The sequence below is a fragment of the Dendrobates tinctorius genome, unplaced genomic scaffold (genome assembly GCF_039654945.1).
Source record: "Dendrobates tinctorius isolate UK_male_01 unplaced genomic scaffold, ASM3965494v1 ptg000065l, whole genome shotgun sequence".
In the NCBI taxonomy this organism is placed as follows: domain Eukaryota; kingdom Metazoa; phylum Chordata; class Amphibia; order Anura; family Dendrobatidae; genus Dendrobates; species Dendrobates tinctorius.
Genome location: NW_027361733.1, coordinates 24,304,164 through 24,575,018, shown reverse-complemented (window position 1 = coordinate 24,575,018; position 270,855 = coordinate 24,304,164). Strand labels below are relative to the sequence as shown.

Here is a 270,855-nt window from a genome sequence, read left to right as displayed (position 1 = left end):
ACTTGGAGCAGTGTAGCAGGAAGTGGGTCTCATCCTCCAGGGCCTCCTGGTCACAGTGTTGGCATACTCTTTCCTCCCTGGGCTTGTAGCTCTGCCTGTGTCGGCCGGATTCGATGGCCAGACTGTGGGCACTGAGTCTATACCGGCTCAGGATCTTGCGGTCTTTGGGGTCCGGGAGTTTCTCCAGGTATGGGGCCAGTCTGTAGTCTCTCTGTAGACTCCGGTACATGGTCAGTTTCTGTGAGCTGATGATGTCGTTCTTCCAGTCACTTACGTACCTCTCCTGGCCTTCGTCTACCATCTTCCTGATTCCGGCTTTTGTCAGGTTGTTGTGATTGGTTTTCTGGTCAGGTTGGGTTTGGGTGAGCTGTTCCGAGGGTCCTGGTTTTTCTGTTTCCCCTACATGTGTCAAGGCTTTATGGTGATGGGAGCTTGGATTGCTCCTACGTAGGTGAGCCCGGAATGACAGTGCACTCTTTAGAACCGTTAGGTGTAGAGGGAATCTGCCCAGCTCGGCCCGGCAAGCACTGTTGGAGGTGCTCCGATGGACTTGGAGAAGGTGCTTGCAGAATTCCAGGTGGAATATTTCTGTTGGGCTTGAATCCCACCTTGACCAGTCTGGGTAGGTGTGAGGACCCCAGACTTCGCTGCCATACAGGAGGATTGGGGCGATGATAGAATCGAAGATTTTTAACCAGACCCTCACTGGTGGCTTTAGATGGTAGAGTTTCCTTCGGATGGCATAGAAGGTTTTGCATGCCTTGTCTTTCAGGGTCTCTATGGCTTGTTTGAAGCTCCCTGATCGGTGAATCTCTAGGCCAAGATAGGTATATTTGTCCGTTCCTGTAAGGGCGCAGTTGTTGAGGATAAATGAAGGGTGCTGGTCTGATTTTCTCTTTCTCTTCTGGAACACCATGATGTTGGTTTTCTTTAGGTTGACCAGTAGAGCCCAGGTGGAGCTGAATTTCTCTAAGATTTTCAGGTTGTCTTGGAGGCCTTTCTCGGTTGGTGACAGAAGCAGCAAGTCATCTGCATACAGCAGGAATTTCACCTGCACGTCGTGGAGGGTGAGACCTGGTGCTGTGGAAGATTCCAGAGCGGTAGCCAGCTCATTGATGTAAATGTTGAAGAGCGTTGGGCTTAGGCTGCAGCCTTGTCTGACTCCCCGGCTCTGCTGGAAATAAGCCGTTCTTCTGCCGTTCACACTCACACTGCAGAGGTTCTCGGTGTAGGAGCTTTTGATAACATCGTAGGTCTTTCCTCCTATTCCGCTCTCCAGCAGTTTCAGGAATAAGCCTGGATGCCACACCGAATCAAAGGCCTTTTTAAAGTCCACGAAACAGGCGTATATCTTCCCGTTCTTTGTATTGTGGACGTGGCTCTGAATGAGGCTGTGCAGGGTGTAGATGTGGTCAGTAGTGCGGTGGTTTGGCATGAAGCCTGCTTGGCTCTTGCTGAGGACGTTGTGCTCGGTGAGGATGTATGTGTATATATATGTATATATATATGTATATATATATATATGTATGTGTATATATATGTATATATGTATGTGTATGTATATATGTATATATATATATATGTGTGTGTATATATATATGTGTATATATGTATATATATGTATATATGTATGTATATATGTGTATATATATGTGTATATATATGTGTATATATATGTATGTGTATATATATATATGTGTGTGTATATATATACACTCACTGGCCACTTTATTAGGTACACCATGCTAGTAAGGGGTTGGACCCCCTTTTGCCTTCAGAACTGCCTCAATTCTTCGTGGCAGAGATTCAACAAGGTGCTGGAAGCATTCCTCAGAGATTTTGGACCATATTGACATGATGGCATCACACAGTTGGCGCAGATTTGTCGGCTGCACATCCCTGATGCGAATCTCCCGTTCCACCACATCCCAAAGATGCTCTATTGGATTGAGATCTGGTGACTGAGGAGGCCATTTGAGTACAGTAAACTCATTGTCATGTTCAAGAAACCAATCTGAGATGATTCGAGCTTTATGACATGGCGCATTATCCTGCTGAAAGTAGCCATCAGATGTTGGGTACATTGTGGTCATAAAGGGATGGACATGGTCAGCAACAATACTCAGGTAGGCTGTGGCGTTGCAACGATGCTCAATTGGTACCAAGGGGCCCAAAGAGTGCCCAGAAAAAATTCCCCACACCATGACACCACCACCACCAGCCTGAACCGTTGATACAAGGCAGGATGGATCCATGCTTTCATGTTGTTTACGCCAAATTCTGACCCTACCATCCGAATGTCGCAGCAGAAATCGAGACTCATCAGACCAGGCAACGTTTTTCCAATCTTCTACTGTCCAATTTCGATGAGCTTGTGCAAATTTTAGCCTCAGTTTCCTGTTCTTAGCTGAGAGGAGTGGTACCCAGTGTGGTCTTCTGCTGCTGTAGCCCATCTGCCTCAAAGTTCGACGCACTGTGCGTTCAGAGATGCTCTTCTGCCTACCTTGGTTGTAACGGGTGGCAATTTGAGTCACTGTTGCCTTTCTATCAGCTCGAACCAGTCTGCCCATTCTCCTCTGACCTCTGGCATCAACATGGCATTTCCGGCCACAGAACTGCCGCTCACTGGATTTTTTTTCTTTTTCGGACCATTCTCTGTAAACCCTAGAGATGGTTGTGCGTGAAAATCCCAGTAGATCAGCAGTTTCTGAAATTCTCAGACCAGCCCTTCTGGCACCAACAATCATGCCACGTTCAAAGGCACTCAAATCACCTTTCTTCCCCATACTGATGCTCGGTTTGAACTGCAGGAGATTGTCTTGACCATGTCTACATGCCTAAATGCACTGAGTTGCCGCCATGTGATTGGCTGATTAGAAATTAAGTCTTAACACACAGTTGGACAGGTGTACCTAATAAAGTGGCCAGTGAGTGTATATATGTATGTATATGTGTATATATATATATATATATATATATATATGTGTATGTGTATATATATATATACACTCACTGGCCACTTTATTAGGTACACCTGTCCAACTGTGTGTTAAGACTTAATTTCTAATCAGCCAATCACATGGCGGCAACTCAGTGCATTTAGGCATGTAGACATGGTCAAGACAATCTCCTGCAGTTCAAACCGAGCATCAGTATGGGGAAGAAAGGTGATTTGAGTGCCTTTGAACGTGGCATGATTGTTGGTGCCAGAAGGGCTGGTCTGAGTATTTCAGAAACTGCTGATCTACTGGGATTTTCACGCACAACCATCTCTAGGGTTTACAGAGAATGGTCCGAAAAAGAAAAAAAATCCAGTGAGCGGCAGTTCTGTGGCCGGAAATGCCTTGTTGATGCCAGAGGTCAGAGGAGAATGGGCATACTGGTTCGAGCTGATAGAAAGGCAACAGTGACTCAAATTGCCACCCGTTACAACCAAGGTAGGCAGAAGAGCATCTCTGAACGCACAGTGCGTCGAACTTTGAGGCAGATGGGCTACAGCAGCAGAAGACCACACTGGGTACCACTCCTCTCAGCTAAGAACAGGCATCTGATGGCTACTTTCAGCAGGATAATGCGCCATGTCATAAAGCTCGAATCATCTCAGATTGGTTTCTTGAACATGACAATGAGTTCACTGTACTCAAATGGCCTCCTCAGTCACCAGATCTCAATCCAATAGAGCATCTTTGGGATGTGGTGGAACGGGAGATTCGCATCAGGGATGTGCAGCCGACAAATCTGCGCCAACTGTGTGATGCCATCATGTCAATATGGTCCAAAATCTCTGAGGAATGCTTCCAGCACCTTGTTGAATCTCTGCCACGAAGAATTGAGGCAGTTCTGAAGGCAAAAGGGGGTCCAACCCGTTACTAGCATGGTGTACCTAATAAAGTGGCCAGTGAGTGTATATATATGTATATGTGTATATATATATGTGTATGTATATATATATATGTATATACACGTATATATATATATATATGTATATATATATATATATGTGTGTATATGTAAATATATATATATATATGTGTGTATATGTAAATATATATATACAGTGGGGCAAAAAAGTATTTAGTCAGTCAGCAATAGTGCAAGTTCCACCACTTAAAAAGATGAGAGGCGTCTGTAATTTACATCATAGGTAGACCTCAACTATGGGTGACAAACTGAGAAAAAAAAATCCAGAAAATCACATTGTCTGTTTTTGTTTCATTTTATTTGCATATTATGGTGGAAAATAAGTATTTGGTCAGAAACAAAATTTCATCTCAATACTTTGTGATATATCCTTTGTTGGCAATGACAGAGGTCAAACGTTTTCTGTAAGTCTTCACAAGGTTGCCACACACTGTTGTTGGTATGTTGGCCCATTCCTCCATGCAGATCTCCTCTAGAGCAGTGATGTTTTTGGCTTTTCGCTTGGCAACACGGACTTTCAACTCCCTCCAAAGGTTTTCTATAGGGTTGAGATCTGGAGACTGGCTAGGCCACTCCAGGACCTTGAAATGCTTCTTACGAAGCCACTCCTTCGTTGCCCTGGCGGTGTGCTTTGGATCATTGTCATGTTGAAAGACCCAGCCACGTTTCATCTTCAATGCCCTTGCTGATGGAAGGAGATTTGCACTCAAAATCTCACGATACATGCCCCATTCATTCTTTCATGTACCCGGATCAGTCGTCCTGGCCCCTATGCAGAGAAACAGCCCCAAAGCATGATGTTTCCACCACCATGCTTTACAGTAGGTATGGTGTTTGATGGATGCAACTCCGTATTCTTTTTCCTCCAAACACGACAAGTTGTGTTTCTACCAAACAGTTCCAGTTTGGTTTCATCAGACCATAGGACATTCTCCCAAAACTCCTCTGGATCATCCAAATGCTCTCTAGCAAACTTCAGACGGGCCCGGACATGTACAGGCTTAAGCAGTGGGACACGTCTGGCACTGCAGGATCTGAGTCCATGGTGGCGTAGTGTGTTACTTATGGTAGGCATGGTTACATTGGTCCCAGCTCTCTGCAGTTCATTCACTAGGTCCCCCCGTGTGGTTCTGGGATTTTTGCTCACCGTTCTTGTGATCATTCTGACCCCACGGGGTGGGATTTTGCGTGGAGCACCAGATCGAGGGAGATTATCAGTGGTCTTGTATGTCTTCCATTTTCTAATTATTGCTCCCACAGTTGATTTCTTCATTCCAAGCTGGTTGGCTATTGCAGATTCAGTCTTCCCAGCCTGGTGCAGGGCTACAATTTTGTTTCTGGTGTCCTTTGACAGCTCTTTGGTCTTCACCATAGTGGAGTTTGGAGTCAGACTGTTTGAGGGTGTGCACAGGTGTCTTTTTATACTGATAACAAGTTTAAACAGGTGCCATTACTACAGGTAATGAGTGGAGGAAAGAGGAGACTCTTAAAGAAGAAGTTACAGGTCTGTGAGAGCCAGAAATCTTGATTGCTTGTTTCTGACCAAATACTTATTTTCCACCATAATATGCAAATAAAATGAAAAAAAAACAGACAATGTGATTTTCTGGATTTTTTTTTCTCAGTTTGTCTCCCATAGTTGAGGTCTACCTATGATGTAAATTACAGACGCCTCTCATCTTTTTAAGTGGTGGAACTTGCACTATTGCTGACTGACTAAATACTTTTTTGCCCCACTGTATATATATGGGTGTGTATATATATATATATATACACTCACTGGCCACTTTATTAGGTACACCATGCTAGTAACGGGTTGGACCCCCTTTTGCCTTCAGAACTGCCTCAATTCTTCGTGGCAGAGATTCAACAAGGTGCTGGAAGCATTCCTCAGAGATTTTGGACCATATTGACATGATGGCATCACACAGTTGGCGCAGATTTGTCGGCTGCACATCCCTGATGCGAATCTCCCGTTCCACCACATCCCAAAGATGCTCTATTGGATTGAGATCTGGTGACTGAGGAGGCCATTTGAGTACAGTGAACTCATTGTCATGTTCAAGAAACCAATCTGAGATGATTCGAGCTTTATGACATGGCGCATTATCCTGCTGAAAGTAGCCATCAGATGCCTGTTCTTAGCTGAGAGGAGTGGTACCCAGTGTGGTCTTCTGCTGCTGTAGCCCATCTGCCTCAAAGTTCGACGCACTGTGCGTTCAGAGATGCTCTTCTGCCTACCTTGGTTGTAACGGGTGGCAATTTGAGTCACTGTTGCCTTTCTATCAGCTCGAACCAGTATGCCCATTCTCCTCTGACCTCTGGCATCAACAAGGCATTTCCGGCCACAGAACTGCCGCTCACTGGATTTTTTTTCTTTTTCGGACCATTCTCTGTAAACCCTAGAGATGGTTGTGCGTGAAAATCCCAGTAGATCAGCAGTTTCTGAAATACTCAGACCAGCCCTTCTGGCACCAACAATCATGCCACGTTCAAAGGCACTCAAATCACCTTTCTTCCCCATACTGATGCTCGGTTTGAACTGCAGGAGATTGTCTTGACCATGTCTACATGCCTAAATGCACTGAGTTGCCGCCATGTGATTGGCTGATTAGAAATTAAGTCTTAACACACAGTTGGACAGGTGTACCTAATAAAGTGGCCAGTGAGTGTATATATATATATATATATATATATATATATATATATATATATAATAAAAAAAAGAAAAATCTGAAATATAGTATCCCTTTCAGAGTTGGATGGCTGACCATCCGGTATAAAGTAAAGAAAAACAAACCATAGTGTACGGCGCAGTGTGTGCAGGCGGCGAAAGACACAATAACCAAACATTATTTTGAAATAAAAATTTAACATTTATTTTACTTATTAGTTGGTGGAAACTGGGGGGTGTGGAGGGATGAGGAACGGCTTTGGGTGGAGTAAGGGGTTCTAGGAGAAGGAGGAACCAAAGAAGTGGGGGAAGGGAGCCGAGGCAAGGAAATTTGTGAAGTGGGAGGTGAGGGAGGGTCAGAGTCCTCTTTGTTTTTTTATGACGGTGGCCCGTCGTCTTGCTGCTGTCCTGTCTAGAGCGGCTAGAGCCTGAGGACTGGCTAGACCCCGGGGACCGCCTTGAGCCTCTGGACCGCCTTGAGCCTCTGGACCGCCTTGAGCCTCTGGACCGCCTGGAGGCTGTGGACCGGCTGGAGCTGGGGGACCGCCTGGCGCTTGTGGACCGCCTGCCAGGATCTTGTACCTGCTGTGGCATGCTGGTGGAGGTGGATGTCCTGGCAGGGGCCGTAAATATTGAATGCGGGTCTCCCAGCTGATGCTGCTCCGAGGTGGTGGTGCTGGTGGTGGTGGCGGTCCATGCAGGCGTGGTGGCTCTGGCGGTCCATACCGGGGTGGTCCTCACGCTGGTGGTGGTGGTGGTGGCGGCGCTCCAGGCAGGGGTGGTGACGACGGGCCATCCGGTGGTGGTGGCGGCAGCAGTGGTGGGCCAGGCAGGAGCGGCGGCTGGCATGGTGTTGGCGGGTAAGTGTCCAGCTGCGCTCGGACTTGGGGCGGTATATTGGTGTCCGGCGAGGCTTGGAAGTGTGGTGGCTGTGCAGTGATATGCAGCAGAAGTAGGTAATGCTGTAAAACGAGTCAGGGGTGGCACCGGTGGAAATGCCACCGCTGACTGCTGCATAATCCTACTCTGCTGCATAGCCTGCATAAAAGCATTGTTGCAGGCCTGCATGACAGTCAACTGGAGGTCAGGGGTAAGGTGTTCCGCCGTGTCCCGAGCTATTTGTGTATAAAAATGATGCGCTGTTCTGGCGAGGTCGACTTCCAGGCGCTCAAGGCGACCCTCGATAGACTTGTAGCGTTGATCCAAAAGGAGGAAACCACTCTCAAGTCTATCGGAGAGTGCCTTGAGGCTACTCTGAAAGACCGAGCTCAATTCAACGAACTCGGGCATGAGAGGCCTGTCCGAGGTCCTCTGCCACTGCTGGCGGGAAGTGCCCGCAAAACCAGTGGCAGAGACCTGGGACAGGGGAACACCTGAGCGACCAGCTTCCTGGTCTCCAGATGACTGTGGTGCAGACCTGCAAGGTGCTTCCTCACTGATGGATGGCTGGGAGGGGTCCGGGGCAGCTTGATGAAGGACCGCTTCGGGCCCAGGTTGCAGGGTGCTGCTCCAGGTGCTGTGAAAAGAAAAGAAAGAAATTACTACCATAAATTAACAATCGCCAACTCCTGTGGAATAGAAAAGCACAGAATAAAACACAATACAACTAGAAAATACTTACGTTCGGGAGGCAAGGACCGGTCTTAAAAATGCCAAGGCACGATGGTATCTGTACTTCGTGCCGGTCCTTACCGCAGCACCACTGCGAACCTGCTTCTCCTGACGGATATCACTGTTGAAGCGGTCCTTCATCGAGCGCCAACGGGTTCTGACTTTGTTCACTGTGGGGAAAAAAAGAAAAAAAGTAAGACTATGCACTGGAGGCTGTGATCATCCAACTGTGTGTGATGATAGAAACTCCATGGAGTTAATAGCATCACACACAGTTGGGTGATCCCGGCCAAGATCACTGCTGCATCACACTGCATTTAAATACTTACGAAAATCCTTGCGGACCCGGGGAGAGGCGTTGTCCCAGTCATCCATCAGCTATTCGGCCACCTCGTTCCAGAGCCGCCGGATCACCACGTTGTCCGAGTGCAGTTGGTGACGGGTGTCCCACAACGGGACTCGCTCCTGGACTAGACGGATGAGCTCGTCGTTGTCCAGGGCGAGGTCCTCCTCCCGCTGTGGAGCCTAGAAAAGAAAGACAAACATTAATCTTTGAAAGATTTTAAAATGAAAAATCTAGAAAACTAGCTGAAGAGCCCGGCGCTGCCTGGGCATAGTAGAACTGTGGTTAGTTATAGAAAATTATAATTATCCTCCATCCCATAGTCCCGTGCCCATATACCATCATACATATCCTCCATCCCATAGTCCCGTGCCCATATACCCATCATACATATCCTCCATCCCATAGTCCCGTGCCCATATACCATCATACATATCCTCCATCCCATAGTCCTGAGCCCATATACTCATCACACATCCTCCAATCCATAGTCCCGTGCCCATATACCATCATACATATCCTCCATCCCATAGTCCCGTGCCCATATACCATCATACATATCCGCCATCCCATAGTCCCGTGCCCATATACCCAAACATACAAACAAACATACACACACACATACATACACACATACACACTTTGAGCTTTAGATATTGATACACAAGCCATGAAAAAATATTTTGTTTTAAATGAAAATAAATGCAAAAAAAGCAAAAAAACACCGAAAAAAAAACCATGAAAATTAAAAAAAAATACTTTAAAAAATGATTACCAAAAAAAAAAGAAAATAAACCAGCCTAGAAATTAAGTTTAAAAAAAATCTGTTACCAAAAAAGCAGCAAAAAAAAACAAGGAAAATTACCAAAAAATACTAATAAAAATTTACCAAAAACATAAAAAAATAAACACCTGAATTTTCAATACATTTCCAAAAAAAAGAAAATAAACCAGCATAGAAATTAAGTAAAAAAAAAAAACAGTCCGTCTGTACTTACATCACGTCTTCCCGCCCGCACTTGGTCTTGCTGCTCCTGCCGTTCCTCCGGTGGTGGTGGCGTGGTGGAGGATGAGGTCTGAAAATTAAACAAAAAAAATTAACCACATGTGTATATTTTTACCAATTCATACGGAAGCATGGTACTCACTTCTTCTGCCTCTTGCCCTGTCCCGGGGACATATTCGTCACCAGATGAAGACATGCTGCAATAATAAAAAAAGAGACATAAGTACATAGAAATGTATTGAAATTTCAGCCAGACATTAGGTTTTTCATACTTACATTGGTGCAGCTTGTGCTTTTAGCTGTGTGTCCACTCGTTGAGCAATCTGTTAAGTATTGTGGAATCCCAGTGCCCACACCATTTTATCACCTTGTTTTATTTTTTTTTTTTTACTGTCTAGACCACATTCCAGACGTGTTTATCTTAGAAACGCATGCGCATAAAAACGCAAGCGTGCGCAAGACCATGCGCACGCATGCATTCCCATAGGCTCCAATGTGGTGTTTTTGCGCATTCCGTGCGCAAGCGTGCGCATGCGTTTTTTTGACGAGACAGGGCGGAACCAAAAATGCAACATGTTGCGTCTGACGCGCCTGGCGCGAAAGACAAAAAAACGCATGCGCACGAAAACGCAAGTATGCGCAAGACCATGCGCACATCATGTTAAATATAGGTGCGCAGTGCGCATGCGCACTTGTGCGCACGATGCGCTGCGCACAAAAGCGCAAATGTGAAACCAGCCATAGACGCTGGCTGCGCTGTACACACTGGGGGCGTTCTGCGGCCGCACACCGGATAGACGCTGGCTGCGCTGTACACACTGGGGTTGCTCTGCGGCCGCACACACACTACATGGTGCTACCTGTACACACTGGGGGCGCTCTGCGGCCGCACTCCGGACATAGACGCTGGCTGCCCTGTACACACTCGGGGCGCTCTGCGGCCGCACTCCGGACATAGACGCTGGCTGCGCTGTACACACTGGGGGCGCTCTGCGGCCGCACACACACTACATGGCGCTACCTGTACACACTGGGGGCGCTCTGCGGCCGCACTCCGGACATAGACGCTGACTGCCATGTACACACTGGGGGCGCTTTGCGGCCGCACACACACTACATGGCGCTATCTGTACACACTGGGGGCGCTCTGCGGCCGCACACCGGATAGACGCTGGCTGCGCTGTACACACTGGGGGCGTTCTGCGGCCGCACACCGGATAGACGCTGGCTGCGCTGTACACACTGGGGGCGCTCTGCGGCCGCACTCCGGACATAGACGCTGGCTGCCCTGTACACACTGGGGGCGCTCTGCGGCCGCACTCCGGACATAGACGCTGGCTGCGCTGTACACACTCGGGGCGCTCTGCGGCCGCACACACACTACATGGTGCTACCTGTACACACTGGGGGCGCTCTGCGGCCGCACTCCGGACATAGACGCTGGCTGCCCTGTACACACTGGGGGCACTCTGCGGCCGCACTCCGGACATAGACGCTGGCTGCGCTGTACACACTGGGGGCGCTCTGCGGCTGCACACACACTACATGGCGCTACCTGTACACACTGGGGGCGCTCTGCGGCCGCACTCCGGACATAGACGCTGGCTGCCCTGTACACACTGGGGGCGCTCTGCGGCTGCACACACACTACATGGCGCTACCTGTACACACTGGGGGCGCTCTGCGGCCGCACTCCGGACATAGACGCTGGCTGCCCTGTACACACTGGGAGCGCTCTGCGGCCGCACTCCGGACATAGACGCTGGCTGCCCTGTACACACTGGGGGCGCTCTGCGGCCGCACACACACTACATGGCGCTATCTGTACACACTGGGGGCGCTCTGCGGCCGCACACCGGATAGACGCTGGCTGCGCTGTACACACTGGGGGCGTTCTGCGGCCGCACACCGGATAGACGCTGGCTGCGCTGTACACACTGGGGGCGCTCTGCGGCCGCACTCCGGACATAGACGCTGGCTGCCCTGTACACACTGGGGGCGCTCTGCGGCCGCACTCCGGACATAGACGCTGGCTGCGCTGTACACACTGGGGGCGCTCTGCGGCCGCACACCGGATAGACGCTGGCTGCGCTGTACACACTGGGGGCGCTCTGCGGCCGCACACACACTACATGGTGCTACCTGTACACACTGGGGGCGCTCTGCGGCCGCACTCCTGACATAGACGCTGGCTGCCCTGTACACACTGGGGGCGCTCTGCGGCCGCACTCCGGACATAGACGCTGGCTGCGCTGTACACACTGGGGGCGCTCTGCGGCCGCACACACGCTACATGGCGCTACCTGTACACACTGGGGGCGCTCTGCAGCCGCACACCTGACACAGACGCTGGCTGCGCTGTACAGTCATGGCCAAAAGTTTTGAGAATGACACAAATATTATATTTTCACATGATCTGCTGCCCTCTGGTTTTTATGTGTGTTTGTCAGATGTTTTTATCACATACAGAAATATAATTGCAATCGTATTATGAGTAACAAAAGGTTATATTGACAGTTAGAATGAGTTAACCCCTTAACGACCATGGGTATTTTTGGTTTTACATTTTCATTTTTCCCTCCCCTTCTTTCCAGAGCCATAACTTTTTTATTTTTCCGTTTATATGGCCATGTGAGGGCTTATTTTTTGCGGGACGAGTTGTACTTTTAAATGACATCATTGGTTTTACCATATCGTGTACTCGAAAACGGGAAAAAAATTCCAAGTGCGGTGAAATTGCAAAAAAAGTGCAATCCCACACTTGTTTTTTGCTTGGCTTTTTTGTTAGGTTCACTAGATGCTAAATCTGACCTGCCATTATGATTCTCCAGGTCATTACGAGTTCATAGACACCAAACATGTCAATGTCCTCTTTTATCTAAGTGGTGAAAAAAAATTCCAAAGTTTGCTTAAAAAAAAAAAAAAAATTTGCGCAATTTTCCGAGACCCGTAGCGTCTCCATTTTTCATGATTTGGGTCATGATCTGGGGTCTGGTGAGGGCTTATTTTTTCCGTGCCGGACTGACGTTTTTAATGATACCACTTTTGTGCAGATACGTTCTTTTGATCGCCCGTTATTGCATTTTAATGCAATGTCTTGGTGACCAAAAAAACGTAATTCTGGCGTTTTGAATTTTTTTCTCGCTACGCCGTTTAGCGATCAGGTTAATGCTTTTTTTATTGATAGATCGGGCGATTCTGAACGCGGCGATACCTAATATGTGTATGTGGGATTTTTTTTTTACTGTTTTATTTTGATTGGGGCGAAAGGGGGGTGATTTGAACTTTTATGTTTTTTTAATTTTTTTTATTTTTAAACATTTTTTTTTTTTACTTTTGGCATGCTTCAATAGCCTCCATAGGAGGCTAGAAGCTTGCGCAACCCGATCGGCTCTGCTACATATGGACGATGAGCAGATCGCCCATATGTAGCAGATTTACTGCTGTGCTTTCAGCGCCGACCACCGGGTGGCGCTGAAAGCCATATGCCTGGAACAACCATAGAGGTCTCATAGAGACCTCTGGTTGTCCAGGCAATATGACGCCGACCCCCGATCACGTGACGGGGGTCGGCGATGACGTCATTTCCGGCCCGGCGGCCGGAAATGCTATTTAAATGCCCGCTGTCAGCTTTGACAGCGGCATTTAACTAGTTAATAGGCGGGGGCGGACGGCGATTCCGCTCGCGCCTATTGCGGGCACATGTCAGCTGTTCATAACAGCTGACATGTCCCGGCTTTGATGCGGGCTCAGCGCCGGAGCCCTCATCAAAGCAGGGGAAATGTCTGATGACGGACTGTGTCCGTCATTGGACATTAAGGGGTTAATACAGCAAGTCAATATTTGCAGTGTTGACCCTTCTTCTTCAGAACCTCAGCAATTCTCCCTGGCATGCTCTCAATCAACTTCTGAATTTGAAGGTTTTTGTTTGTTCACCCGTCTCTTGATGATTGACCACAAGTTCTCAATGGGATTAAGATCTGGGGAGTTTCCAGGCCATGGTCCCAAAATCTCTATGTTTTGCTCCCTGAGCCATTTAGTTATCACCTTTGCTTTATGGCAAGGTGCTCCATCATGTTGAAAAAGGCATTGTTGATCGCCAAACTGCCCTTGGACGGTTGGGAGAAGTTGCTCTTGGAGGACATTCTGGTACCATTCTTTATTCATGGCTGTGTTTTTAGGAAAGACTGAGAGAGAGCCCATTCCCTTGGCTGAGAAGCCACCCCACACATGAATGGTTTCAGGATGCTTGACAGTTGGCATGAGACAAGACTGGTGGTAGCGCTCACCTCGTCTTCTCCGAATAAGCCGTTTTCCAGATGTCCCAAACAATCGAAAAGGGGATTAATCAGAGAAAATGACTTTACCCCAGTCCTCAGCAGTCCACTTCCTGTACCTCTTGCAGAATATCAGTCTGTCCATGATGTTTTTTCTGGAGAGAAGTGGCTTCTTTGCTGCCCTCCTTGAGACCAGGCCTTGCTCCAAGAGTCTCCGCCTCACAGTGCGTGCAGATGCACTTACACCTGCCTGCTGCCATTCCTGAGCAAGCTCTGCACTGCTGGTAGCCCGATCCCGCAGCTGAAACACTTTTAAGAGACGGTCCTGGCGCTTGCTGGTCTTTCTTGGCCGCCCTGGAGCCTTTTTGGCAACAAGGGAACCTCTCTCCTTGAACTTCTTGATGATGCGATAGATTGTTGACTGAGGTGCAATCTTTCTAGTTGCGATACTCTTCCCTGTTAGGCCATTTTTGTGCAGTGCAATGATGACTGCACGTGTTTCTTTAGAGATAACCATGGTTAACAGAAGAGAAACAATGATGCCAAGCACCAGCCTCCTTTTAAAGTGTCCAGTGGTGTCATTCTTACTTAATCATGACAGATTGATCTCCAGCCCTGTCCTCATCAACACCCACACCTGTGTTAATGGAGCAATCACTGAAACGATGTTAGCTGGTCCTTTTAAGGCAGGGCTGCAATGATGTTGAAATGTGTTTTGGGGGATAAAGTTAATTTTCTAGGCAAATATTGACTTTGCAAGTAATTGCTGATGACTCTTTATAACATTCTGGAGTATATGCAAATTGCCATTAGAAAAAATGAAGCAGTAGACTTTGTAAAAATTAATATTTGTGTCATTCTCTAAACTTTTGGCCATGACTGTACACACTGGGGGCGCTCTGCGGCCGCACACACACTACATGGTGCTACCTGTAAACACTGGGGGAGCTCTGCGGCCGCACTCCGGACATAGACGCTGGCTGCGCTGTACACACTGGGGGCGCTCTGCGGCAGCACACACACTACAAGGTGCTACCTGTAAACACTGGGGGAGCTCTGCGGCCGCACACACACTACATGGCGCTACCTGTACACACTGGGGGCGCTCTGCGGCCGCAGACCGGACATAGACACTGGCTGCGCTGTACACACTGGGGGCGCTCTGCGGCCGCACACACACTACATGGCGCTACCTGTACACACTGGGGGCGCTCTGCGGCCGCACACACACTACATGGCGCTACCTGTACACACTGGGGGCGCTCTGCGGCCGCACACCGGACATCGACGCTGGCTGCCCTGTACACACTGGGGGTGCTCTGCGACCGCACACCGGACATAGATGCGCATGTTGGTGATTGTTGCAGACCTGTTCCCTCCATGCCGTGACAGAATTCTACTGGTTGTCATTGGAATCAGCAGTTTGGCCCCACTTTTCTACCCACCATGCACCTCTTTATAAGTCAGGTGGTGGGGAGGGATGCTTCGGGCACCGCCCAGGGCCCCCTATGGTGCAGATGTGATCAGAGCATTTAAAAGTTACTTGATAATTTATTAGATATTACAGGGGCGGCCTGGATCAGAAAACCTGTTATTACAGGGGCCTACGCCTGGTGGACCCTCATCAATAGAGAGCAGCTAGGACGACCCTGGAGCTGGAGGACCCAACCAGAGAGGAGCGAATCTACTGAATTTCGATTCTGACAGATCCTCTCAAATTCAGCCAGGAATCGCTGCCCTAAATGCCGTGAGGGGAGCGAAAGAGTTAAATGCAACCCGTTGTACGCACCCGTTCTTACAAAACCTCCGCTCCCACTCCCCCATTTTTCAACTACCCAACTTCTTTCATTCTGGCGTTAAGATCAATCTGAAATCTGTTCTTGGCCTCACATCGGGGGTCCGCACACGTCTCATGATGTGTCCCCCTTTACCCCACAAATTCCCACGTGGGGGCCAATCCCAGGCAGCAGAGTCATTTTAACCCCTTTCTAGCTCTCAAATGAATTCAGCAAAATGGCGGCCAACTGAAATCCTGCAAATCAAATTCCCCACATAAAATTTAGATTCCGGCATATCCATTCAGGGGATTTGTAAGAAATATGTCCACTCCTCTGTAGACCCAGCTCACCATACACTACATGGGCTCCCTATTGATTTCAATTGGAACATTGCAATGCTTCATTTCACCTGTGGGGGTGCTGTATGGAAATTAAAGCACCACTACAGCGGGTTTTTCTTTTTTTTTCAGTGCTGGCGTGGTGCTTTATATGCAAGTCCCCTGCCTCATACCTGAATTCATCATTTTTCATTTTCCAGCATCTCTTCCATCAGTCTCCATCAAAAAATAACCTGCCTGTAGCTCCAATGTTTCATGGAGCGGCGCGGGGGTCACTTTACAATTCAAGTGTGAGAGCCCCTCTGGCCTTGTCCTGGCTCTCATAGACCGACATTGAGTGCTTGTGACTTAACTTCTGAGTTCCGGCCAATCAGAGGTTACAGGCACAAGATGGCGCCGCGGGACAGGAGCTGTGCCAAAAAACAGGGAAGACGCCGGAGAGTGAGTATATGACCGGGGGCATCGGAGTGGTGCTTTAAACTCTTCACGCCAGGTTACCTGGAGATGATTGGGTGTCTAAGCAGTGGGACATTCTGTGAGCATCCTTTCTTCAGTTGAACCATTAAATGCCCAATGTTATAAGAATAAAGAAAATCCCTTTAACTATTAAAAGGGTTTCCTGGACCAAGATTTTCAAGACCTATCCTTAGGGTAGATTTTGAACCAACACAAGGACTCCCTGATTCCAGAAGTTTACAAGTATATAGCGTCCAATCGCTACAGCGCCATACACCGTTAAGTGGCAATTCGTGGGAACTGCAGCTCAGGGATGATTGACGTGCATGCCATCAGAGCTGCAGTACTGGGAGTGTCCACTACGCAGGGTGTGGCACTGTGGCGTCCATACAACAGGAAGTTGCAGTTGCCATTGTTCTAGGTATGAGCGGAGTGGGTGTCGGTTGTCGGACCCCCATTGATCTTAGAATAGATAATTAAAATCTTAGTCCTGGAAAAAAAAAAATTAAAATAGCATTTTATTAACCCAGCTATGCAACATTTTAGTGGTGTATATGTATAGTTACGCAATAAACTTTCATAGTAGGAATACTGTTCTGGATTCTGCAATCCTTCAGATAAAACATTATAAGCTTTGTGGCTTCTCGTAAATTCTTTTTGGTAAGTCGTGGTTACACAAAACCACAAAAGCTACAAGTCTCCAGCTGCCAATCCCCGAGGGTTAGTCACTTCTTTTTTTCCCATGTTCTCAGACTTATTTCCTGTTTATGCTCCACCTTCTTGACAATTTTTCTGCATTTATTATTTTTGTAATATTTATTCTATACGGAGATATATATATATATTTTTACTATATTCATATACAATGTATGAAGGGTTAAACTCATATGTAAAAACATTCGCCGGCTGTCTCCTACTGTATTAATAAGTCAGAGCAGATGCATTCTTGTTCTACCCACTGAGAAGTTGGAAACTGAAAGTAATGATCATCAGTTTCACGTTTCACTTTTGGTTCATTTGGTGAGAACTGAATCTGGAGAGAAGGTACAAAAGGAAGAAACCTGTGTTAAAAAGAGACACTCTGCAGGTGAGACCTCCTGGAACTCATGAAGACGGGCTCTAGGTAATATAATGAGTAATGGTCACACTGGGGGACATTGCTTCTACAGAGAAAGTAGCAGGTAATGTGCAGGAGAAAAGGAAAGGAAGTTCTAAGCAAAAATAAGGGCTGTTCTGGAGAAACGTAATGTGAGACTGCATGGTGACAATGGGGATCTGGAGAGAAATTAGGAAAATTGTGGATAAAAACATAAGGGTCCTAGAGTAAAAGTAAGATAAGGAATGAAGGTTCTATGGCGAGGGGAAGTTTGTGGATATAGAAATCGAGGTTCTAGGCTGCATAGACGGTTGATAAAGAAATGGAGGTTTAGAGACAAATGAAAAGTTGTGGAGAAGGAAAGGATTCTAGGTGTGAGGGACAAGCGAGAATCCATTTTTATTTTAAGTTCAGGACATCTCCTTCCACTCCTGAACTGTGCCCCCTCCCTTGATATCCTACAAGGCCATAAAAAGCTATGCCTTTTTTTCTTTTAATTAAAAGAGGACAAGCTCTTTGAAGCTTGGTCCCCACCAATTAGCACCAAGGCGTGAGCTTCTGCAGCTACAGGCAAATGGAGAGAAGTACATGGAAACACCGTCGTACAACAAGTCGCAGCAGACTCTGAGGTATTGAATCTGGAAAATGACCTGTAATAACAGAATGCAATAGCTCTGAGACTAGCCGAGCACATAATCTAATCCAAATCGGCATTCCTTTCCCCATGCGCCCTTATTATTTAGCCACTTGTAGCACTCTGGATTATTGAGTTATAAAGCATAGCTAACAGGAATTACATACGGTAGGCAAATTTGGTCTCTATGCGCAGATAATATCTAGCGGAATCCAGTGGCATCGCTGCCATTTCATTCAGAGCTTCGGGCGCAAAGTTATGAAGCTCCACAGTTCTGGACAGAAAATCATACTTTCAGATATGGGACGAGAGAGGCTGCACAAGCCCAGGGGTGGGCACAAAGTGTGGGAGGGGACAGCCTAGAAGATAAGAGACAACTCCTCATTTTGAGCTCAGTTTTCTGTTGGCCGGAGGATACCTTAGCTGACGCAGCCAGGAAATCTTGTAACTAAGATTTGGACCTGTGATCCATCAGCGCCTCCCTGTGGTTACATGACACATAACACGGTAATTGCAACCTATCTATTCCCTACTTTTGTATTCCACTCCTGACTGTATACTTGTATACTGTTCTATATATATATGCCTGTATATTTCTAGTGCGCCTTTTCGGCGGTTAAATATCAAATTAATCTTGGGCTGCTCTTTTATCTTGATTTACGAATCCCCACGTACGCATGCTCGGTTGGTTATATTATACGCTACCTGGGTTGGTTTCTGACCCGATATAATAATAATAATCTTTATTTTTATATAGCGCTAACATATTCCGCAGCGCTTTACAGTTTTTCACACATTGATATAAGCCTGCTGTCAGACAGGGCTTATGTCGAATGAGGAACTGGTGGCAGAATACCATATTATTTTAGTGAGGAACTCTGGCAGTGAGACGGCCGGGAGGTTTAAATACATATCCTCAGCCTGCACTGGTGATATTTATCCCCCCTCACTGGCGTACGTATAAGGGAAGTCTTTCCGGCAACTATTTGCCCTCAGTGCAGTTCCCTGACTGACCTGGAGCAAGTGGTGGCGCCAGAGAGCTGATCCCAAGGAAAAAAGTTTAAACTGAGTGGAACCAGAGCTGCCACAAATCCAAAAATGGATCGTGACAGGAATATTAGGGAACAAAGAAGGTTGGGGATAAAGGGAAGGTTATGAGTAAAGGAATGATGGTTCTATGGTAAAGAAAAGTTTGTGGATCTAGAAATGGAGGTTCTAAGCTACATGGAAGGTTGTTAAAGAAATGGAAGTTTGGGGGAAAATGGAAGGTTGTGGGGAAAGACATGGAGATTCCAGAGTAAAGGGAAGGTTGTGGATGAAGGAGTATTAGGGTAAATAGAAGGTTGGTGATGAAGAAATGTCTTCTAGGGCAAAGGGAATGTTGTGGATAAAGACATGGTGGTTCTAGAGTAAAGGGAAAGTTGTGGGTAAAGGAGTATTAGGGTATATAGAAGGTTGAGGATAAATAAATGTGTTCTAGGGCAAATAGAAGGCTGTGCATAAAGAAATTAAGGTTCTCTAGTAAACAGAAAGTTTAGATTATGGAAATACAGGCTGTAGGGTAAATGGGAAGGTTGTTTTTAAAGATGTTCACATTTTGTTGTTAATGGAAGTTTGCATATTTAACCCCTTAGTGACAGTGCCAGTTTGCAGCTTAACCCTCCGTCAGGCGCAATATAGATTCTCCTCAGTTCATGCGCAATGTGCCTGACAAGCACAGGTCAGAAAACCACCTATAGTAGCTACATATTTCAATTTCAGGACTATAGAAGTAGTCAGTGACCTTCATAGGAATGTATTAAAAGAGATTACACCAAATCAGATGCAAAAAAAAACATTTATTAACCATAAACTTATTAAAACTAAAAGTACCACTTTTCGGTAGTACCGCCAAATAGGCTCCAGTTATCTTTACTTAACTATTGCTTAAATATAAAATTATGGAAAAAAACTTAAAGGATATTGCACTTAGATGTTACTTAATTATTTTCTACTCATCTTCAGTGGTTTCAATTGCAGCAGAAGCAGCACAGGTACACTTAGAAAAGCAAGGCTGGCAGACGAAAGTTGCATGGGAAAGGCAGATTGATTCTTTACATATTTTGCAGTCATATTTAGAAAGCCTTCTGAAACCAGATACAAATGAGCAGGTAGTACAACTGCGTCTTTTAGAAGGTGGTAGAGTCGGTGTTTGTTCTGGAACGTCCTTGGGACGTCCTTTGTATTTTTATCTTTGCCCAAATAATAAGCTAGATCTGTGTCTGTTTCCTCTGTATCAGTGTCATCACCATCCTGCTCTGTTCCAGAATCAGTGTTACATTCTGCTACCTCATCTTCAGATGAAATGTCACTAGATTCCTCTAAATCCTCAGTTACTGCTGGTTCTTCCTCATCATCTTCTAACAAAAAAATGTTCATTTCTTCTAAATGAAGGGGTTTAGATGAATCATACTGTTTTCTGGCCATTGCAGCAGAAAATCTGAAGCAAGAGAGAAAGAGTATGTGTTAGGGCGCAATGTGCCTTAGAAGCCACCCTCCTTTTGTCTAAGAAAACAGTACTTATGTACACTAACTTAGCATTAATCCTTCATAAAACAAGCTAAATACACAATCGTGATGAATAAAAAAAGAAAATACTAACCTTTCAATTTGTGTTGAAATCAGGCGCAATGTGCCTGAGAAGCCAAAGTGTTGATATCTGCTCACTAGAAGGTCTGCTGAGTCACTGTGATATCAGGTTTCACAGAGCCTGTAGAGTCAGGAGATAACTAGGAGGGGTGGGGTTTTCTGATAAGTGGGCAAGGAGAGAGAAGTGAAACTAATTACTGTGTGCCTGTCAGATCTATTGCGCCTGACGGAGGGTTGACCGGGCCAATTTTTACAATTTTGACCACTGTCCCTTTATGAGGTTATAACTCTGGAACGCTTTAATGGATCCCACTGATTCTGAGATTGTTTTTTCGTGACATATTGTACTTCATGTTAGTTGTAAAATTTCTTCGATAAGTCTTGTGTTTATTTATGAAAAAAACGGAAATATGGCGAAAATTTTGAAAATTTTGTAATTTTAAAACTTTAAATTTTTATGCCCTTAAATCAGAGAGATGTGTCACAAAAATTTCTTAATAAATAACATTTCCCACATGTCTACTTTACATCAGCACAATTTTGGAAGCAAAATTTTTTTTTGTTAGGAAGTTATAAGGGTTAAAAGTTGACCAGCGATTTCTCATTTTTACAACAAAATTTACAAAACCATTTTTTTAGGGACCACCTCATATTTAAAGTCATTTTGAGGGGTGTACATGACAGAAAATACCCAAAAGAGGCACCATTCTAAAAACTAGACCCCTCAAGGTGCTCAAAACCACATTCAAAAAGTTTATTAACCCTTTAAGTGCGTCACAGGAACTAAAGCAACGTGGAAGGAAAAAATTAACATTTAACTTTTTTTTGCAAAAAATTTACTTCAGAACCAATTTTTTTTATTTTCACGAGTGTTAAAAGAGAAAATCAACCACAAAATTTGTTGTACTGTACAATTTCTCCTGAATACGCCGATACCCCATATGTGGGGGTAAACCACTTTTTCAGCACACGGCAGAGCTCGCAAGGGATGGAGCACCGTTTGACTTTTTCAACGCAGAATTGGCTGGAATTGAGATCGGATGCCATGTTGCGTTCGGAGAGCCCTTAATGTGCCTAAACAGTGGAAACCTCCAACAAGTGACCCCATTTTGGAAACTAGACCCATTAAGGAACTTATCTAGATGTGTGGTGAGCACTTTGAACCTTCAAGTGCTTCACAGAAGTTCATAACGTAGAGCCGTGAAAATAAAAAATCCATTTTTTTCCACAAAAATGATCTTTTCGCCCCCAAATTTTTATTTTTACAAGGGTAACAGGAGAAATCATACCCCCACAGTTGTTGTGCAATTTGTCCTGAGTACGCCGATACCCCATATGTGGGGGGAACCACTGTTTGGGCGCATGGGAGAGCTCGGAAGGGAAGGAGTGCCATTTTGGAATGCAGACTTTGATGGAATGGTCTGCGGGCGTCATGTTGTGTTTGCAGAGCCCCTGATGGGCCTAAACAGTGGAAACCCCCCACGAGTGACCCCATTTTGGAAATTAGACCCCCTAAAGAACTTATCTAGATGTGTGGTGATCACTTTGAACCCCCAAGCGCTTCACAGAAGTTTATAAACGCAGAGCCGTGAAAATAAAAAGTCTTTTATTTACACAAAAGTGATTTTTTAGACCCAATTTTTAGACCCCCAAAGTTGGTAAATAGTGGAAACCCCTCAATTCTTGCTCCAACCCTAACCCCAACACACCCCTAACCCTAATCCCAACCCTAACCTTAATCCCAACCTTAATCCTAATTCTAACCCTAATCCTAGTTCGCCCTAACCCTAATTCTAGCCCTAACCCGAGCCCTAGCCCAACCCTAACCCTAGCCCTAACCCTAACCCTAATGGAAAACTGAAAAAAAAAAATATTTTCTTTATTTCGTTATGTTGGCCTAACTAAGGGGGTGATAAACGGGGGGTTATGTACTATTTTGTTTATTTTGATCACGATGATAGTTTATCATCGTGATCAAAATGAATGAATGGAATCTGCCAGCTGGAACCGGCAGATTCCCGGCGGGGGCACTGCGCATGCGCCCGCCATTTTCCCCGGATCCAAGATGGCGGCGCCCACCGGAGGACGTCGGCGGGACACAGGACCACCGGGAGGGGACAGAGGACCACGGAGAGGTACCGGGGGGGTATCAGGGACCCTCTTTCTCTCTCCTCTGATGTGCGATCACATCAGAGGAAAGAGAAATTAAATGTAAAATCGCGGCTTTTTTTTTTGCGGTCTCCGTTATAGGGTTAATAATGGCGATCGCAAAAGCGGGGTCGGTAAAATCCAACCGATTCATGTTCTCTGGGGTCTCGGCTACCCCCGGCAGCCGAGACCCCGGAGAAAATCCGACACTGGGGGGCGCTATTCACTTTCTCCACAGCGCCGTGAATTAACGGTGCTGTGGTTTAAGTACCCTTAATTACCGCCATTAAAAGACGTATCGGCGGTCGTTAAGGGGTTAAGAAAAAAGGTTCAAAGTTCATGGATAAAGAAACAGGTTCAAGAGTCAAGGAAAGTTTAAGGGTAATGAAATGGCATCTCTATGACAAAAGTTATGGTTATGGATAAAGATACTGAGATTTTAGCCAACTGATGAAAGACCGTAATGCTCTGGGATTAAGTTAACTGTGTTTTGATTTTTTTTTTCTGACCCTAGCCCATGACATAACTTTCTGAAAGAACATTCCCAGAAAGTTTGGTTTTATTTTGCCCAGTGTAATTGGCCAGTTTGAAAGGATGTGATGGGAAGTCAGCGCTGGACCCGGGGGGAGGTGAGTGATATCTGGCATTATTATTTTACGTGATTGCAGTAGTTTGGGAATGTGCAAAAGATAGGTAGGTTGTGTCAGATCACCAATCCAGGTATTGTCAGTCTGAAGATCCAGGAAGCCTCACACGGATCAGGTCAGGGCAACTCCCCCAGTATTTGTGGAAAGTGGAAAATTCGTTTAAGCAATCTATCTTTAGCTAATGTGTATTGTCACCTTTAGGCTTAGAAGAGACAATAAAGAAAATAAAGTTCTGGCGACAAGTTAGAAATGTTCTAGATACTAGAAGAGGATGATTGATAAGAAATAAGTAGGTTTAGGGAAGATAAATGGGAGGATCCACAGGAAACCCAAGGAGATAGTCGAAAATATTGGGGAGATGGAAGGCAGGTTGTAAAGTGAAGAACAGCTTTGGAGAAACCGAAGGTATTCGAGAGAAAGAAGGAAACAAAAGGGGGACAAATGTTCTGGAACTAAATCCGAGAATCTAGAAAGTGAAGATCTATAGAGGAAAAACAGGTTATAATGAGATGAGGAGAGTAAGCAAAAAACTTGCTGGAAGCAAAGAAGGCATGCAGTGAGGGTTTAGAAAGAGGAAACAGTAGTCTGGAGAGCTTGGAGGGAGTTTCTTTTGCAAGGGTTGAGATGTTATATATAGAAATGTTGGATGAAATAAAAAAGGTAGTTTAGAACATGAAAAGTTTCTGTAGAGTTTTTATTTGGTTCTAGAGAAAAGTCCATCTGGTTCTAGATTATCAATATGTGAAATTAACAAAAGAGAGCTGAAAGAGAGCTTGGACTAATGTATTATTCAGTGTTCAGCATGAACCTCCACAATAAAAGGTGTAGGTAGGAAAGTATGTGGGGGCTTCACTCTTGGTGAGGCATGTATGGGCACCACATCTAAACAGAGAAAAAAAGAGGCCACACACATCCACGCCTAGCATGTTTGCTCGGCTGTTTCTGTCCATCCTATAAAAGTGAGTAGGGAGATGTGTGGCGACTCTTCTGTTCTTTCTGTTCCCGGAGGCGACAGTCGTAGCTTTGGAGACCCCTGTTTTGAGCATAATTGTTGGCTCTTGAGGTAGAACCATTATCTGTCAGATATTTATGACATATTAAAATGGATATAAAAAAAATAGTGAAACAGGGGCACTGCTTTCATCTAAAAACAGTGTGCCCATCCTGTCTACAGGTTGTGTGTGACATTGTAGGTCAGTCATTTCTATAGAGCTCACACAACCCATAGACTGGACTAAAGCTGTATTTGGATGAAAACAGCCATATTTTTTGTCCCTCCTTGGCCCCTTTTAATTCTTGCTGACTTGTTCTTAGGTTCGAACAGAGGAGAACTTGATGATTTAGATTATTTTGGCCAGGAGATGAGTGAAAAAGGAACCCCTCCTTTGAGGTTGAAGGAGTGGCTCATACTTCAGATAGACAGTGGCAAATATCCCGGTCTTCAATGGGAAAATGAGGAGAAGACAGCGTTCAAAATTCCATGGAAACACGCGGCCAAACATAACTACAAAGAAGAAGAAGATGCTGCCTTATTCAGGGTAAGACAGGAATCAAATCTGTAGAGTACAACCTTCAGGAGCTTGCTACTATTATGGGCTGGGATAATTCGAAGGTATGTATATTAAATACCTTTAATGATTATCTCTGGTGTCATATAATATAATGTGGTATCATTATTTCTTCAGGCCTGGGCAGTGCATAAGGGAAAATTTCGAGAAGGAGCCAAGGAAGACCCTTCGGTGTGGAAGACAAGACTGCGATGTGCCCTGAACAAAAGCCCAGATTTTAAGGAGGTCATGGATAGCGGCCAAGACTTTGGTGAACCCTACAAACTCTATACTATTCTGTCAGATCCTCCACAAAAAACCTGTAAGTCTTCTTTTTTTGGACATATATTTTACAGAGATGACTCTGCTTTGGATAAGAAACTCTTAAACAATTTCTAAAGTTTAGTCAACTTGAAATAACCAACTGTAATATCAGAATGACTACTTGTTATCTAAACTTTTTAGAACTGATTGTGTTTCAGATGAGGGATCCAAAGAAGCTTTCAAGAAACTTAGAGAAGAATCACCAAGAATACCCATGATCAAAGTAACTAAAGCTTACTACCCATCATGTATAATCAGTCTCCACCTTTCAAGGTGCTTCACCTTCATCACTGAGTGCCCTGCCTAGTAGAATATATAAGGTTTGGATGGAGATGGTAAGAGGTGAGGGCACAAGGATGTCTTGGGACCTTAAGGGCCAAATGTCGAAAACACTAAAAGAAGCAATATATAGCCCACCAGCCCTTGAACTCCCTGCTATTTTGGGGATATTCCTATATTTTGCTGTTTTTAGCTTTATATCTTGTTCTTCATTCTTTTTATTCTTTTTTTTATATGGCTCATATATAGATGGAGAATCAAACCATGCAAGGTCCAGATGGTTCCTCTAAAGTTCTGCAGCTGGAAACGTTTAACACCCCAATGGAAGGAGGTGAGACAACCCCCATTTAGATAGAAGCCATCAGGGTCTGGTATTAACAACTTCTGGAAATTGCCAAGGAAAGCCACATCTGACTATACATAGCCTCTTCATTGGCCAAATGAATGATCAGCCATGTAAAGCATTGACAGATTGGGATTTCCAAAGCAGCCCCCATTCTGATTCATAGAGCAGGGTTCGCATGTGGGAGACCCCTATCTTGAACATCTCTATGTCTTTAAAGGATATATGGACAGATTTTGGTAACAAGACAACTTTTTCTGTTCAATTTGAAAGATGACAATGGTTTTAACCCATTAGTAATGTAGTCTCTTGTATGTTACTTTCTTTTCTGTCCAGGGAGTTTGCCTTCACCAGTCATCTTAAGGACCCAAAACATTGATCATAAAGTAGCAGATGTTTCAGAAAAAAACATTATCAACCCATCATCGCCTTCTGCATCAGGTGAGACGTGCCATTGATGTCAATAGCTGGAGTATAGATCTTATGGGATTCATATGCGATTTCTGTATATACTGTAGATACGGGTTTAGCTATGGGGGCTGCGGAATTAGCACATTTCTTTAGCCCTGGTGCCTAAGAGCCTAAAGGACATATAGTCACATAAGAAGACACTGGCACATGGTAGGTGAGGACCTTGTTACATATTCTACATGGGGCCTAGGAGATTTCATTTAATTCTCTGTACATAGACCCCTTGTCAGGATCAGGATAGATGTAGGGAGTTTCCTACAACTGATCCTGTTTTATTGCCGCAGATTACTGGCTACATGTCCGCCTTTACTACCAGGGCAAACTGGTGATTGAAGTCACCACACAGACGGCCGAGGGGTGCCGCATTATTCCTCCGGCATCACCCGAACATGAACATAACTTGGGCTCGCCGCACCATCTAGAGGATATTCTGCTTCCACCGCCCCATATGCTGCCTGACATCCTATCTCCAGAGATGCAGAACGTCGTCAAGAAGCTATTGCTGCACCTGGACAAAGGGGTGCTCCTGTGGGTGGCACCTGATGGGGTCTACATAAAGCGTCAATGTCAAGTACGCGTCTACTGGAGTGGCCCCCTGGCTCCTAATACTGACCAGCCTAACAAGCTGGAGAGAGAGAAGACGTGCAAAGTGTTGGACATTGAAAACTTCATGCATGGTAAGGGGTTGTTCACACATAGTGTTTTTGCAGCTTTTTCGTGCAGAAAAAAAGGCAGCTTTTAGACTCTTTCATACGTCCTGATATTTCCTGCTACTGGTAAAAACAGTGCCGGAAATATCTGTGTATGTGTTTTTAATACGTCTGGCAACCGTGTAAGGCCCTTGTGCCGCATCAGTATAAAAAATTTACCGGCGCTTGGGAATCAGCAGTACCGTTTGTGATGTTTCCCGGTGTCGGGTGCTGAAGACAGCTCTCACTATTCTCCCCTGCTCACGCTGATCATGAGAATGTTGAGAGTTGTATTCAACTGATAACAGCAAGAGCAGGCGGCAGCTGATGAGAGTATTCATCAGCCGCCCCTTCGCTATAAATGAATGTAAAAAAAATGATGTGGGGTTCTTCTGTATTTTTGATAACCAGCCAGGCAAAACTGACAGCTGCAGTCTGCAATCTTCAGCTGTCATCAGGACCGGCGTTTGAGGCGTCTGCAGCCCCTTTATGAAGTGCCCAGAGGGTGTACAGCATTCCTTATATCTTGTGCATTTGTGTGTATATACAGTAGAGATATATATATATATATATATATATATATGTACATACAGCATATAGTATGTGTGTCTATGTATATTACACTTGTATACGGCATGTGTGCACTATATTGTGTAAATATATGTATAAAACTGAATGTTTCTATGTGTATATACCTTATATATGTGCTTGTACACATGGTATGTGTCTGTATACTGTATATACAGTATATAGTGTGTTTCTATATTTATAAAGTATATATGACGTGTGTACATGTATAGTGTGTATATGTGCTGCATATATAGTTCTTAATTTGTAGTGTCGCCATAATAGGGATAAGCAGTTTGTCTGATGCCCGTGTCTTACTGGTGTTAGGGCCTGTTCACAGTCTTTCTTTACTGTGCCCCTTAGGTTCTGCCTGAATCCCCTATAGAGCCATAGATTGCAAAGACAGGAATGGAGCTCAAATCAATTCCACATGTGATGGTTTTTTTTTTCTGAACGTGTCCATCTGTCCCAACAGCCACAGAAAAGTGGACACTTTTAGGCCGGAGTCACACTGGCGAGGAATACGGGAGAGTGAGAGGCGCAAAAAGCACGCATTAGACACGGACAAATAGTTTTCTATGGGGTCACTCGCACCAGGCGTATATTTCTCCTCAGTATCCTACGCTCCGTGCCACTCGCAGCATGGTGCGATTGTCAGCGTACTATGCCCGTAGTACGCCAATGCAAGTCTATGGGTGCGCAAAAAAATACGGATTACACACGGACCACACATGTGACTTGCGAGAAATACGCACCAGGTGTCTTTTAGAAACCCTGTCATAGGGCTCCATTATATGTCCATTTTGCAAGCCTGCGAGAAAATCTCGCCATACGGATTACATACGGATGCTGACATGCGCAAAATACGCGACCACACCTTGATTACGGATGACATACGGAGCACTATTTAGGGGTCTGTCATCCGTATTACGCATGTAAAATACTGACCGTATTTTGCGCAGGTTAGTGTGACTCCAGCCTAAGACTAAAAAACACAGACTCTGAGGGTAGGTGTGCACAGTCAGTAATCGCTGCGGGTTGGATGCTGTGTACTTGTGCAGCGCCCAGATGTTACAGCATAGTGGATGGGATCTCAAGAAATCCCATGCCCACTATACGTCTCACCCTCAAAGATGGACATGCAGCGTGTCTTTCCAGACCGCATCATGTCAATTTATCTTGCAGAGACACGAGTTACCGCAAGATACATTTCACCCTTACAATTTATTGGACGCGGTGATTCCGCACGGTTCAGTGATCACATGTGGAGTCACCTGCGTTCAATATCCAGCAGCGGACATGTGCTGCTTCCAAAGCGGCCAATTCCTGATCGTGTGCACATACCCTAAGAAAATAAATCAGACGGTCAATTTCAGGAAAGAAAAAAAAAACTAAATCATTTGAGCTCTGCTTTTGTCAGTGCCGTCTGTGCCCCCCGTCGGGAATTTATGTGAATCCTATTTTAGGGGAATTCAGGTAGAGCCCCTGGACGCACTGCAGAAGCACAGTGTAAACAGGGCTTAATATACTATTGTGTGAAATAGTGCAGTCAAATATACTATTCCGCGCTGTCCCAGTGCAGCAGCCAGACACGGACAGAGGCCAGGAGACACTTTTTTTTATAAATCTGTTGCTGTCGTCTTTCAGCATTTCTGCAGCGTTTTTTTCCCTATTCAAATGAACGGGACACAAAAATGCAAGTGAAAAGGCTGCAAAAATGCAGAATATTTCCTGCCAACACTGTAGATCAATCCACAGCAAAAATGGTGCGTGTGATCAGGCACTACAGGGATTTTCTGATTATGTAAAAATAATTAGCATGAAATGATAAATCCCCTGCGGCTCCAGCACTGATGCTCCGGGGGTCTCTGCTAGTCTCAGCACTGGGCTGCAGCTGTCTTGTGGCTCCGGGGGTCTCCGTCAGTCTTAGCACTGGGCTGCAGCTGTCTTGTGGCTCCGGGGGTCTCCGTCAGTCTTAGCACTGGGCTGCAGCTGTCTTGTGGCTCCGGTGGTCTCTGCCAGTCTTAGCACTGGGCTGCAGTGGTCTTGTGGCTCCGGGGGGTCTCTGCCAGTCTTAGCAGTGGGCTGCAGTGGTCTTGTGGCTCCGGGGGTCGCCGTCAGTATTAGCACAGGGCTGCAGTGGTCTTGTGGCTTCACTTTATATTATTGCTGCAAAGTGAATAATGACCATCAGGGACCCGAACCATCGGCCATGGAGCCAGAGGGGATTTAGCAGAGTAGTTTGGGGACATGTAAGACTTTTCTTATCGCTTTTTGTTCTGCTGTTTGTGAGGTAGGATGTAGAAAAAGACGGCATTTCTGCTAATGTTTTGTATTATGTGACTATATGACCCCCTTCACGCAACCGGGTATCATGTTTTTCAGGGATGCCACGTGTCCCCTATTTAACCTACGGTGCTGCACTCATGTCCGTGTTTTCCCAGCAGCACAGATGACAAGGGCCAATACAAGTGCATGGGTCCGTGTAAAAATGCCGTCCATGAGCCGCTCGTTTGCTGTATGTGTGCCGTCCATGTCTAACATGGAAAGTATGTGAGAGGCTTTGTAATTTCAGTTCAAGTGTCCATACCGGAAAAACATAGATGGCACATGGACTGCAAACTGATTGAAAACACTGGTGACACCGATAACGGTGTAACATGTACAGTGGGGAAAAAAAGTATTTAGTCAGTCAGCATTAGTGCAAGTTCCACCACTTAAAAAGATGAGAGGCGTCTGTAATTTACATCATAGGTAGACCTCAACTATGGGAGACAAACTGAGAAAAAAAAATCCAGAGAATCACATTGTCTGTTTTTTTTTCATTTTATTTGCATATTATGGTGGAAAATAAGTATTTGGTCAGAAACAAGCAATCAAGATTTCTGGCTCTCACAGACCTGTAACTTCTTCTTTAAGAGTCTCCTCTTTCCTCCACTCATTACCTGTAGTAATGGCACCTGTTTAAACTTGTTATCAGTATAAAAAGACACCTGTGCACACCCTCAAACAGTCTGACTCCAAACTCCACTATGGTGAAGACCAAAGAGCTGTCAAAGGACACCAGAAACAAAATTGCAGCCCTGCACCAGGCTGGGAAGACTGAATCTGCAATAGCCAACCAGCTTGGAGTGAAGAAATCAACTGTGGGAGCAATAATTAGAAAATGGAAGACATACAAGACCACTGATAATCTCCCTCGATCTGGTGCTCCATGCAAAATCCCACCCCGTGGGGTCAGAATGATCACAAGAACGGTGAGCAAAAATCCCAGAACCACGCGGGGGGACCTAGTGAATGAACTGCAGAGAGCTGGGACCAATGTAACAAGGCCTACCATAAGTAACACACTACGCCACCATGGACTCAGATCCTGCAGTGCCAGACGTGTCCCACTGCTTAAGCCTGTACATGTCCGGGCCCGTCTGAAGTTTGCAAGAGAGCATTTGGATGATCCAGAGGAGTTTTGGGAGAATGTCCTATGGTCTGATGAAACCAAACTGGAACTGTTTGGTAGAAACACAACTTGTCGTGTTTGGAGGAAAAAGAATACTGAGTTGCATCCATCAAACACCATACCTACTGTAAAGCATGGTGGTGGAAACATCATGCTTTGGGGCTGTTTCTCTGCAAAGGGGCCAGGACGACTGATCCGGGTAGATGAAAGAATGAATGGGGCCATGTATCGTGAGATTTTGAGTGCAAACCTCCTTCCATCAGCAAGGGCATTGAAGATGAAACGTGGCTGGGTCTTTCAACATGACAATGATCCAAAGCACACCGCCAGGGCAACGAAGGAGTGGCTTCGTAAGAAGCATTTCAAGGTCCTGGAGTGGCCTAGCCAGTCTCCAGATCTCAACCCTATAGAAAACCTTTGGAGGGAGTTGAAAGTCCGTGTTGCCAAGCGAAAAGCCAAAAACATCACTGCTCTAGAGGAGATCTGCATGGAGGAATGGGCCAACATACCAACAACAGTGTGTGGCAACCTTGTGAAGACTTACAGAAAACGTTTGACATCTGTCATTGCCAACAAAGGATATATCACAAAGTATTGAGATGAAATTTTGTTTCTGACCAAATACTTATTTTCCACCATAATATGCAAATAAAATGAAAAAAAAACAGACAATGTGATTTTCTGGATTTTTTTTTCTCAGTTTGTCTCCCATAGTTGAGGTCTACCTATGATGTAAATTACAGACGCCTCTCATCTTGTTAAGTGGTGGAACTTGCACTATTGCTGACTGACTAAATACTTTTTTTCCCCACTGTACGTGTTTTATATGGACATGTGAAGGGGGCCTAACAGTGTTATTGGTGGAATATTTCAGGATGGGGGGCCCCACTTTGAGTTTTGCCCAGGGCCCCATTTTGTCTAAAACCGGCCCTGGCTGTCAGCTTTAGCAAGGCTGGTTACCAAGAATAGATGAGTCCACATGCAGTATTTTTTAATTCTTTAAATAAATTTTAAAAAACGGCGTTCCCTTCCCCCCATTTTTGACAACTAGTCAAGATAAAGAATACAGCGGGGGGCTGGTATTCTCAGGCTGGTAAGGGGCCATGGATATTGCTCCCCCAGTCTAAAAATCGCAGCCCACTGCCGAGCAGCAAAGGCGCACGCATCTATTAGACTGGCACTTTGTCCGGTTCTTCCCTCTTGCCCTGTGGCGGTGGCAAGAGGGGTCCATATTTGAGGGGTTGATGTCACCTTTGTACTGTCTGTGACGAGCGTCAGCTTACGCTGAGTCGTTTTTCTTGAATGAGTGGACCCTCTGGGCCGTGGCACCCACCCAGCTAGGGCGAGCTGACCTAGTGAGAATCCACCCCCTATACAGGGATTGTCAGGGGCAAGACCAAGGGGGTGAGCCACCACGGCAGCTGGACCAGACGGCCGGCTCAGGGAAACAAGACAAGGCGAGACAAGACGTTAGTTCAAGGAAACTTCATTAAGGAAGACTTCTGGGTACAACAGGTGCAAAACGGGAACACACAAAGTACATAAAGCAAGATGTGTGCAAGGGCACGCTGAGGTCCAAGGCATGAGGAACACTTCAGGGTATAACAGGTGCAAAACGTGAACACACAGAGTACATAGAGCAAGGTGCGTGCAAGAGCATGCCGAGGTCCAAAGCATAGTACGTGCAGATGGTAGACAGAGGCACAAGGACATCAGACTCCGGACAGCAGGCAATGATCAACCAGGACATCAGGTTCTGTAGCTCTGAAGGTGATCGGCAGGTTCCGGACATCCGGTAAGCAAACCAGGGTTCCATGCAAGGAGACAAGACAAAGTTAGAAACAGGATGCGTGTCAACGAACACGCCCGGGTCAGGTTCACAGGACGGAGGCCTGCGCATGCCAAGGGGCATGCCAGGGACAGGTACAGGGACGGTGGCCTGTGCGTGCAAAGAGACACGCTACGGAGAGGTACAAGGACGGAGGCCTGCGTGTGTAGAGGACACGCCAGGTACAGGGACGGAGGCCTGCGCATGTAGAGGACACGCCAGGGACAGGTACAAGGACGGAGGCCTATGTGTGTAGAGGACACGCCAGGTACAGGGACGGAGGCCTGCGCATGTAGAGGACACGCCAGGGACAGGTACAAGGACGGAGGCCTGTGCATGTAGAGGACACGCCAGGGACAGGCAAGGGCCTGTGAGTGCAAGAGAGCACTAAAGCACAGTGCAGAGGCAGCGTGAAGTGCAAAGAAGCACAGAGAGCACAGCTGGGGCACTGGCTAGCTGGACGGGCTGCAGCACTGACAGACGGGCACGACTCCAGCGAACCCATCTGAGGCATAGCAGGCGACACAGCTGTCACTGACCAACGAGCACGGCTGTGGCACAGGCAGGCGGGCACGGCTAGGGCGGGCACGGCTGAGGCACGAACAGGAGGCTAGGAAGGCCAGGCGCATGCGAAGAGCACACGAAGTATCAGAGACAAGGCATAGAGTACGAGGCAGAGTCCTGCGCATGCAGAGGACATGCCAGGGAGGTACAAGGCGAGACCTGCGTGTGCCGAGAGGCACGCCAGGGACAGAGTACAAAACGGTGACCTGCACGTGTAGAGAGACATGTCAGGGACTGGGTACAGAGCGGAGGCCTGCACGTGTAGAGAGACACGTCAGGGACAGGGTACAGAGCGGAGGCCTGCACGTGTAGAGAGACACGTCAGGGACAGGGTACAGAGCGGAGGCCTGCACGTGTAGAAAGACACGTCAGGGACAGGGTACAGAACATAGCATAACAAGGAAGCATAGCGAGGACAAACAAAGCACGAAGGACAACACGAGACAAAGCACGAGACAAGAGACAGAATACGAGCACAGAGCGTGTGCAGAGACGCACGACAGAGCAAAGTGCAAGGGCACAGAATAGAGGGAGCAACCCAGCAGACCAAGCAGCCATGCAGGGAAGCAACACAATACTCAGGCCCTGAGCATAGGAAGGGGCGGTCTGATATAGGGCATAGCACCTCCAATTCCGGGTCAGGGCCAGGGAAGAACTTCCAGTTCAGGTCCTCCAGGATCACAGGGAGCAGTCACATGATCAGGATTCCAGACATGCAGGGATGATTGCAGAACCAGTGCTGAAACCTAGGCAGGTCACATGATCAGGATTCCAGACATGCAGAGATGATAGCAGAACCAGTGCTGAAACCAAGGCAGGTCACATGATCAGAGATCCAGACATGACGTGACGATCACAGAAGGCAGAGCAGAAACACAGGCATCCCGCAGCTCAACAGCCATGAGGTGAGTGTGCACACTGCTCTAGGGAACATGCAGGATAGCAGACATGAGATGCGCATGCACACCGCTCCAGGGTCATGAGGAAAAACAGACATGGTGGACATGACAGACATGGCGAGCATGACACTGTCTGGTGTCATCAAGCCCATGGGTAAGTAATGGAGAAGCGTCCATAAGACACCTATCCATTACTAATCCTATAGTTATATGGTAAATAAACACACAGCCTAAATAAAGTCTTTTTTATTTGAAATAAAAGCAAAACACTTTTCCTTTTTTATTTAAGCATAACAAACACAGTTATACTCACCAAACGCTCATTCCATAGAAGCCCTTTTCTCCTGTAATACAACCAAAATAAAAAACAACCATTTTCCTCACCTGTCCATCGTTTTGTCCCACTCCGTAATCTGTGTCTGGAGACAAACAGTTTTCAACCTGGACAGTGCCAAGATGCAACCTTCCAGTCAGAGAACATCTGAGGAATGAGCTGCTGCAAGTGCAGCATCAGTGAGCAGCGGTAATCTCATCGAGGTTACCGCCGGTCACTGAGGCTGCGTTCTCAGACAAGCCCCTTGACTACGGTGACCTCCGCATCTTGAGAAAAAGTCAGTGACTTCACCGCAGTTCTCAAAGTGAACTCTAATAAATTAGCCTTCTTTTGGGCGGCTCAGGGCTGCTATTTTTAGGCTGGGGAGAGGCCAATATGCATGGCCCCTTACCAGCCTGAGAAAACTAGCCTCCAGCTCTCTACATTATCTTGGCTGGTTGTCAAAAATGGGGGGGAATTCATGCATTTTTTGTTTTTATTATTTATTTAAATAAATAAAAAAAAACATATCAGTTTTGCCTGGCTGCTTATCAAACATACAGGTGAATCCACATCAATTTTTTTTATTTATAGTGCAGGCGCCGGCTGATGAATGCATGAATGCTCCTATCAGACGCCGTCTGCTCTCTCTGTTATTAGCGGCAGCAGGCGCAGGCTGATGAGAGTAGTAGTCCCATAAGCCGCCACCTGCTTTCGTTGTTAACAGTTGAATACAGCTCTCAACATTGTCCCCTGACAGCACTGATAGCAGCGCGAGCAGGGGACAGTGATGTGCTTTGTCTTCAGCACCCAGCGCCGGGAAACAGCGGCTTCCCAGGCGCCAGTATGTGTCACACTGATGACATACAGATTTCTTCCATGTGTTGTCAGTGTGCAGGTGTGCAGGACATTTTATGGCCTGTGCTGCTGTTAAAAATGGTCATGTCAGCGTGTTTTGCCCACAGACACACGGTCTGTGAAAACACACTGACATTTACACTTGAATGGGTCTACGTGTGTTAGTGTCTCTGGTACATGTAAAAACTGTCATCACACGGATCGGACACACTGACGCCTGAAAAAACCCTTATACAGTAGAGAAAAGAAAGGTTTCTAACATCTCATTGGCATGGTACTTTTTCCTTGTGCTTTTTTTTTTAGCATGGGGGTGTTTTTTAAAAACACAGCTTGCCAAGTCTTTCAACGATTTTTCTGCATTTTTTTTACCCATTCCATTGAATGCATCAAAAACACCCAACCTCTTTTTGATAATTGTCATTGGTTTTGCAATTCAGCTTCATTAGAGCACAATCACAGTATAATCAGTTCAGATTGTAGGGGTTTGACATCTGACACCCCACCGATCAGCTGGATGTAAATAGTCTAATAAAGGGCCAGGGACACCACAGCTCCAACACTGTGTAGTGGCCAGTCTGGGGTACTGCAGCTCAGCTCCTATTCACTCCAACACTCTACAGAACTGTGGCGTTACAGCTCCGTTCACTATTTTCATCTGGGAGTTGCAAACCGGCGGGGGTGTCAGTTGTCAGACTCCACCTATCTGATATTGATGACTTGTTCTAAACATTGGTTATCAATATTGAAGTTCTATATGCCTGCTTTAACCCCTTTCTTACATTAGACGTACTATCCTGTCCACGGTACCCAGGCCCCTATGACTGGGGACGGGATAGTACGTCTAAGCGATCAGCAGCGCTCCCGGTGGGGGTCGCCGCTGATCGCGGCCGGGTGTCAGCTGATTATCACAGCTGACACCCGGCACTATTTGTCAGGGGTGGTCACGGACCGCCCCCGACACGTTAACCTCTGGCACACTGCGATCAAACATGATTGCAGTGTACCAGGGGATCGGGGAAGCATCGGCAGGGAGGGGCTCCCTCCGTGCTTCCCTGAGACCCCCAGAGCAGCGTGATGTGCTGCGCTGCTCTGGTGGCCTCCTTCCCTGCAGGATCCAAGATGGCCGCGGGGGCCTGCAGGGAGGCGGCTTCCTCAGTGCCTGCAAAGTCTTGTCCAAACTGTCAGATCAGCGATCTGACACATTATAGTGATGTCCCCCCCGGGACAATAAAATAATGTTAAAAAAAAAAGTTTAAAAATAATTTATATAAAATCCCTAAATAAATTTAAAAAGAAATATTCTCTGATATCACCCCCTTAGTTAGGGAAAAATAATAAAATTAAAAAAATGTATTTATTTCCATTTTCCCACAGGGTTAGTGCTAGGGTTAGGGCTGAGATTAGGGTTAGGGGTGTGTTGTGGTAAGGGTTGGAGTTAGAATTGGGGGGTTTCCACTGTTTGGGCACATCAGGTGCTCTCCAAACGCAACATGGCATCTGATCTCAATTCCAGCCAATTCTGCGTTGAAAAAGTCAAATGGTGCTCCTTCCCTTCCAAGCTCTGCCATGCGCACAAACAGTGGCTTACCCCTCATATGGGGTATCAGCCTACTCAGGACAAATTGCACAACAATTTTTGGGGTCCAATTTCTCCTGTTACCCTTGGGAAAATAAAAAATTGGGGGTAAAAATATCATTTTTGTGGAAAAAAAATATGATTTTATTTTTATGGCTTTACGTTATAAACTTCTGTGAAGCACTTGGGGGTTCAAAATGCTCACCACACATCTAGATAAGTTCCGTGGGGGGTCTAGTTTCCAAAATGGGGTCACTTTTAGGGGGTTTCAACAGTTTGGGCACATCAAAGGCTCTCCAAACGCGACATGACACCCGCAGACCATTCCATCAAAGTCTGCATTCCAAAACGTCAATACTTCCCTTCCAAGCCCCGACGTGTGCCCGTACAGTAGTTTTCTCCCACATATGGGGTATCAGCGTACTCAGGAAAAATTGGACAACAATCTTTGGGGTCCAATTTCTCCTGTTACCCTTGGGAAAATAAAAAAATTGGGGACTAAAAGATCAGGTTTGTGGGAAAAAATATGATTCTTTATTTTCACGCCCGGGCATTATAAACTTCTTTGAAGCACTTGGGGGTTCAAAGTGCTCACCACACATCTAGATAAGTTCCATGGGGGGTCTAGTTTCCAAAATGGGATCACTTGTGGGGGGTTTCCACAGTTTAGGCACATCAGGGGCTCTCCAAAGGCAACATGACACCCGCAGACCATTCCATCAAAGTCTGCATTCCAAAACGTCACTACTTCCCTTCCGAGCCCCGATGTGTGCCCATACAGTAGTTTTCTCCCACATATGGGATATCAGCGTACCCAGGACAAATTGGACAACAACTTTTGGGGTCCTGTTACCCTTGGGAAAATAAAATTTGGGGGTGAAAAAGATCATTTTTGTGGAAAAAATATGATTTTTTAATTGTACGGCTGTACGTTATAAACTTCTGTGAAGCCCTTGGGGGTTTAAAGTTCTCACCACATATCTAGATAAGTTCCTTGGGGGGTCTAGTTTCCAAAATTGGGCCTCTTGTTGGGGGTTTCCACTGTTTAGGCACATCAGGGGCTCTCCAAACGTGACATGGCGTCCGATCTGAATTCCAGCCAGTTTTGCAGAGAAAAAGTCAAACGGCGCTCCGTCCCTTTCGAGCTCTGCCATGCGCCGAAACAGTGGTTCCCCCATAGATCAGGTATCAGCGTACTCAGGACAAATTGCACAATAACTTTTGGAGTCCAATTTCTCCTGTTACCCTTGGTAAAATAAAAAAAATTGGACATGAAGTAATTTTTTTTGTGAAAAAAAGTTAAATGTTCATTATTTTTTAAACATTCAAAAAATTCCTGTGAGGCACCTGAAGGGATAATAAACTTCTTGAATATGGTTTTGAGCAACTTGAGGGGTGCAGTTCTTAGAATAGTGTCACTTTTGGGTATTTTCTATCATATAGACCCCTCAGGCTGTGTGCCCAAGTAAGCGTTTTTTTCGTTTTTTTTAAGCGTTTTTACTGGCAAAAATGCTTAAAAGCATCCCATTCATTCTGCACTTTTTGTGCATATTGATGCGTTTTTTTCTGCGAAAAAAACGCATCGCGGTAAAAAACGGCATGCTCATTAATTTTGCGGAAAATGCAGCGTTTTTAGCTATTCTCTATGAGACTGGGGACGCGCAGAGAATGTGTGGAAAAAAAACGCACGTTTTTTGGGAAGGAGTTCGGTTTTCATGCAGAAATTTTCTGCATACGTGGGCACATAGCCTCAAAGTGACTTCAAATGTGATGTGGTCCCTAAAAATAAAATGGTGTTGTAAAAATGAGAAATCGTTGGTCAACTTTTAACCCTTATAACTTCCTAACAAAAAAAATGTTGGTTCCCAAATTGTGCTGATGTAAAGTAAACATGTGGGAAATGTTACTTATTAAGTTTTTTGTGTGCCGTAGCTCTGTTATTTAAGGACATAAAAATTCAAAGTTGGAAAATTGCGAAATTTTCAAAATTTTCGCCAGATTTCTGTTTTTTTTTCACAAATAAACGCAAATTAAATCAATGAAATTTTACCACTAACATGAAGTACAATATGTCACGAGAAAATAATGTCAGAATCACTGAGATCCATGGAAGCGTTCCAGAGTTATTACCTCATAAAGGGACAGTGGTCAGAATTGTAAAAATTGGCCCGGTCATGAATGTGCAAACCACCCTTGGGGGTAAAGGGGTTAATATTCTAAAACCCATCTACTATCTTATTAGTGGGTCATTCTCTTAGCTTGGTCTCTCCACCATGCTTTACACTGATGCTCTTTAATTCTGCTGCTTTGTATATATAAAACCCAACAGGAATTGGGTCAGGGGCAAAAGAGTATAAACCTAAAAAGCAAATCATTCAGCTGCTTTAGGTCTCATAAAGAGGGGTCCACATATGTGGATACCCCTTAACCAACCCTTCCCAATTGGAGCCGAATTCTAGGGCTGAAGAACAGAATACCATCCCCGTTCCTCCTTTCCCAGGACTAGCACAGTGTGAGTTCTGTTATTCACTTACAAGATTTCTCCTTTTAACCTGTCGTAGAGATTCAGATGTACGTCCTGCGCAAAGGTCCTGAGCCCCAGTATCAGATTCAGCTCTGCTTCGGAGAGGAATTTCCAGGGTCAACACTGAGCTCCAAAAAGTTAATAACCGCTCATGTGAGTATACAATATGGGGTATACATGGGGAACAGGTCATGTATGTGGCCTCGTCTAATTTATCCGTCACTTTCATATACCTAGGTGGAGCCGGTGTTTGCCCGAGAAATGCTTGTAATTGCAAAAAGAAAACTGAGGAAAGACCCCCCGGCTGACTAGTCTCTCTGCACGGAACGACTGATCCTGATCCGACTCGTTACGCTGAACCTTCACATTTCTTAGTTATATCTTATTGTAGGACAGCTGGGTGATAACCAGTAAATCTGCCATTAAGGTCCTTATGTAGGACAGCTGGGTGACAACCAGTATATCCGCTATTAAGGTCCTTATGTAAGACAGCTGGGTGATAACCAGTATATTCCGCCATTAAGGTCCTTATGTAGGACAGCTGGGTGACAACCAGTATATCTGCCATTAAGGTCCTTATGTAGGACAGCTGGGTGACAACCATTATATCCGCCATTAAGGTCCTTATGTAGGACAGCTGGGTGACAACCATTATATCCGCCATTAAGGTCCTTATGTAGGACAGCTGGGTGACAACCAGTATATTAACCATTAAGGTCCTTGTGTAGGACAGCTGGGTGATAACCAGTATATCTGCCATTAAGGTCCTTATGTAGAACAGCTGGGTGACAACCATTATATCCGCCATAAAGGTCCTTATGTAGGACAGCTGGGTAATAACCAGTAAATCTGCCATTAAGGTCCTTGTGTAGGACAGCTGGGTGACAACCAGTATATCCACCATTAAGGTCCTTGTGTAGGACGGCTGGGTAATAACCAGTATATCCGCAATTAAGGTCCTTATGTAAGACAGCTGGGTGATAACCAGTATATTCCGCCATTAAGGTCCTTATGTAGGACAGCTGGGTGACAACCAGTATATCTGCCATTAAGGTCCTTATGTAGAACAGCTGGGTGACAACCATTATATCCGCCATTAAGGTCCTTATGTAGGACAGCTGGGTAATAACCAGTATATCCGCCATTAAGGTCCTTATGTAAGACAGCTGGGTGATAACCAGTAAATCTGCCATTAAGGTCCTTATGTAGAACAGCTGGGTGACAACCATTATATCCGCCATTAAGGTCCTTATGTAGGACAGCTGGGTAATAACCAGTATATCCGCCATTAAGGTCCTTATGTAAGACAGCTGGGTGATAACCAGTATATTCCGCCATTAAGGTCCTTATGTAGGACAGCTGGGTGACAACCAGTATATCTGCCATTAAGGTCCTTATGTAGAACAGCTGGGTGACAACCAGTATATCCGCCATTAAGGTCCTTATGTAGGACAGCTGGGTGACAACCAGTATATTCCGCCATTAAGGTCCTTATGTAGGACAGCTGGGTGAAAAACCAGTATATCAACCATTAAGGTCCTTATGTATGACAGCTGGGTGATAATCAGTGTTTCCGCCATTAAGGTCCTAATGTAGAACAGCTGGGTGACAACCATTATATCCGCCATTAAGGTCCTAATGTAGGACAGCTGGGTGCTCTGTAGCATTAGTAAAATTGGTTCTGACCCTGCTTTCCCTGGGACAGATGTAACTTAGAAAATGGATGAATTGAAATTTTAAGGTTAAGTTCCCACTATGAGTTTTTGGTGACTTTTTGTTTTTGTGTATTTTAACTCCACAAAAGAACTTGACGTCTTACAGTCACAGCAAAGTGGATGGGATTTGTAGAAATCTCCTGCCCACTTTGGGGTTTTTTTTGTGCAGCGTAAACTGACCTGCGGTGCGAGTTTCATATCCACAACATGTCAATTTTGTCTTTCAGGTGTGTCGTTTTATTTGCAGATTTTCCCCATTGACTTGTATTAGATGCAGAAAATCCCCATGTAATACACACATGACTATGAATAAAATTTTGTCAAATATCAGGAAATATCCAAAAACAAAGCAGCTTTATTTAAAGCATGGCATACCAAAAAAAGAGGCAAAAAACGCAGCGTCAAAAGGGCATGTAAAAAAAGCTCAACTCACCAAATAATCATTGTGGGAATATAGCTTTACAACTTATTACTGTGACTCTCAGACTGTAGATTTTTTTTTTGGGCTATTTTTGGGTGGAAGGGGCATTTACAAAACAAGTAAGTTGCCCTGTTACTTATTGCATGCTTGGATATTTGACTTTGCTCAGGAAATGTGTGCATGACATGAATATCTGCAAAAAATGAATTTATTCACTGACAATAAGCAGAGAACTGTAATATTTTGATAAACAAAATATTTAAAATTTTGAATAACTTTTTATTATATCTAGATGCCCTTTTAAGTTCATGTATGTATCAGCCCCATGGCATGGATATTCCCTAGCACCTATGTTCCCAAGCCTGGGGTCACACATTACAGCCTTGAGCAGAGAACCACATGACAAAACCGTTTATTGCTTGATTATATTGTAGGGGTTCATTCTCTCAGGTAGGCGTTAGGGCTTAGGTAGCGTTCACATAGGCAATGCAGTTTTGGTCCACACGTGCAATTATTATTGCTTTCCATAGGTTGCACAACACCAAAACAAACTCGTATTCCTTAGCCTTGCCCAGGTGCTAACTAAACACAACAGACCCTGGCTGCTCATATATGGCTGAGCTAGCCCCAGCTCGATCAAACAAAACAGTTATTGTCCATAGCAACCACTGATAATTGAGGTTCTCTTCACACGGCCTGTGCAGACTCTTCTCAGAGACATTCTGGCCTGTCTCTCTCTTCAGCTCCAAGACACATCCAGTCTGGTCAGTTTTACTGAGCTGACTGACTAAGGAGAGCACCCAGCCTTTTTATATGCAGGCCCAGCCAGGTCATTTAATCAGAACCTGTAGAGCTAGGACTGAACCCTGGCCTACCTAGCTTTGCTACAGTATGATTTTATATACTTCTATCGTAGTGGCGCAAAACCACAGCAAGTTACGATAAAACTACAGCTCCACAGCAAGAAAATGTGAACTCAATTCCAAATGAGACATCGAATCCAACCATTTTGCTTCCCTACTTATTATATGCAAAAGAGAACGTTCACATTTGTTTAAATTACTTATGTATGTTTAATTTATTTTTTACTTTTTGATCAATTTCTTTCTTTTTTTTAATTTTCATTCCACTGTTTAAAAAAGAAAAGTAAACACAGGTATAATGAAACCAATTAATACAGTATAGCAAAGGGGTGGAAATAGCTGCCCACTAACAGTACAAGATTCTCACTGATATAAATCGAAACTAGCAAAATGTGAGAAATAAAACTTAGCTTTTAATAGTAATGCTTAAATTTAAATTAATGCCACCATAAAAAGGGGAAAGGAAGAACATTCAGAGGCTTAGAAACGCCAAGGCTCCGAAGGACTATTTTATGGTGGTATCAATATTAATTTTTGCATTACTTTTAAAAGCTGAGATTTATTTCTCACATTTTGCTAGTTTCAATAAAAAAAAAAACAAACACAGAAATTTTGCTATTTTCTTTTTCACTGGCCACTAGTTTAATACTGAACTCATACTCCCTTCTGTTCAGACACTTTTCAGCAGTTTCATTATCATTCTAATTAATATAGGTAACACAAGAGGAACCATTCACAAAATTCAATGTCAGAGCCCACCTCCTCCTCCTTCCTCCACGTAGGCCCTTGCCCAAATCAGAGCTTACCTGGCAAGCTTTTCAATAAGTCAATGCATCGGAGAAAGTTCATTGCAACTTACGGTATGTCTTTGTTGCTGCCTGCACAAAACAGGATGTGTGTGCCTACTAATAGACTTAGTGTCCATTTTGAGATATATTACATATATAAAATGTGTCTGTACAGAACAGGAAGTATGAGTCCAGTATTACGCTTAGTGGCCAATGAAAAAATGGCAAAATTTCTGTGTTTGTTTTTTCCTTTGTTATTTTTTTTTTTTATATGGTGGTATCGAAATAAAGAAAATTAAGTAAAAATTACTTTAAACATAATAATAATATTTTTTTATTTTCCATATCACTATCTCTCTATCTGTGGATAGATAGATTACATTAATTACATTACAGATTGAATAAAATACAATACTTTACATACATAGATGAAAACAATGCACACACAAGATATAGCAAAGTTGGTCAAGTTCAACCAAAATGTGTTTGGCATCTGAAATGTGCAACTTTGACCCTGAAAAAACGAATGAAGGGAAAAAATAGCAAGAAAAATATTAACAAAACAGGCTGAAAACAAAACTTGCATTGATTTCAACTCAATGTGTTTTTGGAAGTCGGTTCGAAGAAGGGGTGCACCAACGCTGGAATTACTGCAATATAAGGTCAATGTGTGAAGTGGACAGAGCAAGCTCTTTTTCCATCTCCCTGTTCTAAAAATCCATTTAATATATGGTCCCCAGATAGGGGACGTATCAGATGTTAAACTGATAATAACAGATTTTTTTTTGATTGAAGCAATATCCAAGGCTCTGAAAAATGTAACCGAAGTCACACCAAAACAACGCTCCATTCCCGGAGTAGAGGGTCCCTGTGAGGGATCTTCACAGGGGAAGGGGGTGTCGACTTCACTCACCTCGGGCACTGCACCGAGGGCAAATAGTCGCCGGAAAGGCTTCCCTTATAGGTACGAGTTATTGAGGCGCTCCCAGTGAGTGGGGATATATCACCAGTCCTCATTTACACAGTATGGTATTCTGCCACCAGTTCCTTGTTCGAAATAAGCCCTGTCCGACAACAGGCTTATAACAGGTCAGAAACCAACCCCAGGTAGTAGCATATAATATAACCAACCGAGCGTGCAGATGTGGGGATTCGTGTATCGAGATAAAAGAGCAGCCCAAGATTAATTTTATATTTAGTCACCAAAAAGATGCACTAGAAATATATAGGCATATATATACAGAACAATATACAAGTATAGTCAGGGGTGCAGTACAAAGGTAGGGTATAGATAGGTTGCAATTACCGTGTTATGTAGCATGTAATTAAAAGAGAGGCGCTGATGGGTGACAGGTCCAAATTTTAGTTACAGGCTTTTCCTGGCTGCTTCTGGTAATGAATACTTCTGCCAGTAGAAAAACGTCCAAAATAAGGGCTGCCTTATATCTCCTAGGCTGTTCCCTCCCACACTCTGCTCCCACCCTTTGGCTGGGCTGCCTTCCTCCCCCTATCTCTGAGAATATGATTTTCAGCCCAGAACGGTAGATGGCCCATAACTTTCCGCCCGAAGCTCTGAATGGGTCGGTGGCACCACCACTGGGTTTTGCTGGATTTTATCTGTGCATAGAGACAAAATATGCCTACCATATGTAATTCCTGGTAGCTATGCTTTATAACGCAATAATGCAGAGTGCTACAGGTGGCTGCCGGGCACGGGCGTGTGTGGAGAGGAATGCCGATTCTGATAATATGTTTGGCTAGGCTCAGAGATTTTGCATTCTGTTATTATAGGTCATTTTCCAGATTCAATACCTCAGAGAGCTTTACTGTGACTTGTTGTGCCACGGTGTCTACATGTGCTTCAATCAGACAGAAGAGTCCAGTTTGGCTGTAGCTTGCAGGATAGTTCACACCCTTGTGTTTAAAGCTTCAAGAGCTTCTTGGCATTTTAATTAAAAGAAAACAATGATCCTGTGGAATCCCAAGAGTGGGGAAACATTTCAGGAAGGGAGAGACATTTACTTCGTCCTTCACATCTCCCCATTTTAGAGGGCGCTAGGGGGCAACACATTCCTGTGTTCCCCCTAGCACACTCCCGCATTCTCTCCTTGCCGAGATAGCCCGTCAATGTAGCCATGGTTGCGGCCCCTTTTGTGTCGAATGGAGAAGTGGTACTGCTAGAGCACCAGGCTCCAATACAGCAACTTCCCATTCGTCACAGAGACCGTGTGTAACCAGCTGAGGGGGTTGTGGTCCGTCTCCACAATGAAGGGATGCCCGTACAAGTATGGCTGCAGACGCTGCAGGGACCACACAATTGCCAGGCACTCCTTTTCCATCGTGGAGTAGGCCACCTCTTGGCAATAGCTTCTTGCTCAGGTACAGGACAGGATGCTCCTGGCCTCTTTGTTGACCTGGCTGAGCACGGCACCAAGGCCAAAGTCACTATCGTCGGTCTGTACTACAAATGGCCGTGCAAAGTCAGCAGCTTGTAGTACTGGGGAGTTGGAGATAGCGGTGTTGAGCGCCTGAAAAGCGGTCTTGCAGGCGACTGACCAGTCTATAGCAAGCGGCAGCTTTTTCTTGATGACGTCCGTCAGGGGCTTGGTCAGGGTGCTATAGTATGGAACAAACCTCCTATAGTACCCAGTGGTACCGAGGAAGGACATCACCTGTTTCTTGGTCCTGGGGGTGCGCCAGGACGCGATGGCATCCAATTTCCTGGGTTCTGGCTTCAGAACCCCCCTGCCTGCCTGGTGACCCAGGTAGAGGACCTCGCTCATGCCCAGCTGACACTTTTCCAGCTTGATGGTCAAACCTCATCTGCTTGAGGGTGCCAATGAACAATTCACACAGACCATTACTCTGCAGATGGTACGGGCTGGCCACCAGATATTACACCTGTATTTGCTTACAAAGGGACTCAATCAGCTGCAACATGAACTGGGTCCCTCGGTCGGTGAGTATTTGTTGGGGAAATCTCCAGTAAAGACGTGCCCACCTTGTCGGCCCGAGTGGACGACAAGGCTACAGCTTCTGGGTACCGGGTGGCATAATCCACTACCATTAGTATGCAGCATTTCCTGGAGCGGCTGGGAACGGACAGCGGTCCGATGAGGTCCACAGCCACCCTCCGGAAAGGTTTGTCAATGATGGGCAAGAGCACCAGTTGGGCTTTGGTGCCCCGCCCCGTCTTCCCCACTCTCTGACAGGTGTCACATGAACGGCAGTAGGCAGCCACATCGGCCTCATTTTAGGCCATTAGAAATGCTGGGCTAGCCTAGCCTTGGTGTGATATGCTATGTGGATATCATTTTGTGTATATTTCTATTTCACTGATTTTCATAGTGTTTTTCTTGGTGCCTTGTATGTCTGCAGCCTGACTATATCTGTCTCTTGATGACCCCCTGTAGTTTTTTAATCCCCCAGGCACCTTTGTCAGGCATGGGAGGACTGAAAACCACCCCAAACTGTTGTGAGTTCATTTTTCCCTTCACCATTGAGGTCTGATGAACTCCCTCCTCTGGTGAAGGAAGGTAGTGAGACTGATTACCAAACACCTGGGCAGCTAGATGATAACTGGGTGGCTGGAATTGAGGACTGGATATAAGGCTGCCGACGCCCTTCTTCCTGGCTGGTGATTTTCCTGCTGGATTCTTGGAGACCAGTCTGATTCCTGCGTCTCAAAGCTAAGTTTTTCTGCTCTGCTTTGTACTCTTCAGTTTTGTTTTTGTTTTGCCTTGTTTTTTGGGAGTTCTGCCATCCCCAGCCGGGGGTGAGCTGAATTCCATTTTTGTCTCTGATCTGTTGATCTTTTGCTCTGTCTTCAGAGTGCTGATATAGTCTTTTGAAGCCTAGCGACTTCAGGGCCTGTTTTTCCTATCAGTCGGTTGGCTCATTTTGATAGGGTTTTTGCGGATGGCAGACAGCAGCTTTCCTATCCTGTCCTATGTAGTTAGCTTGGGCCCCATCATTTGCTCAACCTATCTTTCTATCTGTGTTAGTGTTTTCATCTTGCTTCACCGTCATTATATGTTGGGGCTGCCTATTGCTTTGGGGTCTGCTCTGGGGCAGTTTAGTTTTTCCCCTTTCTGTCTTTAGGCTATGTAGCTCTCCGGCTGTGATCGAGGGGTCTAGGGCACCGTAGGAACCCCCCACGGCTACTGCTAGTTGTTGTGGATAGGTTCAGGGGTCTGCAATCCGATAGCTGCCAACCTCTCTGGTTTTTCTGGACTTAGCTGGTATTTTGTTTTTTCCTCCTTCGGTGACTCATCATAACACCAAACCATCTGACTACTCTTGGACATAGGGAGGGGGCTGAAAAGGACAGGAGGGGGGGGAGTCAGCTCCTGTGTGGAGAGCATCATGTGAACACAGCACGTCAGAGAGAAAGGGAAGCGTATGGACTTTTTATCCTCATGGCTGCTAGATTTTTGGACTCTCATCTCCCTGGACATTTTATCCTGTTACTGAACTGCATATGTGTTCTGGACTATTGTATCCTCAGTGTGGTGGATTATTTATGGACCTTTTAGTTTTGCCTATAATAAAGGTCTTGGGATTGTTCACACTTCCCTCGCTCTGTTGATTGTGTGGATTCAGAGAAGGACCCTGTGACAACTGGTGGCAGCAGTGGGATCAACAGAGTGTAACCCAATGGAGAACCATCCACAGAATGAGAACAGAAATTGGACTGTATCCAGTTTACAGGAGAGAGCCAGAGACCTGGGCCTGGACTACCAGGGACTGACTAAAGAAGCCCTAATTGACCTACTGGTGGGCGCTAGCCCGGCCACCTCCTCCCAGATATCTGAAGAACGAGCACTGGAGACAGGGATCCCCATCCAAAAAAGCCAGAGGTTGGTGTGGTACGAAGAAGAGATGGCGGTTCTGGGCCCAGGCATCTCCCAGGAGTACAAGGAGGAGGCTGCCTGCCGGGCACAGCAGAGACAAGAAGCAATGGAGCTTGTAAGTGGGAGTAACAATGTGGAGTGTAACCCAAACGATCCGGGAACCCGGACAGAGTTTAATCCATTTGATGAGGCTTCCGGAGATGTGGAGGGGTTCTTGAAGGACTTTGAGAAGCAGTGTGCTGTGATGGAGGTGCCCCACTCTAGCTGGATGCGCTTGTTAGTGGGACTCCTGAACGGAAGCACGGCGGAGGCTTACTGAACCATTGACTCACAGCGGAATCGGGATTATAACACTGTAAAGCGGACTATCCTGGATTACCATGCTATCACCCCAGACTCATATAGGGCCAAGTTCCGAGACCTCCCATGCACCACAGGGGGATCAATTATATGCACATAAGATGTCCCAGGCATGTCGGAGATGGCTGGAAGCAGAAAACGCCTTTACTGTGGAAGATGTTATACAGGCGTTCCTTATAGAACAATTTCTTGCCAAGTGCCCCGCAGAGGTACGGGAATGAGTCCGGGAGCGCACTCCGTGTCCTGTGGATAGAGCTGCAGCCCTGGCAGATGAAGCCCTTACTATCCGGCCGCAATGGAGGCTTCTGGACAATGAACCACGGCCGGCTCCCGTGCCCCGTCCCCCTCCGATTATATCTGCCCTTCCACCTAGTCGCAAGAAGATGACAATCACTCCTCACAATCCTAGGCCCCAACAGTTCTGACCACGTCCTGGGGGTATCACAGAGAGATGTTATGGGTGTGGATAACCTGGACATTTGCAGTCTGGCTGTCCCTCAAGGATTCGGAGGGAGCCCCACGCAGCCCCACCTCATCCAGTGCATCTTGTACGCTTCATCCCGCCTGAGGAAGAGCTACCACCACCCTTACCAGAGTGGACCACCGACCACGGCACCATAGATACCCCTCCTGGAGTGTACGGACTCCGGCCTTGGTCCTTTAGCTACCCAGAGCAACGGCAACACCACCTGCAGGACATCTTAATTGATGGATACAAAGTGTCAGGATTTAGAGACACGGGCATTCCTGACTATCGCTGACCCCCGTGTGGGTCGACCCGAGGCAATTTACCAGGGTCCGGGAATTCCCATTGTCTTGGCGGGGGGTGACCGCAAATATATACAGCGAGCTTCTGTGCGTTTGGATTATGGTTGTGGATAAAAACTGTGTTGGATTGGAGTTATGGGAGGACTTCCTGCAGATATCCTCCTCGGGAACGACAATGGCGAGTTACAGTGACAATTTGTGGGAGCAGTCACCCGACTACAGGTCCTTCAAGCACTACGTCATCTGGACCTCATCGGGGAGCAACCACCTCGAACCGCATCAGAGTTGGTAAGCGATACGTTAACTGCTACTACATTGGGAGAGTCTTGGGACAGAGAGGAGTTTAGGAGAGAAATAGAGGGTGACACTACCTTAGCAGCCCTTAGGCGAAAGGAAGAAACTGGGCACATGGGAGATAATGGGGATGGCTTCACTCGAGAAAACGGACTGTGTTATCGTGTAACAAAGGCCAGGGACAGGGCAACCCTGACGCAACGACCAGGCAACTCATTGTCCCTCAGAAGTACAGGGCACAGCTACTCCAACTGGCCCATGACATCCCCTTGGCTGGGCATCAAGGTAGGAAAAGGACTGAAAAGAGACTCACCCAAAGTTTTTACTGGCCTGGCATCTCGCAGTCGGTAGCCCATTATTGCCACACCTGCGATGTGTGCCAGCGAATGCGGCATCCAGGAGCTCGACATAAGTTACCCCTGCAATCCCTGCCCATAATTGAAGAACCATCTCAACGTGTAGCTGTTGACATCATAGGTCCTCTGGCCCACTCCAGCCGGAGTGATTCCTAAGTGTCCGGCCATCAGAACCTCATGTGTGGTCCACAAAAACTCCGCCCGGAACGGATAGGGTACCACTAACTGTTAGTCCCTAGGCCACGCCTCTGCTGACTCTTGGTGAATCAACCAACGCTGCCTGAAACCCCTGACTAGACGTGACCAGAATGGACTAAACTGCCATGTCTTCTGTCAGTTCCCCGGGACTCGTCTCCAGACCTCCCTTTGGCTCAGCCGCTACTTGGTCAGAAGGGGGAAGGCCGTCGTACCTCCGTGAGGCTCTTTGGGCTCCAGCACTCCCACTCCTGGTGACAGCAGCCACAACTGCTCTAACCCTAGTGCGACCACACTTAGAATACTGAGTACAGTTCTGGTCTCCGGTGTATAAGAAAGACATAGCTGAACTGGAGCAGGTGTAGAGAGGAGTGACCAAGGTTATTAGGGAACTGGGGGGTCTGCAATACCAAGATAGGTTATTACACTTGGGGTTATTTAGTTTGGAAAATTGAAGGCTTAGGGGTGATCGTATTACAATGTATAAATATATGCGGGGACAGTACAAAGACCTTTCTAATGACCTTTTTACTCTTAGACCTGTTACGGGGACAAGGGGGCATCCTCTACGTCTGGAGGAAAGAAGGTTTAAGCATAATCACAGATGCGAATTCTTTACTGTAAGAGCAGTGAGACTATGGAACTCTCTGCCATATGATGTTGTAATGAGTGATTCCCTACTAAAATTTAAGAAGGGACTGGATGCCTTTCTTGAAAAGTATAATATTACAGGGTATATACACTAGTTTCCTTAATATTGCGTTGATCCAGGGAGCTAGTCTGATTGCCGTATGTGGAGTTGGGAAGGATTTTTTTTCCCCAGTATGAAGCTTACTGTTTGCCACATGGGTTTTTTTTTGCCTTCCTCTGGATCAACATGTTAGGGCAAGTTAGGATAGGATATGGGTTGAACTAGATGGAGTTAGTCTTCCTTCAACCTTAATAACTATGTTACTATGTAACCCTGGGTAGTGCCTGCCTCCCCGTGGCTTGCACACAAGTCGCCGAGTTAGTTGGACCAACGTGGTCTACTGGCATCCCAGGTGTGGGAACTGTTATGAGTTCATTTTCCCCTTCACCATTGAGGTCTGATGAACTCCCTCTTCTGGTGAAGGAAGGTAGTGAGGCTGATTACCAAGCACCTGAGCTGGGAGAGGATGACTGGGCGGCGGGGATCTCTGACTGGATATAAGGCAGCCAACGCCCTTCTGCCTCGCTGGTGATTTCTCTGGAATTCTAGGAGACCAGTCTGATTCCTGCTCCTCAAAAGCTAAGTTTTCTGCTTTGCCTTTTTGCATTTGTGTTTTGGTTTTAGTTTCCCTTGCTTTTCTGGATTCTGCCATTCCCTGCTGGGGTGAGCTGAATTCCTTTTTGTCGGTTTGCTCTGTCTTCAGAAAATACCCGAGTACTGACATAGTCTTTTTGAAGCCTAGCGTCTTCAGGGCCTTTTTCCTTGTCAGTCTGATGGCTCTTATTTTGATAGGGTTTTTCGCGGATTGCAGACAGCAGCCTTCCTATCCTGTCCTATCTAGTTAGCTTGGGCCCCATCATTTGCTCAGTCTATCTTTCTATCTGTGTTAGTGTTTTTTCTTCTTGCTTCACCGTCATTATATGTTGGGGGCTGCCTATTGCTTTGGGGTCTGCTCTGGGGCAGTTTAGATTTCCCTTTCTGTCTTTAGGCTAGGCAGTTCTCCGGCTGTGATTGAGGGGTCTAGGGCATCGTAGGAACCCCCCACGGCTACTGCTAGTTGTTGTTGATAGGTTCAGGGGTCGCAATCCAATAGCTGCCAACTTCTCTGGTTTTCTGGACTTAGCTAGAATTTCTGTTTTTGCCTCCTACGGTGACTCATTCATAACAGAATCACCAGCCTTACGCAGATCCTAGGGTACTCAATAGCAGGAAAGAATTAAAAAGAAAAAAAAAAAAGTGTGTATATTTTTTCCGCTATATCTCTGAGGCCGTAGGGGGAATTTTTTTTTCTCTCAATGGAGATAAAGCAATTGTCTGATAGTGTGGAGCAGCTCGCTGCAGAAGTGCGGGGAATTTCTGCCTACCTTGCTCATTCACATGCTGCTGAACCAAAGATCCCTACTCCTGATGTGTTTTTTGGGGATTGGTCTAAATTTTTGAATTTCAAAAATAGTTGTAAATTATTATTTGCCAATTTGCTTTTTGTGCCTTATTAGATTCGCCTCTTTTTGCTCTGTCTCAGAATATTTCAGAGTGCTGATATAGTGGGAGAAGTCTAGTGACTTCAGGGTTAATTTTGCTATCAGAAGTGTTGGACATTATTTTTGTACGGTTTTTTGCAGATTGCAGACAGTGTCTTTCCTTTCCTATCCTTTCTAGTTAGTTTGGGCCCCTTCATTTGCTCAGCCTATTTTCCTGCCTGTGTTTGTGCTTTCAAATCTTGTTTCACCGTCAATACATGTGTGGGGGCTGTCTTTCCTTTGGGGTCTGCTCTGGGGCAGTTAGTTTTCCCCTTTTCTTGCTTCTGGCTTATGTAGTTCTCCAGCTGTGACGAAGCGTCTAGGATCATCGTAGGTACGCTCCACGGCTGCTGCTAGTTGTGTGGTTAGGATCAGGGATCTGCAATCTGCATAGTTACCAACCTCTCTGGTTTTCTGTGACTTAGCTTGTTTTGTTTTTTTCTCCTCGGTGACCCATTCATAACAGTTCACACATCGGCTGTTGCAATGGCTGCAATTCCACCTTCCACCAAGGTGCTTTTTCATCTGTGGGAATAGGTGATAGTCCGAGGGAGCCAAATCAGAGTAATGGTGGGTGCTGAAGCAGTTGGAAACCACAGGAGTGAATTGCAGCAGTCGAACTTTGCCAACTTCTCCATTTCCATATTTCAGCCTTGCGACCCAACTTTAAAATGCTGTAACGGAAACAAAAAAAATCAAAATAAACCCACATTGCTCATGAGACCATTCAACTAACTAAATAACATTGCATTGCAAAACAAGACCATGCAAAAAAGATTTCATGGGTGGGCCTCGAAGTTTTCAGGCGCCCCTAGTAATACATTGTTTACATAATCGCTGTTTTTGTTTACTTTTATTTTTATTTACATGCTACTGAGGAACTCTGAGAGCTGAACGTGTGGGTCTTATTGGTGGGAACTTTGCTGCAGATCGTTTCCCCAACAATTTGTAATGTGTGAACACACCCCAAGCTTTAAAATAGAGAAATGAAAATTCAACCTGTATTTCTCAGTTTTATTTAAAAAAAAAACATAAATAAGTCTAACAAAAAAATGTAAATATATGTATACATACAAATCTATAACAAAGACTTTTACAAAGGAATACGCAGAACTAACCCACGATAAGCAACGATGAAAACAAAAAGCATGTGACCATCACCCTCTTACCTGTGCAGACCAACCTCCCCACATGTATTTTAAATCAACCCCTTCCCTACACAGCCCACCCCCCCCACACACACACACGCAGCCACATGTCACCAACTTCCTTGTGCAGCGGCTTGGCATACAGCCCCACACAACTGACATTACCCCCATTCACCACGCAGACCCCCCCAACATGCAGCCCCATGTGATTGACTTCATAACTTTCCAGCCTCCCAGCATGCAACCTCAAGAGTATGGCCGCTACAGTGGCTTTGCCTTCCTCCAGGGAGGGTAATGCCAGGCTTGGAAGCAGTGAAGCGTCTCTCTCGCAGTTAACCTATACATGCAACACAGTTCCACTCCAGGCCAGCAGGGGGGACTCTGAACCGGAATTGAGGGGAAGAGTGCTCTCTGAGGGCCAAGGGGAAGGAGTGGTCAGATAGTGTGAGGCGGTCCATGTGTGCAGACGTGTGGAGAGAAGCTGGAGGTTGAGCTGAGGAAGGAGAGCTCCCTCACAGCGAGAGTGCATGAACTGGAGCCTGGTCTCCACGGTTGTACGGATACTAACGGTCCTGCAACAGACACCAGAGGAGTAGGAGGCTGTAAATGCCCTACCCCCACCTAAGACTTTGAGGCACAACAGCACGGAATGAGCCAAGAGAGTAATAGCGGCTACAGCTGTCTGCCATACGAGGAGTCCTAATATAAGAGAATTTAGAGGAACTTCAGTGTAACTCAGTACTAGGAGTACTTCATTCAGATAAGCGCTAGGAAGGAGATTGCACAGCCCATCTGCTGAGAGAGAATCCTGAGCTGCTTCCAGGCTAGCCTGCTCCAGTACCATCTGTAATCAGGACCCTGGACTGCATTTATCAAGTAAAGGTACAGAAATTGCACCCCGCTGTGTCTTGTCTGCTTCCTACCCTTCCGGCACTGCTACATCCTTTCCTTGCCAACCACATCTACACTGCCCTGGGACTACAGCTTCACCTGTGGGGAGCTTTTACATCTTTGCTGCACCCTACTATCAGTCCCAGTGGATCTACATGCAGCTTCGGCTTAACATCTCACTTGCCGAACACCACAGGTGGCGTCACGAACCATTCATTCAATTAACTACATTCCACCATTCAAACTCCCCTATTACTTGGGCGCCCAGGGCCACGGACCGGGTCACTGCTACTGTGACACATCCCGCTGACACCGGCCCGGTACCCCACAGCCCTGGGAGGGCGACCCAGTAACATCTAGCACACTCTTATTCCACCAATCATGAAGCCCCAACGGTCTGAATTGAGAGCTCAGGGGTATAGGAGGACTGTCCAGTGACCCAGTCTTTCTTGCTGCATGGTACCAATTTTGGATCTGTGGATCCGATTGGCAGGTCATAACCGAACCTGGATTATAAGACTACTTGGACTTCAGCATCGAATTCAAGGATTTGGCTGAGATATCAAAGACTACATAAGGACGGAATCCAGCTTGGGAAATCCAGTCACGTGACTACAGACTTTGCGGTACTCAGTTAACTTCCTAAATCTGGCATTATTCCTTTCTCAGTGGGTGCCCGCCGAAAGCGGGGTGCTGCTGGCATGGAGTAAGTAGCCCTGGAAGTTCTGAGGCACGGATATTATAATCTCTGGTGAGCCGGCAGAAGGGTGAGAAACTGTTGCCTGTTACAGTTTGTGTTTTGCTGGTTATGTGATATATGCCGTTAATTGTTTGGGGATCCAATAAAGTCGTAATATTGTGATTCCCTCACCCTATGTTGTCTGAGTAGTGTTCTTCCCACTGTTAAGAAGGTCGGGCGTTCAGTTGGGATGAGCCTTGGTCCATGCTGTCTTTGTAAAGGCGGCCGGGCCAGCGGACGAGAGCACCCACTGGCCCCCGTGTCTACACAAGAACCACTATGTAAAGTTTAAAAAAAAAGTTAATAGTGACGTTACAATTACATATAAATAATCTGATGACATAAAACTTTATTAAGTGTAATTTCACATACAAACTTAGCATCTGTTCAACAACCCTTGAATTAAACATAAAGTAGTGGGTTAAGCCCTTATGGAAACTTCACGTAAGTTATAGCAAACAGTGGAGTACCTATAAAATGTTTCACATGATGTGGAGTTAGCATATTTTGTATAACTCTTCAACTATTCATAGAGTTGTGAAATTTTTTTGCAAAATTTATTCGATTGAGTACATTTGATTATGCGCGTGTAGCACAGAATTTCAAATTCATACAGAATCTGAGATTAATGAACCCCTTTCTGACATCAGACGTACTATCCCGTCCATGGGACCCAGGCCCCTATGCCCATGGACGGGATAGCACGTCTAGCGCGATCAGCGGCGCCCACGTGGTGAGAGCTGCTGATCGCAGCCGGGTGTCAGCTGATTATCACAGCTGACACCCGGCACAATGTGTCAGGGGCGGTCACGGACCGCCCCTGACACGTTAACCCCTTTCACACCGCGATCAAACACGATCACGGTGTACCGGGGGTTAAAGGGAAGCATCGGCAGGGAGGGGGCTCCCTCCGTGCTTCCCTGAGCCCCCCACAGCAGCGCAATGTGCAGCGCTACTGCTGGGGGCTCTTTCCCTGCAGGCCCCCGAATCCAAGATGGCGACGGGGGCCTTCGGGGGCCTGCAGGGAGCTGACTTCCTCAGTGCCTGCAAAGCGCAGGCATGAGGAAGTCTGCAGCAGTGCCTGTGACAGATCGCTGATCTGTCACAGTGATCTGTGATGTGACAGATCAGCGATCTGTCACAGGACAGTAATGTTCCACCTGGGACTATGTAATAAAGTTAAAAAAAAAAGTGTTAAAATAATTTTTTAAAAATCGCCAAATAAATTAGAAAAAAAAAAAATATTCCCCCAATAAATCCATTTTTTGAAAATAAAAAAAAACAATAAAAGTACACATGTTAGGTATCGCCGCGTCCGTAACGACCTGCCCTATAAAACTGTCCCATTAGTTAACCCCTTTAGTGAACCCCTTAAAAAATAAAAAACGAAGCAAAAAATAATGATTTATTATCATACCGCCAAACAAAAAGTGCAATAACGCGCGATCAAAAAGACGCATATAAATATCCATGGTATTGCAGAAAACATCATCTTGTCCCGCAAAAAACGAGCCACCATACAGTATCATCAGCGAAAAAATAAAAAAGTTATAGCTCACAGAATAAAGCGATGCAAAAATAATTAATTTTTATATAAAATAGTTTTCATTGCATAAAACCGACAAAACATAAAAAAACGACCTAAATGAGGTATCGCTGTAACCATACTGACCCGAAGAATAAAACCGCTTTATCAATTTTACAGCACGCGGAACGGTGTAAATGCACCCCCCCAAAAGAAATTCATGAAACGCTGGTTTTTGTTCATTCTGCGTCCCAAAAATCGGAATAAAAAGCGATCAAAAAATGTCACGTGCCCGAAAATGGTACCAATAAAAACGTCAACTCATCCCGCAAAGAATAACACCTCACATGACTCGGTGGGTCAAAATACGGAAAAATTATAGCTCTCAATATGTGGTGATGCAAAAACTATTTTTACAATAAAAAGCGTCTTTTAGCGTATGACAGCTGCCAAAAATAAAAACCGCCATAAATAGTAAATCAAACCCCCTGTTATCACCCCCTTAGTTAGGGAAAAATAATACAATTAAAAGAAAATGTATTTATTTCTATTTTCCCATTAGGGTTAGGGCTAGGGTTAAGGCTACGGTTAGGGCTGAGATTAGGGTTAGGAGTGTGTTGGGGTTCGGGTTGGAGTTAGAATTTGGGGTTTTCACTGTTTGGGCACATCAGGTGATCTCCAAATGCAACATGGCGTCTGATCTCAATTCCAGCCAATTCTGAGTTGAAAAAGTCAAATGATGCTCCTTCCCTTCCAAGCTCTGCCATGCGCCAAAAACAGTGTTTTACCCCAACATGTAGGGTATCAGCCTACTCAGGACAAATTGCAAAACAACTTTTGGGGTCCAATTTCTCCTGTTACCCTTAGGAAAATAAAAATTGGGGGCAAAAATATCATTTTGTGGAAAAAAATGATTTTTTTATTTTCACGCCCGGGCGTTATAAACTTCTGTGAAGCACTTGGGGGTTCAAAGTGCTCACCAAACATCTAGATAAGTTCCATGGGGGGGTCTAGTGTCCAAAATGGGGACACTTGTGGGGAGTTTCAATAGTTTAGGTACATCAGGGGCTCTCCAAACGCACATGACACCCGCAGACCATTCCATCAAAGTCTGCATTCCAAAACATCACTACTTCTCTTCCGAGCCCCGACGTGTGTCCATACAGTAGTTTTCTCCCACATATGGGGTGTCAGCGTACTCGGGATAAATTGGACAACAACTTTTGGGGTTCAATTTCTCCTGTTACCCTTGGAAAAATAAAAAAATTCGGGACTAATTGATCATGTTTGTGGAAAAAATACGATTGTTTTATTTTCATGCCCGGGCATTATAAACTTCTGTGAAGCCCTTGGGGGTTCAAAGTGATGACCACACATCTAGATAAGTTCCTTAGGGGGTCTAGTTTCCAAAATGGGGTCATTTGTGGGGGGTTTCCACTGTTTACGTACATTAGGGGCTCTCCAAAGCAACATGACACCCGCAGACCATTCCATCAAAGTCTGCATTCCAAAACGTCACTACTTCCCTTCCGAGCCCCGACATGTGCCCATACAGTAGTTTTCTCCCACATAAGAGGTATCAGCGTACTCAGGACAAATTGGAAAACAACTTTTGGGGTCCAATTTCTCCTGGTACCCTTGAGAAAATAAAAAAAAATTGGTGACTAAAAGATCATGTTTGTGGAAAAAATGCGAATTTTTTATTTTCACGCCCGGGCGTTATAAACTTCTGTGAAGCACTAGGGGGTTCAAAGTGCTCACCACACATCTAGATAAGTTCCTTGGGGGGTCTAGTTTCCAAAATGGTGTCATTTGTGGGGGGTTTCCACTGTTTTGATACATCAGGGGTTTTCCAATCGCAACATGGTGTCCGATCTCAATTCCAGCCAAAAACGTCAAATGGCGCTGCTTCCCTTCCGAGCTCTGCCATGCGCCCAAATAGTGGTTTACCCCCACATGTGGGGTATCAGCGTACTCAGCACAAATTGCACAATAACTTTTAGGGTCCTCTTACCCTTGGGAAAATAAAAATTGGGGGGGGAAATATCATTTTTGTGTAAAAAATGATTTTTTAATTGTACCGCTGTACGTTATAAACTTCTGTGAAGCTCTTGTGGGTTCAAAGTTCTCACCACATATCTAGATAAGTTCCTTAGGGGGTCTAGTTTCCAAAATGGTGTCATTTGTGGGGGGTTTCCACTGTTTTGGTACATCAGGGGTTTTCCAATCGCGACATGGTGTCTGATCTCAATTCCAGCCAAAAACGTCAAATGGCGCTGCTTCCCTTCCGAGCTCTGCCATGCGCCCAAATAGTGGTTTACCCCCACATTTGGGGTATCAGCGTACTCAGGACAAATTGCACAATAACTTTTAGGGTCCTGTTACCCTTGGGAAAATAAAAATTTGGGGGGAAAATATCATTTTTGTGGAAAAAATGATTTTTTAATTGTACCGCTGTACGTTATAAACTTCTGTGAAGCCCTTGTGGGTTCAAAGTTCTCACCACATATCTAGATAAGTTCCTTGGGGGGGGTCTAGTTTCCAAAATGGGGTCACTTGTAGGGGGTTTCCACTGTTTAGGTACATCAGGGGCTCTCCAAACGTGACATGGCGTCCAATCTGAATTCCAGCCAATTTTGCATTGAAAATGTCAAATGGTGCTCCTTCCCTTCTGAGCTCTGCCATGCACCAAAACATTGGTTCCCCCCAACATATCAGGTATCAGCGTACTCAGGACAAATTGCACAATAACTTTTGCAGTCCAATTTCTCCTGTTACCCTTGGTAAAATAAAAAAAATTGAACCTGAAGTATTTTTTTTGTGAAAAAAAGTTAGATGTTCATTTTTTTCTAAATATTAAAAAAAATTCCTGTCATGCACCTAAAGGGTTAATAAACTTCTTGAATGTGGTTTTGAGCACCTTAAGGGGTGCAGTTTTTAGAATGGTGTCACTTTTGGGTATTTTCTATCATATAGACCCTTCAAAGTGGCTTCAAATGTGATGTGGTCCGTAAAAATAAAACGGTGTTGCAAAAATGAGAAATCGCTGGTCAATTTTTAACCCTTATGACTTCCTAACAAAGAAAAATTTTGGTTCCAAAATTGTGCTGATGTAAAGTAAACATGTGGGAAATGTTACTTATCAAGTTTTTTGTGTGCCGTATCTCTGTGATTTAAGGGCATAAAAATTCAAAGTTGGAAAATTGCGAAATTTTCGCCAAATTTCCTTTTTTTCACAAATAAATGCAAGTTATTTGAAAGAAATTTTACCACTAACATGAAGTACAATATGTCACGAGAAAACAATGTCAGAATCACCGGGATCCATGGAAGCGTACCGGAGTTATGACCTCATAAAGGGACAGTGGTCAGAATTGTAAAAATTGGCCCTGTCATGAACGTGCAAACCACCCTTGGGGTGAAGGGGTTAATGTCTTACTGGGTGTAGTTCACAACATTCTGGCCATGAAGTAAATTGTGATGATAGTCCTATCAAGTTACTGGTGAAACTCTTCCAAGTTTCCGTTAACATATATAAATAAGCGATTTACGTGAATAACTTAATCACTCCAGTCTGTCCTGAATTCTGCTGCCCGACTAATCCACTTCTCTCCTCGCTACTCCCCTGTCTCCCCCCTCTGCAAATACCTCCATTGGCTCCCAATTCCCCAACGAATCCAGTTCAAACTACTAACACTGACCTACAAAGCCATCCACAACCTTTCCCCTCCCTATATCTCTGAACTAATCTCCCAATATCTTCCCTCACGTAATCGTCGATCCTCCCAAGACCTCCTTCTCTCCTCCACACTTATTCGTTCCTCACACAACCGCCTCCAAGATTTCTCCCAAATATCCCCCATCCTCTGGAATACCATGCCTCAACACGTCCGATTATTCACCACCCTCGGATCCTTCAAACGGAACCTGAAAACCCATCTTTTCAGGAAAGCTTACAGCCTGCAATGACCATTCATCACCACCAGAGCTACTGCACCCCTGACCTTTTGTCTTTTCTCCGCTATCCCATAGAATGTAAGTCCGCAAGGACAGGGTCGTCTCCCCTCTGTCATTGTAAATTTGTTGTGGAAATTTGTTTACTGTCAACAATATTTCCCATAAGGAATGGGGGCATTGCTCTAGAATCACTGCGTTGAGAAACGTGATGGTGTCTCCGCAGTGTTGGATGTTGATCTCCATGAGTTCATTCATCCTCATTTTTCACAGTCTTTTACTAGGCATTGCTCCTACTAGCCAGTTTCCTACTCCACACTGATGAGGGGCAATACCCCGAAACAGCTGTCTGTGGATGGATACCATGTTTTGGCATAGGTGGTTTCCTTCATTGGAGACTGCCCTTCCCGTGGTTGTTCCTTCCCGGGGAAAGACCTGGCTAGTCATTGCTTGCGTTGAGAAACATGTGATGGTGTCTCCGCGGCTTGTGTTTTGCATGTTTTTGCATATTTCCCATAAGGGATGGGGGCATTGCTCTAGAATCACTGCATTGAGAAACATGTGATGGTGTCTCCGCAGTGTTGGATGTTGATCTCCATGAGTTCATTCATCCTCATTTTTCACATATTTATCTCGCAGAGACGTTCAGTCTACGCAAGATAAATAACACAATTCTATGAATAGGATGCGGAGATTCCACACGGTTCAATGAACACATGCAGAGTCACTGCGCGTACAAAAGCCGGCAAAGCTTTGGACGGAGCTGTGTCCTCTCTGCAGTGTTTCCTGAACGTGGAAACATAGCCTTAGGGTATGTGCACACGGTGCGGATTTGTCTGCAGAATCTTCTGCTCGAAATATGCATCTCTTAGCAGAAAATGCAGGTAAAAATCCATGCGTTTTTGATGCAGATTTTCAAGCATTTTTTCATGCGGATTTGTATGCATTTTTGTAGGCTAAATAAAGATCTATTATTTACCAAATAAAAAAAATTGTGATGTCATTTCTTGTTCAACCTCTTCATTTACATACTTCATTGAAGAATAATGTTTACACACAGATAGATAGATAATAGATCTATCATCTATCTATCTATAGCTATGTAATACCAAGATAATACCAATCCCGATGTTTAGTAATATTTATAATAAAATGGTATATGGAGAGTTAAATAAAGACACACACACACACATAAAATCTGCATTAGGCCGGGGTCACACTTGCAACAAACTCGCACGAGTCTCGCACCTCAATACCAGGCACTGCCGCCAACACTTGGGACCGGAGCGTTCAGCTACGTAGAAATACATGCAGCCGCACACTCCGGTCCCCCCCTTGTATGCATGGCTGGGCTCATCCCCCCCTTGTTTGCATGACTGGGCTCATCACCCTCTTGTATGCATGGCTGGGCTCATCCCCCCCTTGTATGCATGGCTGGGCTCATCCCCCTCTTGTATGCATGGCTGGGCTCATCCCCCCCTTGTATGCATGGCTGAGATCATCCCCCCTTGTATGCATGGCTCTGGACTCATTCTCATCCCTCCCCCCTTGTATGCATGGCTCTTCACGCATTCTCATCCTCGCCCCATTTATGCATAGCTCTGGGTTCATTATCATCCTCCCCATGTATGCATGGTTCTGGGTTCATTCTCCCCTCTCTCCCCCCTTGCATGCATGGCTGGGCTGGGCTCATTCTCCCCTCTCCCCCACCTTGTATGCATGGCTCTGGGCTCATTCTACCCCCCCCCCTTGTATGCATGGCTCTGGGCTCATTCTCCCCCTCTCCTGTATGCATGGCTCTGGCCTCATTCTCTCCCTCTCTCCCCCCCTTGAATGCATGGCTCAGAGCTCATTCTCCCCCTCTCTCCCCCTTGTATGCATGGCTCAGAGCTCATTCTCCCCCTCTCTCCCCCTTGTATGCATGGCTCTGGGCTCATTCTCCCCTCCCCCCCTTGTATGCATGGCTCTGGGCTCATTCTCCCCTCCCCCCCTTGTATGCATGGCTCTGGGCTCATTCTCCCTCTCTCTCCCACCCTTGTATGCATGGCTCTGGGCTCATTCTCCCCCTCTCTCCCACCCTTGTATGCATGGCTCTGGGCTCATTCTCCCCCTCTCTCCCACCCTTGTATGCATGGCTCTGGGCTCATTCTCCCCCTCTCTCCCACCCTTGTATGCATGGCTCTGGGCTCATTCTCCCCTCTCTCCCCCCCTTGTATGCATGGCTCTGGGCTCATTCTCCCCCTCTCCCCCCTTGTATGCATGGCTCTGGGCTCATTCTCCCCTCTCTCCCCCCCTTGTATGCATGGCTCTGGGCTCATTCTCTCCCTCTCTCCCCCCTTGTATGCATGGCTCTGGGCTCATTCTCCACCTCTTTCCCCCTTGTATGCATGGCTCTGGGCTCATTCTCCCCTCTCCCCCCCCCTTGTATGCATGGCTCTGGGTTCATTCTCCCCCTTTCCCCCCTCCTGTATGCATGGCTCTGGCCTCATTCTCTCCCTCTCTCCCCCCCTTGAATGCATGGCTCAGGGCTCATTCTCCCCCTCTCTCCCCCCTTTGTATGCATGGCTCTGGGCCCACTCTCCCCCTTTCTCCCCCCTTGTATGCATGGCTCTGGGCTCATTCTCCCCCTCTCTCCCCCCTTGTATGCATGGCTCTGGGCTCATTCTCCCCCTCTCTCCCCCCTTGTATGCATGGCTCTGGGCTCACTCTCCCCCCCCTTGTATGCATGGCTCTGGGCTCACTCTCCCCTCTCTCCCCCCTTGTATGCATGGCTCTGGGCTCACTCTCCCCTCTCTCCCCCCCCTTGTATGGGCTCATTCTCCCCCTCTCTCCCCCCTTGTATGCATGGCTCTGGGCTCACTCTCCCCTCTCTCCCCCCTTGTATGCATGGCTCTGGGCTCACTCTCCCCCCCCCTTGTATGCATGGCTCTGGGCTCATTCTTCCCCTCTTTCCCCCCTTGTATGCATGGCTCTGGGCTCATTCTCCCCCACTTGCATGCATGGCTCTGGGCTCATTCTCCACCTCTGTCCCCCCTTGTATGCATGGCTTTGGGCTCATTCTCCCCCTCTCCCCCCTCCGGTATGCATCGCTCTGGCCTCATTCTCTCGCCCTCTTGAATCCATCGCTCAGGGCTCATTCTCCCCCTTTTCTCCCCCTTGTATTCATGGCTCTGGGCTCATTCTCCCCTCTCCCCCCCCTTGTATGCATGGCTCTGGGCTCATTCTCCCCCTCTTTCCCCCCTTGTATGCATGGCTCTGGGCTCATTCTCCCCCTCTCTCCCCCCCTTGTATGCATGGCTCTGGGCTCATTCTCCCCCTCTCTCCTCCCTTTGTATGCATGGCTCTGGGCTCATTCTCCCCCTCTCTCCCCCCCTTGTATGCATGGCTCTGGGCTCATTCTCCCCCTCTCTCCCCCCCTTGTATGCATGGCTCTGGGCTCATTCTCCCCCTCTGGTATGCATCGCTCTGGCCTCATTTTCTCGCCCCCTTGAATCCATCGCTCAGGGCTCATTCTCCCCCTTTTCTCCCCCTTGTATTCATGGCTCTGGGCTCATTCTCCCCTCTCTCCCCCTTGTATGCATGGCTCTGGGCCCACTCTCCCCCTCTCTCCCCCCCCCCTTGTATGCATGGCTCTGGGCCCATTCTCCCCACCTTGTATGCATGGCTCTGGGCTCATTCCCCACTTCTGTCCCCCCCTTGTATGCATGGCTCTGGGCTCACTCTCCCCCTCTCTCACCCCCACTACCCCCCCTTGTATGCATGGCTCTGAGCTCGCTCTCCCCCTCTCTCTCCCTTGTATGCATGTCTCTGGGCTCTTTCTCTCCTCTCTCCCCCTTGTATGCATGTCTCTGGGCTCATTCCCCCCCTCTCCCTCCCTTGTATTCCTGGCTCTGGGCTCATTCTCCCCCTCTCCCCTCTTGTATTCCTGGCTCTGGGCTCATTCTCCCCCTCTCCCCCCCCTTGTATGCATGTCTCTGGGCTCATTCTCCCCTCCCCCCCACTCTTGTATGCATGGCGCTGGGCTCATTCTCCCCTCCCCCCCCTCTTGTATGCATGGCGCTGGGCTCATTCTTCCCCTCTTCCCCCCTTGTATGCATGGCTCTGGGCTCATCCTCCCCCCCCTTGCGGGCTCACCTGAGTCCTCCGAGTCGCGCGGTCCCCGCATATGTATGTTGTTTACCTCCAGCCGGCGCCTGTATGCTCTTCCTGTGTGCGGTCGCATGGTACCGCTCATTAAGGTCATGAATATGGATGCCACACCTATGAGAGTGGCGTGGCATCCATATTCATTACTGAAATGAGCGGTTCCACATAACCGCGCACACAGGAAGAGGCATACCAGCGCCAGAGATCATCTGAGCTGCAGGCACCGCTGGAGGAGGTGAGTATGATGTCATCGAGGGAGGAGGGGGGAGGGGGGAGGGGGGGTGGACCAACCCGGACATTAAAAAAAAAAAAAAAAATAAAACATTGCTTAGGTGTCACCCCCCCCGCAGAGTCCCGCCCTAGGCACGTGCCCGCGAGTACCTAGTGGCAAATACGGCCCTGGACATAATGCACCACAGTATGCCCCCTGACTTTTTATGCTGCTAATATCCTCCAATAGGGTATAAAGGAACTGCAGGGAAAGGCCAATGTGGGCTGATATCTGCTGCAGGGTCAGGGCTCTTACCCCGGTCCTGTTGCCTGTGAGTGCGGCAGATCCGTTGTGTCCCTTTAAAAATGCCTGGGTATCTGCTTGGCACCTCGCTAGGATTGAGGATTCTTCCCATTTCTTACGAGAGTCAGCTGGGATTATAAAAATGGCCCCCAGGAGTTGTAGAGGCGGAAGTCTCGCAGTGAGCGAGAAGCGCCAGTTCGGGGGGCAGGGCTACAGGTGCGATATCATCCGGTGGGCGGAGCCTCGGGATTGCTCCGTGAATAGGCCCAAGCCGGGGTCTAAATTTCTGTGGCCGGCAGGAGAGATACCCGGAAAGGGGGACGCCACGGGAAGCTCTGAGAATCCTGCTGTAGGGGTCCACTGCCTACGTGGAATCTCTTACGCGTCTCGGCATGGAGACGCCGCGGGAGACTGCGTCAGCGTGGATGGTGTTGCATTTCAGGGCCGCAGAGATCCGGAGGATGAAGCGCTTTGCCTACAGGTGCTGCATGTGGATGTTGCAGGGGGCCCTCCATCCACCATCTCGTTGTCCGTGAGGAGGAACCATGTTCGCCTCCTTCCATCGCCGCTGTTTGTCAGTGGTGATGCAGTGGGGGCCGCACGGACGCCATAATCGCCTCAGGACATCCTAGACATTCACTCCCCCAAGATGGAACAGAGCTGTTGGTCTGGGTGTAATGAGCCTGGCTGCAGAAGGGGGTACATGGAGGCGACACTCCATGTTCCTGTGTGTTGTTGGTGCGGGGAGATCGGTGCCCTGAAGGGATCCGTCGCCCCTTGTAATCCATGAAAAAGGAATAAGAATAAAAAATAAAAGTAAAAATGAAAACAAAAAATTGTAGTCTGAAGACCAGACCCATGTGCCTCCTAGAGACACTAAGCATGAACTGGTTTGAGCTGGAGCCAGTGTGTGGGTGTATACTCCAGACGAGAAGCAAATCTTTTTGTGCTGTTCTTAGTGACAGCCTCCTAGTGGCAGCAGCATAACACCCAAGGTCCTGTGTCCCCCAATGAGGCGAAGGAGAAACTTGCTTTAATGAAGCACTCCCATCAAAGTTTTGATCCTCTTAATATCCAGCAATCGTATCATATAGCACTATGTACCGTATTTTTCGGACTATAAGACGCACCCCAATTTTCAGAAGGAAAATAGGGCAAAAAATAATAATGTGTCAAATGGGGGTCTGTCTTACAGTCCGAATTCAGCTTACCTGGGAAGGGATCCGGCACAGGTGGAGGAGTGGTCACAGGGGTCATTCAGTGGTCCAGGCTCGTGCGGTGGCAGCTCTGTGCTGGGGCAGGTTGGTTGTGCTGGAGCAGCTGGGCTGTACTGGGGCAGCTGGGCTGGGCTGTGCTGGGGCAGGTGGGCTGTGCTGGGGATGGGGCAGCTGGGCTGTGCTGGAGCTGGGGCAAATGGGCTGTGCTGGGGCAGCTGGGCTGTGGCAGCTGTGCTGGGGCTGGGGCAGCTGAGCTGTGCTGGGGCTGGTGGGCTGTGCTGGGGCAGCTGTGCTGTGCTGGGGCAGCTGTGCTGGGGCGGCTGTGCTGTGCGGGGGCAGCTGGGCTGTGCTGTGCGGGGGCAGCTGGGCTGTGCTGTGCGGGGGCAGCTGGGCTGGGGCAGTAGGGCTGTGCTGGGGCAGGTGGGCTCTGTGGGGTGAGGGTGGCGGCTCTCTGTGCTCCGGTGCAGGGGCGGCGGCTCCGCCGGAATTTGCTCCAAGCCTGGAGGCCCCCGCACATCTCTTGCTGGCCGCCGCCATGTTGCGGTGGCCTCCGGGAGCATGGACGCCGGAAAGATGGCCGCCGGTCCGGGGACGGCGCATGCGCAGGTTCAGATCTCCTCCCGAGATCTCGGGGGACGAGATCTCGTTGCCGAGGTTTGAATCTCATCCCCCGAGACGAGATCTGAACCTGGCCAGCGCAACATGGCGGCAGCCAGCAAGGGATGTGCGGGGGCCTCCGGGCTTGGAGGAAATGCCGGCGGAGCCGCCGCCCTTGCACCGGAGCACAGAGAGCCGCTACCCCTGCACTGGAGCACAGCCCGCTGCCACCACCGCACTACAGAGCCCCGCGGCACCCGCATCAGCCTCGGAGGTAGGAACATTGCGACCATAAGACGCACCCCCCACTTTCCCCAAAAATTTTTGGGGAAAAAAGTGCGTCTTATGGTCCGAAAAATACGGTACTTACAATTGCTCATTTTGCCTTTCTACTGTACCTAGTTAACTCTGCTCTGTGTAGAAACGGGAAGTACCGTATCATGTCCCGGCATCAATCCTTCCCCTCTTCAACTCCTGATCCAGCTGCTCCTTCCTCCAACTGCCAGGAACTCTTTCAGTGACTCATGACTTGTGCAGAGAAAATTGACCTCCTGTTTCTAGATAGAGCTTAGCAGAATTCAGCTAGTCAGTTCTTAGGCATATGATGTCATAGACCTGATTGGAAAAAAAAAAGAATTAGCTGGGTAGAAGGGCCAAATGAACAATTGTAAGTAAACAGTGCTAAATAATATGATGGCTTCAATATAGCAAGAGGATAAAAAATTTGATGGGAGGAGTGCTTCTTTAAGTGACAATCTTTAAGGTATGTGTGCACATTTTTGCTTGAAGATATTTCTGCACGATTTCTGCATCTCTTGGCAGCAAAAATGCACATTTTTGTACAGCAATTAATGCTTTTTGAGCTACATAAAGATATTAAAGTCAAAAAAGTTATCATGTACCGTAATTTCCTGGTTCAGCACTTTCTTTTTCATTCTGATGCAGTGGCATCAGGGTATTGGGATTAAGGCCACGTTCACACGTTCAGTGTTTGGTCAGTATTTTACCTCAGTATTTGTAAGCCAATATCAGGAGTGAAACAATCAGAAGAAAAGTATAATAGAAACAAGTCACCACTTCTGTATTTATCACCCACTCCTGGTTTTGGCTTACAAATACTGATGTAAAATACTGACTGTTACGTGCTACAGAACCACTCAGCACCCAGAATATGTTGTGCAGTTATATGTATGTATAATAGGTTCTATGTGAGATGCATGTCCCTAATGCATCAGCCCACAGGCTGCGCCCCTGGGCAGAGGGGACACGATATTCTCCTTTTGTCTGCCCTCCCCCCACCTTTGTAATTCCCACAGTAAACATCAGCAGGCTCCGGCCACCTGCGGTTTTTGTAATGCATGTCTGGCCTGCCGCTTTTCTATTGGCCTGCCCTCTGTATCTGTGTGATATACTCTATGTCCTGTGAGTAAAGTGTTGTCAGACTGGAAATACGTGGAGAAGCAGTGATCTTTTATATGCGCCCATGTAAAAACATGGGGTGATACTGAAAGAGGTACTCCAGCTTGGTAGACCCCGTTACACTGACCAAATACTGAACATGTGAATATGACCCCTGGCTTTGGCTCAGTAGCTGTCGCTGACACCAAGCCCTAAGTTTAGTAATGAAGAGGTGTCAGCCACCCTCATTACTAAACCGGTAAGTAAAGACACACATTGTGACCATCCTATGTAGGAACATTAGCAGAATGTACCTACATAGGCTGTAACCAAACAGCAGCTGGCAGAAATTAATGTGCACCGCCATACCTCTGACAAAAAAAATGGAAAAAAATTTGTGCTGGCTCCCTCATAATTTTCATAACCAACAGAGGGAAAGCCAACTGCTGAGGGCTGATATTAATATTCTGGGAAGGCACTAATAGCCATAAAGGTTCCCAGGCTATTAATATCAGCTCACACCTGTTTGCTTAGCCTTTACTTCCTAGTTTACAGAGGGGCCCTAGAAAAAATTGACGTAGGGTCCCCCTACAAAATCTAAGTAGCAAAGACTAGGCAGACAGCTACGTGCTGATATTAATAGCCAATATCTATGGCCCCCTTAGAGACTAAAAACATCAGTTGTCAGGTGCCACAGAAATTGTGCATCTAGAAGATGTGCCAATTCTGGCACTCAGCCTTGCTCTTCCCACTTGCTCTGGTGCCTTGCTCTGGTGCAGTGGCAAATGGGGTGATAGTTGGGGGGGGTTGATGTCACCTTTGTATTGTCAGGTGACATCAAGGCTAGAGATTAGTAATGGAGAGGCATCTATAAGACACCCCATTACTAACCCCATAGTGATATTATAAAAAAAACAGACACTCATAATAAAGTCCTTTATTTGAAAGAATGACAGACTGCTTTATTGAATCTAAATTAAACCATACTTGCATCATCACCCACTGAAGCCAAGGTCCCCTGTAAATGAACTAAAATAATAAACCACAATATTCCTCACCTCTCCACAGAGAAGATAATCCATAAATGTTCCACAACGATCCTGATGACTTTTAGAGCAGTCACTAATGTGACTGCTCTCAAGGACAGCTGGCTACATACTTACACAAGAGGTAATCACTCCTGCAGAGTATAGCGCTGAGCTGTGATGAGAAAGTTCATCCGAGTTCATCTGCTGATGAGCCCTGGTGATTTCATGGCACCACCGCTGCATGAGAAAGTTCTCACACAGCGGTGGTGCCGTGAGATCACCGGAGCTTATTAGCTGATGAACTTGTGTGACCTCTCTCACTGCAGCTCAAAGCTATACACTGCGGGAGAGATGACGTTCCTATCAGTGTGCAGCCGGTTACAGCAGGCACATCTCTACAAGTGAGATTGCCGTGGGACACTCTGGATTACGTCGGACAGGACAGTATATAGTTATTATTTTTATTGTTTACAGGGGATGTGGGGATTGGGTGTTAAGGTGAGTATAAAATTTTTATAGGAGATGAGGGCATCGGGGAGTGGGTGTTAGGTATGTGTTTTTATTTTTATTTGAATATGTATTTAAGAAGACTTCTCCCATCAGCGGCGCCTGCTATCACTGTTATCAGTGACAGCAGACAGTCTCTCATCAGCTGATACATGCGGTAAGCTTTTTACTGCGGGTCACAGCTGAGGGGACGTTACTGCCGATCAGAACCTCCAGTGTTTCTCACACTGTCACACACATGACAGCGTGGGAAACAGCAAATGAAGTCCATAAAAACTCAGCAAAGCCAAAACCTTTCTATACCTGTGTTTTTGCTGCAGGTTTGACTCAATGAAGGCAATGGGTGAAAAACGTTAAAAATCCGCATAATGAATTAACATGCTTCCTGGAAAAAAACGCACTTCAAATACTCATACTGATCATGTGCACAACATAGCCTGAGAGGACATCTTTATGTGACATGTTCGCAATCAGTTATAGTCAATGCTACTTGTAGTTTGGCCCAACCACATCATTGTCTCCTTCCACCTGTACTTTATATACATAAAAAGAACAAGGTGAATTGTAAGATTACTTGCATCATACAATGATTTAGGGCTCGATTCATGGTGCTTTTTCCATAATTCTCGAAGTTGCACAAACATATTACGACAGTTTTTACGCAAGTCCCGGAAGGCTTCCGCAAAATGCATGGAACTGGGATGGGACAATGAGTGGGAAGCCCAGCAAATTTATCAATATTTACACCACTTCAGTACTGTAAATTATCCCAGTGCAAAACTGGAGTAACATTTCTGGGGGGCGCACAACACTTTGTAAGATGTACCTTCATTAAAACTGGTGTGCAAAACGCAAGTCTTAATGTATCGCCCCAATGATGCTACAGAAGGGTAGTTTTCAGTCATTGTGCGATCACAGACTGTAACCAGAATTCCCAGGTTTGATTGTCGCATGTGGTACTGAGGTTTCTGATACTTCTGTCTGCACCCACAATAGCCACATTCGCCAGAATAAAAACATGGCTGCCTTCCTCCAGAAACAAGCAGTGTGTGATATTGCTGCTTGCCGTCATATAGGCGAGTGGCAATACCACATACGGTCGGTGGAAAGCAACAATTGCTGTCTTGTTGCTTTTTTTATTCTCTAAAAACCCTTTAAGAAACTAGCAGCAGCTTTCATGTCAGTGACTTAACTCTGGACGTCTAGTTCTGACCGGTAGTCTGGTGTATCACAAGCTGGATATATTTTGTTACATGCATTTTGTTGCCAATCTGAATAAATGAACTTTCACGTAATTCCTACTTATATCCCGAGTACAGCTGCAGCAGCCGTGTAACAGGTGAAGTGTGTATTGTACGACATACACCTGTTAGTACGTGACACTGCCTGCAGGAGGCGCTGTGCTGTAGGTAGACGAAAAGCAATCTGATCGTAGTGATCCTTAAAGTGGGTTTTCCTGGAATTACATTTTTTTTTTCACTCCATTAGACAGCGCTTGGTTAAAATAAGAAAAAGAACTGTTACTCATCCTCTCCTGGTCGAGTGCTGTAGTAGCGGCTCCGGTGATTGTTTGCAGAGGTGAGCACAGTGATTGGCTGCAGAAGCGATGTGCGCTGTAGTCATGACATCACCACTGCCGCTTGTAAAATGAAATAAAAGGCTGGGGCTTCAGCTGAGAGACAGAGCTGCTCCCAGGGAGAGGACTGGTTACAGTTTTAAGCGCGTGTAGGGAGATGAGGTGAGCAATACTATTCCTAGCCAACCCCTCTTAATACCATCATTTTGTCACCCCAGCCATCCCAGTCACTAACAATGTATCACACTGGTGAGGGATGTCACAATTTTTCAGTGGGCTCACAGATGACATAAAGCTACTGGCACTTTTAGGGGGAACAGCTGGAAAAAGTGAAGTTACAGAATATTTGCTAACTTTTCTATGCTAATTTGGAGCAATCTAAATCTGGCACTTACCTACCATGAGGTACGTCTGCCAGATTTATAGGGAAATTATAATAACACATATTATAGTACAGGCGTTATATACTGATACTGTACATCCTATAAGAACAGAAGTGATGCAATCCCCCAAACTCTTAGCTCTTCCATTGGACGGGCCAATCAGTACTTTCCATGTGATATTTTGTATGTATTATGTGCCTTTGAAATAACTTCCCTCTTTACTGCATCGGAAAAAAGTACACTCACATTTATCTAAAATTTATTGACTTTACAAAAAAAAAAAAAAAAGTATTGTCCTTTATATGGCAGACCCAAGTAGAGACCTTCCTAGATTGATGAGGGAGCTGGATACCTTTGGAAAGATATCGGGATTTAGGCTTAATAAAGCTAATTGCGAGGCTTTGTTCCTTACTCATAGACCTCAAGGAATTGGTCAGCTAGAACGGGGACATGCTTCCATACATGGCATACCAATAGCAAGCAAGGCGATAAAATATCTGGGGATCTTTTTGGGAAAGGACACAAGAGGTATCTATAGACTTAATTATGCCCCCATTATAAATAAAATAATACAAGAACTAAAAAGATGGAAAGACTTGCCACTGTCGCTCTTGGGAAGGAACTATTTGTTCAAGATGATCAGCTTTTCCCGTCTACTGTATCCCCTGCAAACATTGCCCCTCCTTTTAAGACACGTAGATATAAACAAGCTCAACAAGGCCTTTTCTGACTTTCTATGGAGGGGGAGAAAAAGAAGAATCAGCAATCGTACATTGATGCTACCAAGGGATGAGGGGGGGATAGCACTGCCCAACATCAGAGGTATAATTTGGCCTGCATCGCCAGACACATTCTTGACTGGCTAACACACACTAGTAAACATTTGGATTACACAATGGAGGCCGATTGGTGTAAGCTTTGGGACCTCACAGCGATCTTGCACTCCTCAAGCGTGACATTAGATCCGAAGGTGAGAGACTCAGTGATCTTTCGGGACTCTAGGGGGGCTTGGAAGGCCATAATATGCAAACTAGGCATGTCATGGAGGATATCTAAATATTTGACACCCTGGGGACACCCTGACTTTCGTCAGGGAAAAGATAACGCTCTGTTTAAAATCTGGAGGGAAAAAGGAGTCAGAACTATGGGGGACCTGATCCAGATTCGAAAAAACAGATGGATGGCGGCAGACGAGATTTTTACCGGGTGGGGAATTGACCCTTCCCATAGCTTGCAATATGCTCAGCTGTAACATCACTTGTTCTCCAAATTGCGAGACATACATAAAGAATGTTATTCTTCTGAACTCGACAATCTTCTTTCAAGGCACATATCTGACGTAAATATCTCAACCATTTACCGGACCATGGGGCGGACCTTATTACCATCGGAACCTCAAGAGTGGTTTAAGAGCTGGGAGACTAGACTGCAGGAATCGGGGGTAGGGGAATTGATTTTGTCTGGGTGGAATGAGTTGCGTAAGCATGTAAGTAATGAAAGATGGAGGGATACTCACTTCCGAATGATGCACAGAGTCATATTGGGCTTCAATCTACCGGTTACACTAACTCACAAGGAAAAGCGACAGGCTTGCCCAAAATGTGATACCTCCAGGATAGACATGTTCCACGGTATATGGTAATGTGATCTCGTACACACTCAATGGGAGGTAAAAAAAACTGGGTGGGCTGTTGTGAACACTTTTGACCTGATTTCTGAGTTTGGTCTCCCTCTGGTGGTTGCTATTGGTAATGGAGCTGGTCGGGTTGACAGAAGTCAATCACCTGAAGAGGATGGTCAGGTGTTACAGACTGGGAAGATTTAAGTCAGCAAGCTTCCCTTAGTTGTTGCTGGTGATTTGGTTTTCTTCTTGTGCATTTTGAAGGCCGCTTGCCCCCTGCTTGGTCCTGCATCGTTCAGATAAGTTATTTGTTTGCTGGAATCTTTTTTTATTTGATCCTTTCTCTGCTTTCTGCTTTGCTGTGTGGGTTCAGCATTGTTCCCTGCTGGGACCAGTGCTGGACCTCGTTCCATATGCCACAGCTTATGTCAGTCTGTTCAGTATTGCTAGTCCCCTCTTATATCAGTATCTTTTGTTTTGCTTCCAGTTCACACCAGAATTCTGATCTAGTGGGGGAGAGGTCGTATGGATTCAGTATTTTTGCATATCAGACGTGTTGGATTTTTCTTAGGGTTTTTTGTGTGATTACAGACAGTATCTTTCCTGTCCTGTTCTATCTAGACAGCTTGGGTCCCATCATTTGCTTACTCTATTTTCTGCCTGTGTTTATGCCTCATCTTGTCTCACCGGCAATATATGTTTGGGGGCTATCTATTCCTTTGAGGTTCTACTCTGGGGCAGTTTAGCTTTCACCTTTCTTGCTTTAGGCTTAGTTAACTCTTTGGCTGTGCCGAGGCTTCTAGGGCATCGTAGGTACATCCCACGGCTAATTCTAGTTGTGTTGTTAGTTTTAGGGGTCTGCAATCCGCTTAGTTACCAACCTTTCTGGTTGCCTAGCTTATTCCCCGGCTTTCCTCCTCAGTGACCTAATCATAACAGTGGGCGGTTTGATGAACATACACCCTCCACTAGACAAAATGCTACAGATTTTCCATAAGAGCACTGATTTAAGTTTCACCAAGTCAAACACTCAGCTATTGCATACAGTTGCAATCTTGTACAAAAGACTTATTTTAAGGCAATGGTTGGACGGGAACACACCGGGTCTCCGTCAGTTGATGGTGGAACTAAAGAGGGTAATGACTCTAGAGAAAATAGAAGGAGAGAGCGACAAAGATACTAAGGCGACAACATTTTTCTCAAAATGGAAAGATTTTATTTTACAACAACTCTCCAGGGATGATATTCATGACCTGGTTTCACCCTTCCAGCACACATCCTGGTACAACCTAGAGGGACCTGCAGGGCACGCTGGCAGGCTTGAGGTTAGGGGTAGATTCCCGTTCATGAACCAGGGGGCAGGAAAGTAGAGGGAGAACCACGTTGCAATGTGTTAGGTTCATTTATGATTCAGAAAGCAACACTTGAATAAATTAGAGGGAAGGGGTGGGAGTTACACTGTTGTGATATTTGGCAATTTCTATCAGTGGTTCTGTAATGTCCATATTAAGCGGGTATATGTGACACCACTTGAGATTTACCACTAATGTTTGACTTTTGTACTTTTATGTTTTTGAAAACTCAATAAAAAGGATTTATTTAAAAAAAAAAAAAAAAAAAGTGTTATAAAATCTTTCCGCTAGCCTTGTTCATCATGGGAATCACTGTCTTCCTGCTCAGCCTTGTGCTTCTCCATCTTTGCAATCAATTCTAAATCAAGCAAAGATATGGTTTATTAGTATAATACAAAAAGACAAGTCACTCAGAAACAAAGCAGGCGCCAACACAGAAAGGAAATAGCATAGTGCCTGTGTTGTCTCAGCCACTGAGTAACATGGCTCCAACCTATTCCATTGTTGTACACATACCTTTAGCTGGGTTGAACACTCCATATGTTTGTGTGTTGCAGACGTAGCAGCGCTTGGATTTCCGGTAATGCTGCAGGGCACAACCCTCACAAAAATAATGTTTACACCTGGAAAGGTAAAGAATCAGGATCAATAAATTGGCTGTGTACTAACGCCAGGGGAGATTGTGGTCCTGGACCGCTATAGGTCCCCCCAACCAATTAGTACTTATATACCCGTCTTTGGATAAGCATCACACTATAATATATATTTGTTCTCTTTCAGTAAATAAATGGTCCCTCTGCAAATTATTATAAAGTAACAAACCAAGCTGTACTCACTTCCCCTGGTCCATAAGTGAATCTCTCCTGGTGCTCCCAGTATCTGGCACTGTCTGCGGCGCTGACGTCACGTCAAAACAGCAGCAATCAGTGTGCTCTGCGGCTCAGAAGGGTGCTGTTACGTTTCTGTTGTTGAAATACCTGGGGCCAGGGGTTACTTCCATGTCCCTAATGCTTGGGGTGCCCTAGCTATCCCCGCTCCCTGGATTACTTCTGATGGTGAAGATGCTGGGGCCACATACCTTGATGAACTCCTGCATCAGTCCTATATACAGTATGTCCACCTCCCCTATCCAGGATGTGGGGAGGAATAGTGTATGTATATACCCAAACCAGACTAACAAGGGAGGATATACAGGGATAAAGGAAAACACCAAATATGCACTCACAGACAACAGAGAGAAACACTGGGGAGAAAAGGTAGGAGAGGATGAGGAATTTCACACAACCGAAACAGCAAGCAACAGTCACAGATCAACACTCCAAAATGTGTCTACCAACAACTGACTCCTCCGCTCCTCACCAGGCAGTACAAGACTTAACACTGGCAATCCAGATTGCCAGGGAGGAGTATATATAGAAGGGAGTGGCCAATACTGCACAGCTGAGATCATCCATAGGAGAAGGGAGTGGCCAATACTGCACAGCTGAGATCATCCAAGCTGAACAGTTTAACCACTGCACTGCTAACAGAAACATGCACCGTTTAATATGAAGGTGAAGTGCTTCTGATCAATGCAGGAGTATGTGAAATCAGATACGGCGGTCTACTGGCCCCTCTCGGTCACAGCAACCTGTGACAGGTGCGTTTCATCTTCCTTGTCTGAGTGTACTGATTGGCATTGACATCACTTCAACAGTCAGACACAATATCATTGGTGGAGACTCGGCAGTGGACCTGGGGATGAGTACAACTCTGCTTGTTCCTTTATAATAACCTACATCTGGGGATATTAATTTACTTAAAAGGAACAACCCCTTTAAAAGCAAACCCTTATGTCTATGGTGACCTTACAATAATGAAAGATATTAACCCCTCAACGTCCAATGATGGACAGAGTCCATCATTAGACACTGCCCTAGTTTAGTGCGGACACCGGCAATGAGTCCGCACCTTTTCCGGCACATGACAGCTCATCTGATCAGCTCTGACAGCAGCAGTTAACATGCACACGTAGGAAGTGTCATTACTTCCTCCCATTGGCGCCTGTGTTACATGACTGCTGGTCGCCGATGGTTTAGCATGACAACCGGGGTCAGCAAGAGACCCCTGTAGTTGTCATTGCGGGATCGCTTTTGAAGACTATTGAACCAAGTACAAAGTAAAGTTTTCAAAAATATTAAAAAAAATAAAATATATAAAAAGTTCAAATCACCCCTCTTTCGCCCCATTCAAAAAAAAATATGTAAAAAAAATCAAACCTACACATATTTGGCAACGCCACGTTCATAATCACCCGATCTTTCAATATATAAAAATAATTAATCCAGTCGGTAAACGGTGTAGCGAGAAAAACAAATTAAAATGCCAGAAATACTTTTTTTGGTCGCTGCAACATTGAAATAAAATGCAATAACGGGCGATCAAAAGATCCTATCTGCACCAAAATGGTATCAATAAAAATGACAGATCGGCGCACAAAAAATAAGCCATCACCCAGCCCCAGATCCAAAAAAATAGAGACACTACGGGTCTTGGAAAATGGCAACTTTTTTTTAATTTTTTTTTTAGAAACTTTGGAATTTTGTTTCACCACTTATAAAGAAAAAAAAAAACCTAGACATGTTTGGTGTCTATGAACTCGTAATGACCTGGAGAATCATAATGGCAGGTCAGTTTTAGCATTTAGTTAACCTATTAAAAAAAACAAACAAAAAACAACTGTGGGACTGCACTTTTTCTTTGCAATTTCACAGCACTTGAAATTTTTCCCCTTTTTCTAGTACACGTCATGGTAAAACCAATGGTGTCATTCAAAAGTACAACTCGGGGAGCAAAAAATGAAAATGCTAAACCAAGAATACCTCTGGTCGTTATAAGAGGTTAAAGCTATGTTCCCACAGAACACAAAAAATGCACATCAAAGGATGAAACTCTCACTTGCATCTGCAACATAAATTGACCGTTTCGGATCTCAAACCCGCAGTTCTTGTCACTTTACGCCGCAGCTATATTTTGAAGCATACACGACATTTCTTAAAATCTCATGCACTTTTGTGGGGCTGTAAAACGCATGTGATTTTCAGCAATCGAAAACTGCAAAAACAAGATTTTTGGGTTGCTTACCGTAAAATCTGTTTCTCGGAGTCTTCATTGGGGGACACAGAAACCATGGGTGTATGCTGCTGCCACTAGGAGGCTGACACTATGTATAGAAAAAGGTTAGCTCCTCCTCCGCCGTATACACCCCACCGACCGGCACTAATTTCTTCAGTTAGTGAGAAATCAGTAGAAGTAACAAAACAGAATGAAAACAAAACAGACAACTCAACTGTAATCAACAAACAACATAAGAACAGGAGTTGCGGAATATGGGAGGGTGCTGTGTCCCCCAATGAAGGCTCCGAGAAACAGATTTTACGGTAAGCAACCCAAAAATCCTGTTTTCTCTATCGCTTCATTGGGGGACACCGAAACGATGGGACATCCCAAAGCAGTCCCTGGGAGGGAAAAGCAAACTTCCATTAGGTCTGAGGACTCACCACCGCCACCTGCAGGATCCTTCTGCCCAGGCTGGCGTCTGCCGAAGCGTAGGTGTGGACCTTGTAAAATTTGGCAAACGTGTGGATCGAAGACCAGGTTGCGGCTTTGCAGAGCTGCTGTGCAGAAGCTCTGTGGTGCACCGCCCAGGAGGCACCCACTGCCCGGGTAGAGTGAGCTCTAATTCCAGGAGATGGGGGCAGTGCTCTAGAATCACTGCGTTGAGAAACACGTGATGGTGTCTCCGCAGTGTTGGATGTTGATCTCCATGAGTTCATTCATCCTCATTTTACACAGTCTTTTACTAGGCATTGCTCCTACCAGCCAGTTTCCTACTCCACACTGATGAGGGGCAATACCCCGAAACAGCTGTCTGTGGATGGATACCATGTTTTAGCATAGGTGGTTTCTTTCATTGGAGACTGTTCTTCCCGTGGTTGTTCCTTCCCGGGGAAAGACCTGGCTGGTCATTGCTTGCGTTGAGAAACATGTGATGGTGTCTCCGCGGCTTCTGTTTTGCATGTTTTGCATATTTCCCATAAGGGATGGGGGCAGTGCTCTAGAATCACTGCGTTGAGAAACACGTGATGGTGTCTCCGCAGTGTTGGATGTTGATCTCCATGAGTTCATTCATCCTCATTTTACACAGTCTTTTACTAGGCATTGCTCCTACCAGCCAGTTTCCTACTCCACATTGATGAGGGGCAATACCCCGAAACAGCTGTCTGTGGATGGATACCATGTTTTGGCATAGGTGGTTTCCTTCATTGGAGACTGTCCTTCCCGTGGTTGTTCCTTCCCGGGGAAAGACCTGGCTGGTCATTGCTTGCGTTGAGAAACATGTGATGGTGTCTCCGCGGCTTCTGTTTTGCATCTAATTCCAGGAGGGGGCACTTGATGCTTGACCCTGAAGGCCTCCAAAATTGCCGATCTGATCCAGCGAGCAATAGTAGCCTTAGAGGCCAGCTGACCTTTCCGCGCACCATCTGTAATGACGAAAAGAGAGTCTGTCTTCCGCAAAGGAGACGTCTTAGCCAGGTAAACCTTCATCGCCCTGACCAGGTCTAGCTTGTTCAAGGAGCGCTCCAGAGGGTGGATTGGACCCGGACAAAAGGACGGGAGAACAATGTCCTCATTTAGGTGGAAAGTGGACACCACTTTAGGAAGGTGGAGGCCGCAGGACCACCTTGTCCTGATGGAGCACCAAGAAAGGGGGGGGGCGACAAGACAGGGCTGCCAATTCCGACACACGCCGGATGGAGGTGATGGCCACCAGAAAGGCTACTTTCCAAGAGAGAAGGGACAGGGAGACTTCCCTGAGAGGTTCAAAGGGAGACTGTTGAAGAGCCTCCAGAACCAGATTGAGATCCCATGGATCCACGGGAGCGCGGTACGGAGGTGCGGTATGAGCCACTCCCTGAAGAAAGGTTTTGACCTGCGGACGGGAGGCCAATGTCTTCTGAAAAAGAATGGAAAGCGCTGAAACTTGACTCTTCAAAGAGCTGAGGGCAAGGACCGCATCTAGGCCTGCCTGGAGGAACGCCAGGATAGAAGGGAGAGAAAAGGACATAGGCGAAATGTCATTGTCCTCGAACCAAGTAAAGTAGGTCTTCCATGTACGATAATAAATTCTGGAAGACGATGGCTTTCTAGCCCGAATCATGGTGTGAATAACCCAATCTGAAAAACCTGACCGCTTCAGAACCGCGGTTTCAACAGCCATGCCGTTAAATTGAGCGGCAGAGAATTGGGGTGGCAGATTGGACCTTGAAACAGCAGATCTGCTCTGTCTGGAAGCTTCCAGGGGGCGTCCGCGAGAAGGTTAATGATGTCCGAGAACCAAGCTCTTCTGGGCCAATCCGGAGCGATGAGGATGACTGGTACCCCTTCCACCTTGACCTTCTTCAACAGCTTGGGGAGAAGAGGAAGGGGAGGGAACAGACAGGGGAGCTTGAACTGCGACCAGGGAATGGTCAGAGCATCGACGCCCACTGCGAGAGGATCTCGGGCCCTGGATACGAACTGTGGGACCTTCCTGTTCAGTCGAGACGCTAGCAGGTCCACGTCCGGAGTTCCCCAACAACGGCAAAGCTGATGAAAGACGTCCAGATGCAAGGACTACTCTCCCGCCGTGAGACCCAGTTGTCCACGCCGGGAATGTGCATTGCGGATATCGCTGGGACAGATACCTCTGCCCAGTGGAGAATTTTGGACACTTCCGCTAGAGCCGAGGAGCTCCGTGTCCCCCCTTGGTGGTTGACATATGCCACCGCTGTGGCATTGTCTGTCTGAATCCGGACCGGCAGACCCCTGAGAAGCCTTACCCAGTGAATGAGAGACAGATAAATCGCCCGTATCTCGAGGACGTTGATCGGTAGAGTTGTCTCTTGAGACGACTACCGACCCTGAACCGTCTGATTGCGAAACACAGCTCCCCTGCCGAGAAGGCTGGCGTCTGTTGTCACAATCTGCCAGTGAATCGGAAGGAATGACCGGCCCAGGGAAATGAGAGGTGACGTCAGCCACCAACTGAGGGACTGTTTGACCCGGGACGAGAGGCGAATTGGGTGATCCAGGGAGAGAAGGGACCTGTCCCACTGAGACAGAATGGCCTGTTGAAGCGGTCTCGTGTGAAACTGAGCAAAGGGGATCGCTTCGGTCGTCGCCACCATCTTTTCCAAGACCTTCATGGCTGACCGGAAAGATGGAAGCTTTGGGCTCTGTAGCGATCGAACATCTCGTCGCAGCGAGATCAACTTCTCTTCCGGGAGAAAGACCCTCGATTGACGGGTGTCGAACAATAAGCCTAGAAACACAAGGCGTTGAGTCGGAACGAGGCAGGACTTCTTTTTGTTTACGAGCCACCCGAAACTGGACAGGGCGTCGAGAACGATGGTAAGGCTTTGGAGAGTCTGGTGAAAAGACGGAGCCTTGATTAGAATGTCGTCGAGGTACGGGAAGAGTACGAGACCTCTGATCCTCAACAGGGCCATCAACGCCGCCATGATCTTTGTGAACACTCTGGACGCGGTGGCGAGACTGAATGGCAGAGCGACAACCTGGTAGTGGTCCTGATGAATAGCGAAGCGCAGGAATTTCTGATGCCTGCAGCCCTGGAAAGATGGGGACATGCAGATAGGCATCCTGAATGTCTATTGAGCACATGAATTCCTGCGCCTCCATGGAAGCGATTACTGAGCGAAGGGACTCCATTCTGAAATGTCGCAAGCGGACCCTCTTGTTCAGCAGTTTGATGTCCAGAATGGGCCGAACCGCGCCGCCTTTTTTCGGCACTACAAACAGGTTTGAGTAAAACCCTGTGAAACGCTCTGTTTCGGGAACGGCACAATCACGCCGGAACTGAGAAGGGAGTCGATGGATGCAAAGAAGCCCGGAACTAAAGTGGGATCTTTTGGAGGACGGGATTCGAAGAAGCGATCCAGGGGCCGAGAAACGAACTCTATCTTGTATCCTGAGGATACAACTTCCCTGACCCAAGCGTCTTCCACCGAGGCAAACCAGACGTCTCTGAAGAAGAGGTGTCGGCCACCCAGTTGGAAAGGTGCCTCAGGACTTTGTAGATAGTCATGCCGAGGTGGACCTTCCAGTCCTGGACCTGGAGGATCTGCCCTGGGAGGAGTGAGATCGCCAGGCTGGAGTGGGTCTAAAGGAGACCTTCTTCCTATCCTGGCGTGCTTGCGGCCTTTGTTGGTTGGAAAAAGGTTCCGCCGCCGCGACGCGGCGGAAAGACCTAAAGGGCCGAAACTGATGCCTTGGAGGAGGTCTACGAGGCTTGGACTGAGGGAGAAGAGTGCTTGTGCCCCCAGTGGCGTCCTTGATAATCTGGTCCAGCTGGGATCCGAAGAGACGCGCACCCTGGAAGGGCAGGTTGGTAAGAGACTTTTTTGAAGACAAATCCGCCTGCCAAGCCTTGAGCCAAATTGTACGCCAGATTGCAACCAAGTTGCTGGACGCTTGAGTTGCGCAAGAGGCGGCATCTAAGGAGGCGGAGACCAAATATTCCCCTGCATGGGAGATCTGGTTGGCTAGCTCGGCCAGTCGCTCTGGTTGTGCTCCATCAAGAATACCTTGGCGGAGATCTTCCGCCCAAGTAGCTATGGCCTTTGCTACCCAAGTGGAGGCAAAGGCTGGGCTGCTTCGAATGCTGACTTTGCTAAGGATTCTAGGATCCTGTCGTTAGAATCCTTCAAACCTGCCACACCTGAAATCGGAAGGACTGTGCTGTTAGATAGTCTGGACACAGGAGCGTCTACAGATGGAGAAGCCGACCAGTTGTCGGTGAGCTCTCGAAAGAATGGATACAGTACGCCGAGGCGCTTTCCTCTTTGAAAGCGCCTGGTCGGATTTTCCCTTTCCCTGGTGAGGAGCTTGGCAAACTCAGAATGAGGAGCGAAAACTCTGGAAGGTGTTTCTGCCCGTCTGAACGAAACCTCCTGATCTGAGGGTTTCGCAGGGGAGTCTGAGATCTCGAAAGTATGGTTAATTGCTGCAATGAGGTTCTGTACCGTAACCTTCATGTCCGCGGTATGGTCCGAATCCATCTCTAAAATCTCCTCGGATGGTGCGTCCGAGAACGCTTCGCCTGACTCGGGTGAGGAGGCGCGGGAAGGAGACTGCTGGGAAGGACTATGTGGTGAGATGGAGCGAGGGGAGGATTCCGGCCGGAGATCCTGCCTTGGTCTTTTGCGGCTCATGCTGGCTGGTTCAGATGGAACCTCTTGTGACCTGCTGGGTCCTGCAGAGGTGTTCAAGGGGCAACCTATCAAGAACGGCCACTAGGGACTGAGACACCCTAGTGAGATCCACCACTGATTGAGATAGGGAAGAAGCCCAGTCAGGAATGGGAGATTCGCTCTCACGTGGAGCAATAGGGGGCTCCTGGGTGGAGGGCTGAATGGGGTTGCTGCAGTCAATGCAGAGGGGAGTGGACTGACCTGAGGGAAGTTTGCGTTTGCAAAAAGAGCATGCAAAGAACTTGACTAAGGTACAATTGGAAACCGGAGGACGAGCACGATCAGGCTTAGATTTAGACATAGGGAAGTGACTGAAACAGTGCCGGAAGGTTGGGGGACAGAAGGCAGAGGAGGGTGTCAGTCTGCAGTTGCAGAGCTACTCACGGTCCGGTGTCCTGTGCATGCTTCCAGCGAGTGCTGCTGCACAGCTCGTCCGTATACAGTGGCCGCAGAAGAGGCAATGGAGTCCGGCTGACCGGCTGGGAAAAATGGCGGCCGCCTGAGGGGAGCCCGGAGGAAAAAGCGCGCGCTTCCTTGAGGCGACAGGGAGAAGGAGGGCGGGACTAACTGCAGCCAAGGATGTGACCGCCCGCTGCGGATAGGCAGGCTAGGGGGCTGAGCGCCGCCTCCGGAGCGCTGACGTGGAGGGAGAGGGCGGGCGTAGAACGGGCGGGAGAGAAGCCAGCCTAAGGGAAAAGGCAGGGGGCGTGACCGGGACGCCGGACAAGGCCCAAAATGAAGCCGGGGCCTGGATTAGATGCGGCGGCCGGCGGGGAGCGCGGAGGCGACGCTGCACAGCCGCGTGATCGCTCCGCTATGGATCTATGCCCGCCGCCTGGCTGCTGAGCTGAACCAGGATCTGTGCCCGCTGCCCGGCTGCTGGTGCTGGAATAAGATAAGTGCTGCCGGGGAGAGGGGAATGGGGGAGCCGTGATACCTGGGGAAATGCCAGTCAGGGCGCCCGCTCCACAAGGTACCCGAGCTTTCAGCGTGGCTGCCCAAATGATAAGGGCTAGGTGCAGCCGGGGAGTCATGGGAGGGAGGGCAGGGAGAGGAAGGGCTTGCACTCCAGGGTCCCATACTTACCCTCTACCTGATGCTCTTCTCATGATCCTGTCTTTTTCCATAGAAGGATGTCCGCGTCTCTTCCAGATCAACAGGCTCTGGTGGACGAGTGGGTGGGAGACAGGGGCGAGGACCAGCTGAATCGCCTGATACGCATCCGTTCTCGGGGCTCTTGGTCCTGCCGTTAAGAGCTATGAGGATACGGGGTGGCAGTACACGCCGTACTCATAGTCTCTTTTTGGGACTACAGATGTGACTATTCACTCTGTACACCTCCGGAACCTGAAAAGGAAACGACGCACACTGAGGTAGATATGGGTCTAATGAAAGACCCATGTCCACCTCCTACTGACACTAAGCTAAACTGAAGAAATTAGTTCCGGTCGGTGGGGTGTATACTGCGGAGGAGCTAACCTTTTTCTATGCATAGTGTCAGCCTCCTAGTGGCAGCAGCACACACCCATGGTTTCTGTGTCCCCCAATGAAGCGATAGAGAAAAATCCATTGTTATTGCATCGTGGGAACGAATGCTCAAGAATTCCGCTAATAATACTTTACTGGTTTCTTCCGATCTCTTCTAACAACCCTCTTGCTTCACTTACTTTGTAATGATTGGGTTCTTGAAGGTATCTCTGCAGATGAAACATTTAAAAGGCAAGTCTTCTTCATCGCTGCTCACCTCATAATTCTCCTCATCTGGAAGAACAATTTACAAAGTGATACAGTTGTGAAGCCATTATTATTACATAGTATTAGGATTTCTGCCCATACTTTACATTAGAAATAAATGCATGACACTTATGGCAGATGGAGCCAGGCAGGTTTTCCCTCACACAAGCTGATCATGTTTGTTTCCCCGTAAGTGGCACACGTTTTCTGGCTGCTTCTCATCCCCTTTATCCATAGAAATCTCATGGTTAAGTCTAAGGTAGTGACAAGTAAGTTACCATAGCCCAATCTAGCTATGTTAGGTCAATGGCTCAGAAAATTACAGAATATTGCATCCTCTATACAGCAGTACCGGAATAAGATCAGTTGGGGTGCTTCACATTGTGTTTAGTTACACGCTAGGTGTCCCCGTTGGGGCTTACGTCCAAACTTCTTGCAAATTGGGATTTGGGACTGTGTGCCAATGGCGCCATAGACTATAGTGGTACCGACAAAACGAACGTGCGCTCTGCCCTGCATTATTTTAGGGCGTATATGCTTAGTGGAGGCAGACACTGAAATGTAGACTATGCCAGAATCCAGTTTTGTGGGTCTGGGGTGGTAGGGGGTCTTTGTCTCTTTGGCAGGGAAGACTAAATCCCTCCTACATCATTGTTTTTACATAAAATGTTCTAAAACCTGCAAGTAGGATAATAATATTAATGTAGACAGACCATTAATGTGCAATGGGAGTTACTTCATACCGTTGGCGCCATAACGTCCCTCCTCCAGCTCTCGCTCTAGCTGCCAGCCATGTTTGTAGTCGGAGCGGTCGTGAAGAAATTTACAGCTATCTGAAATAAAATAAACAAAACATAAGATACCATAAAAGTAATAATAATCCGAGTCCTGACTAAATAACAAGCATAAAAGTAGACATCCATTACTAAGATGTAATACATCGATATAGCCTCTAGGTGGTGCTCAGTTATGAAAAAAGAAAGATAAGACACTGGACATGTTAGATTAAAACAGGATTTTTTGTTGCTTACTGTAAAATCTGTTTCTCTGAGCCTTCATTGGGGGACACAGAAACCATGGGTGTATGCTGCTGCCACTAGGAGGCTGACACTATGCAAATAAAAAAGTTAGCTCCTCCTCCGCAGTGTACACCCCACCGACAGGAAGTAGGATGCTCAGTTAGTGAGAAAGCAGTAGGAGAAGCAATCTGTAACGAGATAAAAACAGAAAACACAAATCCATACTGTAACAATATTATACAGTAAACGGTGCTGTTCAACTTGGGAGGGTGCTGTGTCCCCCAATGAAGGCTCAGAGAAACAGATTTTACGGTAAGCAACAAAAAATCCTGTTTTCTCTATCGCCTTATTGGGGGACACAGAAACCATGGGACGTCCCAAAGCAGTCCTCAAGGGGAGGGAACAGCAAATAACCCCATCAGGACGAGGGAGTCACCCTCGTCACCTGCAAGGTCACCTGCGAGGTCTTCTTTACCCCGACCGGAACTTGCCGAAGCTAGGCATGGGTTGTGAGAAACCTTATGGACCTGTGGAGGACCAATGACCGTACTGCAGAGGAGCCAGACGAAGGCCCAAAAAGTACCGCCAGGAGGACACGCACTGCCCGGGCAGTGTGCGTCGTACTGAAAAGAACGCAGTCCCTCCTGGGCCGGCAACCCTACTAATGTCGACCAGAATCCGCGAGCAGACGCTGACCTGAAGGCCAGAGGACCTCTATACCTCAAGCCCGAGCTTGATAAGTACCGTTGCTGTGGCCAGGTAGCCTGATGAGAGCACGCCACGAAGGGAAAATTCGAGGCGGATGAAAGAGAGAGAATTTAGAGAGATGTAGAGTGGACCCTTGACCTACAGGAAGTGTACCACAGCTGCTATAGAGTCTGAGGCGCCCTAGGAGTGGTGGAGAGCCTGAAAGGGAAGGCTACCAACTGAAAAGGAAAATGAACCCATACGTTGCAAAAGCAGATATCTCCAAAGCCCTGAAGAAATCAGGACCTGGATAAGAGCTTCATGGAAAAATCATGCGATTCGCAGGAGGCAAATGCTGAACGAAGAAAAATTTCCACCTGAGAAAAAGGATGGTCTCCATCCTAGATCCCGGAAAGGCACGCTGAGGAAAAAGCACTGAAGTACGACGAGGTTCAGCCTGAGGAAGGAAAGCGCTTGTCCTTCCGGTGACCTCCCCAATAATTAAGCGATTGGAGCTACCCGGAAGAAACGGGAAGCTGGTGAGGGACTTGTTTGGAGATAATTTCGCTCGTGAGATCGAAAGCCAAATGAACCCCTAGAAGGGAACGATGAGGCGAAAACCCATGTTTCCATGCAAGTGGAATTTTTTGGACAGTGAGGACGATCAAATCTTCTGACTGGTCCCCAGCAAGAATGCTCTGATGAGCAAGCTAGGCCACGTGTCTATAGAACTTTGCAACACGAGTGGAGACTAAGACAGGACACTATAAAGCGGCGGATGGTTTCAAGGTTGACCTTGCCAACTACTGTGTGAATTTGCCGTGGAATCTCTGAGGGATGCACTTCTGGGACAGGAAGGACCGTAGTAGTGGGAGACTTGGAACCGTAGGGTTCGTAGTCGCAGAAGTAGAGATATACTAAGGCGCCATCTTGCTTGGAAACGGCTGAAGGCCGTTCTGTGAGAAAATGACGAGGCCTGAGAACAGGCCACTGAGAACCTGCGAAAGAGCCAAACACTGAAAACGTACTGAATAGAACCAGGGGATAATCTGGATCTCATCGCCGCGATGTAGGCTCAGGATGGCTATAAAGAGACAACTGATTGCTCCACTAAGGAGGTAGAACGGAGACTACTGGATGACTGAGATGCAAAGGGAGATAAATCCAGCACCCCGGGATGAGTGTGGATATGGACAAAAATAGTGTAGTTGGACTTAGAAAAGTGATTAGTCGAGTAAGGAAAGTTCAAGCAAAACATGGAGTATGATAACTGTAAGAAAAGTTGGCTCTAGGTAGATCAAATAGACACCAGAAGACAACTAGGCTGACGAAAGGCAGGTCAATTTGTATGACGATGTAAACGACCGAAACCATCCTGGACCCTCTGGAGCAGGGAGGGGATTACGGTGTGTAGACCTGCTAGCCTAAGTCTAAGACAAAACGCGCCTGAGGATAACAGTGAAAAGATACAATACTAGCCGAAGGAAGAAACGCGTTATCACCAGACTCATTCTTGGATCCAGGACTGGAACAGCTTTTTACCCCGGTCGATGCTTGCGCAGAGTTAGATCCCACTCCTGTGAGGTGGGATACTTTTTCCCGGTCACGGTCAGAAGACCCATGTCTGAGCTGCTGAAGGCTTTACTCGGCGTCTGTAAGAAAGAATAGGTAAGTTTCGACAGATAAGGAGCGTATGGTAGTTTTGTTGCTCGAAGTCCCCTAAAGCAGGCTAGAACTTATAAACTACTATTTGCCAAACATTAAAGATAGGCGGACTACACCGGCAGTAAAGATAGCTTCTGGCAAAAACTCCTGTGGTGCAACTCACACTTAGGGTACAGAACATGCCGCAGTAAAACCGCGACCATCAGTACCTGACCCGAGAAAGTCTGACCCACCTGAAGGTGGAGTATCCAGATATGTTGCTACCAAGATCCGCACTGTGGGACAGAGATCCGTTCTGTTTGGACATGGTAGTGGTTACGTTCAACTGTTAAACCACAGATGTTATTGACAATGAACTATGTAGCCGAGAGGTGTCTTTGACTCACCTGAAAGCGACTTGTAACCGCGGCTGTAGCCTGCTATGAGCAATAAATGCCGGCACCTCACCTCAAGTGGCTTTTAGATGGGAGCTTAGGTAAAGGCTGCAAAAGACCGTGAGGAACGTGAGAGAGGACGCTTCTGACTCACCAGAAAACGGGACAGTATAGCCGGATCGGTATAGTTGATGGCCTCGGGTACGTTTGAGTTACCAGAGAGACGGCGTGTATTGACTAAACATGTCTGATAGAGGACTATTCAAGTGCTCAATAAGGGATAGAGTACTGCTGCAATAGAACACGAAGAACCTGAAGGCGAGAGTGTCTGACTCACCTGAATACGGTACAGAACACCAGTACCACTGAAGCAGTCAACCCCAGACGCGTCTCCACAGTAATACAACCGTTTGAACTACTGTACCTGGTAGGTGATGCCGCCGCGGGATCTCGGCTCCTGCTTACTCACGCCCGCCGCGTCTGAAGCCTGGATAGCGGATATAGCCTAGCTGCCGGGGCAGTCTAGGCCTAGATACCTGACGACATTAGGCAGAATAACGGCTTATGTGTTGCGGTCTAGGCCGGAATACCTGATGGCATTAGGCCGAATAACTGCTTCTGGCTGCGGTCTAGGTCTGAAAACCTGGCAGCATTAGGCAGAATAACGGCTTCTGTGATGCGGTCTAGGTCTGGGTACCTGACGGCATTAGGCAGAATAACGGCTTCTGTGATGCGGTCTAGGTCTGGGTACCTGACGGCATTAGGCAGAATAACGGCTTCTGTGATGCGGTCTAGGTCTGGGTACCTGACGGCATTAGGCAGAATAACGGCTTCTGTGATTCAGTCTAGGTCTGGGTACCTGACGGCATTAGGCAGAATAATGGCTTCTGTATTGCGGTATAGGACTGGGTACCTGAAGACATTAGGCAGAGTAACGGCTTCTGTGTTGCGGTCTAGGTCTGGATACCTGACGACATTAGGCAGAATAATGGCTTCACGCGTAGTAAGCCGTGCCACGAAGTCTGTAGTAAAGTAGATTCTGACCAGTCAATTCTTATGACTGTAGAACAGTAGGCCTGGGATCAGAAAGAGACTAAACACTACTCTCTGTTGTGCGCCACGGTTCCAACTTCTGGAACAGCGAGTTGTGGTCAGCTTCTCTATCCACTGAGCCACAGCAGACAATTGCCGGATAACACGGACTTCTATTCAGCTAGAAGTCCGGCCCAAATACTGGAGACGTGAAGAGAAAGAAGCAGCACCCTGTTCTGCTTATAGCAGTATGAATCCAGCGTCCGAAGGGGGCTGCAGAAAATTGAAGGGAGAGTGCCTGTGAGCCGTAGATATGGAGTTGCTATGACAGGACCCCAACGTCTTTATGTGAAGCAATGGCTGAGACTTGCTCTGCTGAAAATCAGGGCACCAATCCGTAATGGCCGAAAAACACAACAACCGTGTGACAAAATCAGATCTCCGACATACTGATGCACTAGAAACTGCGCGGCAGAAGATTACAATTATGCCAGTAATTTGAGTACTATTACGTCAGTGACTGTACAGCTCTAGAGTACAGTTACTTCAGAGACCGTACGGCTCCAGAAAAACCTTCAAGTTAGTGACTGTACGGCTCCAGAGACTGTACGACCGGGTCAACTGGGGGCTCCTGGACGGTGGGAGAGGACCACAGTGGAGGAATAGGAGGAGAACGAAGTGGCCTAGAGTTAGACATGAGAACAATCCCACTAAGCGCTGCCAGAAGGTTAGGGGACAGGAGAGCAGAGGAGGGGGGGGGGATCAGTCTGCAGTGCAGCTACTTACAGCAGATGTCCTGTATGAGACTTCATGGCTGTAGAGAGAGACAGGCAGGTCCCATAGCTGGATGCGGCTCCACTGTACCACAGCCGGAAAATGGCGTCTGCCAGAATACGCAGGGCAGAACGTGCGCGCTGTGAGGGCGGCCAGAGACCGGGAAGCCCACTCTCAGCTAAACGCGGGGCCCGGAGGAGCAATATGGCGGCGGCTCCCGTCCACAGTCTGAGGATAGCGGGCGGAGCCTGACGCCACACAGGAAGAGGCGAGAGGAGAAACGGGCGGGAAAAGGCCCGCCCGAAGCCGAGAGGAAGGGGGGGCGGAGTCAGCGCTTCCACTAGGCCCAAAATGAAGCCGGGACCTAGATTACAGCCGGCGGCCGCCGGAGCGGGAGACCGCGGAGGACATACAATAGTGCCAAACGGGTCCCCACAGTGGCGCCAGGGTGCTAAAAGTGGCGGAAACAAAGTGCCATGACGCCGCTTAGACAGGCTGTACGGGGCACAAAGAACAGGAAGCCTCTGTGTGCCTAAACCCCCTCTCTTCCCCAAAGGATCTGCAAGGCAGTGCTGAGGCCCCTGAAACCAGTCGGAAGGGTATGAACTGCGCCAGCCGCCCAAACTACTATCTCTTTGAATAAAGGGTTGTTTTTTTTTTTTTTTTTTTTTCTTCTTCTTTCTTTCTCCTTCTTATCCCGTTTTCTTCACCTCTTCAGTGACTGGGGAGAAAAGAGGGAAAGTACCTCCTCAATCACGAAAATCGGACATCCAGAATCCATGTTGCGGGACGTCCGTGTCTCCTCGACCGACAGGCTCTGGTGGGCGAGTGGGTGGGAGACGTAGGCAGGACCAGGTATTCTTTCTCTTGTGGGATCACCTAAACACGAGCCTGTGTTAGGGATTTTGGGGTCCTGCCGTCCAGACATATGAGGATACGGGGTGGCAGTACACGCCGTACTCATAGTCTCTGTGTGGGAGTACAGTAGTGACTGTTCACACTGTATCCCTCCGGGAACCTGAAAGAAAACGACGCACATTGAGGTAGATAAGGGTCTAGTAAAAGACCCGTGTCCACCTCCTACTGACACTAAGCTAAACTGAGCATCCTACTTCCTGTCGGTGGGGTGTACACTGCGGAGGAGGAGCTAACTTTTTTATTTGCATAGTGTCAGCCTCCTAGTGGCAGCAGCATACACCCATGGTTTCTGTGTCCCCCAATAAGGCGATAGAGAAAAATCATTGTGACTTGTGACTTACAGTGATAAAAAGAAAAGGATTATCAGAGAGTAAAAATGTGATCATAAAATCTAATGTTGCTAATCGGGAATTTCTTAATTCACTGCCTGCTCAATCTTCTATGATCACTGTATTTTTCAGACTATAGGATGTACCTTACTATAAAGGTTCATTCACACGACCATTCGGTACGCGTGCTATTTGTGGGCAAAAAAAGAAAAAAAACAAAACCTCAGGCCAATGTTATTCATTGGAGCAGTGCAGATGAGTGATTTTTTTTTCATTGACCAAATCTGAAAAAAAAAAATAAAATTGCAGCATACAGTAGTTTTGTCCATAAATCAGATGAGACTCACCCACTAGAGTCTATGGGTGTGCAAAAAAAGAAAATCGGACTCCATAATATAGCATCTGATTTTTACGGATACATTACAGTTCTGTAACAACGGAAACTGTAAATGATTAATAGATGACAAGTGAAAAAAAAAAAAAGAATCATCCAACTTTTCTGGATGAAACGGAATGATTTTTTTTACACACTCGTATGAACCTAGAGGCCCCCCAGGGTTAGATTACAGACAGATTAGCACAAAGGTAGCCACTAGAGTAAGCGAATGGCACTTCAAGTCCAACATAACCACAAATTAGATTACAGACAGGAAGAAAAAAAATATTTCCTGCAAATTAAAATTTTCCTAGCAGTATAAAGAACTGAAGGGGTCAATGTCACAGATTTTGAAGAACTAGGGTAAAATAGGAAAGTAATCAATGATTGGATATCGCTTACGGTTCGCACATTATGTACATACAGGACGTCGGCCTGCGCTCACCTCCAAAGCCACAAAATCCGGTTTCCTTGTAGTCCTTACAAATATCGGGTTGGTAGTCCCATCGCACTGTGGCTCTTAGATGCTCTGGGGCCCTGATAGGACCTTTCCTGCCACAAAACACAAGGTATGTAGAATGTTGCAATCAGCGCTTACAAGCACTTTTCAGTAAAGCCTTGTAAGCGCTGTACACGGTGGACCGGTGGACACTAAACTAAACAAAGCTAAAAAAAAAAAACTAAGAATTCTTAAGAATGGAGAATATTTTTAATAAGATTAAAATTGAAAAGTTTCTTTACAATTTTAACCATTACTGATTTTGAGAAAACCCCTTTAACCCTTTCACAACATGCGTTGTATACAAGTCAGAAGCGGGTGGATGGAGCGGGCTCATGTACCCCATACCCGGCAGGCGATGGACCGCGATTGTTAGCTTGTTAAATGCCACTGTCAATCTCTAATAGCGGCAATTAACTCGCACCGATGACGTGATCGAGGATGTGGGTTCTCATGTCAGCTGATGACCCCTGTGACTGCCAATATGGAACTCCTTGGAATCCCTGCCAGTGGCAAAACTTCAAAAGGACACTTTGATTTCTGCTACGTGCAGCGATGCTGAGGAATAGCTGCATACAGCACAAGCGATCGAACAATCGCGTATTCAAGCGCTAACAAATTAGAAAAATGGAAAAAAAAAAAAAAAAAAGGTTCAAATCACCCCCCCTTTCCTCCCAGTGAAAATAAAGAAACATGAAAATACACATATTTGGTATCGCCGCGTTCAGAAAAGTCCGATTAAAATATAAAACCATTAACCCAGTCGGTAAGCACCGTGACAGCAAAAAAATTCAAGAACGCCAAAATTACATTTTTTTGGTGGCTACAATTCCAGAAAAAAATGCTGTGACAAGCGATCAAAAAGTAACATCTATCTGAAAATGGTACTAATAAAAACATCATCTCGCCCCGCAAAAACAAAAAATAATCGTATGAAAAATAAAACTGTCACGGGTCTAGGAAAATGTGACACATCCCCCAGATTTTTTTGTTTGTTTGTTTTTTTTGCAGATTTTTTTACACCACTAAAATAATAGAAAAAACTGGACATGTTTGGTATCGCCGCAATCGTATTGTTGAGGAGAATCATATTGCATGGTCATCCTTACAACAAAATGTACACTGTAAAAAGAATTCTCAAAAAAAAGGGTTAGAATTGTGGTGTTTTTCCCACAATTTCGCTGCACTTGGATTTTTTTTCCCGGTTTCGAGTACACTATGTGCTCAAATGAATAGAGCATCATCGAAAAGTACAACTTGTCCTGCAAAAAAGCAAAAAAAACAAGCCCTCATATGCCTATGTGGACAGAAAAATAAAAAAAAGACTTATGGCTCTGGGAAGAAAAGAGTAACCCTATCTGCAGCCTGAATGAGAAATTGTAAATTAATGAATTTATGATTACAGACTCTTTCGATCACAATAACACTTTCAGTGAGTAGGAAGAGCTGTATGCTACCACTCCTAACAGGCCATCAATCAGATTGTAGGGATGTTGACTCTTGACATCCCCACCAGCTCTTGGCACCCCCACCAGCCAGCTGATTGAAAGGTGCCGTAATGCACGTCCGAGAGCTCTGGTCTCTTCACTGTACACATTGCTCCGTATACCGGCACTTTGCCTTTATAGTAGTATCTGTGCTTGATTTTACAGCACTGTCCCACTGACGTGAAGTAGACAATATAGTAACAATATAGAAGGCACAAACACAGCGGCCGGTCAAACAGCTGATCGTTATGGAAAGCCAACAGTTTGACCTCAATGGATCCAATTATTATGGCCTATTTTAAGCATAACCTAAAAACCCCTTTGAACAAAGTTAAAAATATCATGAACATCAATACCTGACCATGCCGGAAGATGCATTCCCCAAGGATGTGTCTTTAGGCTTAATGAATTTCTGGTAATTGTGCAGACCACGATAGATCTTATCATCTTGCTTACCCTTCAGTTCCTAAGTGAAGAACAAGAAATATAAAAATGTCATTGTTCCTCTGGTACGTGGTGATCAAACTGCCAAAATGTAGACTGGATATATAAATTTTAATAAGCAAATGTTTTCACATAATATAGGGTAACAATAAGGCTAACTGGAGACGTTCTGCACCTCCAGAATATATTCATATCCTGAAGTCTGGGAGGAAAGTAGAGATGCAGCAATGTCAAATCCAAGAAAGCCAGAATAGCTTGCTGGTTTAGTTTGTGATCCCCCACACCTACATTTTTTCTCTATCTATAGCAAATCTGTCATTTTAACAAAATCCAAAGGAAGGCTACGTTCACACAATGCGTTTTTGCTGAGTTGTTTTGCTGCATCTTTTAATGCCAATTAAAAGCTGCGTTTTGCAGTAACAGCATAAGCTATGAGATATCAGAGATGAGATTTTTTTTTGTTTGTTTCCTGACTGAATTGGAAAACTGCTTTTTGAAATCTGCAGCATGTCCCTTCTTTCAGTGTTTTTTTTTTCACCCATAGAAAGCAATGAGTAAGTTAATAAAAAAAAATTGTCATCAGTTTTTGCAGCGTTTTTAGTGAAAAAAATGATGTACAGCAGAATGTGGAATCCATTTTATTTTTGTGATTTTCCACATGAGAACGGCAGTTAGGATTAGTACAGTTTAACTAAACTAACTAGTGAGATGTGTAAACTAAGCCTGACCATTTCAATGCCCGACCAATGTGTAAAAGTAATTGGCTGACCAGGTGAGAAAATGAACAACGCCCGACCGACTAACTGCACTGCCAATGTCTTAGGGTGCTTTCACACAGTTTTTTTGGTAGTCTATTTGCCCTGTCGAAGCTTACGTCCAACCTCCCAGCAAAAACAGGATTTTTTGGGTTGCTTACCGTAAAATCTGTTTCTCAGAGCCTTCATTGGGGGACACAGAGACCATGGGGTGTATGCTTTGCTGCCACTAGGAGGCTGACACTATGCACAAAAAAAATGTTAGCTCCTCCTCCGCAGTATACACCCCACCAACCGGCACCAATTTCCTCAGTTAGTGAGAAAGCAGTAGGAGAAGTAACAAAACAGAATGAAAACAGAACAGACAACTCAACTGTAACCAACCGACAAACATAAGAACAGGAGTTGTAAAACATGGGAGGGTGCTGTGTCCCCCAATGAAGGCTCCGAGAAACAGATTTTACGGAAAGCAACCCAAAAAATCCTGTTTTCTCGTTCGCCTTATTGGGGGACACAGAGACCATGGGACGTCCCAAAGCAGTCCCTGGGGTGGGAAACAAACTTCCATCAGGCCAGCGGACTCACCACCGCGGCCTGCAGAATCCGTCTACCTAGGCTGGCGTCCGCCGAAGCGTAGGTGTGGACTCTGTAGAATTTCACAAACGTGTGAATCGATGACCATGTTGCAGCTTTGCAAAGCTGCAGCGCGGAAGCTCTGTGGCGCACTGCCCAGAAGGCACCCACTGCCCGAGTAGAGTGGGCCCTGATCCCCGGAGGGGCTCCGCAACGCTTAAGGCTGTGTTCACACACAGCGTTTTTTTAGTGGTTTTTACCGTGGTTTTCACTATAAAACCGCTATAAAACCGCTAAAAATAAGGTGCACAGTCATTTCTATGCATTTTTCACTTTTTGTGCACATTGATGCGTTTTTCACCGCGAAAAAACCGCATCGCGGTAAAAACCGCAGCATGCACATTAATTTTGCGTTTTTTTCCGCGGTTTAGGCTTCTCCCATGCTTTTAGAAACCGCTGCGGTAAAAAACGCATCAAAACCGCGCAAAAAACGCACAAAAACCGCCGCGGAAAAATAGGTGCGGTTTCAGGGAAGGGATTCAGGTTTTTGTGCAGAAATTTTCTGCAACGTGTGCACTTAGCGTAACTCGGTAGGCTTCCAAAATTGCCGATCTGATCCAGCGAGCAATAGTGGCCTTTGACGCCGAGTGACCTTTCCGCGCCCCATCAGGGATAATGAAAAGAGACTCTGTCTTTCGCAAGGAAGTCGTCCTAGACAGATAGACTCTTATCGCCCTAACAAGGTCCAGCTTGTTCAAGGACCGCTCTCGGGGATGAGTTGGATACGGACAAAAGGATGGTAGCACGATATCCTCGTTGAGGTGAAACGAGGACACCACCTTCGGCAGGAAAGAGGGCGGAGGCCGCAGAACTACCTTATCCTGGTGGAGCACCAGAAAAGGGAAGCGGCACGAAAGAGCTGCCAATTCCGACACGCGACGGACGGAGGTGATGGCCACCAGAAAGGCTACCTTCCAAGAAAGGAGAGAAAGGGAAATATCCCTGAGGGGTTCAAAGGGAGGACCTTGCAGAACCTCAAGAACCAGATTAAGATCCCATGGACCCACGGGCGCCCTGTACGGCGGAACCGTGAGCCACGCCCTGAAGAAAGGTCTTAACCTGAGGACGGGAAGCCAATGTTTTCTGAAATAGAATGGACAGCGCCGAAACTTGACCCTTCAGGGAACTGAGGGCAAGGCCCGCATCCAATCCTGCCTGAAGAAACGCTAGGACTGAAGGGAGCGAAAAGGACATGAGCGCGATGTCATTGGTCTCACACCAAGTGAAATAGGCCTTCCAAGTACGGTAGTAGATCTTGGATGATGATGGCTTTCTGGCTCGGATCATGGTCTGATGAAGTCCTGCGTCTCATCCAACCGACAGGCTCTGGTAGGCGAGTGGGAGGGAGACTGGCGACAAGGACCCCTGGAGTCGCTGGCACGTCTTGGTGTCGGCGTCCGTCTGGCTGGTCCTGCCGCGGAGAACTGCAAGGATACGGGGTGGCAGTACACGCCGTACTCGCAGACTCCATGTGGGAGTACAGATGTGACTTTTCACTCTGTATCCCTCCGTAGAACCTGTAAAGGAACGACGCACGACAAGGTAGATATGGGTCTAATGAAAGACCCGTGTCCACCTCCTACTGACACTAAGCTAAACTGAGGAAATTGGTGCCGGTCGGTGGGGTGTATACTGCGGAGGAGGAGCTAACATTTTTTTTGTGCATAGCGTCAGCCTCCTAGTGGCAGCAAAGCATACACCCCATGGTCTCTGTGTCCCCCAATAAGGCGAACGAGAAACGGGATTTTGACAAATGCGCCGAGGGGCCATAAACTGTAATGGTGCGGGCAGAGAGAACGTGCAAGCTGACATGCATCATTTTCGGGCGCATACACCTCCTAAAGGCGGACATTCAAGACGCAGTCTATGGCCCCATGGGCGCATATGTCAGAATCCCGTTTTCTGGGGACTTAGGAAGTGAACATTAACAGGACAACTGGAAGGGTACCAAAAAGCAATATGGAAACACCATTAGGTAAACTATGCCCGACCAATTCAACTCCCCCCTGCTGTTTTTACATTTGCAATTTTTTTCACACGTAAAAATCTTTTTCCACTAAATAATTGTATCAATTTACCCTTTTTTTTTACGGTTTAACATGTTTTGCACTGGTGGCCTATCACCGTGCATTGTTCATGCTTATATGGTGGAAGCAAAACCGAACTTTGGGATCCTGAAAAAAGCAGCAAAAAATACAGCAGGAAAAAAAGAAGCAAAACCTGCTTTTGTCTGCGGCTTTTTTACTGCCAACAGATCAGGTTTTGGCTGCAGAAAAAAAGGAGCAGAAAAGCAACTTGTGAACAAAGCCATCTAGTGTTTCTTCCTTTAACCCCAACAGCAAGGTAAAACAGCTGTTGATGGACATACCAGTCTAAAATGTCCAGATGCTCATGTTCTGTAACCTACCATCCACTATTTTTGAGTGGGAAGTTTTGCTTAAACATTCTGCCAGAACTATAGGTGCTGGAACTTCTTTTCCCCTCACTTCTCAGCAATGTTCATCCTATTGTCCAATGGCTTGTATGTACTGAGCTGAAAGCCTGCCTCTCTTACACATATATGCAGTTTGACAGACAGGAGAGCAGGAGCAGAGAGACAAATACCCTCCCCCACTATACGCGGTATAGATACGGTTGATTATTTAGGTATTTTTCTACCATCTTGGATCTTGTGATATATACCTACTGGATCCTCATCATATACTGTGTGAAATCCAAACCCTATTGGGTTTATATGGTTATCATTGGAGAAATATGGCTCTTGTTCTTTTCGGTATCTATGTTCCACCATATGTATTGATTTTATGGCTTTGTTTTTCGATTGTGCTTTGCCTTTATACATCTATTTATTATTTTAAAAAAATTGTTAATTTTTTTACACTTTTGACCGTGTTGCTTCTTCATGGTCGCTGTAGGGGGGGAGTGGTTTGCAGGGGAAGGGAGCAGACGTGCTTTTCTGCAGCTCCTGCTTCTCCCCTAATTTTAAGCTACTTAAGACTGCTAATCGTGGGACTTTTGGATTATAAAAGAAGTAGAACATGCCTGGAAGAAGATTTAAGAAGAAAAAAAGCTGCTCCTTTTGAGAAGAATCCACGGAGAAGACAGGGAGGCGCTGGGAGGGTTGCCCACACAGGCCTTCAGCGTGTCAGAGATAAAGAGGAGAAGCCTCCGTCACAAGCAACTGATTCTCGCCCCATGGGAGTGAGGATGGATCCTTCAGATGATCAGCCAACCTGTCAGACATCATCGGTGAGACCCCCTGGGTTAGTATGGCTTCAACCTCAGCTGCTGACGTCCTGCAGATAAGCCGGGGATCAGAGGTGGGAGCCGCAGTTTCAGGAGAGTGGCGGCGGTGTTGCTCCTGCTCTGATGCTGCATGGTTCGGATGGTCCGTCTTCCTCCAGGGTCATCGGGGGAGCTTCGGGTGTATCTGGAGCTCGGTTGGCTTGTCAGACATCGGGGCAGAGGTCCCCAGGACTCAGCGCGGCACAGTATTCAGCTGATGAAGAGAAGATGTGTCGGGAATCAGCGATGAGAGCCGCGGGTGCGCGGCTGCAGGATAACAGCATCGAAGCTCCTGGTGTTTTACTCCACAAATTAGCGGGACTGGCTTCCCTCAACCGGTATTACAATAGTAAATTAAGAGTTGATGCGGCCGAGTTTGTGCCTGCCGTGGCAGGCATGGATGTCGGCCGATTATCGGGGAAAGAGCCGGTGGAGGGGGAGAATTCTATACAGCGGTATGGCGGATCGGGAGGATTTTTTAATAGAAATGGAGAGATTTAAAGCCTAAAGCTCATCTGGGTCATGGGGAGTTGGAGAAGAAACTCCCTAATATTTATCACACCAACAAGGAGGACAATTCTATGAAAGAAGTCTCTTTCTTATCTAATAGATAAAGCGGTAAGTGAAAATCCGCTACCAAATAATAAGCGGGTCCAGCCTTCTACTGTATCTACTCATCAAAATAATGAAAGGGATATTTCACTTGCAGATACTACTATTTATCTTAATGGGAGATTGCAAGCAAACGAGTCCGCAACTTTATCTGGGGAAGCACAGGAGGGTCCAGCTTTAGTTTCTCCAAAAAAGGGGGAAGCTTTTAACCATATTTTAGATAATAGCTCTTTTCAATCAAGGGCTGGTACTCCTGGGCTTATTCCAAATAATTGCAACTTTCTCCATAAGAGCTTTTTGAAGGATGTCTTTGAAGAAAATGAACGAACGATCCAAAGTCACTTTGAAAAATTACGCCAAAATCCTTCTACTGTACGCATTTCTAAAGAGGTTATAGAACAAACCGAACAAGTCGTCACATTAAATCCATCCTTGGAAACAGGGGAAAAGTTAGGAAGCTCATATTTGGAGGAATCTATTGAGGGGTCGGTCTCTAATAATTTGGAAGGTGACACTCCTGAGTCTTTGGACTCTGATGAAGTATCTTCACTTTACTCTTTTTCTTCAGAGGGTTCTCTCAATTATGAGACCCTAACTGACGGGCCTAATATGGTTCAAGAGAAATCTGGTATGGGTTTTGGAGTACCTACTGTTAATACGTTGTCACTGGATAGCATCCCAGCATCAGATGATTATCCTACTGAAAGATTCTTGTTCAATGTATGCAAAGCCTTTTTGAAATCGTTGGACATTTGGGAGAAATCAATCATTGGTGAGGGTAATTCTAGAATATCGTTTGAAATCAAACATAAAAAAATAACCCCTCAATTAACAGACAAAGTCAAAGCATCGGAAAGCCTGATCAAGAAACTCTTTAAAGACATATTATCGACAATGACCGGTGATAACGACCTAAAATCTCACAGTTCCTTTCAAGACTCAAAATCTGTATTTAAAAATCAAGAAATCTCGTGTTCCAAAGGAGCTCCAGGTCTCTATGAACTCTCAAATTCTTTGAGAAAGATATTACCTCCTTCAGAGACTCTTTGTACGATTATGAAGATTTTAAAAGGAAAAACAATGTGAAGGTCAGGGGTGTCCCTGAAACAATTTCATCATCTCAACTTCAATGGTATGTCATCTATTTCCCCAAACTAAAGGGAAGAATCTAATCGAAAAAGTATTTAGGATCAGAAGACCTTCATCCTTGCCATCAAATCTAACTAGTGACGTAATAGTTTCATTTTACCCGAATTGGGTCACAAATGCGCTTTTTGGTGTTTCAAAAGAGCCAGCTTTTCTCACATCACCATACAAGAATTTAAATTTCTTCAGGGATTTATCCAGCAATACCATGCAAAAACATAGGTCATTCTATCAGATCACAAGAGAACTTCAGCATGCTGGTATTAATTATAATTGGTCACAGACTTCCACATTGCTCGTGAAATTTGCCTTCAAACTAATTGACATCCAAGCTCCAGTGGAGAGTATGGACTGTCTAAAAAAAGCTGGTATTGGTCCTCATAGATATCCTCCTAATGCCCCTACGCCATCTACACAAGATCTTCGTCTTGCTAATACCTGAAGATTGTGGACTGTGTGTGATCCCCACTCTCTACAGAATCGTGGATTGTCAAAAGTCGAGTATTATTAGTGATTGGATAAGCGATTTAAAAAGTGAACTTGATCCATGTTCCACTTGTATAGTTTGAGAAAAAAACGAACTTTTCCCTCATTTGGTCTTTGGATACCAGATGTACTCAGACCGATTGCGACAAGTCTACATATAATTTATATTTTGAGTATATTTTTGGATAAACATTTGTCAGAAGCATCTTTGTTTACAAGTAGATCCTAAGCGGAATTAATATTTTTAAGCGGTTATAACAGGTGTATTGATATATGTATGCTTGTCTTATTTCTTATAGGGGTTTATTTAATCCCTAAAAATATTGAAAAGACACAATACTGTTAGTTTTAGGTCTTGTCTTTTCCTTATGGGGTTTATTTAATCCCCTAATATATCGAAGAGACAAGACACTGTTAGTTTAGTTATAGATATTATGTATCTCAACCACTTCTTAAAAATGTAACATTACTGTTATATTTCCCTTCCCTACCCTTCCTTTTGTTCTGCCCTTTGTATGTCTTAATAAAGCAACTTAAACCTATTCCGAACCCTTTATCCTTCCCTCCCCCTCGTCTTATATTTTAAAATTTCAATAAAGTTATTTGAAAATGGTCGCTGTAGGTCTATAGTTATATTGTGAAGGGATCGATATTTATAATTATGAAGAATTATTTTTGGTCTCCAACATAGCTTACCCAGCCTTGGCCAACTTTCTTCTTACCTCCTGTACTTTTTGGCTCCTTTCAAATATTGCCTGTGCATCCTTGTCTTTCTCTGTGTCCAGCTCATACGTGGCTGTCGCTCCCATGTCATCTGGACCTACCGGTTTCTGAAAAGCCATGGATAAAGGTTTAATGAAAGTAATAGACTACTTTTCTCTAATTGAGGGCAACTCCTTTAAAAATGACACAATTTTAACATCCTGCAACCACCACTAGGGGGAGCTCCTTGAAAGATTTATACAGCTCAATGTTAAAGGGAAGTAACAAGGAAAGAATAGACTTTGGCTAGGTAAGGATCCTCTCACCGCTGACCGTGTAGATTTATAAGACACACTGATGGAGCTGGATGGCTTTTCTTCCTCATCGCTGCTGCTCACTTTATACCCTGCCTCCTTCACCCTTTGTTTTGTCTGAAAAAAAAAAAAAAAAAAAGAGAAGAAATGTAATTACCAACGCAGAACCGGGGAACTGCTAAATTAGCAACACTTGTGGGCTTTCCAGTCTTCATAGTAACAGGAGCAGGAGAACTGGGCTCCTCTTCTCACTGTGTCTTGGCCATGAAATAATGTTTGCTTGATGCGGCAGATCTGAAGTTGGACTATTAGGACATTCAACCTCATCAAGGTCTTCATCACAGAAGATATCAGAACATTTCGCTCACACTCATAATTAAAGGGGTTCTCCACTTTTAAAAAACTCATATTTATGACAAGGGTCTACCAATACCTTCTGCACCATGGGGTTGAGGGTTTCCCGCTTCTTCCTCTTCACCACAGACGCTTCTTCCTCATCTTGTTCCTCGCTGCTCTCTGTAGAGACATTGGTAAAATAATCAAAACAAAAACCATTTACCTCCTTGAGGAGGAAGATTTTGTTTTTTTTTTTCTCTCTAAGTTCTTGTTTTTGGGATACATATAGTGTATTCATGGCTGGGATCACAATTCTCTCCAATCCATGCAGTAATGTCCAGCTCAGACCAGCTATGAGATGGTGCACATGGATTTTAGATGCCCGTACCATATCCCCGTGCAGTATATTTATCATGCATGGCACTAACAGCATAATGCCAGCAAATAAAGGGGAACGGACCCATGAAGTGTGCAGCCTTAAAAGGTCTGTATCAAGCTTGATAATTCTCCCCTATGGATAGGACAGTAGATAACTTACGCCAATTGCGAGGACGGCTGAATGGAGCGGAGGTGGAGTGTAAACTCTCCTGATCCATTCTTTTCTATTGGAATAGCTGAGTATCGCGTGCTGTTTCTTCGTCAGTCCCATAGAGAATGAATGTAGCAGAGGTGATCATCCTACAGCTCTGCTCCATTCAGGCAGGACCGTTCTCACTGGGGTCCCAGTTGTCGGACCCTCCGTGATCAGTAAGTTATCCCCTTTCTTACTGACCGGTGATAACGTACACACCTGGTACAAACCCATCATTGCACAATGAGGCTATGTGCACACGTCTGGAATTCCCGCGGGAATTCCATGCCGCGGGAAATATGCAAGAAATTCGCATTTTAAATTCCCGCGGAAAAACTAGTGATTTGCAAGCGCAATTAGCTTGCAGAATGCTAGCGTTTTCCAAGCGATCTGTAGCATCGCTTGGAAAACTGATTAACAGGTTGGTCACACTTGTCAAACATAGTGTTTGACGAGTGTGACCAACTTTTTACTATGAGGCAGCCTATGCGGCATCAGGAGTAAAAAGATATAAAGTTTAAAATAATAAAAAAAACTTAAAAATCGTGTTTTTCTCACCTTCCGGCGTCCCGCGCAGCGTTCTCGATCCTCAGCGATGCTCCCGGCAAGTCCCGTTCCCAGGGATGCCTTGCGACAATGACCTTTGATGACGTCGCGATCTCGCGAGACCGCTATGGTATTGCAAGACCGCGACGTCATCAAAGGTCATTGTTGCAATGCATCACTGGGAACGGGACTTGCCGGGTGCATCGCTGAGGCCTGGTGACGCTGCAAGGGACATCGGAGGGTGAGAATATGACGATTTTTTATTTTAATTCTATTTTTAACAGGGATATGGTACCCAGAGCCCGGAGGACAGTCTCCTCTCCTCCAGACCCTGGCCACCATCCGCAAATTTTCTGCTTACTTCTCGCATGGTGGGCACGGCCACATGTGGAAAGTGAGCAGAACAATGCATTCCTATGTGTGCAGATTTTCCCTAGATTTCGCACAAAGAATGAACATGCTGCGTATTTTTCTGAGACGCGATTCAGCTGCGGAAAAATACGCATTAGCACAGCATGTGCGGAATGCCATAGGATTGCATGGGATGCTTTTTTTTGCATTTCCGCAGCAAAATCGCGCGTTTAAAAAAGCAGCAAAAATGCAAAAAAACCGCTACGTGTGCACACAGCCTGACACGTTCTACCACTTTTTTACATACTTAGGCCGTGATCCACTGCGGGAATCACACTGTACTCGGGTGATATCAGAGTGCAGGGAGACGTTTCGCACTCACCCATAAACCTTTATGGGTGCGAGCGATCCGATTCTGAGTGAGGAGCAATCACAGCAAGCCAAATGGGCATGAGAAAATAATCACAGATGGGAGCTGCCCCTTAGGGTTACACTGCGCCGAGTGCTATCTGATATTTTATCAGATTGTACTTGTCTGATTTCCTAGCGAGTGTGAGCCCTCATAATCCCCTCCGGTGCCTGCGCCGTTCCAGCAGGGTTGGCACTCGCTCTCTCGGGGATCGCCTAACAGAGCGTTTCTCAAGGTGACAGGCTATTTACTTGCAGATAGAAGGTTAATAGACAGCACGGTGGCTCAGTGGTTAGCACTGTTTCTATGCAGCGCTGGGGTCCTGGGATCAAATATCACCGAGGACAACATCTGCAAGGAGTTTGTATGTTCTCCCCGTGTTTGCGTGGGTTTCCTCCCACACTCCAAAGACATAATGATTGGGAATGTAGCTTGTGAGCCCCAATCAGTATATCACTTAGGATGGCAGTATATGAGTCACACACACCAACGATGCGTGTTGTGAGAAGAATGGAGCAAAGTGGGGACTGGAGGGGCTGTTTATCGCAAGATCTGCCATTCAGAGTTGTAGGAAAGCTGGGTGACTACAATGCAGCCTCACAAGGAAGAGCCTGGCTGCCCAACAAGTGAGGAACATCCGTGTAATATTACAGCAGGGCCCTTTAAGGCCTGTTACCCAGAATGCTTTGTGCATGTTTCCAGCCAATCGCTCTCACCCTTATCCTCGTCTCTCCGCTTCCGTCCGGTGAATTTTCTGGTCGTTTTCTTAAACACAAAGCTGCACACCGGAGTCTTAGAGCCCTCCGTCACCGAGGAGCCGGGGTCCGCCATGTTTACGTTTGTAGCAGCAACTGTCTGGCACGAGTCGTGCTAGTGATGACGTCGGCGCGGCGGACCATAGAGCAGGAGCTACTAGTCACTAGAGATGGCGACACCTGCAGGACGCTGGGAGTAGTGCAACAACTTGAAAGCAGCCAGCATGGACTAACACAGGTATCTATAATGGCGTGTAATCTGTGTAATCCTCTAATATCTTCCCCTATCTATCTATCTATCTATCTTTTAATTACGTCAGAGGCAGAAGTCTGTGCATTAATACTATAGATATATGGATTTTTAATTACCCGAAAGTTTATTAAGGTTTAGTGTTTCAGAGACATAGAAATTATTATATATATGTTTGCATTTTCTTATGTAAATATCGTCCCCCACTCGGTTGGCACAGTAACATCATGTCCCCCCCCCTTGTATGACCCAGGACGTGAACAGAGGACGCTGTGACCCCCACACATATATGACTACCTGTTATGCCATGATCGCAGGTTCTGTGGGACTGTCATGTGATTTCTGCGGCAGGTTCTCCTCTAAGTCCACAGTGGATTTGTCTAGGCTGAGTTCAGATAGCTGAAATTAATAGTATGTATATGGACTGTATGGTTAAACAATAATAATAACCTTTGTATATAGTGCTAACTTATTCCGCAGCGCTTTACAGTTTGCACACATTATCATCGCTGTCCTCGATGGGGCTCACAATCTAAATTCCCTATCAGTATTCTTCAGCCACCACCTGCGCTATAAATAACTCGATAACAAAAAAAATTATGCTGGGTTCCCCTGTTTTTTTGATAACCTGACAGGTAAAGCTGACAGCAGCGGGATGCAACCCAACCCTCAGCTGTCAGCTTTAGCAAGGCTGGTTATCAAAAATAGAGGGGTCATCACCCTGTGTTTTAATTAAATAAATAAAATTAAAAATTAAAAAAACAGCGTAACATTGCCCCTATTTCTGACAACCAGTCAAGCTAAAGCAGACTGCTGGGGGATGCTATTCTCAGGCTGGTAAGGGGCCATTGATATTGGCCCCCTTAGCCTAAAAATAGCAGCCCACAGCTGCCCAGAAATGGCACATCTATTACATGCACTAATTTTTGCCCTGTGGCAGTGGCAAGTGGGGTTCAGATTTGTGGGGTTGATGTCACCTTTGTATTGTCCGGTGACCTCAAGGCTACGGCTTAGTAATGGAGAGGCGTCTATAAGACACCTATCCATTAATAATCCTATAGTTATATGCTAAATAAAGACACAGCAAGAATAAAGTCCTTTATTTTAAATAAAAGCAAAACACACTTTTCCATTTTTATTTAAAAATAACAAACACAGTTATACACACCTATCACCCATTCCATTGAATCCCTCGTCTCCTATAATAAAACAAAAATAAAAACAATCATATCCTTCACCTGTCCGTCGTTCTGTCCCACGCCATAATCCATATCTGGAGATAAACAGTTTCCAACATGGACGATGCCAAGATGCAACTGTCCCGGCTGAAAACCACTGAGGAATGAGCAGTATCAGTGACGAGTGGTGACATCATCAAGGTTACCGCAGGTCACAGAGGCTGCGTTCCAAGCAAGGCCGCAAATTTACTGTCACTGCAGCACCATGAGAAAAAGTCAGTGAGTTCACCGTGAGACTAAAGGCCCCGTCTCACATAACAAGATCGTTAGCGAGATCGCTGTTGCGTCACCCATTTTGTGACGCAACAGCGATCTCGCCAGCGATCTCGCTACGTGTGACACAAAGCGGCGACCGCCCCCCCTGCTGGATATCGCTGATTGTGCTCGAATGTCCCAGGCCATTTTCTGATCGTTGGCGTCCCGCTGGCCAGCATGCATTGCTGTGTTTGCCGCTGACGAGCGACCTTGTTGGTGGCACAGAACTCAGGGACGCAGGCGTGAGTCGTCAGAATAGCTGCTGTGTGACAAGGTACCAACGACCGCCGAGGTCGTTATACGGATCGCTGTATCGTTGAGTAGATCTGTTTGTTTGACAGCTTACTGGCGACCATGTAGCGACGCACCAGCGATCCTTACCTGGTCGTATCGTTGTCGGGATCGCTGGTGCGTCGCTTAGTGAAAAGGTACCCTAAGGTAACAGAACCCCTAATGCACCTTGCCCTCCGATGGTTAGGTAGAAAACTCTGATGACCACTTCCACTAGAATTGTTACCTTTTTCACAAAAAAAGTCATCAAAAGTTAAAAAAGTGGTGTACTTTAGGGATGTGACTTAACAGGGAGTGTAATTTGAAAGTTAGATAAAGAATCAATCATTTTTTGCTGACCATTTACACAATGTAGGTGGAAAAATAGCGATATTCATCCCTGACGTCCTATATTTCAAATTTAGAACCCAAGGATAGTTATGGAAACTAGTAAACCGTAACTACTAATCGGGCCTGTTTGGTTTCAGGTAAGGCCTCTTTCACACTTCAGTTTTTTACAATCAGTCACAATCCGCCAGGTTTTGAAAAAAACGGATCCTCAATTTTCTTTTGAGGATCCGTTTTTTTTCCCCATTGACTTCCATTAATGGCGGATTGTGACGGTTTGCTGTCCGTTGCATCCGTTTTTTTTGAGGATCCGCCAAAAGTTGCTGTCCGTCACCATCCTCAAAGATTTCAAAACGGAGCTTGCAACGTTTTTTTCTCTGGCAGATCCTCCAGACACTCATTTAACCCAAAATTCTTTCTGGGTACCGGACAAAAAAAAAAAAAATTCTCTCCCTCTCTCTCCAAAACTAATGATGGTTCTGGAGATGTATTCCGGTTCTAGTGATATATTCATGTAGTGATGGTTGTTCTGGTGATAAATGCATTACTAGAACCATCATCAGTATATTAATGCAAAGCCAAAACAGTACATAATTAGAGCACCAAAGCCACCAATAGTCCATAACTATGGCATCAGAACCATCAGTAAATAAATACTTCATCAGAACCACCATCAGTACAAGTATAGGGCACCAGAACCTCTATCAGTACATGAATATTTCACCAGAGCCACCATAAGTACATTATTACATGACCAGAACCAAGCGTACTTGAATGCAAGAACCAAGCTTAGTACAACAATCCATTGTAATATCAAGTCAGTCAGAACCTACAACCCTACAAGTCCCAGTATGTCCTTAACATTGCCTTATCAGACTGCAGACCATACAGGAACCACAATACTGATGAAAATTGGTCAGTATCATAAATAAACATTAACATCCACGTACCTTATAGGTTGCATCTTCTCTGGAGTCTCCTCTTTTAACCCCTTTCTGCCATCTGACGTACTATCCTGTCCATGGGACCCGGGCCCCTATGCCCGTGTACGGGATAGTACGTCATAGCGATCAGCGCCGCTCACGGGGTGAGCGCCGCTGATCGTGGCCAGGTGTCAGCTGATTATCACAGCTGACACCCGACACTATGTGTCAGGGGCGGTCATGGACCGCCCCCGACACGTTAAGATCAAACACGATCACAGTGTACCGGGGGTTTAGGGAAGCATCGGCAGGGAGGGGGCTCCCTCCGTGCTTCCCTGAGCCCCCCAGAGCAGCGCGATGTGCTGCGCTGCTCCGGGGTCCTCCTTCCCTGCAGGTCCCTGGATGCAATATGGCGGCGGGGACCTTAAGGGGCCTGCAGGGAGCTGGCTTCCTCACTGCACGCAGAGCGCAGGCACGATGAAGCTTTGTGCAGTGCCTGTGACAGATCGCTGATCTGTCACAGCGATCTGTGATGTGTCAGATTAGCGATCTCACACATGACAGTTATGTCCCCCCTTGGACAGTATAATAAAGTTAAAAAAAGTGTAACAATAATTTATAAAAAATCGCTAAATAAATTAAAAAAAAAATTGCCTAATATATTCATTTTTTGGAAATAAAAATAAACAAAACAATAAAAGTACACATATTAGGTATCGCCGCGTCCGTAACGACCCGCCCTATAAAACTGTCCCATTAGTTAACCCCTTTAGCGAACCCCTTAAAAAATAAAAATAAAAAACAAAGCAAAAAATAATGCTTTATTATCATACCGCCGAACAAAAAGTGCAATAATGCGCGATCAAAAAGAAGGATATAAATAACCATGGTACCACTACCGCTGAAAACGTCATCTTGTCCCGCAAAAAAACGAGCCACCACACAGCGCCATCAGCGAAAAAATAAAAAAGTTATAGCTCGCAGAATAAAGCGATGCAAAAATAATTATTTTTTATATAAAATTGTTTTCATTGCATAAAAGCGCCAAAACATAAAAAAGCGACAAATGAGGTATCTCTGTAATCATACTGACCCGAAGAATAAAACCATCTTATCAATTATTACGACACGCAGAACGGTGTAAACGCACCCCCCAAAAGAAATTCTTGAAATGCTGGTTTTTGTTCATTCTGCGTCCTAAAAATCGGAATAAAAAGCGAACAAAAAATGTTACGTGCCCGAAAATGGTACCAATAAAAGCGTCAACTCGTCCCGCAAAAAATAAGACCTCACATGACTCGGTGGGTCAAAATATGTAAAAATTATAGCTCTCAAAATGTGGTGATGCAAAAACTATTTTTACAATAAAAAGCATCTTTTAGCGTGTGACAGCTGCCAAACATAAAAACCGCCATAAATAGTAAATCAAACCCCCCGTTATCACCCTCTTAGTTAGGGAAAAATAATAAAATTAAAAAAATGTATTTATTTCCATTTTCCAGTTAGGGCTAGGGTTAGGGCTGAGATTAGGGTTAGGGGTGTGTTGGGGTTAGGGTTGGAGTTAGAATTGGGGGGTTTCCACTGTTTGGGCACATCAGGGGCTCTCCAAACGCAACATGGCGTCTGATCTCAATTCCAGCCAATTCTGCGTTGAAAAAGTCAAATGGTGCTCCTTCCCGTCCAAGCTCTGCCATGCGCCCAAACAGTGTTTTACCCCCACATATAGGGTATCAGCATACTCAGGACAAATTGCAAAACAACTTTTGGGGTCCAATTTCTCCTGTTACCCTTAGGAAAATAAAAAATTGGGGCCAAAAATATCATTTTTGTGGAAAAAAAATTATTTTTTTTATTTTCATGTGGAGCACTTGGGGGTTCAAAGTGCTCACCACACATCTAGATAAGTTCCGTGGGGGGTCTAGTTTCCAAAATGGCGTCACTTGTGGGGAGTTTCCTCTGTTTAGGTACATCAGGGGCTCTCCAAACGCGACATGACATCCGCAGACCATTCCATCAAAGTCTGCATTCCAAAACGTCACTACTTCCCTTCCGAGCCCCGACGTGTGGCCATACAGAAGTTTTCTCCCACATATGGGGTATCAGCGTACTCAGGACAAATTGGACAACAACTTTTGGGGTCCATTTTCTCCTTTTACTCTTGGGAAAATAAAGAAATTGGGAACTAAAAGATCATGTTTGTGGAAGAAACTTGATTTTTTTATTTTCACGCCCGGGCGTTATAAACTTCTGTGAAGCCCTTGGGGGTTCAAAGTTCTCACCACACATCTAGATAAGTTCCTTGGGGGGTCTAGTTTCCAAAATGGTGTCATTTGTGGGGGTTTCCACTGTTTAGGCACATCAGGGGCTTTCCAAACGCGGCATGGCGTCCAATCCCAATTCCAGCCAAAAAAGTCAAATGGTGCTGCTTCCCTTCCGAGCTCTGCCATGCGCCCAAATAGTGGTTTACCCCCACATGTGGGGTATCAGCGTACTCAGGACAAATTGCACAATAACTTTTAGGGTCCTGTTACCCTTGGGAAAATAAAAATTGGGGGTGAAAAGATCATTTTTGTGGAAAAAAATATGATTTTTTAATTGTACGTTATAAACTTCTGTGAAGCCCTTGTGGGTTCAAAGTTCTCACCACATATCTAAATAAGTTCCTTGGGGGTCTAGTTTCCAAAATGGGGTCACTTTTGGGGGGTTTCCAAACGTGACATGGCGCCGATCTGAATTCCAGCCAATTTTGCATTGAAAAAGTGAAACGGCGCTCCTTCCCTTCTGAGCTCTGCTATGCGCCTAAACAGTGGTTCCCCCCCACATATCAGGTAACAGCGTACTCGGGACAAATTGCACAATAACTTTTGCTGTCCAATTTCACCTGTTACCCTTGGTAAAATAAAAAAAAATTGGACCTGAAGTAATTTTTTTGTGAAAAAAGTTAGTGTTCATTTTTTTTTTTAAACATTCAAAATAATTCCTGTGAAGCACCTGAAGGGTTAATAAACTTCTTGAATGTGGTTTTGAGCACCTTGAGGGGTGCAGTTTTTAGAATGGTGTCACTTTTGGGTATTTTCTATCATATAGACCCCTCAAAGTGACTTCAAATGTGATGTGGTCCGTTAAAATAAAGTGGTGTTGCAAAAATGAGAAATCGCTGGTCAACTTTTAACCCTTATAACTTCCTAACGAAAAAAAATTTTGGTTCCAAAATTGTGCTGATGTAAAGTAAACATGTGGGAAATGTTACTTATTAAGTTTTTGTAAGCCATATCTCTGTGATTTAAGGGCATAAAAATTCAAAGTTAGAAAATTGCGAAATTTTCGCCAAATTTCCGTCTTTTTTCACAAATAAACGCAAGTTATTTAAATTAAATGTTACCACTAACATGAAGTACAATATGTCACGAGAAAACAGTGTCAGAATCACCGGGATCCATGGAAGCGTTCCATAGTTATTGCCTCATAAAGGGACAGTGGTCAGAATTGTAAAAATTGGCCCGGTCAATTACGTGCAAGCCACCCTTGGGGGTAAAGGGGTTAATCTTCATCTTGTCTAGATGACGTGATGACTTTTCACAGCCACAGTTGGTTTCTGCAGACTTCCCTCTTCTCTGGTCTTTTGCAGCACATTCCGACACCGTGCCCTCAAAAATAAGAGTTATTAAAATGTCCTCTGCATAAAAATATCTGTCCATATTATGACCTAAATAAGCCTCCTATGCTATATGGCCTTCTAAATGTATACTATTATTGGCTATAACCGCCACACCATCTGCCCTTAAGAACCGCAGCCTATACCATGGATGTGTCCTCTCTAATTTTCCATTATACTTTCTATATCACCACACTGTCCCCCCGCCATGCTAATCCTCTCCATATTGTGCCTCCATTTCACAGTGTCCCCTCTCCATATCCATTTTATGCCCCCGTCTTCACACTTTACCCTCATACTGCCCACCACGCTGCCCTTTTCAAACTGTAACCACTCCTCACACAGTAATGATATCAATAACAAGCTGTCAATATATAGTATGGTCACCACCACAGCCCCCCATATTTATCATGATGTACACCACAGACCCCCAAAAATACAGTAGTATGATGTCCAAAACCCCATACAGTATTATGGACCACAAACCGCACCCCAAACAGTATGATATTCACTACAGCCCCATATTCAGCATGGTCACCACTGCCCCCATTATAATGACCTCCACAGACCCATGAACAGTATGGTCACCACAGCTCCTCATACTTTGCTGTCCCCCTGCACAGCCCTTCATTTCATAGCCCCCTCCACTGCTTCTCATTTCATGCCCCCCGTCACAGTACCTCACTTTATGACCCTTGCACGGTACCTCAATTTACCCCCCCCCACTGCCCACCCCCTCATTTTATCCCCCCTCTGCACAGCCCCTCATTTTATCCCCCCTCTGCACAGCCCCCCATTTTATCCCCCCTCTGCCTAGCCCCTCATTTTATCCCCTCCACTGCCTAGCCCCTCATTTTTTCCCCCCTCTGCACAGCCCCTCATTTTATCCCCCCTCTGCACAGCCCCTCATTTTATCCTACCTCTGCACAGCCCCTCATTTTATCCTACCTCTGCACAGCCCCTCATTTTATCCTACCTCTGCACAGCCCCTCATTTTATCCCCCCCTCTGCACAGCCCCTCATTTTATCCCCCCCACTGCCTAGACCCTCATTTTATCCCCCCACTGCCTAGCCCCTCATTTTATCCCCCCTCTGCACAGCCCCTCATTTTATCCCCCCTCTGCACAGCCCCTCATTTTATCCCCCCCACTGCACAGCCCCTCATTTTATCCCCCCTCTGCACAGCCCCTCATTTTATCCCCCCTCTGCACAGCCCCTCATTTTATCCCCCCTCTGCACAGCCCCTCATTTTATCCCCCCTCTGCACAGCCCCTCATTTTATCCCCCCCCCACTGCCTAGCCCCTCATTTTATCCCCCCTCTGCACAGCCCCTCATTTTATCCCCCCTCTGCACAGCCCCTCATTTTATCCCCCCTCTGCACAGCCTCTCATTTTATTTCCCCATCAGCACAGTCCCTGATTTTATTCCCCCCCAATTAGCACATGAACTCAATTTATTTCCCCCATCTGCATAGCCCCTCATTTTATTCTCCTTCTCCCTGAACCGTAATATGAGAATTTAAAAATTTACTCACCTAATCCCAGTTCCCTTCCCCGCCGTCGTTTCATCCATCGTCCCCTGCATGTGCAGGCTGGAATTGGGCTTGTGTCTTGCTGGACATCCCGGTAGAACAGGGGAGATTGCAGCTCCTGTGCCGGGTGGCTCACAAAGCAATTGTATTCACTTCTGAAAGACGCAAATACAATTGAATGCAGGGAGTGAGCGATGGGCGGGCCGTAGGTAGAGGTGTGAGCGGTGTCAGTGACTGACATCGCTCACCTTCGTCCCTGTGTCACGACCGTCACTGTGCTGAATGTCTGCGGCTGGAAGAAGGTGCTGGACAGCCGCAGGCATTTAGCATTTTTTATTTTTAAAGTGCACCCCCACTTGGGTAGGCAGGTGTATACCCTTTCTACTCCTTGTCCTGGCCATGTCACAAGTTGTGTGTGGTATCCAGCTCAGCACCATTAACTTCAATGGAACTGAGCTGCAATACCAAACACAACCTAAGGACAGGTGTGGCGCTATTTTTTCTTACCCTGTACGTTCCTTTTTCCATATTTTTGTGAACATATATTTAGAGAAAAAAAAACACGACATCACCATGCAGTCGGACTTCTTGGTCCGCTGCGATGTTTGCTGAAGACATGCTCCCTTGGTGTGCAGGCAGCAAGGTTGCAGAGCTGAGGCCAGCTGAATGCTGCCTGTGGCCATAACTGCTGCGGTCTCTCCCCCACCCCAGGCTAGCCTCCCCTGTGACCCCAGGACCCGGGGTACCACAACAAACCTACCAAAAGAGGGCCACCCACCACAAACCTTTTCCCTGTCATGGAGGGCATTAAACAGGGAAGCAGCACGGAGACCAAAAGTTAAAGGGAATCTGTCACCCTATTTTTCGCCTGCGCACTGCAGTACTCTGCTGTGCCCTCAACAGGGCAGAGCAGTGCGCCTGCGCCGAATTCGCGGCGGGCAGTAATGAAGAGGACGTCATCGCTGCAAGATGGGAGGCGCCAGACCGCAACTCCCTCCGGACCCGGACCGCCCCTGGGTGAGTGTAATATAACTCATTTTTCTTATCTTTTAGGGTACATCGGGGGCTTATCTACAGCATTACAGAATTCTGTAGATAAGCCTCTGATATCGGTGCAGGCAGCTGATAGGCGAAAACAGGGTGACAGATTTAAGCCTGAAGGAGCTGCAGAGTTCCAAGTAGAGACTGGAGTATCTGTCCATGCGACCACAATAATCTGTACACAGGTGGTCGTTTATGGAAGAGTGGGCAGAAACAGCCTTTACTTACACACAAAAATTTGTAAGGCTTGTTTTGAGTTTGCCAAAAGAGATGTGGAACACTCCCCAAATATATGGAGGAATGTGCTGTTATCAGATGAGATCAAAATTGAACTTTTTGGTCACTAAGGTAAACGCTATGTCTGGTACCAAACCAACATAGCGCATCACCTCAAGAACACCATCCCCACAGTGAAATGTGGTGGCAGCATGTGACAGGGAAAATGGTCTGAGTCAAAGGGAAAATGGATGGTGCGAAATGCAGGGGTATTCTTGAGCAAAACCTGTTTCAGTCTGTCAGTGATTTGAGACTGAGACAGAGGTTCACCTTTCAACAAGACAATGCCCCAAAGCATACTGCTAAAGCAACACTCGAGTGGTTTAAGGGGAAACGTGTAAATGTTTTGGAGTGGCTTAGTCAAAGAGCAGACATTAATACAATTGACAATTTGTGGTCAGACTTGAAGATTGCAGTTTAGCAGAGGAAACCATCTAACTTGAAGGAGCTGGAGCAGTTTTGCCTTGATGAATGGGCAAAAATCCCAGTGGCAAGATATGTAAAGTTCATAGAGACTTATCCAAAGCGACTTGCAGCTGTAATTGCCACAAAAGGAGGCTCTACAATGTACTGACTTTAGGAGGTTAATAGTTATGCACACTGAAGCGTACAGTTTTGTCCTATTTGACGCTTGCTTCACAATAAAACGAAAACTAAATGTTCACAGTTTTAGGCATATTCTTTACATGAACTGATGCAAACCCTAAAAAAATAAAGAAACAAAACGGCAAAATTCCAAGTACCGAAAACACGAAAAAATGCCAAGGAGGAGAATACTTTTGCAAGCCACTGTATGGATTCGGTATTAGGCCGCATTTAGCCCTCCACTTTTTATTGTGTATGAGGAAAGATGTTCCATTTTCCATCAGTGTACTGGATCCAATTCCCATACATTTTTTTTGTCCTAGTTTCCTTGTTATCATCTTTATGGCATCCTTTTTGCTCATATGTAAAGTAAATTTCTAAGCTTCCTCTACTCATTATATAGTAGGAAAAAAATGCACAGCGTTCAAATACCATATGGCTGTCGCATGCTATCAGTTCTTGTTTTTTGTCAACAGACTCATTTAATTCAATAGGCAATTTTGATTTGCAAATCGGATAAAAAAATGGACATGTCTCTGGCCCACAAAAAGTAATGGACGTGTGACTATGCTCGTAGACTATAATGAGTCTGTGTCCTAGGTGTGGAAATCACGGGTAGAACACGTATGTGAGAAATGAATGCGTGTATGAGGCCTTACACATAGAAATACCGGTAGTTACGAAATAGGAAACCGTACATAGTCTGCATCCTACGCCATCTGTGCTTGGCCTCCATGTTGTGGTCTTTGCTATACTCAGTAATTTTGATGCATTTTTGCCTGTTTGTGCGCCAAAATATTATAAATGCTCCAACTATGAGTCTTGTACATTGGTTCTGGAATTTATGCTACTTCTTGGGGTTAGTTACAGTAAATATGGGAAAGTGACACACAAATAGTTGTCATTTCCATGCCAGAAAAGCCCTTGATAAATTTGCCCCATTTAGGGCTCGCTCACACTATCGTATCAAAAAAACGGGCAAATTCTCATCCAGAAAAGTGGAAAATAACATTTTCTCACTTGTCATCCATGTGCTGTCCGTGTATAATCCGTTTTTTTACTCAGCAGCTATTAACCACTTAGAATCCTAATGCATCCGTAAAAATTGGATACCGCTCTGGTGATTCATATGGCACCCGTTTTTTTTTCTCATACCCATCAGATTTCAGAGTGAAATTGCAGCATGCTGTGATATTTTTTTTTTAATTTAATTCCAAATACAAAGGAAACAAGATCTGCACTGCCTCATTGAATAACATTGGTCTGTGTGCAGTCCTTTTCTCCCTCACACTGCACTCGTCTGATTTATACGCCAGTGTAAGCGAACCTTTAAGGCTCGCTCCAACTTGCAATGAAATCGGACGAGTGCAATCCGATTAAAAAAAAAAATCGGATTGAATTCAGCCTAATGTTAGCCCAGGGGCAGCTCATACCTGCAATTAGTCATGCCGATTCGGCATTCGAAAACAATCACAGCATGCTGAGATTGCATCCAAGAATTGGATCGCACACACCCATATAAGTCTATGGGCGCATGTGAAACATTGAACTGCACTTGGATATCACCCGAGTGCAGCTTGATTCCCGCAGACACCAGCAATGGAGGAGATGGAGAAATTAATTGCTCTTTCTCCTTCGCAGCTGCGATTCTTTCATGTGAGAGGATCGGAGCACTGACACTCGTCTCATGCTCGCATTAGAGCCAAGGGTCATTAGCATATCGCATTGGATGTTATACACTTGTGGGACCCTGGCCTTATGCTGATGACCCTCAGACCTGCCTCACTGGTCCAGACATCACCTCTCTGCTGTCCAGAATCTCAGAATGTCTGTCAGCCATATCCTCATTCTTCTCCTTCCTAAAGCTTAATGTGGACAAAACTGAACTCATCATCTTTCCTCCATCTCACCTAACTTCCCTATTCGATCTATCTATCACAATTACACTGTGTTCCAAGTTATTATGCAAATTGGATTTAAGTGTCCTAAAGATGTAATTTTTTGTTTTTCAAATAAACTCATAGATGGCATTGTGTATCAGGGCTCTTTGGATCACCGAAATCAATCTCAAACAGCTGGGAAAATTAGTTTACAAGATGAGCTAAATTAAAGGAAAACTACTTAAGAATGATGTTCCACATTATTAAGCAGGGCACAGGTTTCAAGGAATTTAGGAAAGAAAAAGGATCTCTCTGCTGCTGAAAAGCATCAAATAGTGCAATGCCTTGGTCAAGAGATGAAAACATTAGATATTTCCCAAAAACTTAAACGTGATCATCGTACTGTTAAGAGATTTGTGGCTGATTCTGGGCACAGACATGTTTGTGCTGATAAAGGCAGAATGAGGAAGGTTTCTGCCAGGCAAGTTCATTGGATTAAGAGAGTGGCTGCTAAAAGGCCATTACAAACCAGCAAACAGATATTTAAAGCTGCTGGTGCCTCTGGAGTCCCTCGAGCCACAAGGTGTAGGATCCTTCAAAGGCTTGCTGTGGTGCATAGATCTACTATTCGGCCACCCCTAAACAGTGCTCACAAGCAGAAACGGTTGCAGTGGGCCCAGACATACATGAAGACTAATTTTCAAACAGTCTTGTTTACTGATGAGTGTCGAGCAACCCTGGATGGTCCAGATGGATGGAGTAGTGGATGGTTGGTGGATGGCCACTATGTCCCAGCAAGGCTGCGACGTCAGGAAGGAGGTGGAGGAGTCATGTTTTGGGCCGGAATCATGGGGAAACAGCTGGTAGGGCTCTTTAAGGTTCCTGAAGGTGTGAAAATGACCTCTGCAAAGTATATAGAGTTTCTGACTGACAGCTGTCTTCCATGGTATAAAAAGCAGAAACGTGCCTTCAGGAACAAAATCATCTTCATGCATGACAATGCACCATCTCATGCTGCAAACAATACCTCCGAGTCATTGACTGCTATGGGCATAAAAGGAGATAAACTCATGGTGTCCACCATCTTCCCCTGACCTCAACCCTATAGAGAACCTTTGGAGTATCATCTAGCAAAAGACCTATGAGGGTGGGAGGCAGTTCACATCAAAACAGCCGCTCTGGGAGGCTATTCTGGCTTCATGCAAAGAAATACAAGCAGAAACTCTCCAAAAACTCACAAGTTCAATGGATGCAAGAATTTTGAAGGTGATATCAAGGAAGGGTTCCTATGTTACCATGTAACTTGGCCTGTTAAGCTATTTAACTCTAAAATATCCTTTTTGCTCAGTGAAAGTGACCGCCTAATGCTGCAAATTCCACAAATGAGCATTTTCAGTTCTTTAAAACATATCAAATGTTTAGAAATTCTACTGTGCCTAATAATTTGGAACAGTGCAATTTGAGTTTTTATTCATTTTGGAGATTATACTGTTATTATTGGGAGGTTTCTTCAATAAAATTTGATGTATACTCTAACCGGTGATGACCTTTATTAGACTGACTGTCATTTGTACTGACTATTTAGGAAAATCAGAGAAAAATATCATTTGCTTAATAATTTGGAACACAGTGTAATGATATCACGCTTTCTGGAATACCTCATAGTAATCCTAGACTCTGCCTTGTCCTTCAAACTGCACTTCCAAGCTCTTGCCACCTCCCGTCACCTCTTACTGAGAAATATTTCCAGTATCCATCCTTTCCTCAACCCAGAATCTACTAAAATGCTAGTCCATGCCCTCATCATCTCCCGCCTCTACTACTGCAATATTCCCTGTGTCCTCCTTCCTGCTAACACTCTCGTACCTCTCCAATCCGTCCATAACTCTGCTGTTGACTTCTCCACCTCTCTCCTCACTACTCCTCCTCTTCTCCCCTCTGCAAATCCCTTAATTGCCTCCCAAATCCCCAATGTATCCAATTCAAACTAAAATTTACCTCAAAAGCCAGTAATCTGTCTCCTCTGTATATCTCCATACTAACACCTGATATCTTCCCACCCGTAATCTTCGGACCTCCTGCTCTCCTCTACACTTGTATGTTGCTCACCCAATTGCCTTCAAGACTTCTGAGTATCTCCCATCCTTTGTAGTTTTGTGCCCCAACATGTCCGATTATCCACCACATTTGGAGCTTTTGGCGGCGCATGCGTCCTTTTGACGGTGCGCCGAGCCCACCAAATTGCAACAGGTTGCGTTTGGCGCGGGTCGGCGCACCGTCAAAAGGGCGCATGCACTGCCAAATGCATACCTGGGCTTAGCGGCGGCCGTGCGCAGGCCGACGCTGCTGCTGGAAACGCAAATGTGAAACCACCCTTAGTACTGCCCCCAAACTGTAAAAAAAATCCACTTTTAGGCAATGTTTGCATAAGCTCCACCACCAGTGCTGCCGTACCCAGCAAAATCTGGATTGTCTGCAACTAACTGCCGCCCCCCCCCCCATGCTTTACACTGCAACTGAGTATAATAAGCCTGGCAGGAAGTCAGTATATGGAGAGGCGATTTCCATCATACCAGGTATAAAATTATTATAGAATATGATTAGGTAATTGCCATATATATATATATTTAGTAGTATCTGCTTGAGTAAACCTGATGCCTCGTCCACCAGATGCCATGATTTATACAGGGGTGGCTGGGACTTGCAGTTCCACCTGGCCTGTAACGTGAGATGGGTACATGCCCGCCTTCCGCGCATTTACTATTGCTCTAAAGGTTGCAGAACAGATACTGAGCACCTAGGTCTGAAGATTGCAGAACCCGATGGAAAGTGAGCAAGAAAAGCGAGCGGATGATGGAACTGGTACACGAGAAGCTTCTAAGGCTAGGAGCAGATGGCGTTATTTGCGACACTAGAGAAACAAGTTTTTCAAAAACCTCCTTTTTTGGAGGCGTTTTGGGTTTGTGCGCACAGACTTCTTTCTAGAAAAATCTGAAAAAAATAAATTTACTAAGCTATTATATTTTTCCATGTTACATACAGGTAGCACCATGATGTCATCCATGTGCTTTCCGTGTTTTTGTTTTTTTTTTGACCCATAGACTTGAGGCAGCTCACAGGAGTGACCTGAATTTTTCCAGCATTTTTAGGTGATTTTTGTGGCTTTTGTTTTCTTTTGAATGCACAACTTTGTCTACCCACAATACAAAATATCCAAAGACCATTATGGGCACAGACACCTGTGTTCAGTAATCAATCATCCAAATTGGATTGAAACCTTTATTGTGCCCAACAGATTTCAGGATTCAATTAATGTAAACTCCAAAAATACAGCCTAAAAAGAGAAAAAAGGAGTACTAAACATAAAATTATTTTGGTAAAAAAGTTTTTTATTTATCACAAAAATTTATATATATAAATTTCACAAATAAAAACAATTAATGTTTTACATGTGACCCTAGATGTTATAGTATATCCGGGGCAGTTCACAGGCGAATAATATCTTAATGGCACATAGAAACAATACAATGATAATATCTTAATGGTACATAGAGACAATACAATGATATAGTCCCTTATAAATATTCAATATTGTAGTAACCAAAAAATAATAAAAAATAATAATTCCAATGGCCTAAACATATATGTAGGGACCTGCCCTCAATTTATAGCCAAACTAACTGCCAAAAAAGACCATAATGATCTGCCACTTTCAGTGCTTACCCATATAATATGGTGCCTGGATGCCCTGGAGCCAATAAATTTTGTTCAACTTTACAATTGTGTCCCACTTGTTGATGATTCTTCACCAAAAATTTACATTTGGTATCTTTATGTTTGAAGCATGATATGTGGGAAAAGGTTGAAAAGTTCCAGGGGGCCAAATACTTTCGCAAGGCACTGTATACTTGTGCACAATGCATTATAGGTACAGATTCATTACTGCAGACCTGATCCAATTTTTTGCAAGCCGGCAATAATAATGACGCTGAATCCCAGCTGCTCTGTCTAGAGTATAAATATAGAAATGGCCTGTATATACTGCGCTCGAGCTCCCGTGAGGGGTGGGGAAGTGACGACTTAGTGAGTCCGTCCCTTTAAGAAGCCAAAACAATGTACGGTATTGTAACAGGGTCTTCCAAGCTGGGGTACCTCTTTCAGTACCACCCTGTGTTTTCGGAGGTCCGCTCTGCGTTGGCTGGAGTCTGAATGAAGGACGCTGGCTGGAATTCCTCTGAGTGCATGGGCGCATATAAAAGATCACTGCTTCTCCATGTATTTCCAGTCTGACAACACTTTACTCACAGGACACAGAATATATCACACAGATACAGAGGGCCGGCCAATAGACAAGCGTCAGGCCAGACATGCATTACAAAAGCCGCAGGTGGCCGGAGCCTGCGTATGTTTACTGTGGGAATTACAAAGGTAGGGGGAGGGCGGACACTGCTGATACATTAGGGACATGCATCTCACATGGAACCTATTATATATACATATAACTGCACAACATATTCTGGGTGCTGAGTGGTTCTGTAACACGTAACACGGCTCCCCTTTTCAGCGACGCGATCAGCATACACAGTCTGATCCTCAACGGATCGGTTTGGGGATGACCGAAGTTTATGGGGTTGGTACAAGTTCCGTTTGTCGACTTAGTCCATCGGCGTTACCGTTTTGTTTGTCGGGTCTGTAGTGGATGGTGAAGTCCAGAGGTTGTAGGGCTAAACTCCACCGCAGCAATCTGGCGTTGTCTCCGGAAACCCGATTAAGCTAGACTAGGGGATTATGGTCCGTTAGGAGGGAAAACTGTCGTCCATACAAGTATGGTTGCAACTTCTTGAGTGCCCATACTACCGCCCGGCACTCCTTCTCGATGGCCGCATAGCTTACTTCACGGGGCAGTAGTTTCCGACTCAGGTAAGCTACCGGGTGTTCTTGGCCGTCCGGCCTGACTTGGCTCAGTACTGCCCCCAATCCAAACATAGAAGCGTCTGTGTGAACAAGGAAACGTTTAGTTGGATCGGGTGCGGCCAATACAGGGGTATTGGTGAGGGCGTCCTTTAGTTGGCGGAAGGCTTCCTCACACTCTGAGGTCCAGGTTACCTGGCGGGGTTGGTTCTTACGGGTCAGATCAGTGAGGGGCTTGGCTACGCTGCTGTAATTGGGAACGAATTTCCTGTAATACCCCGCTGTCCCTAGAAACGCCATGACCTGGGTTTTAGTGCGTGGGATGGGCCATTTGGCTATGGCCTCAATCTTGGCTGGTTCTGGTCGCTGTTTCCCACTTCCCACCCAATGCCCTAAATACTGAACCTCTGCTTTGCCCACGTGACACTTGTTTGGGTTCAGGGTGATTCCGGCCTGGTGGATCCTGTCCAATACTGTCTCTATGTGATTTAGATGCTCTTCCCATGTCGCACTGTAGATGGCGATGTCGTCCAGGTAGGCACAAGCATAGTCCTGGAGACCATCCAGAAGCCGGTCAGCCAGCCTTTGGAAGGTCGCCGGGGCATTCTTCATCCCGAATGGCATAACTCGAAAACTGGAATAAGCCGAACGGGGTGACAAATGCCGACTTGGGAATAGCGTTAGGACTAAGGGGAATCTGCCAGTAGCCTTTGCATAGATTGATGGTGGTCAAATACTTTGCCCCCGCCAGCCGGTCTAACAACTCATCCACACGCGGCATGGGATATGCATCCGTCACTGTTTTCTCATTGAGCTTACGATAGTCTACAAAAAACCGTGTAGTTCTATCCTTCTTGGGCACTAACACTACGGGAGATGCCCAGGGACTATCTGACTCTTCAATGACGCCTAAAAGCAGCATCTCTTGAATCTCTTGTCGCATCCCCTCTCGTACAGACTCAGGGACGCGGAAGGGGTTTTGTCGCAGGGGGGTCTGATCCTGGGTCTCAACCCTGTGTTGTGCCAGGCGAGTGTACCCCGGTCTCTCTGAAAACATCCTCTGTCGCAGCCTCAACAACGCCTCCGCCTGCTGTCTCTCCCGGGGGTCTAGGTCTTCGCCCAAGTGTACCTGGTCCCATGTTTTAGACTGAGTCCTTTCCCCTAAGACATCCGGCAAGGGAAGTCCGGCTAAATCCTCTGCTTCAGGTGCACAGATGGCCACTACCTCTTCAGGGCGCTCCCGGTAGGGCTTCAGCATATTCACGTGGAACATGCGGATAACCCTGGGGTCGTCACAATCGGCGACATTATAGGTTGTGTCGGCTATTTTTCCCACTACCTGTTAGGGCCCCTGCCATGCAGCTTGAAACTTATTCTGCTTAGTAGGAGGCTCTAACACCAGGACCTTCTGTCCTATTTCCAAAGTGCGCTCTCTGGCCCTCCGATCGTACCATAAGCGCTGGTGCCGCTGTGTCGCCTGCAGGTCCTCACGTACAACATGGGTCAGCACCTGTAGGCGGTCCCGGAATTCCAGCACATAGGGTACAATAGGTACCCCTTCTATGAGGCCCTCCCCTTCCCAGTGTTCCAGCACTAAGTCTAGGGGTCCTTACCCGTCTCCCGTATACCAGCTGGATTCTTGGGGCACCTCCCGATAGGCAAACAGGAGGTGTGGCAAGAATTTCTCCCAGTCCCTGTAGGTCCTGGAAAAAGTCCCAATGAGCTGTTTTAATGTCCTGTTAAAGCGTTCACACAACCCATTGGTTTGCGGGTGGTATGGGGCGCTTCTAATGGACTTTGCGCCGCACAGCTTCCACAGTTGGTTGGTCACCTCTGCTGTAAACTGGGTACCCTGGTCCAAGATAATCTCCGGGGAAATCCAACCCGTGAGAAAACCTGAAGCAGGGCGGCCGCCACCGTCTCTGCCAGTATGTTAGGTAACGCAACCGCCTCTGGATACCATGTAGCATAATCTACCACTGTCAATATATACTTTTTCCCTGATGGACTGGGTTTGGCTAACGGCCCTATCAGATCGACCGCTACTCGGCTAAATGGTTCCTCCACAATGGGGAGGGGGCGTAATCTGGACTTGCATCGATCCCCCCTCTTGCCAATGCACTGACAACTGTCACAGGTCTGGCAGTACTACCGAACATCATAGGTTACCCCCGGCCAAAAGAAGTTTTGTGTCAGACGATGCCTGGTACGACTGACGCCGAAGTGCCCAGCCAAGGGTATATCATGAGAGATTCGCAGTAACTCCTGCCTATACTTCTTGGGAACTACCAGCTGTTGTTTTATAGTGGGGCTCGTCCCTGTGTGGTGCTGCTCTGTGATCCGGTAGAGGAGTCCCTGCTTCCATACAAGCTGTTCCCCTTCCAGTACCCCTCTCCCCTCCTGTGCCTTCCCACGATATCCCTCTAATGAAGGATCCTCAAGTAACTCCCTCTTAAATTCATCTGGGGTGGCCCAAGAAATGTGTCTGGCTATGGGAATACGTGTAGGGCTGGAATGTCTTACCTGGGCCTCTGAGTGTGATTCCGCCTCCGCAGCTCGAGCTTGTCTCCGGGTGGTCACAGGATATGTCTCAGCCAGAGGGGCCACCGAGAATGCAAACAACATGGGCCCCAAGTCATTTCCCAGCAAGACGTCTGCAGGCAAATCCTCCATCAAGCCGACCTCAACAAGGCCATCCCCGACTCCCCAGTTCAGGTGAATCCTGGCAGTGGGTAGTCGATGTATGGCTCCCCCTGCTACACGGACTGCCACTGTCCGGTCCGTCTTCTCTTGGTCCCGGACGAGATGAGGCTTCACAAGGGTCAAAGTTGCCCCGGAATCTTAGTCCCTGCATACGTTTCCCATTAACCCACACGACTTGTCGATGCTGTTGTTGATTATCTGCCCGGGCTGCCTGCACGGGGTCTACTTCATGCAGCACTTCCTCCATCTCTTCCACCCCTTGGTTAATCGTAGCCCCCAATGCCGGGTCAGCTTCACCTTGGTAGCAGTGTACAGCAGCCCGGCTGAAGGTAGCTGTTCCCGCCTTTGGCCACTGGGTATGCTGAGTCCAGTTGGGGCATTGTCTTTGCAGGTGGCCCAGCTGACGACAGGTGTGGCATCGCGCCCCAGGGGGACTGTTGTAGGCCGGGTTTCTAGCTGGTCCCCCTACAATCTTCGGTGGTTTGGGGCCCTCCAGGTTCATGGGCGGGCCCCTAGTGACCACCTTCGATCCGGACAACTGCGGCCTCCTGGCATCATGATGTTCATCGGCCAGACGAGCGGCTTCCTCAAGAGTCGTTGGCCGCCTGTCCCGAAGCCATTCCTGTGTCTCGGGGTTTAGTCCATTAAAGAATCGTTCTAACAGGTAGAGCTGGAGGACGTCCTCCTTAGTGGTTGCTTGGCTCCCTTGTACCCACTTTAGCAGTGACCGCCGTAATTCAGCGTGGGTATCTGTTACGCGTTTTATAAGTCCGCGGAACTTTTGGCGGTAGGCCTCTGGTGTCAGCGCATACTGGGCCAAGATCACTTCTTTGATCCGCTCATAGTCCATACAGTCCTCATCAGGTACCGTGCGATAGGCGTCCGCTGCCCGGCCTGTCAGCTTGCTGGCCAGAATCTGAACCCGTTCCTCCGGCTTTACTTGATGAAGAGCACACTGCCGCTCAAAGTCCTGCAGAAAGCCATCAATGTCTTCCTCTGCCTCCCCCAACTGTCGGAAGGCATTGTACTGGATCTTTTTGTGGCTTACTGCTGAAGGTACCTGGTTGAAGGCCAGAGCTCCCCCTGCTCGCTGACTCTCCTCTCTCCGCTCTGCCATCTCCTTCTTGGCCAGCTCCACTTTGGTCCGCTCTGCCATTTCCATCTTGGCTAGCTCTATCCTGGTCCGCTCGGCCATTTTTTCCTTCAGATCAGTACGCACATCAGCCATCACCTCTCATATGATCTCTACTGCAGGGTTTGGGCCATAGAACGCCAGTCTGTTCTTTACCTCCCTCTGGAATTCGGTCTCCTCCACATGCACATTGGGGGCGCTGCACTGTCGTGTTCCGTGATGGCTGCTATCAAATCCGCTTTTGTTTTGTTGCTGGCGATCAACCCTCGGGCTTCCACCAGGTCTTTTAATGCAGTCCTCTTTAACTTCTGGTAATTATTTTCCATTCATTCCTTTCCTCCTGTAGAAGGGGTATCATATCCCGCTGGCTGCCACCAGTGTAACGGGGTCTTCCAAGCTGGGGTACCTCTTTCAGTACCACCCCGTGTTTTTGGAGGTCCGCTCTGCGTTGGCTGGAGTCTGAATGAAGGACGCTGGCTGGAATTCCTCTGTGTGCATGGGCGCATATAAAAGATCACTGCTTCTCCATGTATTTCCAGTCTGACAACACTTTACTCACAGGACACAGAATATATCACACAGATACAGAGGGCCAGCCAATAGACAAGCGTCAGGCCCGACATGCATTACAAAAGCAGCAGGTGGCCGGAGCTTGCGTATGTTTATTGAGTGAATTACAAAGGTAGGGGGAGGGCGGACACTGCTGATACATTAGGGACATGCATCTCACATGGAACCTATTATATATACATATAACTGCACAACATATTCTGGGTGCTGAGTGGTTCTGTAACACGTAACAGGTATATTGGCCAATAATTTATAATACGACAGGAACCTCAGTCTTCCAATCCATTCTTTACATCAGTGGTCCCCAACCTTTTTTGCACCAGGGACCGGCTTCAAGCAAGACCATTCTTCCATGGCGTGACAGGGGCGGGGCTTTGGTCATAAGGGGGCGGGGCTATGGACGCGGTTGTAGTTTAGCAGTGCATACTTATCATTTAATTATAACATTTATAATGTGACTCAACTCACCATAGGTTTTGAATGAGTGGAAGCACCTGGCTTGTTTCTCTGTTTCAGTGGGAGCACCGGGCTACTTCTGCTGAAAACCGTCACTGCTAATGATGATTGGAACCTACAAGGAAATGGAGCATTGAGCACTTAAGAAAAATTGTACTGGAGTACTGTACATGCTGATTATTTTCTAATCATCAGAAAATGTATGTGTGGTTCCCCCCGTCCTGTCCAGCTCTGTGTGGCTCCCCCTGTTGTATGCATGTGTTGTGAGTTCGTTTTCCCCTTCACTACTGAGGCCCGAGGAACTCCATCTTCTGGTAAAGAAAGGTAGTGAGCCTGATTATCAAACACCTGAGCCTAATGATGATGACTGGCTGAGTGGAGTTACTGACTGGATATAAGGCTGCCAACGCCCTTCTGCCCTGCGGGTGATTTCTCTGTGGGATCCTTGGAGACCAGTCTGAATTCCTGCTCTTCTAAAGCTAAGTTTTCTGCTCGGCTTTTTGCATTTGTGCTTTGACTTTGTTTTGCTTTGTTTTTCTGGATTTCTGCCATTCCCTGCTGGGGTGAGCTGAATTCCTTTAGCTCTGTCTTCTGAAAATACAGTCATATGTAAAAGTTTGGGCACCCCTATTAATGTTAACCTTTTTTCTTTATAACAATTTTGGTTTTTGCAACAGGTATTTCAGTTTCATATATCTAATAACTGATGGACTCAGTCATATTTCTGGATTCAAATGAGGTTTATTGTACTAACAGAAAATGTGCAATCTGCATTTAAACAAAATTTCACTGGTGCAAAAGTATGGGCACCCTTATCATTTTCTTGATTTGAACACTCCTAACTACTTTTTACTGACTTCCTGAAGCACTAAATTGATTTTGTAACCTCATTGAGCTTTGATCTTCATAGCCAGGTGTATCAAATCATGAGAAAAGGTATTTAAGGTGGCCACTTGCAAGTAGTTCTCCTATTTGATTCTCCTATGAAGAGTGGCATCATGGGCTCCTCAAAACAACTCTCAAATGATCTGAAAACAAAGATTATTCAACATAGCTTTTCAGGGGAAGGATACAAAAAGTTATCTCAGAGATTTAACCTGTCAGTTTCCACTGTGAGGAACATAGTAAGGAAATGGAAGAACACAGGTACAGTTCTTGTTAAGCCCAGAAGTGGCAGGCCAAGAAAAATATCAGAAAGGCAGAGAAGAAGAATGGTGAGAACAGTCAAGGACAATCCACAGACCACCTCCAAAGACCTGCAGCATCATCTTGCTGCAGATGGTGTCACTGTGCATCGGTCAACAATAAGCACACTTTGCACAAGGAGAAGCTGTATGGGAGAGTGATGCGAAAGAAGCCGTTTCTGCAAGCACGCTACAAACAGAGTCGCCTGAGGTATGCAAAAGCACATTTGGACAAGCCAGTTACATTTTGGAAGAAGGTCCTGTGGACTGATGAAACAAAGATTGAGTTGTTTGGTCATACAAAAAGGCGTTATGCATGGCGCTGTATTGTTGACCGATGCACAGTGACACCATCTGCAGCAAGATGATGCTGCAGGTCTTTGGAGGTGGTCTGTGGATTGTCCTTGACTGTTCTCACCATTCTTCTTCTCTGCCTTTCTGATATTTTTCTTGGCCTGCCACTTCTGGGCTTAACAAGAACTGTACCTGTGTTCTTCCATTTCCTTACTATGTTCCTCACAGTGGAAACTGACAGGTTAAATCTCTGAGATAACTTTTTGTATCCTTCCCCTGAAAAGCTATGTTGAATAATCTTTGTTTTCAGATCATTTGAGAGTTGTTTTGAGGAGCCCATGATGCCACTCTTCATAGGAGAATCAAATAGGAGAACTACTTGCAAGTGGCCACTTTAAATACCTTTTCTCATGATTTGATACACCTGGCTATGAAGTTCAAAGCTCAATGAGGTTACAAAACCAATTTAGTGCTTCAGGAAGTCAGTAAAAAAGTAGTTAGGAGTGTTCAAATCAAGAAAATGATAAGGGTGCCCATACTTTTGCACAGGTCAAATTTTGTTTAAATGCAGATTGCACATTTTCTGTTAGTACAATAAACCTCATTTGAATCCAGAAATATAACTGAGTCCATCAGTTATTAGATATATAAAACTGAAATAGCTGTTGCAAAAACCAAAATTGTTATAAAGAAAAAAGGTTAACATTAATAGGGGTGCCCAAACTTTTACATATGACTGTACCTGAGTGCTGATTTAGTTTTTGAAGCCTAGCTGCCTCAGGGTCTTTTTCCATATCAGCTTGTTGGCTTATGTTTTTGATAGGGTTTTGGCAGATTGCAGACAGCAACCTTCCTTTCCTGTTCTGTTTAGTTAGCTTGGGCCCCATCGTTTGCTCAGCCTATCTTTCTATCTGTGTGAGTGTTTTTTCATCTTGCTTGACCGTCATTATATGTTGGGGGCTGTCTTTTACTTTGGGGTCTGCTCTGGGGCAGTTTAGATTTCCTTTTCTGTCTTTAGGCTATTTAGCTCTCCGGCTGTGATCGAGGGGTCTAGGGCACCGTAGGAACCCCCCACGGCTACTGCTAGTTGTGTTGATAGGTTCAGGGTTCTGCAATCTGATAGTTGCCAACTTCTCTGGTTTTCTGGACGTAGCTTCTATTTTTGTGTCTGCCTCCTACGGTGACTCAATCATAACAGAATCACCCGCCATACCGCAGATCCTAGGGTACTCTATAGCAGGAAAGAATTGTAAAAAAAAAAAAAAAAGTGTATATTTTTTCCTCTGAGGCTGTAGGGGGAATTTTTTTTTCTCTCAATGGAGATAAAGCAATTGTCTGATCGTGTGGAGCAGCTCGCTGCGGAAGTTCGGGGAATTTCCGCCTACCTTGCTCATTCACATGCTGCTGAACCAAAGATTCCTACACCTGATGTATTTTTTGGGGATCGGTCTAAATTTTTGAATTTCAAAAATAATTGTAAATTATTTTTTGCCTTGAAGCCTAACTCGTCAGGGAGCTCCGCGCAGCAGGTTAAAATTGTCATCTCTTTGCTGCGTGGCGATCCCCAGGATTGGGCGTTTTCTTTGAAACCAGATGATCCTATTCTGACTAATGTGAACGCATTTTTTCAAGCCTTGGGGTTGTTACAGTGGGGCAAAAAAGTATTTAGTCAGTCAGCAATAGTGCAAGTTCCACCACTTAAAAAGATGAGCGGCGTCTGTAATTTACATCATAGGTAGACCTCAACTATGGGAGACAAACTGAGAAAAAAAAATCCAGAAAATCACATTGTCTGTTTTTTTTTCATTTTATTTGCATATTATGGTGGAAAATAAGTATTTGGTCAGAAACAAAATTTCATCTCAATACTTTGTGATATATCCTTTGTTGGCAATGACAGAGGTCAAACGTTTTCTGTAAGTCTTCACAAGGTTGCCACACACTGTTGTTGGTATGTTGGCCCATTCCTCCATGCAGATCTCCTCTAGAGCAGTGATGTTTTTGGCTTTTCGCTTGGCAACACGGACTTTCAACTCCCTCCAAAGGTTTTCTATAGGGTTGAGATCTGGAGACTGGCTAGGCCACTCCAGGACCTTGAAATGCTTCTTACGAAGCCACTCCTTCGTTGCCCTGGCGGTGTGCTTTTGATCATTGTCATGTTGAAAGACCCAGCCACGTTTCATCATCAATGCCCTTGCTGATGGAAGGAGGTTTGCACTCAAAATCTCACGATACATGGCCCCATTCATTCTTTCATGTACCCGGATCAGTCGTCCTGGCCCCTTTGCAGAGAAACAGCCCCAAAGCATGATGTTTCCACCACCATGCTTTACAGTAGGTATGGTGTTTGATGGATGCAACTCAGTATTCTTTTTCCTCCAAACACGACAAGTTGTGTTTCTACCAAACAGTTCCAGTTTGGTTTCATCAGACCATAGGACATTCTCCCAAAACTCCTCTGGATCATCCAAATGCTCTCTAGCAAACTTCAGATGGGCCCGGACATGTACAGGCTTAAGCAGTGGGACACGTCTGGCACTGCAGGATCTGAGTCCATGGTGGCGTAGTGTGTTACTTATGGTAGGCCTTGTTACATTGGTCCCAGCTCTCTGCAGTTCATTCACTAGGTCCCCCCGCGTGGTTCTGGGATTTTTGCTCACCGTTCTTGTGATCATTCTGACCCCACGGGGTGGGATTTTGCGTGGAGCACCAGATCGAGGGAGATTATCAGTGGTCTTGTATGTCTTCCATTTTCTAATTATTGCTCCCACAGTTGATTTCTTCACTCCAAGCTGGTTGGCTATTGCAGATTCAGTCTTCCCAGCCTGGTGCAGGGCTACAATTTTGTTTCTGGTGTCCTTTGACAGCTCTTTGGTCTTCACCATAGTGGAGTTTGGAGTCAGACTGTTTGAGGGTGTGCACAGGTGTCTTTTTATACTGATAACAAGTTTAAACAGGTGCCATTACTACAGGTAATGAGTGGAGGAAAGAGGAGACTCTTAAAGAAGAAGTTACAGGTCTGTGAGAGCCAGAAATCTTGATTGCTTGTTTATGACCAAATACTTATTTTCCACCATAATATGCAAATAAAAGGAAAAAAAAACAGACAATGTGATTTTCTGGATTTTTTTTTCTCAGTTTGTCTCCCATAGTTGAGGTCTACCTATGATGTAAATTACAGACGCCTCTCATCTTTTTAAGTGGTGGAACTTGCACTATTGCTGACTGACTAAATACTTTTTTGCCCCACTGTATATGACGAACCTAATGCCATTGATTAGGCTGAAAAGACCCTGCTGGCATTGAACCAGGGTCGAGATTCTGCAGAATTGTACTGTCAAAAATTCCGAAAATGGGCAGTACTTACTACCTGGAATGATAATGCCTTGGCTGCTCTCTTTCGGAAGGGGTTGTCAGAAGCCGTAAAAGATACTATGGTGGGATTTCCTGTTCCCTCTGGTCTTGACGATTCTATGTCATTAGCTATTCAGGTTGATCGGCGTTTGCGCGAACGCAAAACTGCACGAGAGGTGTTGCCACCTGTTGAACAAATGTCTGAACCTATGCAATGTGATAGAGTTTTGTCCAGAGAGCAGCGTCAGGAGTTCAGAAGGCGTAATAAGTTGTGTTTTTTCTGTGGAGACGCCTCGCATATTATTTCTGTCTGTCGTAAACGAGAGAAACGCTTTGCACACACGTTTTCTGTTGGTGGTGTTCAACCTAAGTTTCTTCTAGCTATTACTCTGATCTGCTCCCTGTCCACATTTTCCGCCAAGGCTTTTGTGGATTCGGGAGCAGCCCTAAACCTAATGGACTTGGATTTTGCTAAACGTTGTGGATTTCTGATGACACCTCTGCAGACGCCTATCCCTTTGAGGGGGATTGATGCTACTCCTTTGGCTAAAAATAAACCTCAGTTTTGGACCCAGGTGGTAATGCGGGTCGCCCCAGACCATCAAGAAAATTGCAGATTTTTGGTGTTGCATAATCTGCATGATACTATTGTTCTGGGGTTTCCCTGGTTACAAATTCATAATCCAGTTTTGGATTGGAAATCTGTGTCTGTGGTGAGTTGGGGTTGTCGGTGTGCCTTTAGTGAGGCTCCGGTGTTTTCCACCTCTCCTCAGTCGCATGATGTTCTTGATTATTTGGCGGACTTTTATGATGTATTTAGTGAGAATGAGTCTGCGTCTCTGCCTCCTCATAGGAGTTATGATTGTGCAATTGAACTGAGCCCGGGGTCTAAATTTCCCAAGGGTCGGCTCTTCAATTTATCTGTACCCGAGCACGAGGCTATGCGATCCTATATTAAGGAGGCGTTGGAGAAGGGTAATATTAGACCATCCTCGTCACCCTTAGGTGCCGGTTTTTTTTTTTTGTAGCCAAAAAGGATGGATCATTAAGACCTTGTATTGATTATCGTGCCCTCAACAAAAATACTGTTAAATATCAGTATCCGTTACCCCTGATTTCTGATCTATTCTCCAGAGTTAAAGGTGCTTGCTGGTTTACCAAGCTTGACCTCAGGGGGGCGTATAATCTTATTCGCATTAAGCATGGGGATGAATGGAAGACGGCGTTTAATACTCCGGAGGGACATTTTGAGTACCTGGTGATGCCTTTTGGGCTCACTAATGCCCCTTCAGTCTTCCAGTGCTTCATGAACGATATTTTCCGAGATTTTGTTGATAAATTTTTAATTATCTATCTGGATGATATTTTGATCTTCTCCAAGGATTGGGATTCTCATGTGGAACATATTCGGACTGTGTTCCGGATCTTGAGGGAGAATTCCCTGTATGTCAAAGGATCTAAATGCCTTTTTGGAGTACAGAGGATTTCTTTTTTGGGATTTATTTTGTCCCCGTCAACTATTGAAATGGACCCGGCCAAGGTACAGGCCATTTACGATTGGGTTCAGCCCACTTCTTTGAAGGCCCTCCAGAAGTTTTTGGGTTTTGCTAATTTTTATCGGAAGTTTATAGCAAAATTTTCTAGTATTGCCAAGCCATTGACTGATTTGACTAAGAAGGGTGCTGATGTGTTAAATTGGTCTCCGGAGGCTGTTTCTTCCTTTCAGGAGCTGAAGCGAAGATTCACCTCCGCCCCGGTTTTGCGGCAACCTGATGTCTCACTTCCGTTCCAGGTAGAGGTGGATGCTTCTGAGATTGGTGCAGGAGCTGTTTTGTCCCAAAAGGATCCTGTAACATCTAAAATGAATCCCTGTGCTTTCTTTTCCCGAAAGTTCTCTCCATCTGAACGTAACTATGATGTGGGGAATCGGGAACTGTTGGCCATGAAATGGGCATTTGAGGAGTGGAGACATTGGTTGGAGGGAGCTAAGCATCAAGTCGTGGTCCTCACTGACCACAAGAATTTGATTTACCTAGAGTCGGCTAAGCACTTGAACCCTAGACAGGCTAGGTTTGGCCTTGTTTTTTACACGTTTTGATTTTGTGGTTTCTTTTCTTCCTGGAACTAAGAATGTCAAGGCAGACGCCCTCTCTAGGAGCTTCTTTGCTGATTCTCCTGTGGTGACCAAGCCTGCTACCATCTTAGGCGAAGGGGTAGTTCTTTCTGCCATCTCGCCCGATTTGAGACGTGCTCTGGAAGAGTTCCAGGAGGACAAACCTGAGCGTTGTCCCAGTGGAAAGTTGTATGTTCCTGACCAGTGGAAGAAGAGAGTGATGTCTGAAGTTCATTGCTCTGCTTTGGCTGGTCATCCAGGTATTTTTGGTACTAGAGATCTGGTGAGTCGGTCTTTTTGGTGGCCCTCCTTGTCTCGTGATGTCAGGAATTTTGTGCAGTCCTGTGGGACGTGCTCCCGGTCTAAATCGTGTTCTCGCTCTAGTGGGTTGTTGATGCCTTTGCCTGTCCCCAAGAGGCCATGGACCCATATTTCAATGGATTTCATCTCTGATATGCCTGTCTCTCAAAGGATGACTGTTATTTGGGTGATTTGTGATAGGTTCTCTAAGATGGTTCATCTTGTACCACTCCCTAAGTTGCCGTCTTCCTCTGAGTTGGTGCCCCTGTTTTTGCAACAGGTGGTTCGATTGCACGGGATTCCTGAGAACATTGTATCTGACAGAGGAGTTCAGTTTGTGTCTAGATTTTGGAGAACTTTCTGTTCCAAGCTGGGAATTCAGTTGTCCTTCTCCTCTGCTTTTCACCCTCAGACCAATGGGCAGACAGAGAGAACAAACCAGACCTTGGAGTCATATTTGAGATGTTTTATTTCCGCTGATCAGGATGATTGGGTTTCATTTTTGCCCTTGGCCGAATTTGCTTTAAATAATAGAGCTAGTTCTGCCACTTTGATGTCACCTTTTTTTTGTAACTTTGGGTTTCATCCTCGATTTTCTTCAGGGCAGGTGGAGCCCTCTGCCTGCCCAGGTGTTGACACTGTGGTGGAGAGAATGCACCAGATCTGGGACCAAGTGGTGGATAAGTTATCTCTCTCCCAGGAAAAGGCCCAGCGGTTTTCCAACCGACATAGGACCATTGGTCCCCAGTTTAAGGTTGGTGATATGGTGTGGTTATCATCAAAAAATATTGCTATGAAGGTGGCTTCTCCTAAGTTTAAGCCTAGATTTATTGGACCTTACAAGATTTTGGAGATTATTAATCCAGTCTCTTTTCGTTTGGCTCTTCCTGTCACATTTAAAATCCATAATGTGTTCCATAAATCTTTGTTGAAAAGGTTTGTTGAACCTGTTATTCCGGGGGTGGCACCCCCAGACCCTGTATTGGTTGAAGGTAACATGGAATATGAGGTAGAGAAAGTACTGGATTCCCGTCTGGCTAGACGGAGACTCCAGTATTTGGTTAAGTGGAAGGGTTATGGTCAGGAAGATAATTCCTGGGTCTCTGCCTCTGATATTCATGCCAAAAGATTGGTGCGTGCCTTTCATCGGGCTCACCCTGATCGCCCTGGTGGCGTGGTTGAGGGTTCAGGGACCCCTCCTCAAGGGGGAGGTACTGTTGTGAGTTCGTTTTCCCCTTCACTACTGAGGCCCGAGGAACTCCCTCTTCTGGTAAAGAAAGTTAGTGAGCCTGATTATCAAACACCTTAGCCTAATGATGATGACTGGCTGAGTGGAGTTACTGACTGGATATAAGGCTGCCAACACCCTTCTGCCCTGCGGGTGATTTCTCTGTGGGATCCTTGGAGACCAGTCTGAATTCCTGCTCTTCTAAAGCTAAGTTTTCTGCTCGGCTTTTTGCATTTGTGCTTTGACTTTGTTTTGCTTTGTTTTTCTGGATTTCTGCCATTCCCTGCTGGGGTGAGCTGAATTCCTTTAGCTCTGTCTTCTGAAAATACCTGAGTGCTTATTTAGTATTTGAAGCCTAGCTGCTTCAGGGTCTTTTTCCATATCAGCTTGTTGGCTTATGTTTTTGATAGGGTTTTGGCAGATTGCAGACAGCAACCTTCCTTTCCTGTTCTGTTTAGTTAGCTTGGGCCCCATCGTTTGCTCAGCCTATCTTTCTATCTGTGTGAGTGTTTTTTCATCTTGCTTCACCGTCATTATATGTTGGGGGCTGTCTTTTACTTTGGGGTCTGCTCTGGGGCAGTTTAGATTTCCTTTCCTGTCTTTAGGCTATTTAGCTCTCTGGCTGTGATCAAGGGGTCTAGGGCACCGTAGGAACCCCCCACGGCTACTGCTAGTTGTGTTGATAGGTTCAGGGTTCTGCAATCTGATAGTTGCCAACTTCTCTGGTTTTCTGGACGTAGCTTCTATTTTTGTGTCTGCCTCCTACGGTGACTCAATCATAACATGCATGGCTCCCCTGTTCCATCCTTGTATACATGGCTCTGCTCCCACTCTCCCATCCCGTATACATGGCCCTGCTCCCATCCTCCCATGCTTGCATACATGGCTCTGCAACCACTCTCCCATCCTGTATACATGGCTCCGCTCCCACCTTCCTATCCTGTATACATGGCTCCCCTGTCCCATCCTGTATACATAGCTCTGCTCCCACTCTCCCTCCCCTGTATATATGGCTCCGCTCCCATTCTCCCTCCCCTGTATATATGGCTCCACTCCCACTCTCCCTCCCCTGTATATATGGCTCCGCTCCCAATCTCCCTCCCCTGTATATATATGGCTCCGTTCCCACTCTCCCTCCCTTGTATGCATGGCTCTGCTCCCACTCTCCCTCCCCTGTATACAGTGGGGAAAAAAAGTATTTAGTCAGTCAGCAATAGTGCAAGTTCCACCACTTAAAAAGATGAGAGGCGTCTGTAATTTACATCATAGGTAGACCTCAACTATGGGAGGCAAACTGAGAAAAAAAAATCCAGAAAATCACATTGTCTGTTTTTTTTTCATTTTATTTGCATATTATGGTGGAAAATAAGTATTTGGTCAGAAACAAAATTTCATCTCAATACTTTGTGATATATCCTTTGTTGGCAATGACAGAGGTCAAACATTTTCTGTAAGTCTTCACAAGGTTGCCACACACTGTTGTTGGTATGTTGGCCCATTCCTCCATGCAGATCTCCTCTAGAGCAGTGATGTTTTTGGCTTTTCGCTTGGCAACACGGACTTTCAACTCCCTCCAAAGGTTTTCTATAGGGTTGAGATCTGGAGACTGGCTAGGCCACTCCAGGACCTTGAAATGCTTCTTACGAAGCCACTCCTTCGTTGCCCTGGCGGTGTGCTTTGGATCATTGTCATGTTGAAAGACCCAGCCACGTTTCATCTTCAATGCCCTTCCTGATGGAAGGAGGTTTGCACTCAAAATCTCACGATACATGGCCCCATTCATTCTTTCATGTACCCGGATCAGTCGTCCTGGCCCCTTTGCAGAGAAACAGCCCCAAAGCATGATGTTTCCACCACCATGCTTTACAGTAGGTATGGTGTTTGATGGATGCAACTCAGTATTCTTTTTCCTCCAAACACGACAAGTTGTGTTTCTACCAAACAGTTCCAGTTTGGTTTCATCAGACCATAGGACATTCTCCCAAAACTCCTCTGGATCATCCAAATGCTCTCTAGCAAACTTCAGACGGGCCCGGACATGTACAGGCTTAAGCAGTGGGACACGTCTGGCACTGCAGGATCTGAGTCCATGGTGGCGTAGTGTGTTACTTATGGTAGGCCTTGTTACATTGGTCCCAGCTCTCTGCAGTTCATTCACTAGGTCCCCCCGCGTGGTTCTGGGATTTTTGCTCACCGTTCTTGTGATCATTCTGACCCCACGGGGTGGGATTTTGCGTGGAGCACCAGATCGAGGGAGATTATCAGTGGTCTTGTATGTCTTCCATTTTCTAATTATTGCTCCCACAGTTGATTTCTTCACTCCAAGCTGGTTGGCTATTGCAGATTCAGTCTTCCCAGCCTGGTGCAGGGCTACAATTTTGTTTCTGGTGTCCTTTGACAGCTCTTTGGTCTTCACCATAGTGGAGTTTGGAGTCAGACTGTTTGAGGGTGTGCACAGGTGTCTTTTTATACTGATAACAAGTTTAAACAGGTGCCATTACTACAGGTAATGAGTGGAGGAAAGAGGAGACTCTTAAAGAAGAAGTTACAGGTCTGTGAGAGCCAGAAATCTTGATTGCTTGTTTCTGACCAAATACTTATTTTCCACCATAATATGCAAATAAAATGAAAAAAATACAGACAATGTGATTTTCTGGATTTTTTTTTCTCAGTTTGTCTCCCATAGTTGAGGTCTACCTATGATGTAAATTACAGACGCCTCTCATCTTTTTAAGTGGTGGAACTTGCACTATTGCTGACTGACTAAATACTTTTTTTCCCCACTGTATATGGCTCCGCTCCCACTCTCCCGGCCTCCCTTGTATATATGGCTCCGCTCGTCTCCCCCATCCTCCCCCATCATACCCTCACATCGCTGACCTTCCTTCCCGTCGCTGAACTTCCCTCCCTGCATCTCGCGGCGCTTCAGCTCCTGTGCGGAGCGGTCACGTGCCACCGCTCATTAAGGTCTATGAATATGGACGCAACGCCTATGGGAGATGAGTGGCGTCCATATTCATGACCTTAAATGAACGGTACACTTGACCGCTCAGCGCTGGATGAAGCCGCCGACAGGGACAGGTGAGTATCAGCTGCTGCACCGCTGCCGGCTCCCCTTGTGTCCGGGGACCGGCAAGGCACTGCAACGGCCCGGTGCTGGGTCGCGGACCGGTGGTTGGGGACCCCTGCTCTACATACACACTTGCAATCATCCATAAGGTCCCCAGTGGTTGCGTCCTGTGCAGGTACTGATTGTCTAATGTAGTATGGATGGGAAAGTTCTGTTGTTGTTTTTTTTCCCCCCTCTGGATATTCAGACATTTCATACTTAGATCAGTTTGAAGGAAAACTTGGTGATGAGCAATATTACAGCTCTTCGAGGGTTTGTCAATAGTACAGTTACCAATAATAAAATACAGTGCTGTGCAAATTAATTGGGACAAAGCATTTAAGTAAAATTGTAAGTTGGTTACCAGTCAGTGATTCAAACCAGTTTTAACTTCTTTGAACAGGCACTCACACCTATTCAAAGCAGTTAAAACTGGTTTGAATCACTGGTTTGAATCAATGCTTTGTCCCAATTAATTTGCACAGCACTGTAGATCATCAGCGATGGATGAATGTGTTATTTTAGGAATAGCTAAGTGGTGGTCAGACTCCTGATGCCTCTTATCTCACCAGGTAACAGCACTGAACAGGTAAGAGATGACCCGCCAAATGCTAAGTTCATTTACTGTGAGAAATGGGAGATGGTAATATTGCCCACACACCCCCTCCATCTTTGGTGAATTACACCTACATACGAGCATGGCTGTCCTGTGTTTTACTTCACACCACAGTACAGCAGGTTTCTCTATTTTACGGCTGCAAGTCGTGGCCCTGACAACTTGCCTCGAACTTACAGCACATACAGGTGCTTCTAATAAAATTAGAATATCATCAAAATGTTAATTTATTTCAGTTCTTGAATACAAAAAGTGAAACTCATATTATATAGAGTCATTACAAACAGAGTGATCTATTTCAAGTGTTTATTTCTGTTAATGTTGATGATTATGGCTTACAGCCAATGAAAACCCAAAAGTCATTATCTCATTAAAACAGAATAATTAACAAAAAACACCTGCAAAGGCTTCCTAAGCGTATAAAAAGGTCCCTTAGTCTGTTTCAGTAGGCTCCACAATCATGGGGAAGACTGCTGACTTGACAGATGTCCAGAAGGCATCATTGACACACATCCACAAGGAGGGTAAGCCACAAAAGGTCATTGCTAAAGAAGCTGGCAGTTCACAAAGTGCTGTATCCAAGCATATTAATGGAGAGTTGAGTGGAAGGAAAAAGTGTGGTAGAAAAAGGTGCACAAGCAACCGGGATAACCGCAGCCTTGAAAGGATTGTTAAGAAAAGGTCATTCAAAAATTTGGGGGAGTGGACAACTGCTGGAGTCGTTGTTTCAAGAGCAACCATACACAGACGTATCCAGGACATGGGCTACAAGTGTCACATTCCTCGTGTCAAGCCACTCATGACCAATGCACAACGCCAGAAGCATCTTACCTGGGCCAAGGAGAAAAAAAAATCAGACGTTGCTCAGTCGTCCAAGGTGTTGTTTTCAAATGAAAGTAAATTTTGCATTTCATTTGGAAATTGAGGTCCTAGAGTCTGGAGTAAGAGTGGGGAGGCCACAATCAAAGCTGCTTGACGTCTAGTGTGAAGTATCCACAACCAGTGATGGTTTGAGGAGCCATGTCATCTGCTGGTGTAGGTCCACTGTGTTTTATCAAGACCAAATTCAGCGCAGTTGTCTACTAGGAAATTTTAGAGCACTTCATGCTTCCCTCTGCCGACAAGCTTTGTGGAGATGGAAATTTCATTCTCCAGCAGGACTTGGCACCTGTCCACACTGCAAAAGTACCAATACCTGGTGTAAAAACAACAGTTTCACTGTGCTTGATTGACCAGAAAACTCGCCTGACTTTAACCCCATAGAGAATCTATGAGGTATTTTCAAGAGGAAGATGAGAGACACCAGACCCAACAATGCAGACGAGCTGAAGGCTGCTATCAAAGCAACCTGGGCTTCCATAACACCTCAGCATTGCCACAGGCTGATCACCTCCATGCCACGCCGCATCGATGCAGTAATTGAAGCAAAAGGAGCCATGACCAAGTACTGAGTACATTTACTGAACATACATTTCAGTAGGCCAACATTGGATTTTTCAAGCTGGTGTTATAAAGTATTGTAATTTACTGAGATAATGACTTTTGGGTTTTCATTGGCTGTAAGCCATAATCATCAACATTAACAGAAATAAACACGTGAAATAGATCACTCTGTTTGTAATGACTGTTGGCTTATGTTTTTGATAGGGTTTTGGCAGATTGTAATGACTTGTAATAGGAGTTTCACTTTTTGTATTGAAGAACTGAAATAAATTAACTTTTTGATATTATAATTTTGTGAGATGCACCTGTATACACCTTGGATGCTCTTAGTTTGGGTCATGGAATACATAATGGAATACATAATCGAGTCTGGACTTGTGACCATAATGTGGACGAGAAAATATGGCTGCTATATGGTCATATGATTAAGTCTGTCACTTTTAAGGTCTCCTGCAAATGTCCACGTTTCCAGTTTGTGTGACATTCATTGCTTTCACGGATTACACATACCCATTACCTATACCGCTGTGCACTTGTCCCTGTTTTTACACAGACTGTGTGACTGAGCAAAACACTCGGAGACATGTCCGTTTTTTCTTTCCAGCAGCAGAGATGAAAAGGGCCAATACAAGACTATGGGTTCATGCAAAATGCGTTCAGCACATGGGTGGTATCAGTGAACGTACAATCTGTATGCTGTCCATGTTTAATATTATAAAGTATAGGTGAGGTTTTGTCAATTCTTTTATACTGTGATCATCCATTCTTCAGTTGACCCGCTAAATTCCCAATGTTATAACAACAAAGAGTATCCCTTTAAATATTAAAAGGGTTTCCAGGACCAATTTATTAATGACCTATTTTTAGGATAGAGTCGGAAGAGAGCTTGGACTAATGTAATCAATGTTCATCATGGACCTCCACAATAAAAGGTGTAGGTAGGAATGTATGTGGGGGCTTTGCTCCTGGTGAGGCATCTATGGGTACCGCATCTAAACAGAAAAAGAGAGGCCGCATACTTCCATCTGCGTTCTCTGTTTATCTCCGTTTACACGTTCAGCATTTGGTGATCTGTCAGATGTTTATGCCAGATAAAAATGGATGTATAAAATTAGAGAAACAACAGGGGCACTGCTTTCATCTAAAAACAGTGTGCCCATCCTGTCCACAGGTTGTGTGTGACAATGTAGGTCACACTCAGTCACTTCCATAGAGCTCACACAACCCATGGACGGGACCAACGCTCTACTTGGATGAAAGTAGCCATATTTTCCATCTTTGGCCCCTTTTAATTCTTGCTGATTTGTTCTTAGGTCCGAACAGAGGAGAACTCAATGGTTTAGATTATTTTGTCCAAGAGATGAGTGACAAAGGAACCCCTCCATTGAGAATGAAGGAGTGGCTCATACTTCAGATAGAGAGTGGCAAATATCCCGGTCTTCGATGGGAAAATGAGGAGAAGACAGTGTTCAAAATTCCATGGAAACACGCGGCCAGACATAACTACAAAGAAGGAGAAGATTCTGCTTTATTTAAGGTAAGACAGGAACCAGATCTGGAGTGTACGACCTTCAGGAGCGTGCTCCTATACTATTATGGGCTGGGATAATTCGGAAGGTATGTATATTAAATATCATTCCTGATTATCTCTGGTGTCATATAATATAAAGTGGTTGCATTACTTCTTCAGGCCTGGGCAGTGCATAAGGGAAAGTTTCAAGAAGGAGCCAAGGAAGACGCTTCGGTTTGGAAGGCAAGACTCCGAAATGCCCTGAAAATAAGTCCAGACTTTAAGGAGGTTGTGGATAGCAGCCAAGACTTTAAACCCTACAAACTGTATTCTGTTGTGTCAGATCCTCCACAGGAAACCCGTAAGTCTTCTTTTTTGGACATATATTTTGCTTTTAGTAAGGAACTCTTGAACAATTTCTAAAGTTTAGTCATCTTGATATAACAAGTAGTCATTCAGGTATTACAGTTGGTTATCTATACTTTTAGGAACTGATTGTATTTCAGATGAGGGATCCAAAGAAGCCGTCAAGAAACTGAAAGAACCACCAAGGATACCAATGATCAAAGTAACTACAGCTTACTAACCACCATTTATAACCAGTCTCCACCTTTCAAGGTGCTCACCTTCATCACTGAGTGCCCTGCCTGTCAGGAACACCGCACTACACTCGCTCACTGAGCCAGTGCGCATGTCCTGAGTACAAAAACAGTGCTCAAAGATACCTGTGGAGCAGGGCAGCAGCGGTGACGATGCGTGCTTCAGACTATCAGGACCTGAAGCACGTGACTGCTGGGGCGTGGCCTAAGCTCCACAGAGCTAGGAGCTGCAGGGAAACTCCTAGAAAGGTAACTACGGGACAAGTTACCAAGGGGCATAGACAGGGGCAGAAACCAGATCAATCCGGGGTCAATGCACGAGATAGCAGGACAGTACCAAAGGGTTAGACAGAGCGGATAGTCAAGACGTAGCAATAGATCAGAAAACCAGAACGGGCAATAGACGGTACAATAGGGGCAAACGGTAGCGGAGTAACAATAGCCAAGCCAGGAGGTCAGAACCAGAGAAGACAATAGTACCTTAAACGTGAGATGGAGTTCAGAGTGAGGGGACAGGCCGGGTCATACACGGGAATCAAACAAGCAATGCAGTAGGCGCACACCAGGGGGGTCGGTCAGACACACAGCCAGAATAACAGTATAGCTGACAGAGAATGCTAGTCTGGAGGGAGTATAAATACCCCTCCCAGATCCAAAGAGAGGCCGACAAAAGTTAACCCTGTGAGAACAGGACATTAACCATGTCCTAACCATGACACTGCCTAGTAGAATATATAAGGTTTGGATGGAGATGGTAAGAGTTGGGGGCACAAGGATGTCTTGGGACCTTAAGGGCCAAATATCGAAAACACTAAAATTACTCTGGTCATTAAGCTCCCTGCTATTTTTGGGATATTCCCTATATTTTGTTGTTTTTACTTTTGGATCTTGTTCTTCATTCTTTTAATTCTTTTTTTTATATGGCTCATATATAGATGGAGAATCAAATGATGCAATGTCCAGATGGTTCCTCTAAAGTTCTGCAGCTAGAAACGCTTAACACCCCAATGGAAGAAGGTGAGACAACCCCCAGTTAGATAGAAGCCATCAGGATCTGGTATTAACAACTTCTGGTAATTGCCAAGGAAAGCCACATCTGACTATACATATCCTCTTCATTGGCCAAATGAATGGCCAGACATGTAAAGCATTGACAGATTGGGATTTCCAAAGCAGCACCCCATTCTGATTCATAGAGCAGGGTTCGCAAGTGGGAGACCCCCATCTTGAGCATCTCTATGTCTTTATAGAATATATGGACAGATTTTGGTAATCATCCCATCATCACCTTCTTCATCAGATGCCATTGATGACTGTAGTTAGAATATAGATCTTATGGGTTTCATATGCATCTTCTGTATATAGATATGGATGTATGGGGGCCTGCAGAATTAGGAAATTTCGTTAGCCCTGGTGCCTGAGAACAAAAAAGACATATGGTCACATAAGAAAACACCAATATATAAATGGCACATGGTAGGTGAGGACCTTGTTACATATTTTGCATGGGGCCTAGGAGATTTCATTTACCCCTCTGTACATAGACTCCTTGTCAGGATCAGGATGGATGTAGGAGGTTTTCTAAAACTGACCTTGTTTTACTGCCGCAGATTACTGGCTACATGTCCGCCTTTACTACCAGGGCAAACTGGTGAATGAAATGACCACACAAACAGTCGAGGGGTGCCGCATTATTCCTCTAGCATCACCCGAACATGAACATATCTTGGGCTCGCCGCACCATCTGGAGAATATTCTGCTTCCACCACCACAGATACTGCCTGAAATCCTATCTCCAGAGATGCAGAACGTCGTCAAGAAGCTATTGCTGAACCTGGACAAAGGGGTGTTCCTGTGGGTGGCACCTGATGGGGTTTACATAAAGCGTCAATGCCAAGTGCGTGTCTACTGGAGTGGCCCCCTGGCTCCCAATACTGACCAGCCTAACAAGCTGGAGAGAGAGAAGACGTGCAAAGTGTTGGACATAGACCACTTCATGCATGGTAAGGGCTTGTTCACACATAGTGTTTCTGCTTCTTTTTCTGTGCAGAAATATGACAGCATTACATAGTAGCTAAAACATTTTCTAAAATCTCATTCACACTGTACTTTTTTTCTTATGTGTTTTGTTTTTTTTTAACCTGTGTGTTTTTTCGTAAGAACACAGCATTTCAAGTCTGTGTTTAATTTGGTGTTTGAATCAAATAAAGACCAGCTAATTCACCATAAAGTGCACGGATCACACAATCTGTGTGCAACAATGATGACTCCAGCTGCAACCGTCCAATAAAATTCTGTAATGGCTTAATTACATATTCCACAAAAATTTGACAAGACGCAAGAGATGTTTATGAACACTTGTGATGAAACCTATAAAGAAAGAGCATAAGTGATCCAAAACGTGTGTTGCACTTGCTTCTTGTCCAGTTTTTGTAGAATGTTGAATTAACCCGTAAATGACCGCCGATACGCCTTTTAACAGCGGTAGTTAAGGGTACTTAAACCACACCGCCTTTAACGGCGCTGTGGAAAAAGTGTATAGCGCCCCCCAGAGTCGGATTTTCTCCTTGGTCTTGGCTGCCAGGGGTAGCCGAGACCCCAGAGAACATGATTCTGATCGGTTTTTACCTACACCGATTTTGTGATCGCCGTTATTAACAATATAATTGCGACCGCAAAAAAAAAGTCCGATGTGCCATTTCATTTCTCTCTCCTCTGATGTGATCAAAAACAGAGGAGAGAAAAATAGGGTCCCCGATCCCTACCTGGTACCTCCCGGTGTCCCTCTGATTCCTGGTCTCCCCCATGGCCTCCAGCGTCTTCTTCCGGTAAGAAAATGGCGCAGGGCACCCGGCAAAAATGGGTAGATTTTTCCTATTGGTTCATTTTGGTCACTGTGATAGGGTCTATCAAAATAAAAAGAATACCGTAGTAAATAAACCCTCCCTTTATCACCCCCTTAGTTAGGGAAAAATAATGAAATAAAGAAAATATATTTATTTTCATTTTCCCATTAGGGTTAGAGTTAGGCTAAAGTGAGTTGGGCTAAAGTTAGGTTTAGGGATGGAATTTAGGGATAGGGGTGTGCGGGGGTTAGGTTTGTGGTTATGGTTAGGGTTGGGATTAGGGGTATGGTTAGGGTTGGGATTAGGGTTAGGGGTGTGTTGGGGTTAGGGTTGGAATTAGAATTGAGGGGTTTCCACTGTTTAGGTACATCAGGGGGTCTCCAAACGTGACATGGCGCCACTATTGATTCCAGCCAATCTTGCGTTCAAAAAGTCAAACGGTGCTCCCTCCCTTCCGAGCCCCGACGTGTGCCCAAACAGTGGTTTACCCCAACATATGGAGCATCAGCATACTCAGGACAAATTGCGCAACAACTTTTGGGGTCTAATTTCTCCTGTTACCCTTTGGAAAATAAAAATTTGGGGGCTAAAAAATCATTTTTGTGGATTATAAACTTCTGTGAAGCACTTAGGGGTTCAAAGTGCTCACCACACATCTAGATAAGCTCCTTGGGTGAGAATTTTTTGAACTAAACAAATCTGCTGATACTTCTCCAAACACTGTCTGGGAGGCTCATAAATGCGTGATCAGAGGAGTATTGATAAAACATGGGGCGATGAGGGAGGGGGAGGCCGATCTTGAGGCGTAACCTTCTTACTAAAAAGGCCAAGGGGATTCTAGCCCGCTGTAGGTGACACTACTACGAACATGGGAACAACTGTAGCAAATCCCTCTCAAAAGCACTAAGACAGCAAAGAGCTAGATCTTACATTCCAGAAATATTTTCCACTGCCCATGCTAAACGTGTCCAATCCTCCCATCACATTGCAAAAGCCTTTCAGACATTTTATGCGTCCCTTTACAACTCCGATAGAAATCCTGCCACCACCTCGCTCGGTTTTCGTGCCCGTGTAAAGGAATATATTGCGAATGCAAGTTTACCAAGGCTGATCCCCAGTGACATCTTGATGCTGGAGGAACCCATAACAGAACAAGAAGTGCGCTCGTCTATTTCTGCATCTAAAACGGGTAAGACACCAGGTCCCGACAGCTTCCCGGCCCTTTAATACAAAAAATTCTGAGATTTACTAACCCTGGGAATGTTAGCCTCCTTCAATGTCTAAAAATAACCCCCCACATCCAGATTCTCTGAGAGCCCATATTGCGGTGATACATAAAGAAGGGAAAGACCCGACCCAGTGTGCTAGCTTCTGCCCCATTTCTCTGTTAAATGTTGGTGTAAAACTTTTTGCCAAGATCCTTGCATCTAGACTTTCTCCCCTTCTCTCGGGAATCGTTCACCCGGACCAAGCTGGATTTATGCCCGGCCGAGAGGCCAGAGATAATATTATTAAGTCTATCAACTTAATTCATCATGCTAAATCCCAGAATGTCCCATCAATCCTCTTATCCACTGATGCCAAGAAGGCATTTGATAGGGTCAATTGGGTTTTCATGGAAGAGACCCTCATTCACCTGGGTCTGGGAACAAGGATTCTCCAGTCAGTCCCTTCCTCCAGGGTCCAGGTGAACGATGCACTTTCAGAACTGTTTTATATTTATAACGGCACACGACACGGATGCCCTCTGTCCCCCCCTCATTTTCATCCTCGCCCTTGAACCCTTTCTTAGACATGTTAGAGCCAACCCCCAATATCTCAGGTATTCATGTACTTCAAAACACTTATAAAGTAGCAGCCTACGCTGATGACGTTCTTTTCTTCGTTACCTCACCTAAGATCTTCCTGCCTAACCTAATGAATTCAGAACATAAGCCCAATTGTCTAATTTCAAAACTAATTTTTCAAATTCCGAGGCGCTTAACATTAATTCTTTCCCGGAACTTGTGAGATCTTTACAGAAGTCCTTCAGTTTCAAATGGGCTACCCAACACCTGAAATATTTAGGAGTAAGACTATCTGCAGACATCAATTCTCTATATCGATGGAACTTCCCTAGCCTTTTAACATCTATTCAAGCAGACTGTGATAGGTGGTCCAAGATATCCTTCACCTGGTTTGGCAGATGCCAAATTGTTAAGATGAACATATTACCGAGGGTCCTGTATATTCTACAGGCTCTCCCTATCAATATCCCTGCTAACTTTTTTAGAAAATTAAGGTCCATTTAAGTCTCGTTTATATGGGGAAGAAAATCTGCTAGACTAAAGAGGGAGCTTCTCTGCAGATCCAAGAGGTTGGGGGGAGTGGGACTTCTGGACCTAAAAATGTATCGCTTGGCAGGCCAACCAGCTAGAATGATAGACTGGTGCAGAAATGGTCACAATAAGGCCTGGGTTCAAATAGAACAAAGTTTTTGCCCAACCCCATTGAAGACCCTTCCATGGCTTTTACTTTGGGCCCAGAGCAAATCAATTCCCATCCGACTATTGGATCCACTTTAAAATACTGAGGTACAGCACTGGTCCGTTTACATTTACTCCCGGAGACTTCTCCTCTCACTCCGGTGTTGAGTCATCCTAAATTTGTCCCTAGCCGCTCGGACTCCATTTTTCGTCTGTGGATGGACTCGAGGATGGATAGCGTAGAAAACTGGGGAGAGGGAGCCTCCTGCCCTTCTCTGAGTGACCTTACCGCCAAAACAGATCCAGTACCCCTGGGCAGTTGGAGGTGTTTGCAACTTTTCCAATTTTTCAGCAGCCTTAAGGCCCCGTCACACTAAGCGATATCGCTAGCAATATCGCTAAAGCGTCATTGATTTTGTGACGCAGCAGCGATATTGCTAACGATATCGCTATGTGTGATACTTACCTCCAACCGGCTCCCCCGCTGGTTATCGCTGATTGCGCGAGAACGACCTGGCCCGTTTCTCGTCGGCCACTTCCTGCTGGGCTTCCTGCTGGCGCCGACGAGCGACGCGTGGAAGCGGGCGGGAGGACTTCTTCATCGCCGCATCTGACAGGTAAATAACGACCGCTGCTGCGTCGCTACATCGCTAGTGAGATCTGCCTGTTTGGCAGCTCACTAGCGACCACTTAGCGATGCACCAGTGATCCTGACCGGGTCATAACAATGTCGCTGGTGCATCGCTTAGTGTGACGGGGCCTTTACCTCCCCTTTTTTTTTGCCTCTCTTGGCACTGTTACATCTTTCCCCCCCGCTCTCTTTTTTTGCTTTAACTGCTCTCCCTCTTCTTTCTCTGTTCTGTCTTTTTCTTTCTTGTACTGTTAAAAGTTAAAAAAATGGAAGACCCTCCGAATCGGGTCATTGACCTCTACTACTGGGTCCCCAGATGTTAAGGACTCGTGGACGATTGCTTTGGTCGGGAGAGAAGTTGTATTGTTTGTATTCGTCTACTTGTCTAGTTTCAATTATTTTGTTAACCTGGATTTCGTTGTGAGTTTTAAAATAAAGAATTATAAAGAAAAAAAATGCTCCTTGGGGGTCTAGTCTCCAAAATGTGGTCACTTGTGGGGGGTTTCCACTGTTTAGGCACATCAGGGACTGTGCAAACGCGACATGGCATCCGATCTCAATTCCAGCCAATTCTGCATTGAAAAAGTCAAATGGTGCTCATTCCCTTCTGAGCTCTGCCGTGCGCCCAAATAGTGGTTTACCCCCACATATGGGGTATCAGCGTATTCAGGAGAAATTGCACAACAAATTTTGTGGTTCATTTTCTCTTTTTACACTTGTGAAAGTAAAAAAAAATGGTTCTGAAGTAAAATGTTTGTAAAAAAAAAAAAAATAAAAAAAAAAAGTTAATTTTTTCCTTCCACATTGCTTCAGTTCCTGTAAAGCACGTAAAGGGTTAGTAAACTTCTTGAATGTGGTTTTGATCACCTTGATGGGTGCAGATTTTAGAATGGTGTCATTTTTAGGTATTTTCTGTCATATTGACCCCTCAAAGTTACTTCAAATATGATGTGGTTCCTAAAAAAAAAATGGTTTTGTAAATTTTATTGTAAAAATGAGAAATCGCTGGTCAACTTAAGTTCCTAACAAAAAATATTTTGTTTCCAAAATTGTGCTGATGTAAAGTAGACATGTGAGAAATGTTATTTATTAAGTATTTTGTGTGACATATCTCTCTGATTTCAGGGCATAAAAATTAAAAGTTTAAAAATTGCAAAATTTAAATATTTTTGCCATATTTCTGTTTTTTTCATAAATAAACGCAAGTCATATCAAAGAAATTCCACAACTAACATGAAGTAAAATATGTCCCGAAAAAACATTCTCAGAATCGGCATGATGCGTTTGTTCCAGAGTTATTACCTCATATAGTGACAGTGCTCAGAATTATAAAAATTGTCCCGGTCATTAAGCTGCAAAATGGCTCCGTCACTAAGGGGTTAAGCCATTACATAATGTATTGTTTGGACACCATGTCTTCTAAAGGGGGTTTTACACATAGCGATATCGCTAACAATATCGCTAAAGCGTCACCGATTTGGTGACGCAACAGCTATGTGTGATGCCTCCGACCGGCTCCCCCACTGTCCATCGCTGATCGCGCAGCTCCATTTCTCGTCGGGGGCTTCCTGCTGGGCTTCCTGCTGGCGCTGACGAGCGACGTGTGGAGGCGGACGGGAGGACGTCAGGATTGCCGCGTCTGAAAGGTAAGTATTGTCCGCTGCGTCGCTGCTGCATCGCTGTGAGATCTTCCTGTGTGGCAGCTCACTAGAGATCATTTAGCGATGCACCAGCGATCCTGACCGGGTCATATCGCTGGTCGGGATCGCTGGTGCATCGCTAAATGTAAAGGGGCCTTAAGTCATATGTTCATATGTTTTACTCCAGTCGCATCCACAATTCTGCCTTTTTTTTTTTATCGTGAAGTAGGAGACAAAAACAAATCCCCGTTCCTCCTTTCCCAGGACTAGCATAGTGTGAGTTCTGATTTTCACTTACAAGATTTCTCCCTTTAACCTCTCGTAGAGATTCAGATGTACGTCCTGCGCAAAGGTCCTGAGCCCCAGTATCAGATTCAGCTCTGCTTCGGAGAGGAATTTCCAGGGTCAACACCGAGCTCCAAAAAGTTAATAACTGCTCATGTGAGTATACAATATGGGGTATACATGGGGAACATGTCACGTATGTGCCCTCATCTGATTTATCCGGCACTTTCATATACCTAGGTGGAGCCGGTGTTTGCTCGAGAAGTGCTTGTAATTGCAAAAAGAAAACTGAGAAAAGACCCCCCGGCTGACTAGTCTCCCTCCGTGGAATGACTGATCCTGATCCGGCTCGTTACATTGAACCTTCACATTTTTTAGTTACATCTTATTGTGGGAAAGCTGGGTGATAACCAGTAAATCTGCCTTTAAGGTCCTTATGTAGAACAGCTGGGTGACAACCAGTATATCTGCCATTAAGGTCCTAATGTAGGACGGCTGGGTAATAATCAGTATATCAACCATTAAGGTCCTTATGTAGGACAGCTGGGTGATAACCAGTATATTCCGCCATTAAGGTCCTAATGTAAGACAGCTGGGTGATAACCAGTATATCCGCCATTAAGGTCTTTATGTAAGACAGCTTGGTAATAACCAGTATATCCGCCATTAAGGTCCTAATGTAGGACGGCTGGCTAATAACCAGTATATCAACCATTAAGGTCCTTATGTAGGACAGCTGGGTGATAACCAGTATATTCCGCCATTAAGGTAAGACAGCTGGGTGATAACCAGTATATCCGCCATTAAGGTCCTTATGTAGGACAGCTGGGTGACAACAAGTATATCTGCCATTAAGGTCCTAATGTAGGACGGCTGGGTAATAACCAGTATATCAACCATTAAGGTCCTTATGTAGGACAGCTGGGTGATAACCAGTATATTCCGCCATTAAGGTCCTAATGTAAGACAGCTGGGTGATAACCAGTATATCCGCCATTAAGGTCCTTATGTAAGACAGCTTGGTAATAACCAGTATAACCGCCATTAAGGTCCTAATGTAGGACGGCTGGGTAATAACCAGTATATCAACCATTAAGGTCCTTATGTAGGACAGCTGGGTGATAACCAGTATATTCCGCCATTAAGGTAAGACAGCTGGGTGATAACCAGTATATCCGCTATTAAGGTCCTTATGTAGGACAGCTGGGTGACAACCATTATATCCGCCATTAAGGTCCTAATGTAGGACGGCTGGGTAATAACCAGTATATCAACCATTAAAGTCCTTATGTAGGACAGCTGGGTGATAACCAGTATATTCCGCCATTAAGGTAAGACAGCTGGGTGATAACCAGTATATCCGCCATTAAGGTCCTTATGTAGGACAGCTGGGTGACAACAAGTATATCTGTCATTAAGGTCCTAATGTAGGACGGCTGGGTAATAACCAGTATATCAACCATTACGGTCCTTATGTAGGACAGCTGGGTGATAACCAGTATATTCCGCCATTAAGGTCCTAATGTAAGACAGCTGGGTGATAACCAGTATATCCGCCATTAAGGTCCTTATGTAAGACAGCTTGGTAATAACCAGTATAACCGCCATTAAGGTCCTAATGTAGGACGGCTGGGTAATAACCAGTATATCAACCATTAAGGTCCTTATGTAGGACAGCTGGGTGATAACCAGTATATTCCGCCATTAAGGTAAGACAGCTGGGTGATAACCAGTATATCCGCTATTAAGGTCCTTATGTAGGACAGCTGGGTGACAACCAGTATATCTGCCATTAAGGTCCTTATGTAGAACAGCTGGGTGACAACCATTATATCCGCCATTAAGGTCCTAATGTAGGACGGCTGGGTAATAACCAGTATATCAACCATTAAAGTCCTTATGTAGGACAGCTGGGTGATAACCAGTATATTCCGCCATTAAGGTAAGACAGCTGGGTGATAACCAGTATATCCGCCATTAAGGTCCTTATGTAGGACAGCTGGGTGACAACAAGTATATCTGTCATTAAGGTCCTAATGTAGGACGGCTGGGTAATAACCAGTATATCAACCATTAAGGTCCTTATGTAGGACAGCTGGGTGATAACCAGTATATTCCGCCATTAAGGTCCTAATGTAAGACAGCTGGGTGATAACCAGTATATCCGCCATTAAGGTCCTTATGTAAGACAGCTTGGTAATAACCAGTATATCCGCCATTAAGGTCCTAATGTAGGACGGCTGGGTAATAACCAGTATATCAACCATTAAGGTCCTTATGTAGGACAGCTGGGTGATAACCAGTATATTCCGCCATTAAGGTAAGACAGCTGGGTGACAACCATTATATCCGCCATTAAGGTCCTAATGTAGGACGGCTGGGTAATAACCAGTATATCAACCATTAAAGTCCTTATGTAGGACAGCTGGGTGATAACCAGTATATCCGCCATTAAAGTCCTAATGTAGGATGGCTGGTTGATAACCAGTATATCTGCCATTAAGGTCCTAATGTACGACGGCTGGGTGATAACCAGTATATCCGCAGTTAAGGTCCTAATGTAGGACAGCTGGGTGCTCTGTAACGTTAGTAATATTGGTTCTAAACCCACTTTCCCTGGGACAGATGTAACGTAGAAAATGGATGTATTGAAATTTTAAGGTTAAGTTCCCACTATGAGTTTTTGGTGAGTGTTTGTTTCTGTGTATCTTTGCTGCACAAAAGAACTTGGCGTCTTACAGTCCAGCAAAGTGGGTGGGATTTATAGAAATCTTGTGCCAACTGTGGGTGTTTTTTTTTTTTGTGTGTGCAGCGTAAACTGACCTGCGGTGCGAGTTTGAAATTCCCAACATGTCAATTCCTCTTTTGGGTGTGTTGTTTTATGTGCGGATTTTCCCCATTGATTTGAATTAGATGCAGAAAATTCCCATGTAAAAAACGCATGTATACATACATAGTATACATAGTTTTGAAGGCTGAAGGAAGACCTTATGTCCATCTAGCTCATCCTATTTTTAGTGCAGCTGTTCTGCATTGTTGATCCTGGGGAAGGCAAAAAACCCACAGAGTAGAAGCCAATTTTCTCCATAGGGAAAAAAATTCCTTCCCCTAAGCTGGGTCAACCATCTACCTATAATATTCTGTTATTCGTAACCTTCTGTACTGTTACTCACAAGAAAAGCATCCATTCCTTTCTTAAATTCATTCAGTGAGTTGGCCATCACCACTTCCTCAGGAAGAGAATTCCAGAGCCTCACTGCTCTTACCGTGAAGAACCCTCTTCTATGCTGGTGCAGAAATTGTCTTTCCTCCAAACGAAGAGAATGCCCCTTGTTCTTGTCACAGTCCTTGGTACAGACAGTTCATTGGCGAGATCTCTGTATTGCCCTCTGATATACTTGTACATATATTAAGTCTCCCCTAAGTCTTCTCTTTTCTAGAGTAAATAGACCTAATTTTGATAACCTTTCTGGGTATTGTAGTGAACCAACTCCATTTATCATTTTAGTAGCCCGCCTTTGAACCCTTTCAAGTTCAGTAATGTCTTTCTTGAGCACCGGCGTCCAAAATTGCACACAATACTCCAAGTGTGGTCTGACGAGTGATTTGTACAGAGGGAGAATTATGTTTTCATCTCGTGTCCCCAGACCTCTTCTAATGCATCCCATGACCCTATTTGCTTTGGTGGCAGCTGCCTGACACTGGGCACTCCAATTTAGCTTCTTATTGACTAAGATGCCTAAGTCTTTTTCCATGTCTGATTTCCCCAGCAGTTTCCCATTTAGTAAGTGATTGTAGCATCTGTTTCTCCTTCCCATGTGCATAACCTTACACTTATCTGTGTTAAACCTCATTTGCCATTTTTAAGCCCAATTCTCCAATTTACTCAAATCTGTCTGTAGTTGCAAACTGTCCTCCTTTGTGTTAACTACCTTACATAACTATGCGAACATAACGATCAATAACGTTTTGTCAAAGTAAAATACCAGGGAGAAGTCAATGAGTCGGAGACAGTTCATTGCAACTTATGTCCATGTTGCTGCCTACTCAGAACAGGATTTATATGTAAATAAATGAACAATATTTGTACAGAACATGCTGGCAAAAATTAAGAGACCACCACCTCAAATCCCTGTCATGGCAGCCCATTCTCCAGACCTGAACCCCATTGAAAACCTCTGGAATATAATCAAGAGGATGATAGATAGTCACAAGCCATCAAAACAAAGAATAACTGCTTAATTTTTTGCGCCAGAGGCAGTGTGAAAGATTGGTGAAAAGCATGACAAGACGCATGAAAGCTGTGATTTAAAATCATGGTTTTCTCTTTCGTCTCATTGGGGGACACAGAAACCGTGGGTGTGTGCTGCTGTCACTAGGAGGTTGACACTATGCCATGAAAAAAATGTTAACTCAGCCTCCGCAGTATACACCCCTCCGACAGGCTGTAGGACAATCAGTTTTGCTTAGTGTCAGATAGGAGGTGGATAGGGGTCTCTTACAGACCCATGCCTGCCTCAATGTGCGTCATTCCTTTTCAGGTAACCATGGAGGGATACAGAGTAGATCGGCTACATCTGTATTCCCACATCGGGATTATGAGTACGGCGTGTACTGCCACCCCGTATCCTCATAAATCCCATTGGCAGGACCCTAGCCCCTAACACGGACTCGTGTTCAGGTGATCGTATCTGGTCCTGACCTTCGTCTCCCATCACTCGCCTTCCAGAGCCTGATGATCGAGTGAGACACCCTGCAGAAAAGATTTGGGATAGCAATCTTTTTGACAGGTAAACTGCTCCCTGTCACGGGGGGAGCTGAAGGTAAGAGGCTGCAGCATTTTTTATTGGGGAAAAAAAAGGAAGAGAAGCTCTTCTTGCATTTATGGAGGGATCACTGTTACCCTGTACTCCGTGGCTCTAACTTATCTTAATAGCCAGTACCTGCTTCCAAGCACTGCAGGAATGCAGATTGAGGCGCAGCCTCCAATCCTTCCTCCCGCAGCGACATTATGCTCCTGGGCTCCAGCGGTCATCCAGCACGCGCGCGTCCGATGTCAGATCCCGGCTTCCAGGGTAGGCCCAGCCCTCTGTGGTCCTCTTCCGGGACCGGCGCCATCTTTGTGCTCCAGGAAGTCCAGGGCTGGGCCCCGCCCACCGGTTCCGGGCGGGGCTAGAGGGCGGTTCACCTCTCCCCTCTGCCTTCGGGCAGCAGCTGCGATGAGGACACAGGACATGGGATGTGAGTACTGCACTACAGTTGTTGCTCCCTCACTCCGCTCTTTAACCCCGAGGGTCGGCAACCATCGTTAAATATTTTGTATGTACCTCATGAAATAACAGGCTCCCTTCGGGTCAGTCCTCCACACTCTGCTCAGAACGCAGCAGACCCACTGTATTACCTGTGCTAAAGAGCAGGTGCAGTCCCCCCTGCCTTTCCTGCCAGGGAGCTGCATGAGGCCGTCCTGCCTGCCGCCCAGGGGTTAGCCATTGCCGCGGGAGACAGTGAGTGTCCGGGATGGGCCTTCCTTATTTAAGTCCGTGGCTAACCTTACCAAGGTATCACAGAACCTGGTAACGGTGCTTGACAGATTGCCACCTCAGACTCCAGTGGACACAGGTGCATCAAAGGAGTCCTTTTTCTGGACCTTCTAGAGGCCGTAAAAGGTTGAGACAGGACCACCAAGCCAGGTCCCCTTCTTACTCCATCTCACCACCATAGTTTCTCTGGCTGTCTGCCTCTTCCCAGTCGTCCCCAGAATCATGTGTGGCATTTTTAGAGACACGCTCAGAGGAGGGTTCTGAGTACGGGCCAGAACAGCCTAGGGCGTCAAGGATATGGTCCAGGACCTCATTGCTGCAGTCAATGAGACCTTAACATTAAGGATGCTACATCGAAGCCTGATGATCGGGCTCTCTCATTTAAGCGGCATAGGTCCCCCTCCAGGGTCTTCGCCACCCACAGGGATTTTGAGGAGGTGTTGGCCAGGCAGTGTCAGAAGGGAAGCCGTTTTGGGATCTCATATCCAGATCTCACTACCAACTGGACCTCCCCCCCCCCCCCACTTCGGTGGATCCACCAGTGTCCAGACTCTCTACCAAAACAGTCCCTCCACTCACCTGTGGGGCACCCCTGGAGGATCACAATGATAGGAGGGTAGAATTCCTATCAAGATCCACCTTTAAGGCAGCAGCCGCTATATTGTGTCCAGCCTTCGCCTCAGCTTGGGTAGCTAAGTCTGTTTCAGGATGGGTCAAACAGCTTATACAGGGCTTATTGGCCGCGGCCCCATCAGCAGAACTAGCGGAGTTCGCAGACCAAATCTCTCTGGTCGGGAAGTACATGGTATTGGCAGCTTTGGACGCCGCATCCAGCGCAGTCCAAGCATCCAGCAACAGGGTAGCCGTCCGGTGAACGGTCTGGCTAAAGGCCTCGCAGGCTGATTTGGCCTCAAAGTGATCCCTAACCAATCTGCCTTTTCAGGATTCCCGAATTTTTTTTTTTTTTTTTCTTGGTCCAATGTTAGATCAAATCATTAAAGATGCAACAGGGGGCATAAGCTTCCTTCTCCATCAGGCCAGGTCTCGTTGATAGGCTTTCAAACGAAAGGCCCAATCCTTTCGTCCCTTTCGTCGTGCCCCAGCGGCAGACGCCTATGCTCAGGGCCCACAGAGGTCGCAGGCGCCTAGGGACAGGAAGAAGGTCCCTTCCCAGTTCCTCTCCCACACTAGGGAGCTGCCTTCTCTTCTGCAGAGACGTCTGGCAGAGTCAGTAATGGATACCTGGGTAAAGGAGGTGGTATCCACAGGATGCAATATGGACTTCAGCGCGCTTCTGCGAGGCCGTTTTTTTCTATCCCAGCCACCAAGAGACGCTGCCATGGCCTCAGGTTTTTTTTTGCGGCAATCAACTCTCTCCTCACCAAAGGAGTAATCATCTCTGTTCCCTGTTCCCAAGCAGGAGCGTTTTACAGGCTTTTACTCAAACCGGTTTGTAATACCAAAAAAAAAAGGATGGCTCGGTTCATCCCATACTAGACCTCAGGAGGTTAAACAAATGGGTCCAACTACGCCACTTCAGGATGGAGTCGATCCGGCCGGTGATTGCCTCTATGGAGGATCAGGAATTCCTATGCCCCATAGATATTCGGGACACCTACCTGCACGGCCCCATTTTTCAGGGACATCAAAGATTTTTGCGCTGCCCTGCCCAGCAGCAGCATTCCCAGTTGGTGGCCCTACCATTTGGGCTGGCAACAGCCCCAGAATTTTTACGAAGATTATGGCAGCAATGGTAGCCATATTAAGGGTCAGAGGTATAGTATTAGTCCTATATCTCGACGATATTCTCGTCAAAGCACCCACTTTCAATCGGGCGCAGGAAAACCTATCTGCGGTTCTACTCACGCTGTCCCGGTTTGGTTGGCTCTTCAACAGGGAAAGAATCCCACCTTACGCCAACACAACTCCTAGAGTTCTTAGGGATGCTAATCAACACCCGCCGCTCGAGGGTCTTTCTTCCCGAAAGGTAGTGGATTACTCTCCGGCAGAGAATTTGCTCTCTGCTAGAATCCTGACACCTATCTTTCCGCGCTGCCATGATAGTCCTGCGGAAGATGGTGGCAGCCTCAGAGGCAATACCCTTTGCCCTGTTCCAATCCAGGATACTTCAGAAGGACACCCTCCTTCAGTGGTACAGGTCCGTCTCTTCATTGGATCGCCCCTTCCTCCTTCCCAGTCAGGTTAGGCAGTTCCTCAAGTGGTGACTGACCTCCCCCCCTCGTCTATCTGGGGCGGTACTTTTTTCCCCCTGTCCACTGGCAGGTGATAACTACGGATGCCAGCCTCCTGGGCTGGGGTGCGGTATTCCGTCAGGTGTGATGGTCGAGGCGAGAATCCTCACTGTCGATCAACATTCTAGAATCAACCGGGGTCTTTCCAGCACTCCTACACTAGTAAGGATGCCTCAAGGATCAGCAGTTCGGATTCAGACAGTCAATGCCACAGAAGTGGCATACATCAATCACCAGGGGGGAACCAGGAGTCTCCGGGCATCGGCAGAGGCATCAAGAACCTTCAGCCGGGCAGAAGCTGCAATATCGGCAGTTTACATCCCCGGCACAGACCAACACAGCCGCCGACTTCCTCAGTCGGGTGGGGCTCGCAGCAGGAGAATAGTTCCTACATCAGTATGTGTTCCATCAAATCTGCCGGCTATGGGGGACTCCGAATGTGGACCTTCTGGCATCTCGACAGAACAGAAGGGTCCAATAGTTTGTCTCCAGGTGCCGTGATCCTCTGGCAATAGGGGTCGACGCGCTGGTTATTCCCTGGTCACAGTTCAGTCTCTTACCTGGTCCCTCCCCTTCCTCCCCTACCCAGGGTGCTAAAGGGGATCAGGGCGGAAGGGGTGCCGGTCATATTGGTCGCCCCATACTGGCCCAGGAGGGCCTGGTTCACAGAAATTATCAATCTTCTCATAAGCACCCCCTGGAGACTCCTCGACAGACCAGAGCTCCTGGCTCAGGGGCCGTTTTACCACCCGAATTCTCGGTTGCTCAATTTGACGGCTTTGCCATCTAAACCACAATACCGAGAGCAGCAGGGGGTTTTTTTTCGGACCGAATCATTAATACAATGATCCAGGCTAGGAAGCCATCTTCTTCAGGTTCTATTATTGAGCCTGGAAGGCTTATTTTGTCTGGTGTGAGTCTAATCACATCACACCTATACCCTGTTCCCTACCATCTGTCCTAGCCTTCCTCCAGGCAGGATTAGATTCCCTGAAAGGCCAAGTATCTGCTCTCTCTATTCTTTTTCCAACAGAATTCGGCCTCTCGCCTGCAGGTTAAAACCTTTCTTCAAAAGGTGGCATACAGCTCCTCCTTACAGATCCCCAGTGGATCCATGGGATCTTAACCTGGTCTTGGAAGCCTTGACAAATTCACCCTTGGAGCCCCTCCGGGAAGCTCCCATATCCCTTGTGTCCTGGAAGGTGGTATTTCTCATAGCCATCACCACCTCCATCAGGCGGGTTTCAGAGTTGGCGGCCCTGTCCTGTTGCCCTACGTTTTTGATTATGCACCAAGACAGGTTGTTTTGCGGCCTCCTCCTTCCTTCCTCCCCTAGGTGGTATCGGCCTTCCACCTGAACAAGGACATAATCCTCCATCATTTTGCCCTAACTCATCCTCTGGAGCGTTCTTTCAATAGGCTGGACCTGGCCAGGGCGATTAGGGTCTACCTTGCTAGGACTGCTCCTTTCAGGGAAACAGACTCGCTCTTTGTCATTCCTAATGGGGTGAGAAGAGGCCTGCCGGCCTCTAAGGCAACAATCACCCTCTGGATCAGAATGGCAATTCTGGAAGTCTACCGGATGAAGAACAGGGTGTCCCCTGCCGGGGTCAAGGCTCACTCAGCCAGGGCAGTGGGCGCCTCCTGGGCGGCACACCATAGGGCAGTGTTTCTCAACTCCAGGCCTCAAGACCCACCAACAGGTCATGTTTTCAGGATTTCCTTAATATTGCACAGGTGATTCGATTAATGCTTGAGCGAGTGAGGAAATTATCACCTGTGCAACACTAAAGAAATCCTGAAAACATGACCTGTTGGTGGGTCTTGACGACTGGAGTTGAGAAACACTGCCATAGGGCATCAGCCATGCAATTGTGCAAATTTGTCCAAGCTATAGGTAAAACAAGAGCGCAATAGGGTCTTATCCGGGTGACTTATAGGGTTTAATAAAGAAATATACTCACCCTTTCCAGGAGAGAGCAAAGCATATAAGATTAGTTTGTCAGCCTGCTGCACATCCAACGGTCCGCCAGTGACCGACACATAAAACTCTTAGGAATAAAATCTTTGGATTTAAGTGCGCTGCCAGACATGTCATCCCCTGAGGAAGAAGTATGGACTCCGAAACGCGTTGGGTATAAAGAGATTAATTCATCTACATGATAGGAATCTGAATATTTGTCTGGCAGCGCACTTAAATCCAAAGATTTTATTCCTAAGAGTTTTATGCAATTGTGCAAGGCAGCCACCTGGTCGTCCGTTCATACCTTTTCAAGGTTCTATAAGGTCCATGCCTATACTTCAGCGAACACCAGCCTAGGCAGAAGAATTTTTCAGGCGGCAGTGGTGAGTTCTCCGACCTGAAGGATGTTTCTGTCTTCTCCCTCCCCAGGGCCTACTTTTGGACGTCCCACGGTTTCTGTGTCCCCCAATGAGATGAAAGAGAAAACAGGATTTTGGTTGCTTACCTTAAAATCTGTTTCTCAGAGTCTTCATTGGGGGACACGGCGCCCTCCCATGATTTTGTTACTTGTACTGAATATATGAATATATGATGACTTACATGATAATGTAAGCACTGGTTCTTTTTTTTTTATTTTGACCATTTCTCATTTTTAGAAAAAACAATACAAAATTTAGTGTTTGGGTCTCCCTCAGAGGTCATGGGTCTTCCAGCAGGACAATGACCCAAAACACACTTCAAAAAGCACTAGAAAATGGTTTGAGAGAAAGCACTGGAGACTTCTAAGGTGGCCAGCAATGAGTCCAGACCTGAATCCCATAGAACACCTGTGGAGAGATCTAAAACTGGCAGTTTGGAGAAGGCACCCTTCAAATATCAGGGACCTGGAGCAGTTTGCCAAAGAAGAATGGTCTAAAATTCCAGCAGAGCATTGTAAGAAACTCATTGATGGTTACCGAAAGCGGTTGGTCGCAGTTATTTTGGCTAAAGGTTGTGCAACCAAGTATTAGGCTGAGGGTGCCAATACTTTTGTGTGGCCCATTTTTGGAGTTTTGTGTGAAATGATCAATGTTTTGCTTTTTGCTTCATTCTCTTTTGTGTTTTTTCATTTAAGACAAATTAAATGAAGATAATAATACCAAAGAATTTGTGTTTGCAATCATTTTCTGGAAGAAACTGAGTATTATCTGACAAAATTGCAAGGGTGTCAATACTTTTGGCCACAACTGTATATATAATCAAAACTGATACTGTGTTAGGCCACTTTCACACATTCAGTATTTGGTCAGTATTTGTAGCCAAAACCAGGAGTGGGTGATAAATCCAGAAGTGGTGACGTGTTTCTATTATACTTTTCTTCCTATTATTTCACTCCTGATTTTGGCTTACAGATACTGATATAAGATACTGACCATAAATTGAATGTGTGAACGTGGCCTTATATGTAGTGCTCGCCCAAAAGTGTGGAACATGTCACAGGAATTCCCAGGGAATATCACTGCCATACCTCACACCTTCTGTCCCTACATTAGGTATATAAGTGTATCAGTTTTTAGAGTTTTTGTAACTAAATAGAAATGCTGATTATTCCTCTTCAGTTTAAAAAAAATAATTGAATGTTCTGATTGGCTGATATAGGTTTGCTAAATAGGTTTTAATAACAATGTGCAAATTTGCAGTAAACCATATAGTGACTTAAGAGCACTCATAAGTGCTAAAGTCTGAACGTTAACATAGCAGTGTTGGTGGGTACAATATCCCAGGGAAAGATCAGCAATGAGTGTAGGTTAATTCAGCACTCCAACAATTCTTATTGCAGCATAGACTAAAGATTAATTTAGAAGATTTTGTGCATTAATTGTATATACTGAGTCTGAATGTAAGAGATTTGATGATGCTTCTCTGTCTCCTGCTTGTGATAGCTTTCTCCCCATCAGGTCTTAAAAGGAGGACAGAGCTACGTGAGGATATTTCTGAATTGATTGAATAGGTGATGTCATCCTCTAGTTCACAGGAAGTCAGAGACTTTCTGCCTACATAGAAAAGCTTGGTGTTCAGACTGATGTCCATGTGCCACCTCTGCTCATAATGAAAAGTTCAAAATGCATAGATGCAACAGAGGTGGGATGTAATAAATAACAATGATAGAATATTGCTTTTGAGTTGTCATATGCTCAGAAAAAAGGCTGCAGTGTTATTTTAAGTGTGTTTACTTTTGCAACTCAATCAGGAATATTTACATGAGATATTGGGGTGAAAAGAAAGTAATCTGTAGATCAGGGGAAGAAGTGCTGTTGCCATATTGATTCAAGATGTATATGTGCTTTAGGAGCAGCTGCTATGGGAACTGTATACAGGTTGGGTCCACATCGAGCATGACTTCCCTCTCCATATGCATGCCAACATTGACAAACTAGGAAGACGAGCCCTTCTGAAGGGGTTATGCTGTCCTCTTACAAGGCAGTGCAAGGTGTGAGAGATCTGCATGGGTCTTGGTTGGTTTAAATATGGAGTGGTTTCAGTCATACCTTGACCTATGTATGGATGCAGGGCCACCATCAGGGCATTACTGCCCTGACTGGCGTATGGGGCCTGGTTGGCAGATGGGCCCGCATTGGGCCCCGTCTCATCTGCTCACTGGGCCCTACCAGCAGGCTAAACCGGGCCCTTGCTAGCGGCGCTGCGGCAGTTCAACTCTATTGACATGAGTCATTGTCAGTCACCGGTGAGTGCACGCTTCAGCTACATGAAGGGAGCTTCACCGCAGGAGCACGGCCAGGTAAGAAGAACGTGTTTTTGTTTTGTTTTATTATTCGAAAGCTGCAATCCGGGGGCCCGGGGCAGAATGGACATGGGGGCAGTGGCAGAATGTGAGACATGGGGCAGAATGTGAAACACGGGGGCAGAATGTGAGACACGGGGCAGAATGTGAGACATGGGAGCAGAATGGACATGGGGCAGTGGCAGAATGTGAGACACGGGACAGAATGTGAGACATGGGCGCAGGGGCAGAATGTGAGACACAGGGGCAGAATGGACATGGGGGCATAATGTGAGATACGGGGGCAGAATGTGACAGTGAGACACAGGAGGGGGCAGAATGTCACAGTAAGACACAAGAGGGGGCAGAATGTCAGACGCAGGAGGGGGCAGAATGTGACAGTGAGACACAGGAGGGGGCACGATGTGAGACACGGGACAGGATGGGAGAAGCATGGTGCAGGATGGACAGATGGGGCAGGATCGGGGTATCATATGGGGGAAGAATGGACACTCATGAGGGCAGGATGAGAGAAAATATGGCTGGAGCCAGGAATGAGACACGGGGGCCAGGATGGGGGCTATTATTACCATAGGGGCTAATTAAGGGATATTATTACTGCAGTGATGTATTTATTTTATTTTTTTCAGGATACTGTTTAAAATGGGGGGAGATCCTGTTACTGTGCAGAGCCACACTATGTGGCCTTTTTTTCTTCATCTGGTGTAGTGTAGAAGTTGGGAAAAAATTAAGTAATGTGTTCTGGAAGTGGAGCTCTAGATAACTGTTATTTCCTGCAGAGACAAGCCCTGGCTGGAAGACGTGATGGCGGTCTGTGCTGGATGAAAGATGAAAAGCGAAGCTGAAGGACTTCACCTAGAGGCGTTACTGGTGAGTCAGTGTGTTATCTGTACACTGACATTATACACTATATACAGAGTGCCTTTGTACAACGTCACCAGTGATCACTGTATTACCTGTACACTATATACTATATGCAGAGCTCCTGTGTATGTCACTGGTGATCACTGTATTACCTGTACACAGACACTGCATACTAAGCACAGCTCTCCTGTGTATAATGGCACTTATGGTGATAGTATTATGTTTTTTAATTAATGATCAGTAGAGTTGAGCGAAACGGGTCGGTCAAATTCAAAAGTCGCCGACTTTCGCTAAAGTCTGGTTTCACCGAGCAAAACCCGACCATAGCGTGAGGTTGGCCATGCGGTCGCCGACCCGAGCGCCAAAGTCGGATTTCCCAGAATGTTTGCACGTGACTTTTTTCAGCCACTGAGCAAAGACGTACACTGTTGGCAACGAGATGACATGTGCAGCGTCCGGGGAGAGAGAGAGATTTAGCGCACTTTAAAAAAGCGGTCCGGCATGTAGGTGTGTTTATTGTCCTCCACTCCCTGCCGACTGTGCTTCCCCATTGACTTGCATTGGGTTTCGTGTTTCGGTCGGACCGTCGACTTTTCACGATAGTCGTACTATTTCGTTCGACTCGACTTTTGAGAAACTCAGGTTTCATGAAACCCGACTCGACCCTAAAAAAGCAAAGTCGCTCATCTCTAATGATCAGTATTACAGTATTCAGTCACCATGTGGTGGTAATATGTGGTCTGGGCATGGTACGGTGGTATTTGTCCCTTGTATGTGGTATTATTGGTCACCATGTGGTGGTAATATGTGGTCTGGTCATGGTGTGGCTGTATTTGTTCCTTGTATGTGGTATTATTGGTCACCATGTGGTGGTAATATGTGATCTGGGCATGGTGCGGTTTTATTTGTTCCTTGTACATGTGTGCTATTATTCTGTCACTGTAGTGGTAATATGTGGTCTGGTCATGGTGTGGCTGTATTTTTTTTTCTTTTATGTGGTATGATAGGTCACTATGTGGTGGTAATATGTGGTCTGACATGGTGCGGTGGTATTTGTTCCTTTTGGATGTGATATTATTGGTCTTTTTAAAAATTGAAAAATAAAAAATATACATAAATGGTATTGGATATTTTAACAAATGTTTAATAGAGTAGAGTAGGGCCTGGCCAAAGAGTCTACCTTGTCGTGGTGGCAGATTTAAAAAATCTTTAGCCCAAAACAAGAGCTGCTGGCTATGTGTGTGATCTAGAGATGGGAACTGTTATTGTGTGATTGGTGAGAAGTGGAGTTTTTCCAAGAGAGCGTGGTGGGACTGTGGACAGTTCGAGAGGTGGAGCCTGGGTGGAGTCTCAAGGGGGCCCCGAAAATTTTGCCAGTATGGGGTCCCGAAATTCCTAGTGGCAGCCCTGTATGGATGTTCACAGGTTCCCGTAAAGCATGAGCAAGCAGCAGCTGTATCAGCGAGCAAAGCAGAAGCTTTGTGACATACAATGCTAATTGTACAAAAATGTGATCACACGAGAAGATGTAAGAGAGCAGATGTAACAGGTCTTTTCATATTACAATGCAGAATCAAAGGTAAATGACAAGTTTGGGTCTTCTACTTCCCAGTACAAATGGTTACTTCACGTATGGAGCTCATATACAGCGAGATGTCATTGCATATGTCAGTGTATGGCATCTCAATTGAATAGGCAGCGGCGTTCTGTTTTATTGGAAAAGAGCTGCAATCAAAGCCTAAACTCAAACACAAAGCTATTTATATAGCTCTACTGTCCAACATAGAAGGATCAAATCCATAGGAGGTTCATGAGGTCTCCAATGCCAGGAAGAGGGTACCCAATAGGTCCTTTTGTGGTAGTTCCCAAAGGTGGCTTCTGGAGGTGGTAGGAGGACCATAATCTTTATCCAGGAACCAAAGCTTAACCATCCCCCTTCTTTCCTTCGGTCATTTTGAATATTCTAGATATTGATGGCTCAAGAGGTGAGCAGTCAGTCGTTATGGCTATAGACATATGGCTTGGCTTCCTTGGTTTTCCATCAGATCCTCATTCGCCCATTGAGGACAGAGCTCCAGTGCTACTCATCCTCTTGAATCTGTTCGCAGCCGTCACAGCAAATACATTCTTCTGTTGAGAACAAAAAGAGACACTGTAAATTCATCAGTCGTATAGCGTACATCCAGCTTTCCTAGTCCCTTGGGATCCTGGACATTGGAAATAGGTCTTTGTATCATGGGAAAGCTGTAACTGATGAAGGAGGAGAAATCAAGAGCTTGTGGTCATTTTTATTATTGGGGCTTTTCCTATTTTTGGATGTGTAACCTTGAATGTAAAGTGTAAATGAGAGGACACTAGGGTGAAGGACATTGAAAGCTGAATAAGCTCAACCGAAGATACTGTTTACTCCTGTGCCAAGAAGATGTCACCATGAAATCACCATGTATGAAACGATAAGTACGGGATTAGGACAGCAGTAAACACAAACCTTCCAGCGTCTCCTCATCATGTATTTCCTCAGTTCCATCTGTGATTTCAGGAGACGGTTACAAAGCTTGGCTTTTCTAGCAAGATCATTGAGCCATGGGTGCTTGAGACACTCACCGGCAGTCATACGCCCACTGAGAAAAAAACACATCATCTGAAGTTAAAAAATCAATGGAAATTACTGCCCTATATGGAAAAAATATAGCTAGTATAATACTTCCACATATCTGCAAGAATATAGCTACAATAATGCTGCCTTATATGTACAAGAATATAACTACAATGCCGGCAAAAAAAAATCTTAACGTATAAAATTCACATCATGATTTCACTTCTTTAACCCCTTCATGACCAAGCCTATTTTGACCTTCATGACCAGGCCATTTTTTGCAATTCTGACCAGTATCACTTTATGAGGTAATAGCTCAGGAACGCTTCAACGGATCCTAGCGATTCTGAGTTTGTTTTTTTGTGACATATTGGGCTTCATGATAGTGGTAAATTTAGGTCGATAACTTTTGCGTTTATTTGTGAAAAAAAATCAGAAATTTGGTGAAAATTTCGCAATTTTCAAATTTTGAATTTTTATTCTGTTAAACCAGAGAGTTATGTGACACAAAGTGGTTACTAAATAACATTTCCAACATGTCTACTTTACATCAGCACAATTTTGGAAACAAAATGTTTTTTTGTTAGGAAGTTATAAGGGTTAAAAGTTGACCAGCGATTTCTCATTTTTACATTAAAATGTACAAAACCATTTTTTTTAGGGACCACCTCACATTTGAAGTCACTTTGAGGGGTCTATATGGCAGAAAATACCCAAAACTGACACCATTCTAAAAACTGCACCCCTCAAGCTACTCAAAACTACATTCAAGAAGATTATTGACCCTTCAGGTGTTTCACAGGAACTAAAGCAACGTGGAAAGAAAAAATGGACATTTTAATTTTTCCAACAAAAATTTTATTTTAGCATCATTTTTTTTCATTTTCACATGGGCAACAGGATAAAATGGATCCTAAAATTTGTTGGGCAATTTCTCCTGAGTACACCGATGCCTCATATGTGGTCATAAACCACTGTTTGGGCTCACGGCAGGGCTCAGAAGGGAAGGAGCGCCATTTGACTTTTTGAATGGAAAATATGCTGGAATATTTAGCGGTTGCCATGTCGCGTTTGGAGATCCCCTGTGTGCCTAAACATTGGAGCTCCCCCACAAGTGACCCCATTTTGGAAACTAGACCCCCCAAGAAACTTATCTAGATGCATAGTGATCACTTTGAACCCCCAGGTACTTCACAAATTGATCTGTAAAAAAAAAGTACTTTTTTTTTTCAGAAAAATTTTCTTTTAGCCTCAGTTTTTTCATTTTCACATGCGCAACAGGATAAAATGGATCCTAAAATTTGTTGAGCAATTTCTCCTGAGTACAACGATACCTCATATGTGGCTAATCGTTAGCGGACACCATGTCGTGTTTGGAGAGCCCCTGTGTACCTAAACATTGGAGCTCCCACACAAGTCACCCCATTTTTTAAACTAGACCCCCTAAGGAACTTATCTAGATGTGCAGTGAGCACTTTGAACCCCCAAGTGTTTCACAAAAGTTTATAACACAGAGCAGTGAAAATAAAAAATATTTATTTCCTCAGAAAATTATTTTTTAGTGCGCAATTTTTCATTTTCACAAGGGTACCAGGATAAATTAGACCCCAAAAGTTGTTTTCCAGTTTGTCCTGAGTACGCTGGTACCCCATATGTGGGTGAGGACCACTGTTTGGGTACATGTCGGGGCTCGGAAGGGAAGTAGTGACATTATGAAATGCTGACTTTGATGGAATGGTCTGCGGGCATCATGTTACATTTGCAGAGCCCCTGATGTACTTAAACTGTGGAACCCCCCACAAGTGACCTCATTTCGGAAACTAGACCCCCCAAGGAACTTATCTAGATGTGTGGTGAGCACCTTGAACCCCCAAGCGCGTCACAGAAGTTTATAACGCAGAGCCGTGAAAATAAAAATAATTTTTTTTCCTCAAAAAAATTATTTTCAGCCAGCAATTTTTTATTTTCACAAGGGTAGCAGGATAAATTGGACCCCAAAAGTTGTTGTACAGTTTGTCCTGAGTACGCTGGTGCCCCATATATGGGGGGAACCATTGTTTGGGCACACGTAAGGGCTTGGAATGGAAGTAGTGACATTTTGAAATGCAGACTTTGATGGAATGGTCGGCGGTCGTCGTTACGTTTGCAGAGCCCCTGATGTGCCTAAACAATAGAAACCCCCCACAAGTGACCCCATTTTGGAAACTAGACCTCCCAAGGAACTTATCTAGATGCCTGGTGAGCACTTTGAACCCCCAAGTGCTTCACAGAAGTTTATAACGCAGAGACGTGAAAATTAAAAAAAAAAAAATTTCCACAAAAATATTTTTTTAGCCCCTAATTTTTTATTTTCCCAAGGGTACCAGGAGAAATTAGACCCCCAAAGTTGTTGTGCAATTTTTCCTGAGTACGTTGATACCCCATATGTTGGGGTAAACCACTGTTTGGGCACACGTCGGGGCTTGGAAGGGAGGGAGCACCGTTTAACTTTTTGAACACAAAATTGGCTGATATCAATGGTTGCACCATGTCGCGTTTGGAGACCCCTGATGTGCCTAAACAGTGGAAACCCCACAATTCTAACTTCAAACCTAACCCCAACACATCCCTAACCCTAATCCCAACTGTGAGGAACTGAAATACTTTCCCAGCACAGATGACTAGTTACCTCAATTTATGTTGTATTTACATGCAATGACCTTATCTGGTGGGGGAATATGTGCCTTTCTCTCGGCAGGGGGGCCACTTGCGTTCACACCACTCCAGACTGGCCGGAGACTTCACTGGGTGTGAATTAAATGTACATTGGTTAGGGGGTTGGAAGTAGAGTTGAGAGACTTGATGGGTGAGTGCAGTTGTGTCTGAGGATCTGAAGCGAAAGGAGCAGAGTTAAGGTCGCTCCTGGAACCCATGAATGGACTATCGAACTTGGAACTAAGTTTTCTCGGGCTTCGGTCGTGAGATCTATATTCCCCTAGGAATTATCCCATGGACTATTTTTACTGACTTGTTGCTGATCCCGTGGACTGGGGGCATTACATTGGGGTCATCTACCTGGACTTACTGAAATGCTTGTATGGATACAAATAAAACTTGTTGCATCGTTAACCTGCCTAGGTGATTACTAACACCCACAACTCCAGATCTTCACACCAACCCTAACCATAACCCTAACCCCAACACAACCCTAATCCCAACCCTATCCATAACCCTAACCACAAGCCTAACCCTAATTCCAACCCTAACCCTCTTTCCAACCCTAACCCTAATGGAAAAATAAATATAATTTCTTTATTTTATTAGTTGATCCTGCCTATGGGGTGATAAGCGGGGGGGTTATTTACTTTTCATTCTATTTTGATCACTGTGAGAGTTTATCACAGTGATCAAAATGAATGAATGGAAATTGCAGCCTGCGGGCGCACTGCGTATGCGCCCGCCATTTTCCAATATGGCGGCGCCCATGGTCCGGGACACCGGGAGCCATAACTGCACTCGGTGAGTACCGGGGGGGTGGGAGGAGGGGCAATCGGAAGCCTGGGGTGAGCGGAGGGAAGGCGGGGGGGAGATGATGTCAGCGGCGGCACATCGCCGCTGTCATTCAGTGGCGGGGGGCAGATCGCCCCCATTAACGGGTGGGGGGGTCGGATCACTGTCACCAGCCATGTCCGATGCTACAGCAGTGTCGGACATGGTTGGATTGTAATATTTCATCAATTTTCATTGATGAAATATTACTATCGCTCTGATTGGCTGTTTCACTTTTAACAGCCAGTCAGAGCGATCGTAGTCACGTGGGGGCGAAGCCACGCCCCCTATGGTGAAGAACAAAGCCCCCTGTATCTGCGGGTCGGGTGACCTTTCAGTAACCTAGGTCACCCGACCCGCAGGGGGGCTTTAATGGGGAAGATGCTCATAAACTATTTAACAGCAAAACTGGCTTAGCTGCCAGAAAGGGTAAGGGTGACATGGCAAAATACTAATTATAATGACATCCACAATAAAACAGTGGAATGTTAAGATTTTGTGGTTCCGTTGAATTTGTAAAGATTTTTTTTGCCGGCACTGTACTAAAATACTGCTCCTATGCACAAAAATATAACTACTATAATACTGCTCTTATTTACAAGCATGAACTATAATACAGCCTATATACTAGAATATAAATACTATAATACTGGTCCTATGTACAAGAATATAACTACTATGATACTGCCCCTATGTACAAGAATATAACTACTATAATACTACCCCTATGTACAAGAATATAACTACTATAATACTGCCCCTATGTACCAGAATATAACTACTATAATACGGCCCCCTATGTACAAGAATATAACTACTATAATACTGCCCCATGTACAAGAATATAACTACTATAATACAGTCCCTATGTACAAGAATATAACTAATACTGCCCCTATGTACAAGAATATAACTACTATAATACTGCCCTTATCTACAAGGATATAACTACAATAATACTGCCCCTATGTACAAGAATATAACTACTATAATACTGCCCCTTTGCACAATAATATAACTACTATAATACTGCCCCCTATGTACAAGAATATAACTACTACAATACTACCCCTATGTACAAGAATATAACTACTATAATACTGTCCCTATGTACCAGAATATAACTACTATAATACTGCCCCCTATGTACAAGAATATAACTACTATAATACAGTCCCTGTGTACAAGAATATAACTACTATAATACTGCCCTTATCTACAAGAATATAACTACTATAATACTGCCCCTATGTACAAGAATATAACTACTATAATACTGCCCCTTTGTACAAGAATATAACTACTATAATACTACCCCTATGTACAAGAATATAACTACTATAATACTGCCCCCTATGTACAAGAATAAAACTAATATAATACTACTATGTGCAAGAATATAACTACTATAATAATGCCCCCTATGTACAAGAATATAACTACTATAATACTGCCCCTATGTGCAAGAATATAACTACTATAATACTGTCCTTATCTACAAGAATATAACCACTATAATACTGCCCCTTTGTACAAGAATATAACTACTATAATACTGTCCCTATGTACAAGAATATAACTACTACATTAGATAAGAATAGGACATCATTTCTCTCTGAAAACTCCAGCATTCGTCTCCTCACTTCCCAGATGTTTACAGACTGTTGTAAAAAGAAGCGTGGATGCCATACAGTAGATGTGGCCCAGACACAACTTTTTTGAGAAGCGTAGGAGCCATCAATTTCTAGATTAGTAAATTGTATCAAATGAAATGGAAAAATGTCTCATGTTCAACATCTGATCTGTGTCCTATGTTCTGCTGTGAATAAAATATGTCTATAAGAGATTTGCTGATCATTGCATTCTTGTTTTCTTTACATTCTAACCATGACTGCTTTAGCACTCGCACCTGTATATTATACAGCACACAGTAATAATACCGCCCCATAATTACATACATTATCACACTCGTATACTAGATCCCGCCCTCCATCCAACTCTATTTGCACATGAGACGTTTGCTTTCAGTGCGGTCACACAGCGACAGCTATCTGAATAATGTGGCTGTCAGCACTTATCAGGGGTGCTGTCAAGAGATGGTAGCCACGGTATTGAAGAGATTGAATGCCCAGGCATTGCCGGGTCGCACATCAGGAGGTCTACACTAAATGAAACTATATTTTGGAAACCTGATGACCAGAGTTGGTACCATGCCTATTATTGTCACAGGCATCCCAAGTGTATTTATAACGTTATTATGGTGTAAGGCGATACATGTACAGTGATGAAATCTCCCTATCCAATTAGATACAGGAAAAATATATATCTTTGTACTGTGTTAGGCCTGTTTCACATTTCCGTTTGTTGCCATCAGTCAAAATCCGTCATTTTGCAAAAAAACCGGATCCGCCATTTTTTTTTTTACGGATCCGTTTTTTTTCCCATTGACTTGCATTAGCTGCAGATTTTGGTGGATGGTCATCCGTTGGATCCGTTTTTTGACAGATCCGCCATAATTTTGGCGTCCGCTGTCTTGAGTGGACGGATACTGAAACGTCTTTAGTCAGCGTCAAAACAGCGGATAGCAACCGATACGCCGGTATCCGCCATTCGTTATAATGGTCGTCTATGGGCGGTGGATCCGTTGCCAGCCGTTAATTGACGGAATCCGGCAACGGATCCGCTTTTTAACACTGAGCATGCCCGGAAGAATTTCCTTGCCAGAAATGTAACCCCAAATTCCGTTCTGGCGACACAAATTCTCTCTCTCCTCACTCCTCTCTCTTCTCTCTCTCTCCTTTTTCTCAGACTCATGTCCCTTTATATTTCAGTCACTAACTGCTAAAGCGGATCCGTCAAAAAAACTGATCCGGTGGCATCCGTTTGTGCCACAACGGAAACGGATCCGTTTTTTCACAACCTGGCGGATTTTGACTGACGTCAAATAACTGAAATGTGAAACAGGCCTTAGCCAGTAGATAGAAAAATATTCCGAATTGAGAGTCCTCAGTGGTTGATACTTTTTAATGGCTAACTGAAAAGATGGTAACAAATTGCAAACTTTCCAGACTACTCGGGTCTCTTCATCAGGAATTGACTAAGGCTATGTGCACACGCTAGCGTTTTTAAACGCTCAGGAAAAGGATCCCCTTCCCAGAAATCGCGCGTCTTTTTCCACGCGTTTTTTGCGCGATTTTTGACACGCGATTTCTGGGATCATTGGGGATGGCTAAAAACGCTCAGCAATGCGGAAATTAATGAGCATGCTGCGTTTTTAGCCGCTAAGCGATTCCTGAGCGGTTAAAAACGCATGCATTGGCACAGAAAGCCAAAAACGCATGCTAATTAATTTGATGCATCTTTTAAGCGTTTCTGCAGCGTCTGAGCCGGCTCAAACGCTGCGGAAACGCTTAAAAAAACGCATCGTGTGCACACAGCCTCATACAAAATCATTTTGCATTAGTCTAGCCTGTTGAAGAGACCTGAGTAGTCTCGAAAGCATGCAATGTGTTACCATCTTTTCAGTTAGCCATTAATAGGTATCAACCACCGAGGACTCTCAATTCTGAATATTTTTCTATCCAAATAGAAAGATTATTATTAGCATGTATACATTTCCTATATAGCATGATGTTATTATCCACAGCACTGGACGACTTCATGTGTGCTGATGTGGAGTGACTAATACAGTTAGTAAAGAAGTAATGTGGACATTGAGGTTCTGACCTTATGTCTCTCACCAGTAGGTTGGATATAAAGCTTTTGGCTTCTTCTGATACCAGCTCGAAAGGTTCTTCATCAAAATCTGCATCTCCCAACAATACATTGTTCATCGTCTCAGGGTCATTAGCACCAAGAAATGGTGACAACCCACTTACCCTGCAAGAGTACAAACATTATTACTAACAGAGAGGTATAGAATTGATGAAGTAACTGCGAGAACACAGGGATATGTATTACTGCCACAAGTAGAATACTGCCTCCTATACACAAGAATTTAACTAATCTAGTACTGCCTCCTATGCACAAGAATATAACTACTATAATACTGCCCTCTATGTACAAGAATATAACTACTATAATACTATCCCCTTTGTACAAGAATATAACTGCTATAATACTGCCCCTATGTACAAAAATATAACTACTATAATACTGCCCTCTATGTACACGAATATAGCTACTATAATACTGCCCCTATGTACACGAATATAGCTACTATAATACTGCCTCCTATGTACAAGTGTTACGATCCAGGTTGGATCTGACAGTTTAAATGCACAAAGTAACCTTTTTTCCCCTTGGCTGTGTGCCAAAAGTGGTTTTGCCCCCGGTGGCCGTTAGGGTCATTGCACTGTGGTGATTTCAGTTGTAGTTTCCCCCCGGTGGCCAATAGGGTCATTGCACTCTGGTTATCTTAGTTTGTGCACTTAATTATGTATCAGGTGTGATAACTCTATAAGAGTATCAGGTGTGTCAATCATGGTGGGCGATTAGTCCTCAGTTACATGCAAGCCTGGGTGAAGGATGGAGCTAAATGAGAGTCACGGGCAGCTCAGAGAGAGTCCTATAGTGGATTGGTGGAGTCAGCGATGGTGTCTGCAAGGAGTTCTGGCATGGCGTGGTGGAGTCACAGCGATGGTGTCAGCAAGGAGTGCCTGCATGGCTTGGTGGAGTGGCAGTTGCGGTGTAGAACTGCACTCACGGTGCTGGACTTGGTTGCTGAGAGCTGGACTCAAGCATGCTGGACTTTTTGGCAGAAAAGCTGGACTCATTTGCGGGACTCCGTTTCTGGACAGCTGCATGGAGGTCGTGGACTCTGGTTGCTCCAAGGCTGCACTATGGTGTTGGACCCGGTTGGAGGAAAAGATGCACGCAGGTGGTGGGCTCTGTTGCTAGGAGCGTAAGCAACAGAGCAAAGCTAAGTGGTGTTTCCCCTGTTTTGTCACTTTTCCTTATGTGTGTTTAGTGCAGTTGTGGGATTAGTTTCCGCACCGACCAATTCCCTAGTGAGGGTTTAGGTGCAGGGCGAGCTAGGGTTAAAAGGTATCCTGATCGTCGCCCGGTGCGGAACCGGCCTAGGGAATGTTAGGAGTGTAGAGATACTGATTCAGGGGAGTGCAGGAGGTCTCCACGTCCCCATTCCCTATCGCAGGGCTACCATTGTTATTGTTACCCAGGTTTCCCTTTCATTATTTAAATTCGCCTTACTGGAGGCGGGGTTTCCAGACTTGCGTGTATTACCTAAATTCGCCTGTTGGAGGCGGCGTATCCAGCTGCACATGTTATAATTTAAATTCGCCCAACTGGAGGCAGTGTATCCAGGATCACGCGTGTCCTCTAAATCCGCCCTGCTGGGGGCGCTGTGTCCAGCCGCGCGTGACCGTGACACAAGTATATAACTACTATAATACTGCCCCATGTACAAGAATATAACTACTATAGTACTGCCTCTAATGTACAAGAATAGAACTACTATAATACGTCCCCTACGTACAAGAATATAGCTAATATAATACTTCCCCCTATGTACAAGAATATAACTACTATAATACTGCCCTCTATGTACAAGAATATAAGTACTATAATACTGCCCTCTATGTACAAGAATATAACTACTATAATACTGTTCCCCTATGTATAAGAATGTAGCTACTATAATACTGCCCCTATGTACAAGAATATAACTACTAGAATACTGCCTCCTATGTACAAGACTATAGCTACTATAATACTACCCATATGTACAAGAATATTATAACTATAATACTGTCTCCTATTTACAAGAATATAACTACTATAATACTGCCCCTATGTACAAGAATATAATCACTATAATACTGTTTCCTATGTACAAGAATATAATTACTATAATACTGCTTTTATGTATAGGAATATAACTACTATAATGCTGCCCCCTATGTACAAGAATATAACTACTATAATATTGCCCTCTATGTACAAGAATATAACTAATATAATACTGCCCTTATTTATGTACAAGAATATAATCACTATAATACTGTCTCCTATGTACAAGAATATAACTACTATAATACTGTCCCTATATACAAGAATATAGCTACTATAATATTGCTCCTATGTACAAGAATATAATCACTATAATACTGTCTCCAATGTACAAGAATATAACTACTATAATACTGCTTTTATGTATAGGAATATAACTACTATAATACTGCTTTTATGTATAGGAATATAACTACTATAATACTGCCCCTATGTACAAGACTATTACTACTATAATACTGCCTCCTACTGTATGTATAAGAATATAACTACTATAACACTGCTTCTATGTACAGGAATATACCGTATTTTTCGGACCATAAGACGCACTTTTTTCCCCAAAAATTTTGGGGGGAAAGTGGGAGGTGAGTCTTATAGTCGCAATATACTTACATCCGTCCATGGCTGGTGCGGGTGCCGCGGGGCTCTGTGGTGTGGTGGTGGCAGTGGGCTGTGCTCCGGTGCAGGGGTAGCGGCTCTCTGTGCTCCGTGGGGGGCTCCGCCGGCATTTCCTCGAAGCCCGGAGGCCCCCGCACATCCGTTGCTGGCTGCTGCCATGCTGTGGTGGCCTCCGGGAACATGGACACCGGGAAGATGGCCACCGGTCCGGCGCATGCGCAGATTCAGATCTCGTCCCGAGATCTTGGGAGACGAGATTCAAATCTCGGCAACGAGATCTCGTCCCCCGAGATCTCGGGACGAGATCTGAACCTGCGCATGCGTCGTCCCCGGACCGGCGGCCATCTTCCCGGCGTCCATGTTGCCGGAGGCCACCGCAACATGGCAGCAGCCAGCAACGGATGTGCGGGGGCCTCCGGGCTTCGAGGAAATGCCGGCGGAGCCGCCGCCCCTGCACCGGAGCACAGCCCGCCGCCACCCTCACCCCTCAGAGCCCACCTGCCACAGCCCAGCTGCCCCAGCACAGCCCACCTGCCCCAGCCCAGCTGCCCCAGCACAACCAACCTGCCCCAGCCCAGCCCACCTGCCCAAGCACAGAGCCGCCGCCACTGCACCAGCCTGGACCACTGAATGACCCCTGTGACCACTCCTCCACCTGTGCCGGATCCCTTCCCAGGTAAGCTGAATTTGGACTGTAAGACGGACCCCCATTTGACACATTATTTTTTTTTCCCTATTCTCCTTCTGAAAATTGAGGTGCGTCTTATGGTCCGGTGCATCTTATAGTCCGAAAAATACGGTAGCTAAACTAATTATATCCTCCAAAAACATCTACCCTTACATACACAGAACACAGACATGGCACACCATATAATATTACATCATGTATGTGATGACACCAACACTCCACATGTCTGTCTGGAAAGAAACATGATCATAGTTGATGACCTCTGGTGACAGAAATTCAGCGGTCCCAAAAGAAACTTTCAACTTATTCTGTGGATTATACCTATGGGAATAAAGAAGGAGATTGGGAGTTAGGGGCGTCAGAACATTTAGGCTATGTGCACACTTTGAGTATTTGCTTGCATATATTTCTGCAAGGTTTCTGCACCTCTTGGCAGGAAAAACGCTGCGGAAGAACCATGCTATTTTGCCTTGTTTTTGCACGCTTTTTTTTTTTTTTTTCACAGCAATTAATGCTTTTTTGAGCTAAATAAAGATATTTAAAAAAAAGTTTTGTGATGTAATTTTTTGGTTCAACACCACCTTTTTCCTGTTGATGAAGTAGTAGGGCTTAGTGTCAGCAGCTGTCATTGACACCTAGCTCTAGGTTTAGTAATGAAAAGGTGTCAGCCCGACACCCTCATTACTAAGCCGATAAGTAAACACAAACGCACACATTTCATCAGCCTATGTAGGAGTGGTAACAGAAGGAACATACATAAGCTGTAACCAGACATCAACTGTTAAATTTTTTTTTTTCATTTTTTTTTCTTTAACCCCTTCACTACCAAGGGTGGTTTGCACGTTAACTCCCGGGCCAATTTTTACAATTCTGACCACTGTCCCTTTATGAGGTAATAACTCTGAAACGCTTCCATGGATCCCAGTGATTCTGACATTGTTTTCTCGTGACATATTGTACTTCATGTTAGTGGTAAAATTTCATTCATATAGCTTGCATTAATTTGTGAAAAAAACGGAAATTTGGAGAAAATTTTGAAAATTCCGCAATTTTCCAACTTTGAATTTTTATGCCCTTAAATCACAGAGATATGGCACACAAAAAACTTAATAAGTAACATTTGCCACATGTTTACTTTACATCAGCACAATTTTGGAACCAAAATTTTTATTTGTTAGTAAGATATAAGGGTTAAAAGTTGACCAGCGATCTCTCATTTTTGCAACACCATTTTATTTTTTAGGACCACATCACATTTGAAGCCACATTGAGGGGTCTATATGACAGAAAATACCCAAAAGTGACACCATTCTAAAAACTGCACCCCTTAAGGTGCTCAAAACCACATTCAAGGAGTTTATTAACCCTTCAGGTGCTTCACAGGAATTTTTTTGAATATTTAAAAAAAATTAACATTTAACTTTTTTCACAAAAAAAGTACTTCAGGTTCAATTTTTTTTATTTTACCAAGTGTAACAGGAGAAATTGGACTGCAAAAATTATTGTGCAATTTGTCCTGAGCACGCTGATACCTGATATGTGGGGGGGAAACCACTGTTTCGGCGCATGGCAGAGCTCAGAAGGGAAGGAGCGCCGTTTGACTTTTACAATGCAAAATTGGCTGGAATTCAGATCGGACGCCATGTCACGTTTGGAGAGCCCCTGATGTACCTAAACAGTGGAAACCCCCCACAAGTGACCCCATTTTTGAAACTAGACCCCCTAAGGAACTTATCTAGATATGTGGTGAGAACTTTGAACCCACAAGGGCTTCACAGAAGTTTATAATGTACAGCGGTACAATTAAAAAATCATATTTTTTCCACAAAATGATCTTTTCACCCCCAATTTTTATTTTCCCAAGGGTAACAGGACCCTAAAAGTTATTGTGCAATTTGTCCTGAGTACGCTGATACCCCATATGTGGGTGTAAATGACTATTTGGGCACATGGCAGAGCTCGGAAGGGAAGCAGCGCCACTTGACTTTTTTGGCTGGAATTGAGATCGGACACCATGTCGCGTTTGGAAAGCCCCTGATGTACCAAAACAGTGGAAACCCCCCACAAATGACACCATTTTGGAAAATAGACCCCCCAAGGAACTTATCTAGATGTGTGGTGAGAACTTTGAACCGCCAAGTGCTTCACAGAAGTTTATAACGCCCAGGCGTGAAAATAAAAAAATATTTTTTTTCCATAAAAATGATATTTTTGCCCCAAAATTTTTATTTTCCTAAGGGCAACAGGAGAAATAGGACCCCAAAAGTTGTTTTGCAAATTGTCCTGAGTAGGCTGATACCCCATATGAGGGGGTAAAACACTGTTTGGGTGCATGGCAGAGCTTGGAAGGGAAGGAGCACCATTTGACTTTTTCAATGCAGAATTGGCTGGAATTGAGATCAGATGCCATGTTGCGTTTGGAGAGCACCTGATGTGCGCAAATAGTGGAAACCCCCAATTCTAACTCCAACCCTAGCCCTTGCCCTAACCCTAACCCTAGCCCTAACCCTAATGGGAAAATGGAAATAAATACATTTTTTTAATTTTATTATTTTTCCCTAACTAAGGGGGTGATAATGGGGGGTTTGATTTATTATTTATGGCGGTTATTATGTTTGGCGGCTGTCGCACGCTAAAAGACGCTTTTTATTGTAAAAATAGTTTTTGCATCACCACATATTGAGAGCTATAATTTTTCCATATTTTGACCCACCGAGTCATGTGAGGTCTTATTTTTTTTGCGGGACGAGTTGACACTTTTATTGGTATCATGTTCGGGCATGTGACACTTTTTGATCGCTTTTTATTTTGTTTTTTGGGACGCAGAATTTACAAAAACCAGCGTTTCATGAATTTCTTTTGGGTGGTGCGTTTACGCCGTTCCGGTTGCGGTAAAATTTATAAGGCGGTTTTATTCTTCGGGTCAGTACGGTTACAGCGATACCTCATTTAGGTCGTTTTTTTATGTTTTGGCGCTTTTATGCAATGAAAACAATTTTATATAAAAAATAATTATTTTTGCATCACTTTATTCTGCGAGCTATAACTTTATTTTTTCGCTGATGATGCTGTGTGGCGGCTCGTTTTTTGCGGGACAAGATGACGTTTTCAGTGGTACCATAGATATTTATATGCGTCTTTTTGATCGCGTGTTATTGCACTTTTTGTTCGGCAGTATGATAATAAATCATTATTTTTTGCTTCGTTTTTTATTTTTTAAGGGGTTAACTATTGGGACAGTTTTATAGGACGGGTCGTTACGGACGCGGCAATGCCAAATATGTGTACTTTTATTGTTTTCTTATTTCCAAAAAATGAATTTATTGGGGAATATTTTTTTTTTTTTTTTTTTTTTACACTTTATTACAATGTCCCAGGGGGGACATAACTGTCCTGTGACAGATCGCTGATCTGTCACATCACAGATCACTGTGACAGATCAGCGATCTGTCACAGGCACTGCACAGGCTTCCTCATGCCTGCGCTTTGCAGGCACTGAGGAAGCCAGCTTCCTGCAGGCCCCCGGAGGTCCCCGTCGCCATATTGGATCCGGGGACCTGCAGGAAAGGAGCCCCCCGCAGCAGCGCTGCACATTGTGCTGCCGTGGGGGGCTCAGGGAAGCACGGAGGGAGCCCCCTCCCTGCCGATGCTTCCCTTTAACCCCCATAACACCGCGATCATGTTTGATCGCGGTGTACAAGGGGTTAACGTGTCGGGGGCGGTCCGTGACCGCCCCTGACACATTGTGCCTGGTGTCAGCTATGATAATTAGCTGACACTCGGCCGCGATCAGCGGCGCTCACCACGTGGGCGCCGCTGATCGCGGTGACGTAATCCGTCCATGGTAATTAGGTCTAGGGTCACATGGACGGAATATTACGTCAATTGTAGGTAAGGGGTTAAAATTATGTGGGCTCCTGCATAATTTTAATAACCAGCAGAGGGAAAGCTGAGGGCTGATGGTAATATTCTGGGAAGGAGCCAATAGCCATAAAGTTTCCCAGGCTATTAATATCAGCTCACAGCTGTTTGCTTAGCCTTTACTGGCTAGTTTACAGCGGGACACCAGAAAAAAATTGACATAGGGTCCCTGTATAAAATCTAACCAACAAAGGCCAGGCAGACAGTTGCGGGATGATATTAATAGCCTAGAAATGTATGTTGGCTGCTCCCAGACTAAAAACATCAGCTCTCAGCCACCCCAGAAAAGGTGTATCTATAAGATGCGCCAAATCTGGTGCTTAGCCTCGCTCTTCCCATTTGCCCTGTAGCGGTGACAAATGGAGTTGATGTCACCTTTGTATTGTAAGGGGACCTCAAGCCCATTGGATAGTAATGGAGAGGCTTTTATAAGACACATATCCATTACTAACGCCATAGTGATAGTGTATAAAAACACACACACAGAATAAAGTCCTTTATGTGCAATAATAACATTGACTCCTTTAATAATCTTAATTAAACCATACTCACCGAACGCCTAATCCAACCAATGCCAACATCTCCTGCAACAAAAATAAAATAATAAACCACAAAATTCCTCAGCTGTCTGCTAAGAAGATAATCCATAATGTCCCACGACGATCCTATGTGACTGCTCTCAAAGACAGCCGGCGATACACTGACAGGAGGTAATGGCTCCTGCAGTGTATTGCTGAGCTGCAGTGATAGAGTTCACCGGAGTTCATCAGCTGATCTGCTCCTGTGATCTCCCTTACGGCACTACTGCTGCGTGGGAAAGTTTTCATGCAGCGATGCCGTAAGTGAGAGCATCGGAGCTGATGAACTCTGGTGAGCTCTCACAGCAGCCCAGTGATACACTGGGGGAGCAATTACCTCCTGTCAGTGTATAGACGGTGGCCGGGTAAAGCAGTCACATCTCCCGATGTGATTGTTCTACACGTGAGATCGTCGTGAGACACTTGGATTACGTGGACTATGGTGAACAGGTGAGTATATGTTGGTTTATTATTTTACATTATTTCTAGGAGACGAGGGCATCGGGGATTGGGCATTAAGGAGAGTATAATGAGGTTTTATTTTTATTTGAATATGTATGCAATTTTACTTTTTTTTTTTTTTCTGTGAGCACAGGCGCCAGCAGATGAAACTATGTCTTCCATCAGTGGCACCTACTGTCACTGTTATCAGTGACAGCAGACGAAGCCCGAAGGGAGCATTAGTCTTATCGGCCTATGCCTGCGGACCACAGTCCCAGCTGCGGGGTCACGCTGACATCTGCCAGCATGATCCCGCAGCACTCTGACCAACAGTCTTACCGGTGGTAGCATTACTGCCGATAAGAACTACCATGCCGGTGTTTCCCATGCTGTCACACAGATGACAGTGTGGAAAACACCATAGGAAGCCGATAAAACGCAAAAAAAACTCGGCAAATCCGAAAACATTTTTACACCTGCTTTATTGCTGCGGATTTGACTGACTCAATTGATGTCAATGGGTGCAGAAATATATTGAAGATAAACGGGGTGCTCACTGTTTAATATCTGGTGCTCAGAGGTAAAGTCCAACAATGAATATAATACAAAAACCTTGGCACACAAAATTCAAATGAAATTCAAATGATCAAAGATCAAAGTTTGTGTTTCACAATTTCTTGAAAAGATAGACCATTAGGTTTACAAGTGACAAATCCACAGAAAAAAATATTCAACGTTTCGGCTATAACGCCTTTTTCAAGAATTTATCTGTGGGAATAATGATCCATAGACATCAGAATGTGGTACATCATATAAGCCACACAAACGTGGATTGCCAGTTGGGACGGTCCGTGGATCGCGTGTAAGTGCACTAAATCCTTCTCCAGGTTCCTTGTACGTAGCTCCTCAGAAGGAGTATGCAGAAAATCACCAGGAGAAGAGACCACTACTATTCTTTCTAGAGTTAAGACTCCTGGCGATTTTCTGCATACTCCTTCTGAGGAGCTACGTACAAGGAACCTGGAGAAGGATTCAAGGAGATTGGCGGCACGTCCCACGGGCCACCTGAGTGCACTTACACGCGATCCACGGACCGTCCCAACTGGCAATCCACGTTTGTGTGTCTTATATGATGCACCACATTCTGATGTCTATGGATCATTATTCCCACAGATAAATTCTTGAAAAAGGTGTTATAGCCGAAACGTTGAATATTTTTTTCTGTGGATCACTTGTAAACCTAATGGTCTATCTTTTCAAGGAATTGTGAAACACAATAAACTTTGATCTTTGATCATTTGAATTTCATTTGAATTTTGTGTGCCGAGGTTTTTGTATTATATTCAATAGGTGCAGAAACGCACAAAGAATTGACATGCTGCAGAAAAAAATCCACTGCAAATACTGACGGAAATTTACTGATCATGTGCACAACACTTGCATAAGGATTACATAGCATTTTTGGACCATTTGTGGGCAGAAAAAACACCTCTAAAACGCATTAAAAATGCACTGTGTGCACATAGCTCTAGGCTACGTGTGCACGTTGAGTAATTTCTTGCAGAAATTTTGGCAAGGTTTCTGCATCTCTTGCCAAGATACACTAAAGCCACAGAACTCACCTTCGGGCAAGGCCAAAGTCTATGATTTTCACCATGTGGCTGACAGGGGACACACAGACTATGTTTTCTGGCTGGAAACATTAAAGAAAAAAAAAAAAAAGAGAGAGATTGAGGTATTAGTATTAGTGTATGTGTCACCCATTCTGTATATTTCTATGCATCCTCCACTCATTGTTTTTAGTGTCAGTCTACACTGCTGTCCTTCCTTATATTCTATTCATGACCAAGAACAGAGCAGCAATGACAAAACCTAGTAGCTTTCAATGCTGGGTGTCTGTATTAGGCCGGGGTCACACTTGGATGATATCCGAGTGATGTGCATTGTGTCAATCACACTCATATGCTTATGGTGTCTGTGCGATTTCACTCAGACGCTGAAAACGGCCGAGAAGGATAACGTCTATGGGAGCTGCCCCATAGATTAATACTGTCCGAGTGCTGTGCGATGTTTTATGGAATAGCACTTGTCTGTATTCATCGCAAGTGTGACCCCGGCTTTTAAAGGTACCTGTCCGTACATGTCAAAATGAATTAATATTAATTATATCAAACTAAACAACCCCTTTAAAGGTAACCTGTCAATATATTTTTATATATGGAGGTAGCAGTATGGCTATATAGGCGCTTGTCCCCCAATAAAAATGATACCTTTTTTGTAAAATCCGATGTGCCAGTCAAAATAAATATAGGGTAGAAGCTGTATGCAAATAAGGCTAGAAGTGCATTGTGGGTGTGTCCATGCACAAGGAAGAAGTAGTGCCCACAATGCACACTAGATTTCTCATGACTTGCACATCAAATCTCTAAAAAAAAACAAAAAAAAAACATCATTTATATTGGGAGTCAAGCATCTTTACAGCCATCCCACTAGTTCTATGTGTACAGTTGTGCTCAAAAGTTTCCATACCTCGGCAGCATTTTTGCTTTCATGGCCTTTTTTCAGAGAATATGAATGCTGCCTCCTACTACAGATCCTCTCCTCCTTTAGCATCAAAGACCTCGCCCTATCCTGGATCTCCTCATACCTCTCCAACCGCAGATTCAGCGTCTCCCACTCCCACACCACCTCCTCATCCCACCCTCTCTCTGTTGGAGTCCCCCAAGGCTCTGTTCTAGGACCCCTAATCTTCTCAATCTATACACTTGGCCTGGGGCAACTCATAAAGTCCCATGGATTCCAGTACCACCTTTATGCCGATGATACTCAGATCTACCTCTCTGGCCCAGACGTCACCTCTCTGCTGTCCAAAATCCCAGAGTGTCTATCAGCCATATCCTCCTCCTTCTCCTCTCGCTTCCTCAAACTCAATGTGGACAAATCTGAACTGATCATCTTCCCTCCATTTCACAGATCTTCCTTACTCGACCTATCTATAACAATTGACGACATCACGCTTTCCCCCGTACTAGAGGTCCGCTGCCTCGGAGTAACCCCTCTGCCCTGTCCTTCAAACCGCACATCCAAGCTCTCCCCACCTCCTGTCGTCTCCAGCTCAAAAATATTTTCAGAATCAGTCTTTCCTCAACCCTCAATCTACTTAAATGCTTGTGCATGTCCTCATAATCTCCCGCCTCGACTATTGCAACATCCTTTTCTGTGGTCTCCCTGCTAACACCCTCGCACCTCTCCAGTCCATCCTTAACTCTACGCTCGACTAATTCATCTCTCTCCTCGCTACTCCTCCACTTCTCACCTCTGCAAATCTCTTCACTGGCTCCCATTCCCTCAGCGTATCCAATTCAAATTACTAATACTGACCTACAAGGCCATCTATAAGCTGTCTCCTCCATATATCTCTGAACTAATCTCCAGATATCTTCCCTCACGTAATCTCCGGTCCTCTCAAGACCTCCTTCTCTCCTCCACACTTATTCGCTCCTCACCCAACCGCCTCCAAGAATTCTCCCGAATATCCCCCATCCTCTGGAAGTCTTTGGCCCAACACGTCCGACTATCAACCACATTCGGGTCCTTCAGACGGAACCTGAAAACCCATCTCTTCAGGAAAGCTTACAGCCTGCAATGATCCCCACTGCCTCCCCATCATCCTGTAGAATGTAAGCCCAAAAGGGAAAGGTCCTCTCCCCTCTATATCAGTCTGTGATTGTTCGTTTGTTTACTGTAAGTGATATCTGTAATTTGTATGTAACCCCTTCTCATGTACAGCACCATGGAATCAATGGTGCTATATAAATAAATAATAATAATATAAACAAAACTTTTCCTCCACTACTGGTTAGTGGTTGGATGAAGCATTTTATTGTCAAACTACTGTGTTTTCTCTTTTTAAATCATAATGACAACCCAAAACATCCAAATGACCCTGATCAAAAGTTCAATACCACATTTCTTAATACCATGTATTTCCCCCTCAAACATCAATGACAGCTTGAAGTCTTTTGTGGTACTTGTGGATGAGGTTCTTTATTTTCTCAGATGGCAAAGCAGCCCACTCTTCTTGGCAAAAAGCCTCCAGTTCCTATAAATTCTTGGGCTGTCTAGCATGAACTGTCAGGAGACTGAGATGGCCACTCCAGAACCTTCTCTTTGCTCTGCTGTAGCAAATGACAGGTCGACTTGGCCTTGTGTTTTGGATCGTTGTCATGTCGGAACATCCAAGTACTTCCCATGGGCAGCTTCTGGGCTGCTGATTACAAATTTGTCTCCAGTATTTGCTGATAACATGCTGCGTTAATCTTTCCTTCAACATTGACCAAGTTTCCTGTGGCTTTGTAGCTCACGCATTCTCAAAACATCAGCGATCCACCTCCGTGCTTTACAGTAGGAATGGTGTTCCTTTCATCATAGGCCTTGTTGACCTCTCTCCAATTGTAACGTTTATAGTTTTGGCCAAAAAGTTCAATTTTGATCTCATCATTCCAAATTACCTTGTTCCAGAAGTTTCGAGGCTTGTCTCTGTGCTGCTTTGTGTATTGTAGGCAAGATATTTTGTAGCATTTGTGCAGTAATGGCTTTCTTCTGGTGACTCGACCATGCAGCCCATTTTTCTTGAAGTGCCTTCTTATTGTGCATCTTGAAACAGCCACACCGCTATTTTTAAGAGAGTCCAATATTTTAGCTGATGTTGTTTGTGGGCTTTTCTTTGCATCCCGAACAATTTTCCTGGCAGTTGTGGACAAAATGTTTATTGGTCTATCTGACCATGGTTTTGTTTTTACAGAGCCCCTGATTTTCCATTTGTTAATCACAGTTTGAACGCTGCTGACTGACATTATCAATTCCTTGGATACCTTTTTGTATCCCTTTCCTGTTTTATACAGTTCAACTACCTTTTCCTGTAGATCCATTGACAATTCTTTTGCTTTTCCCATGACTCACAATCCAGAAAAGTCAGTGGCTGGATGAAAGATGCAAGAGTCTGTCTGGATCTCAGAAACTCACTCAGCTTTTATGCACACACACTGATTACAAGCAAACAGGTCACAGGTGAGGAAGTTACCATTAGTAGCCCATTTGTGTAAACTTCTGTGCATGTTATCAGGCCAAAATCACCTGGGTATGTGAATTTTTGTTAAGGGTCATTTGAAAGTTTTAAGTTGTCATTATGATTTAAAAAGAGAAAACAGTAGTTTGACAATAAATGGCTTCACCCAACCACTAACCATGAGTAGAGAAAAAGTTTTGGTGTCATCTGTCATGATCCAGGCCGGGTTTTGTCTTGTCTCTCCTTTCCCGGTCTGGTCATGTCAGGGGTTAACGCTCCCTGCCTCGTTCTCGGCTCACATTTGCTATATCTCTGTGCTGCAACCTGTGTGCTGTGCCAGTTATATTACTTGCCTTTGGTGTGTAGCTGGCTCTGGTGAGTACCTGATCTGTCTTGCTGCGCTCATCTGACCTGACCTGTGTTTACTGACCTTTGTTCAGACTACCAGTTTGTGTTTGCTCCTCTGCTTATCCGCTGTTTCTCGGGCATTCTGACCTTAGCATGTGACCTGACTTTCAACTTTGCATTTCCCCTTGGTACTGCGCTACTCTCTGGTATTGACTCGGCTTTCTGACTACTCCGCTGCCACCTAGTGGTCGCTTCGCTGTGCTACTGCTGGTTTGCTTCATTGCAGGATTCTGTTCATTCTCCACTCTGCTGCCATCTAGTGTAGTTTCTGTTACCATGCAGAAACCCATAGTGGCACAGCGTGACATTATAACTGGCCTTACATTTTTCTCCTCTCTCATGGATTCGCTTTGTACTCTTGCGGATCAGATGTCAAGTTTGACCCAAATTATGCAAGATTTGTCCATAGAACATAGAGCCCTTGCCACCTCTCATAATCAACTCCAGGGGGAACTTTTTGAAGCTGTTAAATCTTTTCAGAGTTCCATGACACAATCAGCATTAAGGCAATCTGATCTCATTGATGTTTCTTTGCACTCTCCTGAACCTATGATCAGGCTCCCAGATACTTTCTCCAAAGAGAAGAAGAAGTTTCGTATATTCAGAGAGAGTTACAAGTTACTCTTTTCCCTTAAAACCAAGGTCCTCAGGAGATGAGAGTCAACGGGTGGGGATGATTATGTCTACTCAGGGAGGGTCCTCAGACTTGGGCTTTTTCCCTACCTTTTACTGCCCTTGAATGAACGTCTGTGGATAGGTTCTTTGAGGCCTTAGAACTGATTTATGATGAACCAGAGTGGGTCAGGGTGGCAGAGAACACGATCATGGGTCTCTCCTAGGGTAAGCTCACTGCAGAATGGTACTGTTCAGAGTTTAGACGGTGCGTTACCGAGGTGTCTTGGAATGACTCTGCTTTAAGATGCCAGTTCAGGAGAGGACTTTCAGATCATATTAAGGAAGCCTTGGCTCTTCATCCACCACTGTTCTTTGAAAGAGGCCACGACCCAGGCCATTCGCATGGATCGGAGATTGCAGGAGAGAGGAGTAATCCAGCGAGAGGTTCCAGTATATCCTGCTAAGTCTGAGGTGATGCCATATGCAGAACCTATGGAGGTTGGGGCCACTAACCTCAAGGAGGAAGAGGCGACATGAAGGGAGAATATACTTCTGTTGTGGAAATCCGGGACATTGGAAGAAGGACTGCCCCTCTTGCTCACCTGCTATCAAGCTGCCGAGTCTGGGTGATTGTCGAGGAGGTCACCCAGACTCTCAGGTACCATTTTCCTCATTTCAAAAGATTCTGTTAGAGGTGGAACTTTGTTGTGGAGATGGTTATGTACCCACTTCAGCTTTTGTGGACTGTGGGTCATCCATGAACTTTATTGACTCTCGTCTGGTGTCCAAGAGTAAGTTAGAGACAGTTAGGCTAAAGACTCCCATTCATATCATTGCCATTGATAAGACACCATTGGCTCAAAATGTGGTTAAGTTTGTCTCTGAAGAGTTTCTCCTCAAGGTGGGTTCCCTGCACCAGGAACAAATTTCAAGTTATGTTCTGGATAACCTTCCAGCTGGACTAGTGTTGAGATTCCCCTGGTTACAGTTGCATAATCCTGTTATTGACTGGGAATCTCGTGATATTGTTAAATGGGGCCTAATTGTTCTAATGGTTGTCTTGCTGCTGTTCTGGTGTCTTCCATTAATCTGGAGGGTAATACGGAGCACATGAAAGATTTTGGAGATGTGCTTTCCGAAAAAGAGGCTGAGGTCTTACCCCCACATCGCCCCTATGATTGTACTATTAATCGGATTCTGGGTGCTAAATTGCCCAAGGCCCGTTTGTACAATCTTTCTGGCCCGGAATGCACCACTATGAAAGATCACATATCAGAAAGTTTACGCAAAGGTCACATCCGTCCCTCTGTCTCTCCTGTGGCTGCTGGATTCATTTTTGTTAAAAAGAAAGATGGTGGTTTACGCCCTTGCCTCGGTTTTCAGGAACTAAATAAGATTACGGTGAGAAATACTTACCCTCTCCCACTTATTCCAGATCTTTACAACCGGGGCTAAGTGATTTTCCAAGTTGGATCTCAGTGGAGCGTATAACCTTATCCGTATTCAGGAAGGGGAAGAGTGGAAAACAGCATTTTTCACCTCTGGGGTTGTTTAAAAATGTAGTCATGCCCTTTGGTTTAATGAACACGTCTGCGGTGTTTCAAAACTTAATTAATGATGTATTTTCTGATTTCACTGGGCGCTTTATGGTTGTATATTTGGATGATATTCTTATTTTTTCTCCTGACAAAGAATCTCACATAGGTCATTTACGTGCGGTTCTTCATAGGTTACAGGAGAACTCCCTGTTCGCTAAACCTGAGAAGTATTCATTTGGTGTCCAAGAGCTTAACTTTTTGGGTTTCGGGGTTCATCCTCTCTGCCAATGGGTTTCGTATGGACCCCGGAAAGGTACAGGCCATTGCAGGGGCGTACATAGAAATCATGGGGCCCCATAGCAAAAGTCTGAATGGGCCACCCCACAAAAAAAAAAAAAAAATCAGTAGCTGATTGTCAGTATATATAACACAGACATTTAGCAAGGCAGAATAAATCATTGGTGGCTCAGTGGTGTGTGTGTGTGTGTATGTGTGTATATATATATATATATATATATATATATATATATATATATATATACACACACACACACACACACACACACACACACACACACACACACACACACACACACACACACACCTGCATTGCATGCAGGGCCCCCTCCACAGTGCGTGCAGCCGGGCCACCCTCCCTAAGGTGCAAAGTGCAGCCAGAGCCATTGTAAATGTAAAGTGCCAGGCTGCCAGCACAGTGAAGGGACACATTTAACAAAAAATAATCAACCCCCAGCCGGGCTCACCGTCTTGTGTGTGTGTCCCTCTGCCTGAGTGAGAGAGGCTCATGAATGTTTTCTGCTTTCTGCTTCCTGCAATGCACGTGTGCTGCTCTCTGGCTGCCAGGAGGCGTGGTGTTCTTATGCAAATCCAGCCAGAGATTTCAGCCAACTGCTGACCAGGAAACAAGGAAAGGGGAGCATCACGGGGCAAGGGGGCATACAGCGGCCGGTGCTTACATTTAATTAAAGGAGATAGTACTGTGTCAGCACAGCTGCCAAACCGCAGCAGCCGTCGCGGGCCACCTCACCCATCCGGGCCCCCTCACCTGTCCGGGCCCCAAAGCAGCTGCATGGTCTGTTACTATTGACGGTACGCCGCTGGGCCATTGTTAATTGGGTGCAACCCAGAGACCTCAAGGGTCTTCAGCGTTTTTTGGGTTTCACCAATTACAATCCGAAATTTAACAAGGGGTTTTCTCAGATGGTCAAACCACTCACCGATCTCACTCGTAAGGGGGCTGATCTTAAAGTCTGGTCGTCTCTAGCAGTTGAAGCATTCACTGCATTGAAGAAGTGTTTGTCAGCTCCTGTGCTGGTTCAACCCAATCCATCAGAACCATTCATTGTGGAGGTGGACGCATCAGAGGTGGAAGTGGGGGCGCTGTTGTCTCAGAGACCCGTTACGTTGACTAATTTAAGACCATGTGCCTTTTTCTTCATGAAGTTTTCTCCTGTGGAGAGAAATTATCGGGAATTGTTGGCCATAAAATTGGCTTTTGAAGAATGGAGGCACGGTGATTACGGACCACAAGAACATGTTTTACATTTTGTCTGCCAAATGTTTGACCCCCAAAACAGGCTAGGTGGTCGTTTTTTTTTTCATGCTTTCATTTTTTCAATCACCTTTCGGCCCGGTTACAAGAATGTCAAAGCCGATGCCTTATCTCGCAGCTTGGATCCGATATCACCTCCCGAACCTCCTTCCTCCATTCTTCAGCATGGGGTGGTCGTTGCTGGGGTGTCCTCCGAATTGGAGCTTGAAATTCGTGAGGCTTAGTCTCTTGCTCCTCTGTCATTGCCTGATAACAAGCTCAGTTCAGCATCAGTTGAGGGTGCTCTGGGAGTTCAACGACTCTGCTCTCAGTGGGCACCCTGGTGTCTCGGCCACTCAGAGAGCCATTGCTAGACTGTTTTAGTGGCCTACATGTCTTCTGATATCACCGTGTTTGTGTCTGCTTGCAATACGTGTGCTCGTGCTAAAGTCTCCCATAACCGGCCGGCCGGGGAATTGGTGCCATTGCCAATTTCGGATAGACCCTGGACTCATTTGTCCATGGATTTTATCACTGATCTCCCTCTTTCCAATGCAAAACAGTGGTCTCGGTGGTGGTGGTTGACAGGTTTAGCAAACAGGCGCATTTTGTTCCCTTGGCAGGACTACCTAATGCTGAAACATTATCTTAATTGTTTATTGAGCACATTGTACGGTTGCATGGCGTGCCTTTGAACGTGGTGTCTGAAAGAGGGGTGCAATTTGTGTCTAAATTTTGGAGGGCGTTTTGCAAGAGATTGGGTATTTGCTTGACGTTCTCCTCTGCCTATCACTCCGAGACCAACAGTCAGACAGAGAGGACCAATCAGTCACTGGAGCAGATTTTGCGGTGTCTTGCCATGTCTCAGCAGGAGAATTAGTGTTCCTTGTTGCCCATGGCGGAGTTCGCATTCAATAATCGGGTTGATCGCATTCTAATTCATCGCTCCATCCCGTTTGTGTGTGACAGCTCTTCTATTGATGCAGATGGAAGATTTGTTTGTCTGGTCTGTTCTGTTTATGGCATAAATATGATATTTGCTGCCCTGTACATCCCACTGTTATGAATGAGTCACCGGAGGAGGAAAAAACAAAAACACAAGCTAAGTCCGGAAAACCGGAGAGTTTGGTAGCTAGCGAATTGCAGACCCCTGATCCTATTCACCACAACTAACAGTAGCCGTGGGGGGTTCCTACGGTGCCCTAGACCCCTCGTCACAGCCGGAGAGCTAAATAAGCCTAAAGAAAGAAAGGGGAAATCTAAACTGCCCCAGAGCAGACCCCAAAGCAATAGACAGCCCCCAACATGTATTGTCGGTGAAAAACAGATGAAAACACAAACACAGACAGAAAGACAGGCTGAGAAAATGATGGGGCCCAACTAACTAGATAGGAAAGGACAGAAAAGATGCTGGCTGCAATCACGCAAAAAACCCTGCCAAAAATAATGTCCAACACATCTGATAGAAAAGGCCCTGAAGTCACTAGACATCAAAATCACTATATCAGCACTCAGGTATATTCTGAAGACAGAGCAAAGAGATCAACTGATCAGAGACAAAAATGGAGTTCAGCCGTCCCAACCAGGGCAGGCTGAACACAAACACTAAGTAAACAGACGAAATCTCATGGAAAAATAGCAGAGCAAAAACTTAGCTTTTAGTAGACAGGAACTAAACTGGATGTCAGAGCTCAGAGCAGAAAGGATCACTAGCAACTCTGTAGGGCGTCGACTGCCTTATATCCACTCAGAAATTCCGGATGTCCAATCACACTCCACCTGTTCAGATGACAGGTTCTTCCCATCCAGATCAATTTCACTACCTCCTTTCACCAGCAGAGGGAGTTCATCAGACATCAGAGGTGAAGGAGAAAATGAACTCATAACAGTACCTCCCCCTTGAGGAGGGGTCACCGAACCCTCATCCTCGCCACCAGGGCGATCAGGATGGGCCCGATGAAAAGCACAAACCAATCTTTTGGCATGAACATCGGATGCAGAGACCCAAGAATTATCCTCCTGGCCATAACCCTTCCATTTAACCAAATACTGGAGTCTCCGTCTAGCAAGACGAGAGTCCGGTATCTTCTCAACCTCACATTCCACATTACCTTCAACCAATACAGGGTCAGGAGGTGCCACCACAGGAACTACTGGCTCAACAAACCTCTTTAACAGAGACTTATGAAACACGTTATGGATCTTGAATGTAACAGGAAGAGCCAATCGAAACGAGACTGGATTAAGAATCTCCAAAATCTTGTAAGGTCCAATAAATCTAGGTTTAAACTTTGGAGAAGCCACCTTCATAGAGATATTCTTTGATGACAACCAAACCATATCACCCAGCTTAAACCGGGGACCAATGGTCCTATGCCGGTTGGAAAACCACTGGGCCTTTTCCTGGGAGAGAGACAACTTATCCACCACTTGGTCCCAGATCTGGTGCATTCTCTCCACCACAGTGTCAACACCTGGGCAGGCAGAAGACTCCACCTGCCCTGAAGAGAATCGAGGATGAAACCCAAAGTTACAAAAAAAAGGTGACATCAAAGTGGCAGAACTAGCTCTATTATTTAAAGCAAATTCGGCCAAGGGCAAAAATGAAACCCAATCATCCTGATCAGCAGAAATAAAACATCTCAAATACGACTCCAAAGTCTGGTTTGTTCTCTCCGTCTGCCCATTGGTCTGAGGGTGAAAAGCAGAGGAGAAGGACAACTGAATTCCCAGCTTGGAACAGAAAGTCCTCCAAAATCTAGAAACAAACTGAACTCCTCTGTCAGATACAATGTTCTCAGGAATCCCGTGCAAGCGAACCACCTGTTGCAAAAACAAGGGCACCAACTCTGAGGAGGATGGCAACTTAGGGAGTGGTACAAGATGGACCATCTTAGAGAATCTATCACAAATCACCCAAATAACAGTCATTCTCTGAGAGACAGGCATATCAGAGATAAAATCCATTGAAATATGGGTCCATGGCCTCCTGGGCATCAGCAAAGGCATCAACAACCCACTAGAGCGAGAACAAGGTTTAGACCGGGAGCAAGTCCCGCAGGACTGCACAAAATTCCTGACATCACGAGACAAGGCGGGCCACCAAAAAGACCGACTCACCAAATCTCTAGTACCAAAAATACCTGGATGACCGGCCAATGCAGAGCAATGAACTTCAGACATTACTCTCTTCCTCCACTGGTCAGGAACATACAATTTTCCAATGGGACAACGCTCAGGTTTGTCCTCCTGAAACTCTTCCAGAGCACGTCTCAAATCGGGCGAGATGGCAGAAAGAACCACCCCCTCACCTAAGATGGTAGCAGGCTTGGTCATAATAGGAGAATCAGCAAAGAAACTCCTAGAGAGGGCGTCTGCCTTGACATTCTTGGTGCCCGGAAGAAAAGAGACCACAAAATCAAAACGTGTGAAAAACAAGGCCCACCTAGCCTGTCTAGGATTCAAGCGTTTGGCCGACTCCCAGGTAAATCAAGTTCTTGTGGTCAGTAAGGACCACGACTTGATGTTTAGCTCCCTCCAACCAATGTCTCCACTCCTCAAATGCCCATTTCATGGCTAACAGTTCCCGATTCCCCACATCATAGTTACGTTCGGATGGGGAGAACTTTCGGGAAAAGAAAGCACAGGGATTCATTTTAGATGTTACAGGATCTTTTTGGGACAAAACAGCTCCTGCACCAATCTCAGAAGTGGCCACCTCTACCTGAAACGGGAGTGAGACATCAGGTTGCCGCAAGACCGGAACAGAAGTGAACCTTCGCTTCAGCTCCTGAAAGGAAGAAACAGCCTCTGGAGACCAATTCAGCACATCAGCACCCTTCTTAGTCAAATCAGTCAATGGTTTGGCAATACCAGAAAAATTAGCTATAAATTTACGATAAAAATTAGCAAAACCCAAAAACTTCTGGAGGGCCTTCAAAGAAGTGGGCTGAACCCAATCATAAATGGCCTGTACCTTGGCCGGGTCCATTTCAATAGTTGACGGAGACAAAATAAATCCCAAAAATGAAATCCTCTGTACCCCAAAAAGGCATTTCGATCCCTTGACATACAGGGAATTCTCCCTCAAAATCCGGAACACAGTCCGAACAAGTTCCACATGAGAGTCCCAATCCCTGGAAAAGATAAAAATATCATCCAGATAGATGATCAAAAATTTATCCACAAAGTCTCGGAAAAGATCATTCATGAAGCACTGGAAGACAGAAGGGGCATTAGTGAGCCCAAAAGGCATCACCAGGTACTCAAAATGTCCCTCCGGAGTATTAGACGCCGTCTTCCATTCATCCCCATGCTTAATGCGAATAAGATTATACGCCCCCCTGAGGTCAAGCTTGGTAAACCAGCAAGCACCTTTAACTCTGGAGAATAGATCAGAAATCAGGGGTAACAGATACTGATATTTAACAGTAATTTTGTTGAGGGAACAATAGTCAATACAAGGCCTTAATGAACCATCTTTCTTGGCCACAAAAAAACCCCCAGCACCTAAGGGTGAAGAGGATGGTCTAATATGACCCTTCTCCAACGACTCCTTAATATAGGATCGCATAGCCTCGTGCTCGGGTACAGATAAATTGAAAAGTCGACCCTTGGGAAATTTACACCCAGGGCTCAGCTCAATTGCACAGTCATAACTCCTATGAGGAGGCAAAGACGCAGACTCATTCTCACTAAATACATCATAAAAATCAGCCAAATAGTCAGGAACATCATGCGACTGGGGAGAGGTGGAGAAAACAGGAGCGTCACTAAGGGCACACCGACAACCCCAACTCACCACAGACAAAGATTTCCAATCCAAAACTGGATTATGGATTTGCAACCAAGGAAACCCCAGAACAATGGTATCATGCAAATTATGCAACACCAAAAATCTGCAATTTTCTTGATGGTCTGGGGCGACCCGCATTACCACCTGGGTCCAAAACTGAGGTTTATTCTTCGCCAAAGGAGTAGCATCAATACCCCTCAAAGGGATAGGCGTCCGCAGAGGTGTCATAGGAAACCCACAACGTTTAGCAAAATCCAAGTCCATCAGGTTCAGAGCTGCTCCCGAATCCACAAAAGCCTTGGCGGAAAATGTGGACAGGGAGCAGATCAGAGTAATTGCCAGAAGAAACTTAGGTTGAACACCACCCACAGCAAATGTGTGTGCAAAACGTTTCTTTCGTTTAGGGCAGACAGAAATAATATGAGAGGCATCTCCACAAAAAAAACACAGCTTATTACGCCTTCTGAACTCCTGACGTTGCGCCCTAGACAAAACTCTATCACATTGCATAGGTTCAGACATTTGTTCAACAGGTGGCAACACCTCTCGTGCAGTTTTGCGTTCACGCAAACGCCGATCAACCTGAATGGCTAATAACATAGAATCGTCAAGACCAGAGGGAACAGGAAATCCCACCATAGTAACTTTTACAGTTTCTGACAAACCTTTCTGAAAGAGAGCTGCCAAGGCACCATCATTCCACGTAGTAAGGACCGCCCACTTTTGGAATTTTTGACAGTACAACTCTGCAGAATCCTGACCCTGGCTCAATGCCAACAGGGCCTTTTCAGCCTGATCAATAGCATTAGGTTCATCATACAACAACACCAAGGCTTGAAAGAATGTGTTCACATTAGTTAGAATAGGATCATCAGGTTTTAAAGAAAAATGCCCAATCCTGGGGATCGCCGCGCAGTAAAGAGATGACAATTTTAACCTGCTGCGCGGAGCTCCCCGATGAGTTAGGCTTCAAGGCAAAAAATAATTTACAATTATTCTTAAAATTTAGACCGATCCCCAAAAAACATCAGGAGTAGGGATCTTTGGTTCAGCAGCATGTGAATGAGCAAGATAGGCGGAAATTCCCTGCACTTCAGCAATGAGCTGCTCCACACGATCAGACAATTGCTTAATCTCCTTTGAGAAAAAATTCCCCCTACGGACTCAGAGAAATAGAGGAAAAAATATACACAAAAAAAATGACACTTTTTTTTTTTTATACAATTCTTTCCTGCTATTGAGTACCCTAGAATCTGCGGTATGGCTGGTGATTCTGTTATGAATGAGTCACCGGAGGAGGAAAAAGCAAAAACACAAGCTAAGTCCGGAAAACCGGAGAGGTTGGTAGCTAGCGGATTGCAGACCCCTGATCCTATTCACCACAACTAACAGTAGCCGTGGGGGGTTCCTACGGTGCCCTAGACCCCTCGTCACAGCCGGAGAGCTAAATAAGCCTAAAGAAAGGGGAAATCTAAACTGCCCAAGAGCAGACCCCAAAGCAATAGACAGCCCCCAACATGTATTTTCGGTGAAAAACAGATGAAAACACAAACACAGACAGAAAGACAGGCTGAGCAAATGATGGGGCCCAACTAACTAGATAGGAAAGGACAGAAAAGATGCTGGCTGCAATCACGCAAAAAACCCTGCCAAAAATAATGTCCAACACGTCTGATAGAAAAGGCCCTGAAGTCACTAGACTTCAAAATCACTATATCAGCACTCAGGTATATTCTGAAGACAGAGCAAAGAGATCAACTGATCAGAGACAAAAATGGAGTTCAGCCCGTCCCAACCAGGGCAGGCTGAACACAAACACTAAGTAAACAGACAAAATCTCATGGAAAAATAGCAGAGCAAAAACTTAGCTTTTAGTAGACAGGAACTAAACTGGATGCCAGAGCTCAGAGCAGAAAGGATCACCAGCAACCCTGTAGGGCGTCGGCTGCCTTATATCCACTCAGAAATTCCGGATGTCCAATCACACTCCACCTGTTCAGATGACAGGTTCTTCCCATCCAGATCAATTTCACTACCTCCTTTCACCAGCAGAGGGAGTTCATCAGACATCAGAGGTGAAGGAGAAAATGAACTCATAACATCCCACCTCCCTACTCTGGTGAAGTTCTTAGGAAAATATCTCTTTTTATTAGCAAAAACCCTCCTGCCCCAGTCCTAATGTTGGGGGACTTTAACAAATACCTCAATCCCTTCTGGGATAAATTCCACTCAGGTAATATATCAGAGCTCCCCCCCCCACAAAAATGGCTGCTGCACTTACTGAGTTGGGTCTTCATGATATTTGGTGGTTAAAAAATCCTAAACTTAAAGTCTATTCCTGTTACTCCTCATCCCACCACACATTGTCAAGAATTGACTTGGCGATAGGTTCTGATTCGATGCTGACTCTGGTGGCCGAGGTCGAATACTTAACAAGAAGTGTTTCGGACCACTCACCTATTAGAGTGCAGCTGAGATGGGGAGCTGACGGAGTGAGGAGTTGGGCCCCCTGACGGCTAAACCCAAATTGGCTTCTTCTGATTAATGGAAATACTATAGAAGGGTGTATTAAGGAATATCTACATCATAATATTGACACCGCCCCGTTAAACATTGTCTGGGATGCTCTTAAGGCTTTTTGTAGAGGGGTTCTTTCAAAAGAAATTTACCAATTTAAGTCCAAATCCAGAAGTTTGACATCCTTCCTCCGTGAAGAAGTAGGTAAATATGAACTTGAATTTACTAATACACCATCAGACTCCAGTGGGAGGAGGCTCAGAAAGTATACTCGGACCAATTACTTGACAAGGCTGAGCATAAACGTTTTTCTATAAGCAGAAGTTCTTTGAGGCGGGAGAAAGTACGGGACACCTATTGGCTTTTGTTATTAAGGCCCAGGAGGGCTTGGCCCATATATCGAGTTTACATAATACAGAGGGGGTAACTATCACAGATAATAAGGACATCTTAGCAGAGTTTAAAAAGTACTATTCTGAACTGTATGCTTCTAGGGCCCCGCCTTGCGAGGGAGAAATGGACACATACCTGTCTAAGATAAAACTTCATAAACTTTCTAAGCAGGCAGTTGAGGAGTTGGATAGGCCCCTGACGATTGAGGAGCTGGAGTATGCGCTTTCAGGGTTTCCGAATGAGAAGGCCCCCAGGGTCGGACGGTAACCCTGGTGAATTTTACAAACGCTTCAGTAGTGTTTTACTGCCTTAGCTGCTAAAAGTCTTTCAATCTGTAAGTGATACGGGTCAGCTCCCTCCGTCCATGCTAGAGGCTATTATAGTGGTCATCCTTAAGCAGGGTAAGGATCCCCTCCATCCTGAATCTTACAGGCCCATTTCTCTACTCCAGACAGATGTTAAAATTCTTGCCAAAGTTCTCTCGGTCAGACTGGCTAAGGTTATTGCTGGGCTCATTCATGAGGATCAGTCGGGGTTCATGCCGGGGAAGTCTGCTGCCATTAATTTGCGTCGGTTGTTCCTCAATATGCAGTTAAGTTCTCCTGAGGCGGGGGCCAAGGTGGTGCTATTGCTCGACACAGCTAAGGCCTTTGATACGGTTGAGTGGCGTTATCTTTGGAAGATTTTAGAAAGAATGGGGTTTGGCCCTAAGTTCTTGGCCCTCATTAAGCTACTCTATAATGGTCCGTCAGCTAGGATTAGGGTCAATGGTGAGTTGTCTGGGGTGGTGGCGATGAGGAGGGGAACAAGACAGGGATGTCCTCTGTCGCCCCTCCTATTTGCCATCGCTATTGAACTCTTAGCATGTATTATTAGGGCCTCTAAGGAAGTGCGGGGATTTAGGGTGAGGGACCTGGAGGAACGCATTTCGCTCTATGCGGACGACATGCTTCTGTATCTGGGGGATGCCTATTCCTCTATTAGACCAGTTATGGCTATCCTTGAGGAATTTGGTAAGTGGTCGGGCCTCCGTATAAATTGGAACAAATCGGTACTTATGCTTATAGACCCGTGTGTAGACATGCAGAGGTTAGAGGAAACCAATATTAAACTGGTAACAGAATTTAAGTATCTGGGGATCAATGATACAGCTAAACCTGTTGAGTATGTGCCTCTTAATCTGACACCCCTGTTAGATAGATTTGTAACTAAAATTGATGCATGGTGTAGACTTCCCCTATCAGTTGTTGGGAGAGGAAATCTCATCAAAATGGTTTTAATGCCCCAACTGCTCTATGTACTTCACAACTCCCCGGTGTGGATCCCGGCATGGTGCTTTCAGAGGGCTCATAGGTTATTCAGATAATTACTTTGGGAAAAAAAAAGCAGGCTCGAATCCGTCTGGAGTACCTACAAAGAGAAAAAACAAATGGGGGGACTGGCTATCCCGAATCCTTGGATCTACTATCTGGCGGCTCAGATTCAGAAACTGAAGGGTTGGGATCAGTGTGGTGCACTGGAGAAAAATTGGGCGACTGGCAATTCAGAATAGCCCCTGGAGAGTACCAATGTATATGGTATACGCCCGGGGAGGGGGAAACAAATTATCTCAAGCTCCAACTCTGGCCTTGATCTATAAGGTTTGGGATAGAGGATAGAGGAAAGCACCTGTTGGGTGGTTCTGATTGCTCTTTGTTTACACCATTGTGGCATAATCCTAGTCTCCTGGAATTTCAAACTTTAGAAGGGTGCTCTGATTGGGAGGCGAAGGGGGTGATGGCGGTGGCACACATTCAGTCTAATAACACATTAAAACAGTTTGAGCAACTGCACACTGAATTTGACATTCCCCATAGGTTTTTCTACAGATTTTTACAGCTCCGGCATGCGTATGCAGCTCAATTCAAAACTAGAGATCTTAGTATAGATCCTAATCCCTTGACAATGTTGGTGGGGGCTTGGGCTCCAGAAGAGGACCGATTTCCTCCATCTATAGAATACTTCTCAATGCATTCCACGATAAGTACTCCCTTTGCACCAAAGCTAGATGGGAGGAGGATGTTGGCCAGCTCTCAGATCATCAATGGGACTATGTATTGAATTCAGTGCCTTGTCTTTCGTTATCGGAGGCCCAGAGATTATTGCAGGTGTATCTAATACATAGGAAATATAAAACGCCTGTGTTCTTGCATAAAATCACAATAAGGAGTGACTCGTGCTGCCCCTGGTGTAGCCTACCTGATGCACACCTTATGCATATGTTCTGGGAGTGTCCTCGACTTGGACGGTTCTGGAATAATGTTCTGAATACGCTGTCAAGAGTTTATGGTACAAGATTGCTCCCTGATTCAAAGGTCTGTGTGCTGGGTACTGGAAGCAATCTGCACCCCCGACGGTGGAGGGGTTTATTAATAGAGTCAATAGTTCTATAAGGCTGGAAAAGGAGTGTATTAAAAGAAAAGCTATCGGAAAATTTGATAAAATCTGGAGCCCCTGGCTTAACACCCCGGGTTTGCCATCCCAAATTTTGCTGCTGGAGAATCTGGTCCCTATGCTTCGCTAATTATGGTACCCCTTATTCCCTCTTGGTTCCATATGATCTCTTGCTTTATTGCTCATTTTGTACTATGTGCCTGACTGTTCATAGTTCTATGCTGTACAAGTCTTATCTTGTTTCATATTGACCCCCTTAAGAATTGTTTGGGTTTTTTTTTTTTTCTATTATACACTTATAGGTCACATTCTAAAGGACCCACGGTTACATTAGTTATAATTTGATAATGGGGGGGGTTGTGTATAAGAGGTATGTCTCAACTCTGTATGTTAAAACTGTGTGTGCCTTGTCTCAACTTTGTAAGTTAAAACTGTTTAATAAAAATAATCTGATTTAAAAAATAATCGGGTTAATCAGTCCACTGGCACCTCTCCGTCTTTCTGTAATTACGGATTTCACCCCCATTTTGGTGAATTTTTCAGGATGGATTCGGGGTGTCCAGGGGCCGATGCGGCAGTCCAGCAGTTGGGGAAGGTTTGGAGGGAGGTTCAAAAGAACACTGGGGTGGCCCAGGGCAGACAAAAACATTTTGCTGATAAGCGGCGATCAGTAGGACCCAAGTTTCAGGTGGGAGATAAGGTGTGGTTGTCTACCAAAAACATACGTCTGAAACTCTCCTCCGTCAAACTGGGTCCCAAGTTTATTGGTCCTTATGAGATCATTGAGGTGGTCAACCCAGTTGCCTTTCACTTACGCTTTCTTCCGTCGCATTGTATCCCCAATGTATTTCATAAGTCCCTGCTTAAATCGTTTGTACCTTCCCCTGCTGAGTCTCGACCTCCTCCGCCTCCTGTCTCGGTGGACGGTCAAACTGAATATGAAGTTGAACTTATTGTCGACTCTCGAATGGTTCGCAGCTCTCTTCAGTACTTGGTACATTGGAAGGGTTACGGTCCTGAGGATCGATCTTGGGTCCCGGCGTGATCTGTCCATGCTGATCGGTTGGTTTGGGCTTTTCATACGCGTTTTCCTGGGAAGCCTGGGGGTCCAATGGCCCCCCCTTGAGAGGAGGGTACTGTAATGATCCAGGCTGGGTTTTGTCTCGCCTCTCCTTTCCCGGTCTGGTCATGTCAGGGGTTGACTCTCCCTGCCTCGGTCTCAGCTCAGGTCTGCTATATCTCTGTGCTGCAACCTGTGTGCAGTGCCAGTTATATTACTTGCCTTCGGCGTGTAACTGGCACTGGTGAGTACCTGATCTGTCTTGGAGTGTTCATCTGACCTGACCCGTGTTTGCTGACCTTTGGACTATGTTCAGACTACCCGTTTGTTTTTGCTCCTCTGCTTATCCTCGGCTTATCCACTGTTTCTCTGGCATTCTGACCTTAGCATGTGACCTGACTTGCAACTTTGCATTTCCCCTTGGTACTGCGCTACTCTCTGGTATAGACTCGGCTCTCTGACTACTCCGCTGCCACCTAGTGGTCACTTCGCCGTGTTACTGCTGGTTTGCTTCATTGCAGAATTCTGTTGATTCTCCACTCTGCTGCCATCTAGTGGAGTTTGTGTTACCCTGCAGAAACCCACAGTAGCACAGCGTGACATCATCATTCATATTCTCTGAAAAAAGGAAGAAAGAAAAAATTCTGCTGGGGTATGTAAACATTTGAGTACAATTGTAAAAGTGTGCTGATAGATTCCATTTAAAGGGATTGCTCACCTCTGGGAACATTTTTATCAGTACATAAATTGTGTACCATTTTGTTTTTACAGGCTTTTTTTTCCCCTCAGTTTCAACTTTGATGTTTTCTTTGGTTAAAAATTATGCAAGAGGAGATAGGGGAAAAAAAGGTAAAAAGAATTAGAACCTCCTCCAGTGGACCATCAGAATGAGCTAGCTGACAGATTGTCAGTTAACTCATTCTACAGCCAGCAATAGAGAGTGCAACCCAATGGTTATAGAAAGCAAAAGTTGCAAAATGTTAAAATTATTTTTAGCCTAAAATCCATGCATTTTTTGCAATAAAATTTTTACCCCCAAAAGGGTAACAACCCCTTTAAGCCATTTCATGATATTTCAGCAAGGAGCGTCACACTGTTTGTGCTACCGCCTTGTAGATAAGGCAGCTGTGTCTATACGGAGCCAAAATGTGGGGAATTATTAGTAGGGCTCATGGACAGGTTGGCAGAAATCTCCCTAACCTAATATTACACAGGTGCTACTGTCACTCCTTACATAGGACTGCTGTGTGTACTTGGGAGGACATTGATAACAAGAGGTTTCCAAGGACTGTGTGTGCAATAAACAGATATCCCATCCTGGACCTTGGTTACAGGGAAAGAACTTACTGTGAGTTTTTCCGCAAAGGTCACAGGTCATATCTGCAGTAAGCAAAGGGATGGAGCCCTCCACCTAATCCCTAGGATTGGGATCCTGGGCATCTCATAGGTTCCTATTAATAGGCCCAGACTCCTTCACCCTCAGCGACGCTTCATAAACAGGCCTGGGACCATATATCAATGAGAATCTGACAGGGGCAGGAACCTGAGCTGCAGCTTACTGAACGTTTGGATCCGAAAGGATCTCAAAATGGCAAAATTCTGCAGCGTGTGGGATAAATGGGCCTATAATGGGAGAGTGTGTGGGTCATCAGGGGTACAGGATGATGTGGGGGATTATTCGGATCAAGTGCACTCCATGGTACGTGCAGGACAGACATCCAAGGGGGCACAGGTTTTGCATTGCCGGATCTACAGTAGATGTAAAATACTCCAATCACATTCAAAGCTGCAAGTAGGATTCTGTTGGTTTCTTGTTATAGAATGTAGGGCCAAAAATCTCCCTGCTGTTACCTGCTAGGTGCAGGATGTAGTCACATGCAAGCTTTGGAGGCTAAGGTGGTCATCAATCAGTAGCTAAGAGACCGACCATGCGGCTGCTATGGGGTTCTGTGTGGGGGATGTGGGGGCTATCATAAAGTGTTAGGAGCTTTGGAGACCATCAACTGTATGTGCGGCGAACTGTGGTGGGGGGGCTATAATACTGTGTGGGGGGCTTGTGGAGGTGATCATAGTTTATGGAGGGTTGTTGGGACCATTGTCCTGTGTATGGGGGCATTATACTGCATGTGGGGGCCATCATACTGTGTGGGGTGCTGTGGACATGTTCACACTATATGGAGGGCTGTTGGGGCCATCATAGTGTGTGTAATGGAACTGTAGGGGCATTATACTGTGTGTGGGGGGGGTCTGTAGGACCATCATACCTTGTGGGGGGTCTCATAACGTCTGTGATGGAACTGTAGGGGCATTATACTGTGTATGGGGGGGGCTGTAGGACCATCATACCTTGTGGGGGCCTCATAACGCCTGTGATGGAACTGTAGGACCATCATACCCTGGGGGGGCCTAATAACGTGTGTGAAGGAAGTGTCGGGGCATTATACCGTGTATGGGAGCCTGTAGGACCATTATACTTTGTGGGGGCCTCATAACATGTATGGAGGAACTGTGGGGACACCATACTATGTTGTGGGTATTGTGGGGCTATCATACTGTGCATGTAGAGAGTACGGTGGAGGAAGTCACTATGGGCGTATCATACTGGGATTGGAGGGAATTTTTGTTGGCATCATACTCTATGGGAGCCATGAAAGGGGTATTGTTATGGGTGTGAACACTAAGGAACTGCAATAGGGACAAATGACTTTGTAAGCGCAATATTTGTCGTTCTCACTGTCTTTAAATGTAAGGAGATTCGCCCTTCTATAGCCGCACTTAATTCTTTATTTGGATTGGAGGTGGGAGTATGGAATTCAGACTTCTCATATGGGGCCCGATTATTTTTTGTCTATGCCCCTGGCCTCAATAATAAAGCTGTAATAGTTGGGGGGCCTCTGTTACAGATTTTTAGCATCAGGGCCCAGGATTCCACTGTCACGACACAAGATATACCTTCAGATCCAGGTGAAGCACGTACATCTGGTGCATATAGAAGATCCCTTCACAGATCTGGCGCACAAACACCATGGCGTCCACCTCCATCAGCTGGTAGCTGTCATCAATAATCCTCTCAAAGAGCTCCCCTCCCCCCACACTGCGTAGCATGGGTTTAATGTGGAGTGATACCAGAGGGAAACAGAATGAATGAATCAGACATAAGAATCAGGAAATGACATAGAAAATGCCGCAGTTTGTTGCATCTTCATGGGATAGGTGATCACATTGATCTGTGGAGGTCCAACTGCTGGGACCCACACTGACCACTGCTCCATTCATTCCCGATGGGGTTGCAAAACACTGCATTCAGCCTCACAAAGAATAAATTAAGGGTATGTGCACATGTTGCGTATTCTACTGTGGATTCGCAGCAGATTTTGCCCTGCGGGTCCACAGCAGATTCTGCTGCGTTGTACAGTACCATTATATCCTATGTAAATTGAAAAACGCTGTGCACATGCCGAGAAAAAAATCTGCACGGAAACGCTGCGGGTTCATTTCCGCAGCATGTCAATTCTTTGTGCAGATCTGCAGCGTTTCTGCACCCATTGACTTGCATTGAGTCGGGCATATCCGCAGCAAAACCGCAGGTCTAAAAAAGATCTGCGGTTTTGCTGCGGATGAAACGCTGCAGATCGGGAGGAGAGAAGAGTGTGGGCGGTGACTGTGTGGGCGGTTACTGTGTGCGTGTTGCCGGGGTTGTGCAGGGGGATACCGGGGCTGTGCGGGGTTGCCGGGTCTGTACGGGGGGTTACTGAGGCTGTGCGGGGTTGCCGGGCCTGTGCGGAGGGGTATGTATGCAGGGGCTGTGTCTGTATGCAGGCATCGTCCGATGGGACTACAAGTCTCATCGAGTTATGCCTGCTACACTGACAGTGAGTGACACATTAGCCAATGATGGGACAGTAGTAGTCCCAACATCCGGCTAATGTGTTGAATGATGTAAAAAAAAACAAAACATACAGAACATACATATAACATACAATACACAACATAGATTACATACTTACCAATCACCTAATCCCCGAAGCCCTCGTCTCCTTTAATAAAAATAACATAATAAACCAACCTATACTTACCTTTCCACTGTAGTCCAATTAATAACGAGGGTCCCACGATGATCTCCCCTATAGAACAGTGACATCAGGTGCTCTACAGGAGCTCCAGCGATGAAATGACAGGCGGAGGTAATCCTCCGCTGTATATCCCTCCGCTGCTGGGAAAGAGGTCCCGTAACACTAACCCTAATTCTCATGCAGCATTGCTGTAAAGTGAGACCCTGAACTCAGGTAACCTCAGTGATGCACTGCAGGAGGCATTGTCTCCTGTCAGTTCATTACTGGGAGGCCCTATAGAGCGGTCACATCACCAAATGTCACTGTTCTATAGGAGAAATAGTCATGGGACACTCGTTATTAATTGGACTGCATTGGACAGGAAGTATACGGTTGGTTTATTTTTTTTTACTTTTTATCATAGGAGACCTAGGGCGTCGCTTGGATCTGGGAGTGCAATAAAAATATGAAAACCGTGTTGTGTTTCATTTCATTAAAATACTTTATTCTTATGTGTGTGTTTTTTTTAACTCTTTAAAACTATAAGATTAATAATGGACGCCTCTCCATTATTAACTGGGCTTAATGTCACCTTACAATAGCAAGGTGACATTAACCCCTTATTACCCATATCCCACAGCTACACAGGAGTGGGTAGAGAGGGGCTAAGTGTCAGAATTGGCACGTCTTATAGATGCGCCATTTCTGGGGCGGCTGCAGGCTGGTATTTGTAGCCGGGGGGGGGCAAAATCCATGGCCCCTTCCAAGGCTGCGAATGCCAGCTGTCTGCGTAGCCGTTCTGGCTATAAAATATAGGGGGACCCGACTTCATTTTTTTGAGTGAGTCCCCCTATTTTAATAGCCAGTAAAGGCTATGCAGACAGCTGCGGGCTGATATTCATAGCCTGGGAAGGAGCCATGGGTATTACCCCCTTCCCAGACTAAAAATATTGGCCCCCGGCCGTCAGCTTTCCCCCTCTGGGGCAGAAAATTGCGCGGGAGCCCACGCCATTTTTTTTCCGTTTTTTTTAAATATATATGGCTATATATCTATAGATATAGCTATGGAACTATCTATGGACCTATCTATGGATATGTCTATGGAAATATCTATAGATATATCTATGGAACTATGTATAGATATATCTATGGAACTATCCATGGAAATATATATGGAAATATCTATAGATAGATAGATAGCTAGATAGATAGATCATCTATCTATATATATATATATATATATATATATATATATATATATAATATCTATCTATCCCATATTTATCTATCTGTGTGTCTCCTTGTGTACTGGAGTGTGGGTTGGACAAATGTAAAAGAGGAGGTTGGACAGAAATGACATCACAAATCTTTTTTTGTGTTAAAAAAACATATCTTTATTTAGCTTACAAAAATGCATACAAATCCGCAGGCAAAACCGCACTGAAAAACCGCCGCAAAAACACATAAAAAACGCACCTGCGTTTTCTGCCAAGAGATGCGGATTTTGTGCCGAAAAATCCGCAACATGTGCACATACCCTTACCCATCGGCAGATCAGGGAACTTTTGACCCTGTTACAAAATGGCGAGGCGGGATGGATACCTGTCCCCATTATAAGGGTTCCAGAAGTGGAAGGGACACCCACCAATCAGCATTTGTCCCTTTCCCAAATCAGCTCCATTTCTGCTAGGACTCACAGCCTACATGACAGATATGTCATTGCTTCCCTGGGCATCTATAAGTAATGGGAAGAGAAGTTAGCTACTTCCAGCTACTGATGGCTTCACATGACTGATGTATTACACTCTAGAAGCAGAAAATCATGTGGAGGTGACTTTTCTTCCCATATTTGAGACCCAGGATGAATCAAGAAGTGTTAGATTCTTTGTGTGACTGGGTGACAGATAAAGCAGCCTCATGAGAGCTAGTATGACTGACACTGGTGTCAGATAGCTACTTCCTGAAAGTGGGAAAATTCTGGAGCACATACTACTGCACATTTTAGTGGAGATTAACCTTTTTTTAAACTTTTTATTTGGAATTTCAGAATGGGATACATTACACAACGATAAGAAAACCATTCATGGTTATTGATCGGGGTTCCCCTTTTAGGTTGTGTGCCCACGATGCGATTTTTAAGCGTTTTTGCTGCGATTTTCAGCGCGAAAACGCTGCGAAAATGTTTAAAAATCTTGTACAGAACGCACCCCATGCATTCCTATGGCATTCCGCACATGCTGTGCTAATGCTGCGCTTTTTTCCACGGCGGAATCGCATCGCGGAAAAAATCGCAGCATGGTCATTCTTTTGTGCGGAATCGCAAAGAATTGCCGTGATTCCGCACCCATAGGAATGCATGAAAATCGCTTACTTCCCGCATGTGGCTATGCCCACCATGCGCGAAGTTAAGCGTCTCATGTGCAGTTGGTACCCACGGTGTGGAGGAGAGGAGACTGTCCTCCAGGCCCTGGGTACCATACCCTTGCAAAAAAAAGAATAAAAAATCAGGGTATATTTACCTTCCGACGTCCCGCTCTGCCATCCCGGGCCTCAGCGTTCCCAGTAATGCCTTGCGGCAAGGTCCTGTGATGACGTAATCTCGCGTGACTCTAGCGGTCTCGTGAGATAGCTATAGCAACACGAGACCAACGTCATCACAGGTCTCGCAAGGCATTACTGGGAACGCTGTGGCCCGGGAAGGCAGCGCGGGATGTCGGAAGGTAAATATACCCTGATTTTTTAATTATTTTTTACAGTCTTTCTTTTACTATTGATGCCGCATAGGCAGCCTCAATAGTAAAAACCTGGTCACACTCGTCAAACACTATGTTTGACGAGTGTGACCAACCTGTCAATCACATTCCAAGCGATGCTTGGAAAGTGCTTGAATATCGCACGCCAAAATCGCGGCAAAATTGCGAACATAATCGCGGTAAAATCGCGCAGAAAAAAAAAACAGCGTGATTTCTGGGAAGGAGTCCGGTTTTCAGTGTCCGGATTTAAACGCAACGTGGGCACATAGCCTTAATAATGTTATGTTTGCAAATTGCATTTTGTTGTCTAATAACTTACTATTCCAAGAGCAGGAAAATCTCGGTTGGATTCTCCACTGCATCAAACATCTGAATGAGGTTGGGATGATTCAACTGGTTCATGACATTCACCTCGTTCAGCGCCATTTCCTGCAAGACATAGGCAATAAACCCCAATATAAGAATGATGGAACGAGAGCAGAAGGCTAGAGAATTTTATTGATGGAGGGTAATCTGAGACGGGATCTATGTGACTGGTTGCATCATGGCAGAGTAGTGGAGTATGCTACTGCTGGCAGATGACAACTGGAAGCAATTGCACACGGAGACAGGCTGCAGCCTCCTTAATGAAGGCTGAAGTCTCTTATTACCCGATCTTTCTCACTCTGGACTTTCAACACTTTGGACACGAGTTGAAGGCCGCTGGACTTCTCTGTGCACACGTGAACTTCGCCAAACTTACCGCTGCGCAAAAGTCAAAGTTCAAATTAGTCCAGATTTTAATGGCATCGAAAATGCGACCATGTTAATTATATATCATGTTAATCATACATACACCCCATGGATTATCCCACCCAAAAATATAAAACACAATGCGACACCCTCTGGCATCTTAGCAGTGTGCCATCTGGTGCTTTGCTCAGTACCATGCTACTATGTGGCCCAAGTCGTACAGTGAGAATATATAAAATGTCTATTATTTCACCATCCGGCAACGTCAGCACAATAATAAAATCGAAATGGAATTTCCCTTAATTTCACCACCGGTAAACCATATTTTTATAACTTTTGAGTAGAGTTTGCCTTTAGTTTTTCCCGCGCTGTGTACCTGCATAAACTATCTCACCCTCCAAGAATCTCATCCATGTTCAGATCATATAGGTCACTGACATTTCCAGTCCGGAGAGTTACTAAGCGGTGGGGGAAGGGAGCTGGAGGCGGAGGGCAGTCATCTGTCAAAATAAAATAAAAAAATTAAAAATATATATTTGATTTATTCATTTATTTTCCTGACTTTTACGGCACCATTAATTCCACTGCACCTTACGGAAATTTCTTTAATCTCAATGTTCTGTTTGTTAGAAGACACTAAGGCTACTTTCACACATCAGGTTTTCGGCGTCAGGCACGATCCGGCGTCGTGCCGGAGCGCCGGATCCGGCAAATGTTTCGTAAAACCGGATGTGACGGATCCGTTTTTCTGCCGGATCCGTCTTGCTCTTGACAGACAAAACCGGATCCGTCTCATCCGGTTCATCCGGTTTTCGACGGATTACGCCGGATCCGGTTTTTAAAATCGCCCCTTGTGGCCTTCCGAACGGGATTGGCTACTGAAAAACTATATATAGCGTGTTCCTACAGCCCTTCTTTGACAGGTTGTAGAGGAGAAAGTGCAGGTTGGAGAGAAGAGCAAGTTACTGGCGAAGATGGATGTTGTGATTGGAAATATTTTGAAGAATTTGGCGGATTTTACAGCGGAGGCGAATCGTTTGAGGGTGATTGTTCTGGAGAAGGAGAGAGCGAGACAGCAGCAGCGCATCAGGCATCGTAGACGACATTTGTGGATACACCCCATCACAGCCAAGAGAATGACGCGTGGGGTCTATTCTACACTCTGCATGGACCTTAGACGAAACCCGGATAAATTTTTTGGATATGTTCGGATGAAAATGGAGAATTTTGATTACTCGGTGGAGCGCATTGCACACCTCATAAGAAAAGCGGACACCTATTGCCGCTTCTCTGTTTCACCCGCAGAGCGTCTGATGGTGACTTTAAGGTAAGCCACATTTATTGGATATGCTCGCATCAGAGCACACTTTCACTGCAATCTTGTTGGTGGTAGTTTGTATCTCCAAGTGTTATAGCTGAGTTTTGGTATGTAATGCTGTGATTTTAAACTAATTGATTGTTTTTTAATTCCCCACAGATTTCTTGCAACTGGAGAATCCCTTTCGTCACTGCATTTCCAGTACAGACTCGGGATTTCCACCATATCTGGAATAGTGAAGTACACATGCCGTGCACTGTGGGACTCCTTAGCTGAAGAGTTTTTACCAGAGCCCACAACAGAGAGGTGGATTGAAATTTCAGAAAAGTTTCAACAGATATGTCAGTTTCCCAACTGCTTGGGAGCTGTGGACGGGAAACATATCCGCATTGTAAAGCCAGCCGGATCGGGATCGGAACATTTCAATTACAAGAAATATTTTTCAATTGTCCTCATGGTCATCGCTGACGCGGAATACAAATTTATTGCTGTTGATATTGGGGCCTATGGCGGCTCCAATGACTCTCAAGTTTTCAAACTGTCTGCCATGGGGCGTAAACTGTATGGAAACACCTTCCAGTTCCCACCCCCTAGACCGCTGCCGCAAACATCTGGTCCACCTATGCCATTTGTCTGTGTAGGGGATGAAGCCTTCCTGCTGTCAGAACACCTTTTGAAACCGTACGGTAGCAGAGGATTGTCAAGAACAAAACGCATTTTTAATTACCGCCTCACAAGAGCAAGAAGAATGGTTGAATGTACCTTTGGTATTCTGACAGCCAAATGGCGGGTCCTATTGACTGCGATCAACCTCAAGACAGAAACTGTGGACGAGGTGATCAAAGCTTGCGTGGTACTCCACCATTTTGTTATCTGCAAGGAACCCATTTCCATTGAGGACACCTCTGAAGAAACCACCTTGCAAGATTACCATGACATTACCACTAGAAGTTCTGTGACGGTTTCCGTAATGAGGGACAATTTTGCACTATACTTTGTCACCTCAAGGCAGAGTACACTGGCAGGATGACAGAGTGTGAAAGATTTGTGCCCTTAACCAAACTTGTGTACCTTCTGTACCAACAGTATATACCTTTGCCAACCAAAGTTGGCTATCTTGTCATGGTCTTACTATTTTTACCTTTAGGCCACAGGTGTGTACCTGATTGTGTTTTATGCAAAGTATTTCACCTTTTAATAAAAGTTGTGTACATTGTTAGGAAATCACCAACAATAAACACAACTTTTTAGGTGAAATACTTTGCTTCAAACACAACCAGGAACACAACTGTGGCAAAAAGCTAAAATTTACTCACAGTTATATACCTGGTTTTGAATACCTTTTTACCTTTGAAATACCCTGTATTTAACCTTTTTTTTTTTTAAACATAGTTCGCCGCAGAAAGAAATGACAGACAACCATTGTAAAACGATAATTTAACTTTTATTTAAAATATTTTTTTTTTTTGTAAAATGTTTTTAAAGTGAAAAAAACTTTTTTAATAAATGTTTTAAACCAAATGACCATTTTTATTAAAAAACACATTATAAATCTGTGTAGTGTGCGGTGGAAATACTGCTGGAGGGGCTGCGGGACACTTCGACACTGGGAGTGTGGAGAGAGGACTGGGATCGTGGTGGGAAAGGAACAGTTAGAGGTGAAGGTGTGGAAAAAGCTACAGAATGGGTGGACATGTGGGAGGCAGAAGAGGTGGTGGGCGGTGGAGTGGAGGGTTGGGCAGGGACTGTAGGAGCAGATGATGTTGATGGCAAGTTGTATGGGGAAGGAGTTTGGTACGGGGAAGGAGTTTGGTACGGGGCAGGTTGCTGGAAGTGGGGAGATGTCTGGTACTGGGGAGGTTGCTGGTACTGGGGAGGTTGCTGGTACTGGGGAGGTGGCTGGTATGTAATAGGAGGGTGGAGGATGGAAAGTGGCTGGAGGGGGTGCAGGTGGAGGAACTACTGGGGTGGGAGGAGGAGGTTGGGAGGTAACGTGCTGGAGAGCACCGTGGCATGAATGCATTACATGCATCTGCTGGGTAGGAGAGAGCGTTTCCATGTGCTCCACAACAGACCTGAAAAAGGTGTGGTTTGGCGAAGATCTTGCTTCTGAATGCATGGTTTGCAGAAGTGTCTTCACCTCCAGAATGCTGGAGTTGATCTGCTGAAAGCCTGCGGAGATTTGCTCTGACAAGACTTTGACAGTTCTGGAAAGATGCATTCAGATGCAAGAACTCTGGCGCATAAGTCTTTTCCTGACCCCTCTGCCGCTGCCGCCCAGTACCCGCAGGTGTACTAGAGGTGGCAGGGGCAGAAGGGTGGGGTAAAGGGAAATCGATCTCCTCACCAGCAGCTTCATGTAATGTAGGCGGCCACGATGCTCCGGTGCTGGTGGATGGGACAGATGGGTCGAATGTGTGGGAAGGCTGGGAAGGTGCAGATGTACCGGGGCGGTCGAAGTGTCCCTCGGTGCCGGTCTCCTCAGGGATCGCCTCAGAAGGGTCCAATCGTGCAGGCTCCCGAGTGCTGCTCACCGTGCTGTGGAATAAAGAGAAAAAAAAACAATTAAAATAGTGACATGGTATGGCCCTGGCTGAAAAAAAATTGTTACATCTAAACATTTTTTTTTCACATGTGGTGTGTAATATTTACCTTCTGGTGACCATTGTATCCCGGAGGAACGACAGGGCTCGTGCGTACTTGCTCCTGCGTCCTCCAGATCCACTCGGGGCCCGCATCTCTTTATTGAACTCCTTCTTGAAACGATCCCTCACAGACCGCCACCACTTCACAATTCTGTCCCCTGAAACGAGAAAGGACAAAGTGGTTAGTATACAACATCAGTGTTTCCCAAACTCCAGTCCTCATGGTCCCCAGGGGTCATGTTTTCAGGATTTCCATAGTAAATAGAAATCCTGAACACATGATCCGTGGGGACCACGAGGACTGTTGTTCGGGAAACACTGGTTTACATCAAGCAACCGGTACTGTATATACTTACGCTCTTTAATCTGGGCCCGAGCATCGAGGTCCTCCCAGCGGTCCTCAAGGAGCGAACAGATTTCCTCCCAGAGTCGTCGGGTAACGATCAGGTCAGCATGGTGGCGGTCAGCCATATTCCATAGCGGCTCCCTTTCTCTGACGAGATCGATGAGATGGTCCACATCAATTCCTCCATCCTCACCGTCTGAGTCGGGAGCACGCTGTGATGGCTGTTAAAGTAAAAGAGAAAAATAGCAAAATTAGTCACCACACTTAAGACATGAAATAAAAAGTGTACCAAAATTTCACTTAAATATTATACTTACACGCTGGTGACCGCCGCGTTGCTGTCGCCGACGACCCTGGGAGGCACTGCGAGGACCTCTTGGCCGAGCACCAGACTGAGAAGACTAGAGAAGAAAAGAAAAAATTTATGTCTTTGGATGTAGGCATTTGTTTGCTGTGTGTGGTCTGCAGAACATTGTTTTCTATGTGTTGTGTGTAGTGTGATGTTGTGTTTCTGTGTTTGATGCAAAAAACTTACCAATTGTGAGCCCACTCCGGGTGTCTGTCCACCCCTTCCTTCTTCTTCTGGGAGCTCCTCTTCAGCTTGTGATTCCTGTTTTGAAATAAAAGGCAATGAATAGACATATATTACAGAGATGATGGATTTTGGAAATAAAAACTTACCGTCAAACGCTGACGATGCGAGGGAGGGCTCCCAGAAGAAGATGTGCTGTGTTCCTGCTGGCCAGACTCCATGCCTGTGGGTGGTGCTGCTGCTGCAAGTGCTGCCAGTGCTGCCACTGCTGCTGCTGCTGCTGCATCTCTTGGGCGGCTGTTGAATAAAAGAGAAACAAAGGGCCAATGAATATCTTGATATTCCATGGCCCTAGTTTGGAGGAATGGGGGATTTGATAATTACCTTCTCTCATCTGCTGCTGGACTCCCCTCCCGTTGTTCAGCATGCTGCTCCATTTGGGGTGGTGGTGGTGCTGATGGTGCTGCTGCAGTGGTCTCCTGCCTTCTCCTGCGCCTGGTGGCTGTCTTGGGTGGCATGTTGGGTGTGGCTGAGGGTCCCACTGTCATGCTTTTATATATGTGTCTTGTGGGCAGAGCTACTGAGCATGCTCAGACCCAAAAAACCGGATACGGCCACCGGATCCGGCTGTTGCCGGATCTGGCGCATTGCGGCGCTCATAGGCTTTCATTGTGTGAAAAAGCCGGACACGCCGGATCCGGCGTGTCCGGCTTTTTCGCCGGAGACAAAAAATGTTACAGTAGCCGTTTTTTCCAGACGCCGGATTGCGACACATTGCCGGATCCGGCGAAAACCGGATGAAACGCATGGCCATCCGGCACGATCCGGCGCTAATGCAAGTCAATGGGGGGGGAAACTGGATCCGGCATTGCATTTCGCCGGATCCGGTTTTTGTCAAAAGTGCCGGATCGCGCCTGACGGCGAAAACCTGATGTGTGAAAGAGGCCTAAGCTAATCACAGGGTGCACTAATGCTAGGGTTTCCAAGTGATCAGCTGTTGTCTGTAGTGACATTTTTAACAAGTGTTAAATTCTTCTGCAGTGCCCCCACAGGAGAAATTAAGTATTACACAGTTCGCATTGAAATCATGTTCTGTCCTTCAGAAAACTACTCAATTAACCCAGTCTTTGCACACCCCTTTAAAGAGAACCTTTCACAAAATTTTTAATGTTGAACTGGACACATGATGTAATAGTGACTGCAGAGTGGAATAAAACTTTTTTTTTTTTTAGAATATTGCCTCACTGTTGTGGAGATATTAACCCCTAGTACGCCGATATCGGACTCCCCCTGTTTGGTGTGGGCTCTGGCGATGAACCCACACCTTTCCAGGCACATGACAGCTGATTTATACAGCTGACATGTGCCCGCCGCAGCCGCGGGTGGTATCACGATCCACCCACAGCTGTTAATAGGTTAAATGCCACTGTCAATCTCTGACAGTGGCATTTAACTCACGATTCCAGCAAGTGCACTGGTAATACCACCCTTCGGTGACCTCGTCACGTGATCGCGGGTCACAGATGGGTTGGCATGACAACCAGAGGTCTCAAGCAGACCTCTATGGTTGTCACTGCTGGATTACTATGAGCGCATCTTGGTGGTCAGCACTCATAGCAACTGAGCATTTCTGCTACATACAGGCGATCTGATCATCGCCGGTATGTTGCAGAGCTGATCGGACAACTGCAGCTACAAATCTCTCATGGAGACTATTGAAACATGCAAAAAGTAAAAAAAAAAAAATATATATATATGTTTTTAAAAATATTTAAAAGAGTATAAAAGTTCAAATCACCCCCCATTCGCCCCATTCAAAATAAAACGGTAAAAAAAAAATCAAACATACATGTTTGGTATCGCTGCGTTCAGAATCGTCCTATCAATATAAAAGAAGAATTAACCCAATTGTTAAACGGCGTAACGAGAAAAAAGTAAAAACGCCAGAATTACTTTTTTTGGTTGCCGCAACATTGCATTAAAATGCAATAACAGACAATCAAAAGATCGTATCTGCATGGATTTTTTTTTCACCATTTAAATAAAAAATAACCTAGACATGTTTGGTGTCTATGAACTCGTAATGACCTGGAGAATAACAATGGCAGGTCAGTTTTAGCATTTAGTGAACATGGTAAAAAGTAAAATAAAAAATAAACAGTGGGATTGCACTTTTTTTTTGCAATTTCACAGCACTTGGAATTTTTTTCCCGTTTTCCAGTACACAATATGTTAAAACCAATGATGTCGTTCAAAAGTTCAAAAACTCTTCTCGCAAAAAGCAAGCCCTCACAGGGCCATTTTGACCAAACAATAAAAAAGTTTGTCCGGGAAGAAGGGGAGCAAAAAATGAAAATACAAAAACAAAAATACCTAAGGTCGTTAAGGGGTTAACAACTAAAGTATTTGACACCTACAGACTTAAGGGGGTTTTACACATAGCGATATCGCTAGCAATATCGCTAAAGCATCACCGATTTGGTGACGCAGCAGCGATTTCGCTAGCGATATCGCTATGTGTGATACTTGCCTCCGACCGGCTCCCCCGCTGTCCATCGTTGATCGCGCAGCTCCATTTCTCGTCGGGCGCTTCCTGCTGGGCTTCCTGTGGCGCCGACGAGCGACGCATGGACGCGGACGGGAGGACGTCAGGATCGCTGCGTCTGAAAGGTAAGTAACGACTGCTGCTGCGTCGCTACATCGCTGTGAGATCTGCCTGCGTGGCAGCTCACTAGCGACCATTTAGCGATGCACCAGTGATCCTGACTGCGTCATATCGCTGGTGCATCGCTAAATGTAAAGGGGCCTTTAAGTGGGTGTTATCAGATAGTTTTCACTGGGGGCATGTACTATTTCTTCCAGTATGATGCTGACCAATCATAAGCCGGTAGCTGTACTTGGGGGGGGAAAGAAGAGTATACCATAACCATATTTTACAGCAGGTTTCTCAGTGTGTGAGATGCATAATGTCAGATGATTAGAAAGCACAATTGCCTACAACTGGACATTAACCAGAATTTTGTATTTGAGTTTGTTTTATTCTTGTAAAATTTCAATACACAAAAAAAAATCACATTAAAAATAAAAAAAATCACAGATGACTATTACCTTTCAGATAAGGTCACTGTGGACGGAAGGGGCAGTACAGCTGAGTTTAATTGTATCACATTTTAAACACTTCTATCAGCTCTCCTCCTCTCATAGCACTGTCAACTTTGCTGTACTGCTTGTCACCAAACACTGCCTGTCTGTACATATGTCAGTTATCACACAAATTTCTGTTATGCACAACCAGTACTCCCTTTGCATAACAGACAGGCTGCTCATGTGTCCGATGTAACGACGCGCCCTGATCTCACTGCAGAGTGATTACATGTTGATTGAACACAGCACAGATAAGTGTGATTACTGACACACTCAGTAATCAGTGAAGTTGAAGGAAGGATTTGTAATGTGACACAGCCAAACTCCGTTGTACAGCCCTTCCAACCACAAATACTCATGCAGGAGCTTAGATGAGGAGATCATGGCTGTATCATTACATCTCACAGTCTATGAAGTCTACTTAAAGCTATGGTGGAGGCGAGTTTTTCTTTCCCTTGAGTGCTGCTGCCTACTTATGATGGGTCAGCATCTGGTAACAGCCAGTTGGAATTAAAAAAAAAAGTTCACTATTAGGTGCCAAATATCTTGCTTGCTAAAATAAAGAAAAAATGTTTTATTCCGCTCTGCAGTCACTATTACATCCGGTTTCCAATTCAACATTAAAAATTTGGTGAAAAGTCCTCTTTAAGTAGCCAGTGATATTCTTGCCCTCACCTATAATTTGGAACACGTCTTGTCCAATGATAATCACTGGGCTCTGCAATTCTCTCTCCAGCGCTGCGGGACTTAGTGGAACTCCAAATTTAATCCCTCTCGCCAACATAGACAGGTCAGAAGCCCCCTTTTCCATAGGTGCCACGTCCGTGAGGCTGGATAATAAATTGTTTTCAGTTGCCAAATTTAGATTAGATTTCCGTGTTGAGACTTCTTTTGGATGCTCAGCATCTTCTACAGGAGAATCTTCATGTCTACTTTTTATCATCTCTGACCTATCAGAAAGGATGGTAAGTATCAGTGTAGCCAACTGCAACCTATCAACCTCTAGCACAGTGATGGGCAACCTTTTGAGCTTGGTGTGTTAATATTCGCCAAAAAAAAAAAACGAGCATAACTCGGGTGGTGTGTAACATGGAAAAAAACAGCATAATTTTGTGATATTTATAGTTTAAATAACAAAATTGTATAATTGTAATATATAACTGGATTTAGTAAACCAAAAACTATTTAACTTACCTGTTTAGTGACTTCTTCGCTCATCTGTCAGTCGGTTTCTTTTGTTGGTCTTGATATTATTTAACTTGTGTGGGGTGCCGTGATCTAAGATAAGTGAGGGGGAGCTTTAACTAACCTGCCTATTAGTGACTTTTTTGTTGCTGAATTTCTGTCACTACCACTTCCTTTACTTAACCTTGTTTTTTTATTTTTTGGGTTTTCCATCAGGGGGGCAGTGACAGAAGATAGAATTAGGGCTCATACTCACTTGCGAGAGACTCGCATGATGATGGTCAATTAGAAATCCACGACACTCCAGAACAGTTGATTGGATGATGGTTGCTGTGGTTGTGGTTGCTGGTAATGGCAATCACAGGGCCCCCAGAGATGCATCCTGTTATGAATGAGTCACCGTAGGATGCAAAAACAGAAATACTAGCTAAGTCCAGAAAACCAGAGAAGTTGGCAGCTATCGGATTGCAGACCCCTGAACCTATCAACAACAACTAGCAGTAGCCGTGGGGGGTTCCTACGGTGCCCTAGACCCCTCGATCACAGCCGGAGAACTACATAGCCTAAAGACAGAGAGGGAAATCTAAACTGCCCCAGAGCAGACCCCAAAGCAATAGGCAGCCCCCAACATATAATGACGGTGAAGCAAAATGAAAAAACCTTCACACAGATAGAAAGATAGGCTGAGTAAATGATGGGGCCCAAGCTAACTAAATAGGACAGAATAGAAAAGCTGCTGTCTGCAATCCACCAAAACCCTCTCAAAAACAAGAGCCAACAGACTGATAGGGAAAAAGGCCCTGAAGACGCTAGGCTTCAAAAAGACTATATCAGTACTCAGGTATTATCTGAAGACAGAGCAAAAAGGAAATCAGCTCACCCAGCAGGGAAAGGCAGAAATCCAGAAAAACAAGGAAAAACAAAACAACACAAATGCAAAAAATAGAGCAGAAAACTTAGCTTTTGAGGAGGAGGAATCAGACTGGTCTCCAAGAATCCCTCAGAGTAATCACCCGCAAGGCAGAAGGGTGTCGGCTGCCTTATATCCAGTCAGCAATCCCAGTCACCCAGTCATCATCATTCTGCTCAGGTGCTTTGTAATCAGCCTCACTACCTTCCTTCACCAGAAGAGGGAGTTCATCAGACCTCAATGGTGAAGGGGAAAATGAACTCACAACAGTACCTCCCCCTTGAGGAGGGGTCACCGAACCCTCATCCACGCCACCAGGGCGATCAGGGTGAGCCCGATGAAAGGCACGCACCAATCTTTTGGCATGAATATCAGAGACCCAGGAATTATCCTCCTGACCATAACCCTTCCACTTAACCAAATACTGGAGTCTCGGTCTAGCCAGACGGGAATCCAGTATCTTCTCTACCTCATATTCCATGTTACCTTCAACTAATACAGGGTCCGGAGGTGGCAACCCCAGGAACAACTGGTTCAACAAACCTCTTCAACAAGGACTTATGAAACACATTATGAATTTTAAATGTGACAGGAAGAGCCAAACGAAAAGAGACCGGATTAATAATCTCCATAATCTTGTAAGGTCCAATAAATCTAGGCTTAAACTTAGGAGAAGCCACCTTCATAGCGATATTTTTTGATGATAACCAAACCATATCACCAACCTTAAACTGGGGACCAATGGTCCTATGTCGGTTGGAAAACCGCTGGGCCCTTTTCCTGGGAGAGAGATAACTTATCCACCACTTGGTCCCAGATCTGGTGCATTCTCTCCACCACAGTGTCAACACCTGGGCAGGCAGAAGGCTCCACCTGCCCTGAAGAAAATCGAGGATGAAACCCAAAGTTACAAAAAAAAGGTGACATCAAAGTGGCAGAACTAGCTCTATTATTTAAAGCAAATTCGGCCAAGGGCAAAAATGAAACCCAATCATCCTGATCAGCGGAAATAAAACATCTCAAATACGACTCCAAGGTCTGGTTTGTTCTCTCCGTCTGCCCATTGGTCTGAGGGTGAAAAGCAGAGGAGAAGGACAACTGAATTCCCAGCTTGGAACAGAAAGTCCTCCAAAATCTAGACACAAATTGAACTCCTCTGTCAGATACAATGTTCTCAGGAATCCCGTGCAAGCGATCCACCTGTTGCAAAAACAGGGGCACCAACTCAGAGGAAGATGGCAACTTAGGGAGTGGTACAAGATGAACCATCTTAGAGAACCTATCACAAATCACCCAAATAACAGTCATTCTCTGAGAGACAGGCATATCAGAGATGAAATCCATTGAAATATGGGTCCATGGCCTCCTGGGGACCGGCAAAGGCATCAACAACCCACTAGAGCGAGAACAAGGTTTAGACCGGGAGCAAGTCCCACAGGACTGCACAAAATTCCTGACATTACGAGACAAGGCGGGCCACCAAAAAGACCGACTCACCAGATCTCTAGTACCAAAAATACATGGATGACCAGCCAATGCAGAGCAATGAACTTCAGACATCACTCTCTTCTTCCACTGGTCAGGAACATACAACTTTCCACTGGGACAACGCTCAGGTTTGTCCTCCTGGAACTCTTCCAGAGCACGTCTCAAATCGGGCGAGAACTACCCCTTCGCCTAAGATGGTAGCAGGCTTGGTCACCACAGGAGAATCAGCAAAGAAGCTCCTAGAGAGGGCGTCTGCCTTGACATTCTTAGTGCCAGGAAGAAAAGAGACCACAAAATCAAAACGTGTAAAAAACAAGGCCCACCTAGCCTGTCTAGGGTTCAAGCGTTTGGCCGACTCCCAGGTAAATCAAATTCTTGTGGTCAGTGAGGACCACGACTTGGTGTTTAGCTCCCTCCAACCAATGTCTCCACTCCTCAAATGCCCATTTCATGGCTAACAGTTCCCGATTCCCCACATCATAGTTACGTTCAGATGGAGAGAACTTTCGGGAAAAGAAAGCACAGGGATTCATTCTAGATGTTACAGGATCCTTTTGGGACAGAACAGCTCCTGCACCAATCTCAGAAGCGTCCACCTCTACCTGGAACGGGAGTGAGACATCAGGTTGCCGCAAAACCGGGGCAGAAGTGAATCTTCGCTTCAGCTCCTGAAAGGAAGAAACAGCCTCCGGAGACCAATTCAACACATCAGCACCCTTCTTAGTCAGATCAGACAATGGCTTGGCAATACTAGAAAATTTTGCTATAAATTTCCGATAAAAATTGGCAAAACCCCAAAACTTCTGGAGGGCCTTCAAAGAAGTGGGCTGAACCCAATTATAAATGGCCTGTACCTTGGCGGGTCCATTTCAATAGTTGACGGAGACAAAATAAATCCCAAAAATGAAATCCTCTGTACCCCAAAAAGGCATTTCAATCCTTTGACATACAGGGAATTCTCCCTCAAGATCCGGAACACAGTCCGAACATGTTCCACATGAGAATCCCAATCCTTGGAGATCAAAATATCATCCAGATAGATAATCAAAAATTTATCCACAAAGTCTCGGAAAATGTCGTTCATGAAGCACTGGAAGACAGAAGGGGCATTAGTGAGCCCAAAAGACATCACCAGGTACTCAAAATGTCCCTCCGGAGTATTAAACGCCGTCTTCCATTCATCCCCATGCTTAATGCGGATAAGATTATACGCCCCCCTGAGGTCAAGCTTGGTAAACCAGCAAGCACCTTTAACTCTGGAGAATAGATCCGAAATCAGGGGTAACGGATACTGATATTTAATAGTAATTTTGTTGAGGGCACGATAATCAATACAAGGCCTTAATGAACCATCCTTTTTGGCCACGAAAAAAAACCCGGCACCTAAGGGTGAAGAGGATGGTCTAATATGGCCCTTCTCCAACGCCTCCTTAATATAGGATCGCATAGCCTCGTGCTCGGGTACAGATAAATTGAAGAGCCGACCCTTAGGAAATTTACACCCCGGGCTCAGTTCAATTGCACAGTCATAACTCCTATGAGGAGGCAAAGACGCAGACTCATTCTCACTAAATACATCATAAAAGTCCGCCAAATAGTCAGGAACATCATGCGACTGAGGAGAGGTGGAAAAAAACGGAGCCTCACTAAGGGCACACCGACAACCCCAACTCACCACAGACACAGATTTCCAATCCAAAACTGGATTATGAATTTGCAACCAGGGAAACCCCAGAACAATGGTATCATGCAAATTATGCAACACCAAAAATCTGCAATTTTCTTGATGGTCTGGAGCGACCCACATTACCACCTGGGTCCAAAACTGAGGTTTATTTTTCGCCAAAGGAGTAGCATCAATCCCCCTCAAAGGGATAGGCATCCGCAGAGGTGTCATCGGAAATCCACAACGTTTAGCAAAATCCAAGTCCATTAGATTCAGGGCTGCTCCCGAATCCACAAAAGCCTTGGCAGAAAATGTGGACAGGGAGCAGATCAGAGTAATTGCCAGAAAAAAATTAGGTTGAACACCACCCACAGAAAACGTGTGTGCAAAACATTTTTCTCGTTTAGGACAGACAGAAATAATATGCGAGGCATCTCCACAAAAAAAACACAGCTTATTACGCCTTCTGAACTCCTGACGTTGCTCCCTGGACAAAACTCTATCACATTACATAGGTTCAGACACTTGTTCAACAGGTGGCAACACCTCTCGTGCAGTCCTGCGTTCACGTAAACGCCGATCAACCTGAATGGCTAATGACATAGAATTGTCAAGATCAGAGGGAACAGGAAATCCCACCATAGTATCTTTTACGGCTTCTGACAAACCCTTCCGAAAGAGAGCTGCCAAGGCATTATCATTCCAGGTAGTAAGGACCGCCCACTTTCGGAATTTTTGACAGTACAATTCTGCAGAATCTCGACCCTGGCTCAATGCCAACAGGGTCTTTTCAGCCTGATCAATAGCATTAGGTTCGTCATACAACAATCCCAAGGCTTGAAAAAATGCGTTCACATTAGTCAGAATAGGATCATCTGGTTTCTAAGAAAACGCCCAATCCTGGGGATCGCCACACAGCAAAGAGATGACAATTTTAACCTGCTGCATGAAGCTCCCTGACGAGTTAGGCTTCAAGGCAAAAAATAATTTACAATTATTTTTGAAATTCAAAAATTTAGACCGATCCCCAAAAAACACATCAGGAGAAGGGATCTTTGGTTCAGCAGCATGTGAATGAGCAAGGTAGGCGGAAATTCCCCGCACTTCCGCAGCGAGCTGCTCTACACGATCAGACAATTGCTTTATCTCCATTGAGAGAAAAAAAAATTCCCCCTACGTCCTCAGAGATATAGAGGAAAAAATATACACACTTTTTTTTTTTTACAATTCTTTCCTGCTATTGAGTACCCTAGGATCTGCGGTATGGCGGGTGATTCTGTTATGAGGCAAAAACAGAAATACTAGCTAAGTCCAGAAAACCAGAGAAGTTGGCAGCTATCGGATTGCAGACCCCTGAACCTATCAACAACAACTAGCAGTAGCCGTGGGGGGTTCCTACGGTGCCCTAGACCCCTCGATCACAGCCGGAGAACTACATAGCCTAAAGACAGAAAGGGAAATCTAAACTGCCCCAGAGCAGACCCCAAAGCAATAGGCAGCCCCCAACATATAATGACGGTGAAGCAAGATGAAAAAACACTCACACAGATAGAAAGATAGGCTGAGCAAATGATGGGGCCCAAGCTAACTAAATAGGACAGAATAGAAAAGCTGCTGTCTGCAATCCGCCAAAACCCTCTCAAAAACAAGAGCCAACAGACTGATAGGGAAAAAGGCCCTGAAGACGCTAGGCTTCAAAAAAGACTATACCAGTACTCAGGTATTATCTGAAGACAGAGCAAAAAGGAAATCAGCTCACTCAGCAGGGAAAGGCAGAAATCCAGAAAAACAAGGAAAAACAAAACACAAATGCAAAAAGTAGAGCAGAAAACTTAGCTTTTGAGGAGCAGGAATCAGACTGGTCTCACCCGCAAGGCAGAAGGGCGTCGGCTGCCTTATATCCAGTCAACAATCCCAGTCACCCAGTCATCATCATTCTGCTCAGGTGCTTTGTAATCAGCCTCACTACCTTCCTTCACCTGAAGAGGGAGTTCATCAGACCTCAATGGTGAAGGGGAAAATGAACTCACAACATCATCCCCTGCAGCATTTCGCTGCTCCCTGCTCCTTCAGGCCGGAAGTGAGGTCAAAGACGGAAGTCCCAAAATGAGACGCTCCGTGCCGGAGTTCTGTTGTTTTGGCCTACAGACCTCCGGCACAGAGTATCTACACTACACCAAAATGTTTTATCCTCGGCTAGAGATGGGCGGACCCCTGCATGTTCGGGTTCAGTCGAACAGCTTAAAAAGTTTGGGTTTGGGTACCAGAACAGTATCCAGACCCCATTCACTTGAATGGAGGCTCGAACATCCAGTGTTTGCCGCGCTGTCATGTGCGAGACAGCGCGGCAAACACCGTTTCTGATCGGTGGTGAAATCATCCCCCCCCGGTCAGAAAGCAGCGGTTCCCATGCTGTCAAAAGACAGAGTGAGCGCTCAGCTGTGATCGGAGGTATAAGGCTAAGGTCACACTTGCAACTGCAATGCGAGTCTCTCGCCTCAATACCCGGCACTCAGGACCGGAGTGTGCAGTTGCATGTCTTTCTTTCCAGCTGAATGCTTCGGTCCGAACCGCTGGCGACAGTGCAGGGTATTGAGGCGCAAGTTTCTCACATTGCAATTGCAACTGTGACCATGGCCTAAAAGTTTACCTCCGGCCACTGGTGTCAGCTGATGGGACAACAGCTCCCATCATCCAACACCTGCAACTGCTAATTACAGTGAGAGCAGGAGCGGCGGATGGGAGCATTCATCAGCTGCTTCTGTGCTGTAAATAAATAATTAAAAAACAAAACTGTCGTGGGTTCCCCTGTATTTTTTTATAACAAACCAGGCAAATCTCACAGCTGGGGGCTGCAACCCTCAGCTGTCAGTTTCAACAAGGTTGGGTATCAAAAATAGAGGGGTCCCCACTCTGTATTTTTAATTATTTAAATAACTAATTTAAAAAAAATGGTGTGGGGTCCCCCCCATTTTTGACAACCAGCTTGCTAAAGCTCACAGCTTGGGGGCTGGAATTCTCAGGCTGGTAAGGGGCCATGGATATAGGACCCCCCAGCCTAAGAATAGCAGCCCACAGCTGCCCAGAAAAGGCACATCTATTAGATACACCAATTCTGGCACTTTGCTCAGCTCTTCCCGCTTGCCCTGTAGCGGTGGCAAGTGGGGTTCATGTTTGTGGGATTGATGTCTCCTTTGTATTGTCAGGGGACATCAAGCCCACAGCTTAGTAATGGAGAGGCGCCCATAAGACACCTATCCATTACTAATCCTATAGTTGTATGGTAAATAAAGACAGTCAGAATCAAGTATTTTATTAGAAATAAGATTAAACACAGGTTTTAATTTTTATTTAAATGCCTAATTCCACAGAATCCCTCGTTCTCCTGTAATAAAACTAAAATAAAAAAAGAACAACAATATACCATACTTGTCCATCGTTCTGTCCCATGCCTTAATCCATGTCTGGGGGAAAAACCTAGACGGTGCTAAGATGCGACTGTCCAGACTGAGAACCATTGGTGACTGAGCGACTGCGAGCGCAGCCTCAGTGACCAGTGGTGACGTAATCAAGGTTACATCCGGCCACTGAGGCTCTGTTCCCAGCCGGGTTGAATTGCGGTGACCTCAGTGACATCCCGGCTAGCACCGTAAGAGCTTTTCTCACAGTTTTTCTTTATGGACCTGGCTTTGTTCACTCGGCACAGTCATGGGAAACAGAAAACGGCCTTCCCCAAAGTGTTTGGCCGGAGTCACACTGGCGATTAAATCGGACGATTGCAATGCGATTAAAAATCGCATTGCATTCGTCCCAATGTTATTCAATGGTGCTGCTCCCATCATGCGCTTTTTTTATCGGATCCGTTCCTCGGACCGAGACAATTGCAGTATGCTGCGATTGTCACCGATTTTCGGATCAGATTCGCCAGTGCAAGTCTATGGATGCGATTAAAAATCGCATTGAAAACGCACCACACGTGTGACTTGCGATTAAATCGCAAGACTTCTCCAGGTCAACAGGAAAGAGCATCAGGCATTGGCATTGGATGTCAATTTGATGCTTAGATGCGAATAAAATCGGTTCATCACCGGAAATTCTGATGACAGACGGATCCCTGGACAAGAAATCTTTGTGCGATTTCGTACCGTTAAAATCGGTCCGAATTTTTAATGGTTGTGTGTGACTCCAGCCTTTCTCTCAAAGTTGGAAGCTACAGTTGTCCTCAATGTCTTGGTATTCTGAAGCATTGAGATTCTACAGCAGGCACAACACAGTCAAGCAGGTAACGTTCTCCTGACACTCGTCAAACCCAGATTTGTCCATCAGGTGCCAGTGTGATCCATCACTGCACAGAACACGCTTCTGCTACGCTATTGGCATTGGAATTGTTGTTAGTGAAGTAAGACTACATGCAATGAAGCTCCAGATGCACAGTAACTTGTGCTGGGCTAGTTGTTGGATTTTATACAGCAGTTACACTGAGATTTAATGTAAATTCCTAAATTCAATGATTGAAGGGAATATGTCACTGGGATAAACTCTCCTAAGTCGTCTATATGGTCATGTAGGTCTTAAGAAGCTGAATAAATGTATGCTTTGATATCTGCGTTTCAATGTTTTATTCCAGATAAACCCTTTTTTTTTCTTGTATATAAATGAGCTGTTAAGATCTATGGGCCGGACATAGATCTCCCCAAGAATCTGCCTCCAGAGATTATTTTAAATGAAAGTTTGAGACATGTAATGACTAACAATCTGCTCTCATAAGGCACTGCAGTGAGATCAGAACTAACAGTAGAGCAGAGCTAACACAGTACAACTAAATCAGTAGCATAGCTACTGGGGAGCAGAGGGGGCGGTCGCCCTGGGCCCCGTGCTCTGAGGGGACCACCCGGAGCTACATTACTTTAACTTTACAGTAGTGATGCAGCAGTTTCACTCTGCTGTACAGCAGGGAGACTGGATCTCCCGGCACTGCCACGCGACCCATCATCACAAGTTCAACTGCATTGGCTGGATGATGAAACAGTTGAAAGAAATGATGTGAGAGGGAGCAACAAGCTCGGAGCGGGCATTTAGTGCAGCGGGGGAATGAGGAGGAGAGATGAGTATTGTACTTTTTTATGGGGAGTGCATTATACTATATGGAAGCCTATGGGGAGTGCATGATACTATATGGAGATATGGAGGCCTATGGGGAGTGCATGATACTATATGGAGGCCTATGGGGAGTGCATGATACTACAGGGTGGGCCATTTATATGGATACACCTAAAAAAAATGAGAATGGTTGGTGATATCAAGTTCCTGTTTGTGGCACATTAGTACATGGGACGGGGGAAACTTTTCAAGATGGCTGGTGACCATGGTGGCCATTTTGGATCCAACTTTATTTTTTCCAATGGGAAGAGGGTCATGTGACACAAACTTAGAGAATTTCACAAAAAAAAACAACGGTGTGCTTGGTTTTAATGTAACTTTATTCTTTCAGGAGTTATTTACAAGTTTACGACCACTTATCAAATGTGTCCAAAGTGCTGCCCATTGTGTCGGATTGTCAATGCAACCCTCTTCTCCCACTCTTAATAATAATAATAATAATCTTTATTTTTATATAGCGCTAACATATTCCGCAGCGCTTTACAGTTTGCACACATTATCATCACTGTCCCCGATGGGGCTCACAATCTAAATTCCGTATCAGTATTGTCTTTGAAATGTGGGAGGAAACCGGAGTACCCAGAGGAAACCCACACAAACACGGGGAGAACATACAAACTCCTTGCAGATGTTGTCCTTGGTGGGATTCGAACCCGAACTCCAGCGCTGCAAGGCTGCAGTGCTATCCACTGAGCCACTGTGCTGCCCAGATCATGTAACAGATTGCTACTTCTACCTTACAAATGTAAAAGGATATTCAGCAAAGAACAAGAAATCAATAGAAGATCCTAATCTTCCTTCAGCCATAAGACCAGTGCCATACGATGAAAGTCTTCGTGTTCCAAAACCCCCCAAAGTATGGACAATGGAGGACAACGAAGATAACAATGTCAGTGGAAAATGAAACTGCTACAGACCCAGACTTTGAGCCTTCTACATCTAATCCACATCTGTTCAGTCAAGCTGATCTGAGAGATTTGGTCAGAGATTTGAAATTATCAAAGAGGCAACACACTGATAGCAACACCGCAGAAGATATGCTAGCAGAGGCTTCCAGTATCTGTTTCAGATGCTGCACATCTCGTATCTTCACAGCATAGACAATTGCCTTCAGATGACCCCAAAGATAAAAGGCTAATGGGGTCAGATCAAGAGACCTTGGTGGCCATTCAATTGGCCCACGATGACCAATCCACTTTCCAGGAAACTGTTCATGTAGGAATGCTCGGACTGGACACCCATAATTGATGGTATTGTGTGGTATATGGGTCACAAAGATAGTGGGGCCATTTCATCAATGGAAACTTCAATGGCAGTAGATATCTGAAATTGCTACATGATAATGTGTTGCCCTCTTTATGCACTGAAGATGCTACCAGGAGACAGGCCAGTACACCAGGAGACGTGGATTGGGCCGTAGGAGGGCAACAACCCAGCAGCAGGACCGCTACCCCCGCCTTTGTGCAAGGAGGAACAGGAGGAGCACTGCCAGAGCCCTGCAAAATGACCTCCAGCAGGCCACAAATGTGCACGTCTGCACAAACGGTTAGAAACCAACTCCATGAGGATGGTCTGAGGGCCCGACGTCCACAGATGGGGGTTGTGCTCACAGCCCAACATCGTGCAGGACACTTGGCATTTGCCACAGAACACCAGGATTGGCAAATTCGCCACTGGCGCCCTGTGTTCTTCACAGATGAAAGCAGGTTCACACTGAGCATATGTGACAGACGTGACAGAGTTTGAAGACGCCGTGGAGAGTGATTTTCTGCCTTTAACATCCTTCAGCATGACCAGTTTGGCAATGGGTCAGTAATGGTGTGGGGTGGCATTTCTTTGGAGGGCCGCACAGCCCTCCATGTGCTCGCCAGAGGTAGCCTGACTGCCATTAGGTACTGAGATGAAATCCTCAGACCCCTTGTGAGACCATATGCTGGTGCGGTTGGCCCCGGGGTTCCTCCTAATGCAGGACAATGCCAGACCTCATGTGGCTGGAGTGTGTCAGCAGTTCCTGCAAGATGAAGGTATTGCAGCTATGGACTGGCCCGTCCGTTCCCCAGACCTGAATCCGACTGAGCACATCAGGGACATCATGTCTCGCTCCATCCACCAACGTCAAGTTGCACCACAGACTGTCCAGGAGTTGGCGGATGCTGTAGTCCATGTCTGGGAGGAGATCCCTCAGGAGACCATCCACCGCCTCATAAGGAGCATGCTCAGGCGTTGTACAGTAAGGAGGTCATACAGGCACGTGGAGGCCACACACAATACTGAGCATCTTTTCCTTGTCATGAGGCATTTCCACTGAAGTTAGATCAGCCTGTAATTTGATTTTCCACTTTGATTTTGAGTATCATTCCAAATCCAGACCTCCATGGGATATTAATTTCAATTTACATTGATAATTGTTATGTTTTATTGTTCTGAAAACATTCCACTATGCAATGAATAAAAATTGCAACTGGATTATTTCATTCAGAGATATCTAGGATGTGGTATTTTAGTGTTCCCTTTATTTTTTTGAGCAGTGTATATAGAGGCCTATGGGGAGTGCATTATACTATAAGAAGGCATATGGGGAGTGCATCACACTGTATGGAGGCTTTTGAGGAGTGCATTATACTATACAGGGTATGGATAGTATTCAGACCCTTTTACATTTTTCACTCAGTTTCATTGCAGCCATTTAGTAAATTCAAAAAAGTTCCTTTTTTTTCTCATTAATGTACTGTATACTCTGCAACCCATCTTGACTGAAAACAAACAGAAATGTAAAATTTTTTGCAAATTTATAAAAAAAAACCTGAAATATCACATGGTCATAAGTATTCAGACCCTTTGCTCAGACTCTCTTATTTAAGTCACATGCTGTCCATTTCCTTGTGATCCTCCTTGAGATGGTTTTACTCCTTCATTGGAGTCCAGCTGTGTTTAATTAAACTGATAAGACTTGATTTGTAAAGGCACACACCCGTCTATATAAGACCTCACAGCTCACAATGCATGTCAGACCAAATAAGAATCATGAGGTCAAAGGAACTGGCCAAGGAGCTCAGAGACAGAATTGTGACAAAGCACAGATCTGGCCAAGGTTACAAAAGAATTCCTGCTGTACTCAAGGTTCCTAAGAGCACGGTGGCCTCCATAATCCTTAAATGGAAGAAGTTTGGGACCACCAGAAGTCTTCCTAGACCTGGCCATCCAGCCAAACTGAGCAATTGTGGGAGAAGAACTATGGTGAGAGAGGTAAAGAAGAACCCCAAGATCACTATGGCTGAGCGCCAGCGATGCAGTAGGGAGATGGGAGAAAGTTCCACAAAGTCAACTATCACTGCAGCCCTCCACCAGTCGGGGCTTTATGGCAGAGTGGCCTGACAGAAAAATCTCCTCAGTGAAAGACATATGAAAGCCCGCATAGAGTTTTCTAAAAAACACATGAAGGACTCCCAGACTATGAGAAATAAGATTCTCTGGTCTGATGAGATGAAGATAGATCTTTTTGGTAATAATTCTAAGTGGTATGTGTGGAGAAAACCAGGCACTGCTCATCTCCTTCCCAATACAATCCCAGCAGTGAAACATGGTGGTGGCAGCATCATGCTATGGGGGTGTTTTTCAGCTGCAGGGACAGGACGACTGGTTGCAACTGAAGAATACATGAATGCAGCCAAGTACAGAGATATGCTGCTTGAAAACCTCTTCCAGAGTGCTCTGGACCTCAGACTAGGCCAAAGGTTCACCTTCCAACAATGACCCCAAGCACACAGCTAAAATAACAAAGTATTGGCTTCAGAACAACTCTGTGACCATTCTTTACTGTCCTAACCAGAGCCCTGACCTAAACCCCTAAACCAAATTGAGCAGCCTCTGGAGAGACCTGAAAATGGTTGTCCATCAATGTTCACCAGCCAACCTGACAGAACTGGAGAGGATCTGCAAGGAAGAATGGCAGTGGATCCCCAAATCCAGGTGTGAAAAACTTGTTGCATCATTCCCAAGAAGACTCCTGGCTGTACTAGCTCAAAAGGGTGCTTCTACTAACTACTGAGGAAAGGGTCTGAATACTTATGGCCATTTGATATTTCAGTTTTTCTTTTTAATAAATTTGCAAAAATTTCTACATTTCTGGGTTTTTTTCAGTCAAGATGGGGTGCACTGTACATTAATGAGAAAAAAAATGGACTTCTTTTTGCATTCACCAAACGGCTGCAATGAAACAAAGAGTGAAAAATTTAAAGGGGTCTGAATACTTTCCATACCCACTGTATATAGGCCTATGAGGAGTGCAGTATACTATATAGAGGCTATTAAGGGGGCCATCATACAGTGTGGGAGCTAATGTGGGGTCTTTGTACAGAGTGGGGGCCATCATACACTGTGGGAGCTAATGTGGGGTCTTTGTAGTGTTGGCGCCATTAAACAGTTTGGGTGCTACTAAGGGGTTAGTGTACTGTATAGGAGAGTGGAAATGTACGGGGGGGAGACTTGGGACATTATTAAATGCTAAGTGGGCACTTATTGTTATAGGGGCACTCAGAGGGAATTATTACTTTCTAGAGGGCAAAATATAGGCACTATTTTCTAGGACACTTTCACAGGGCATTAATATATTCTAGAAGTTTGTTTTACCATCTGGAGGACACACAGCAGGTGCAGTAATAGGGACACATACAGCAGCAGCGGCTCAGCATTGGGGTATCAGGTGCAGTAATAGGGACACATACGGCAGCAGCAGCTCAGCATTGGGGTATCAGCAGGATATGGAGTTTGTGCAGGTTGGGGATAGATGTGGACAGTGTCTGTAATGTGAGGAGTCAAATATATCTTTGTTGTAATCTCTGCAGACGGGTCATAGCTGGAGAAGTTGTCATGTCGGTCTGGGCCATATAAAAAAAACAGTGAACAATTCCATCAGAAAGGACATAATCTGTAAGTCACCATCTATAACTGTGCTGTAATCACATGTTCTGCAGCACTGGTATCTACCACTATATGGTGACCATATTGCAGTAATATCAGTGTAGATCTTTGTATAGAGATTTTTATTAGTATCATCGCTGTTATCTGCTGAGGTTCTCCTCCACTATAGGGTGCGCCACCATAGTTGTAATCAGGGTTATCTGGTTAGGGGCCCACTCAGAAATTTCACCCCCCGAACAAAAACCCCTAGCTACGCCTCTGAGTACAGAGCTGAACCTTGTCTTATTAAAACCCTTTGCAGCAGCCCTTGTCCTCTTATAATGCTGGTAGGGCTGTGCCTGATTATAACCAACACAGTAATAATAATAATCTTTATATAGCGCTAACATATTCCGCAGTGCTTTACAGTTTGCACACATTATCATCACTGTCCCCGATGGGGCTCACAATCTAAATTCCCTATCAGTAAGTTTTTGAAGTGTGGGAGGAAACCGGAGAACCCAGAGGAAACCCACGCAAACGGGGAGAACATACAAACTCCTTGCAGATGTTGTCCTTGGTGGGATTTGAACCCAGAACTCCAGCAAGTAACAGTGCTAACCACTGAGCCACTGTGCTGCAAAGCTGAACCCTGTCTAATTGTAAACCCAACAAGCACATTTGTCGTTGTCTTCTCACAGCCTCGGAGACGATAACTGAACCACTGCGAGAGCACTGCAGCTGTAGGTATCTTTGCAATGAGTAGCAAAGCAACTAAAGAAGTCTCAAGGTCTCCAAAAATTCATTTTTAAACAGCAGACAAAAAGGCAGCAACACTTACCTGCCCAGATCTTGAAACAAATGCACTGGGCAGGTAAGTGTTGCTGCCTTTTTGTCTGCTGTTTAAAAAAAATAAAAAGTCTTTGTAATGAGACAGTCAGATTCTCAGAGAGATCTATATCCTGGCCATAGATCTTAACAGCTCATTTGCATACTACAAAAAACATGGATTTTTCTGGATTAAGACATTATTACTATTTATAAAGCACCATTGGTTCCATGGTGCTGTACATGAGATGGGATTACATACAAATTACAGATATCACTTACAGTAAACAAACTAACAATCACAGACTGATATAGAGGGGAGAGAGGACCCTGCCCTTTCGGGCTTACATGCTACATGATAATTATCTGTCACAACTTGTGCAGGGCCCAACTAGAGGGACAGCCCTTCTGGACTTAATTTTAAGCAACAGGCCAGATAGAATAACAGAAGTACGAGTCGATGGGCACCTAGGGAACAGTGACCACAATATAATACAATTCCACTTGTCCTTCAGTAAGGTGCCCTGGAAGGGGGGTTACAAAAACGCTGAATTTCAGGAAAGCAAAGTTTGATCAGCTTAGAGAGGACCTTCGCCGAATTGATTGGGACAATGTCCTCAAAAACAGGAGCACAGAAAATAAATGGGAAATATTTAAATCAGTTTTACCCACCCACTGCGAGCTAGCCATACCGTACAGAACTAAAAGGGCTAGGAACAGGAGAACACCAATGTGGCTAAATAAGGATGTAAAAAGTGCAATAAATAACAAGAACAAGGCATTTAGGAAGCTAAAACAAGAAGGCAATGAAGAAGCATTAAAAAGTTATAGAGAAAAAAAGAAAATGTGTAAAAAGCAGAGACTCATTGCTAAGGAAAGTAAAACAAACCCCAAACTATTCTTTAATTATATAAACAGTAAAATGATTAAAGTTGATGGTGTCGGCCCTTTAAAGAACAATGAGGGTGAAATCATAGAGAGCGATGTGGGAAAAGCAAATGTTTTAAATACTTTTTTCTCAACAGTGTTCACACAGGAAAAGGATTTGCCAGGGGAAATGCAGAGTGAAAATGTAAACTCCCCATTAAGTATTACCTGCCTAACCCAGGAAGAAGTGCAGAACCGCCTTAGTAAGATTAAAATTGACAAATCACCAGGCCCTGATGGCATTCATCCTCGGGTATTAAGGGAGTTAAGTAATGTGATAGACAGGCCTCTATTCCTTATATTTAAAGACTCTATAGAAACAGGGTCTGTTCCTTTTGATTGGCGGCAAGCAAATGTGGTACCAATATTCAAAAAGGGGTGTAAAAGGGAACCTGGAAACTATAGGCCGGTAAGCTTAGCATCTGTTGTGGGTAAAATTTTTGAAGAGTTTCTAAGGGATACCATTATGGAATATCTCAGTGTTAATAAATGTTTAACTCCATATCAACATGGATTTATGAAGGATCGCTCCTGTCAAACTAACCTGATCAGCTTCTATGAGGATGTAAGCTCTCAAATGGACCAAGGAGAATCATTGGATGTCATTTATCTCGACCTCTCTAAAGCATTTGACACTGTCCCACATAAAAGATTGGTAAGTAAGATGAGAAAGCTTGGGCTAGGGGAAAATGTGTGTAGATGGGTAGGTAGCTGGCTTAGTGATAGAAAACAAAGAGTGGTTATTAATGGGGCATACTCAGATTGGGCCAGGGTTACTAGTGGGGTACCACAGGGTTCTGTATTGGGCCCCCTACTATTTAATATATTTATTAATGATCTAGTGGATGGCTTACACAGTAAAATATCAGTATTTGCAGATGATACAAAACTATGTAAGGTAGTTAACACAAAGGAGGACAGTTTGCAACTACAGACAGATTTGAGTAAATTGGAGAATTGGGCTGAAAAATGGCAAATGAGGTTTAACACAGATAAGTGTAAGGTTATGCACATGAGAAGGAAGAAACAGATGCTACAATTACTTACTAAATGGGAAACTGCTGGGGAAATCAGACATGGAAAAAGACTTAGGCATCTTAGTCAATAAGAAGCTAAATTGGAGTGCCCAGTGTCAGGCAGCTGCCACCAAAGCAAATATGGTCATGGGATGCATTAGAAGAGGTCTGGGGACACGAGATGAAAACGTAATTCTCCCTCTGTACAAATCACTCGTCAGACCACACTTGGAGTACTGTGTGCAATTTTGGACGCCGGTGCTCAAGAAAGACATTACTGAACTTGAAAGGGTTCAAATGCGGGCTACTAAAATGATAAATGGAGTTGGTTCACTACAATACCCAGAAAGGTTATCAAAATTAGGTCTATTTACTCTAGAAAAGAGAAGACTTAGGGGAGACCTAATATATATGTACAAGTATATCAGAGTGCAATACAGAGATCTCTCCAATGAACTGTTTGTACCAAGGACTGTGACAAGAACAAGGGGGCATTCTCTTCATTTGGAGGAAAGACAATTTCTGCACCAGCATAGAAGAGGGTTCTTCACGGTAAGAGCAGTGAGGCTCTGGAATTCTCTTCCTGAGGAAGTGGTGATGGCCAACTCACTGAATGAATTTAAGAAAGGAATGGATGCTTTTCTTGTGAGTAACAGTATAGAAGGTTACGAATAACAGAATATTATAGGTAGATGGTTCACCCAGCTTAGGGGAAGGAATTTTTTTCCCTATGGAGAAAATTGGCTTCTACTCTGTGGGTTTTTTGCTTTCCCCAGGATCAACAATGCAGAACAGCTGCACTAAAAATAGGCTGAACTAGATGGACATAAGGTCTTCCTTCAGCCTTCAAAACTATTTTGCTATGTTACTATGTTACAGGATGGTGGGGAAGGAGACAGTAGGTTGGAGGGTTGCAGCAGCTCCAGTGATGGTGAGGCGGTAGCTCCAGTAGTGGTGAGGAGGTAGCGGGGATCATTGCAGGCTGTAGGCTTTCCTGAAGAGATGGGTTTTCAGGTTCCATCTGAAGGATCCGAGTGTGGATGATAGCCGGACGTGTTGGGGCAAAGAATTCCAGAGGATGTTGGCTATTCGGGAGAAGTCTTGGAGGCGGTTGGGTGAAGAGCGAATAAGTGTGGAGGAGAGAAGGAGGTCTTGGGAGGATCGGAGATTACGTGAGGGAAGATATTGGGAGATTAATTCAGAGATATATGGAGAAGACAGGTTATAGATGGCCTTGTGGGTCAGTATTAGTAATTTGAATTGGATACGCTGAGGGAATGGGAGCCAGTGAAGAGATTTGCAGAGGGGAGAAGCAGAGGAGTAGCGAGGAGAGAGATGAATTAGTTGGGCAGCAGAGTTAAGGATGGACTGGAGAGGTGCGAAGGTGTTAGCAGGGAGGCCACAGAAAAGGATGTTGCAGTAGTCGAGATGGGAGATGATGAGGGCATGCACAAGCATTTTAGTAGATTGAGAGTTGAGGAAAGGACGGATTCTGGAGAGCGCAGCTATCAAGGTATTACTTTATTGAACATTTTATGATCTACATGCCCATATACACAGAGTAGGAGGGTTCATCTTACTGATAGATTCCCTTTAAGATGGGTGTCCCTCTACTTTTTTCATATATTGTATTTGTAATTTCAGTGTGTTCACTTACTTGTTTATTTCTAACCTAGCGTTGCAAGAAAAAGTAAGGTGTAGACTTGATTATTAAGGTAATAGGGGTATTGGCCGAGGTCTTATTGCTATAAAGGGCCCTCAGCCTCTGAGATGACTTTTTATTGGCCACATATCATCTTACATATTTGGTACGTTTTAAGCTCTGCTTCTGATCCACAGAAAAACACACTTCCTGTAAAATACACCCACCTGGAGATCTTCTCGATGCCTATTTCAAGGGATAAATCTATAAAAGCTAGTTAGTTGGGAGGCCTAGGCCCATATCCATGATTACCCAGTGACACAGATCACGCTCATTATTACCATCTAAAATATTACCTATTTTCTTCTTCGGTGTGGGGTACATTATTTTCTTTACTCATCTCCTCTTCATCCTGTAGAATACTTGAAAATGGATCCATACAAAGTCCAGGTGAATCTTTGGATGGTGCGGGCTCTGGACTCTGTTCTGGAATTTTGACATCCATCACAGCTTCTGGCTACTTGTTTGCTTTGTCTGTGTCCGAGGACACCCCCAGAGACCCTCTCTGATCCTCAGCTGTTCTGGTGGAAGCCTTGGGATTATAGAATTGTGCAGAGTTGTCACAAGCTTAATTCTGCCTCCTGAAAGAACCATGTGCAATTTGTAGGGTATACATAGGTATATGATTCATTTACATGCAGCTACTACATATAGGAGTAGTAATCAGATGCCATGCAAACTAAAGGACAAGGATGAGAAAAAGTCAGGAGCATCTGTAGCCAGTCCAGCCTTCCTGGGCGCATCCTACACCAACATGCAGTGGTATGTAAAAGTTTGAACCCCCCCGATCAAAATTACTGTTATTGTGAGCTGTTAAAGGGAATCTGTCACCTATTTTTTGCCCTATGAGATGCAGCCACCGACATCAGGGGCTTATCTACAGCATTCCGTAATGCTGTAGATAAGCCCCCGATGTAACCTGAAAGATAAGGAAAATGAGCTATATTATACTCACGGGGGGGGGGACGTCCTCCTCCTTGCTTAATGCCGCGCTCCTGCGCAGGCGCACTGATCTGCCCTGTTGAGGGTAGAGCAGAATACTGCATACTGCAGATCAGTACGCCTGCGCAGAAGCGCAGCATGAAGTAAGGAGGAGGACGTCATCGCTAGAAGATAGGAGGTGCCGGACCGGACCGCGACACCCATCGGACCCGGACCTCCCCCCCGGTGAGTATAATCTAACTCGATTTTCTTATCTTTCAGGTTACATCGGGGGCTTATCTACAACATCACAGTTCAATGAGGGGCAGCACTGTTCAAAATAAACTTTACTGAACGGTAACTTGCTAAGGGTTATATACAAGGGAGAGCGGGTGCACAGTATTATGAACATTTCCTTTGCAATATGAAGCATTTTCCACACATTATCCTTCCTCTGTAGCAGACCTGGGCAACGTGCAGCCCGCGGGCCACATCCGGCCCACTGGCTGTCTCAGTCCGGCCCACCCACTTGCTGTTTCCATGTGCGGCTCTGCGCTGCGCCGCTGACTCCATGTGTATGGGCTGTTTCTGTGGGCATGGGGAGGCTATGGGGGTGTGACATGGTGCTGCACACGGGGGAGTGTGACATGGTGCTGGACATGGGAGGAGGTGTGTGACATGGTGCAGCACACGGGGGTGAAATGGTGTTGCACATTGGGTGACATGCTGCACATGGGGAGGCTATGGGGGCAACATGCAGTGTATATAGGGAGGCTGTGTGGGGCTCATGCCGCATATGGGGGAGGCTGTCTGGGGTTCATGCCGCATATAAGGGGCTGTTGGGGGGCTAATGCGATATACAGAAGGGGCTGTGCTCGAGTTAAAATGATAAATAGGGATGTCAGCATACTTTATTCTGCTCAATATTAAGTGATACAAGTGATACAATTATTATTAATAAAATTTATCAATAATAGAATAATTATAATATATTAATATTGAGCAGTATTAATTTCAGCCTATTGGTTCGGCCCTCCACAAACAGTCATGGTCTCTCATATGGCCTCTCAGGAAAATTAATTGCCCACCCCTGCGCTGTAGTATACTTCAGGGATCTCTAGGTGCTATTTTTCTCTAGTTCATCACCACCAAGCACTAGGGCTACAGTCCTGATTAGAGTTGAGGAAAAGTGATCAGGTCCCCACTTATTCGGCAAGCTATAGCGCTTAGGAATAAGCTACAGCGGGAACCAGGATCCATGGAGTGCGTCGGCTGATCAGCTGTTAGACTCCACAGCTGCATGTGTCACGGCTGTGTGACAGTCACACCACCTGCAAGAAGAGACCAACACACAGGCTTTCCATGTATGTGTTGTGACTGTCACACAGCCGTGACACATGCAGCTGTGGAGCCGAACAGCTAATCAGCCTGCAAGCTGCATAGATCTGGGTTCCCGCTGTAGCTTATTTGGTAAGCACTATAGCTTGCCGAATAAGTGGGGACACGATCATTTTCGCTCAACTCTAGTCCTGATCAACAAGTCTCCTTTACTTGTTCAGCGGTTCCACATCTTAGTTCTAACAATATTGGCGCCCTGGAACGTCTGCTCGGGACCCTTCATTAGTCCCCTGTAATGAGTCCTGTTTAGGCCCGTTACCTCCCAGCATCACAAGCCCAAGGTCTAGTGGCTAGGCGTTCTCTCCTAGGACCCGTCTCCATGAGGCCAATGTCACTTCTCTACAGTATCTCACTATTCCGCCCGTTTTGTTTCCTATCATTTAGGGTCACCCTTGTAAGTGGCACTGCTCACTCTGCACTCCAGACCCTACCTGCCTTCCTAGCAGGAAGCAGTCACTCTTCCTCACACTAGCCCCTTTCCCACTGTGGGCTAGTCCTAAACATTAACTCTAACTTACCCTATAGTCAATTACACATATTACACTATACACACATCACAATACAATTCACATGACACAATATTTACAAAAAACGTAAGACATTATTCACATTGCAATACATTGACGAGATTGATGTTTTCAGGGGTAGGAACGCGACCACAACGGTCCACCACCCTTACACGCATGTTGATCTTTTGGCACTCTTCAGGAAAATGGCACCGCTGCGGGCGCATGCACAGACTGAGATCTCAGCTGGTCATTGAGCTGAGATTTCAAGCTGCGCACACGCCGCCATTTTCCTGAAGACTGCCAGAAAATCAGTCTGCACATGTGCCCTTATCAACGCCATTTTACTGAAGCCCATCTTGAAATCAATCGGCAAAGCACTGCCTGTGGCTAGGACGGAGCTGCATTGAATTTAAATAAGGAAGGAGATAGACAGCATCAGGGCCAGGACAAAGCGGAAGACCCTACTCACAATCCCACGTCAATATAGGGAAGCCAAAACCTCAAATAATTATTTTATAAAAGCCAGGCCACTGATTTATTCACTGAAAGTATGTATCAAATCAGTATACCAGCACCATTATGACAATGTCTTTAGATTATGTATAACCCTGATGACTGGTTCCCTTCAAATAGCAAAAACCGTTTGAAGGGGTTTCCCACCTCTGTGGACATTACTTTTTATTTAGATGGATGAATGAGAGGCTAAAAATATTTTTTTTTTGTAATTTGATCCAATTAAAAACGTTGCACCGTTTGGCTTTTATTTTTACCTTTTGTTTCCTGGCACATTCAACTTTGATGTGTTAGGTGGTCACAAATCAGTTAAGAGGAGCTCATAAAAAAAAGATAGGCAAGATTTAGGAATCGTGCACACAACTCGTAAAAGTTGGACAAGTGCTATCTAAAGGGAATCTGTAACCTATTTTTTCGTATATAAGATGTGGCCACCGCCATCAGGGGCTTATCTACATTCTGTAATGCTGTAGATAAGCCCCCGATGTAACCTGAAAGGGAAGAAAAACGAGTTATATTATACTCACCCAGGGGCGGTCCGGGTCCGATGGGTGTCACGGTCCGGTGCCTCCCATCTTCTAGCGATGACGTCCTCTTCTTTGCTTCCCATCGCGGCTCCAGCGCACTGTTCTGCCCTGCTGAGGGCAGAGCAGAGTACTGCAGTGCGCAGGCGCCAGACCTCTCTGACCTTTCCCGATGGCTGCGCCCTGCAGTACTCTGCTCTGCCCTCAACAGGGCAGAGCGGTGCGCCTGCATCTGTGCCACGACGGGAAGCAAAGAGGATGTCATCGCTAAAAGATGGGAGGCGCCGGACCGGACCGCGACACCCATCGAACCCGAACCGCCCTTGGGTGAGTATAATATAACTTGTTTTTCTTCTCTTTCAGGTTACATCGGGGGCTTATCTACAGCATTACAGAATGTAGATAAGCCTCTGATGGCGGTGGCAACAGCTTATATACGAAAAAATAGGTGACAGATTCCCTTTAATGCAGAGCACTTGTCCCGATGTTATTTTATGGTGCTGTGCACAAGTACAATTTTTTTTTTTGCCTCTGGTAAGTGGATGACACTTGCCCATTGATGTTTTTGGCATCCGGATGTGGTCCGGTTTTCATGGACATGTTGAAAGGAGAAAATGGAGAATTATTTTAATTCTCCACATCTGAAAAAATCAGATCCCATTCTGATCACACTCTGGTGATAATGATTAGCCAAAAACAGACCGATTTTCTTAGATAAAAGAAAAAACAGTTGTGTGACTTAGCCTTGGAATGACTCAGAATGAGCTCACTAATGGATTTTCAGATAATCCATTGTGCAGCCAGCCATAGACTCTGCAACACAAAAGCTATACAAGGCAAATGATGCAAACATTTTTAATGAAACCCAAATAAAAAACCCTACATTTTCAGTAAAAAATATATGCATTTATGTAGGAAAAAAATATTGTCCCAGAATGTGGAAAATCCAATCACTGCCTCCCAAACAGAGCCTGACTAACAACTAGGCAACGCATCAGTGGCAAGGCTAGCTTCAAAGTTTGAGAAGCACTGGTCTAAATTAATCAACAAATAAGATGTGGCTGTAAGATGACATTTCTTTTCATCATAGTTCATGGAGGGAATGCTGGCTCTCGTTCAAGAGACCCAAATCGATATGGTGACTTTCAAGACAATGCTCCATGGAGAAAAATAATCTGCAAACTCATACCAGCCAAAGTAGAAACTCATCCATAAATACCACTGCCTTGGAATCTCTGGTTTTTGTGTGGTATAAGCTACTACAGTACATATTTTGTTTTTCCATGGAACATTGCTATGAAATTAAGTTTGTATCCATGGCATCTCAATCAGTCAACAAGTACCCTGCTCTGTACTGCTGAGGGGTAAGAATTCTGAAACAGTGCCGTCTACTGTTGATCTCTGGTTTGGCTGGTATGAGTTACTTAACATACAGTACATCCTGTCAGAGGTAAAAAGATAGAAAAGCGATGTGCAAACAATTTTCCTAATCTAAAAATTGTCAGTTAAGTTTAATATCCTTCCACTGAGATTTAACTTAGAGCCCTAACTCGCAATAATTTTGTAAAAGTATGTAATTTCTACCATTAATTTTCTGTTATCATTCAAACAGTTTACTCATCAATCATCTTATAGAACTTTCCAGTTACAACACGTTAAGATTCACTCTTACAATATGATGCAGCTTTCATCTATTCTCCAAATATCTCATACCTCTGCAGTCAGATTGTCTACTCAATGTATACTTAAGCTGAAATCTCCATAATGAAATTCCAAAAACATAGACATAAACATAATCTGAACCTATGTTTAGAACATCAGGATTTTCACCTTCTTTATGTTGGCATTAGTCCAGACATTCCTCTTTGTACTTGGCATCAATTGTACAGAGCTGAGAGATGGGACTCCCTGAACCTTCAAATATGACACCAAGAAAATGAGAAGAATGTCAGAGGGGTTTCCTACTTCAGAAGGGCACAAACAATGACATTTTCTTTTAATCAGTGTCCTTATTTGAGTCATGGTTAGAAGTTATTTACCATTTAGAACCATATATTTAGTACAAGTAGAAGAGAGAGAGCAAAAAAAAAAAAAAAAGAGATCTAAGCCTTAGCCTCCTATATATTCAGACATAGCTTGGGGAAGGCATTTATGCAGGGGGCATTTATGCACATTTAATCGAAGTACATTTAATCAAAGTATGAGGCAGTTATAACATGGCAGTTAGGGCAGGAGACAGGCAAGACATTTATATGCATCTACTCCCTGTACATTTGGATTACAACAAATATATACCATATGCATTTGTGTAATTTATATCCTGGCCGCTGCATTCACACTCATCCACCGCCCTGGCATTAATTCTCTACAGTCCATCCATATTGGCCCCTCACTCCTTTCCTCTCCTATGTATAGCACTCACGCTCTTTTCACATTGCTAAATTGCACAGATCCATTCAGTCTCACCATTCAACATCAGAGACACTATCACAAATCACTTAACCATCTGCTCACTCTTTCCATCCTCCTTCTCCTAGTCGCAGGAGACATTGCTCCCAACCCTGGTCCCCCATGTTATAGAAAGTCAAACCCCCCAACTGCTACACTCAGAAACCCCTCTAATCTTATTAATATTCCCTGCATGCCATCTGTCTCTCTTAATTGTGCCCTTTGGAATTCTCGCTCAGTGTGTAACAAACTGTCCTTCATTCATGACTTTTTCCTTTCTAATTCTCTTAACCTTCTGGCTCTTACTGAAACCTGGATCCAGCAGTCATACACTACCACTACTGCTGCTCTTTCATATGGTGGACTACACTTGTCTCATAACCCAAGAACAGACAATAGAGCAGGTGGATGTGTTGGTCTGCTCCTATCACCAAAATGTACCTTTCAGGTTATCCCTCAACTACCCTCACTTGCCTTCCCTTCTTTTGAGGTCCATGCCGTCAAACTCTACACTCCCTTCTCCATGCGAGTGGCGGTGGTGTATCGTCCTCCCGGCCCCTCCCATCAGTTCCTGGATCATTTTGCCACTTGGCTTCCACATTTTCTATCCTGTGACATCCCTACCCTCATCATGGGCAATTTCAACATCCCCATTGCTCTTCCCCTCTCCCCATCTGCTACTCACCTTTTATCTCTAACCTTCTCGCTTGGCCTTTCGCAGCTTACAAATTCTCCAATGCATGAAGACGGAAACTCCCTCGACTTGGTCTTCTCTCGGCTTTGTGCAGTGGAGGATTTTGCAAACTCCCCTCTCCCGCTCTCTGACCACAACCTTCTTTCATTCTCTATCAAGAACTGCCAGGCCGCTCAGGTCACCCCCACTGTCCTTACTTATAGAAAAATACAGACCAATAACACCCAGAAACTTATGAAGAACTTGCAGTCTTCATTGGCCCCTATCTCCTCCCTCTCATGTCCTGATTCTGAATTGAAGCATTACAATGAAACACTTCAAAGTGCCTGGGATGAATTTGCACCTCCTATAAATAGAACACCACAATACAGACGGCGACAACCCTGGCACACCCTGCAAACACGTTTCCTGCAGCGGTGCTCCAGGTGCACCGAACATCTGTGGAGAAAATCCAATCTACACGAAGATTTCATCCATTATAAGTTTATGCTTACAACATACAACACTGCCCTTCACCTCTCAAAACAAACCTATTTCAACACTCTCATCACCTCACTGTCCAATAACCCTAAACGTCTCTTTGACACTTTTCATTCTCTACTCAACCCAAGAGTACAGGCCCCAACCATGGAGCTTTGAGCTGACGATCTGGCCAATTACTTCAAAGAAAAAAATTGACCAGATCCGACAGGAAATTTTCTCCCAATCACCTCATACCATGCACTTTCCTCCCTCCCCCACTGCATTTAGCTCACGCTCTCATTTTGAACCAGTCACAGAAGAAGTAGTAAGCAGGCTCCTTGCATCTTCTCGCCCAACCACTTGCACGAGTGACCCATTTCCGTCACATCTCCTCCAGTCCCTTTCCCCTGCTGTCACCCCTCACCTAACTAAAATATTTAACCTCACTCTTCTGGTATCTTTCCCTCCTCATTTAAGCATGAAATCATACATCCACTACTAAAAAAACCATCCCTCGACCAAAACTGTGCCGCTAACTATAGACCTGTCTCTAATCTTCCCTTCATCTCTATACTCCTGGAACGCCTGGTCCACTCCTGTCTTATCCGCTATCTCTTTGATAACTCTCTTCTCGACCCTCTTCAATCCGGTTTCCGCTCTTTACACTACTGAAACTGCCCTCACTAAATTCTCTAAGGATCTTCTAACAGCTAAAGCTAATGGTCACTACTCCATGCTAATTCTCTTGGATCTCTCTGCAGCATTCGACACTGTGGATCATCAGCTCCTCCTCACTATGCTCCGTTCCATTGGCCTCAAGGACACCATTCTCTCCTGGTTCTCCTCTTATCTCTCTGGCCACTCCTTTACTGTATCTTTTGCTGGTTCCTCCTCCTCTCATCCTCCCCTTACTGTTGGGGTTCCTCAAGGAACAGTCCTAGGCCCCCTCCTCTTTGTACACTGCCCCTATTGGTCAAACAATCAGTAGATTTGGTTTCCAGTACCATCTCTATGCTGACACCCAATTATACGCTTCTTCTCCTGACATCATGCCAGCCTTTCTAGAAAACACCAGCGATTGTCTAAATGCTGTGTCTAACATCATGTCCTCACTATGTCTGAAACTGAACCTGTTAAAGACTGAACTCCTTGTGTTTCCTCCCGCTACTAATGTACCTATACCCGACATTGCCATTTTTGTGTGTGGTTCCAATATTACTCCCCAGCAACATGCCCGCTGTCTTGGAGTCATACTTGACTCCGAGCTTTCCTTTGCCCCCCACATCCGATCACTGGCTCACTCTTGTTATCTGCACCTCTAAAACATTTCTAGAATTCAACCTTTTCTTTCTTTTGATTCCGCAAAAACTCTTACTGTTTCTCTTATTCATTCTCCTCTCGACTATTGTAACTCTCTTCTAATCGGTCTCCCTCTTACCAAACTTTCCCCTCTCCAATCTGTCTTGAATGCTGCAGCCAGGATCATATTCCTCACCAATCGTTACACCGATGCCTCTACCTTGTGCCAGTCATTACACTGGCTACCCATCCACTCCAGAATTCAGTATAAACTTATTACCCTCACCCACAAAGCCCTCCATGGCTCAGCACCACCCTACATCTCCTCCCTTGTTTCAGTATACCACCCTACCCGCGCCCTCCGTTCTGCTGATGATCTGAGGTTAGCATCCTCAATAATCAGAACCTCCCACTCCTGTCTCCAAGACTTTAAACGTGCTGCGCCAATTCTTTGGAATACACTTCCTAGGTCAATACGATTAGACCCCAATCTCCACAATTTTAAGCATGGCCTGAAAACGCATTTATTCAGACTGGCCTACCGCCTCAACACATTAATCTAATCTATCCCTGTGTGGCACAGCCAAAAGATTTATCATAACCAGGTTCCCCGCATCATGTTCCAACATGCTTTATGCATCCATTAGCCCTCTATGTCTGTACTGTTACACACTTAACATTATGGCTGGTCCATACAATCAGGGAAATTGTTACCACCCACCCTTCGTGTCTACCTTTTTCCTCATAGATTGTAAGCTTGCGAGCAGGGCCCTCATTCCTCTTGGTATCTGTTATGATCTATGTGATTATTGTTATGCTGTAATGTCTATCGTCTGTACATGTCCCCTCTGAAATGTAAAGTGCTGAGGAATATGTCGGCGCTATAGAAATAAAATTTATTATTATTTATTATTATTACAAGTAAACTGAATAAAACGGGACAGCTATGGGGTTTCATGTCACCCCAGATTTGTCATTTGTAAACAGAAGCACAAATTAAATGAGGTTTTTACTATTCATTTTTCACATAGAGAGAGCTGCATTTGCACGCTTCTTGCTAATGTCGTTCTTAAAGTCCAACCAAGGCAAACCTGGCGTGACTTATACATGTTGTCATGTCACTAAAGTCAGGTTAAAAGTATAGTTGTCATCATTTAGTAATATTCCACTGATCATTAGCATTTCATTTTTACATAACCTATCACTGTACATACGTGCCAACAGTCAGTTTCATAACTGTCTGAAAACCATATATTTATCAATCGTATCCATTTATCTCACTATCTAATTATAACAGGAATATTACAACCTTCATCATTATGCATGCATTCCACTGTTTATTCCATAGCTTACTATTCCATATATACCCATCTTACTTGTATAGACAGGATAACACAACCCCTATACTTACACATATGATGCTGTTGACGCCGATCTATTCAATATTTATCAGTCTATACCTAGTTATGTGCCTGTTCATACAAATACAGCATTACAATGTGTCTGTATAAACAGATAGATAGCGATCACACAAACACAGGGCAGATATTTCTACTGCATATTTGCCGATGCTAAAAACAAAAGGTCCTTTTACATTATTGATTGGCTCGTCCCAGGCTGTTACCTTTATTCAGAACGGTCCATGTAGGTTTCCCATGGAAGACGTGCAGGATGCATCTCCCTGGTCCTCTATGTTGTTGATCTGATTTTGAGAGGACATTTCTGCGCTTGGAATACAATGCTGTGTGGGTGGGCAGAGTATCCTTTACACTTCGTGGTGCGTTATTACCACAGATTGCACCTGTCACACTTGGATGCAATTCAACGGATACGTCCCATTCTTCCAGCGCCGGAATGTAACGATACACAGACACGGTGTTGTCCTAAAACTCTGTCCTCATCCACCCTGTCGTCTTCCCATGCCAGGCTGTTTTACTGTCCACCCACATGCAGCTGCAATCAACCATTCTCCCTCTGGCAGAATGTATTATAGAGTGGCATATTAAGGGTTAATGCACTGGACCAGTACAAGAAGTCCTGGGGCCAGCGACCCTGCCCATGGATTACTGGGACAAACTTCAGCAGCTGTGTGAGGTCATTAGCGCCCATCAGTCACCTCCAGAGCTTCCTGGCTAGGTGTGGGTTAGATTGGCAGAAGCTGGCATTCTGATCTACCCCTGGCTGATGAGCAGTAAAGGGGGTCAGATCACGCTCGCTGTGACAGGATATGTTGGCACTATATAAAGGCTGGATATTATTACTGAAATTTCATAAGATGGAGCAAGATGGTGCATCTCTCAGCCCATCATATGTGCTACTGTCTACCGAAGAAGCACATACTAAATATTTTTTGCAGAGCTATGTGTCTAAATCAATCATTAATACTGCCTCCACCAATGTAAAGACGGAAATAAGACAGGAAGTTGTGATAAAACACTCCGGGATCGCCTTTGCTGGGGTCAAAGGTCACGTGCGTTCAGCATGAAACTCAGGCGCAGAGCTGGGATTCGGGTGTAACTGACCCTGAGTCAGGTTTATTAACGGTGAAAGCAATGCAAAAAGGAAATAAAACAAAAAACAAATCCTTGCCTGTCCGGCACTAACTAAACAATGGACAACCTAACTACCAACTGGCGGGCTTCTCCCGTCCAGCCAAACCACAGTTGCAGTGGGCACTGCTTCCACTCACGTGTGTCTCTCACACAGACAGGCTCTCTGTGTTCCCAGGCTGAGACACTCACACAACCACCTGGCATCCTTTTATATCCACCTCCCATTATTCATTAGCAAGCAGGTGCGATACTGACCAGACTAGGCCACATAGGAAAGGAATCTGGGCGAGATATACCTGCCCTCATCCACTATTCCCACATGATTCTCACATATCCCCCCCCTCTGCTCAGACCACTCCGGTCGAGCAATGACACCCGCCAAACAGTGCACTCGGGACAGGGCATCTGCATTTCCCATCTGTACGCCTGGGCGGTGCTCCACCGTAAAAGTGTAGGCCTGCAGGGCAAGGAACCACCGGGTCACCCGACTATTCCGTTCCTTGTTCAAGTGCATCCACTTGAGAGGGGCATGGTCAGTGATCAGCCTGAACTTTCGGCCCACCAGGTAATATTTGAGGGCCTCTAGAGCCCACTTAATGGCGAGGCACTCTTTTTCTACGACTGCATACCTTTGCTCGTGTTTATTCAGCTTCCTGCTGAGATAGAGGACTGGGTGTTCCACTCCGTCCCTCACTTGTGAGAGTACGGCCCCGATACCGGTATCAGAGGCATCTGTTTGTACCACAAACTCGCTGCAGAAGTCCGGAGTCACCAGTACGGGCTGAGAACAAAGTGCCCGTTTTAGGCTATGGAAGGCTTCTTCAGCCGCTAAACTCCATTTAATCATGACGGAGTCTTTCCCTTTTGTAAGATCCGTCAGGGGGGTAGCGATGGCTGCAAAATTGGGTATGAACCGGCGATAATAGCCGGCGATCCCCAGGAAGGCTTGTACCTGCTTCTTGTTGACAGGTTGCGGCCAGTCCTGAACTGCCTGAATCTTATCAACCTGGGGTTTAACAACACCCCTCCCAATTACATACCCCAAATACCGGGCTTCTTCTAGCCCGATGTGACATTTCTTGGGGTTCGCGGTTAGACCCGCCTCCCACAGGTCGTCAATCACAGCTTGTACTTTCTGGAGATGAGTCTCCCAGTCCAAGCTATAAATGACAATGTCGTCCAAATAGGCCGAAGCGTACCGCCTATGTGGCCTCAGGACTCGATCCATCAGTCTCTGGAAGGTCGCCGGTGCTCCGTGCAGTCCAAACGGCATATACACATACTGAAATAGACCTTCTGGGGTAGCAAATGCCGTCTTTTCTCTGGCAGCCTCCGCCAGAGGGATCTGCCAATACCCCTTTGTTAGGTCTAGTGTCGTAATATACCGGGCTTTTCCTAACCGATCTATTAACTCATCGACCCGGGGCATAGGGTAGGCATCAAATTTTGAGACCGCATTCAGTTTCCTGAAGTCATTGCAGAACCGGATGGTGCCGTCCGGTTTAGGAATTAGCACAATCGGGCTGGACCAAGCACTGTGCGATTCCTCAATGACACCTAACTCTAACATTGCCTTCACTTCTCGGGAAACGGCTTCACGGCGCGCTTCCGGGATTCGGTAGGGCTTTACGTGAACTGTGACACCAGGTTCCGTTACAATGTCATGTTTCATTAGCGTAGTCTGCCCGGGTTTTTCTGAGAAAAACTTTTGGTTGTAAAGTAGAAACTGCCTGACCTCCGTCTTTTGCCGCTCCGAGAGAGTCTCTGCAACCCGTACCTCCGGTACGGTATGTGAGCAGATGGGACGGGCCAGCTCCGCTGACAAGGCTGACCGATCTTTCCAGGGTTTTATCAGATTTACATGATAAATCTGTTCAGGTTTCCATTTACCTGCCTGGTATACTTTGTAGCTTACTTCACCAACTCTTTCCTTAATCTCAAAGGGGCCCTGCCACTTTGCCAGGAACTTACTGTCCACCGTGGGGACCAGGATCAACACCCTATCTCCGGGTGCAAACGTACGGATCTTGGCGCCCCTATCATAGATTCTTTTTTGGGCTCCTTGAGCCTGTATCATGTGTTCTTTGACGATAGGCATAACAGCCGCAATACGGTCCTGCATTTGTGTGACGTGATATATCACTGTTTTAAACGGTGTGACCTGACCCTCCCAGGTTTCTTTTGCAACGTCTAACAGTCCGCGAGGACGTCGGGCGTACAATAACTCGAAAGGCGAGAATCCCGTGGAAGACTGGGGTACTTCCCTGATGGCAAAAAGCAAATACGGAAGTAAATAGTCCCAGTTCTTCCCATCCTTGTCTATCACCTTTCTCAGCATCTGCTTCAGAGTTTTATTGAACCGTTCGACCAACCCGTCTGTTTGAGGGTGATACACGGATGTGCGTAACGGTTCGATTTGTAACAATCGGCAGAGCTCCTTCATTACCCTGGACATAAAGGGGGTCCCCTGGTCGGTGAGTATCTGTTTTGGTATGCCGACCCGACTAAACACATGCACCAGTTCCTTGGCAATCGTCTTGGTGGCCGTGTTACGCAAAGGGATGGCCTCCGGGTAACGAGTGGCATAATCCAAGATGACCAGGATATGTTGGTGTCCACGTGCAGACCGTGGAAGGGGCCCAACTAAATCCATCCCAATCCTCTCAAACGGGACTTCAATAATAGGTAGGGGTACCAAAGGGCTACAGAACCGGGGCTTAGGTGCAGAGGCTTGGCAGTCAGGACAAGACTCACAATATACTCGAATATCGTGATGCATGCCTGGCCAAACAAAACAGTGTAATATCCTATCGGTGGTTTTCTGGACTCCCAAGTGACCTCCCATCACATGTCCGTGGGCCAGGTCCAGCACCTGCCGCCGGTAGGGTTTTGGCACGACTAATAGTTGCACCGTATCTTCCCCCTTTTTCTCTATCTGATAGAGTAAATCATTCTCCAGAACCATGTAAGGATATGCCAGCCTAGAGCCAGGTTCTACGGGTACCCCATTTATCATTTTTACATTTGTCCTAGCCTGAGAGAGGGTAGGATCCTTTATTTGCTCGCTTTGGAAGTCATCTTTCTGAACTTCTAAATCCGGCAAACGGGGAGGTGGACGGCTGTCGGCCTCCTCCTCTTCCCCGGTCTCCTCCGTATCACCCGCCATGACTGAAAACAGGAACTGCAGGTCATCTCCCGCAGACTCTTCCCCAGAGTCTTCCGGGGAGACCTCTTCCAGGGGTTCGGGACCCACACGCGCGCTGGGAGAAGAATCATGTACACTATTACCCTGGGGTATCAACTGAATCTCCCACAATTGCCAGAAGTGGGGAAAATCCCGGCCCAGGATAACATCATGCAATAACGCCGGGACGAGTCCCACTTTATGTTGCACAGACCCATAGGAAGTAGTAATGCATATGACCGTGGTGAGGTACGAACAGGTGTCTCCATGCACACACGTTACAGAAAATTTGTCTGATGGTCCAGTCGGGGCTGACACCAGACTGGCCTTCACCAGAGTCACCACACTTCCCGAGTCTAACAATGCCACCACCTTTTTGCCATCAACAGTTAAATCACACAAGTGTTTTTCCACATCCTTTTGACCGGCATTCACACTCACTACCCGTGCAACCATCGACATGCGGTTTTTAGAGTCTGTGAGGTCGCACTGCACGGGTTCAGTAGTGACCGGACAGTTCGCAGCAATATGTCCCATCTCTTGGCAGCGGAAACACCTAACGGGCCCCTTGCTTAGACCATAGTTCGTTACTCTCGGCCTCGCAGTGCGGGCAGTCCCGTTTTCCTCCCCCACTGTCTTAGGGATTTTTCCTTCTCCCCTATTCCCTGGAACAGTCTTACCGGTTCCCCGTGGAGATGATGAAGAACGAGGTGGGGTAGCGTCGTCTCGGAGTCCTTCCGCCACGGAGTAACGTTCAACCAGATCCACCAGTTGATCTGCCGTCGTAGGGTTTCCATGGCTTACCCACTTCCTCAGGGCTGGCGGTAGAGCTCTCAAGTACTTGTCCATGACGACTCTCTGGATTATCTCTGGCGCTGTCAACACCTCGGGTTGTAGCCACTTCTTCGTCACGTGGATCAGGTCGAACATCTGTGACCGCGGTGGTTTATCCGGCTGATAAGTCCATTGATGCACTCTCTGTGCACGGACAGCGGTCGTCACTCCCAGCTGGGCCAAGATCTCGGCTTTCAGTTTGTCAAAGTCCTGCGCGGCTTCAGGCTGTAAGTCATAATAAGCCTTTTGGGCCTCACCGGAAAGAAACGGGGCAATCAGGCCAGCCCATCGTGCCTTCGACCATTTTTCTCGCACCGTCGTCCGTTCAAACGTGGTCAGGTATGCCTCGACGTCATCTTCGGTCGTCATTTTCTGCCAGTACCGACTCACGTGAATCACTCTCGACTCGGCTTCCAGGTTAACCTCATGTAGGCTTGCCAGGCGCTGCGCCACCTGCTGGAGAAGCGAACGATCGGTAGCTGTCATGTCCACCAACTCCTTCAGCTGGGCCATCATCACCCGATTAGCTTCTTGCTGGACGGCGGTGGACTGTACCAGCGCTTTCACCACGTCCTCCATGCTCATGCTTGCAACGTGATGCCCGCGTTCTCCACCACAATGTGATAAAACACTCCGGGATCGCCTTTGCTGGGGTCAAAGGTCACGTGCGTTCAGCATGAAACTCAGGCGCAGAGCTGGGATTCGGGTGTAACTGACTCTGAGTCAGGTTTATTAACGGTGAAAGCAATGCAAAAAGGAAATAAAACAAAAAACAAATCCTTGCCTGTCCGGCACTAACTAAACAATGGACAACCTAACTACCAACTGGCGGGCTTCTCCCGTCCAGCCAAACCACAGTTGCAGTGGGCACTGCTTCCACTCACGTGTGTCTCTCACACAGACAGGCTCTCTGTGTTCCCAGGCTGAGACACTCACACAACCACCTGGCATCCTTTTATATCCACCTCCCATTATTCATTAGCAAGCAGGTGCGATAGATACTGACCAGACTAGGCCACATAGGAAAGGAATCTGGGCGAGATATACCTGCCCTCATCCACTATTCCCACATGATTCTCACAAAGTTCAATGCAGCGATAAACAGAAAGATGGTTGAGCACCTCCTATAGATATTTTTTTTAAAACAAATTAGAACTTTTGATGCCTCCTCTTTCATGATTCCAAGCATGGCAGCTATAATGGAAGTTCAGTCATGAACACTACTTAATTTGCGCATTAGCAATAGATACCAAACAGGGAGAAGGGTGCAAAATAATAATAAAGGTGGGATCTTGGAGACCAAGTGCCAAAATTTACCAAGAATTCTGACATCACAGCAGTGATATGATTATTATTCCTGTGCACTCTGCTGCAATAGCGCCAACATATGCTGCAGCAATTTACATTTTAGAGGGGACGTGTAAAAACAGTACAGAGTAACAATCACAACTAGATGTGTATTTCCTGAAGGAAGTACAGATAGTGCTTTGAAATGGAGCCCGGGCTGCCCCTTTAAGAGAGACTTGCCTGCTGCCCCTGCAAGACTTTCAACTCAAGATCCGTTTTAACTGTGGGTGCCTCTCAGGGACCACTTTGGCCTGTGGGGCCCCTCAGGGTCTGATTTGGTGGGTGGGGCCCCTCAGGATCCGATTCGGTGGCCTGGGCTCCTCAGGGCTTGAATTGGTGGACGGGATCACTCAGGGTACGATTTTGTGGGTGGGGCCCCTTGGTCCAATTTTGTGGGCAGGGCCCCTCAGGGTCCGATTTGGTGGGCGGGGCCCCTCAGGGTCTTATTTGTTGGGCGGGGCCCCTCAGGGTCGAAATTGGTGGGTGGGGCCCCTCAGGGTCTTATTTGTTGGGCGGGGCCCCTCAGGGTCCGATTTGGTGGGTGGGGCCCCTCTGGGTCTGATTTGGTGGGCGGAGCCCCTCAGAGTTCGATTTGGTGAGTGAGGCCTCTCAGGGTCCGATTTTGTGGGCGGGGCCCCTCAGGGTCCGATTTGGTGAGCGGGGCCCCTCAGGGTCTGATTTGGTAGGCGGGGCCCCTCAGGGTCCGATTTGGTGAGCGTGGCCCCTCAGGGTCTAATTTGGTGGGCGAGGCCACTCTGGGTCCGATTTGGTAGGTGGGGACCTCAGAGTCCGATTTGGTGAGCGGGGCCCCTCAGGGTCTGATTTGGTGGGCGAGGCCACTCTGGGTCCGATTTGGTGGGCGGGGCCCCTCAGGGTTTGATTTGGTGGGCGGGCCCCTCAGGGTTTGATTTGGTGGGCGGGGCCCCTCAGGGTCCGATTTGGTGGGCGGTGCCCCTCAGGGTCCGATTTGGTGGGCGGGGCCCCTCAGGGTCCGATTTGGTGGGCGGGGCCCCTCAGGGTCCGATTTGGTGGGCGGGGCCCCTCAGGGTCCGATTTGGTGGGCGGGGCCACTCTGGGTCCGATTTGGTGGGCCCCTCAGGGTCCGATTTGGTAGGCGGGGCCACTCTGGGTCTGATTTTGTGGGCGGGGCCACTCTGGGTCCGATTTGGTGAGCGGGGCCACTCTGGGTCCGATTTGGAGGCCAGGGTGGCTCAGCCTCTGATTTGTAGGCCAGGGTCGATCAGCCTCCGATTTGGAGCCTGGGGTCACTCAGCTTTCGATTTGGCGCGCCAGCCCTTTAAGACTCATTTCGGTGCGCCAGCCCTTTAAGACTCATTTCGGCGCGCCGGCCCTTTAAGAGCTAGTTTTGCCCACTGGGCTTCTAAATCCACTTTGGCGCACATTCTCTCTCAGGGGCATGCGTCATGTGATGATGCTAGATTTGCATTTGTGCTGTGGGTTTGGTTTAAGAGCTGATATTATCTGCTAGAAACTGTGTCCTGGAGAGGTCATGTGACATTCGTAGGCGTTGGCATAGTAACTGGGTGTGCCTGCGCATATCAATGAGCTTAACTGCCATTTCAATCGCCTCAGGGCATGTTTTGACTGTGGCAAGATTTTCCCATTGAAAAGCATTCCAATGACGGGAAAAAAAATTTCAAAGGCAAATTGCGCAAAAACTACAAATCCGATTGACACGAAAAATACTTAGCACACCACTCATGGACGCTGGCTTTGAAATGACACCTCAACGGGGTCTGTGCGTGTAGCAGTTCGGGCAGCATTAATTGCGGAAAACAACTGGAGAGGTCATGTGACGTTCGTAGGCGTTGGCATAGGCCTCTTTCACACTTGAGTTTTTTTGTGTCAGTTAAAATCCGCCAAAAGGCGGAAAAGCGCTTTTTGGCGGATTTTAACTGACACAAAAAAACTGATGTGAACAGATGCCACAGGATCCGTTTTGTGACGGATCCACAGAATGAAGAATTTTAAAGGAACCACTGGCCGGGAAGGAAGAGGAGAGAGAGAGGGGAGAGAGAGAGAGAGAGAGAGAGATTTTTTTCGTCCGCCAGAAAGGATTTCAGGGTTAATTTTCTCCCTGACTTCCTTTCTCCGGGCATGCACACTGGAAAATGCGGATCCAACTAAAAAAAAAAACGTTGCAAGGTCCGTCCAAGCATGCCGGCGGACGAAAAAGATTTGGCGGATCCTCACAAAAACGGATCCAACGGATGGCCATCCGTCAAGATCCGCCAGTAATGCAACTCAATGGGGAATAAAACGGATCCGCAAAAAAAAAAATGGCGGATCCGTTTTTTTCAAAACCTGGCGGATTTTGACTGATGGTCAAAAACGGAAGTGTGAAAGAGGCCTTAGTAACTGGGTGTGCCTGCGCATATCAATCAGCTTAACTGCCATTTCAATCGCCTCAGGGCATGTTTTGACTGTGGCAAGATTTTCCCATTGAAAAGCATTGAGACAATGCATTCCAATGATGGTAAAAAAAAATTTCAAACGCAAATTGCGAAAAAACTGCAAATCCGATTGACACGAAAAATACTTCGCACACCTCTCATGGACGCTGGCTTCAAAACAACACCTCAACGGAGTCTGTGCATGTAGCGGTTCGGGCCGCATTAATTGCGGAAATCAACTGAATAATAAGAATAAGTTAGCAGCGTTCGGATTACAATATAGTGGTTTTTTCAAACCACTATAATAAGTTAGCAGCGTTCGGATTACAAGATAGTGTTTTTTTCAAACTATAAAAATCAGCAGATCCCAAGAGGAATGAGGGCCCTGCTTGAAAGCTTACAATCTGAGGAAATAAGGGAGAATATAAAAGTGTTTAAAAAAAAAAAAGCTTGCATAGTGCGGTCCGGCCGTAATGTACTAAATCAGGTATGCATATAATGCTGCATGAACAGGTCACCAGCCAGAATTTGTACAGTACAGAAACAGAGGGCGACTAAGTGCATGGAGGGTGTGAAAACACATGCTATGAGAGTCATGATTTTGAAGAAAATTTTGTATGGGAAAAACAGGGATAGTTAGATAAGTGAGGGTGGGGGGTGCTAGATTAGTGTAAAGAAATACTAATTAGTGCACGCTTAAAACTGTGGGTATTGTGAATTAATATACCGTAAATGTCCTGGGTAATGCATTCCAAAGAACTGGTGCAGTATGAAAGATGTCTTGGAGGCGGAAGTGGGAAGTTCGAATTATTGAGGATGTTAATTTTGGGTCAGTAGCAGACCAGAGGGTACGGGAAGGGTGGTAGACTGAGACAAGGGAGGAGATGTAGTGTGGTGCTGAACCATGGCGCACTTTGTGGGTGAGAGTTATAAGTTTATATTGAACCCTGTATTGGATGGGCAACCAGTGCAATGATTGGCACAGGGTAGAGTATCAGTGTAATGGTTGGCAAGGAATATGATCCTGGCTGCAGCATTCAGGACGGATTAGAGAGGGGAGAGTTTAGCGAGAGGGAGATCGATTAGTAGAGTTACAATAATCCAGATGAGAATGATTAAGAGCTACAGTAAGAGTTTTTGAAGAGTTCAAAGAAAGAAAAGGTCGAATTCTTTAGATGTATTTAAGGTGTATGTGACATGAGCGGACGAGTGATCGGATGTGGGGAGCTAAGGAAAGATCTGACTGAAATATGACCCCAAGACAGCAGTGTTGATAGGGAGTAATGACAGAACTACACATGGTAATGGCAATATTGGGCATAGGTGGGTTAGTGGAGGGAGGAAACACAAGATCAGATTTTGACAGATTCAATTTTAGATAGGAGAAGGACATAATGTTAGAGACAGTGGTAGAACAATCACTGGTATTTTGTAGTAATTAAGGGGTGATGTCAGGAATAGAGGTGTATAATTGTCATCAGCATAGAGATATTACAGAAAAACTAATCTACTGACCATTAGGTGTGATTATGATGTGAGCTGAATAAGCCGAGAGACAGCAATAAAGGTCCCAGTACTGTGCTGCGTGGAGGGGCTTGGTGCTTTTTTTTTTTTTTTTAAGAAGAACGTCAATAAAGCTATGCTCTTATCCATAGAGCCCAAAATGGACAGGAGCCTCTCCTCACCCCCCCAAAAAAAACCCAAGCTATAGAGTACGTGTTGTAGTAGTTGTACCATGTCTGGGTTGTCATCTTGATTCCTTCATTACCATCGATATGGTTCTCAAAATGCAGACTAGATTAGCTATGGTGCCATAGTCTCACGACACTGCTCTTATCTAATGGAAGCCAGTGACAGATATTTTGTCCCGACATGCACAGCAGAATCAAGGTTCTCAGCAAAACTAACTGTCTGGTTAGCACTACTGCAACACATCAGCCACTTATTGGAGGTAGGCTGGTAATAAGGTAGTGGATGAATTCCGTCCTGTATTCAGGTTTATTTTCATAACTTTTAAATTGAATTCAAAGCCTTTTTTTACTAATAAAAAATGTAAAGATTAATTTATGTTCTTATCACCTACGTATTTGTATTTAAATATTTTTATTAAAGTTTTTATAAAACTGGGAGGTGGATAGGCTGGGGAAAAGGGTAAATGTACATAGGGAGGGTAGGGGGTCATAAAAAATAGAGAACCCTTGTAACAAAGCATACATTAATAAGTATACAAAATACTAATGTCAATAAGAGGCACAATAACGCTGAACCTTTGAGGAGATGCAAGAAGGCGGTCTAGTCCAATCGCTTAAGGAGGTGCATGACAGAAATGTAATCTCGTCTAAATTTACTGTTCCAGACCTTCCACTTATTAGTATAGGCGATAATATTATTGTCAGTAACTGCAAACCTCCATTCATAGAATCATAGAATCGTACAGTTGGAAGGGACCTCCTGGGCCATCTGGTCCAACCCCCTGCTCAAAGCAGGATTCGCTAAATCATCCCAGTCAGATGTCTGTCCAGCCTCTGTTTGAAGACTTCTATTGAAGGAGAAGTCACCATCTCTCGTGGCAGCCTGTTCCCCTCATTGATCTCTCTAACTGTCAAAAAGTTTATTCTAATATCTAATCTGTGTCTCCCCCCCCATTCAGTTTCATCCCATTGCTTCAATAGCATTATGTTGGCAGATTTTGTCTAGGATATCTGAAAATTTAGGAGGGTCAGGCTTCTTCCAAAAATAAGTCAAGTTATTTTTAACTACCAAAAGGATGTGAATAACTACCTGTCTCACCGACGGGTGTAATTGATCCAAGTACAAAGAAAGCAATGTTTTTTGGGGAGTCAGGCTAAAATTGTCTGTAAAGGAGTCAATATGACGAGAAACCTGGAGCCACAGACGTTTTAGTTTCGGGCAACACCAAAAGATGTGGAAAAGATTTCCCTGTTGCCTGCATCCTCTCCAACAACGGGGGGAGTGGGCCTGGTTAATGTGGGAGAGTCTGATAGGCGTGTAATACCACTTGGTAAATAGTTTGAAATAAGACTCGTGAAGTCATTGATATGGTAGATTTATACGTATTTTTTATGGCGATGTCCCATTGCTCAATGGGGACAACAGTCCCAATGTCGGTCTCCAATCTCCTTAAATATATGTTCTTGCAAGAGATCCTCTCTGTTGAAAGAGGAGTATATATTCCTTAAGCTCCAGGTATTTTTATTATTTAGGCTGCACAGCAGTGAAGACACAATTTCATAATTAAATGCTTTGCCTAATAGGATTTTTTGTACCTTATCTTTCAGCATTAAGGGATAAATTCAGAGGAAGGGACATTATATATGGCTTTTATTTCGCTGAATATGAGAAAATTAGACCCATTGTGTATGTTTTTTATTTTTTTAATACCTAAATTACTCCAGATTTCTGAGAGAGGGAAGTCAAATATTAAAGCCACTACACAAAGTGGAAACCTCAAGGCCTGTTCAACTTTGTTACATTTTTTATATGGTTTGATCAGTGATCTCCATTCAGAAATGATGGACTGAAAATAGGATGGGAAGATACCTTTCGAGGCTCTTGAAACAAGAAGTAGAAAAGCAACTCTTTTAGAGAGCCAAATATACTTATGTCTCTCTCCAAGTAAAACCAAGCTGTAAAATTTTGTTTATTGTTGAGCCAATACCAGCTCTGCTTAATTAATAAGGCCTAGTAGTATGCATGCAGAATTTCTGCCGACACTCTAGGCCTCCTGTCATTCCACACGAATTATTTTAGCAGGTTTTGCAAATTTTGTATGGATTGAAATGGGAGAGTGATCGGGAGCGTCCGAAAAAAATATAGTATTTTGGGCAGAATGATGGATTTCACAATCATCACCCTACCAAACAGAGTTCAATTTGCCTGAAAAAGGAAATATCCTGAGAGACAGTTGCAAGGATCCCACTTAGATTTGCTTTGACAGTTGCTTGGATAGAATTAGCTAAAGTGATTCCAAGATAAACTAACCCTTTATCTTCCCAGGCAAACTCAGTACTTTTCTTTAGCTACTCGATTTCCGTTTTAGTCATGTTGAGGGTGAAGAATTTTGACTTGTGAGAGTTAATCTTGAAATAAGAGGCCCTTGAAAACATTTCCAAGTCTGCAGCAAGTGCTCTGATGGAATTCAAGGGGTCCAGTAGGGTCAAAAAGCGGTCGTCTGCAAATAGTCCAATTTTAAAACGACGGGAGGGGAAATCAAATCCTGCAATATTCTTATTGGATCTGATCCTTTTAGCCAGTGGCTCTATCGCTAATACAAAGAGCAAGGGTGACAAAGGGCACCCGTGTTGTTCCGTTCGAAATGGGAAACGGGTTTGAGAGGCAATTATTAGCATAAATTCTGGCGGTGGGGGCTGAATATAACGCAAAGACCGATGACAAGAATCCTTGGCTAAAACAAAATTTAGTTAAAGTTGCTTCCAGGTAAGACCAATTCAGCCTGTCAAAGGCCTTTTCTACATCCAGCACCAGAAACGCTGATCTAGTATTGGATAGATTTGCCTTGGTAAGTAAATTCAAAACTCTCCTCGTTCCAATCTGGTCATCGGAGAGCAATCGATGGAGTATATTTTTTAACCGTTCGGCAAGTAGTCTAATATATAAAGCTCAAGTGTGTGTATGTATGTATGTTTGTGTGCATGTCCGGGATTGGCATCTGCACCGTCGCAGCTACAGCCACAAACTTTGGCACAGTCACACGTCTGGACCCCGAGAGTGTCCTAGGCTATGTTGTGAGGCGAAATTTTAACCTCGTGCGTTCCAATTCACCAAACAATTTTGCCCCTATCTACATAATGGGGACAAAGTGTGTATCAAGCCCCACACCTCATTATGATGTCATAATGGTTGCCATGGTGATGCTGATGTCATCATAGGTTGCAAGCCCCACCGCTCATTATGATGTCATAATGGTTGACTATGGGATGGAGGATGTGTGATGGGTATATGGGCACTGGACTATGGGATGGAGGATATGTATGACGGATATATGGGCACGGGACTATGGGATGGAGGATGTGTGATGGGTATTTTGGCACTGGACTATGGGATGAAGGATATGTATAACGGGTAGATGGGCACGGGACTATGGGATGGAGGATATGTATGATGGGTATATGGGTATGGGACTATGAGATGAAGGATGTGTGATGGGTATATGGGCACTCGACTATGGGATGGCAAATATGTATGATGGGTATATGGGCATGGGACTATGGGATGGAGGATGTGATGGGTATATGGGCACTCGACTATGGGATGGAGGATATGTATGATGGGTATATGGACACGGGCCTATGGGATCGTGGATATGTATGATGGGTATATGGGCATGGGACTATGGGATGGAGGATAATTATAATTTGCTATAACTAACCACAGTTAGTTACTATGCCCGGGCAGCGCCGGGCTCTTCAGCTAGTTTAGAATAAATTTTAATGTAATTGTTTATGAGTGGTATTGGCCTGTAATTTTGCATCCTCTCCGAGTCCCCCCCACGCTTTCGGAATCAGAACTATTACAGCTTCCAGCATCTCTTTTGGGAAGGAGCCCTGAGAGGACGCTGCATTAAATACAGAGACCATATGTGGGATCAAGGCTTTAGAAAAGGTCCTGAAATATTCAGAGAAGCCATCCGGTCCTGGGGATTTTTGGGTTTTTAATTTATTGATAACGGATAATAATTCCCCTTCCAAGAAGGGGCGGTCAATTTGCTCCAAGTCTGATTGAGTCAACCTGGGAAGGGAAATCTGCTGAGCCGGTTTTGGGAAAGACTTTTCAAAGTTTATCTTCCACCCCAGGGGAGAAAGTGTATTTACTGTTATCCATGGATTCCTCGCAGGCTGGAAGGGACGGACCCTTGATGAGCAGGTCATCCGGATACGGTAACACCACCACTCCTCGAGAGTGGAGAATGGCCATGACAGCCGCTGTGACCTTGGTAAAGACCCTGGGGGCGGTGGCGAGCCCGAAGGGCAAGACAACGAACTGGCAGTGTCCCTTGTGAATTGCAAAATGCAGGAACTGCTGGAGGGACGGGCAGATCGGAATGCGAAGGTAAGCGTCATTGATGTTGATGGATGCTAGGAACTCTCCTTTTTCCATGGAAGCGACAACTGATCGGAGAAATTCCATTCGGAATCGCCGTACCCTGACAAACTGATTTAACAGTTTGAGATCCAGAATGGGTCACATCGTCCCGTCCTTTTTTGGAAACACAAAAAGGTTTGAATATAATCCTCTGAACCTTTCGTGATGAGGGACCGGAATGATGACTCCGACCCTTAACAGCCCGAAGGAAGGCTCTTGTCTTTCTCTTGGTGGGAGAGGAAAGGAAAAACCGAGTTGGAGGGGGAGAAGAAAATTCTGTCTTGTATCCGGAGGACACCAGCTCCCTGACCCACTTGTCATCATTGGGTAGATCTATGAGATCTGGTTCCCCTAGATCCAGAAGCCCTAGGCCTGGGTTTCCAAGAGTGGTTAGGCCTGTATGAGACCTGGGAGCCTCTGTCTCCACGTGGGGACCAACCTGATCCGGAAGAGAAGGTAGAAGAGGACCAATCGGAATTGTTGCGAGATCGAAAACTCGTCGGCTGTTGCTTGCGAAATGGCCGAACAGCCCCTATTGTTGAGGAAGGAATTTACTTTTTCCCCCGGTATTATCAGAAATGAGTTGGTCCAGTTTCTCTCCAAAACAACGACCCGTTTGAAAGGGAGAGAAGACAACGATCTTTTAGGTGTGACATCCGCCCGCCAGCCGCGGAGCCATAGGGCTCTTCTAATGGAGATCGCATTAGCGGCAGTTTGAGCAGCGCAATTGGCGGCATCAAAAGAAGCATCTACTACAAAGTCAGCTGCGTGAACTATCTGCCTGGCGACAGTGGTTGCCTCCGGAGGAAGATTGGTGCCTTGGAAGGAAGTAATCAGAACTTCTGCCCAAGCGGCCATTGCCTTAATGACCCAAAATGCAGCGAAAGATGGAAAAAACTCTGCTCCTGAAGCTTCAAAAACTGAACGGGCAAGGTAGTCAATTTGACAATTGGAGGGGTTTCTGACTGAGGAACCCTCAGAAACAGATAGGAGTGTTTTAGATGCAAGACGCGATACAGGAGGGTCCACCGGAGGGGACTGTAACCAATCGTACATTAGGTCTGGATGAAAAGGGTATTTAGCCTGAGTAGACTTTTGCCCTGTGAACCGCTTATGTGGCCGATCCCTATGTTTCAGGACGGCTGGTAAATAACGTGCGCACCCGCTAGGTTTTCTTAAATGAGCTAGGGTGTGCTGGAGCGGGAATATTTTCCTCATCCAACCTCAGAATCCTGTTGATTGATTCTATAAGAGAATCAAGCGACTCTTGATCAGTTGGGGGATTCTGAGGGGCTGACGTGTCAGATTCGAATTCAGGGCCGTGCTCACTGTGAACCTCAGGAGAGGGCGAGCGAGAGACAGGAGTCGCCAATGCTGAGGCGCTGACCATCCCTTGGACGAGTATGGCCCCTGCTGGGGGACCGTTCCTGGCCGACGCCAGAGCCCTCCTCGGGAGGAAAGGACGCTGTCTGCCTGGGTCAGAGACTCCACTGACCGTGACAGGGACGCAGCCTACTCAGGGTTACTAAGCGCAGGAGGCCCGTCAGCAGCGGCGGCGAGGGACATTGGAGCGCAGGTCAGGGCGCAGTGCGGGTCGCAGTCCATGCATAATGGATTGGTCTGTGCACTGGGTAAGGCAGACTTGCAGGTGGTACACACGGTAAAAAACGCAGTGTGCTTTTTAACAGCCCGTTTAGCCTCCTTAGATTGAGGCATAGAGCTCCTGAAAGGGTTAACGGCAGTCTGTCTGCAGCAGCAGGGAATGTGCCATGAAGGGGTTAAGCTTTAATCTGAGGGCAGATGCAGCTTACCCGGTCCTGTGCTGGGTCCCCCCGGGAGGAAAAAAAACGGTGGCCTTGTGGTGTCACACAGTACCTGGCTGTCCAGAGCAGGCATAGCGCTCATGAAAGGGTTAACGGCAGCTGAAGACATGGCCCCCGAGAATAGAATTGCGTGTCTCGTAAGTAATGAGAGGCGCCAAGAGGCGGCGACGTTAGCGCTGGCGGCGCTAATCAAATTGCGGCCTAGTAGGCCGGAAAGCCGGGGACTAAATTTTTGGCCTACCTGTGGTAGGTGCCGGGGCGGAGAGAGGGCGGCGCCATTCAAATTGCGGCCTAGCAGGCTGGAAAAGCCGGGGACTAAATTTTTGGCCTTCCCGTGCGCTGAGAGCGCGGGGGGGGGGGGGCCGCGATGGAGCGCCGATGCACCGCCGCTGATAAGTCAGCGCTTCTCCCGCGGGGCAGGACCCGACCCCATACCTCCACTCCTGTGCTCAGGCAGGTCATCGCTGTCCGGGGTCTTGTCTCATCCTCCGGGCGATGTAGCAGAGCTGGAGGAGGTCTTAAAGGGGTATGCTCAATCGATCCACCCTGTGGTAGGGGGATGGAGAGCTCTGGGGCTGATTCAGGGCATCTGAAAAAGCGCTGCTCAAGTCCTTCTCCATGCACTCCTGTGCTACGTCCTGTTGCGCTTGCCTTCGTATCAGTGAGTACCGACCGTAAGGGAACCATCGTCAGAGGAATCAGCCCCATTCATTGCAGGAAAGTGTACAGGGAGGTATACTCCGCGAGCTTGCCTGTTGTTGGTTCGGGGGATAGCGGGACGTAGAAAGGAATCGTCGCCCCTTTCACTCCGTTAATTAAAAACTAAAAAAAAAACGGTGGGGTCTGAAACTAGACCCAAGTGCCTCCTATAGACACTAAGCAAAGAACTGGAGAAATCTCAGCCAGCGAGAGGGTGTATACTGCAGGGGAGGAGCTAACTTTTTTTTTTCTGGTTTACTTAGAGTCCTCCTAGTGGCCAGCAGCAGAACACCCACTGTCTCTGTGTACCCCAATGAGGCTTAGGAGAAAGTGGGTGTATTCCCTTGAAAACGCATTAAGGCAGCGAAATGTGTCGTAGTATTCATTTTGAATAAGCCAATTTTTTTTAGTACTGGGGCCTTGTACCTGACCGATGAGGTAGAATCCAAGCTGCTGTCGAGTATTATGTTAAAGTCCCCAACCAGGACAAGGTCCCCGGATTTCAATTTGTTAGTTTTCTTTTGGAGTTTATTTAAGAAAGAAATTTGTCTTTTATTGGGAACATAGGTGTTCACTACCATGCAGAGCCTATTATTGAGGAGACAAACAAGGATGTGATATCTCCCCAAGGAATCAGTAACCTCACTGAGCAATTTGAACGGAACATCTCACTTACCAAAGTAATGACTCCAGCTTTCTTAGAAGGACCTAAGGATTTGAATTGATGAGGGTATTTTTTGTGCTGGAAATATGGTTGTTGGTCAACTGCCATCTTAACCTTCTGTATACAAACAATATCAGCGTGAATGTGATTGATCTCCTTCCATATTGCAAATCTCTTATGGGGGCTATTGAGACCCCTGACATTGTAAGATAAAATCTGCATAACACTCCTAAAAGGGAAACAGCAGATTAACAACTAAAAAACAAACAAAAAAAAAAAAACAACAGGAAACATATAGGCAAACTTGCCTAAAAAGTCAGACCTAGGAGGAAATGTAGAGCTATCCTTAAAAAAAAATAAATAAATAATATAAAAAGGTAGCAAGAGTTCTCCTAGCAGACTTCAATACAGCTGAAGTCTCACCTTAATTTGGGGGCAAAATTAGAAATATGTGGCCGAGATCCCAGAAGGACATCATGTGTTTAGAGGTATATTGTACCAACTAAAAAAGCATATAGGACCAAAGATAGTTATTAAAGAACAACAGACAACATCTCAATTCCTAATCTTTATCCTTGAAAGCTGGTTCCTCACGGAGAAATGCCAGGAACCGCTGACCCTCCTGAGGGGTGTTGATAATGTGATTTTTATCGTGATACCAAATAATCAGTTTAGTGGGAAAGCCGCACCTGTAGGGCACTTTGAGTTCCCTGAGTTTTGTGGTAGTATCTATAAAAGACCTGCAAGTGACCATCGTGGTTTTAGAAAAGTCACGAGATAACCTTAATATTTCCATAAGGGTCTGGAAAGGAACCCCTATCTCTAATAGCCCTCAATATTTTCTCTTTGATGCCAAAAAAATGAACTCTGAGAATGGTGTCCCTAGGCCTGTCTTGAGAAATCCCCCGTGGGTGAGGGAGACGGTGGATGCGGTCAATATTTAACTCAAGGTCTGTTAAGTTGGGGACCAATTTCTTGAATAGGTGTTTTGTGTACTCTGAAAGACTATCTGGTGAAATAGATTCCGAAATACCCCTTAACTTCAAATTATATAGTCTATTTTGATCATCGAGATCGGTTAGTTTATGTTTAAGAAATAAGACCTCTTCCTGAAGGACCGAATTCTGTTTGGAGAGGAATCTAGTGTCCTCCTCTACTGTAGTCAATCTTTTGTCATGTTTTTCAAGTTTTTGGTTAACCCCTTCACCCCCAAGGGTGGTTTGCACGTTCATGACCAAGCCAATTTTTACAATTCTGACCACTGTCCCGTTATGAGGTTATAACTCCGGAACGCTTCAACGGATCTAGGCAATTCTGAGAATGTTTTCTCGTGACATATTGTACTTCACTTTAGTGGTAAAATTTTTCACTATAACTTGCGTTTATTTATGAAAAAAACAGAAATATGGTGAAAATGTTGCAATTTTCAAACTTTGAATTTTTATGCCCTTAAAATAGGGAAATGTGTGACACAAAATAGTTACTAAATAACATTTCCCACATGTCTACTTTACATCAGCACAATTTGGGAAACATTTTTTTTTTGTTAGGAAGTTATAAGGGTTAAAAGTTGACCAGCGATTTCTAATTTTTACAACAAAACTTACAAAACCATTTTTTTTTTTTAGGGACCACCTCACATTTGAAGCCACTTTGAGGGGTCTAAATGGCAGAAAATACCCAAAAGTGACACCATTCTAAAAACTGCACCCCTGAAGCTACTCAAAACTACATTCAAAGAAAGAGGAAAAAATCCTCCAATAATGATACACAGCAAAGGAACAACAAGGTTTACCCGTACAGGCCTCCAGACAATGCACTATCAGGGTGCAGTGGACCCATATAATTAGGATAGCAACACAGGTGCAAAAATACCAACAAAATAACCTGCTCACATCCTACCAATATATGGAGGGGGCGGTTATCTGGTATATAGATGCACATGAAACTTGTGTTTGAAACCAAATGGGCCCAGCTGCACCCTGAAAAAAAGTGCAAAGAAAACACATTTAAAAAAATGTGGAGTATTAGCTGATATTTTGGCCAAAATACGTGAGCCCGTAACCTGCGTCAAACGTGGAGATCTTTGACGCAGGTTACGGGCTCACGTATTTTGGCCAAAATATCAGCTAATACTCCACATTTTTTTAAATGTGTTTTCTTTGCACTTTTTTTCAGGGTGCAGCTGGGCCCATTTGAACCCCCAAGGGCTTTACAGAAGTTTGTAACACCCGGGCGTGAAAATAAAAAATCATATTTTTTCCACAAACATGATAATTTAGTCCCCAATATTTTGTTTTCCCAAGGGTAACAGGAGAAATTGGACCCCAAAGGTTGTTGTCAAATTTGTCCTGAGTACGCTGATACCCAATATGTGGGGGGAACCACTGTTTGGGCACATGGCAAGACTCAGAAGGGAAGGAGCCCCGTTTGACTTTTTCAACCTAAAATTGGCTGGAATTGAGATCGGACGTCATGTCGCGTTTGACGAGCGTCTGATGTGCCTAAACAGTGGAAACCCCCCCACAAGTGACCCCATTTTGGAAACTAGACCCCCTAAGGAACTTATCTAGATGTGTGGTGAGCACTTTGAACCCCCAAGTGTTTCACTAAAGATTATAATGCCCGGGCGTGAAAATATAAAATCCTGTTTTGTTCCCACATAAATGATCATTTAGTCCCCAATTTTTAATTTTCCCAAGAGTAACAGGAGAAATTGGACCCCAAAAGTCGTTGTCCAATTTGTCCTGAGTACTCTGGTACCCCACATGTGGGGAAAAAACTGTTTAGGCACACGTCGGGGCTCGAAAGGGAAGTAGTGTTGTTTTGGAATGCAGACTTTGATGGTCTGCTGGCGTCATGTTCCGTTTGCAGAGCCCCTGATGTGCCTAAACAGGAAAAAAAACCCACATGTGACATCATTTTGGATACTAGACCCCCAAAGAACAAATCTAGATGTGCCCCCAACTAATCTAATGTAAATTAGTAGTGCATGGAGGTGTGGTACAATTTGAAGCAATCCTTCATACACAGGCCAGGTTTTTCGGGGAAGGTGTCGCATTGATAAGTGGAGTCCCTTCGTATTCCTTTTTTGTAACACACTCGACACCTTTTTTGCAGCTTACCGTTTCTTGGGGTTGACGGGACCACCCCTGGAAAATGCTGACCTGGTACAATACGAGCACCTTCAGTTCCAGAAGTACTGGGGCCCGCTCCTTCCTGAGCGCCAAACATCAGGGCCTTAACCACTACCTCCTGGAACTGAAGGTACGATGTATCGCTGGGGCATGCACATTGTGACAGCAGGAATGCGTTGCGCATTGCCATTTGGACGATGTGCACGGCCAGCTTTTTATACCACCCCTTGGCCTTCCTCAATGCATTGTACGGTTGGAGGAGTTGATTGGAGAGATCAACGCCCCCCATGTTGTTGTTGTACCCCACTACACATGTCGGTTGCAGACATGTGTAGAGGTACCCCGTACAGTGCAGAGGGTACTGCCATCACCGTGTATGGTGGTCAAGAGATGGACATCTCTCTTGTCCTTGACCACCAGCAGGTGGTCGCTGCATTGGGCTCTGCTCTCACCTTTTCGGAGCATTTGCCCAAGTAGCGTCTTCGGGAGGCCTCTGATGTTTGCGGTACGTCGCTCAGAGAGGGATTTGTAGAGTGGGATGCTGGTATAAAAGTTATCAGTGTAGAGGTGATAACCTTTATCCAGCAGTGGGTGCACCAAATCCCACACAATTTTCCCACTCACTCCCAGGAAAGGAGGACACTCAGGGGGTTCAATC

At 45.5% G+C, this 270,855-nt stretch overlaps 4 protein-coding genes, 1 long non-coding RNA gene and 1 other non-coding gene across 14 annotated transcripts; 2 read left to right on the top strand and 4 right to left on the bottom strand.

Annotated features, from left to right (window-relative positions):
• The first annotated feature begins 17,430 nt into the window (after positions 1-17,430).
• On the top strand, positions 17,431-42,198 carry LOC141094798 (interferon regulatory factor 4-like). Of its 5 annotated transcripts, none has more exons than XM_073580758.1 (10): positions 17,431-17,491; positions 23,425-23,539; positions 24,872-25,095; positions 25,243-25,426; positions 25,587-25,651; positions 25,957-26,038; positions 26,387-26,491; positions 26,806-27,198; positions 39,834-39,949; positions 40,034-42,198. In XM_073580758.1, exons 3-10 carry the CDS (start codon positions 24,919-24,921, stop codon positions 40,106-40,108), a joined length of 1,197 nt encoding a protein of 398 aa, XP_073436859.1. In that variant the 5' UTR covers positions 17,431-17,491; positions 23,425-23,539; positions 24,872-24,918; the 3' UTR covers positions 40,109-42,198. The 5 variants fall into 5 exon arrangements, 4 of the variants coding, with proteins under 4 accessions (XP_073436859.1, XP_073436858.1, XP_073436860.1 ...); XR_012233172.1 differs by lacking the exon at positions 23,425-23,539 and having other exon boundaries at positions 17,432-17,491; positions 40,034-41,089; positions 41,139-42,198; XM_073580757.1 differs by lacking the exon at positions 23,425-23,539 and having other exon boundaries at positions 17,432-17,491.
• Positions 42,199-43,889: 1,691 nt separating this feature from the next.
• LOC141094797 (uncharacterized) lies at positions 43,890-55,943 on the bottom strand. Its single transcript, XR_012233171.1, has 2 exons — positions 55,531-55,943; positions 43,890-53,294 (listed from the first exon to the last, which is right to left on the bottom strand). It is a non-coding gene; the product is annotated as an uncharacterized lncRNA (long non-coding RNA).
• On the bottom strand, positions 44,209-44,394 carry LOC141094996 (U2 spliceosomal RNA). The gene has a single exon (XR_012233244.1). It is a non-coding gene; the product is annotated as a U2 spliceosomal RNA (small nuclear RNA).
• Positions 55,944-75,057: 19,114 nt separating the features above from the next.
• On the bottom strand, positions 75,058-105,840 carry LOC141094796 (E3 ubiquitin-protein ligase RNF113A-like). The gene is made up of 10 exons (XM_073580756.1): positions 105,708-105,840; positions 103,212-103,294; positions 102,791-102,895; positions 102,485-102,592; positions 94,758-94,867; positions 92,861-92,967; positions 85,985-86,074; positions 85,175-85,268; positions 75,733-75,839; positions 75,058-75,574 (listed from the first exon to the last, which is right to left on the bottom strand). Exons 1-10 carry the CDS (start codon positions 105,820-105,822, stop codon positions 75,504-75,506), a joined length of 990 nt encoding a protein of 329 aa, XP_073436857.1. The 5' UTR covers positions 105,823-105,840; the 3' UTR covers positions 75,058-75,503.
• Positions 105,841-105,846: 6 nt separating this feature from the next.
• LOC141094795 (interferon regulatory factor 4-like) lies at positions 105,847-157,914 on the top strand. Of its 3 annotated transcripts, XR_012233170.1 has the most exons (9): positions 105,847-105,984; positions 142,726-142,949; positions 143,103-143,283; positions 143,411-143,490; positions 144,457-144,538; positions 145,132-145,524; positions 151,429-151,544; positions 151,629-151,866; positions 151,915-154,254. XR_012233170.1 is itself a non-coding variant. In XM_073580755.1 (8 exons), the coding sequence occupies exons 2-8, from the start codon at positions 142,773-142,775 to the stop codon at positions 151,701-151,703; spliced, it is 1,086 nt and encodes a 361-aa protein (XP_073436856.1). In that variant the 5' UTR covers positions 105,847-105,984; positions 142,726-142,772; the 3' UTR covers positions 151,704-157,914. The 3 variants fall into 3 exon arrangements, 2 of the variants coding, with proteins under 2 accessions (XP_073436856.1, XP_073436855.1); XM_073580755.1 differs by having other exon boundaries at positions 143,429-143,490; positions 151,629-157,914; XM_073580754.1 differs by having other exon boundaries at positions 151,629-157,914.
• A 4,864-nt stretch (positions 157,915-162,778) lies between these two features.
• On the bottom strand, positions 162,779-249,379 carry MYLK2 (myosin light chain kinase 2). Of its 3 annotated transcripts, none has more exons than XM_073580753.1 (12): positions 249,045-249,379; positions 238,949-239,233; positions 219,547-219,821; positions 211,281-211,386; positions 210,805-210,898; positions 210,474-210,583; positions 206,302-206,443; positions 184,593-184,663; positions 178,223-178,351; positions 174,640-174,792; positions 167,278-167,410; positions 162,779-166,919 (listed from the first exon to the last, which is right to left on the bottom strand). In XM_073580753.1, exons 2-12 carry the CDS (start codon positions 239,095-239,097, stop codon positions 166,839-166,841), a joined length of 1,443 nt encoding a protein of 480 aa, XP_073436854.1. In that variant the 5' UTR covers positions 239,098-239,233; positions 249,045-249,379; the 3' UTR covers positions 162,779-166,838. The 3 variants fall into 3 exon arrangements, with proteins under 3 accessions (XP_073436854.1, XP_073436853.1, XP_073436852.1); XM_073580752.1 differs by having other exon boundaries at positions 238,949-239,184; positions 249,045-249,378; XM_073580751.1 differs by lacking the exon at positions 249,045-249,379 and adding an exon at positions 244,348-244,543 and having other exon boundaries at positions 238,949-239,184.
• Between the last annotated feature and the right edge of the window lie 21,476 nt (positions 249,380-270,855).

Excerpts from the sequence above, each read along its gene's own strand:
- LOC141094795 (XM_073580754.1), top strand. The coding sequence starts at position 142,773 with ATGAGTGACAAAGGAACCCCTCCATTGAGAATGAAGGAGTGGCTCATA. Across the intron at positions 143,284-143,410 it reads AGATCCTCCACAGGAAACCC|GAACTGATTGTATTTCAGAT; the intron begins GTAAGTCTTCTT and ends CTATACTTTTAG. Across the intron at positions 145,525-151,428 it reads CATAGACCACTTCATGCATG|AGATTCAGATGTACGTCCTG; the intron begins GTAAGGGCTTGT and ends AACCTCTCGTAG.
- MYLK2 (XM_073580753.1), bottom strand. The coding sequence starts at position 239,097 with ATGGATGTCAAAATTCCAGAACAGAGTCCAGAGCCCGCACCATCCAAA. Across the intron at positions 210,899-211,280 it reads ATGGATGAGATTCTTGGAGG|CGGTAAGTTTGGCGAAGTTC; the intron begins GTGAGATAGTTT and ends ACTTTTGCGCAG. Across the intron at positions 184,664-206,301 it reads TGCTTCACCTGGATCTGAAG|CCAGAAAACATAGTCTGTGT; the intron begins GTATATCTTGTG and ends TAATGTTTCCAG.
- LOC141094796 (XM_073580756.1), bottom strand. The coding sequence starts at position 105,822 with ATGGCGGACCCCGGCTCCTCGGTGACGGAGGGCTCTAAGACTCCGGTG. Across the intron at positions 102,896-103,211 it reads TCAACCCCATGGTGCAGAAG|ACAAAACAAAGGGTGAAGGA; the intron begins GTATTGGTAGAC and ends TTTTTTTTTCAG. Across the intron at positions 86,075-92,860 it reads CGGATTTTGTGGCTTTGGAG|ATAGCTGTAAATTTCTTCAC; the intron begins GTGAGCGCAGGC and ends ATTTTATTTCAG.
- LOC141094798 (XM_073580758.1), top strand. The coding sequence starts at position 24,919 with ATGAGTGAAAAAGGAACCCCTCCTTTGAGGTTGAAGGAGTGGCTCATA. Across the intron at positions 25,652-25,956 it reads CAAGAATACCCATGATCAAA|ATGGAGAATCAAACCATGCA; the intron begins GTAACTAAAGCT and ends GCTCATATATAG. Across the intron at positions 26,039-26,386 it reads TAACACCCCAATGGAAGGAG|GGAGTTTGCCTTCACCAGTC; the intron begins GTGAGACAACCC and ends TTTTCTGTCCAG.